General features: G+C 37.5%; 4 protein-coding genes and 2 pseudogenes across 30 annotated transcripts; 4 read left to right on the top strand and 2 right to left on the bottom strand.

Annotated features, from left to right (window-relative positions):
* The first annotated feature begins 3,043 nt into the window (after window positions 1-3,043).
* On the top strand, window positions 3,044-94,411 carry MIGA1 (mitoguardin 1). 3 transcript variants are annotated; one of them, XM_029229995.1, is made up of 16 exons: window positions 3,044-3,092; window positions 6,277-6,390; window positions 29,485-29,662; window positions 31,119-31,255; window positions 33,061-33,187; window positions 36,392-36,525; window positions 37,256-37,379; window positions 65,783-65,883; window positions 78,692-78,810; window positions 79,065-79,137; window positions 80,187-80,273; window positions 81,679-81,777; window positions 84,736-84,870; window positions 85,968-86,021; window positions 88,930-89,046; window positions 90,781-94,411. In XM_029229995.1, the coding sequence occupies exons 2-16, from the start codon at window positions 6,292-6,294 to the stop codon at window positions 90,997-90,999; spliced, it is 1,803 nt and encodes a 600-aa protein (XP_029085828.1). In that variant the 5' UTR covers window positions 3,044-3,092; window positions 6,277-6,291; the 3' UTR covers window positions 91,000-94,411. The 3 variants fall into 3 exon arrangements, with proteins under 3 accessions (XP_029085828.1, XP_029085829.1, XP_029085827.1); XM_029229996.1 differs by having other exon boundaries at window positions 3,079-3,092; window positions 6,277-6,306; window positions 90,781-91,383; XM_029229994.1 differs by lacking the exon at window positions 3,044-3,092 and adding an exon at window positions 3,144-3,339.
* LOC114899357 lies at window positions 11,832-12,744 on the top strand (annotated as a pseudogene).
* A 28,032-nt stretch (window positions 94,412-122,443) lies between the features above and the next one.
* Window positions 122,444-166,394, top strand: NEXN (nexilin F-actin binding protein). 3 transcript variants are annotated; one of them, XM_029228105.1, is made up of 12 exons: window positions 122,444-122,471; window positions 126,406-126,484; window positions 128,311-128,389; window positions 128,475-128,623; window positions 140,894-140,935; window positions 142,111-142,302; window positions 142,396-142,572; window positions 145,153-145,341; window positions 149,832-150,029; window positions 159,954-160,175; window positions 165,406-165,591; window positions 165,848-166,394. In XM_029228105.1, the coding sequence occupies exons 2-12, from the start codon at window positions 126,458-126,460 to the stop codon at window positions 166,214-166,216; spliced, it is 1,830 nt and encodes a 609-aa protein (XP_029083938.1). In that variant the 5' UTR covers window positions 122,444-122,471; window positions 126,406-126,457; the 3' UTR covers window positions 166,217-166,394. The 3 variants fall into 3 exon arrangements, with proteins under 3 accessions (XP_029083938.1, XP_029083939.1, XP_029083937.1); XM_029228104.1 differs by lacking the exon at window positions 122,444-122,471 and adding an exon at window positions 127,923-128,114 and having other exon boundaries at window positions 126,412-126,484; XM_029228106.1 differs by lacking the exon at window positions 140,894-140,935 and having other exon boundaries at window positions 122,450-122,471.
* Window positions 166,395-167,303: 909 nt separating this feature from the next.
* Window positions 167,304-201,420, bottom strand: FUBP1 (far upstream element binding protein 1). Of its 22 annotated transcripts, none has more exons than XM_029228084.1 (24): window positions 201,120-201,346; window positions 194,781-194,871; window positions 193,891-193,953; window positions 193,045-193,083; window positions 192,035-192,074; window positions 191,443-191,495; window positions 191,279-191,350; window positions 191,097-191,154; window positions 189,278-189,440; window positions 189,080-189,178; window positions 188,854-188,955; window positions 188,507-188,609; window positions 188,307-188,407; window positions 187,793-187,934; window positions 187,004-187,164; window positions 184,285-184,436; window positions 184,120-184,199; window positions 180,689-180,826; window positions 178,600-178,674; window positions 172,648-172,707; window positions 172,422-172,567; window positions 169,768-170,793; window positions 168,728-168,863; window positions 167,307-167,528 (listed from the first exon to the last, which is right to left on the bottom strand). In XM_029228084.1, the coding sequence occupies exons 1-22, from the start codon at window positions 201,237-201,239 to the stop codon at window positions 170,755-170,757; spliced, it is 2,097 nt and encodes a 698-aa protein (XP_029083917.1). In that variant the 5' UTR covers window positions 201,240-201,346; the 3' UTR covers window positions 167,307-167,528; window positions 168,728-168,863; window positions 169,768-170,754. The 22 variants fall into 22 exon arrangements, with proteins under 22 accessions (XP_029083931.1, XP_029083933.1, XP_029083917.1 ...); XM_029228083.1 differs by having other exon boundaries at window positions 169,768-169,814; XM_029228086.1 differs by lacking the exon at window positions 167,307-167,528 and having other exon boundaries at window positions 168,743-168,863; window positions 169,768-169,814; window positions 170,694-170,793.
* A 67-nt stretch (window positions 201,421-201,487) lies between these two features.
* DNAJB4 (DnaJ heat shock protein family (Hsp40) member B4) lies at window positions 201,488-241,526 on the top strand. Of its 2 annotated transcripts, none has more exons than XM_029229598.1 (5): window positions 201,488-201,565; window positions 205,475-205,684; window positions 231,774-232,014; window positions 239,279-239,847; window positions 241,229-241,526. In XM_029229598.1, exons 3-5 carry the CDS (start codon window positions 231,804-231,806, stop codon window positions 241,460-241,462), a joined length of 1,014 nt encoding a protein of 337 aa, XP_029085431.1. In that variant the 5' UTR covers window positions 201,488-201,565; window positions 205,475-205,684; window positions 231,774-231,803; the 3' UTR covers window positions 241,463-241,526. The 2 variants fall into 2 exon arrangements, with proteins under 2 accessions (XP_029085431.1, XP_029085430.1); XM_029229597.1 differs by having other exon boundaries at window positions 201,528-202,272.
* Window positions 219,038-219,134, bottom strand: LOC114900089 (annotated as a pseudogene).
* Window positions 241,527-288,358: the final 46,832 nt, after the last annotated feature.

Here is a 288,358-nt window from a genome sequence, read left to right as displayed (position 1 = left end):
GGGCACAGAGGTCAAATTGTCTGAATTTCTTAAAATTCTTTCACTTGGCTCAAGGTGGTGATAGGACGGAATAAGCAAGTACCCTTCTCTCTCCACTCTTGGGGAAGAAGAATGAAAAAGGCACAGCACTCCAGAAAATTGTCTCCTGAGTATTTCCATTCTCCAATCTTTTTTGATCAATTCTGCCACATCATTCCCTGGAGGTACATGAGGGCTAAGAGTTGCTAAATGGGCTGCCCTTTCTCCTAGCATGCCCTGTGTGGATGATTTAGCATTCTTTTTTAGAATGTTCAGGGCACTTGGCATCTATTTTGCTCAGCTTTGGAGCTTCTGCTGAAAGACATGGAAAAGTCCCACTTGATATGCCATATATCTTAGAAATATGTGCCAGGGAATGTTCTAAGTTCTTAACCATTTTTTGATGTCATTGGATTTTGATGTCAATGGATTCCATTGACATTCTGGTAAATCCTATGGACCCCTTTCTCAAAGTAATGTTTCTATGCATATAAAATAAAATATGTAGGATTACCAAGGAAACCAATTATATGGAAATAAGAGTTTTATCCTTGGATTCCACAGAAGTACAAGTAACCCAAGTTAAAAACTTATATAAGAATCTTAGGTGGGGAGGGATAAATGGGAGATTGGGATCGACATACACACCACCATATAAAATAGATAACTATGGGACTTCCCTGGTGGCACCGTTGTTAAGAATCTGCCTGCCAATGCATGGGACATGGGTTCGAGCCCTGGTCCAGGAAGATCCCACATGCCATGGAGCAACTAAGCCTGTGCGCCACAACTACTGAGCCTGCGTTCTAGAGCCCGCAAGCCACGAGCCACAACTACTGAGCCTGTGTGCCACAACTACTGAAGCCTGCGTGCCTAGAGCCCATGCTCCACAACAAGAGAAGCCACTGCAATAAGCCCACACACCGCAACAAAGGGTAGACCCCACTCGCCGCAACTAGAGAAAGCCCACGCACAGCAAGGAAGACCCAATGCAGCCATAAATAAACAAATAAATTTATTTAAAAAAAGAGGATATATGTATATGTATAACTGACTCACTTTGCTGTACAGCAGAAAGTAACACAACATTGTAAATCAACTATAATCCAATAAAAATTTTTTTAATCCTAAAAAAATACCTATGTAAGATTCTTAGTGCTTTACAAGTATTATTACATTTCTCTTCTCAACATCCCAATGAGGAAACTGAGGCATAATGAGGGTTAATACCTTGCCTAAGACCATGCACTTAGTAAGTGGCAGAGAAAGAATTCAAACCGTGGCAATCTGACTCCACAGTATTGTTCAATACTATGCAGACAGGATACCCAAATTCACTAATGGTTGATGTAGCAAGTACCTCAGTATTTGAACAATAGCAACAACTAATATTATTTCATGAATTCCACTTCCTGGTTTGGTGAGCACTACATGATGATTTTGGTTATCTGGGGGAGGATCAGACCTTTAGAATTAATCCAAGTGCCATTTTTTTTCCTGGGCCAGGATAGCAGAAGATATCAAAGATATCAATGTTCAAATATAAGATTGTGTCCATCTGTTGCTAACATCCACATGGACCACCCTGTCCTATGGTTTAAGCTACTATTTGTTCAGTTTTCTTTTGCTTCTAGCTAACAGCATCCTACCTGATATATTCAATAATGACTAAGATTGAATATTCTGGTAACCCAGGAGAAGGGAGGCTTGGAGCAAATTACACTGATTTAGCAAAATAAATAAAATCTGATAGTTCTTATTCTCCTGTTAAAGAGTAAAATCCATACCCAGTGTGTAATAATATCTTTCTCGTAATGGTTATTGTGGAATTAAAGGAGAGAGTGTTCATAGGAAAGTTGCTTTAAGTGGGAGTCATCATTATTACTGTTCTTCCCATTAGGCTGAACGTTTGGAAGTTGTGGGAAATTGGGAGGAGGCACAGACAGGAGATGGAGGAATAAACAAACATAGCCTTACAAATTCCAGGTTCTTCAAGTGTCAAGAGCACTGTTCACAAGTGCACAATACTTTCACACACAACTCAGTCTGTGTATTTTTAGCTATTGTTCATCCAGTAACGTCAGACACTGGCATTATCATTCTCCCTATTTTCCATTTCACTAAATGGGAATTTCGAACACTACCAGAAAAGACTGTTCATTCTTGATTCTTAGACAGGAATAGTAGCATGTGCTCTCATGTTTTAGCAATCCTTACAAAATTATTTTGGCTTTTCACCACAAATATGCTCAGAAATTGGAATTTTTAAATCTGCAGTTCTGATGGAATGTTTTGGCTCAGGACTGCACATAGAAACAGCATGTTGTTTTCTGTTGTTCTCCCTCCCACCCTATTAGTTTACTGTGTATTAGACAGAACCTTGGAGCTGTGAATACATTGCCTAACCCCTCAGAGCTGACCATATTCACATATTATTTGGTAGCCTAATTCAGTAGGAAATGTGGAGAAAAGCTAAAGAGGAATTGAAATCAATAATAACTTCATCATTACTACAGGATTGGAATACCTCAACATTAATTTGTTTGGGGGCTGAGCGTCTATAGTAGTTCTTAATCTGGGACCTGTGGATTGGTTTTGGGCATCTAACCTCATATATATATATATATATATATATATATATATACACACACACACACACACACACACACACTATTTTTTCTTTTAATAGTATGTGAGTGTATTTTTTTAACACTGTATTTAAATGACATATGGGGAAAAGGCCCCATAGTTTTCACCAGATTCATTGTATGGTCCTAGAGCCCTCAAATGGTTACGAACTAGGAGGCTAGCTCTTGACAGCACTGTAAGAGGATGCAATTCTTCCATTCTATATTTTACATGTATCTGGCAGGGCGAGAGCCTCTGCCCTAAATAAAAATGGCGGGAGCTGCTTCACACGTAGCCCCTCACGCAGAAAGGCTAGGAGGCCCCCGCGACTTTCTCTCCACCTTCCCACTCCTGACCCCGGAAGGACTCCGCCCCCGGGGTCGGCCTGCGGCTCGCTGCGGCGGGGAAGTAGGCGTGGGCAGACTACACTTATCCTGGAGCGCCAGGTACGGGGATGGAGCAGGCGGGCGGAGGGTCGGGTGGGGTCGCAGCGGACGCGGGGTAGAGGATGCTGGGCGAGCAAGAGCGCCAGCCTGCGACCTCTGGACTCCGAGTGCGGGTGGAAGAACAGAAAGCCGGAGGGAGGCCCGCCCGGGACCGCTGAATCAGGGTGGGCTGGCGACCGCTTGGAGCCGGAGCGAGGGTCGGTCGGGGCGGCTGAACCGAGAGGGAGCCCCTTTCCTGGTCATCTTGGTAAAGAAAAAGGAAGCTCTCAGAGGAGAGCGCGGTGGGGGTGAGGGAGGCCTGAGGGAGGGGCAGCTAGTGTGGTACAAGTTCCTGCAAGAATGTCAGTGGTTTGAGCAGGGAGTGGTTTTTGGATGTGGAAGATTACGCTTTCCTTGAAGATGCTTTCCGAGAATAATTTAGCATCGGGAGGTTTGTGGCGTTAGAGGCCTTCTGTAAATAAAGTTGTTCAACTTTTATTTTCTGGAGGGAGGACTCCAAAAGGTCTTGCTCGTGCACAGACCTTTATTTTTTATCATTATTGCAAGTAAGCATTTTTTGCTGTATTTCAAGGATCTTCTCAGATTTCGGTTGTATAGATTATCAAAATTTTGTGGATATTTCTGAGTTTCATTCTTGCTTGGATGATAAAGTCCAATTTTAGGGTGTTTAAGAAACAAATTCTATTTATGACACTTATTTTTAACTCTCTCGTGGTTAGAATGGAGAGAAGCGAGTAATATTACAGAGTATAATATTTTTAGTGATGTTTTAGACCCCCCCTCGAAATTTGAATAATCATGAAACTGCCTTCATGTTTTTTAAAATTAATATTTATGAAAGCAACTGAAATGACCAGTTTTTAAAAGCTATTCAGTTATTAATGATTAAGTTTGGAATCACTTCCTCAGTGATTTTAAATGAAAGGGAATGAGGTGGTTAGAATGCAAAAATGGAAATTTGTCAGAATTCTTTTAAGAAAATCCCTGCAGCAAATTGAAGTGATTGCTTTATTTTCTTTCTCCTCTGCTTAAAAATCTGGAACTCTGTTATGGGGAAAATCACTTTGGGTGAATTACTCTCAGTATCTTTTTTTTTTTTTTTTAATTTTTAATTCAATAGCACAGATAGCTTTAATGATCCAGAATCTATTTCGTTACCAAAAATGTTTCTCTAAAAGAAATTGTCAGGTTTTTTGGGGTTTTTTTTTTGAGGGGGGGATAAATGTGCTTCCCCTCCTTTTTTTTGTGTAACATTTCAAAAAAGAAGTACATGTAGGCACTTAAACAATCAAATATTACAGAAGCACTTATAATGAAAAACAGTGGTTCCCTGCCCAGCCTCCCAACATCCCTAGTCTCATTCCTCAGAAGTCTATTTTTCACTTGTTTAACTGTTTCATTTTTTTCACTGTTTCTTCATGATTTCCTTTGTATTTCTGAATAATATGTCTCTATCACAGTTTGTTGGTTAGAATAAATGTACTTCAATTAGAACTAATTACACTGAGCTGAAATATTCTAATTCTAATTAGAATATGAGTGAGGGGGAATTAAGTTTATACTCCTTGAGTGTCCCTAATAGGGAAAAGGTAAACGGTCAGTAGCAGTAACCCACCTTAAGAAGTATTACTGTGCTTGATGTGAAAGGAAAGTACTACTTAATCAGTAGTTTTTTGTTTTTGTTGTTTTTTTTTTTTTTTCGGTACGCGGGCCTCTCACTGCGGTGGCCTCTCCCGTTGCGGAGCACAGGCTCCGGACGCGCAGGCCCAGCGGCCATGGCTCACGGGCCCAGCCGCTCCGCGGCACATGGGATCTTCCCGGAGCGGGGCACGAACTTGCGTCCCCTGCATCGGCAGGCGAACTCTCAACCACTGCGCCACCAGGGAAGCTCTTAATCAGTAGTTTTGATAGTTGTCCGAAAAAAAAAAAACAAAAAAAAAACGGGGCTTATTAACGGAAGGGATTAGTCTACTAGAGTTTAGAAAAAGAGAGCAGAGATATATGCAGAAATAAAGGACTTAAAGTATAGCAAATAAGTTTTTACAGAGGGATTGTTGGAAGTTTCTGTTTTCTCTTTGGTAGTTTGTACAGCACTCTGCAAGGGAAAGAAGTATTGAATTCGGTAGGCCTAAACATTCTGGCTAGTGGGGAAGCCTACTCTTGTACACCAGAAACAGTTCTCAGGCTCTTTCCCAGCTTGTATGAAATATTCCTTAGGGTCCATTAATTTTGTGCTCACCACACAGCCTTTTATACTTAATTCAACTCCCTGCAATGTCTTATTTCAGAAAGGGTATGTTTCGATAGCATATAAAGGTATTCTTTCACTAGATAGTGTATTTCCTTATTATAAATGAGCAAATTTGTAAACTAATTTATATTAATACTCTGTGAATTTGTTTAGTGTGTATCCAGCTGGGTACACTGATAAAATTGAGTTTCTGGCTCTACAAAGCATAGACCCAGACCCTGAACCATCATGTTTCTGTCAGCGTTGTGCTACCTTTAAGGGCCTCTCTCAGTGATGACTGCCTTCTCTGTGGACAACTGATGTTTCTTTCTTTGGTTTCAGTAGAAATAGGCATTCAAACAATATTAAAATTTCATAGCATGTATGTCATTTCTTTCAAGAGCTTTAAAATGGGATAGTAGGATCAACTATATTCCAATATAAAATAAAAATTTTTCTAAAACAGGACAGTAGGAGAATAAATGCATGAGTTCTGAAGTTCAGTGAGCCCTGAGGTTCATTTTTAGCCCCTAGAGTCAAGATTCCAATCAGATTTCTTTCAGTACCTGCCCCCACCCAATGCTGTTATTGGAAGGAAATAAGTGGGAAGAAAAATATTTTAAATTACTATTTAACAGCTGAAACATTTATTTAACCAGAAAAGAGAGAATCTAGAACCTGCAGTTTTCTAAGGAAAATTTACTACTTGAACTCAAAATTGAAATCTAACTCATTTTCTTTTTGGTTACTTTGGTGATTAATAAACTTTTAGCTCAAGTAAATTTGGCTCAGAATGTTATTTTCTTCAGGTTAGTGTGCAAAAAAGACAGCTGTTTAATTAAGTGCAAAAAAGAAAGCTGTTTAAAAAGAGTTAAAATTTCAATTTGTATCTTTCATTTGTAAAATAACCAGAAATCTTTGTGGCTAATATATTTTTTGTTTCATTTATTGAAGATTAGAAGAGGAGTCATGTCAGAAGAAACAGTAAGTGAATCACAGTTTTCCCTGAGGACCGCAGCACTAAGAGTGTTTGACCTTCCTCTGTCTTGGTACTATTCTCTCTGCCAGGTAAAAAAAAAAAAAAAAAAAATGAAATACGAAGTTGAATAATAAGTCTGTTACTCAGAGCGTATTGTGTTTACAATATTTACATTTCATTTGGGGTTTTAAATGCTTCAAAGTGTTTATTAAAGAAGTTTAAAACTTACTTGGTTTTTATTTATTTCACTTTTTTTTGTTATCATATTCATAACTCTTAAAAGGAGATTGTATTACTTTAAAAAAATCTTCCTACCTTAAGTGAATTTACAGTCTATTACAGTTATTTTCAGAGAATTATGTTATTCAGATAGGCTTGTTCTCACTATTACAGTCCTTTAATTTTAACTTTATTTTATTGTGGTGAAATATATGTAACATAAAATTTACCATTTTAGGGCTTCCCTGGTGGCGCAGTGTTTTGAGAGTCCGCCTGCCGATGCAGGGGACACGGGTTTGTGCCCCGGTCCGGGAAGATCCCACGTGCCGCGGAGCGGCTGGGCCCATGAGCCATGGCTGCTGAGCCTGCACGTCCAGAGCCTGTGCTCCGCAACGGGAGAGGCCACAACAGTGAGAGGCCCGCGTACCGCAAAAAAAAAAAAAAATTTACCATTTTAACCATTTTTAAATGTGCAGTTCAGTAGCATTAGGTACATTGACACTATTGTGCAACCAATCTTGAGAACTCTTTTCATCTTGCAAAACTGGAACTCTAGAGCCACTAAACAGCAATTCTTTATTCCTGCTCCCACCTGCTACTGGCAACCACCATCCTCTATTCTGTCTCTATGGATTTGATTTGACTACTCTAGGTACCTCATAAGTGGAGTTACATAGTATTTGCCTTTTTGTGACTGGCTTACTTCACTTAGCAAAATGTTTTCAAGGTTCATCCATGTTGTAGCATGTGTCAGAATTCCCTCTTTTTCCCCAAGTTGGATAACATTTGATTTTATGAATATACCACATTTTGTTTATTCATTCATTCATTGCTGGAACTTGGGTTGCTTCTACCTTTTGGCTTTTGTGAATAATGCTGCTGTGAACATGACTGTACAAGTATCTATTCAGATTCCTGCTTTCAGTTATTTTGGGTATATACCCAGAAGTGAAATTTCTGCATCATATGGTAATTCTATTTTTAATTTTTTGAGGAATTGCCATACTGTTTATAATAGTGGTTGCACCATTTTTTATTTCTACCAGCACTGCACAAGGGTTCCAATTTCTTTACATCCTTGCCAACACTTGTTTTCTGTTTTTTTAATAGTAGCCACTCATGGTAGTGAGTTGGTATCTCATCGTGGTTTTGATTTGCATTTCCCTAATTAGTCATGTTGAGCATCTTTTCACGTGCTTACTATCCATTCGTGTATCTTATATAGAAACATAGAAGCTGCACAGCCTGCAGGATCCTAGTTCCCTGACCAGGGATTGAACTCAGGCCCCAGCAGTGAAAGCACTGAGTCCTAAGCACTGGACCGCCAGGGAATTCCCAATCCTTATATATATATATATGTGTGTATTTTTTTTTTTTATTGCCGTACGTGGGCCTCTCACTACTGTGGCCTCTCCCGCTGTGGAGCACAGGTTCCAGATGCGCAGGCTCAGCGGCCATGGCTCACGGGCCCAGCTGCTCCGCGGCATGTGGGATCTTCCCGGACCGGGGCACGAACCCGTGTCCCCTGCATCGGCAGGCAGACTCTCAACCACTGCGCCACGCAGGAAGCCCATTTTTTAATATTTTTTTAAAATAAAATTTATTTATTTATTTTTTTGGCTGCATTGGGTCTTTGTTGCTGCACACAGGCTTTCTCTGGTTGCTGCGAGCAGGGGCTACTCTTTGTTGTGGTGCGTGGGCTTCTCATTGCAGTGGCTTCTCTTGTTGCGGAGCACGGGCTCTAGGTGCACGGGATTTAGTAGTTGTGGCTCACAGGCTCCGGAGTGCAGGCTCAGTAGTTGTGGCACATGGGCTTAGTTGCTCCGTGGCATGTGGGATCTTCCCGGATCAGGGCTCGAACTCGTGTCCCCTGCATTGGTAGGTGGATTCTTAACCACTGTGCCACCAGGGAAGTCCCTCCTGTTATTTTTAATATATGCTTCTAATGCAGTTTACACTCCATTGTAGTAAATAAAAAGATACGTATGGAAAGTAGCATTTATTTCACTAAACTTAAACACTGAATTGCATCAAATCTAAGATGATCATTTTTCACATTTCAACATTTCTAAAACTTCCTTGCATCTTAAAAGGAATAGTACCTTAGATTATTAAAATATAGTATAATTTTATTTTATATTTCTCTCTTTTTCTTTTTTTCACCATGCCACACAGCATGTGGGATCTTAGTTTCCCAACCACTTCCCCCACCTTAGTTCCCCCATCTTAGATCCCTGCAGATTGGATCCACGCCCCGTTCTGTGGAAGTGTGGAGTCTTAACCACTGGACTGCTGGGGAAGTCCCCTAGTATAATTTTATATAGGCGAGGATGTTACACAGATAAGATGTATGAGAATAATACTAGTTAGTATTCACTATGTTTAAGACATTAGTTAGGTCATTTTTACATATGATGTCTCTAATCCTTAAAATAACCCTGGAATTTCTGTATCATCTCCATTTTACAAATCTGGCAGCTTTTTAACAGCTTAATTAACTTGTCTAAAATTGCATATATGATATGGGATTTGAACTTGCATTTCTTTGATCCCGAAATCCATTTTCTCTCTCTTTCTTTCTTTTCCTTTTTAGGATTACACGATTAAAAGAAAATTTGAAAAATACAGAAAAGAATTAAAGAGAAAATAAAAATTGCCAACAACCCCTCTATAAAAGTTTATTGGCTGTACTTTACTTAGGTCTTTTATTTCTGCATATATCTCTCTGCTTCCCAATCCCTCACTCCCCACCCCACCACTCTGTCCCCCTCATTTGAGATTATAAAGTTGTATATTTTGAGCATTTTCTCTGTCATTAAAAATGCTTTATAAGTATAGGTGTACTATAGTTTATTGAATATTTCTCTATTTTTGAGTTTTTGGGTTGTTTCAGCAGTTCATTATTTATATTTAAATCTTTGTCCAATTTTTAGATTTTTATTAAGGTAGATTCCTAGAGATGAAAATATTGAGTCTAAGTGTTTGGTATTTATTCTTTTATTTGTTTATGTTATCACACCATTTGGATGACATTTAAAAAGACCAGCAACAGGACATAGCAGCACCCACTGTGTGTAAAACACTGTGTTAGAGATTTTATATTGGTTACATTTACAAATTCTTTAATCCTTACAATGATTCTAAAGTAATATTATTCTTTAAAATTTATTATTTGAATAGCTAATACATTTACATGGTTCAAAAAACAAAACTACACACACACATATACACACGTACATACATGGAGATGTTTTCTCTCAATTCCTATCCACCTCTATAGGTAACCGTTTAGATTACTTGAATATCTTTCAAGGTTTCTTTATTCAGATATCAGCAAAAGCAATTATATTTTCCTTCCTTCCTTCCTTCCTTCCTCCCTTCCTCCCTTCCTCCCTTCCTCCCTTCCTCCCTTCCTCCCTTCCTCCCTTCCTCCCTTCCTCCCTCCCTCCCTCCCTCCCTCCCTTCTTTCCTTCTTTCCTTCGGCTGTGTTGGGTCTTAGTTGTGGCGTGTGGGCTTCTCTCTAGTTGTGGCGTGTGGGCTCCAGAGCATGCGGGCTCAGCAGTTGTGGCACGCAGGCTTAGTTGCCCCACGGCATGTGGGATCTTAGGTCCCCAACCAGGGATCAAACCCGGGTGCCCTGCATTGGAAGGTGGATTCTTAACCACTGGACCACCAGGGAAGTCCTATATTGTGTTTTTTAAAAAATATTTATTTATTTATGGCTGTGTTGGGTCTTCATTGCTGTGCGCAGACATTCTCCAGTTGCAGCAAGCAGGGGCTACTCTTCGTTGTGCATGGGCTTCTCTTGTTGCAGAGCACAGGCCCTAGGAGCGTGGGCTCAGTAGTTGTGGCTCATGGGCTCTAGAGTGCAGGCTCTGTAGTTGTGGCGCATGGGCTTAGTTGCTCCACAACATGTGGGATCTTCCCAGACCAGGGCTCGAACCCGTGTCCCCTGCATTGGCAGGCGGATTCTTAACCACTGCGCCACCAGGGAAGTCCCAATTATATATTCTTATTTTCTCTTTCTTATAGAAGGTATCATACTACTTATGTTCTTGCTTTTTTAATACTTAAAACATTTCCTGGAGATTTTTCCATATTAATGTATGTAGTTTTTTGTTTTTGTTTTTATTCCTACAGCTACATGATGTTTCTGTATATGGACATTTGGCTTGTTTCTGATCTTGTTCATTACAAACAATGCTATAATGAATAAGCTTGATATACTTCAATTCACATAGGTACAGGTATAGGATAAACTTTTAGACTTTGGATTTCTGGGTCAAAGAGTAAATGTATTTAAATTTTGATGGATGTTGTTAAATTTCCTTCCATAAGGATAGTATTGTTTTGCACTCCCCAAAGCTTTGGGATTTTTGCCAATTATTTTTGTGTGTTTTGTCCACACTGATTCTACTATACAACCTGCTTTTCAATCCTAAGAATAATTTTCTGAGGCCAGGACTATTGTCCACATTGTTCCATGGAATATTTTTTTTAAAAATAATATAAGGAATCATTGCAAGTAAACTTAAGGATACATCCTCTACTCTCAGTCATAGTACTGAGTATCCAAAACTCATTCCATGTTATGAAATGCACTAAGGTGGGTCAGCAACCTACAGGCTATGGGCCAAATCCTGGCCGCTGCCTGTTTTTACAAGTAAAGTTTTATTGGAACACAGCCATGCTCATTTGTTAATGTATTATCTGTAACTGATTTTGTGCTACAACAGCAGTGTTCAGTGGTTGCAATAGAGACCGTATGTTCCACAAGCCTAAAATAATTTGCCTGGCCTTTACCAAAAAAGTTTGTTGGCCCTGTACTAAGAGAGTAAGCTATAGTTTGAATAGAATCAAAGGACCAAGAAAAGACCAAGGAAAAGCTCAGAGTTCTTGTTCAGACAGTTCTGTAGCTTTAAATAGTTTTGTTGATTCTCCAAATTCAGAGTGTTATATGGAAAAGACTAAGAATTAACTAAGCACTTAAAAAATAAAAATCTCTCTAAATGTAGTGTGGTATCTTGAGTTGGCCTTAGAATAGAAAAAGAACATTAGTGGGAAAACTGGTAAAATCAGAATATATAGTTTAGTTAATACTGTACTAATGTTAATTTCTCAGTTTTGACAAGAGTACTATGGTTATGTAGGATGTTACTATCAGAGAAAAACTGAGTGATATGGGAACTTTCTCTATTATCTTTGCAACTTTTCTGTAAATTTAAAATTATTTCAGAGACCCGTGAGATGCGAGTAGGAGCAGTGTACAGGGTAGTTGTCTCTGAGGGGTGGCAAGGGAAAAGGATTAACCATGTCGTCTTTGATCAGAAAGGTGATCAAGCACTGCGAAAGCCCCAGCGGCCATTGGTCCCTACAGTCAGGCCGTGTTAGTCGACAGGACCATTTACATTTCAGGACAGCTAGGCATGGATCCTGCAAGTGGACATCTTGTGCCAGGAGGGGTGGCAGAAGAGGCTAAACCAGCTCTTCCAAACATGGGTGAAATTCTGAAAGCAGCAGGCTATGACTTCACGAATGTGGTAAAAACAACTGTTTTGCTGGCTGACATAAATGACTTCAATACTGTCAGTGACATCTACAAACAATATTTCCAGAGTAGTTTTCCTGCAAGAGCTGCTTACCAGGTTGCTGCTTTGCCCAAAGGAGGCCGTGTTGAGATTGAAGCAGTAGCTGTCCAAGGACCTTGTGACAACATCACTCTAAGTGGGCCCAGTGTTACTTAGTCTGGAATTTTAATAATGTTTTTAAATTAATGTCTTAATTTTTACAGTCTTTGTTGGAAAGTGTAAGGTTGACTGAAATATCTGAAGTTATTATGGAAATACCATATAATAAGGGGAATTGAACATGAGTTGAAGATTAATGATGAATCTAGTTACTGAAGTTATAAATTACACTTCTATAACACTCATATTACTGGATGTGGGAAAAGAGACACACATTACATAGTTACTCAGAAAAATAAAAGTAAAGGGAAATAACATGTAGGAAAAATGAGTTACTATTTCTGAGAAATAATACAGAGCACACCTAATTCAGTTAAACTATTAATTTAATGATGTGAAATATTTAGTTTTCATGTCAGATACATGATTCTGCTTTTACTTGAGTAAAATTATTTAAGTTTGAATGTTAGAGGCAAAGGAGAAGAAACTGGACCAAATTTTATATAGATAATGTTTTTCTAATGGAAATAAAATAGCATGCAGATTTTAAAAACTAAATAAAATAAAATAATATCAAAATAAGGTGTTTAAAAAATTTTTTTTAATTAAAATAATAAGAGCGCATATTTTTGGAATGTGTACTATGTGTCAGATATAACTTTACGTATGTTATCTCCTTTCACAACAACCCTGTGAGGAAGATGGTATTATTCTCATTTGTCCAAAGGTCACAGTTAGCATATGACATGTGTGTTCAAGTTACCAGAGAGATTCATTCAAACTATGTTTATTGAGTATCTACTCTGTTTCAGTTGATATAAAGTGGTGAACAAGATCTAGATATAATCCCTGGCGTTATTGAGTTTAGAACTTCAGTAACGCTCTTAAGAGTCCCCCTGCCAAAAAAAAAAAGGAGTGTTAAGTACTGTGTTAGAGGAATAGATCAACTTAGTTCTAGTTAGAACTTCATGCTGAATAAAGGGAAATAGGTTATTGGAGCAGGAGACTTGTGTGTGACTAAATAGCTATTCTGTCTCCAGAGAACATTAGATGACGGGGGAAACTTGACAAGAACATTAAACAATGGCATCGGGTTATGGAGTGGGGAGGATTGTGAAATCTGAGCACCAGGAACAGTGTCTTATTCCTTTCTTTGTATTCTCAGTGTTTGGCCCATAAGTTGGTACTCAGTTCATGTTGAATGAATAGCACACATGTCTGGTTCCCATTTTGTCTGGGGGTAAGGAACTGTATCACCTCGAAAAGCCCCTCAGAATTTGAGATTCAGAGATGCAGCATTTTCAGTGTTCCAGGCAATGATAATAGGAAGTAATTGACTTTCCTCTGGGGAAGAAAGAAGTAACAAAATGAGAAGTGATAGGCAGGAGTAATAGAGACTTTCAAACCTTGTGTCATCTAGATTACCTGTGATAAAAATCTTTTCCTGGGAAATTTACCTTATTTTTGTCATGGAAAGGTTTCTTTTTTCATGAGGTTAGGACTGTAAGTTGTAATGGGTCTTTTATGTAAAAATAATATTTAACATATACGCAGAACTTGGATCTTAATAAAAGTGAATTGATTTATATTGTATTTGAATTCATATTAACAAAAGCATGTTATATTTCTGACAGTGGTTTTAATTTTGTATTTATGTCTCCTAATAGTTCTCTAACTTCAGTGCCCTAAGATATAGCAGAACTGACAATTTAAGAACATGTGATCACTTAGTTATGGCTGGGCCTGTGTTAATGGATTATTTTCTTTCTTTCCTTTATTTTTTCTTTTTTTTGGCTGCACCACATGGCTTATGGCATCTCAGTTCCCTGAGGAGGGATTGAAACCAGGCCACAGCAGTGAAAGTGCCGCATCCTAACCACTAGTCCACCAGGGAACTCCCAATAGATTATTTTCTTTAGTTGAGGTCTTAATTTTGTTATCTTACGTTTGCTTATTCAGTAAATACTAATTTTTATATTTGATCTAAGAAACATTTTTTGGGGGTAATGAAGTTAAGGCAGTTCATAAAATATAATGAAAAGTAAGGTGTTCTTAATAATAGTGCTATTTTTTAGAATTTATTTTATTATTGGTTGTTTAGCATCCAAATTCCAGGAACTGTTTTGTTTTGTTTTTTTTCCCTGAATCTCATTTGGTTGCAGTGAACACTGGAGCTATGGTTCCAGAGGGAAAAACATAGAAATGGAGAGAAACAAATATTTGGCAATTCCTGTATGGATACATTACTGAAGAGAGTAATTCTTACAGTTTGCAAAAGGAAAAAATCTGAGGCAACATTGGAATGTTCCAATTTTCCATGATAGTTTTGGAAGAAATTAAATGGATTTGAAAGAAAAGTAGAGTAAGAATAGTTTTAAATTTTTGTTAGATTACAGTCGCTGAGGCCAAATAATAATGGCAAGTGGAAGTAAATAATTTCTGGTATACCAAAAAATGAGCAATTATTTTGGATTTATGTGTAGAACCAAGATGTTATTTTTTTATTTATTTAGTTTAAAAATTTTATTTATTATTTATTTTTGGCTGCATTGGGTCTTTGTTGCTGTGCGTGGGCTTTCTCTAGTTGTGGTGAGCGAGGGCTACTCCTTGTTGCGGCACACGAGCTTCTCATTGCAGTGGCTCCTCTTGTTGTGGAGCACAGGCTCTAGGTGCATGGGCTTCAGTAGTTGTGGCACGCGGGCTTCAGTAGTTGTGGCTTGTGGGTTTTAGAGCGCAGGCTCAGTAGTTGTGGTGAACGGGCTTAGTTGCTCCATGGCATGTGGGATCTTCCCGGACCAGGGCTTGAACCCGTGTCCCTTGCATTGGCAGGTGGGTTCTTAACCACTGCACCACCAGGGAAGTCCCGAAGATGTTATTTTTCAAAAACAGCTTTATTGAGGTAAAATTGACACACATTAAACTATACGTGTTTAAAGAATACAATTTAAGTTTTAACATATATGTGTATATGCCTGTGAAATCCTTGCCACAGTCAGGGTAATAAACATACCTATGATCTCTAAAAGTCTATCATTCCCTTTTGTAATCTCTGCCTTTGCATCTTCCTGTCCAACTCCCCTCCCCCACTTTTCCCCAGGCAAGCACTGATCTGCTTTTTGTCACTATAGATTAGTTTGCATTTTCTAGAATTTTGTATAAATGGAATCATACAGTATGTACTTCCTTTTGTCTGGCTTTTTTTGACTCAACCTAATTTTTTTTTTTTTTTTTTTTTTTGTGGTACGCGGGCCTCTCACTGCTGTGGCCTCTCCCGTTGCGCGGCACAGGCTCTGGACACACAGGCTCAGCGACCATGGCTCACGGGCCCAGCCGCTCCGCGGCATGTGGGATCTTCCCAGACTGGGGCACAAACCCGTGTCCCCTGCATCGGCAGGCAGACTCTCAACCACTGCACCACCAGGGAAGCCCAACCTAATTATTTTGAAATATATGCATGTTGCATGTATCAGTAGTCAGTTCTTTTTTTATTACTGAACAATATTCCATTGTATGGATATACCACAGTTTGTTCAGCTCTTCACCTGCGATGGACTTTTGGGTGTCCTGTTTTTTCTTTTTTTAAAAAAAACTTATACATAAAGCTGCTAAGAACATTTCTGTGCTAGTCTTTGTATGAACATATGGTTTCACTTCCTTGGGTGAATACTTAGGAGAGGAATGACTGACTCATAAGTAGGTATATGTTTAATTTTTTAAGAAAATGCCAGACTTCTTCCAAAGTGGTTATACCATTGGTATGGACAGTCTTTTTAATTTTTGCCATTCTAAAATAGGTGTGTAGTGGAATCTCACTGTGGTTTTAATTTGCATTTCCCTAATGACCAGTAGTGTTGAATGTGCTTTCATGTGCTTATTTGCTATCTGTTTATTTTCTTTGTTGATGTGTCTGTTCAAAGCTTTTGCCCATTTTTTAAAATTTATTTATTTATTTTTAACATCTTTATTGGAGTATAATTGCTTTACAATGGTGTGTTCATTTCTGCTTTATAACAAATTGAATCAGCTATACATATACATATGTCTCCATACTTTGCTCATTTTTAAATTGGGATTTTTGTTTTCTTATTATGTTTGGAGAATTTTTTATATACCCTAGATACAATTCCTTTGTTAGATAGATGATTGGCAGCAATTTTCTCCTAATTCGTGGATTGTCTTTTCATTCTCTTAACAGTGCCTTTTATTTATTTTTTTGTTTTGTTTTGTTTTTTTGTTTGTTTTTTTTTTTAACATCCTTACTGGAGTATAATTGCTTTACTATGGTGTGTTAGTTTCTGCTTTATAACAGAGTGAGTCAGTTATACATATACATATGTTCCCATATCTCTTCCCTCTTGCGTCTCCCTCCCTCCTACCCTTCCTATCCCACGTCTCTAGGTGGTCACAAAGGACCGAGCTGATCTCCCTGTGCCATGCGGCCGCTTCCCACTAGCTATCTATTTTATGTTTGTTAGTGTATATATGTCCATGCCAGTCTCACTTTGTCACAGCTTACCCTTCCCCCTCCCCATATCCTCAAGTCCATTCTCTAGTAGGTCTGTGCCTTTATTCCCGTCTTACCCCTAGGTTCTTCATGACCTTTTTTTTTTTTTCTTAGATTCCATATATATGTGTTAGCATACGGTATTTGTTTTTCTCTTTCTGACTTACTTCACTCTGTATGACATCCACCTAGACTCTAGGTCCATCCACCTCACTACAAATAACTCAGTTTCATTTCTTTTTATGGCTGAATAATATTCCATTGTATATATGTGCCACATCTTCTTTATCCATTCATCCAATGATGGACGTGTAGGTTGCTTCCATCTCCTGGCTATAGTAAATAGAGCTGCAATGAACATTTTGGTACATGACTCTTTTTGAATTATGGTTTTCTCAGGGTATATGCCCAGTAATGGGATTGCTGGGTCGTATGGTAGTTCTATTTGTAGTTTTTTAAGGAACCTCCATACTGTTTTCCATAGTGGCTGTATCAATTTACATTCCCACCAACAGTGCAAGAGGGTTCCCTTTTCTCCACACCCTCTCCAGCATTTATTGTTTCTAGATTTTTTGATGATGGCCATTTGGACCGGTGTGAAATGATATCTCATTGTAGTTTTGATTTGCATTTCTCTAATGATTACTGATGTTGAGCATTCTTTCATGTGTTTGTTGGCAATCTGTATATCTTCTTTGGAGAAATGTCTATTTAGGTCTTCTGCCCATTTTTGGATTGGGTTGTTTGTTTTTTTGTTATTGAGCTGCATGAGCTGCTTGTAAATTTTGGAGATTAATCTTTTGTCAGTTGCTTCATTTGCAAATATTCTCTCCCATTCTGAAAGTTGTCTTATCGTGTTATTTATGGTTTTCTTTGCTGTGCAAAAGCTTTTAAGTTTCATTAGGTCCCATTTATTTTTGTTTTTATTTCCATTTCTCTAGGAGGTGGGTCAAAAAGGATCTTGCTGTGATTTATGTCAGAGTGTTCTGCCTGTGTTTTCCTCTAAGAGTTTGATAGTTTCTGGCCTTACATTTAGGTCTTTAATCCATTTTGAGCTTATTTTTGTGTATGGTGTTAGGGAGTGGTCTAATCTCATACTTTTACATGTACCTGTCCAGTTTTCCCAGCACCACTTATTGAAGAGGCTGTCTTTTCTCCACTGTATATTCTTGCCTCCTTTATCAAAAATAAGGTGACCATATGTGCATGGGTTTATCTCTGGGCTTTCTATCCTATTCCATTGATCTATATTTCTGTTTTTGTGCCAGTACCATACTGTCTTTATTACTGTAGCTTTGTAGTATAGTCTGAAGTCAGGGAGCCTGATTCCTCCAGCTTCATTTTTCATTCTCAAGATTGCTTTGGCTATTTGGGGTATTTTGTGTTTCCATACAGTTTGTGAAATTTTTTGTTCTAGTTCTGTGAAAAATGCCAGTGGTAGTTTGATAGGGATTGCATTGAATCTGTAGATTGCTTTGGGTAATAGAGTCTTTTTCACAATGTTGATTCTTCCAATGCAAGAACATGGTATATCTCTCCATCTGTTTCTACCATCTTTAATTTCTTTCAGCAATGTCTTTTAGTTTTCTGCACACAGGTCTTTTTTCTCCCTAGGTAGGTTTATTCCTAGGTATTTTGTTCTTTTTCTTGCAATGGTAAATGGGAGTGTTTTCTTAATTTCATTTTCATATTTTTAATCATTAGTGTATGGAATGCCAGAGATTTCTGTGCATTAATTTTGTATCCTGCTACTTTATCAAATTCATTGATTAGCTCTAGTAGTTTTCTGGTAGCATCTTTGGGATTCCCTATGTATAGTATCATGTCATCTGCAAACAGTGACAGCTTTACTTCTTTTCTGATTTAGATTCCTTTTATTTCTTTTTCTTCTCTGATTGCTGTGGCTAAAACTTTAAAAACTATGTTGAATAAGAGTGGTGAGCGTGGGCAACCTTGGCTTGTTCCTGATCTTAGTGGAAATGGTTTCAGTTTTTCACCATTGAGGACGATGTTGGCTGTGGGGTTGTCATATATGACCTTTATTATGTTGAGGAAAGTTCCCCCTTGCCTACTTTCTGCAGGGTTTTTATCATAAATGGGTATTGAATTTTGTCGAAAGCTTTCTCTGCATCTATTGAGATGATCATATGGTTTTTCTCCTTCAATTTGTTGATGTGGTATATCACGTTGATTGATTTGTGTATACTGAAGAATCCTTGCATTCCTGGAATAAGCCCCACTTGATCATGGTGTATGATCCTTTTAATGTGCTGTTGGATTCTGTTTGCTAGTATTTTGTTGAGGATTTTTGCATCTGTGTTCATCAGTGATATTGACCTGTAGTTTTCTTTCTTTGTGGCATCTTTGTCTGGTTTTGGTATCAGGGTGATGGTGGCCTCATAGAATGAGTTTGGGAGTGTTCCTCCCTCTGCTATATTTTGGAAGAGTTTGAGAAGGATAGGTGTTAGCTCTTCTCTAAATGTTTGATAGAATTCACCTGTGAAGCCAAGCCTCGGTTAATTTTAGAAAATTGAAATTGTATCAAGTATCTTTTCTGACCACAACGCTATGAGACTAGATATCAGTTACAGGAAAAGGTCTGTAAAAAATACAAACACATGGAGGCTAAACAATACACTACCTAATAACGAAGTTATCACTGAAGAAATCAAAGAGGGAATCAAAAAATACCTAGAAACAAATGACAATGGAGACACGACGACCCAAAACCTATGGGATGCAGGAAAAGCAGTTCTACGAGGGAAGTTTATAGCAATACAATCCTACCTTAAGAAACAGGAAACATCTCAAATAAACAACCTAACCTTGCACCTCAAGCAATTAGAGAAAGAAGAATAAAAACACCCCAAAAATTAGCAGAAGGAAAGAAATCATAAAGATCAGATCAGAAGTAAATGAAAAAGAAATGAAGGAAATGATAGCAAAGATCAATAAAACTAAAAGCTGGTTCTTTGAGGAGATAAACAAAATTGATAAACCATTAGCCAGACTCATCAAGACAAAAAGGGAGAAGACTCAAATCAATAGAATTAGAAATGAAAAAGGAGAAGTAACCACTGACACTGCAGAAATACAAAAGATCATGAGAGATTAGTACAAGGAACTCTATGCCAATAAAATGGACAACCTGGAAGAAATGGACAAATTCTTAGAAATGCACAACCTCCCAAGACTGAACCAGGAAGAAATAGAAAATATGAACAGACCAATCACAAGCACTGAAATTGAGACTGTGATTAAAAATCTTCCAACAAATAACAGTGCCTTTTAAAGAGCAGAAGTTTTAAATTCTGAAGTCCAGTTTGTCAACTTTTTAAAAAACTGAGTCAGGTTTTTGGTGTCATCTCAAAGAAATATTTGTCTAATCAGAGATCACAAAGATTTTCTCCTATGCTTTTTCTGGAACCTTTATAGTTTTAGGTTTTGTGTTTAAGTCTGTGATCCATTAGTTATTTGTTGTGTATGGTGTGAAACAGATTGAAATTCCATTTTATTGCATATGGATACTCAGTTTTTTCTAGCACTAGTTTTTATTTTTTTAAATATCTTTATTTGAGTATAATTGCTTTACATTGTTGTGTTAGTTTCTGCTGTATAACAAAGTGAATCAGCTATACGTATACATACATCCCCACATCCCCTCCCTCTTGAGCCTCCCTCCCACCCTGGCACTAGTTGTTGAAAAGACTACTCTTTTTCCACTGGACTGCGTTTTTGTACCTTTGCCAAAAATCAGTCTTCTGTATATTTGTGGGTCTATTTCTGTACTCTCTCTTGTTGCATTGATCTGTTTGTCTCTTTGTGTCAACACGACAGTGTTTTGTTTATTGTAGCTTTATAGTAAGCCTCAAAATCAAGTAAGGTTAGTCTTCCAACTTTGTTTTTCTTTTTCAAAATTGTTTGGACTATTCTCGATCCTTTTCATTTCCATATGAATTTTATTTTTTTGGCTGCACTGTGCGTCTTGTAGGATCTTAGTTCCCTGACCAGGGATTGTGCCCGTGCCCTCAGCAGTGAAAGCACAGAGTCCTAACCATTGGACAACCAGGGAATTCCCTCTCTATGAAATTTAAAAATCAAGTATCAGTTTTTACCAAAAAAAAAAAAAAATCTTGCTAGGATTGTCACTGGGATTGTATTGAATCTATAGATCAATTTGGGGACAGTTGACATCTTTGAGTATTTCAACCTGTAAATGTGTTATGTCTTTCCATATATTTAGGTTTTCTTTCTTGAACCTCAGCAGTGTTTGCTAGTTTTCAGGATACATGCCTTTCACATCTTTTGTCGGATTTATCCTTAAGTATTTCATATTTTATGATGCTACTGTAAATGGTATTTTTAAAATTTCAATTTCCAGTTATTTATTTCTAGTATATGAAAATAGGCTTTTGTATATTGGTATTATATTTTATAGCTTAATTAAACTCAGTTATTAGTTCTGGTAGCTTTTTGTAAGTTTCATAGGGTTTTTCTACACAGATGATCATGTGGTTTTAAATGGTAATGAATAATTGTTTTTATTCTCCTGTTACATTATAGTTTAAAGTTTATGTTAATTCAATTTTTATTTTTACAAATAGTTTTATTATAGAAAATTTTAAGCATATACAAAATTGAATAGTTTAATGAACCCCCATATACCTGACACTCAGCCTCAACAGATAGCAATGCATGGGCAATCTTATTTTTCTTTTTTTAAATTTTTATTGGAGCATAGTTGATTTACAATGTTGCATTAGTTTCAGGTATACAGCCAAGTGAATCAGTTATACCTATACATATGTCCACTCTTCTTTAGATTCTTTTCTATACAAGTCATTACAGAGTATTGGGTAGAGTTTGCATGGGCTGTCTTGTTTCCTCTGTTTTCGTATCCGTTTCCTCCTCCATCCCTCACTGGATTCTTTTGAGGCAAATCGATACATCATATTATTTCATCTGGAACTGTTTCATTTTATATCTCACCTCTTAAAAGTAGAGCCACCACAATAACATTACATCCTTCCATACAATAGTAATTCCTTAATATTATTAGTATCCAGTCAGTGATTAATTTCTCCTGTTGTCCTATGAGTATTTTTTGTTTGTTTTTGTTTTGTGTGATGGAGTTGAGGTATCTGTCAACTCTTAGATCTCTTTTAATCTGTAGTTTCCCCCATACCGTTTGTTTGTTTTTTTTTGCTTTGCTTTTATTTTCTCTGTGGAAGAAACCATGTTCTTTATTGTGACAGGATAATCCTGATTATATTCTCTCCACTGTATTTTTCTATGAATTGAGTTAGATTGGAGTATCAATTAGATTCAGTTTGTTGCTAAAGCTAAGTTATAGAAGTACATAATATCTGGTTGAGTCTTTTTGTGATGTTGGCAGTCTTTGATAATTATTATTGGATCTGCTAATTCAAGAGGTTGTAAAATGGTGACATCATTCTATATTTCCTTCTTAATTTATTAGCTAAAATATATCAATGAAGAGAAACTTTCTGTCACTACTTGGGTACCTTGGTGCAGTTTGCATAGAAATGGCAGAATAATTGCTTCTTTCCTTTTTATTGACCAGACTGTAAAATAATGAGATGGTTCTTTAGTATTTGTCAGAGCTGATCAAGGAGGGTTTAAAAAAAGATCATTTTGATATCACAGATTTAATTATATATGATATATTAAACCATTACTTTATTTATCCTTATTTATGCTCAAATGAAATCATTTTGGCCAGTGAGAGCCTATTCAAGTTGGCCTGTTTGTGCTTTAGATACAACTCTGTTGACAGCCTCCTTGCTATCTGGTATGAGAAGATGTTACAGGCTCCTCTCATACTTTTCATGCCCCATATCTGGAATCAGCCACTTCTCCAAGAAACCCTTTAGTGTGAAATGATATTTAAAGACAACAAACTGTGCACCATGGGTCAATTCAGCTCTTTAAAGATTTTTATTTATTTATTATTTTTTGGCTGCACCGCATGGCCTGTGGGATCTTAGTTCCCCAACCAGGGATCGAACCCAGGCCCTCGGCAGTGAAATCACAGAGTCTTAACCACTGGACTGCCAGGGAATTCCCAGTTCAGTTTAATTGAATAGTTGTGCAAAGGAAAACAACCCAATCATAAAATTCTTCCAAAATTTCATTGGTTTGAATTAACTGGGATTAGCAGCTGTGTTGATACAGCTTTATTTTCTAAAAACATTAAGTACTTATAGATTCACAGGAGGTTGCAAAAATAGTACAGAGAGGTTCAATAATTTGTTCCTTTTTATTGTGGTATTCCGTAGTCTGTATATGGATGTACCAGTTTGTTAACATTCATTTATTGAGGGACATTTTGGCTGTTTCCAGTTTTGTTTATTATAAATAAAGCTGCTGTGAACATTTGTGTACAGGTTTGGTGTGGGCATAAGTTTTTATTTTTCTGGGATATATGCTCAGGAATGTGATTACTGGGTCATATGGTAAGTGGATGTTTAGTTTTTAAAGAAATTGCCAAATTATTTTCCAGAATGGTTGTCCCATTTTAAATTTCCAACAACTATATATGAGAAGTAGTCTTCATATCCTCACCAGCATTTGATATTGTCACTAAAATAATTTTTTTTAGCTGTTCTAATAGGTGTGTCATATGTCACAGTAGATTTAATTAACATTTCTCTATTGATTATGTTGAACATCGTTTTGTGTGTGTGTGTGTGTGTGTGTGTGTGTGTCTATGTCTATGCCATCCGTGTATCATCTTCTGTGAAATGAAATGTCTCTTCATGTCCTTCGCCTGTTTTCTAATTGGATTGTTTTCTTACTGTGGAATTTCAAGAGTTCTTTATGGATTCTGTAAACAAGTCCTTTGTCAGATAGGTGGTTTACAAATATCAATATTTTCTCCCAGTCTGTAGCATGTTTTTTCATCCTCTTAACAAGGTCTGTCAGAGCTTTATCTCTTTTATTTTAGAAAGAATTTTACTTATCAAAGTTGTAAAGATTGTACAGAGAATTTCCATATACTTTTCACCCAATTTTCCTTGATGTATACATCTATCATAACTCTAGTATAATTACTAAAACTAAGAAATTAACATTGGCATAATATTCTTAACTAAAAACTGTAGACTTTATTTATTGGGTTGGCCAAAAAGTTCCTTTGGTTTTTAAGTAAAAATAAAAGACACATTTTTCATTTTCACCACGAACTTTATTGAACAACATATTCACTGTTTTGTTCTACTACCTTCTGCCATTTTTCAGGCAACTTCATGATTCCATCTTCCCAAAACTTTTTTTTGTCTTTTTGAGCAAAGAACTGTTCCAGGTGCCTTTTACAGTCTTCCAGGGAAGTGAAATTTTTTCATTAGAGAATTTTGTAAAGACCGAAATAAATGGAAATCTGAAGGTGCAGTGTCTGGTGAATACAGTGGATGAATCAGAACTTCCCGCCAAGCTGTAACACCTTTTGCCTGGTCATGAAAGAAGCATGTGGTCTTACGTTATCCTGATGGAAGATTTTGTGTTTTCTGTTGACTAATTCTGGATGCTTTTCGTTGAGTGCTGCTTTCAGTTGGTCTAACTGGGAGCAGTACTTGTTGGAATTAATCGTTTGGTTTTCCGGAAGGAGCTCATAATAGAGAACCCCCTTCCCATCCCACCATATACACAGCATCACCTTCTTTGGATGAAGACCGGCCTTTGGTGTGGTTGGTGGTGTTTTACTTCTCTTGCCCCATGATCTCTTCCATTCCACGTTATTGTACAGTGTCCACTTTACATCACCCATCACAATTTGTTTTAAAAATGGAACGTTTTTGTTATGTTTAAGTAGAGATTTGCACGCGGAAATACAGTCAAGAAGGTTTTTTTCCGCTTAACTTATGTGGAACCCAAACATCAAAGTGATTAACATAACCAAGCTGGTGCAAATGATTTTCAGCATTTGATTTGGATATTTTGAGTATGTCGGCTATTTCCTGTGTGGTATAACGTTGATTGGCAGCTGTCACAATTCAGTCTAACAAAATTGTTTCACATGAAGTTAAAGGGATAGGTGCTACTAGAGCAATCTTATGGGGAAACCGAACGAACTTTTTGGCCAACCCAATTTTTTTCCTTTTATGTAATTACTTAAATTTCATTGCTTTTTCCCCATTGCTTTTAGTTGTTAAGTCTCCTTAGTCTTCTTCAACCTGTGACAGGTCCTTCAATCTTTCCTTGCCTTTTATGCCTGACACTTTTGAAGAGTACAAATTAGGCATTTTATAGACTGTCCCTCAATTGAATTTGTCTGATCTTTGCTCAGGATTGCATTGAGATTATTCATTTTTGACACAAAACCACAGTGCATTATATCGGGATACATGATGATGTGTATATGTCTTTTACAGGTGATGTTAACCTTGATCACTTGATTAAAGTTTTTATGCTGTTTTTTCTCTTTGTAAATAAATTTGGAGGTGGGTGCTTTGAGACTATACAAATATATTGTTTCTCCTTAAACTTTTGTCCCCAATTTTATTTATTTATTTTTAATAAATTTTATTTATTTATTTATTTATTTCTGGCTGCGTTGGGTCTTTGTTGGCTGTGTGCGGGCTTTCTCTAGTTGCGGCAAGCAGGGGCTACTCTTCACTGCGGTGCACAGACTTCTCATTGCGGTGGCTTCTCTTGTTTCAGAGCTCGGGTTCTAGGCCCGTGGGCTTCAGTAGTTGTGGCATGTGCACCTCAGTACTTGTTGCATGCAGGCTCAGTAGTGTGGCGCACGGGCTTAGTTGCTCCGTGTCATGTCCAGGGATCTTTCTGGACTGGGGATTGAACCCTTGTCCCCTGCATTGGCAGGCAGATTCTTAAATACTGCGCTACCAGGGAAGTCCCTGTCCTCTAATTTTAGCACTTAGTAGTGAATCTTGCCCATAAGCAGTTATTACCATAGCGTTTATTGGTGATTTTCTATTTCCTTCATTCCTTCTACACTCATTATTTAAAATTATCCTGTAAGGGAGAGTTGTCCCTTCTTCCCTTTTTATTAATTTATTCAATTATTGATTTATATCAATTTGGGTATTTATTTTGTTCTTTGGTTTGTAATCTAATACTATTATTTATTTTGTTGCTCAAATTGTTCCATATTTGGCTTTGGAAGCTCTTTCAGGTTGGCTCCTGTGTCTTTTTTTTTTTTTTGCGGTACGTGGGCCTCTCACTGTTGTGGCCTCTCCCATTGCGGACCACAGGCTCCAGACGTGCAGGCTTGGCGGCCATGGCTCACTGGCCCAGCCGCTCCACGGCATGTGGGATCTTCCCGGACCGGGGCACGAACCCGTGTCCCCTGCATCGGCAGGCGGACTCTCAACCACTGCGCCACCAGAGAAGCCCTCCTGTGTCTTTTGACATGCCTGACATGCCCTCTTCTTTTTTTTTTTTTCCCTCTCCAGGTTCATTTTGTATTTTCTCTGCCTCAGTCCTGGAATTACCCACTTTTCCGGGGAGCTTTGGCTCTCTTTAGTCTCCATATTTAGCTCTCTTTAGTCTCTGGCAATTAGAAACTAAGATCTGGATGCAAGGTGTGCGTTGCTACTGGGATGTTGCTATTTCTAGTCCCTCTTAGGAGACAGAACTAGGATGTGTGTGAATGAATACTGATCAGTGTATTTATACACAACTGTATTTCTGAATTTGTCTATCTGTATATATTAAAAAGAAAAAGCAAAACATGAGTTCATATTGATACTTCTTTTTTAATATATTGAGATTATATTATGGCTTTTCTTCCTTAGTTTGTTATTATGTTGAAGTATATTAATTAGTTTTTGAATGTTGAACCAGATTTGAATTCCTAGGATAGGCACCATTTTGTCATATATATTATTCTTTTTATATATTGCTGGATTTGATTTGTTAATATTTTATGAAGGATTTCTGCATCTATCAATGTTGGTCTGTAGGTTTGTTTTTGTTTTTGTAATGTCTTTGGTTTTGATGTTAATAGAATGCTGGGTTTGTAAAAAGATTGGGAAGTGTTCCCTCTGTGGGATTTGATATTTCTTCCTTGAATATTTGGTAGAGTTTGGCTTATAATTTGCTTTGTTAGAAGATTTTAACTACATATTCAGCTTCTTTAGTAGGTATGTAAATATTCATGCTATCTATTTCTTCTTGAGTAAATTTATTTTTCCAAATTTATTTATTTTTGGCTGTGTTGGGTCTTCGTTGCTGCGTGCAGGCTTTCTCTAGTTGTGGCGAGTGGGGGCTACTCTTCGTTGCGGTGCACGGGCTTCTCGTTACGGTGACTTCCCTTGTTGCGGAGCACAGGCTCTAGGCACATGGGCTTCAGTAGTTGTGGCACACGGGCTCAGTAGTTGTGGCTCGCGGGCTCTAGAGCACAGGCTCAGTAGTTGTGGCATGGGCTTAGTTGCTCCGCAGCATATGGGATCTTCCCGGAGCAGGGATTGAACCCTTGTCCCCTGCATTGGCAGGCAGATTCCTACCACTGTGCCACCAGGGAAGCGCCTTCCTGAGTAAATTTGATGGGTTCTCTCTTTTAAGGAATTAGTCCGTTTTATCTAAGTTGTTGAATTTATGGGCATAGAGATGTTCATAGTAATCTTTTTTTATCCTTTTCATATCTGTGAGGTCTGTAGTGGTGGCCCTTCTTTCATTTCTGATTTTGGTAATATGTATCTTTTCTTTCTCCCTTTCTTTTTGATCAGACTGACTAGAGGTTTATCAGTTTTATTTATTTAAAAAAAAACCTAGGGGCTTCCCTGTTGGCACAGTGTTTAAAAATCCGCCTGCCAGTGCAGGGGACACGGGTTCAAGCCCTGGTCTGGGAAGGTCCCACATGCCGCAGAGCAACTAAGCCCTTGCGCCACAACTACTGAGCCTGTGCTCTGGAGCCCGCAAGCCACAACTATTGAGCCCACGTGCCACAACTGCTGAAGCCCGTGTGCCTAGAGCCCATGCTCAACAACAAGAGAAGCCACTGCAATGAGAAGCTCGCGTACCGCAAGGCAGAGTAGCCCCTGCTCGCCGCAACTAGAGAAAGCCCGTGCACAGCAACGAAGACCCAACACAGCCAAGAATAAATAAAATAAATTAAACAAAACAAAACCAGGAATTCCCTGGCGGTCCCGTGGTTGGGACTCTGAACTTCCACTGTCCAGGGCCTGGGTTTGATCCCTGGTCAGGGAACTAAGATTCTGCAAGCTGCGCAGCGCAGCCAAAACAATAAAAAATTAAAAATTAAAAAACCCAAACAACTCTTGATTTTATTGAGTTGGTTTTCCATTTCATTGATTTCTGTGTCATCTTCATTACTTCCTAATTTTCTGCTTGCTTTAGATTGGATTTGGTTTTCTTTTTCTAAGGTCAAAGCTCAGATTATGGATTCAACACCTTTCTTTTTTTCTTAATATAAACATTTAATGGTATAAATTTCCCTCTAAAGTTAAAACTGCATCCCACAGTTTAAGGCTTTTGTTCCTTTTGGGGGACAAAAGAGAAGGGTACTGATGCAGTTCATGTCCCTCAACAAAAATTCCTGTTTCCCTTCCGCAGTTCACCATTAGGAAGACTTTCTTAGGACTCTTGCCATCTTTTCTGTGTGTGCTTGGTGGGATTCATGAAGATAAAAACGTCCAAAAAGTGTGAATTACCCTTATATTTGCACCACACCTGCCCCCCTGGGAAGGGTGATTCACCGTCTTTCACCAGTACACTCTCAGTCTCCACCAACTTACCAACCATGCTAGCTGAACTCTTCTTACTGATATCCTGATATGCCTTCTTCCTGCATGTCAGTGTTCATGTCTTATCTCTCCGGGTGAAAACCTGTGTCTTCTTAGTTTTGGGGCCAGTTGATTACCCTCCAACTTCTGCATTCTGATGGGTTCAAAAAAATTGAGAATTTGTCGTTTGACTTTTTTGTTTTTGGAAGGTTGGAAGTGACACTCTTTCTAGCTTTCTACATCCCCAAGCCTATAGCTTTATTTCAAAGTTCTTTTGCATTTTAGGTGATTAATAGTGTTTGTCCCTCAAGACAAAGTTAATTACCTCTTGCTCTTATGTTAGTACTTAGTACATACTTACATTACTGTATTTATCACACTATACTGTAATTATTTGTAATACATTATTTGTATATTTGTCTTTACTATTAGTACACTCTTTAGGGAAGCAAGATCTGTATCCTCTTTATACCTGGTGCTTCTTGATAAATGAAAGACATATGCTTATTGAATAGAATTATACTAAGATTTTCATTTTCATTTTCATAGCACAGTCCTGGTATATTGTAAGATGCTGAGTAAATATATGTTGATTAATTAATGAATAAAAGGGCTTATTTAAATGATATTTATAAATTGAGTTAATTTATGTTTGCCCACATTTCCAGATAGTTTTAAAAAATTGGTTCATTTTAAAAGTCTGATTTAATCATTCCTGCAATTAAAAATCTTGCTGTGATTCAGATAGAAGATTGAGTTGCATGAATTAATCATTAGTTGTTCAACAGATATTAATGGGATTGAATTATTTTGTGCTCCTGGTAACTTTTTGGGCATTATTATTTATCTGAGAACTGCAGAGCAGTGGATAATAAATTACTACATTTTTTGGATTTGTCTTTAAAATTCAAATTGTCATTGAAAGAGTAAAATAATATTATCTTGGTAGTATTTAGAACTAGATTAGCTTAAGAATAATTTTAGTCCTTATGTCGATTTTAAACAAACAAATAAGACTTTTTTTCAATCTAATTGCATCTTTTCCAGATCAGATTTTCGCCAGTAGCTAAAAAGTTATTTGTGGTAACTGCAGTGAGTGTTGTATCTGTAATTTTTCTGGCCCGTCACTTTAAAAGAAGACGTGGAAAGAAGAAAGGAAAAATATTACCATGGGAACCAGAGCATCTCATACTTGAATACACTAAAAGAGCAGCATCAGACAAAGGTATGTAGAAATAGCTGAATTAAGTCTGCAAAGGAAATTTTATGTGTAAATCATTACTGGAGTGCAGTGATTTCAGTGTTTTAATTTCCAGAATTTCCCTGCTTAATATTTAACTCACAGGTAATACAGATTAATTTTAGAAAGGTTAGAAAATACAGACAAGCAAACAGAAAAAATTAAAATCACTTGAAATTCTGCTACCCAGAAATAAATACTGCTAATACTTTGGTATATATCTATCCATTTATATTTGCACTTAAATGTCATATTGAGACATAAAATTTTATATTATATACAAGTAAATAATTTATGCATTTTAAGTAAAATTCATACCTTTTGTAACCTGCCTTTAAAATATTTAACATTATATAAGAATGTCTTTAAATGTCAATAAATATATCTCTGTGCTATCATTTTTAATATGTATTTAGTGTACAAATGTACTCTAATTATTTAACCAGTTCCCTGTTGTTCTCTTTAGGTTGTTTTTCTTGCTTTGCATATACTTGTCTGGTTTATTTCCTAAGTTTATAAAGTTCTGGAAGTAGAATTGCTGGCCTTTAAAGCATCTGTAGTTTTTGTTAGAGATCTGATACATATTATCAAATTGTATCAATAGAAATAATTTCTTCAGCGTGCTGGATTTATTTTTGAATTTTAAATTATTTTAAATTTATTATTTGATTTATCATACGATTTTGTGATTTGTTGGCCCAACAAATAATTAATGAATGACTATTTTGTGCCAAGTGTAGTGAACATTACAATAATGATGCCTCTCACTTACTGATGTTTTATTAGACCTCGGGTGCAGTGCTACATTCTATATATTCACTGTGTTAATTTAACCTGTATAACAATCCTATGAATTAGGACTATAATCCTATTTGTTGTTCCCATTTTATACCTAAAGAAAATTGAGATATGGAAAAGTTGAGTGACTTGCTCAAGTTCATATAACTAATAAGTGCAAGGATATGAATTGAGGAGTGTCTTAACTGCTGCATTAAGATAAACTAAGGCACAGTGTCTGCCCTAGATTAATGGGTAGATGGTTAGGGGAGGCAGACGTATAAAAAGACTGATTACAATATAATGTGATACGGATAAAGCTTAGAGGTAATTCAGGAAAGAAGTGCTTATATTTTGTTTAATTTATAATTTGAAGGTTCATAGTTGCCAGTATTTTTATGCTGATTACAGTAGACCATTCAAATACCACCTTGAGTAATTGATGAATGTTTTAATCTTCATTTCAGAAGCAGATTTTAGCAGTATTAAAAATATTATATAGAGATGTAGATTTTAATAATGGTATACATTTAATAATTTACACAGTTGAGGGAAATGTGTTTTAAAATGAGCCCTCTGAATGAATATATAAACTTTGAAATTTTACCTGAAATTTATCATTGGAGTTATTGATACTTTTAATATTAATATGTTTGTTTGGTAGGTTCAAGTTGTTCCAGTAGCAGACAGAATTTGACACTGTCTTTAAGTTCTGCCAAAGACAAAGGATCTCAGTCTTATAATTATGCTAATGGAGGACTCTTCAGTAAATATTCAGGTTCTGCACAGAGTTTGGCCTCTGTAAGTAAAGAAAAAATTTTTATTAGTTTTTTCTTTTAACTATTTATATATCTATTGTTATCTATTGGTTTAAATGTCATACAGTTATAGATAGCTCTTAGTATGGAAAGAAGCTTAAGAAATCTGGTTATCCTGTTTTCTTCAGGCAAGTAAAATTATCCTTTTGCTAAATATTCAGCCAGCTTGGTTCCAGGTTTTTTTGAGTTAAGTGATGTGGTCCCATGGAGTCCTCTGAGGATGATGTTGGTATGGAAGTGTTGCTTCAAAGCTAGATGCTCTGCAGAAAGCTAGAAGATGCAGCAAACATGGTACTAGGTCACAAAAATCACTTGATGAACCTGCCAAGTGTGGAGTTCTTCACCTCTTTCTTGACAGCATTAATATAGTATTGATTGACAGGTGAAAAATGAAGTTAATATTTGTTTAAATCTAATGTAGTTTTAAAAATTAGGTAGGATACGCACTTCCTACTAAGTAAAGAAGAGGCAAAAAGCAAACAGTGAAAATGTGCTCCTGATCCTCTCAATTCCCCTCCTTAGAGACGGACACTGACAATTTCTTATGTGTATACTTCCAGGGAGAATATGCCTCCTACCATCATGTATATGCATTAAAAAAAAATAGTTTAAAAAATAAAAAAATACTTTATAGAATACCATAATCTGTTCCATACCTTGCTTCTGTATTTTGTTGGAATATACAGCTGCCCCATTCTTAAATGCCTAAAAATGTACCAAATTTTTAAAGGCTATTCTGTGGTAGGAACATCTAGATCAAAGGCACACAGACTCTCAATTCGTTTGTGAAACTGAGCTGGATAATGAAGTATATGCCCATTCTATAATCTGGGGTACCTCTGTGTTGAATTTTCTCAACTGAAAGTTGAAGCTGTTCTTGACTAGAGAAAAGGAGTTTTATGGTAATAGTATAAGTAAGAAGTCTTTAGAATCACTTTACTATATGTGCCTTAGCTGACCTAGTCATTCCACTGCCAGGGCTGTGAACCCAGATTTCTGCCTCTTAATGAGTGCCTCAGTAAGGGTCATGACAACAGGAGTGGAAGAGGAGGGAACAGGGTCCACAAAACTTGGTAACTGGATATGAGGGGTGTGGGAAGAGAAGTTGTTTGAGGAATTATGGAGATAAAAGTACTGTGAGTGAACTTGGGAGGAGGAAGAGTTTTTGTTGTGGGAAGATGCAGAGCTCTTTTTTGATATAGTCATTTTGAGATGCCAACAGAAGAGCCAAGTGGAGTCACCAAATAGGCAGGTGGAAGTGTGGGCTTAGATTTCTTAAAAGAGGACAGAATTGAAGTTCAAGATTTGGGAGTCATTTGCATAGAGGTGACTGAAATGATTGGCTCAGCGGACCTTGCTAGAGAAGGGAAGATGACAGAGGCTTTTCGATTTTCATTATTACATAGTAGAGAATCAGCATTGTAATAAGTTCTAAAAGGAAAATAAGCTAGCTACCTCAAATCAAAGTAGGTGTGGATAAAATTTATAAGTAAATACTTAATGACAGTAAACTATAAAAATAACTGCTTGATTTTTGATGGAAATATCTGATTTATGTTCGAATATTGTTCTAGTTGTATATTTTTGAGCAAACAAGGGTTCAGAATACTTAGGGTCTTATGACTCTTAAGTTTGACTGAATATAATCAGATTTATTTCTTCAGGTAGAAATTCCATGGGTTGTTATACCAGGATTAGGATTTACATAAATAATTTATAAATATAAAAGATGGCAAAATACTATTACAAAAGAGATTTTGAAGTAACTTCTGTCCATTTTAATTTTAGGTCCAGAGTGTCAATTCTTGTCATAGCTGTGCTTGCGGCAATTCTAATTCCTGGGACAAAGCAGATGAAGATGATATTAAACTTGTTAATATTCCTGTGACCACTCCTGAGAACCTATACCTGATGGGTAGGAATAACATAATGAAGTTTTAAGATACTGTACTCACATTTAATGTGAAACAGAAGAATGATGAATTGTTCTAAGGGAAGCAACTATAATTCTAAAATGTTCTCATCTGTTGACTCTAGTCTATATAACATAACATGTTGTGTTAGCTTCCTGACGCTACTGTTAAAATTACCACAAACTTGGTGGTTTAAAACAATAGAAATATATTCTTTCAGAGTTCTGGAGGCCTGAAGTCTGAAATCATTATCACTGGGCTGAAATCAAGGTGGCATTTGGGCCGTGCTCCCTCTGGAGGCTTGGAAGAGAATTCATTCCGTGCCTCTTCCAGCTTCTGGTGGCTTCAGGCTTGTGGCCACATGACTCTAATCTCTGCCTTCCTCTTCACTGTGTGTATCAAATCTCCCTCTGCCTCTCTTTTGTAAGGATGGTTGTGATTGGATCTAGAGCCCACCAGATAATTTAGGATAATCTCCCCATGTTAAGATTCTTAATTTAATCACATCTGCAAAGACACTTTTTTCTTATATGGTAACGTTTACAAGTTCCAGAGACTAGGGCCTGATATCTTTGGGTGGTTATTATTCAATCTATTACACTTACCTAACCTAATCTGTTGACTTTTATCTAATGAATCTATCAAAATCCACTTTATGTAGTCTTTTATCTAGATATCATTTGTATTCTTCCTATATCTAGAAAGGATTTTAGATGGAAAGAGGCATGTGTTTACAGCTCAAACATGAGCATGTCTAGAACGTCTCACTGGAGCCCAGGAAGAGAACCAGAGACCTTAACACCAAATCAGATTCAAGTGCATTTTCAAATCCATTCCCCTGTTCTTCTGTACTCTATTTCAGGCTATATTCCTTTTAAGGGAAATGCATACTAACTAAAAAACAAAACCAAAAAAATCTTGATGTGGCCTTGGCCAGTGAGTAGTAAGGGGATGGTGAGTTGGCAGAAGGACTGTGTGCCTGCGTGCATTCCCACACTCTAGAATAGTTAAAGACTATATCATCTGTAAAGTAATTATACTCCAATAAAGATGTTAAAAAAGCAAAAAGACTATATCATCCGCCGTGATGTCACAGTAGGTAATACTGCACGGGGGGAGAGATATAGGAGTAGTTCTTCTGCCACCTTTTCCAGGTCTTCCTGAGAATTAAGCTCACTATGTTTCTAGATTAACTATGCCTAGTAAACCTACACTCAACACTTCTGTAGGAATATTGAGAGTTAGAATTGAAGAGAAATAGAGTAAAACTAGGGAAGCTGCAGGGAGTCTCAGTGTCATAGAATTAGGATCGGTAGGAGATACTGTTTCAATTCCCACCTATTGTTTCAGTTCCCTTCACAGTGTTGATGACATAAAAAATATATTGGTAACATGTTTGAATTCCTGTTACAAAACTGCTGATGTGTGACAGTTTGGGCCACGTTCTGCAGTCAAGTGAGACACAGTACTTCCTGAGAGGTAACTTTTATCTTTGGACAACTCTGCTGTTAGATAATTCTTCCTTATATTTAGCCAAAATAATCAGAAGGATAGAGAGTGGATGGAGTGAGAGGAGGATGAAGGAATTAGAATTGTATAGCTTGGAAAAAGGAAGTCTTTTAAGTGAGTAAATTTTTTAGAAGGAAGATCCAGACAATGATTCTTTGCTACAGAAAATTAAACAATTTAAGGCCTACATTTCATTTAAAGAACATCTTATTTGTTTAGAGCTGTAGGTTCTCCAGATAACTGAAGAAATGATTTTCGAGGACAGGTATTCTCTAGCTACCATATCTTAAAAACATCTTCAGAATGACTTGGTCAGATTCTTAAGCAGCTTTTAAAGATCTTTTACTTTTATATGTCTAGAAAAATTGAGGTTTTGAAATATTTTGGTTTTGTTTGAAGTGCATAATTATTATTATTATTATTTTTTTTTTTTTGCGGTACATGGGCCTCTCACTGTTGTGGCCTGAAGTGCATAATTATTTTGGTAAGCCTTTTTTTTTTTTAATTTGGAGAAAAAGAGGCACATATTCACCTATTTTCCTACAAAAGCTTTCTATAAGGAGGGATATGAAATTCCTACTCAGATTGTAACCCTTTATTGGTTTTTCTTGTATATTTTTAACTCTGGCCCAGCACTTTATCCATCCAAATCAGCACGTTGGTGTCAAGGTGGTCTAAGACACCTTTTGGTGGAAAAAGGATAGAAAAGACTTTATTCTGGACCTCTGTGCTGTTATCTTTCTTCTTAGCTTTACTCTCTCCTTCTGAGAACCTCTTGTAAACCTGATAGTTTCTTATCAACTAGTTTCTTCTATTTGCCCATCAGTTTTCTATTTCATTTAGGGGGATATTTTGAAAGATAGTTATGTGACTATAAAAATTAGCCATTATTGTTAGGACTTTTGATGAATTCATGATTTTTTTTAGAAAATTTCCAAGCACCGTATACCTTTGAGTTACATATTTTAAAAAGGGAAAACATATTAGTCATTTCTCTCTTATTGTTGGTTGACTACATCTGTAGACCTGGAATGTATTGGGATATTAAGATTCTGCAAAGAAATGATGTGAGCATAAATTTTATTCTTTAGTGCCAAAATTACAGTCACACTGTGCCATTGGTGCTAACTGTGTGAAAAACACTTTAGACTGAAAATGATTTTGGTATTGATTTCACTTATTTAAAATTGTTCTGTTCTTGGGACTTCCCTGGTGGCGCAGTGGTTAAGAATCTGCCTGCCAATACAGGGGTCGTGGGTTCAATCCCTGGTCTGGGAAGATCCCACATGCTGCGGAGCAACTAAGCCCATGTACCACAACTACTGAGCCTGCGCTCGAGAGCCCATAAGCCACAGCTACTGAAGCCAGCGTGCCTAAAGCCCGAGCTCTGCAGCAAGAGAAAGCACTGCAATGAGAAGCCTGTGCACTGCAACAAAGAGTCGTCCCCGCTTGATGCAACTAGAGAAAGCCTGCGTGCAGCAGCAAAGACCCAATGCAACCAAATAAACTTAAAAACTTTTAAAAATTAATAAAATTGCTCTGTTCTTGGGAGATCACAGGCAGTCCAGTGGTTAGGACTCAGCACTTTCACTGCGGGGGCCTGGGTTCAGTCCCTGGTTGGGGAACTAGGATCCTGCAAGCCATGTGGCACGGCCAGAAAAAAAATAAAATAAAATTGTTCTGTTCTCAATTTTTAGGTATGGAATTGTTTGAAGAGGCATTGCGTCGATGGGAACAAGCTCTAACCTTTCGAAATAGACAGGCTGAAGACGAAGCCTGTAGTTCCATTAAATTGGGTGCGGGAGATGCCATTGCAGAAGAAAGTATAGATGTAAGAATGATTTATTTGGGAGTGGTCTTCATAATATTGGAACAGTTGAACTATTTTTAATGTTGATTCAGTGTATTTGATTTCTGTGGCATTTAATAGAACTTTTTTTTTTCTTCCTTGGGATTGTGTGGGGATATTTCTTACTGGGCTTTTCCTGTTCGGTTAGTTGTTAAACCCCAAATTTGCAATTTATCATTGTTTCCTGATTTTTCAAGAAAATAAAGAATTAAGCAAATATGATTTTTAAAAGTCTGTTTTGTGCTTTGGGTTTAATTAAGTGCCATTATATACATAAAAATCACACAGAGTTAGAGCTAGACTCATCTAGGTTAGTGATTCTCAAATTTGAGCATGCATCAGAAGCCTCTGAAAGGCTTGCTGAAAAATAGATTTGGGGGTCCCACCTTTAGGGTTTCTAATTCATTTCTAATTTGCAATTCTAACAAGTTCCCAGGTAATACTGATGCTGCTGGTTCAGGGACCTTACTTTGAGAACCTTACTTTGAGATCTAGTCCAACTGCTTAATTTTACGGATTATGAAATGGAGATGATTTTATCTGAGGCATAGCTAGAACTCTGGCCTCCTGACTTCTATCACAGTATTCTCACCACCCAACAGTATTTTTTTATATCCCTCACTTTTCTGCCTTTCATTTAAAAGTGGAAAGTGTTTAGAATTTTAACATTAGAATCTAATATTTGCTGTGTGTACTTTTTCTCTCCTTATAGGATATTATTAGTACTGAATTTATCCATAAACTTGAAGCTCTGCTGCAAAGAGCATATCGTCTCCAAGAGGAGTTTGAAGCTACTCTAGGGGCATCTGATCCTAATTCCCTTGCTAATGATATGGGTAAGGTGGTTATTTTATATGGTTTTTATGAAATGTGTGATTTTATTCTTTTCTATTCTTGGAATTATTGGCTTAAGTATATTAATATGGTTACATACTTTTTAGAAAATAGCCAAGAGAAAAAGAGTACTATCATATTTATTGGTTTTTTCTTTCAGTTTAACTTTTCAAGTGAACTTATTGACATAAATTCAAGTACTTACTATAGATAGGATTGTAACGTTATTTTAAAATTACATTCTAAGTGAAAGAATCCCAGTTAAAGTGTTAGAGGGAGGAAAAAAATAATAATATAAAAATGGGACAGAGACACACTACTTCAGAAACAGGCATGTAGCTCATGACTTACATTTAAAGTATTTTAAGTCACTCTATTTCTTGACGCAGTTTCAGTTGCAGGCTACATTTTGATGTAAGTAGTCAACACATACGTCAATATATACCATTACCTTTGTTTCCTACTTTAAAGAAAAAAGAACTTTGAAAAGACTTCTTAAGTGAAGTCTTCCAAGGAAAGAATGATTAAATTTTGCTTCCGGGAGTTCCCTGGTGGCTTAGTGGTTAGGATCCTGGGCTTTCACTGTGATGGCCTGGGCTGGTTGGTGAACTGAGATCCTGGAAGCTGCCCAGCATGGCCAAAAAAGAGCTTCCTTGACTTCAGTACATCATCCAAAGAATGAAATAAAATAAAATTACATTATATATTTTTTTTGTTAAAAGTAATTTAAATTTTTTTATTTGAGGAGGATTTTTGTTTTCTAATAAAGAAAAATTGTTAAGGCTTGTTAAGTTTTTCCACATTTAGTTCTGAACATGAAGTACTGAAAGTGGCTGCATTTTGAGATGTTTACATATTTATATATTTTGAATTTAGGTAAAAGATTTCACTTGTATTAGAATTATGAATTTCTGTCTATATGTTACAGTGAGGGTTATGTGAAACCTCTGCATTAATTTCGGTCTTTGCTTTTTCATCCTGTTACTGTCACCAAAAATTATTCATTAGACTTGAATGAATAGTTTTTTAAAAGTTTCTCTGCTTTTGGCATAGGTATAATATTTTGACATGGAGATTCAGGCCAGAAGAAAAGTAGACAGTATTCATGTCAACAAATAGAATTTGTCAAAGGTTTCTATTTACATATTTTTTTACACAATTTCTTTTATAACTTATTAGAATGGCATTTATGATAGTAAGTAGGAAAAAGAACAGAGAGAAGCATTTATGTAAATGAATTTTTACTGGAGTATAATTGCTTTACAATGTTGTGTTAGTTTCTACTGTACAGCAAAAATGAATCGGCTATACATATATCCCCTCTGTTTTGGATTTCCTTTCCCTTTAGGTCACCTCAGTGCATTAAGTAGAGTGCCCTGTGCTATACAGTATGTTCTCATTACTTATCTATTTTATACATAGTATCAATAGTGTATATGTGTCAATCCCAATCTCCTAATTCCTCCCCGCCACCGAAGCATTTTTAAAAGAAGTCAAATGTAAAAATGGGAATGGAACAACTAGAAGAGATAGCAAAGTGGTTAAGTAGCAAGGAAAGCCACAGAGAAAAAGAAGTAGGAAAAAATTATAAATATAAGGAAGGAAGAGGAAGAGGGCCTGAGACTTTTATTCTTTTATTCTAGGAATGGAGGCTTTGCCCTCACTGTTGTAATCTTCTGCTTGCAGTTTCTGTCTAGCCTCATGATAAGGATCATGTAGATGTGTAGTTCTTGTACTTGTTAGTCTTCTAATATGCATCTCAAATTTCGTTCTGTTTGGCATGCCCAAAGTTTCTTTTTTCTACTGTCCATAGAAGTTGGTGGAATCCATCTCTGATTTCTTCAGTTTATTAGGTAATAAAGGTTTTTTGGGTATTGCCCAGAGGGTCTGCTTTGGGTTTACATTGCATCTGGACAAGGAGACCCCTGGGAAAATGGCTTAATTTCTGGGGCCTTCAAGTTGTTTCTGAGGAAATTGTTGTTAATTTGGAACTCTAAATGGGTAGAATTTCTAGAGTGGGACTCATAATCAATCTATCCATTTGGTTAGCTTAGGTTTGTAATAAATTCCTGACCCCACCCATGTCTTAACCTGAGCTGTCAGTGGCTACTAGGCTGGCTGGCTTTTCCCTGCAGCCTAGCAGTACCTTGGCCTGTTATTGCCCTGGAGATTCCAGTTGACATGAAGGTGTTATATTTTGTTCCTTCTTGGGAATTATTTGGATGTTCTTCTATATCGCAAGTTTCCATTTTGGAACTTCTGGATTCAAAGAGCTGAATCTATGGCCAGGACTCTAGAAGGGAAGTAGTTCTGTTATATCTGTGATTTGATATTAATCAAAATTGCTTAGAAGTCAGTTAACTCTCCTCATTCTCTAAATCCAAATTCATTTTACACATTTAATGTATATTAATGAGAGGCAACTTACAATTAGTAGTCATAAATAAAGAGAGGTTAACAAATGCCTTCAGAGGCTCAGGGGTGAATTTAAACCACCCCTTATTGATCTGACTTCAGTGAATACTTTATTGTTTTGAAATTTGCTTTGTCTTATTTGATAAAATCAAATTTTTTTTCTCCTAAGGATTTGATAGGTTTTCAAGGTTGGAAGATTTTTTAGAAGTCATCTAATTTATCGCCTTTCCCCCTGGACTTAATATTTGACAGCTACCATTGTTTGCATGTCACCATGTTCCAGGGCCTTTGCTAAGTAAGGCCCATAGTTTCTTCTCTGAGTCAGGCACAATTCTAAGTAAAAATTATGTCACTTAATCCTTACAACTTTTATGAGGTAAGTATAGTTATCCTCATTTTTCAGACAGGGAGAGAGGTACAGAGGTATTAAATCACTTCCCCAGAGTTACATAGCTATTAAGTGACAGAACTTAGATTTGGGCCCAGGCGGCTGGCTTTGGAGTCCATAAACCACCATGCTGTATTGCCTCACCACTTAGAAGACAGACATGTTCTTTGAATGGGAGGATTGGCTGTGAACTCTTTGTGGCAAAGTTCCCTGTAAGAAATGTCTTGGAGCAGGTAGTCTGGAATCCCCACAGCTGCTGAAGTAAGGAACCTTATTTCTGGTGGTGGTATCATTTATTTAGTGTGGATCTTCCTTTCCTTTAAATTTTTTCTTCCTCCACATCTATCTGGGGATCTGCAATGAACTCATGCATCTTTCCTCCTCTCTCAGGCCCTCTATGCAGTCTAGACAGACTTCGCGCATTTTATTTTTTAAAAATATTTATTTATTTGGCTGCGTCGGGTCTTAGTTGCAGCATGTGGGATCTTCGTTGCAGCATGTGGGATCTTTTGTTGCGGCACGTGGCCTTCAGAGCGCGGGATCGGTATCTGCAGCACATGGGCTCTCTAGTTGTGGCGTGCGGGCTCTAGAGTGCACAGGCTTAGTTGCCCCATGGCATGTGTGATCTTAGTTCCCCAACCAGGGATCAAACCTGCGTCCCCTGCATTGGAAGGCAGATTCTTAACCACTGGACCACCAGGGAAGTCTCTCACGTGTTTTATAGAAGGGATTTATCAAGGTTTAATCCAGGAACTGAAGACGTGAACTGCTGTATTTACCTGAGGGAATAGGGGGAGAGGGCCCAACTGTGCCAGCTGAATTTAGTGTAGCACTTTAATGAGTTATTCTAGTGGATTACCTTTTGGCCTATATCTGCATAATAGCTAAAAATACAAACTCAAGATTCAGACTAACTGGGTTCAAATTCTGTCTTCACCATTTATTAGCTGTATGATTATGTAACTTGTCTAAGCCTCAGCTTCCTCATCTGAAAAATGGGCATGTAGTACCTATTTAACAAAGTAATTATGAGAATTAAATTATATTAACAAATAAAAAGTCTAGGGAACAGGGTAACAATATTTATGAGGCTGGAGTTTGGAACTCTCTGAGGAAGACAATCATTTTTACCTCTAGGATATTAGGCTGTGGTTTGATAGGACCTACCTGATCCTACCTTGGCCAATTTCAAGGTATTCTTTAAAATTTCTGGTCTGGGGCTTCCCTGGTGGCGCGGTGGTTGGGAGTCTGCCTGCCGATGCAGGGGACGCAGGTTCGTGTCCCGGTCCGAGAAGATCCCACGTGCTGCGGAGCGGCTGGGCCCGTGAGCCATGGCCGCTGAGCCTGCGCGTCCGGAGCCTGTGCTCCGCAACGGGAGAGGCCACAACAGTGAGAGGCCCGCGTACCACAAAAAAAAAAAAAAAAAAAAAAAAAAGATAAAATTTCTGGTCTGGTGATACCTTTTCCATGTGTTCCAGTGAGGCAGTTATTTTCTTCCTGCCATTTTTTTTTTTGGGGGGCCACTCCACGTGGCTTGATTGAACCCATGCCCTCGGCAGTGAAAGTGCGGAGTCCTAACCACTGGACTGCCAGGGAATTCCCTCCTCCTGTCATTTTTAATGGGCCTTTAGGAAGGAGAAGTAGATGCTTTTTTTTTTTTTTAATTTAATTAATTAATTTATTTATTTTGCCTGTGCTGGGTCTTCATTGCGGCACACAGGCTTCTCTAATTGCAGTGCGAGGATTTCTCTAGTTGCAGCGTGCGGGCTCAATAGTTGTGGTGCACGGGCTTAGTTGCGGTATGTGGGATCTTAGTTCCCCAACCAGGGGTTGAACCCGGGCCCCCTGCATTGAGTTAAGAACGTGGAGTCTTAACCACTGGACCACCAGGGAAGTCTGGAGAAGTAGATGCTTGTGCTCTGTCATCTTGAACTAGAAATTCTGGACATTATAATTACAGAGCCTAAGGACTACATTAACTTGTAACATTGCTAATGTAGAGCTAATGGTTAACTAAAACTTTTAAGTTCTTTGTTGTTACTGTTAGATGTTATTATTAAGCCACATCTTCCTTCATTTGTTCCTGTGCAGTTGTGTTTTTGGACCCAAGGTTTAGATGTTATGTTTATTATTCCTACTAAATTGTCATTTCTCAGTCATCATTCTGAATTAAGATAGTTTTAGATTTTGATTTGACATCCCTTTTAGCTTTCTATCACTTTCTAGTTTGTTCAGTTTGGTCTATTTGTTCATCAATGCTTTCATTGAAACCATTAGCAAAAAATGCTTAAAGGAAAACTTATTTCCCTCTACTTACAATTTCTGACAACAAATGAGTGGATTTTCCACACCAAGCAATTCTCTGGTTCTCTTTGGATACCAACTGGGTATCCTGCAATTTAATTCAATTTGGGCACTAATTACCCAGAGTTAGCACAGATTCCACAGGTAAAGGGCTCATCTCACAAGGCTGCCCCCCCTCATATGCCAGTCGCAAATCCAGGCCTCCCACGCTTCTGACCAACTGTCTGTAAATCAGAGGTTCCCACCACTCCCTCCTTGGGCTTCATAATTTACTAGAACGGCTCACAGAATTCCGGGAAACACTTTTCTTACTATTACTGGTTTATTATGAAAGATATAGCTTAGCAACAGTCAAATGGAAGAGGTGTATAGGGCATGGTATGGGGAATGGGTGTAGAACTTTCATACCCCGTCCAGACACAACATTCTCCCTGCACCGGGATGTGTTCACCAACCTGGAGCTCTCTAAACCCTACAGTTTGGTGTTCTTATGGAGATTCCATTATGTAGGCATGATTGATTAAATCTTTGGCTGTTGGTGATTAACTTAATCTCCAGCCTCTCTCCCTTCAGGGGTCAGGGTTGGAGTTGAAAGTTCCAACTTTCTAATCAGAGGGTTTGTTCCCTTGGCAACCACCCCCCATCCTCCAAGAGTCACCTCATCAACATAAACTCAGGTATAGTTGAAAGGGGCTTATTATGAATAGCAGAAGATACTCCTCTCACCCCCATCGCTCAGGAAATTTCAAGAGTTTTAGAAGCTCTGTGCCAGGAACCATGATAAATATATATTACTTATTTTATCACAATACCATATTTTAAAGTGGACAGGGCCAGAGTCAAAGATCTGAGGCATGACTTTCAAGTAGCCTTAGCAACTTGTGCAATAAGCTATAAATTCAACTGTTTCTACTTTCATATTTTTTTCATCTTGATCATAAAGAGATCATGGGATACTTTATTATGTATCATGCCAAAATATGTGTGTATTTATGTACTTAACTAGTTAATTTAAGAAAATATTATATGAAATTTTTTTGAAAAAGATTTAATATCAATTCACATTATTTGGAAATATTGTCATTGCTGAGCTGTTTTGTAGATAGGTATTTGCCATCAAATATTCATGGCTGGTTTTACACTCACTTGCAAATAAATAAATCATTTTAGTTTTGAAAGGCACATGTGTCAGGTTTTATTGACTATAAGAGCCTCAGCAAAACTTATTTCTCTAATTTTGGAATTCAAAATATAAACGGGGGCTCTACTTAATTTTACATTCATTTGTACTGTTTATAGTAAGTAGTAAGTAGTTTGCCAAGTTAACATTGTGGACTATAGGAGGACAGTTTAAATCCTCCTCAGCATGATTCTTTTAGTATGTTTAAAATCGTCTTAAAGTTTTTCTTTTTTGATAACAGTGTATTTGTTGAAAGTAAATTATATTGATCCTCTTTAGCAGATCCAAAAATACTTTTGACTTGTCAGTATTGTGAGTTATTTGGTTAGTTTAGGTAGGTGAAGTTAATAACAGAGTTTTAAAAATGTATGATTCTAACACTGGATTGCGGTGATAGTTGCACAACTCTATACATTTACTAAAATTCATTGAATTGTACACTTAAAATGGGGAAGTTTTATGGTTCGTAAATTATACTTCAATAAAGCTGTTAAAAATACAGTGTGATTCTGTTAAGCTAATTTTAAGTAATTTTTTGTGATTTGAAAAAGTGCAAAATAGCACTTCATACTAAAAATTTTAAATAATGCAAGTGTCAAAAAAATTTTTTTTTAATTCATTAAGAATCTCTTAGTTTCAAAGCTCATGGACATGGTGAATTACAAATTTTGTTTACCCAAGGTGGTGCCACTTCAGCTGGTAACCAGAAATACTGAGTATCCTATGTCAATATCCAGTGAACTATACTATTGGTTACATGCATGGGAACTTATGCAAATGGTTTTGGTGATAATTGTGCTGTTAATTTTACTTTTATTGTTAACTTTAGAATGTTTTTTATATTCTATAATATAATCATCCAAGTGGTCATTAAATTAAATGTGATAAAGAAGCTCAAATAACTGCTGACACTCATGCTGTTAATTTAGTACAGAGCATCCTGGAAATATTGGAACTAATGCTAAGAAAATAAAAGAGCGGAATTGAAGCAGGAGCCCTTTTATTTAAAAAATGAAAAAAACCTCTGGCAACATGGCTCTAAAATCACAACTCTAATTCACCCCTAAGCCAAGTTATCATCTGTGTTGAAATAGGAAATATTTTTGATATCTGGGAAGGAAGTGATAGTGATACAAAAAACTTTACTACCAATACTTAGTGTTTTTAAAACATTCTTAAAAACAGACCGTATTATAGTCATTTATTGTGCTTTGAAACTATGCTTGAGAAAAGGAATATAGTACAATAGTTGTATGTCAGCATTTCTTTACATTTATTCCTATAGCAAAGTAGCTTTGAATTAGGCAGGGTTTGAATTACGTTTTAAGGCATGAATTCCTTGTATAAAATGTAACCACCCTGTATTCTCTAATTCACCTTTGTCATGTTCTGTACTGATATTTCCTTAATCATTTTGAATTAATGAATCATTATTGGGTATAGTTCTGTATTTGCTCTTACACACCAAAAAGTTTACTTCTGGCTTAAACAAAAGTTATTTGCTCTGTTCTTCTGATTATTAAATAAAATAAAGATTTTAGTTCTCTAATTTAAAAAAAACAATCATTTCCCTTCACTTACAAGAGACCACTTATTGTTAAATGCAAGGTGTTGAAGTCACTAGAGGGCAGCACATTTTATCTGCATGTGGGACGCCTGCGACTCATAACTGCCCTTCTGTGCTGTTCGTAGCACTGGGAGTTAAATTTAGGTCACCACTCTTTTTCTGGCGTGTTTCGTATACACCTGCTACTGTAACTCAGAGTGAGACAGAGTCAGGAGGGTATGCACAGAGACTTGAAATAATATTACTGTACAGTTCCATTTGTGTGCAATTTCTTCTAGCTAACAGCAGGTAGAAGTGTTACATTTATTTGTAGTTTCTGTTTTTCAGATAGTTGTTAAATTATAATTGTTAAATGATAATTTTGTTATTGTACTGATAATTTTTGAAGATTCAACCAAAAGACTGCACTATGTTTTCAGTTGTAAACAGTATAGCTTAGTGGTTAAGAACATGGGCTTTGGAGTTAAACAAACATGGGTTCAAATACTGGCTCTACCACTTTTACTAGCTATGAAACCTAAGGAAGCCTTGACCTTTCTTAGACTCATATTCTTCATCTGTAAGCCAGAGGACTATATTAGGATCAGCTTCATAGAATTGTGAAGATGAAATGAGATAACATGTATATCGTATTTTAGCATAGGTACATGGTAAACACTTGTTATCCATTCCTATATATTCTGGCATTTTTATGAGGCCTGTTCTAAGATTGTTTAAAAAATACATGGTTGGGCTTCCCTGGTGGCGCAGTGGTTGAGAGTCCGCCTGCCGATGCAGGGGACATGGGTTCGTGCCCCGGTCCGGGAAGATCCCACATCCCGTGGAGCGGCTGGGCCCGTGAGCCATGGCCGCTGAGCCTGCGCGTCCAGAGCCTGTGCTCTGCAACAGGAGAGGCCACAACAGTGAGAGGCCCGTGTATCGAAACAAAAACAAAAACAAAAAACATGGTTTATCACCACAGAATCCACCTAACCGATCTTGCACTCATATCACTCTGTCCACTCAAGTGGCAGACACTCTCCTGAATTGTGTACTTATCATTTTCTTTGAAGTTCTTTTAGTTTGACTCCTATGAAATTTCCAGTATTTGATCATATTTGCCCTATGAAACAGGCAATAAGATTAAATGCCATTGACTTATCATCCCTGTATGTATTCCTGTCCAATTTATACATTTGACTCTTTCTTTTTTAAAATTTATTTATTTATTTTTGGCTCTAGGTGTGCAGGCTTCAGTAGCTGTGGCACACGGCCTCAGTAGTTGTGGCTCACGGGCTCTAGATTGCAGGCTCAGTAGTTGTGGCTCACGGGTTTGTTGCTCCGTGGCATGTGGGATCTTCCCGGACCAGGGCTCGAACCCGTGTCCCCCGCATTGGCAGGTGGACTCCCAACCACTGCGCCACCAGGGAAGCCCACATTTGACTCTTTCTTAACCTGTTAGAAGATTAATCTTAAAATATGAATTTTGTGTCCTGGTTGTTCTTTTAATTATTGCACTTTCAGTTCAATCATGTTGTTGGTTGTGGCAGAAATGAACTCATTTCCAGTACTCTGGACTTTTATGTTACATGTGGTATCTTTTCAAAGTGTGTGTTCTTTCTGATACTGATGGAAATTTTATTTCTTTGTAATTAGTTCTCTGAATAAATGTTTTTGAATAGGCTCTTATTTTAAAAAAACACATGGTTACAGGTAGATGCTATCACATGTTCATAACTTGTTTTACAGTGATATTGTTCAGTTATGCTCCAGACAGCATTTATTTGTCTCTGGAAATTTATTTTTCTCATATTTTAGTAGTAACATAAGTTTGCATTTCCTGAAACAAGGTATTTAAGCCATGTTCAAAGTTATTTGGGAAAGTAAAAAAAGATGCTCTTTATAAATCTACTTTTTCTCTGCATTAGAAAAGAAAACTGCCATCTGAAGGACAAATACTTTGTGGAAGTATTTATTTCAGATATAGCTAAGATTTTTGACTTTACTTGATCCTTGGTCTTGCCATATGCATAGGAGGAAAACAAAAAATGATAGTGGATGTACTTTTTGCCAGCACATCCAGTAATTCTGCCTCCATAATATAGCTGTCGTTTGTTCCCATTTCTCTGCACCCTCATTGTATTTTGCTGGGATTTAATAATCTCCTAATAAGGTTCCTACCTCCAGTCTCTCTCCCCACTGGTAAATCTGTACCTTGTTTCTGGAGTTATCTTCGTGATGCAGAGCTCTCATCTTGTCACTCCCAGGTTCTCAGACCACTTTTCTGACCTATTTGTTTTACTGTTTCACATATATTCTAGCCAGACTAGGTCTCTTCCAAAACTGAAATTCTTCTCTAAGATTTTAGTTTTATAATCAACTCCAGGTTTTTAGTAAATTTTCAGTGTTTTTCTTTTGCCATTTCTTTGCTGATGCTCTTCCTTTGTGTAATTCAACATGCTTTGAATCATTTGTTTCTGCCTTTTGTGGAAGCAGTCAGGAGCTGATTTTTTAAATGTATATTATTACTCTTTTTTTTTTAACAAAAAAAAAACATTTGGATAACTAGTTGCCTCAATACCATTCACTGAATGATGTATCCTGTTCTTACTGATTTGAAATGCCCCCTGTCATATGTCAAGTTGTCTTATATGTGTGTCTTTTCTGGACTCTCTGTTTTGCTCTGTTTGTCTGTTTCTGCATTGGTTTCTAGTGTCTTAATTACTGTAGCTTTATAAAATTTTATAATGAGTCTTGACACCTGACGGGGTGAGTCCATTCACTGTGTTCTTTTTTTTTAAGTTCTTTAATTTTAATTAATTAATTTATTTTTGGCTGCATTGGGTCTGTTGCAGTATGTGGGCTTCTCATTGAGGTGGCTTCTCTTGTTGCGGAGCATGGGCTTTAGGTGCACGAGCTTCAGTAGTTGCAGCACACGGGCTCAGTAGTTGTGGCTCGTGGGCTCTAGAGTGCAGGCCCTATAGTTGTGGTGCATGGGCTTAGTTGCTCTGCCGCAGGTGGGATCTTCCGGGACCAGGGGTTGAACCTGTATCTTCTGCATTGGCAGGTGGATTCTTAACCACTGCACCACCGGGGAAGTCCCCACTGTGATTCCTTTGGCTATTTTTAGCCCTTTGCTCTTCCATGTGAAGTTTAGGACAGCTTGTCAAGTTTCATGAAAGCCCCTCTTGGGATTTTGATTATTGCTTTGCATTTTTAGGTCAGCTTGTGGGAGAATTTATATCTTCATAATATTAATGTTTCCATCTACAAACATCATATGGCTCTTCATTTACTTAAGTTTTTTATGTCTTTCATAGTTTTTTATAGTTTTCTCCATAGAGGTCTTATATATCTTCATTCCTAAGTCCCGTATAGTTTTGTTGTCATTGTACATGGTATCTTTTCTAAATTTATTTTCTAATTTTTTATTGCTGGTATCTAAAATGTTGATATTTGCATTTGAATATTATCAACAATGCTTATTAACTCTTAGTTCTGCCACCAGTAATTTGTCATAGGTTCTTTTTTTAATAATATTGATTGATTGATTGACTGATTTGGTTGCGCCAGGTCTTAGTTGCGGCACGTGGGATCTTCGTTGCCGCACATGGGATCTTTAGTTGTGGCCTGCGGACTTCTTAATTGCAGCATGCAGACTCTTAGTTGTGGCATGTGGACTTATTAGTCGCAGCATGTGGACTTCTTCGTTGCAGCATGCGGACTCTCAGTTGCGGCATGCATACGGGATCTAGTCCCCAACTAGGGATTGAACCTGGGGTCCCTGCATTGGGAGCTTGGAGTCTTACCCACTGGACCACCAGAGAAGTCCCTGTCATAGGTTCTTTTTGGAATTTTTATCTAGACCACGTATCTATGAATGATAACCTGTTTATTTTTCTTTCTTTCTTTCCAACCCTTATGCTTTTTTCTGACCTTTATGCGTTCTTTTCTTTCCTTCTCTTTTTTCCCCCATCTTACTGCTCTGGATAGATTCTTAGAGTCTTTGCCTCTGAAGAGAGCTGTGTAGAAAGGAAGACCATGAGTTAGCTGGCCCACTACACAGAATCAAAGACTGTGCCCCTATTGCTGTAGGCTCCCAGTTAGGTACAAGAGTGTTGATGTAGGGACTTGTGAATACTGCTAAGGCGAATTAAAGCTTAAAAGTCACCTTGCAAATATTTATTTAACTGTTTATTGTATGCCTTATGTGTGATGACGTGCAGATGAAATAAGGACTACAGTGCCTGTTTTCAGGTTACTTGTAGTCTGATTGGCCAATGAAGACTTTTAGGAAGCAGTTAGAATACCATATAGATTAGTATAAACCTCAATACTGAGCTATTTTGTAAAACTCAGACCTTAAGCTCCCTCTACAAAGCAGAAGATCCTTCTTTTAACTTTTTGTTCCCACCTCCATTCTTTCCCATACTTCCCAACTGAAGTGCCCTCAGTCTGTTTAAGAGCCTAAGATAAGGGTTTGGGACATGTGGTTATCTTTGGTTATCTGCTGCTGTTTTTGCTGAATATCTATGAAATTCATTTGGAGATTCATGAATATCAGGTAAGGAGATGATATTTACAATAGTGTCTTCTACATGATTATATTATTTTTTCCTTAATAAGTAAATAATTTTGTAAATGTTGAAAAGTGGCTGTAGGGAATTCCCTGGTGGTCCAGTGATTAGGACTCCGTGCTTCCACTGCTGGGGCCTGGGTTTGATACCTGATCGGGAAGCAAGGTACATGGTGCAGCCAGAAAAAGAAAAAGAAAAGAAAAGTGGCTGTAAATGGGTAGTATATTCACAAATGTTTGTTTTAGTATTTTGATTGCACCTATACTATATATAGTTTTTTTGTTTGTTTCTTTTTTTTTGTGGTGCGCGGGCCTCTCACTGTTGTGGCCTCTCCCGTAGCGGAGCACAGGCTCTGGACACACAGGCTCAACGGCCATGGCTCACGGGCCCAGCTGCTCCGCGGCATGTGGGATCCTCCCGGACCGGGGCATGAACCTGTGTCCCCTGCATCGGCAGGCAGACTCAACCACTGCACCACCAGGGAAGCCCCTATATATAGTTTTTGTACATATCAAATATTACACAATAAAAGTATATATATTTTTCATATTAAACAGAAATTTATGTTATTTGAATTATTTTGGAAAAAATTAGACTTTATTTGGTCACAACAACTAACACCAAGGAATGGTGTTATATTTTAGGAGACTTTTCTTATCATCATATCATGCAGAGTATACATCATTACGTATTTTGGTAGTTTATTTCTGTAACAGTGCATTCAGGAATTAAGATTATTTTTTACTCACTTTGGTTAGGTTATTAGGGCAGGACCAGATTGCTGAATTTAATACCAGTGTAAAAGTAAACTTGATTAATGCCAAATGAAGCTTGCTTACAATTTCTTTGGCATATTATTTAGCTGATATGGTTTACAACAGATAAAGTTTAATCTATACTTTAGATTTCTTTTAAAATTAATTGGGCTTTGTAGTTTGTATGCTTGTATTTTCTCTCTTTTTAAAAATTGAAGTATAGTTGATTTACAATGTTGTGTTAATTACTTCTGTACAGCAAAGTGACTCAGTTATACATATATATATATATATATATTCTTTTCCATTATGGTTTATCATAGGATATTGAATATAGTTCCCTGTGCTATACAGTAGGACCTGTTTATCCATTCTATATATACCAGTTTGCATCTGCTAATCCCAAACTCCCAATCCATCCCTCTCTCACCCCCTGCCCCCTTGGCAACCACCAGTCTTTTCTCTGTGTCTGTGATTCTGTTTCTGTTTCATAGATAGGTTCATTTGTGTCATATTTTAGATTCCACATATAAGTGATATCATATGATATTTGTCTTTCTCTTTCTGACTTGCTTCACTTAGTGTGATAACCTCTAGTTGCACCATGTTGTTGTATGCTTACATATTCTGTAAAGAATAGTATGTGTTTGCAGTAACCATGTTAGCAGGCAACTCTGAAGCCATAAGTTTTATAAATGTTGTTTTTTTGGCTGAAGCAAAGGACTTTGAAATTCTTTTATAATGATGTGTAGGGACAAATTTAGCCCTTAAAAACAAACCAGGAATTTTTGTAGCTTAACAGCATCGTTTTGCATATTTCAGATATGTGTTTAGGCCTCTTTATAATCTATTTTTTGAACAGAATGAACACAGAATCTTAGGTCTGGAATATTTATTTAGCAAACATTTGCTTTCCTGGTATATGTCAAACACGGTATAAGCCACTGGAGAGACAAGAATGAAGAAGATTTCACTCTTGCTTTTAGGCAACCCAGAATCTAGTTTTGGAGATAGGCATTAAAAAATTTTATAGCACAGTGAAGTAAGTGCTGTAATAATGTGTTTAGAAGGTGCTGTGGAGGTGTCACACAAAGAAAAGAGTGACCCTTGAAGAAAGACAGTCCACCAGGAACGTGAGAAAAGAGCATTCCCAGTGGAGGGAATAACATGGATCAAGGTGTAGAGTGGAGCCTGTTCAGGGAACTATAAGTTGATTGATATGTTTGGGAACACAGTATATGTAGGAGAGTGGTGGGAAATGAATCTAAAAAGGTGGGCAGGAGATAAATCTTGAAGGTCTTTGTTTTATACCTTTAGGCAACAGGGAGCCACTGAGAATTATAAGAAGTCTTAATCAAATTTACTTGTTTGCAGGAGATTGTGGAAACATTGACTGACAGTTTAAATATTTTGTCCATCTTTCTGTCTGCTCACTTATGCATAGGATTTCAGGGGAAATTAGAGATTTTTCCAGCCTAGTACTGACTGCACAAATTCTCTGGCAGAGAACAGGAAAAGCTGTAAAGTGGGACCTCCCGACCGCTAGAGAGACATTTTTCTTCTCTTTTGTTAAGCAGCCAGATAGAACATTTAGCGATATTGAAAGAGCTCAGCAGCGAGAGGAAATAACCTCAACCTATCATCTTATGTCAAATGTCAGACAGCCCAGAGTTGACACTCTACGACCTTGTCCTTTCCTTTCCTGCAGAATCACTGTGGTCAGAGGATAAACTCCCTGAGGGTTTATTTTTAGGGAGTGACGTGAATTACAGGCCTAACTTGTATACTCAGACCTCTAAATATGCAGACTGCAAATTGCAGAACATATGAGAAATTTGCCCTGTAATTTTCTCTCACGCATTAAGGCTCATAATCTTAATTTCAAAGTGTTAAACAAAACTACAAAATGAAGTGTAAGTGGTGTTATATATGCAAGTCAAAATCGGTTCAGAGATGAAAGCAGTATAATGAAAATTGTTGGGGTGCCACGCACAAGGGAAATTCCTGCTTCTTGCCTTTGCCTTTTTTGTATTCAAGTTATATCTTATCCACTTGGATTTCTAAGTACAGGACCTGCACTAGCCCATCCAAGGCCTTTGTTTGATTTAGATAAAGCCCCATGTAACCTCTTGGGAAGGGCACGTTTGTGATAAGAAAAAGGTTCAACTTCTTCCATGAAGATGTAGGCCTAAGATGTGGGCTGGAGTTCTGCCCCTACTTGTCCCGTCAGCCAGAGACCTTTGTGTAATGTACAGAGTGACTGGTGGTTCTAATGTCCCCATTAAAGTCTCCATAACTGCAGACCTACCCTTAATTACTTTTTGCCCTTTGGGTAATCCAGTTACTTCTTTCTTCTCCTAAAAAAGGTATAAAGTGCTGTTACTCCTTTCTCTTTCCTTCTATTACTTGTTTTGCATTGGCAGCTGTATTTCCCAGTTAGGAATCACAGTTGTTATGTTGGCCAATCATGGCATATAAGAAGTTTTGATACGCAGGGAAAGCCCCCGACAACTGTTGTGGAACTATTGTTTTGAGTAGGGACATAGTATCAGGCTGTTTTGTGCATGTACTGTTTCACACAGGCAAAATTGTGTAAGTTATACCACATCAAGAATTGGTCAGATAGCCTTTTTTTTGCTCCAGTGGATTTCATTGCTGCTCTTTTCAATATTAAGGTACATAGAGGGAAAAATCAAGAAAATATCATCTGTTAGCTCACTCAATTCTTTCACTTTCTGAAATTATGGGTTTCTTGATTCCAGTTTTATTTTAATTGACATGTAACACTGTGTAAGTTTACGGTGTATAGCATAATGATTTGACTTACATACGTCATGAAATGATTACCACAATGAGTTTAGTGAACATCCATCGTCTCATATAGATACACAATTAAAGAAATAGGGAAAGGAGATTGGTTCAAGATGGCAAGTAGAAGGATGTGCAGGGTCAAGATGGCAAGTAGAAGGACGTGCACTCACTCCCTCTTGCAGGAGCACTGGAATCACAGCTAACTGCTGAACAGTCATCAACAGGAGCACACTGGAACTCAGCAAAAAAGACACCCCACATCCACAGACAAAGGAGAAACCCCAGTGAGATGGAAGGAGGGGCACAATCACAATAAAATCAAATCCCATAACTGCTGGTTGGGTGACTCACAAACTGGAGAACACTTATACCACAGAAGTCCACCCACTGGAATGAAGGTTCTGAGCCCCATGTCAGGCTTCTGAACCTGGGGATCCAGCAACAGGAGGAGGGGTTCCCAGAGAATCAGACTTTGAAGGCTAGCGGGATTAGATTGCAGGGCTTCGACAGGTCTGGGGGAAACAGAGACTCCGCTCTTGGAGGGCACACACAAAGTAGTGTGCGATCAGGACCCAGGGAAAGGAGGAGTGACCCCATAGGAGACTGACCCAGACCTACCTGCTAGTGTTGGAGGGTCTCCTGCAGAGACAGGGTGGTGGTGGCTCAATGTGGGGACAAGGACACTGACAGCAGAAGTTCTGGGAAGTACTTCCTGGTGTGAGCCCTCCCAGACTGTGCCATAAGCCCCACCAAAGGGTCTGTAGGCTCCAGTGCTGGGTCGCCTCAGGCTAAACAACCAACAGGGAAGGAACTCAGCCCCACCCATCAGCAGACAAGCAGATTAAAGTTTACTGAGCTCTGTCCATGAGAGCAACATCCAGCTCTACCCACCACCAGTCCCTCCCATCAGGAAGCTTGCACAAGCCTCTTAGCCTCATCAACCAGAGGACAGACAGCAAAAGCAAGAAGAACTACAATTCTGCAGCCTGTGGAATTAAAACCCCATTCACAGAAAGACAGACAAAATGAAAAGGCAGAAGACTATGTACCAGATGAAGGAACAATATAAAACCCCAGAAAAACAACTAAATGAAGTGGAGATAGGCAACCTTCCAGAAAAAGAATTCATAATAATGATAGTGAAGATGATCCAGGACCTCAGAAAAAGAATGGAGGCAAAGATTGAGAAGATGCAGTAAATGTTTAACAAAGACCTAGAAGAATTAAAGAACAAACAGAGATCAACAATACAATAACTGAAATGAAAAATACACTAGAAGGAATCAATAGCAGAATAACTGAGGCAGAAGAATGGATAAATGACTTGGAAGACAGAATGGTGGCATTCACTGCTGTGGAACAGAATAAAGAAAAAAGAATGAAAAGAAGCACAGCCTAAGAGACCTCTGGGACGACATTCAACACACCAACATTCGCGTTATAGGGGTCCCAGAAGGAGAAAAGAGAGAGAAAGGACCTGAGAAAATATTTGAAGAGATTATAGTTGAAAACTTCCCTAACATGGGAAAGGAAATAGCCACCCAAGTCCAGGAAGCACAGAGAGTCCCAGGCAGGATAAACTCAAGGAAAAACACACGGGACACATAGTAATCAAATTGACAAAAATTAAAGACAAGGAAGTTCCCTGGTGGCGCAGTGGTTAAGAATCTGTCTGTCAATGCAGGGGACATGGATTCAAGCCCTGGTCTAGGAAGATCCCACATGCCGCGGAGCAACTAAGCCTGTGCACCACAACTACTGAAGCCTGCACACCTACAGCCTGTGCTCTGCAACAAGAGAAGCCACCGCAGTGAGAAGCCTGCGCACTGCAAGGAAGAGTAGCCCCCACTCGCCGCAACTAGAGAAAGCCGCCATGCAGCAATGAAGACCCAATGCAGCCAAAAATAAATAAATAAATTTATTTTTAAAAAAGAAATTAAAGGCAAAGTATTAAAAGCAACAAGGGAAAAATGCCAAATAACATACAAGGGAACTCCCATAAGGTTAACAGCTGATATCAGGTGAAACGCTACAAGCCAGAAGGGAGTGCCATGATATATTTAAAGTGATGAAAGGGAAGAACCTACAACCAGGATTACACAGCAAAGATCTCATTGAGTTTTGATGGAGAAATCAAAAGCTTTACAGACAAGCAAAAGCTAAAATAATTCAGCACCACCAAACCAGCTCTACCATAAATGCTAAAGGAACTTCTCTTAAGTGGGAAACACAAGAGCAAAAAAGGACCTACAAAAACAAACCAATAACAATTAAGAAAATGGTAATAGGAACATACATATCAATAATTACCTTAAACGTGAATGGATTAAATGCTCCAACCAAAAGACACAAGCTCACTGAATGGATACAAAAACAAGACCCATATATATGCTGCCTACAAGAGACCCACTTCAGACCTAGAGGCACATGCAGACTGAAAGTGAGGGGATGGAAAAAGTTGTTCCATGCAAATGGAAATCAAAAGAAAGCTGGAGTAGCAATTCTCATATCAGACAAAATAAACTTTAAAATAAAGACTTTTACAAGAGACAGTGAAGGACACTACATAATGATCAAGGGATCAATCCAAGAAGAAGATATAACAATTGTAAATATTTATGCACCCAACATAAGAGCACCTCAATACATAAGGCTAATGCTAACAGCCATAAAAGGGGAAATCGACAGTAACACACTAACAGTAGTGGACTTCAACACCCCACTTTCACCAATGGACAGATCATCCAAAATGAAAATAAATAAGAAAACACAAGCTGTAAATGATACATTAAACAAGATGGACTTAATTGATATTTATAGGACATTCCATCCAAAAACAACAGAATACACTTTCTTCTCAAGTGCACATGGAACATTCTCCAGGATAGATGACATCTTGGGTCACAAATCAAGCCTCGGTAAAGTTAAGAAAATTGAAATCATATCAAGCATCTTTTCCAACCACAATGCTATGAGATTAGAAATAATTACAGGAAAATAAACATAAAAAAAACAAACACATGGAGGCTAAACAATACATTACTAGATAACCAAGAGATCACTGAAGAAATCAAAGAGGAAATCAAAAGACACCTAGAGACAAATGACAACAAAAACACGACCATCCAAAACCTATGGGATGCAGCAAAAGCAATTTTAACAGGGAAGTTTATAGCAATACAGTCCTACCTCAAGAAACAAGAAAAATAAACAATCTAAACTTACACCTAAAGGATCTAAAGAAAGAAGAACAAACAAAACCTAAAGTTAGTAGAAGGAAAGAAATGATAAAAATTAGAGCAGAAATAAATGAAATAGAAACAAAGAAAACAGTAGGAAAGATCAGTATAACTAAAGGCTGGTTCTCTGAGAAGGTGAACAAAATTGATAATCCTTTAGCCATCCTCATGAAGAAAAAGAGGGAGAGGGCTCAAATCAATAAAATTAGAAATGAAAAAGGAGAAGTTAAAACGGACACCACAGAAATACAAAGCATCATAAGAGACTACTAAAAGCAACTCTATGCCAATAAAATGGACAACCTGGAAGAAATGGACAAATTTTTAGAAAGGTATAACCTTCCAAGACTGAACTAGGAAGAAATAGAAAATATGAACAGACCAGTCACAAGTAATGAGATTGAAACTGTGATTAAAAATCTTCTAACAAACAAAAGTCCAGAACCACATGGCTTCACAGGTGAGCTCTATCATAGAGATGAGCTAACACCCATCCTTCTCAAACTCTTCCAAAAAACTGCAGAGGAAGAAACACTCCCAAACTCATTCTACAAGGCCACCATCACCCTGATACCAAAACCAGACAAAAATACTACAAAAAAAGAAAATTACAGACCAATGCCACTGATGAATATAGATGCAAAAATCCTCGACAAAATAGTAGCAAACGGAATGCAACAACACATTAAAAGGATCATATACCATGATCAAGTGGGATTTATCCCAGGGATGCAAGGATTCTTCAATATACACAAATCAATCAGTGTGATACACCATACTAACAAATTAAAGAATAAAAACCATATGATCATCTCAACAGATGCAGAAAAAGCTTTTGACAAAATTCAACACCCATTTATGATAAAAACTCTCCAGAAAGTGGGCATAAAGGGAACCTACCTCAACATAATAAAGGCCATATATTACAAACCCACAACAAACATCACTCTCAATGGTGAAAAAGTGGAAGCATTTCCTCTAAGATCAGGAACAAGAGTAGAATGTCCACTCTCTCCACTGTTATTCAACATAGTTTTGGAAGTCCTAGCCATGGCAATCAGAGAAGAAAAAGAAATAAAAGGAATACAAATTGGAAAAGAAGAAGTAAAACTATCACTGTTTGGAGATGACATGATACTATATATGGATAATCCTAAAGATGCCGTGAGAAAACTACTACAGCTAATCAATGAATTTGGTAAAGTTGCAGGATACAAAATTAATGCACAGAAATCTCTTGCATTCCTATACAGTAACAACAAAAGATCAGAAAGAGAAATTAAGGAAACAATCCCATTCACCGTTGCAAAGAAAAGAATAAAATACCTAGGAATAAACCTACCTAAGGAGGTAAAAGACCTGTACCCAGAAAAGTATAAGACACTGATGAAAGAAATCAAAGGTGACACAAACAGATGGAGAGATATATCATCTTCTTGGATTGGAAGAATCAATATTGTGAAAATGACTATTCTACCCAAAGCAATCTACAGATTCAATGCAATCCCTATCAAATTACCAGTGGCATTTTTTACAGAACTAGAACAAAGAAATCTTAAAATTTGTATGGAGACACAAAAGACCCTGAATAGCCAAAGCAATCTTGAGGGAAAAAAATGGAGCTGGAGGAATCAGACTCCCTGACTTAAGACTGTACTACAAAACTACAGTAATTAAGACAATATGGTACTGGCAGAAAAACAGAAATATAGATCAGTGAAACAGGATAGAAAGCCCAGAGATAAACCCACGCACCTATGGTCAACTAATCTATGACAAAGGAGGCAAGGGTATACAATGGAGAAAAGACAACCTCTTCAATAAGTGGTGCTGGGAAAACTGGACAGTTACATGTAGAAGAATGAAACTAGAACACTTCCTAACACCATACACAAAAATAAACTCAAAATGGATTAAAGACCCAAATGTAAGAGCAGACACTATAAAACTCTTAGAGGAAAACATAGGAAGAACACTCTTTGACATAAATCACAGCAAGATCTTTTATGACCCACCTCCTCGAGTAATGGAAATAAAAACAAAAATAAACAAATGAGACCTAATGAAACTTAAAAGCTTTTGCACAGCAAAGGAAACCATAAACAAGACAAGAAGACAACCCTCAGAATGGGAGAAAATATTTGCAAACGAATCAACAAAGGATTAATCTTCAAAATATATAAACAGCTCATGCAGCTCAATATTAAAAAAACAAGCCAATCAGAAAATGGGCAGAAGACCTAAATAGACATTTCTTCAAAGAAGACATACAGATGGCCAAGAGGCATGTGAAAAGCTCCTGAACATCACTAATTATTATGCAAATCAAAACTACAATGAGGTATCACCTCACACCTGTTAGAATGGGCATCATCAGAAAATCTACAAACAAATGCTGGAGAGGGTGTGGAGAAAAGGGAACCCTCTTGCAGTGTTGGTGGGAATGTAAATTGGTACTCTGGAGAGCAGTATGGAGTTTCATTAAAAAACTAAAATTAGAACTACTGTGTGCCCCAGCAATCCCACTACTGGGCATATACCAAGAGAAAACCATAATTCAAAAAGACACATGCACCCCAATGTTCAATGCAGCACTGTTTACAATAGCCAGATCATGGGAACAACCTAAATTCCCATCGACAGACAAATGGATAAAGAAGATGTGGTACATATATATAATGGAATATTACTCAGCCATAAAAAGGAACAAAATTGGGTTGTTTGTAGAGACGCAGATGGACCTACAGCCTGTCATACAGAGTGTAGTAAGTCAGAAAGAGAAAAACAAATATCATATATTAACATATATATGTGGAATCTAAAAAATGGTAGAGATGAACCAGTTTGCAAGGCAGAAATAGAGATACAGATGTAGAGAACAAACATATGGACACCAAGGGGGGGAGTGGGGATGGGGGTGGTGGTGGTGGGATGACTTGGGAGATTGGGATTGACATATATACACTAATATGTATAAAATAGATAACTAATAAGAACCTGATGTAAAAAAAATACATAAAAAAATAAAATGGTGAAATAGGCAATACAAAAAGAAGAAATAGGGGAAAAAATTTTATTGTGATGTGAACTGTTAGGATTTACTCTCTCTTTTTTAGATTTATTTATTATTTATTTATTTTTTGGCTGCGTCACGTCTCAGTTGCAGCACGCAGTATCTTCGTTGAGGCATGCAGGATCTTTTGTTGCAGTGCACGGGCTTCTCTCTTGTCGTGGTGTGTGGGTTTTTCTGTGTCTAGTTGTGGTGTGCGGGGTCCAGAGCACGTGTGGTCTGTAGTTGTGGCATGTGGAGTTGAGAATGCCTTAGCTCTGTGGTGTGCAGCACGCAGGCTCTCTAGGTGAGGCACGCAAGCTCAGTAGTTGTGGCATGGGCTTAGTTGTCCCGCAGTATGGGGATCGAACCCGAGTGCCCTGCATTTTAAGGCGGATTCTTTACCGCTGGACCACCAGGGAAGTCCCAGGATTCACTCTCCTAACAACTTTCATATATAACATCAAATAGTGTAAATTATATTTATTATGTTTTACATTACATACCTGGAAATTTGTACCTTTGACTACCTTCATCCAGTTCCCCCTCCCCTATGTTGTTTTTGGTTTTTGTATTCCAGTTTGTTTTTTTCTCTCAAACTTTTCTGTAGTATTAAAATAAATGAGAGTAAAAAATTATCCACAGTGTGGAAGGAGCACATAGTCATACAGGATAAACAAAGAACAGCAGTAATTTTCTAGATTTCTTAATTATTTTAACAGGTTATAGCAGATTCTGGAAAATAACTTGTCAGCAGCAGGACCTTTTCCATTTTTATTAAAACCATAAAAAAGATAAGGTTCCACGTCATATTTAAACTGCTAAAAATCATCTGGAGAATAGCTGCTGACATAGAAGTCAGATGACATTGAGACATTTGGCAGGCTTCCTCTTCTTGTTGGTGTTATAAAATCCACAGTGGACAGCCTGGATTTGAAAAGAAGAGTGGCATCTTTGGAATCTCCACTAGAACCTGCTGAAGTTAAAATAGACCTGATGCCTTCTAAGTGACAGAAAATAGAATATGCCTGGGCATGGCAAAAGTGAGACATGCATAAAACCCACTTGGTTTGGCTTAAAGAAATAGATCCAGGCTTGAGGTTCCAAGTTTCAGAGCTGAAGTGTCCTCTCGTTTTTTCTTTTTCTTTGTATAACTTTCAAGCAAATTCTGCTTTGGAAAAAACTTAAGTAATATGTGAATTATGAGATTGTTAAAGAAGGAGGAAGACTTGAATCCAGTCAGATTTTCAGCCTAAAATATATGACTATTTAGTTAAAAGTAAGCAGTATACTTTCAGTGTTCTTCCAAAGAACATAGTTTATGTCTGTGCATGAATGTTTTAAAAGTTCTGGATGATTGAGACATGTAAAAAAATGTTCTTAAAAATGTTAAATTTACTATTTAAGAAGGTTAGAAAAAAAAAAAAAGCTGCCCCACTGAGAGCCAATGAGGCAACACATGGAGCATTTTTTTTATATTTAATCGTCCAATTATGTGGAAAGCTTTCTTTTAGGCACTTCAAAGGTTAATGATGAGTCCTTAAGGGGCTTAAGCTGCATATTTCATGTTTGTAGTATCATAAGTTTAATTAATTTAGGGTTGGATATTAGAAACATAAGAATTTTAACAGTGCTCTTAAAACAAGTTAACGTCATAGAACAAGCAAAATAACCCAGGGGAAATACATGAGAGGTTTTAAAATAGGGATTTTTCATGTGTTGAGAATGGTCAGTCTATAATAACAAGTCTTATTTAGTTTATGTGAACAAATAATTAAGTTTGCAATGTGTTCGATGCTGTACTGAGAACTGTAGGAACCATCAGAAAAAAGAAAAAGGAAAGAGAAAAAAAGAGAAAGTTCATCCACTCAAGTTGTTTCAGTCCAGCTGGACAGACAGGTTGCATATTCAGGCAGTAATTAAATAAAGATTCAGAGAGTTTATTAAATGGTATGTCCTTATCTTTTGCATAATAATATGAATAGCTAACATTTATCCAGTGCTTACTTTACATATACAGTCATCCCTCCTCCCCATGGATACCAAAATCCGTGGATGCTCAAGTCCCTTATATAAAATGTTGTAGTATTTGCATATAACCTATGCACATCCTCCCATATACTTTAAATCACGTATAATACCTAGTACAATGTAAATATTATGTAAATAGTTGCAAATACAATGTAAGTGCTATGTAATAGTTCTTGGCACACAGCACATTCAAGCTTTGCTTTTTGGAATATTCTGGATTTTTTTCCCCCCCATCTGTGGTTGGTTGGCTCCTCTGATGTGGAACCTGTAGTTCTGGAGGGCCGACTATATTAACTTGTTTAATCCTCACACAGCCCTGTGTGGTAGATTTTATTCCGATTTTACAGTTGAGAACACTGAGGAATGGAGAAGATAAGAAACTTACCCAAGGTTACACAGCTAAAATGTAGCAGAGTCAGACTTTGAATCTAAGCTGTCTGGCTCCAGAACCCATGGTTTTAACATCTTTTCTGTACTGCGTTACATAAAAGCAACAAATTAGGTAGTTTTTGGAGGAGAATGCATGCAGGGGTTAGATAGTACTTGAGCTGCATATTATAAAACAGTATGTGTTCCTGGGTAGCATGGGGCAAGGGAACAGAAGGAGAGAAATTTATATGTCGGAGAAGATTCAAGAGAAACCGAAAACTTGAGTAAAGAATATATTTGGCAGGGCTTCCCTGGTGGCACAGTAGTTAAGGATCCGCCTGCCAATGCAGGGGACACAGGTTCAAGCCCTGGTCCGGGAAGATCCCACATGCCTCGGAGCAACTAAGCCCATTTGCCACAACTACTGAGCCTGCGCTCTAGAGTCCGCAAGGCACAACTACTGAGCCCGCGTGCCACAGCTACTAAAGCCCGTGTTCCTGGAGCCTGTGCTCCGCAACAGGAGAAGCCACCACAATGAGAAGTTCACACACCACAGCGAAGAGTAGCCCCCCGCTCACTGCAACTAGGGAGAACCCGCGCACAGCAACGAAGACCCAATGCAGCTAAAACTTAAAAAAAAAAAAAAATTTAAATTTAAGTATTGTAAATTTTAAAACTGCACAAAAGCAGTTAAATATTGCCCAATATTCTTTCTTTATACTTTTTATTGGCTTATCTAAAAAACAGATGTATTATTTCTCTTCAAAATTATTAAGCTGTCATTCCAGGAATCATAACAATTACTGAAATGAGAGATATGGTCTGTGGTTTATGAAGTTGGGTTTAAAGAGTAAGACTTTCCAGTTCCTCGGAGCCACTTTTCTTTGTTAGATTTAAAAAAAATAAAATACAACCATGGTAGCTGATCTGGATGACATTGAATGGCTGGTTACTGTTGAGTGAAGTAAAAGAGACTTTTAACAGCTCCTGGGTAATGTCTGAAAGGTAAAGTGACATAAGATAAAATGTCTGTGTTCTACTCCGAAAATAGCAAAAGGCATATGGAACCAAGATTTAACTTAGTTGGCTTGTAACTTAATCCCACTTTAAACGTGCTTTGGCATAATGAAGGTTGTAGTGTGATTTTTTTTTTTTGCAGAATTAATACCAACGATGGAAAATAATTAAGAAGATAAAGGTTTGAAAGTTATGAATGCTGATTTAATTTTGTAAATAATTGATTCCTCAGAGTTTGTGTATGTATTTTCATAGGTCATATATGCACTGAAAAGAGAATACTGGGAATTTTTCTGGATACCTGAGTGCCCCAAAATACCAGTTTTATAGCTGTTTATAAGTGTAAAACGATTATGTTGTTTTGTTCTCAAGTTTGATGAAAAAATTTTTAATTCCTAAAAGAACTTTTATTTTTGAAAATAGAATAATTTAACCTCAGATTTTGTTCAGTTAATAGTCATTTAGTAGTAGGATTTTGAACTGACAAGTTAGATATTTTAAAAGGATTGATGTAAGCTTCATTTGAAAACAATTATAACTTAAATTTGGAAGATAAATGGTTAAAATGTCAACTATGGTCCCACCAAATATAAAGTAGAAAAAAATATGCTATGAGTATGGTTATTTTTGATACTTAATAGGAATAAACCTTGTCCCAATTCGCTCTTCTGGTTGGCTTAGAGATTGGAATACAAATGGCAAAACTTTTGAGTTTCAACTAAATTGATGGTTTGGATTTTTTAAAACTTTACACTTCCTGTAGATCATCACAAAAGGTCTGTTTTCTGGTACTTGGCGGTTGTAAACAGAATTTGGAACATTTATGGTAAAGGTAATGAACTTTATTTTGGGAAAAAATGATGGAATAGAAACTTGGATTAATGAAAGCCAAAGAGATTTCCGATTTATTTTCAAACAAGATTAAGTATCTGACAAATTTAGCAGATTGAAAATAAAAATAAAAATCTGTATATATTTTGTTCTTTGCTTTTTTCATACTTGTGATAGAATTTGAAGAGTATCAGTTGCTTGCTACAATGTAGTCACATCTATAAGTGAGTACTGAATTTGTTTGGAAATGTAATTTTTTTAAACTTTTTATTTTATATTGGAGTATAGTTGGTTAACAATATTGTGACAGTTAAAAAACTATAAACAGAAAAGTGATTCGGTTATATATGTATATATATATGTATCTGTTCTTTTTCAAATTCTTTTCCCATTTAGGTTGTGACATAATATTGAGCAGAGTTCCCTGTGCCAATCAGTAGGTCCTTGTTGGTTATCCATTTTAACTACAGCAGTGTGTACATGTCAATCCCAAACTCCCTAACTATCCCTTCCCCCCACCCTTCCTCCCTGGTAACCATAAGTTCCTTCTCTAAGTCTGTGAGTCTGTTTCTGTTTTGTAAATAAGTTCATTTGTATCATTTCATTTTAGATTCCACATATAAGCCATATCATTAAGATATCTCTTTCCCTGAGTTACTTCACTTAGTATGACAGTCTCTAGGTCCATCCATGTTGCTGCAAATGGCATTATTTCGTTCTTTTTTATGGCTGAATAAGATTCCGTTGTATATATGTACCACATCTTCTTTATCCATTCCTCTGTTGATGGATATTTAGGTTGCTTCCATGTCTTGGCTATTGTTAACAGTGTTACAATGAACATTGGGGTGCATGTATCCTTTCGGACCATGTTTTTCTCCATATATATGCCCAGGAATGGATTGCAAGATCATATGGTAGCTCTATTTTTAGTTTTTTAAGGAACCTCCATACTGTTCTCCATAGTAGCTATACCAATGAAAATGTAATGTTAACAGTTAGATGATAGTATGTGAAGATACTGACATCGACGTTCAGAATGCTTTGTATTGGTAATAGGTAGCCTGTCTTGGTATGGTCATATTAGCCATTTACAAATGCCTTTAAAATTTTTCAACACTTTAAATCATTGGGGAGGAATTCCCTGGCAGTCCAGTGGTTAGGACTCTGTGCCCTCACTGCCAGGGGCCCAGTTGCAGTCCCTGGTTGAGGAACTAAGAACCACAAGCCGCCACAGTGTGGCCAAAAAATAAATAAATAAAAATAAAATCATTGGGGCAGTTATATTTGATCCTCAAGTAAGCAGAATAAACATGAGGGACCTAAACCAGATCATTTTGGGCCTTTCAGTGTTTTAAAGTAGACCTTAGAGACTGAAGGTATCTTCCTGAATTATTTTAATTGGTCAGTTTATCACAAGTGACTGGCCAGACAACATTTTATGCGAATAATTCATTTAATTTGAATGAACCTACCAGTTATCCCGATTTGGGCAAGGCCACTTGCAACTTAAATTGCTCTGTTTCAGGCTATCTGTGGTATATGCTGATAGCTGGTAGATAATCCAACTCCAGTTATTATATACCAGTTTAAGTTATTATTTACTCAAAAGCTTTTAAAATCTGAAATAGTTTAATATTTTTTAAAAATAAACATGTCTCCTTTATAGTACTTTCTCCTCTTCTTGGCAGTGTTCAGAATCAGTTTGAAGCACTTTGAGAGTCTTGTCAGATTATATCCCATTGATTTGTATTGTTTTCCTTTTAGATTCCAGAATTCTAAATAAAGACTGATGTTCAAATGAAAAAAGAAAAAGAAAAACCAACCATAGAATATGAAATATGGCAATGACAAGGAATGTCAATTTCTGAACTTTTCACCTTTTCTTTTAAGATAAAGATACAGATATCACCATGAAGGGGAATATGGATGACTTTGGCCTGAGAGACACCTTGAGTGTCACGTCAACCGATTCTTTTGCTTCAGCAGCAGAGGTAGGACATGTATGTTCCTAATGAGGATTTCTTATTCTTTTTAGGTGGAGAATACAGTTTTGCCATTGTGCTGTAATTCAGTTCAGTAGCCATTTATTGAGTATCAACTCTGTAGATAGATACAGAGATACAAAGATGATAAGATACCAGGATACAAAGATGAATATACCATGAATATAAGTTCCCACAGGAGCTTAGAGTCTCTTTAGAGAGGTGGACATGTAAACACAAACTTTAGATAAGCACTTTCATACACTGTGGATTATGGGTGAGGCATATAAGTGTCTCAATGGAAAGCAATTAACCTTATATCAAGTGTCTTAAACATACTCAGATTCTTTAGCTGAGAGATCATGCCTCTAGATATTTTTTCCAAGGAAATGATCGGATTCAAAGATTTATATATAAAAATATTCACTGTAGCATTTTTAATAATAATGAAAAACTGAAAACAGTCTAATACCAAATTATGGAACATCCATAATTTGAAGTATTATATTGCCATAAACGTGTTTCAATAATTTTTAATGACATGGGAACATATGTTAAGCGAAAAGAGTAGTATGTAGGTTTTATATAGAGAGTATGCTTGTAATTTTGTAATAAAGAAAAACATGTATGTGCTATATTATGTAAGTATTTAGGCTGAGGAAAAGAAGACTAGATATAAATACACTAATGTGTAAGGAGTGGTGATCACTGAATTACAGATTTATGGGTAATTTGTTTTCCACTGAGATTTAAATTTTTTATCCAAAGAGAAGATTGCAAAGTGGTCATTTTTCTACTTGAAACAGCTTAAAAAAAATCACATATGGCCAATTTTGTCTTAGAATTCTTTCATTTTTATGGTAGATTTTGGATACTAATGCTGTCCTTTTTCATATCGATAGTATCACACATCTGTAATTGATGTGTGAATTCAAGCTCTAGTGTGGAAAGCTTTAGGTGTTCCAACACCCTGTACCCTAAACCTTGATTCTGCCTTTTTTAAAGCTGTACTGACCATAGTCTTTCATTGTCTCAAGATTTTTCTGTATATGTATATTTTAGCTATTGCTCACAGTATCATCTCCTGAATTGTTCATCTTTTTCCTTATATTTTTATATTTGTAAGTTTGCAACACACAGAACATATCTACTTGTTTTCTTTTTTTTTTTTTACTTGTTTTATGAAGAAGCTATTTCCTCTTCTTTTTACTATTCTATATAGACAGGATTATCTTTCTGTTTTTTCTAGCTTTATTGAGATATAGTTGACATATAACTTTGTGTAAGTTTAAGCTGTACAAAGTGATGATTTGATACACATATATTGTGGAATAATGAACACAGTAAGGTTAGTTAACACCTCCAGCACCTCACATGATTACCTTTTTTTCTTTGTGGTGGGAACGTTTAAGATCTACTCTCTTAGCAACTTTCAAGCATATAATGTAGTATTGTTAACTGGGGTCACTATGCTGTACATTAGATCCTCAGAACTTACTCATCTTCTGACTGGACATTTGTACCCTTCGACCAGCATCTCCCCATTTTTCCCACCCCCAGTTCCTGGCACTCACCATTCTAAATCTCTGTTTTTATGGGTTTGGCTTTTTTAGATCCCACATGTACGTGATACCATACAGTACAGTTGACCCTGGAACTGCATAGGTTTGAACTGTGTAGGTGCATTTATACGTGGATTTTTTTCAATAAATACATACTACATTATCTGCAGTTGGTTGAATCCGAGGATGTGAAACTGCGAATACTAAGGGCCAACAATAGGACTTGAGCATCTGAGGATTTTGGTGTCCGAGGCAGGCCCTGGAACCAGTCCTTTGAGGAAACCATGGGATGACTATTTTCAACCACATGGGGGGTCAGCGCCCCTAACCAGCACATTGTTGAAGGGTGAACTGTATTTGTCTTTCTCTGTCTGACTTCACGTAACATAATGCCTTCAAGGCCCTGCCCCATACATATTGTTAATGGCAGGACTTCTTTCTTTCTCATGGATGAATAATATTCCATTGAATATATATAAATATATGTATACCACATCTTCTCTATCCATTCATCCATTGATGGATATTTGACTTGTTTCCATTTCTTGGCTATTGTGAATAGTGCTGCAATGAACATGGGAATGCAGATATCTCAAGATAGTGATTTCATTTTTTTTTAATATATACCCGAAAAACAGTAGGATTGCTGAATTATATACATATATATTTTTAAATTTTTTTAATTTTATTTTGTTTAATTTTATTTTTGGCTGCGTTGGGTCTTCATTGCTGCATGCGGGCTTTTCTGTGGTTGCAGCAAGTGGGGGCTACTCTTTGTTGTGGTGCTTGGGCTTCTCATTGCAGTGGCTTCTCTTTTTGCGGAGCACAGGCTCTAGGCGCACGGGCTTTAGTAGTTGTGGCATGCAGGCTCAGTAGTTGTGGCTCGTGGGCTCTAGAGCGCAGGCTCAGTAGTTGTGGCGCACAGGCTTAGTTGCTCTGCGGCATGTGGGATCTTCCCGGACCAGGGCTCAAACCCAATGTCACCTGCATTGGCAGGTAGATTCTTAACCACTACGCCACCAGGGAAGCCCTGAATTATAGAAAAGAAGTAGGATTGCTGAATTATATTTTTAATTTTTTCAGGAACATCCATATTGTTTTCCATAGTAGCTGTACCAGTTTACATTTCTACCAACCATGCACCAGGGTTTCCTTTTCTCCACATCCTCGCCAGCATTTGTTATCTCTTGTCTTTTTGCTGATAGCTATTCTGTTTGAGGTGATGTTTCATTATAGTTTTGACTTGCATTTCCCTAATGATTAGTGATGTTTAACACCTTTTAATGTACCTGTTGGCCATTTGTGTCTTCTTTGGAAAAATGTCTATTCAGGCCCTCTGAATATTAACCCCTTATCAGATAGATGGTTTGCAAATATTTTTTCCCATTCCGTAGGTTGCCTTTTCATTTTGTCGATTGTTTCTTTTTCTGTACAGAAGCTTTTTAGTTTAATTCAGTCCCACTTGTTTATTTTTACCTTGTTGCTTGTGCTTTGGGTGTCATATCAAAAAAATTGTTGTCAAGACAAATGTCAAGGAGCTTTTTCTCCCTATGTTTTTTTTTTAGGAGTTTTATGGTTTCAGGTCTTATGTTTATGTCTTTAATTCATTTTGAGTTAATTTTTGTGAGTGGTGTAAAATAGGGTTCCAATGTCTTTCTGCATGTGTTATCCAGTTTTCCCACTACCATTTATTGAAGAGTCCTTTCCCCACTGAATATTCTTGGCCCTTTTGTCAAATATTGGTTGACTTTATATGCAGGGGTTATTTCTGGGCTCTTGGTTCTGTTCCATTGGTCTGTGTCTGTTTTTGTACTAGTATGATACTGTGTGATTACTTCAGCTTTGTATTATTGTATGAAATCAGGAAGTAGAATACCTCCAGTTTTGTTCTTTCTTAGGATTGCTCTGGCTAGTTGGGGTCTTTTGTGTTTCCACACAAATTTTAGGATTTTTTTTTCTGTTTCTGTGGAAAATTCCATTGGAATTTTGATAGGGATTGCAATGAATCTCTAATGGCTCTAGGTAGTATGGACATTTTAACAATATTAATTCTTCTGATCCATGAACATGAGTGTCTTTTCATTTATTTGTGTCTTCTTCAGTTTCTTCATCAAAATATTATAGTTTTCACTCTACAGATTTTTCATTTCCTCGGTTAAATTTATTCCTAAGTGTTTTACTCTTTTTCATGCTATTGTAAATGGGACTTTTCTTAATTTCTCTTTTTGATAGTTTGTTTTAGGGCATAGAAATGGAACTGATTTTTGTATATTGATTTTTGTATCCTGCAACTTTACTGAATTTGTTTATTAGTTCTAATAGTTTTTTGGTGGAGTCTTTAGGATTTTTCTGTGTATAAGGTCATATCATGTACAAACAGAGGCAGTTTTACTTCTTTCTGATTTGAATGTCTTTTCTTTGTGTCTCTTGCCTAATTGCTCTGGCTAGAACTTAACAGTGCTATGTTAAATAGGATTGGTGAGAGTGGGCACCCTTGTCTTGTTCCTGATCTTAGAGAAAGAGTTTTCGACCTTTCAATGTTGAATATGATGTTAGCTGTGGGCTTGTCATATGTGGCCTTTATTATGTTGAGGTGCATTCCTTCTATGCCAATTTGTTGAGAATTTTTATCATAAAAGGATGTTTTATTTTGTCAAATGCTTTTTATCTTTCTTGCTGTAGACACTTATGTCCTAAATGGTTTGTAAAGAGAATTGCAAGTCACTTTGCATTTTTTCCACTGTGAAGAACAATATACCTTTAGAGCAAATTGCTCTAAAGTTTCTTTATAATATGCAACCTTAAAAAATACTTTGCCGGGCTTCCCTGATGGCGCAGTGGTTGAGAGTCTGCCTGCCGATGCAGGGGACACAGGTTCGTGCCCCGGTCTGGAAAGATCCCACATGCCGCAGAGCGGCTGGGCCCGTGAGCCATGGCTGCTGAGCCTGTGCGTCCAGAGCCTGTGCTCCACAATGGGAGAGGCCACAACAGTGAGAGGCCAGCGTACCACAAAAAAAAAAAAAAAAAAAAAAAATTTGCCAAGTATTCATTGTACTCACTTTAAATTTGTGGTTTAAGTTACAAAGCTTTGATAAACTAAAAAAAATCTTATGGAAAACAAAATGCACGAATACCACAAGAAGGGCTCACTATTTGAGAAACCTCCTAGGAATGCTTCTAGGGTATAAATGTATGATCTCAGAATGTGAATGTTCCAAGATACATTGCGTACTAAGAAATGTTTGTTAAATTATTTTTAATAGCATTTACTATATGCCAAGCACTTAAGAAAAACTGCTTAATGAAGAAAGTTATTAAGAAAATAAGACCAGAACTTCTTATGAAGTTACACAGTTTGTGATCATTTGAAAGCTTTATTCAGAATTATCAGAAAGAGTTTTCACCTATTTAGATTAAAACAAGTCCTGGCATAGGCTTTTCTCTAAGGTTGGTCAGTCATTTGTGAAAGTGATTAAAAAAATTTTCCTGTATAAGCTTTGCCAAACATTGGTTTGGAACCAGAGCCTTTTTTCCCTGAAAAGTCTTTTTTTAAAATAATAGCTTTATTGAGATATAATTCACATACTATAAAATTCACTGTTTTAAAGTATACAATTCAGTATTTTTTAGTATATTCAGAGGTGTGCAAACTTTCTAATTCTAGAACATTTTTATCACCCCCAAAAGAAACTCCTCCCTATTGGTCATCGCTCCCTTTTCTCTCCCTTTTCTCTGCCTAATCGCCCTTGGCACTTACTCCTATACCTTCTGTTTCTATGAATTTGCCTATCCTGGGCATTTCATACAAATAGAATCACGCAGTATATGATCTTTTGTGTTTGATGTTCTTTCACTTAGCTTAATTTTCAAGTTCTGAAAAGTCTTTTTAATGTTAGGGTACCACTGCATTGAGTACTGTCCTAACTCTCCCATCTGTTAAAGAGATTGTCATTTGATAGGTAGAAACTAATATTGCAGAGAGAGTGTTTTTAGCTGTAACTTTAGTTTTTCTTAGAATTACCACTCTGCACTGTGTGCATGTTTAATATATAAATTTTAGGGTGCTCTTTAAAGAGAAGAAAAAATTTTATTTCTTATAATTCAGATACCTATACTCATAGTCTAAAAGGAAGCTTGGAAAGCTTTTGCTGTACCTCTCTGACTTGATAGCACTTGTTTATAGCAATCCAGAATTATCTTACTTCCTCTGGGGTCAATTTGTCTCTTTTATTTTGGGCTTTCATTCTTGTGCCAATGGTTTTCCTTTTAAATGTGAAAGCTTAGCTGGTGACTGGACTGATTTCCTTAGGTAGATTGTGGAGGTTTAGAGCATTGTTTTCTGTTTGTTTCTTCCTTGAATAGGTGAACAGGAAGGAGAACTGGCCTCAGTTGACTTCTTTGAGGTTGCTGATTGGCAGGCTTTTCTTTAGGATGAATGGTCTGTAAAGAGCCTAATAGGGCACACCTGGATGCAGAATGAAGAGGGCCTTACTCTGGGGGACCCATCACTCACCCTAGCAGACTTACTTTCCCCAGGTAGTTCAAGTAATTTTTGTTTGTTTGTTATTTGGCTGCACCACGCAGCTTGTGAGATCTTAGTTCCCTGACCAGGTATTGAAGCCAGGCCCTTGGCAATGAAAGCATGGAGTCCTAACCGCTGGATTGCCAGGGAATTTCCGTTCAAGTAATTTTTTTTTTATTAAGTTTATATTATTTATTTATTTTTGGCTGCGTTGGGTCTTCGTTGCTACGCGAGGGCTTTCTCTAGTTGCAGCGAGCGGGGGCTACTCTTCGTTGCGGTGCACAGGCTTCTCACTGCGGTGGCTTCTCTTGTTGCGGAGCACGGGCTCCAGGCATGTGGACTTCAGTAGTTGTGGCACTTGGGCTCAGTAGTTGTAGCTCGCGGGCACTAGAGCACAGACTCAGAAGTTGTGGTGCACGGGCTTAGTTGCTCCGCGGCATGTGGGATCTTCCCAGACCAGAGCTCGAACCCATGTCCCCTGCGTTGGCAGGCAGGTGCTTAACCACTGCGCCACCAGGGAGGCCCCCATTCAAGTAATTTTTAAAGAGAAATGTTCTCTGGTTGCAAATTCTTTTTTTCTGGGGCAGAGAGTATAATAAGATATAGGACAACTACAGTTGTTTGGACAGACTTTCATTTAAACTACTATTTTCAATCCCTCTTCTTCAGTCCTGCCCTCATACCTGCTCACTGTGAGCCTGGTTCTCTTTGAGGCTCTGCTTAGCAAATGTCTCCTCTTTGACTGTATCCCCTCTTGAACTTATTCTGGACTGTGGCTTCCTCATCTCTTTCATCTGTCCACACACTTCCATTTGCTTTCCAGTGTTTGGAAATCTGTGTGTCTTCCTTTTGCTCTTAGTATTATTTCCACTGTTATATTAGTTATCTGTTGCTATGTAATAAATTACCCACAACTTATTGTCCTAAAACCAATAGAATTCAGGTGTGGGCTGGGGGCTGGTGCCAAGGCTGTAGGTCCTGTCCTGGGTCTCAGAAGTGTGTGCTAAAGAGTGGGACCACATGCCCCAGTTTGGGAGTTAATTGCCAGAGTCCTCAATTTCCTAGGGATTAAATCAAGTAGAGGGCATGTGTCTTTGTGTTAATCTAGATTAGAGCCTTCTAAGTCCTGGGGGTTCCACACTTGGAGTTTAATAGAGGCACAAGCATTTTAGGAGTCACCTTCTTAAAATCCAAGTCTTATGGGGTGGTTTTCTGGAGCTCTTGGGCCTTAGGGTTAGTCCTGTGAGAACTAAATCCTAGGGCTAATCCAAGGAGCCCGTCGTTTTGGTATTTAATTGTGAAGCCGCATATATTAGATAAGGAGTGACTCCTGGACTAAGCGTCCCTACCAAAGGCAGCAGGTACTATCTTTCAAAATAAAAAGAGGGTCCTGCTTGGAGAAACTGTCGAGGAGAAGCTCCCACAATACAAGACCATTGGCCTGGGCTTCAAAGCACCTGGAAGGCCATTGAGGGCACCTACATTGCCAAGAAATGTCCCTTTACTGGTAATGTCTCCATCTGAGGGCAGATCCTATCTGGTGTGGTGATCAAGATGAAGATGCAGAGGACTATTGTTGTCCGCTGAGACTACCTCCACTGCATCCAAAAATACATAAGAATATGTCCATGGACCTGTCCCCCTGCTTCGGGGCATCCAGATTGGTGACATTGTCACAGTGGGGGAGGCTGGCCCCTGATCAAGACTGCGAGTTCAAAATGCTCAAGGTCAACCGAGGTTGTCAGCACGAAGAAGTGATTCCAGAAATTCTGAGACTGGACGCCTGCCCACTCCCCCAGTTATTCCCCATACAATAATAAGAACAATAGCAAATATTTGTTATCTCATTGTTCTGAGGGTCAAGAATTTGGAAATGGTGCTAGCTTGAGGTCTTTTGTGAAGTTGTAGTCAAGTATGTTGGCTGGGGCTACAGTCATCTGAAGGTTAACTGGAGCTGGAGAATCTGCCCCAAGATCACTTACATGAATGGCATATTGGTGCTCCCTGTTGGTAGAAAACCTAAGTTTTTACGGTTTTATGGACTTTTCAATAAGACTGCCGGAGCCTGTTCACAAGGTGGTACCTGGCTTCCCCAAGAGAGAGTGAGACAGAAGCAGTGACTGTTATAATCTAGCCTCAGAAATCACACTCCATTATTTCTATATGTTATTGGTTACACAGGTCAGCCCTCTTCAACATGGGACGAGGTATGAAGTACCAGGAAGAGAGAATCATCATGAGGGCTGTTTTAGAAGGTGGTTATTGTGGGTTTATTTCCTTTTTTATTTCTTTTCTATTAGTGACATAGGAGATACAATCAGCCCGCTTTCTTTAACTGTAAGTCCTATTTGTAATTTTACGTGATTATTTTGAAAGGAAAATGTAAATGTAAAAAATAGTCTGTATTAAAATTGAACTTAGCCTATTTTATGCCCCAGCTTATAATAGTTTTGGAACTTTGGACATTTCTTTCATGGTTGTTCAGAGGCTTTTAAAAATATTAAGGCTTTAAAAAATACTACTTCACATTCAGCAAAGTCATTGCTTGTCAAAGAAGATAAGACATCTCATGGAGGGCAAGGGGGAAGTAATTTGGGGTGTTAAATAATTTAGAAATAAAGCACATTTCAAGTTTCAGCCAGCAAAGAAAAAGAACCCTTTTTCATGGTAAATTGCATGTTATGCAGAGATTAAACTGTGTTTCTGACTGCTTCTGAAGTAACAGCTCTAGTAAAATGTTAATCTTTTTCTGAAACCTTCTAAAAAGTTTTTGGGAATTTTGTCAAAAAAATTCTTCCTGTAAGATACATGCTAAAATGAGAATTTAAGCCATCATCTTAGTGATTTGCTTTTTGCTTTAAAAAATTTAACTTTTTTTTATTTTTACTTTTTTGGCTGCGTTGGGTCTTGCTGCTGTGCGCGGGCTTTCTTTAGTTGTGGGGAGCGGGGCTACTCTTCGTTGTGGTGTGCAGGCTTCTCATTGCGGTGGCTTCTCTTGTTGTGGAGCACGAGCTCTAGGCGCACGGGCTTCAGTAGTTGCAGCACGTGGGCTCAGTGGTTGTGGCTTGCGGGCTCCAGAGCGCAGGCTCAGTAGTTGTGGCGCATGGACTTAGTTGCTCCGCAGCATGTGGGATCTTCCTGGAACAGGGATCGAACCCGTGCCTCCTGCATTGGCAGGCGGATTCTTACCCGCTGCATCACCAGGGAAGTCCTTAAGACATTATTTAAGTTAATGTTTCTGAGTTGTCATTGTCTCTTATGAAGAATTGATGATAATGTTAGCCAGTGTCAAATCTTAAATATGATGTATTTTCACAGCTGCAGGCTTATTTTAAGAGACTTAAATGATCACCTCAGCCAAACCAACAAATAAACAAGATAGACTAAAAAATCAAGACTTGATCCTGGAATCCCTCATTGTTGGATTTGTTCACTTCTTATTAGTATAAATTATTTTATGTAGAGAGTTTAATTGGAGCCCCAGTTTCCTCCTTAGAATTTTTCTCTGCTGGTAGGTGTACATAGATCCTGTTTGTTTTGACAGTGGTACAAAACTTTAAATTATTTAATATCTAAAGAATTTCCACTCTAATTTTTTAAACTGTTAGCTTTTTTTTTTAACCTCAAATACACTTTGCCTTTAGCGTAATATATCTTCCTTAAAACATGCAGGAAATATTACTTAAAGCAGACAGTATATATAATGGCAGGTATTGTCATTTTGTTTACTTTTTGTTTTTTTTGCCTCTGGACCAATAGACGTATATATACTGTCCTAAATAATGCTGATGTGTAAACTTATTCTCCTTTGGATTTTTGGATAAGGCTGATAGGAGAGTACGTATAGTTTGATATTTAAAAGTCCATATAAGCTCTGGAATGAACGCCTGGTTTTAAGTTCTTTAGTAGTGGGCCTTGGGGCAAGTTCCTGCTAATCTAAATCTCTGTTTCTTTACCTATAAAAGGTGGATAGTAATAGTACCTACTTTATGAGTGGTTGTAAAGAAATGAGATAATCAAGTTAAAGCATTTAGCCCAGCATGGGTGCATATGAAGTGCCAGAACTACAGCATGGAGAAACACTTCTGGAATAGTAGAGTAAAAACTTCCAAAGATCTCCTCCACAAAAGCAATGAAAGCACTGGCAAAAATTGTCAAAAATCAAAATATTCAGAACTCTGAAAATTAAACATTTGTAAAAATTCAAGGAGGATTTATTCAAGGAAAATAGGTGAACCTCCATGAGAACAGTAAACTTGTACATTTTTAACTTGTTCTATTTCTAGCCCTCTCTCCACAGTAGTCTTGAAAACCAACAGCTTCATAACTGTCTATGGTAACTGTGAAAATCAGGGGCTCAGCAGCCACTGGAAGAAACTTAATGGCTTTGGAGCTTCCCAAAAGTCCCATCACTAGAGAATCGTCACTATTTGGCTTGTATGGCAGCTCCTTGCAAAGCTCCATTCTCAGGACTTGTCTTTATTTGACCTGACCTTGAGCTTGCTCTGTGCAAAATTTCTATCCCTAGAGCCTTTGTTGAAAAATATCAGTGGTAATTGTTTAACACTGGAGCTGCCTCATTGCCCAATTTTTAAAAGGAAAAATTGGGCAATGAGATGTTTATAGGGAGCTTTGAAAAGCTCCAGTGTATTTCTGAGAATCTAGAAGGCCATAAGCATGTGCAGGGCTATGCATGTGTCCAGGAGAGACCTTAGAAGTCCCTAACCTCTCACCTCTGGCCAACCTTGATGCTCTGCACAAAAGAAAAAGTTAAGGCAGACAAAAGAAAACAAACAATTAATTGGCATTTATCAAAAGTAGAAACTTTTGTGCTTTAAAGGACACCAAGAGGGGCTTCCCTGGTGGCGCAGTGGTTGAGAGTCCGCCTGCCGATGCAGGGGACACGGGTTCGTGCCCCGGTCCGGGAAGATCCCACATGCCGCGGAGTGTTTGGGCCCGTGAGCCATGGCCGCTGAGCCTGCGCGTCCGGAGCCTGTTGCTCCACAACGGGAGAGGCCACAACAGTGAGAGGCCCGCGTACAGAAAAAAAAAAAAAAAAAAAAAGGACACCAAGAAAGTGAAAAGACAGTAGAATGGGAGAAAATATTTGAAAATCATGTATCTGATAAAGGTCTTATATCCAGAATATATAAAGAACCATTACAACCCAACAATAAATAGACAAATAACCCAATTTAAAAATGGGCCAAGGATTTGAACAGACATTTTTCCAAAGAAGATATACAAGGGCCAATAAGGAGATAAAAGATGTTCCACATCATTAGTCATTAGAGAAATTTAAACCACTTCACGCCCACTAGGGTGGCTATAATAAAAAAAGATGGCCAATAACAATTGTTGGCAGAGGTGTGAAAAGATTTAAATCATCATACATTGCTAGTGGGAATGGAAAATGGTGCAGCCACTTTGCAAAACAGTTTCCTCAAAAAGTTAAACGTAGAGTTACCATCTGACACTTCCATTTTTAGGTATATACTCAAGGGAATTGAAAATATAAAAGACTTGTACATAAATGTTCAAAGCAGTCTTTCTTATTCATGATTATCAAAAAGTGGGAACAACCCACAAGTCTATCAATTGAGGAAAGGATAAACAAAATGTGGTATATCCTTACAATTCAGCCATAAAAAAGAATAAAGTACTGATATATGCTGCGTTATAGATGAACCTTGGAAACATTATGCTATGTGAAAAAAGCCAAACACAAAATGCTGCGTATTACTTGATTCAATTTATGTGAAGTTTCCAGAGTGGGAAATTCCATAGACACTGAAAGATTATTGGTTTCCTGGACCTAGAGAGAAAGGGACATAGGGAGTGACTGCTGATGGGCAGAGGGTTTCTTGTTGGCATAGTAAAAATATTCTGAAATTGGAAAGTGGTGCTGATTGTACAACCCAGTGAATATACTAAAAAGCCACTGAATTGTACACTTAAATGGGTGAATTTTATGGTATGTGAATTATCTCTCAGTAAAGCTGTTATTAAAAGCAAACAAAAAACCTCTACAGCGTCCCATTTAAATGGATCACCTGGTATTGAAAAATAAAATCACTCCAGAGTTTTCCTGTTAGCTGGCAACTCTATAGTGTTTGCAGTGTTTTTTCTTTTTTGTCATCATTTTCTTTTTTTCGCATCTTTATTGGAGTATAATTGCTTTACAATGTTGTGTTAGTTTCTGCTGTACAACAAATTTGTTGTTTTTTAATGAACTATCAGAAGGCTGGAATTTCATTTGTAGAGTTTTTATGCTAGCCATAGGTACATGACTATTCTTCAGTTATACAAAGGTTAGTCGAAGCTACGTATAAAAAAAAAATTCCCTAGAATTAGCCAAATTGAGACTATTACAGTGTTTTTGTAGACAACTTTACTTCATTTACAATCATGAGTTATAATACTTTTAAGCATTCTTTGGATGATAAAATTCTCTTCTTTTTTTTTCAATGCTTCATCATCAGTTTTTCTTGTTGGTAAACTGTAGCTGTATTCAAAATTAACTATAAGCTTGTTATAAAGTTTTACTCTTTTTTTACAACTGAATTTTGAAATAAAATGAATTCAGATCTTACTAGCTATAAAATCTTACTGAATTATTTTCACATTTTAATAAAATTGAGTATATTTTAATATTAGCAAGATCCTATTTTCTATTTTTTATAGTTTTTCTTCTCGTATCAGTGTAGTCTGTTTTAACCCACTGTATTCTTAGCTTGCAGAACACAAAGAAGTACAGCATATCTACAGTCTGGAGTCTCTTTGCCACTGCCCTTTTTACGAAGAGGCCATGCATTTAGTTGAAGAAGGAAAAATTTACTCAAGAGTGCTTAGGTATCATGCTTATGTTTATAAAAAATATTAAGATGCTATTGCTATGTTTGTCCAATATTTGTTAAAAATATTTATTAGAATAGGGGAAAATATGTTTTTAGGCTCAAAAAAAATTATTTTTACGTTTTGTCAGTACTGAAAAGACATGTGTTTTTTTATTAAGGTCCCGAGGTTAAGCCTTGTTTGAGTCCACATTTGTAGTAGGCTTGATCTTAAATGCACTTTAACAGTTGTCTCCCCTGTTTATTACTTAGAACTGAAATGTTGGAGTGCCTAGGAGACAGTGATTTTCTTGCCAAACTTCACTGTATTCGACAGGCTTTTCAGGTATTTTTTTTAACAGTAAGTGACTTCACCCAGCCACTCATCCCCACCCTCATGCCATAGAGTCCAGCTGCATATAAACAGGACAGCCCTGTGCTCTTTATTATCCTTATTCCTATTGGCAAATAAAAAGCCTGCTAAGTTTATTTTTCCTGCCTGCTGTTTCCCTTCATTTGTCTTCATTTGTCATCCTCTGCTATAACTTCCTGGGTCTACCACATTTTGTCAAAATAGAATATTTTGATGCTAAAGATGTATGTGTATAAATTGCTGCTTAAAATATAGATCCTTTTTCTTACTGTCAATTAGCATGTGTTCTAGAATATTTTTATTTGAATCAGATGTGAAATCATCGATTTCCTAAAATGAAATAAGGTCATTTAACAACAAAACTATCTTTATTTTTCTGTGTTTTGGAGTTGTATAATATTTTTTTTGGATTTTCTAATATGAAATTGAACAGAATTTAAATTCATATTTATCTCCCTTTAATCTTTTTTATTATATGTTCAAGAGCTATTTTTTAAGTATTTTTCTTTTTTAAAACAATTTTATTTGTTTTATTTATTTATTTATTTTTGGCTGCGTTGGGTCTTCGTTGCCGCGCACGGGCTTTCTCTAGTTGCGGCGAGTAAGGGCTACTCTTCTTTGCGGTGCGCAGGCTTCCCACTGCAGTGGCTTCTCTTGTTGCAGAGTATGGGCTGCTTCTGTAGTTGTGGCTCGCGGGCTCTGGAGCGCAGGCTCAGTAAGCTGTGGCGCTTGGGCCTAGTTGCTCTGCGGCATGTGGGATCTTCCCGGACCAGGGCTCAAACGCGTGTCCACTGCATTGGCAGGCAGATTCTTAACCACTGCACCACCACGGAAGCCCTCAAGAGCTATTTATATTTTAGTAACTTAGGACCTTTTCTGTGGTCTGCCTGCTGAAATAGAGTCACATGCCATGTATTGACTGTATTTGGGTTATTTATGCATAGGTATGCTATAAAGTCAAATGTCCATTCAAATTAATTATAGGTCTCTTTTTTCTTTGTTTGGGGATGGATATTTTTCAGGTAATTCTTTCAGAAACAGCCAACAGGATATTCCTTGCTGAAAGTGGGAGGAAAATTTTATCAGCGTTAATTGTAAAAGCACGAAAGGTAAACTTGTTTCGTTGGCAGGTTTTTTTATTGTTGTTATTTCAGTTGAGCTGAAGATTAAGATGCATTAAATTTTTAATAGAAGAAAATGTTTTTGTAGATAGTTACAAAGGTTCACATATTGAAAATAAATAACCCAGGGACTTCTGTGGCAGTCCAGTGGTGAAGAATCCACACTTGCACTGCAGGGGGCATGGGTTTGATCCCTGGTTGGGGAACTAAGATCCCTCATGCCGCGTGGCATGGCCAAAAAAATAAATAGCCCAAAGAGCATTGATTTCTACTTGGGTTCATTTATTTTCTTTGTATAAAGTTCACACTGTTTTGATCAAGTTGATAAATTATTCTCAATTCGCCATGAAACTTGTGAATGTCATGGTAAGAATTATCGTTAGATCTGCTACTACAGCCACCACTATTGTTATTTCTAATACCTCTTCTCTTACGTCCCTCAATCCTGTTCAGTAAGAAGGTTCCAGGAAGTAGTATAGATCTCAGAAATCTGGAAATACAAATTGAGCTGCCTCTTACTCATCTTCATGGGACTGACAGAGGCATAGAAGCAATGGCAAGAACTTTATGAAGACTGAGGAACCACTTTCCTTTATGCAGGTTGTGTCCAGATGATGAGGGAAAAAACAAAAACCAGACTTTCTCTGAGCCCTTTGAACACCTGGTTTTCAGACCCAGTCCCTTTGAACCTCAGTTCCCTCATTTGTAGAATAGAATTTTATTTATGGTACCCTATTTCAGAGAGTTCTTATGATGATTAAATAAAGGATAAATGGGAAAGCAAATTTTTTAAAAATACAACATAAATTTAGGGTGATATTAACTACTTGCAATTCCCAATGTAAATCTTTTTTTTTAACAAGAAACAGAATGTTTAATGATTATATGAAAAAGTTCCATAGCATTGTAGTCAAAGAAATTAAAATTAAAACAACACAGTAGCTTGTTCTGCCTATCAAATTGCTACCACTAGAAAGACAATATCCCAGTGTAAATCTTATGTTGCTTTCTTGGCCTTCCCAAGGCAGATAAACCCACTGATTTGAACTAGAGTTCCTCCAAAAGGAATAGAACTGCATCGAAAGCATCGCGTAGTATCTGCTGTAACCGAGTTTTCATCTTAAGGACTGACCTAAATAAGCACACATATTTGAGTAGTAAGCAGTTTGCGTATGACATTTTACTTACATTCTTAGTCTTGGCTTCTGCAAAATGTTGGACTAACAAAATATTAAATCAAATGAATATGGCATCCCTTGCAGGTGCGTTTTAATTCAGTTACCTAATAGAATGAAGATCTAACAAATTTACTTGAAGAGTAACTTATTTACTTTGTAGGCTTGAGCCTTGTTATCAAGTCGGGCTTAGGATTAAAGTGTGTTTTCTTCTACAGAATCCGAAGAAGTTTGAAGATGTTTTTGATGAAATGATCTATTTTTTAGAGCAGACTGATCACTGGGATAGTACTGAAATGGAACTTGCTGCTAGAGGAGTAAGTTCAAATTTTTTATAATAGTTGTCCCCCTTAGTTATTTACTCAGAATATTTACATAATTTGAGGCCACTGTTTCCTTGTCCTTGTTAAATGACAGTAAAACCAATTGTGTGACGGTGGCTATGACAGAGTCAGAAACAAGAGCAACCACAGTCTTTATACATTGAGGCAGCAGGTGAAAATACTATTTTTTTAGGAAGCCCTTCATTCCTTCTCTCCCTCTCTTCCATCCAGAAGTCAATGAGCAGGCCCAGCAGGGTGGTAATGGTAGCCTGTGCAAGGATGGTTTCAGGTAGGACAGTGGCAGCTCAGTGGGGCCAGGGAATTGGCTGCATACACAGGATCAAACAAACAATTAAATATATTAAGAATGATCAGAGCCAGATAGCTCACTGTCAGAGAAGGGAGGTATAAAGAAGCTAGGATTGGAATTGGAGCTGTCAGTGTGAATTCATAGTTTACAATATAGATAGATAGATAGGGAAATAAATAGAAAGGTTTGCATATACATAAACACTCATAAGCTTCCTAGCTCTATTCACTGAGAGGGTCTGGGAGTAGAAACACCTCAAAAGAAATTATTTCTAGCACACAGATTTTAACTTCTAAGTACCACTCTCCACTAAAAGGAACTAGGACTTCTTGGAAAAATGGCTGATTTCTGCACTGGGTTAGAGAAAGCACATGATGAGCCTGGAATATTTTGTTGTTATGGAAGCTAAAAGAATGAGTTTGCAAGGGACTGAAAGGCTTTCTAGGCAGAGAAGACAGTAGGTGCAGAAACACGGAGGCACGATCTTTCCTTCTCTGGTGTTCCCTCACTCAGTGAAGGAATTGGCATCCGTTCAGTTGCGCAGGCCCGAAACCTGGGACTCATCCTTTACACGTCACTGGTCCTCGCCTACTTTATCATATTCATCTCTAAGTTTTGTCAATTTAACTCCTATATATCTTTCAGTTTCTGCAACTTTTCTCTGTTGCTGCCGGCCCCGTGGTAGTCTGAGTAACTGTTGTTTTTCCCTGGGCTACCCCAGCGTTTTGCATTCCCGAATTTCTTGCCTGCTCCTCCCCTCCTTGCGTTCACTCTTCCTCCTCTTTGTTCTGCTCTCCACATCTCTGCCAAAACGGTCTTGAACAATACAAATCTGAATATTACTCAGCCATAAAAACAAAATGAAATCTCATTTGTGACAACATGGATGGACCTAGAGGGTATTATGCTGAGTGAAATAAGTCAGGCAGAGAAAGACAAATACTGTATGATTTCACTCACATGTGGAATCTAAAAAACAAAACAAATGAACAAACTTAACTAAACAGAAATAGAGTCATAGATACAGACAGGTAATTGCCAGATGGGAGGGGGATGGAGGGAGGAGAAGAAATAGGTGAGGGAGATTTAAGAGGTACAAACTTTCAGGTATAAAATAAGTGAGTCACAGGTATGAAATGTACTGTGTGGGGAATATAGTCAATAACTATGTAATATCTAGACTAGACTTATCATGTTGATGATTTTGGAATGTATGGAAACATTGAATCACTGTGTTGTATACCAGGAACTAACATAGTATAGGTCAATTATACTTCAAAAACAAACAAACAAACATAATCATAGAAAAGGAGATCAGATTTGTGGCTACCAGAGGCAGGGGGTCAGGGGAAGGGGAGTTGGATGAAGGTGGTCAAAAAGTACAAACTTCCACTTATAAGATAAATAAGTACTACAGATGTACAACACATTAGAGATAATGAACACTGCTGTATAAATATGAAAGTCATTAAGAGAGTAAATCCTGAGTTCTCATCACAAGGAAAACAGTTTTTTTTTCTAATTCTTTCGTGTTGTATCTATATGAGATGATGGTGTTCACTAAACTTACTGTGGTAATCATTTCATGATGTAGGTGAGTCAAATCATTATACTGTACACCTTAAACTTTTACAGTGCTGTACGTCAATTATGTCTCACTGAACCTGGAAAAAAAATGAAATAGATTCATGAGTTACCGAAGATTAAAAAAGAAGATCTGATCATCCATCTCCCCTCCACCACTACCCCCCAAAATACTGTGAGGATAAAATCCAAAGTCATTAACCTGGGCCATAAACTCTGCAGGAGCTGGCCCTTCCTCCTGTATCTAGGCACTCGCCCCCGTGCTGTAGAGAGCTGCGGCACACTTTCAGTGATACTCTTTGGCTCCACATCACTGTGTTCTTTCTTACCTTCAAGTCTTTGACAAGGTATTTCATGTACTTGGCTTGCCTCACTCCTTGAAAAAAGCCCTCACTGACATCCAGTCTAGATTAGAAGCTCCATCATAAGCTTTCATAGTACCGTGTACTTTTTCCTTTACTGTGCTTATCACAGTTCTAATTGTGTATTTGTGGAATTATTTATTGCTGTCTTTTCCCCACTAACCTCTAAGCATATAGTTTGCTTACTGTAGAAGTCTCAGCACCTGGTACAGCATGTAGTACAATACAATTTGCATGAATGAATGAAAGAGCGAGAGGTTCATGATGTGGTGGGGAAGACAGGCAGATATACCAGTAACTAAATGACGGAACAGAATGAGCATTGTGGATACCATAATATTCGGTGGGCCAAAAAGTTCGTTCGGGTTTTTCCTTAACATCTTATGGAAAAACCCAAACAAACTTTCTGGCCAACCCAATAAAAGCATGAACAAAGAACTCCTAGAATAGAGTGGAGGGAGAGATTAATTTCACCTGATAGGATCTAGGAGGGAACAGCTGTCATGTGAATTATAATTTCTGGTGGTGAGTTGTTCTCATAGTTGTCTGTCTTCTTCCTCTGTTTTTGTCAGAGATATAATCTGATTCAACTAAAAATGTACTGCTGTTGTAATGTATCAGTATGAAGCCCTGGCTCAGACTTCATTTCAGCTCTATGTAGTAATAATTTCTGTTTTAACTTATAATTTAATGCAGGTGAAAAATCTAAATTTTTATGATGTTGTTTTGGATTTTATATTAATGGATTCCTTTGAAGATTTAGAAAACCCACCCACATCCATACAGAACGTAGTAAATAATCGCTGGCTAAACTCCTCCTTCAAAGAAACCGTAAGTGGTGGTTTACCTTTCTCAACCATTTAAATTTGATGAAAATTAGTCAGAATTGGGAAGATGGGGACTTCCCTGGTGGATCAACAGTTAAGACAATGCACTCCCAATGCAGGGGGCCCAGGTTCGATCCCTGGTCAGGGAACTAGATCCTGCATGCTGCAACTAAGGGTTCGCACGCCGCAACTAAAAGATCCCACGTGCTGCAACTAAGACCCAGTGCAGCCAAATAAATAAATATATATTTTTTTAAAAATAGGAAGATGAATAAGATATATATATATGTGTCTGCCTGTAGAACGACTGTTATGCAAACTGAGCTCATCCTTTGATATTGGGATCAGATGTGTATGATATATAACATCTGAAGATGAAATTTTCCTTTTGGCTCTTCTGTCAGTCCCTGCCTTGACCTGGAGGACCCAGTATTTCTTCAGATCTCAAAAAACACTTGGGTTTCAAACTAGTTCAGGCCTAACAAAAAATTATCTGTAACTGAAATGGCTCTATGACTAAACAAATATAGCAGTTTCAGTGAAAAGACGATATATATATTTTTGGAGGAAAAAAAATATATATAGTATAATACTTTTCCTTCAAAGTATGTTTTAACCATAAAAGATACATGTCTCCATTTCTGTAACTGATTTGGGACAGTGACGTTGATCGAAGTGGGGTCATGCCAGAGTAGGGTCAGATTCCTTCAGAATCCACTTGGGTGTTTTTGTCCCTGTCATTATGGTTATGTTTCTTAGTTCTTTATTTGAATAAGAATGTTGGTTCAGCTCACAGCTATTTCCAGCACTACTATTCTTGAAGAAAAAAATATTACTTGAACTATAATTACCAAGTTCCTTGTCACCGGAGTCCACCCTTTTTCTTTTAGTGGCTTTGTATTTAATTTTAAAATTTATAAACATCTTTTCATTGATATTTACAAACAGTAGAAGGAGCATGGACTGTTTCTTTTTAGTTAATGTTTTAAACATTTTAGATCTTTAAACTTTGAATTTCTAATTAAAGTCACTCTTTTCTAAATGGAAAGTTTATATAGTTATAAATTTAAATCTTGCTTTTTCTCCTCTGTATATGTTTAGGCTGTGGCTTCAAGTTGTTGGTCAGTGTTGAAACAGAAAAGGCAACAGATGAAGGTAAAATTCATTATGTCTTGGAGTTCTCTGTAAAGTAATTTGAAGCTCCTGTCAAAGAAACTTGTGAGTCAGTGTTCAGCGGGGGATGGCAGCTCATAAGCACTGTCCCTCAAGCTAGATGAGTGATCTTTTGGCACTGGGTTGGCTTCTCTGTTTTTAAAGTTGCAAACAGCGCTAATAGACTTTTTTTTGTTGTTTTTTCACTTAATGATATTTTAAGATTAAAAAAATTGTTTAGGGCTTCCCTGGTGGCGCAGTGGTTGAGAGTCCGCCTGCCGATGCAGGGGACACGGGTTCGTGCCCCGGTCTGGGAAGATCCCACATGCCGCGGAGCGGCTGGTCCCGTGAGCCATGGCTGCTGAGCCTGCGCATCCGGAGCCTGTGCTCCGCAACGGGAGAGACCACAACAGTGAGAGGCCCGCGTACCGCAAAAAAAAAAAAAAAGAAAAAAAATTGTTTAGCATAGTGGATTCCACTTCATGTAATCCAGTTGAGAAATGACGATTGATTAGCTGGTTTATTCAACTGAGAGCACCTACCAAAAAACATCTCAAAGTCATATCCTGCTCGCACGCTCCGCACCCTCCAGGCTATCTCACCCACTACACACTGCTCTCACATACACTCCTGTGGTAAAGGAGGATGGACTCTGGGGTGAGGCTGCCTGAATTCAGATGCCACCTACCAGCTATGACCTCAGGCAAGTCTTGACCTCTCTATGCCTTAGTTTTCTCATCTCTAAAGAAGAGCATAGTTTCCACCTCATGGGGTTTTTTGAGGATTAATGTAGTGTCTTAGAACAGTGCTGGACACAGTGCGTTATGCACCTGTAGGTTATTATTATTTTATTATCATTTGCCCACTGACCTACAGTATTTTGTCATGTCCATATTTCTAAGTCTGAGCCTTATACCTTTGAGATAGTATTGCCAAGTGCAGTGTTTCTGGAGCATAGTTCTCACAGCATCTGCAGGAGGTGCTTGTTAAAAATAATTCTGGAAACCATATATTTGCATAATTCTTGTTTCAAAGATGTTGTACACGGTTGTATTGTACAACATGGGGAATATAGCCAATATTTTGTAATAACTGTAAATGGAATGTAACCTTTAAAAATTGTATAAAAAATGATTCTAAAGACCCTGTGTTTTTAGCAAGCTCCCCAAATGATTAGAAACTCTAACGTCTGAGAACCACTGGTTTAGGTCTGGGGAACAGACTTGTAGACTTAGGTTTGATTTTCGCACTAGCTATTATGATCATAGGCAAGTTACTGTCAGCTGACCTTCAGTTTTCCTGTTTGCAAAATGAAGTTAATACCTGCCTCATAGAGCTGCTGTAAAGACGAAATGAGATAAAACATAAAATTAAGAGTAAATATAAAAGAGTTTAATAAGTAGTAGTTTCCATAATAATAATGATAGTAATATTATTATCATTATACCTAACCTTATTTCTTACTTCTTAGTGTAAATCTCATGCCTTGGACTAATATTCTTCCTGTATCCACAGATAGCTATATATCTTACGTCTTGGGGAACTATTTCCTATCCTGGAATGTCATACTCTATCCTGTCTACTTAAATAAATTTTACCTACTGTTTCAGTTCACGTTATTCCTTGGTGAAGCATGACTCTTCTACTTCAGCCTATGCTAACTTCATACCTGTCTGAATTCCTATTATAGTTAATATATATAGTTAATATAAGTATGGGATTTAGAATTTTAATATATGCAGAACCTCTTAGACTACAGTCCATGTATCCGTGATAACTTTTTGGCCTTTACTAACTAGCTGTATGTGAGTTAGGGTAGGTTTTTTTTTTTTTTTTTTTTTTGCGGTACGCGGGCCTCTCACTGTTGTGGCCTCTCCCGTTACGGAGCACAGGCTCCGGACGCGCAGGCTCAGCGGCCATGGCTGACGGGCCCAGCTGCTCCACGGCATGTGGGATCCTCCCAGACCGGGGCACAAACCTATGTCCCCTGCATCGGCAGGCGGACTCTCAACCACTGCGCCACCAGGGAAGCCCAGGATAGGTTTTGTAACCCCTCTGAAGTCTCACTTTTTACATGTTAAAATATATTAACATGACCTAATTTTTCAGGAACGTTTTATTAAATTAAGTAGAACCTAGCATATTATCTGGTATATAGTGGGTACTCATTAAATAGTAACTGCTGTTATAATATATTTTTAATTTGAGGTTTAAAAGATGTCTTGGAGCCTGTAAAATAGAAGATAACTCCTCCAAGAGACAGGATCTTAAGGCATACTTATCCCCAGTAGATGCTATGACAAAATCTCACAGGATGTTATTTAACAAAGGAAATTTAGAAAGTTATTAATAAACTTAGAGAGTTTCCTAAATCACAACTGTATGTATTACTATTTCACAAGAAGGTGCATTGCCTAATTAAATGCTTCAATAATATCTGGTTCCTTAACTAAAAGTTAGAATTCTAGTAAGCATATTTTTGTGCTTAATCAATTAAAAATTCATTTTAGTCTTTTTCAGATAATCTAATTAAGTGATTGAGTAGAATTTCTTAAATTCTACTGAACTAGCTAAAACCATGTTGGTCTCATTCATCCTAAAAATTATAGTGCTAAGGAACATTGTAGCATTCTTGTTATTGCTTGGTTACAGCACTGTGATTGCTTTTTTATGAGGTAAAAATGCCTTTAAGAAATAATGTTTTCAGCAAAGTGAGACTGTTGGCTAGGATATGAAATCTACTTAAAGCATTCTGTGACTCTAACAGTTACTTGTTAAGTGTATTAACTGTCTTATTAGGCTAGCTTATCATTGACCCTTGGTCTGTCCTCAAAAAGAGCTGGTCATATGATGGATAGCAAGCAAATGCAAGAAGGTAAAAATAACTTGATTCTCCTTTACTTCGTAACAGATCCCAGATGGATTTTTTGCCCATTTTTATGCCATTTGTGAGCACATCAGCCCTGTCCTAGCCTGGGGTTTTTTGGGTCCTAGAAATTCTCTCTATGACTTATGTTGCTTCTTTAAGGTATGTTCAGTCATTGAATCATTTCTTTTTTCTAAACTGAAAAACGGATAAAGTTTTATTCTGTTTGGTTTTGGTTTTGTAGAAGAATATTATTTAAATATAAGATTATAAAAGTCACCCATGCCAGTGAAACAGTATTGTATAGATTTGGTGTTTTATCCTGGAGAAGATTCAGCAAGTCCATTCACCTTATCAGTTCCTTCTGTAATGTGTACATGTTCTCATGTGTGTTACAATGTTAAACAAATTGCTATAGACGGTTCTGCATGCCTGGACACTTCTGAAATTTGTAAAACAAATAATATCTGTCTTTATTGCACATGTGGCAATTTAGAAATAAGTTCTAGTTAAAGGTAACATGAATGATAAAATCCCAGCTGTGAGAAATAAGGTGGGAGTTTAAAATTGTATTCCAAAGTCAGCAGTTTAAATTTACCAAAACACAAGTTGCAGCTTGTTGCAGAAATTTCTGCCTGGCACAGTGCCAAGAAAAGTCTCACTATTTAATAGTCCTGAATTTAGGCTGAGTTTCAAGGAGCAAATAAAAGTAAACATAATCAAGTATGAATTTGAAAGTTTTTGATGTTTGAAACTTTGGATGTTACTCTACACCCTTCACTTAAAAAATTAAATTATTTTGTTTATGTGCCGTTAATGTAACATTTATGTAAATGGTTTAGGACATTTTTTTTTTTTCCTGTCATTGAAAACTCAATTTTTGATTAATTTACTTGACCCCTCAAGTGTAAGGTATGTGTTTAGAGGGAAAAGTTTGGACTGGGAATTAAGTATGCCATTAATGAGCACTCTGGTTGTGGGCAAATCATGCTTTGTCCTCCTCCTCTTCATAAAATGAGGGGACCATACAGGTTGATTGCCAGCGACCCTTCCAGATATAAAATCCAATGAAATCTATGAACTGTGCCTTCTTAGTACTTCTTAGCAGTTGATTTCCGTAGGATAGAAGTTAAATATTCCTGTTTTTTTGTTCTTTGGAATTACCTTGTTTTCCATCTTGGCATAAGAACCCGAGACTGACTTAGTAGTAAACAAGTTGCTTAAAATGGGTTTCAGCATAAGTATTAAGTTACTGAAGTGAAATCTTCTTCACGATCTTCCACTGATTTGAGACCTGAAATTATTTTTCACATGTCAAGTCATTTTTGGTACATTTGAAATTTATAAGTTATAATTATTGGAAATAGTTTACTTTCCTGTCTTAAAGTAGTACCAGTGCCCATAGGTAACAATGAAAACTTCAATTATTGGGAAAGGACTAATAGTAGCCCCTTAGGTTTATACAGTGCTTTAGTATTTACCAGCATTTCCCAGAGATTTTTTTTTTAACATCTTTATTGGAGTATAATTGCTTTACAATGGTATGTTAGTTTCTGCTGTATAACAAAGTGCATCAGCTATACATAAACATATGTCCCCGTATCTCTTCCCTCTTGCATCTCCCTCCCACCCTCCCGAGATTTTTTTTTTTTAATCATTACATCAGCCCTGAGTAGTAAAAATGACAGGTAGTAATTATCCCTTATTTTACAGAAAAAGAAAATGAGACTCCCCAAAAAGGTTTAATCACTTGTTCAAGGTTCCTTTTCTATTGAGATTTGAAATTAGTAGTGGAACTGACCCCTAATTCATTGTTTGTTACAATATTAGTAACTATTTAGTTTTAATATAACTTTGGTCTAATAAGTGCCAATTTGTTTTGTGTTCATTTTCCAGAATCAAGTTCTTTTCTTTCTCAAAGACATTTTTGATTTTGAGAAGGTGCGCTACTCCAGTATAGAGACTTTGGCTGAAGACCTCATGCAGTTGCTTATTCGCCGCACTGAACTTTTAATGGCCTATCTTGGAGCCGATGCAATGAGGCATACAAGTAGCTGTATAAGTAGTCATAGTCATGTTATGCCCAGTGGCCTATTAGAAGCCAAAGTACAATAAGTACCATAAAAATCAGACAATTTCAGTGTGCTATGAAATATTTTAAGGTAACTATTGATTTTGTAACATATATTATACAGAATTGGTGGATATGGACTCAGGGAGGGAAAAAAAACCTAGTAAAGAATGAGTGATTGTACTGTACTTACACAGAAGTTCTGTCATTGAATCCCCATGTAGTGTATCCAAAGTGCTTTTTTTTTTAATCTTTAGGTAATAATCTTTGTGAAATGTATATTTTACAGACATACTGCTTGAATTGAAACCAGTACTTGGGAGTTAATTGACTTGTCTTGAAGCTGTCTGAAATGTCCAGTTTCATTCTCAAAAGCTTTGTTTTTATGCTTTGCACCTGGAATATATATACTTTAGCCAAGACTTTTATGGCCCACACATGCAAGAATATATTACTCCTAGTGTCAACAAAGTTAACTTTGCCTGAAAATGTATTTTTAATTGTAAAGTTATTTGTTGTTTAATCAAATTTAGGCAGTAGTGGTGTTTAATACGTACTGCTTATGTTATTGCTTGTGCATTTGCTTAAGTATTTGAATCAAAGAAATTGTAATGGCCGAGTATCGTTACAGAACATTTAAACGAATTGCCACCGAGAAGTTTACAAGTTTATATTAGATTTACTGAAGTTTCCAAAATACATTACAGTTGGTCCTATGTTACAATAGAGAGACTGAAGAAATTTCTTTTGTCTTGGTATAGATTAGAACATTTCCCTTGAATGAATATTGATTAAAAATATAACACTTATTAACTATGACAGGCAATTAAAATTTTTCCATGTAGTTTTGAGACCATCTCCCAACATCCTAGGGTATTAATCTTGATACAGTAAAATCATTTCTTCTTTCTCCTTATGCAAAACTGGCTTTTAGTTGTTTCTACAGAGAACTTAGCACACTGAGAATTTGTCATATTATAACCATATTTTTAAGTTATTCATTGATACTTTGAATCTTAGGGAGGTCTTGAAGGTTTTTCCCCCGAATATAGAACAAAATATTTTTTAATGGTATGGAAGTATGTTTCCTGTCCTTTATGATAGATGTATGAACAAGTGGGTTGTTCATATGAATAAGGTTCTTCAGAGTATATTAGATACTTTCAGAGTTGTATTAATTTTGTGTGTAAATCATATGCCACTTATTTAGAGTGGCTGTCTGAGTAAAACAATAGATTGGATTTGTTGATTTTGCTCCTAAAGTGGGCTTTATTCATTTTAGGAGTGAGTTATCCAGAAGGATCTAAAATATATTTTTTTAAATGCATTTTTAAAGTGCCTAGTTTCTGATGAATGAATAGAAAATGAAAAGTGGGGAAAGAAGCATAATCTTTTAAGGTTTTAAGTTTATATATGTGCCAAATTTATGTAATATTAGTTACAAAATAGGACATTCAGAACCTTTATGCTGTTTGCATGTACTGTGTTCCATAATGTGTAGGTTACAACATTAAACAATATGAAATACTGCTCTAATATTTTTTGAGTATATAGTTCCTTGACTTTTCTTACACATATTACATATATTCTTAATTTAACACTTGGCTGTTCATAATTCTTATTGTTGATGGAGGAATATCTTTAGAGGTATCAAAGCTAAAAATTGCATTATGTAATATTTTACTTTTTAATTTGTATCCTGTATTTTGGTTTCTTGTTGAGGTACCACCGGCCTTGAATGATTCACACACGTACACACGTGTGCACACACCTATTCCCATCATTGTATAAGCAAGATAGTTATTGCTTATGTTAATTTTCCTGTTTGGGGGGCTGAATGTTTTAAGCTGTGGTTTTATAAACAAAGCTATAAGTAAACTTAATTACTTTTTTATTTGAGGAGGATATTGTTTGAAATCTGTTTTGAAGAATTGCACTATTTAATAATGCTGCTAGTACATGAATCAACTCTGGGGAATTTATTTCATCAGGTAAGATGAATGGCTTTCCAGAAGGTGTTTTTTCTTTTACACTTCACCTTAAAAAAAAAAAGAAATTGCCCATATTTAAGAGCATATCAACCTCAAATTCAGTGCTTGAGGTTGGTTAGTTTCTGGTCATTTCAGAAGCTACTACCTTAGTAAGAGGCTTTCTATGTGGCCTTTGACTTAAGAGACAAGAATGACCAAATAGACTTTCAAGGTAATAGGTATAGAAAAAACCCTCTCTATTATAAGGGAAGAAACTTGACCTTTCTAAAGAAACAGCTCTTAAAAATATTTCTGACCACTGAAGAGTACTTGAGGCATATGTTCCAATTTCAGTTTGCCTTGAAATTGGGTTAAAAGCAGTTTTAAAAAATAAAAAGTAAGTAAATTAGTCCAGAGCCTTTTAGGATAAAACCCTATTTAACACTTCTTCATGGTAGTATTATCAGAATATTGCCTTTGCCACCGTGAGTTCTACCATCTACTTCCCTATGTGAATTATAAGAGGACCTTGAATTAATCATGAGAAAATGGATTTTTTTTCCTCCTGTTTTCTGGAAGAAAAAAGATAAGTGTTCAGGTGATTTATATTTGATGATTTTTTTTTCTATTTTGGTTTCCCTACATCTTTGTTCAACTAAAAGGCTAGTTATTTATTCTTGCAGGATTGTGATATGTTTATTAAATGTCAAAATGAGATTCTTTTTAAAAAGAAGGCAAGTTTTTCATAGTGTTATAGTCAGCTCCAAAGAACTTTTTCCTTCTCATAAAAAATTTTTTTATTTGTATATATTTATTGTGATTCTATTAATTTGTTGAATTAACTGACTTCATAAAAAATATTTACAAACTTTTTCTTGCCTTAAGATGTAATATTTTCCACTTAAATGATTATCTAGGGAGTGATTATTTGCATTACAAAAGAATTCTTTAGTTTATCATTCCCTTAAACCTGTGAGATAGGAATGCCAAAGTAACATTTAACATACTTCTCTGTGACCTTTCCTAATTAGAAAGTTTAAATTATGTTCATAACATAATTTGCCTTTATTTTAACATGAACACATATTAGGAAATTATTTGGAATATATATTTCAAAGTGGTTGTAAGAATTAGGCTGAATTTAAAAATATATATTTTTTTGCTTGGATTAATCAAATTTAGAAATACCTCTGTATGTGAGACTTAAGAATTTGTATAGTGTGTGATTAATGGAAATAAGGGCATCCTTTCTTTGTTCCTAATGATTATATTATGTTATTGTTTTGCTTAGTTTGAGAACAACCGTGTATTAGCTTTACTTGGCTGATATCAGTAAATGTGTCTATTTCCTATATGTAAGGACTGCACTTATTAATTTATGTAAAAGTGAAACACTACAGTAGCAGAAAAAAATAGCACTGGCTCTTTAGCCAAAATAAGCACTGTAACATGGCTGTATTTCTACTTCTGCCAAATAAAAAAGTGATGGTACATCTTGCTGATGTATTGAATATTTTATACAATGCGCATATATATTTGCAAGGTCACACTTGTCTCAGCAAACCCTGCCTACCTTATGGGAGCTTTCAGTCTCCATAAGACCACATATACAGGCATGGAGAACACAGAACGCTGCAGAAATACTGAAATCAAGTATAAAAGTATGTTTTCTTTATGTACTAACTGGGAGAGAAAACAGTTTTGTGATCAATAAAGGCAAAGTACTTGTGGTTTTTTATTAATAATTTAAAGTGTTTTGGTTAAAATTGCCATCAAACACAATATAAATTTATCTTATTGATGTACGTGCATCCTTCCCTATTCAGACATGCCCCTTGCCCACCACTTCTTGGTTCAGATACATTTAGTCAAGGAGAGGGATGCTGCCTGGGCACCACTGAAGATACCGGATGGTGAGAAGGGTTTACCTCGTTATAAAAACAGTATTCTCGATTTGGGACTTTTTAATGAAGAGGTTTATTTTAGAATAAACCTGTACAGTATAGATAAATGTGTATAGTTACACTTTTAGACTGTTAAACTAAACATAAGTATATTACTTAATAAACGAACCATACAAATATGGGTGAAATTTTTTCCTAGCAAGGATATAGGGTTGGAGATGGAATGGGAAACCTGATCCATGTCTCAGTCTCATCTTCTGTTTTCTTTGTCATCTGCCATCCTCCTGTTGTCTCATGCCGTCCTCGTTGACCCTGCTACATGAACTTAATATTTTGCCCTTTAAACATGTCGCTCCGAATTTTTATGTTTGTCTAAAATACTCCTCTACAAGAGTCTCAGTGTCCTATTGTTACACTCTTTGTAGGGCTTCGCTGGAAATCGTTATAAACTCACTTGGTTTATCCAGCTGTCTTTCCTACTGTTCTTGCTTTTGACTTCTATTTTTTATGTAGTGTTTCTTCCTACACTCTGTATTCTGTAATACTTTAACCTGCCACTTCTCCTTTAATCTCTTTCTCTCCTCATGCTACTGACATCTTTGATCAGGCTGCTCAGCTCTTTTGTCTGATGAGGTTCTGTTTTTGTTTTTTTTCTACCTTTGAACAGTGAAAAACCCCTAAGTAACCTTTATCGTTTGGGCAGGAAAGGACTGAATTCCAGTACAGGAAAAAAAAAAAAAAAAAAGGAAACCTTCCTTCTATGATGCTTTTTATTCTGTACTTAAAAGCCTCAGCAAGGCAACTGGCATATCAGATACCACCTCAACGTTTTGCTTTTAACTGTCTCTTATGTGTGTCACAAAAGGCTTTCACAAAGTATACTTATATATAGGAGATTACAGAACTTTTGTAATTTGCTATCTGAAATAATACCATAATACTTAAATATAGAGAAGAACTTCGACATTTGAAAGCACCTGAAATATGTGACTTCTAGAATTTTGCTAATTCTTTTATTTAATAACACTGTGAGAGAATAGGCCCAGGGACTTTAAAAAGGACTGAGTGCTTAATGTGGTAGCAGATGGATAATTTTTTTAAAAGTAGGTTAAAGTGGGTGCATTTGTTATCTATCGCTGCGTAAAAAAATATCCCCAAATTTAGCAGCTTTAAACAACGAACATTATCTCCCATAGTTTCTGAGGGTTGGGAATTTAGGAACGGCTGGTTCTAGTGGTCCAGGGTTTTAGGGTCTGTCCTGAGACTGCAGTCATCTGAAGGTTTGACTAGGGCTGGAAGATTTGCTTCCAAGATTTGCTCACTCGCATGGCTGTTGTCAGGGGGCTTTAGGTCCTTGCCACGTGGGCCTCTTAACAGAGCTGCCTGAGTATCTTTAAAATACAGCAGCTGGCTTTCCCCAGAGTGAGTAATCCAAGAGATGTCAAGGCAAAAGACACAGTATCTTTTATAACCTAGACTTGAACAGGACATACCATCACTTGTGCCATATTCTATTAGTCACACACCCTGACACACTGTGGGAGGAGATTACACAAGGGTGGAAAGACTAGGAGGTGGGATCATTTGGGGTTATCTTGGTGACTGGATATCACACCAGGGAATCATAATAAATTGTATATAGATAATGTAGACATTTTAATTTTAAATGAATGTGTGCACATTCTTGGACCAATCTTTTGAGGGAGGGTGAAGGCCTTTACTGGGAGTATGGATCTACTGGGTATTCTGAGATGTCTTTGTTGTAGAAACTATACCTCAAAATCATCATCTGGGTTTTCCAGTTTCCCTTATTTAAAGGAGAAAAAGTTACATGAAAAGCAATGAGTCCCAAATCCCCCTAGGTTTTCATAATTTTCTACCCAACCTTACATTTGTCTTCCCCACACCTAGCTTGATGGTAATGTTTATAAGCTATTTGCTTTTATTACATCTTCAAAGCATTCGACTTAGCTTTTATAAAAACTATTAACTGTTTATTTTTGCTTTGGTATTTCTTCCTTTTTGTAATGTTTGTGTAATTTCAGTAACATGCAACTGATGTAATCAAGAGTGAGAACAAGTCTAATCGATTCATGATAAATATACAAGGAATGTTTACACAGATAGACAAATCTTGGATTTCTAATAGTCTTCTCAAACTTAGCATGTCCAAAACGGATCTCCTGACCACACCAGCCTAAACCTCCTCCCCATCTTTCTCATCCCAGTAAATGAAAACATTTTTCCAGTTCCTCAGGCCCCAAACTTCTTTTCCTCACATCTCACACTGAACCTGTTACCAAAATCCTACCAGTTCCACTTTTTTTTTTTTAACATCTTTATTGGAGTATAATTGCTTTACAATGGTGTGTTAGTTTCTGCTTTATAACAAAGTGAATCAGTTATACATATACATATGTTCCCATATCTCTTCTCTCTTCGTCTCCCTCCCTCCCACCCTGCCTATCCCACCCCTCTAGGTGGTCACAAAGCACCAAGCTGATCTCCCTGTGCTATGCGGCTGCTTCCCACTAGCTATCTATTTTACGTTTGGTAGTGTATGTATGTCCATGCCACTCTCTCACTTTGTCACAGCTTACCCTTCCCCCTCCCCATATCCTCAAGTCCATTCTCTAGTAGGTCTGTGTCTTTATTCCTGTCTTACCCCTAGGTTCTTCATGACTTTTTTTTTTTTCTTAGATTCCGTGTATATGTGTTAGCATACGGTATTTGTTTTGCTCTTTCTTACTTCACTCTGTATGACAGACTCTAGGTCCATCCACCTCACTACAAATAACTCAATTTCGTTTCTTTTTATGGCTGAGTAATACTCCATTGTATATATGTGCCACATCTTCTTTATCCATTCATCTGTTGGTGGACACTTAGGTTGCTTCCATGTCCTGGCTGTTGTAAATAGAGCTGCAATGAACATTTTGGTACATGACTCTTTTAGAATTATGGTGTTCTCAGGGTATATGCCCAGTAATGGGATTGCTGGGTCATATGGTAGTTCTATCTGTAGTTTTTTAAGGAACCTCCATACTGTTCTCCATAGTGGCTGTATCAATTTACATTCCCACCAGCAGTGCAAGAGGGTTCCCTTTTCTTCACACCCTCTCCAGCATTTATTGTTTGTAGATTTTTTGATGACAGCCATTCGGACCGGTGTGAGATGATATCTCATTGTAGTTTTAATTTGCATTTCTCTAATGATTAATGATGTTGAGCATTCTTTCATGTGTTTGTTGGCAATCTGTATATCATCTTTGGAGAAATGTCTATTTAGGTCTTCTGCCCATTTTTGGATTGGGTTGTTTGTTTTTTTGTTATTGAGCTGCGTGAGCTGCTTGTAAATTTTGGAGATTAATCCTTTGTCAGTTGCTTCATTTGCAAATATTTTCTCCCATTCTGAGGGTTGTCTTTTGGCCTTGTTTATGGTTTCCTTTGCTGTGCAAAAGCTTTGAAGTTTCAGTAGGTCCCATTTGTTTATTTTTGTTTTTATTTCCATTTATCTAGGAGGTGGGTCAAAAAGGATCTTGCTATGATTTTGCTGTGATTTATGTCATAGAGTGTTCTGCCTATGTTTTCCTCTAAGAGTTTGATAGTGTCTGGCCTTACATTGAGGTCTTTAATCCATTTTGAGTTTATTTTTGTGTATGGTGTTAGGGAGTGTTCTAATTTCATACTTTTACATGTACCTGTCCAGTTTTCCCAGCACCACTTATTGAAGAGGCTGTCTTTTCTCCACTGTATATTCTTGCCTCCTTTATCAAAGATAAGGTGACCATATGTGTGTGGGTTTATCTCTGGGCTTTCTATCCTGTTCCATTGATCTATATTTCTGTTTTTGTGCCAGTACCATACTGTCTTGATTACTGTAGCTTTGTAGTATAGTCTGAAGTCAGGGAGCCTGATTCCTCCAGCTCCATTTTTCGTTCTCAAGATTGCTTTGGCTATTTGGGGTCTTTTGTGTTTCCATACAAATTGTGAAATTTTTTGTTCTAGTTCTGTGAAAAATGCCAGTGGTAGTTTGATAGGGATTGCATTGAATCTGTAGATTGCTTTGGGTAGTAGAGTCATTTTCACTATGTTGATTCTTCCAATCCAAGAACATGGTATATCTCTCCATCTATTTGTATCATCTTTATAATTTCTTTCATCAGTGTCATACAATTTTCTGCATACTGGTCTTTTGTCTCCTTAGATAGGTTTATTCCCAGATATTTTATTCTTTTTGTTGCAATGGTAAATGGGAGTGTTTTTTTAATTTCACTTTCAGATTTTTCATGACTAGTGTATAAGAATGCCATGAGAGATTACTACAAGCAGCTCTATGGCAATAAAATGGACAACCTGGAAGAAATGGACAAATTCTTAGAAATGCACAACTTGCCGAGACTGAACCAGGAAGAAATAGAAAATATGAACAGACCAATCACAAGCACTGAAATTGAAACTGTGATTAAAACTCTTCCAGCAAACAAAACCAGATGGCTTCACAGGCAAATTCTATCAAACATTTAGAGAAGAGCTAACACCCATCCTTCTCAAACTCTTCCAAAATATAGCAGAGGGAGGAACACTCCCAAACTCATTCTACGAGGCCACCATCACCCTGATACCAAAACCAGACAAAGATGTCACAAAGAAAGAAAACTACAGGCCAATGTCACTGATGAACATAGATGCAAAACTCCTCAACAAAATGCTAGCAAACAGAATCCAACAGCACATTAAAAGGATCATACACCATGATCAAATGGGGTTTATTCCAGGAATGCAAGGATTCTTCAATATACGCAAATCAATCAATGTGATACACCATATTAACAAATTGAAGGAGAAAAACCATATGATCATCTCAGTAGATGCAGAGAAAGCTTTTGACAAAATTCAATACCCATTTATGATAAAAACCCTGCAGAGGGCTTCCCTGGTGGTTGAGGGTCCGCCTGCCGATGCAGGGGACACGGGTTCATGCCCCGGTCCGGGAGGATCCTGCATGCTGCGGAGCAGCTGGGCCCGTGAGCCATGGCCGCTGAGCCTGCCGTGCGGAACCTGTGCTCCACAGTGGGAGAGGTTATGGCAGTGAGAGGCCCGTGTACCAAAAAATAAATAAATAAATAAAACCTGCAGAAAGTAGGCATAGAGGGAACTTTCCTCAACATAATAAAGGCCATATATGACAAACCCACAGCCAACATCGTCCTCAATGGTGAAAAACTGAAACCATTTCCACTAAGATCAGGAACAAGACAAGGTTGCCCACTCTCACCACTCTTATTCAACATAGTTTTGGAAGTTTTAGCCACAGCAATCAGAGAAGAAAAAGAAATAAAAGGAATCCAAATCGGAAAAGAAGAAGTAAAGCTTTCACTGTTTGCAGATGACATGATGCTATACATAGAGATCCTAAAGATGCTACCAGAAAACTACTAGAGCTAATCAATGAATTTGGTAAAGTAGCAGGGTACAAAATTAATGCACAGAAATCTCTGGCATTCTTCTACACCAGTTCCACTTTTTAAAAAGTACCAAGAAAAAAAATACGCCAAGCATTTCTCACTACCTACAGAACTATCATCTTCGTCCAAACTCCCATTACCTTTCATCCTGATTATTTTGGAAGCCTCCTATTGGTCTCCTTGCTTCATTTAGTGTGTTTGCAGCACATTGGCCAGAGTGAACATGTTAAAAATATGTCAGATTATGTCACTGCTTTGTTCACAATCCACCAGTGGCCACCCATCTTACTCGAGTAAAAGCCAAAGTCCTTACAATGTAAAAAAGGTTTCTCACAGTCTGTCTCCTGCCCCACTCCACTCAGTATTATTTCACCCTTTGCCTACTCAGCTTCACCCACAGAAGCCTTCTTGCTCTTCCTAGAACATGTCAGATAGGATCCTTCCTGGGGCTTTTGCACCTCCTTCTGGACCATTTTTCTCCCACTCCGTTCCCATCATTCCCTACTTTTCTGCTCTGGTTTATCTCTAATGCATATCACTTTGTTGTTTATTTGCTTACCGGCTGCCCTCTTCCACTAAAATGTATGTCCCAGGATGGCAGGGCTTTTTATTTGTTTTGTGGCTGCTGTATCCTAAGTATCTAGAACTGAATATTTGTTGAATGAATGAATGATGAATTGAGGGGAGAAGAGGTAGGCCTTGCATGCTGTGGGTAGCTAGCAGAGTTTATAGGAAGAATGAAGAGCTTTATTGTATCTGGTGAATCTGAGTGGATCAGTTAAGACAGTTTCTACTCCTTTAAGTCATAAATATAAATGTGTTAATTATAAATTGGTAAGTGTAAGAAAGAAAAGGGTGGAGTGAGAATTTATAATGGGGGGACTGATAAAGATTGGGGTAAAAGGAAGGCTTCTCTGAGAGAGCAACATATAAGCAGACAGCAAAAGCATATGTTGAAGTTAGGTAGGTGAAGAGTCCAGGGAAAGAGAATTTCATGCAGAGGGAACAGCTTATGCAAAGGCCCTGCAGCCAGAATGACCACGGAAAATTCCATGAACTGAACAAGGTTAGGGTGATGGTATTGACGGGTGCAAGGGAACAAGCTAGATCATCCAGGCCACGCTAACCTGTGTTAGAGTAAGTTTAAATAGCTGTCTTAATTACCAATCTAGAACTTTTCTCTAATTGAAGAATGAATGGTTTATACCTCTTAAAAGAATTTCCATCCCGAGTAAATAGCGTACGGGGATGGGATGGAGAAGGAAAGTTTTAGTTAAGACGAGAAGGCCTTTTCAGAATCCCTGAAAATATAACCTGAGCACCACTGTGCCCAGGGCTGGAAATTGGAGGTAGTTGTCCCTGGCTTATCTGTGTGGATAGTTTCCCTGGCTTATCTGTGTGGATGCTAGTTCAATTTTGTTAATTCATTCACTCATTCATTAAATTTATATTCATTTTATGCATGCAGTGCAGAACTGAAGGTCTCCCCACCAGGAAAATGTCACCGCTGGATTAGTATTTCAGGTTTTAATGTAGGTTGTCTGATGGATTTAATTGGCAGTCTGGTGGTCCAGATTGAAAAGTTCTGTGGTGCTAATATTCGCAAGATGCATTAATGTAGGTTTAGAAAGACCAGAGATGATTTGCCTTCAATTAAGGAAAATTGGAAGATTATATAAATATTATTTATTTTTATGCCTCCTCCTCCCCGCCCCCTCCCCCCTCTTTCTTCCACTTTTCTCTATCAGCCATTCTCTTTGGAGTTGAAGACCAGAACCAAGAAAAGGAGAGCAACAGACAAATGAAGTGGTCCCCGGTCTGCTGCCCTGTGCTCTCAACAGTAAAAGGAAGGTTGGCCAAGGGTCGACGCTCTGGATGAAGAAGATAAGGCAGTGCTTCGGCTTCTTAGACACCAGGACCGGTAGGGCAGCTGAGAAGCGGGCCCAGCGCAAAGCGGCTGCCGGTCGCGGCGAGGCAGCCGCCGCCTGTTTCTGAACCCCATTCCGGTAGCACCCGTTTCCCACAAGGGAGGCAGCCTGCCTTCCCCGGACCCCGCCGCGAGGTGGAGGGGGACCCGCGGGGAGGGAGTCAGCGCAGGGACCCAGAGCCGGGCGACCCGCAGGTCCCGGCGGAAAGTTGGCAGCCACCGCCCCCCTCGCCCGCCTTCCTCCTGGACTCTCCACCCCTCTCCGGGCCACACGGCGGAGGCGGGGGGTTGGGGGAACTGGCCTCGTGTTTTGGAACAGCTGCAGCCGGCGTTGGGCCCGCCTGGAATGCGGGAACAGGCTGCACACCAGGACTTTTATGGAAACTTGCTGCTGGAGCCGGCGGCGGCCAGAGGGCTCGTAGCGGCTGGAGCGGCGGCGGCCGGAGCGCCAGGACCCCTGACCACACCCCGGCGCCCAGAGCCTGCCAGCGCGCACCCCGGACCTTCGCGTGTCGCCGGCTCGAGGCGGGTGAGAGGAGTCGGGGGGACGTGGGGAGGGGGCGGCCGAGACGGAGCCGTTGGCTCCCCCGGGGCGGCGGGGACGCGCGCCCCGGCTCCTGGCCCGGCTCCATCCAGCTGTGGCGACGCGCTGGTCCGCCGGCGCGAGCGAAACGGCCCTCGGAGCCGCTTCCGCGGGCTTGGCGGAGGGCGGACCGGGGTCGGCCTGGCTGTCCTTCGGTGGTCACCGGCCTCGGGCTCCTGGCCACGATTTCCTTGCCCGGCTCCGCAGCTTCAGCTCGGCTTGCGCACTGTCTGTGCAGTTTCAGGAGCTTTCTCGGTCCTGCAGGTAGTGAGCCCTACGGCGGTGGAGCGGGTACCGGTCCCCTTGCTCTGTCCCAGGGGTCCCGGCAGGTAAAGTGCCGTGTCGTCCCCCACCACGTGCCCCCGGCGCGGTCTCCGTCTCCGCCGGCAGTGCCTGTTGTTTTTAAGAGCAGTCATTCCTGATCGGTCCCTGTGGAGGCTGGGGACTGAAATGTGATTTAACAGCCCATCATCCGCCCCCTCCCTCCAGACTAATTTTTAGTGATTCTAACCTATGTCGGATGTTGGGAGTTGTGCAACTAGAGCTGGAAGTTGGAGTGAATGATGTAGTCACCTCTCGAGACCTCCCTTCTCTGTATGCTTTTTGAAAACGCCGAGCCGTTCCAACTGTTTGTAAACTCTGCGAAGCTCTACAAATGCTAAAAAAATTATTATTAATGGCGTTTATAAAGAAAATAACCTAGTTGAGAGGTTAGTTGATTATCGCAATGGCTTCAAGATCTTCATTTCATATTTATTTAATTTAAGGTCCATAATGCGAACGAAGAGGTTGGAAGGGGGGGTGGGGTGAAGAGAGAGTGGGAGAGAGAGACAGAGAGGGAGGATAGAATGAGAACAAGATAAAAATAGCATAAGGATATGCCCTAACAAAATGTCTGTCCTTGGGCTGGAGGCAGGTAAAGAAAAGAAGTTAAGCCATAATAAGAAAGAAATTAGTTCCATGAGCAAAGCAACAGGAGCATCATTCACCAGCTTAATTTTGTTAATGAATTCATGTATGGGCCCATTGGCCTTCGAGTCACAACATAACTATGTGTTGGGTAGCATGATTATATAAACTTAGGTATTTATACCATCTTAGTCACCCGTCATTGAGTGAACCACATTATTCTTTGCCAATCCTTTTACAGGTTAAATTGTTGCCATAAGAAAACTCAGAATACACATAAGTCTCTGAAATTCTTTTGAGTTTTGAAGCCCGGTAGGGTGGAAAAGTGCATTATCAACCAAATTGAGGGACAGGGTTTTTTTTGAGGAGGTATATTTAGTATAAATGAACTTTGATTACTTAATGTAGTTAAGTCAGATTCTTTCTCACAGCTATTAGCCCCCTATTTTTGAAGATATTTTATATTCTGGATGGGAATACTTGAAAGAAAAATGTGGGCAATTCTGTATTTTGTCTGCCACGACTCCCTTAAAGAGCCCTAAGCAAAAACCACAACAAAATTCTTTTAAATCCAATTTACGTTGATACAGTATTGATGTAATTTCCATTTTCATGAAAGAGTCCCACTTTTAAATCCATTTTAAGCTGAAATGTAGTGAATAGCAATTTTTCCTACTCATTGAAAATGGAATCTGTGCTATTTTTGAAAATTTGATATGTAAGACTGATCATTGTCAAAATGTATGTCATCTTGAGATGACTATATTTAGCATCAGCGAAGGAATGCATTATCTAGGGTTTTGAACAGTATTTTTCCCCTGAAATTACATTTGAGGTATTTGGGTTAGGGTTTCATTTGTGAACAGAATGAAAACTGGATATGTATATTTGGAAGAGATTAATTGGGAATTTAGATTGCTTAGAACCCAAGTGGCCTGAAATGAGATACTACTTCATTTAGGAAAAAAAAAAGAAAACCTACTGTTACCTTTGAAACACCCTAAAGGCAAATAAAAGTATTGTTTAAATAAAAATACATGCCTAAAGGAAAGAAAACAATGTAGTAAATGTAGAAAAGTATGTAACAGATTGGCAGATGTCTGAAAGATTTTATAGAAGAGAGGACTTAGTACATTGTATGTTTGTAGGCCACACACACAAAACATCTTAGTAGTCAACTTTATAATTAAGGAGAATGACCTACAGCATTCTTAACAATTTCACATATCTCTGTTCTTATTTAATCTGTCTGTGGTCTACATCACCTGTATAGTTTCTTTCATGTTCTCTTTCTTCTGGTTTTATAATTGCAAGGTTACATATGTATATACACTTAGAGTTGTTATATTTTCTTTTCTTTTTAAATGCTCAGTGCATAGTTTGGCTTGACTTAATGGTAGTATACTTTCTACACTCTAGGATGGGTGGATTTTTACCCAGAAATCCAACTTATTTATTTAACTTTCAATCAGATTTGTTTTTTATTATAAAGTTAATATAACCATATTATATTTATGGTTAAAAATTGTGGGGAACTGGAAAGGGGGCTCTCATCATCTGACACATAAATGGTTAGTATTTTGATATAGTTCCCTCTTTTCCCCATGCATAGGATGTTTTTTCTCTCATTGCCATATCTCAATGAAAGTGCATATGTGAAAGCCTCTGATACAGCATCTGCCATCTAGTAAGTGTTCAAGAGTTGGTTCTTTTTCTCCCTTCCCCTCTTTTTTTTTTTCTTTCTTCATCTCCTCCTTTTTGTTCTCAGATTAGAAGACAGATAGTTTGGGGTCCCTAGGCCAGGTTTTGAGGTTGGTGAAATTTGACTTCCACCTTCCTTTCTGTGCCTCTTTCCTGCCCTTTTCTCCCCTTTGATTCTGCCTCCCTCTTTCTGGCCAAAATAGGCCTCCCCTTTGTCTCTTTGCATTTTCTCAATGATGCTTGTTCATTTAGATCAAGGGCCACAGATTGGGAGCCAAAAAGCCACTTTCAGCCATAGACATGCTTAAAAATAGTACATTTTATATTAAAATATGGATTTTCAGCCTCTCTTGAAAAATTGGAAGATCTTGGCAAAACTGGGTCCACATTTCTGCATAGCAAGAATATGCTGGAACTAAGTAGTGGCTCCCTCCTCAGATAGGGTACACACTCTTCTTTTGACATAGTCTCCACCATCCCTTACTGTTTGACAATTAGTCATCACTCATTTATATTACCTGTCAATTATACTACATAACATGAACTTACATTACCTGACTATAGACACTTGAATATGCAGGCCCCTGATCTAAGTATCAATATTAGGGCAAGTCTGAAGCCATGATATGATGGGCAGTCTGCTGGACTTGGCATTAGGAACCTGGACGTTAAATGTTGAAGATATATTTTGGTTAGCAATCCTTCTCTTAAATAATCTGATCATGGGAATGGGAAGGAGAGGTTAACTTTCATTGACACTAATTGCTAGTGTCCATTGAGCTGAAAGGAACCATGTATTGAGAACTAAAAATATTTTAACTGGTGGGACTTTAGAAAGCATAGGGGAGATATCTCTGGGAAAGAAATCTTTCCTAGGAACTCTTAAATAATCCTACTCCTTCCCCATCTTAAGTGTTTAGGAGAGTTTTTGCGACCCTTAGACACTGGTCATCAAGTGGCGTTAACTACTATTCTTCCACCTCACTGTCCCACCCACTTGTTTGGGGCCAGCGGCCTGGTTCTTCCCATTCCCAGCTGTGTCCTTCATTGAAAGGCCATCTTCCACTTGAAGAGGGGATGAGGAGGCCCAGTCTCCTCCAGAAATTGCTTGGGAAGCCAACATCCTGAAAGCCCAATTTCTGTTTTTCATGATATCTAGGTTAATAAGTAAACTCACTCCATTTTATTTTACTTTCTATAATTTTATTTATTTGTTTGTTCATTCATTCGTGCATCCTCATTATCAGCCCTCCTTTTAGAGATATCATTCATAAGTTTCATTTGGGCTGATTTTGGATCAGACAGTTTTCCTCCTCTTTGTTATTTGTTCACTAGCTCAAATATGAATCGAGTTTGTACTGTGTCCTAGTTGTTATATGAGACGCAAAAGATAAAGAACCAACTAGAGCACAGTTCTTACCTTTCAGGGACTCATAGTATGGTGAATGCTCTTTTGAAAACGTTACACACAGTCATATGAGTGCAAAGTATTATATATTAATACAGAAGCATGTCAAGACAGGTTGAAAATAAGATTCTTGGTTATAAATGAGGAATTATATATTGGTAGGAGAAAACAACTCACTATTTTAAATAGGTAAAATGGGATCTAGTTTCATATTTTTGAGCTGTGATGAGGTTCATGATGTTTTGTAATATAATTTTTAGAGTATAAGGTTACAACCTTCATTAAATGTAATAAGGTTACATAATATTTAAGTTTATATTTCTTGTACAAGTACAAAATGATAAAAATTTAGGGGCTTCCCTGCTGGTGCAGTGGTTAAGAATCCGCCTGCCAATGCAGGGGACACGCGTTCAAGCCCTGGTCCGGGAAGATCCCACATGCCGCGGAGCAACTAAGCCTATGTGCCACAACTACTGAGCCTGCACTCTAGAGCACACGAGCCACAACTACTGAGCCCAAGCGCCGCATCTACTGAAGCCCACCCACGTGCTCTAGAGCCCATGCTCCACAACAAGAGAAGCCACTGCAATGAGAGGCCTGCGCACTGCAACCAAGAGTAGCCCCCACTTGCCGCAACTAGAGAAAGCGCATACGTGCAGCAATGAAGACCCAGCACAGGCAAAAATAATAAATAAATTAAAATAAGTTAAAAAAAATATTTAGGCTCACATTTTATGAAGCTCAAAATAATTTTGTTTGTTCCAAAGACTGTAAAGGGTAGGTTTTAACATTTACTTCTAGTGTATAGGTAAGCGTTCTGTCTAAAACCTTCTTAAAAGCTGAGACAAAGAATTTACTTGAGTTTAATGAAATGCAGATTTAAAGCTGTCACTTTCTTGACAATTCTGTTCTCCTTGAGAAAAGAGATAATACATTAACACAATGAAATAGTTATTGTAAATGATAGCCAGCTACGATTTAAAATTCTTTTCTTGATTCCTGCATTATTTGCTATCTTGAAATACTTTAATTGCATATCAAAAAAAGTCAAGTAAAGTAATTAAATTTAGGAAATTTTGAGGTCAAACATAGGTCCGATGAAATTCTAGAACAGGAACATTAGCATGCGTATTTTAAGACCGTCTGTTACACTTACTATTATATTCCTCTGTGAGACTTACATATTGTTTCACAGCTTGAGCTTTATACCTTAATATTCAACCTGGAAACTATAACAGCTCAAAAGTATGCACTATTTTTGAAACATATTTTATCAGGCCATTAAGTCATTTTCAAAGACTTTCTGAAGGTTATCTCATTTATTGCTATGCCAGCTGATACCAATATTAGTATATTGTGTATGTATACATATATACAATTCATATATATATATTTCGTGTACTTTTAGGTAAAAATGGAGAATGATGGAGTGAAAGAGTAGTTGACTAGAAGTCAAGAAACTTGGAGTCTAGTTCCTTCTTCTGCTGCTGAATAGTTTGCAGCCTTGGATTGGTCACTGAATCTTTTTGAGCGTCCCATTTTTTCATATGGTAAATGAACGGGTTGGACTAAGTGATTTTTAAGGTCTTTAGCGAATGAGCTCTAAAAGTCCATAGTTCTTAGTACATGTATAACCGGACCCCAAATGTAATTCTGACGGGTAGTAAAACCTGTTCAAAACTGAAATCAATTTTTTATCCCTTAAGCATGCTTTTAATGGTAACCCTGTCCACCCGTTCACTCAAACTAAGAAACTTGAACTAATTCTTTTTTTTTTTTTTTAAGATTTAATATTTATTTATTTGTTTTGCTGCATCGGGTCCCAGCTGTGGCACGCGGATCTTCCTTGCGGCTCACGGGCTTCTCTCTAGTTGTGGTGTGTGGGTTTTCTCTCTCTGGTTGCAGTGTGGGCTCCAGAGCACGTGGGCTCTGTAGTTTGCGGCACTCAGGCTCTAGTTGAGGCACACGAGCTCAGGAGTTGCGGCGTGCAGGCTTAGTTGCTCCGCAGCATGTGGGATCTCGATTCCCTGACCAGGGATCGGATCCGTGTCCCCTGCGCTGTAAGGCGGACTCCTTAACACCAGACCACAAGGGAAGTCCCTGAACTAATTCTTGACAGTATTCCTCTCCTCACCTCTACCCTCCAAATCTGATTGGTTAAAATTCTTGCAGTAATGCCCCCAGTACAACCCCCTTCCCTGGAGGAAGGGACTTTGTCTTTTTGTTCACTTTCATCTCTCCACAGCCTAGGATAGTCCCTGGCATGTAGTAGGAGCTTAATAAAGACTTGTTAAATAAATGAATGAATGGGTCACCATGTCATGTCAATTATACTTCTAAAATGTCTTTTCCAACGTTTCATTCCTAATGCTGCTATCTTAATTCAGGCCCTTATCTTCTGTTGCCAAGATCATTCTACTTGTCCTCCCTGTAGTCTTTCCCCATTTTATTCCAGTTTTCTACACTGCGTCTTTCTTTTTTCTTTCTAGAATACGTATCTTATTAAGTCACATTTCTACTTTAAAAAAATCCTTTGCTGGCTCCCCATTGACTATAGGATCAAGTCTAAACTGTTTCTAAATATGGCATTTAGGAATCTTCCTATTCTGTGCCCAGTCTGTCTCTCCAGTTTTACCATAGACTCTCTGGACAATTTATAGCTCCCCCAATTTGTACTGGGCTATCAGGCCTTGGTGTTTTTGTTCGTGTTGCTTCTTTTGCCTGGATGCCCTTACTTTTCTACATTGCGAAATCCTACTTATCCTTCAGGGTCTAAATCAAATGTCACCATCTCTCTCTGTGTCATCTGCCCTCACCCCAGCCCCCTCCTTAACCCACCATAGTCTTTCCATGACTTTTCCATATTTCTGTAGCCCAGTATATCCTGCTGTTATAGCACTTATTACTTTGTTTTATAATTAGTTGTGGTCCCATCTCTTTTTCCTAACAAAGCTAATTGATTTCAAAGGCTGTCACCTACATTTTGTATACCATCACCAGGCATAATGTCTGGTACACAGTAGATTCTCCTCACAAAAATACTGTGTTTGTAAATACAGACCTAATCTGTCAAGTTTGAAAAAAAATGCATTCTTGATAAATCATGGACAGGCTATAGTAATATTGCAGTATTCCCTCTGAAACCTATGATGGGTACTTGTCTTCATTTAAGAAGACATTGAATGCTTAATATGCTGGAATGGCATTATTAAATCCCTTCATCATACTTTAATTATGACCAAGCTTTTGTTGATGAACCACATGTTCAGCCTTATCCTTTGGTCAGTGTTTTATCTTATTCTTGATAACAATTCAACTGGCTTGCTTGACATCGTAGACACTTAGAAAAGTACAGTGAGGCCTAATTGTTGTGTTGCTGCTGCCCCTTTAAGGTGGCTAAAGACATTACATCTGCCTGCCCAAACAGAAGAAAAGTTACTTAATACTAGATTACGAAAAGTGTGTGAGATTCCAGATATAAATCCTTTGGCATTTATGTTACCTAGTATATGGTACATAATAGGGATTCAGTTGTTATTTTCCACCCTTCTCCTTAATTAGTATAGAGACACCAGGTCTTTCCTCTAATGTACTGTAACTTTAAAAAAATTCTTACTTTTTTTTTTAACATCTTTATTGGAGTATAATTGCTTTACAATGGTGTGTTAGTTTCTGCTGTATAACAAAGTGAATCAGCTGTACGTATACATATATCCCCACATCCCCTCCCTCTTGCGTCTCCCTCCCTCCAACCCTCCCTATCCCACCCCTCTAGGTGGTCACAGAGCAACAAGCTGATCTCCCTGTGCTATGTGGCTGCTTCCCACTAGCTATCTGTTTTACATTTGGTAGTGTATATATGTCCATGCCACTCTCTCACTTTGTCCCAGCTTACCCTTCCCCCTCCCCGTGTCCTCAAGTCCATTCTCTACATCTGCGTCTTTATTCCTGTCCTGCCCCTAGAAAAAAATTCTTACATTTTATTGATATATGTAACTTCATTTCATTAATGACTTCACCAAATGAGAACTTGCCAATTTTCTTTGAGTGGTTACTTTAAAGTCTTCCCAAGAGAGAATAAAAGGCGAGAGTTACGGGGTTTGATCCTGGGCATAATTCTGAGGGCTAGGAGGAGGTCCTGCACAGTGCCTAGAATGTGGTGGGTGCCATTGCAGTAGGGCTTAAAGCGTCTGTAAAGTGCTGTGCGCTGTGCTGAAATAGGCATTGGGCAGCCTGTAAGAAACAGACTTTGCATTGTTGAAGACAATGGAAAAAGCTGATAATTGTTGAAGCTTTGTAGTGGGTGTATGGGGGTCTATTATATGAGTTGCTCTAATTTTATATATGTGTGAAATAATAAAAAATTAAAGATGATAGATTAGACTGATACATCTAAGATGTTTAATATAAAATATTTAAATTTATGCCAGATACATCTAGCAACTAGAAAATCTAATATATCTAGAAAATCTAAACACATTTTGAGATGTCAGAGACTGAAGGAAAAAAAATCCATGCTTAGGTTGAAGTGCAGAAAATCACCATTTCTATTTATTGTTAGTTTGGAAAACTACTTCATTGGGAAAGAAGTGGCTTAAGAATTGTCTTGGAGATGGAAACAAGCATTGAATGTATTTGTCGAGGTGGGAGGTTGAAGGAATGGAAGAAGACAAGGTAAATCAGAGAGGCTAAGGGAACCTGCAAAAGGGCCTAACAAGCCCAGGTAAGAATTTCGGTTCTGGTGCATGAGGCACTGGGCAGTTTATATCCTCAGAGCTGAGTGATAGACCAGAGTTAAGGAGCACAGAGCAGTAGAGAAGGCAGTAGCCGAGTTGATGAAGGTAGAAAGAATGGTAAGCTGTTACCTTATTAGAAATCAAAAGAATCATGGCTAGAAGTTACTCTCGAGCTTTTAAAACCTCATTATAGGGACTTCCCTGGCAGTCCAGTGGTTAAGACTCCACACTTCCACTGCAGGGTTGCAGCTTCAATCCCTGGTGCTGGGGAGCTAAGATCCCCCATGCCACATGGTGAGGCAAAAAAAAAAGAAAAAAAAAAAGAAAGAAAAAGAAAACCTCATTTTACTAATATGTAATGTGTACTTAAAATCATTATTCTGATTTGCAAATGAAGCAACTGACAAAGGATTAATCTCCAAAATATACATGCAGCTCAATATCAAAAAAACAAACAACCCCATCCAAAAATGGGCAGAAGACCTAAGAGACATTTCTCCAAAGAAGATATACAGATTGCCAACAAACACGTGAAAAGATGCTCAGCATCACTAATCATTAGAGAAATGCAAATCAAAACTACAATGAGGTATCACCTCACACCAGTCAGAATGGCCATCATCAAAAAATCTAGAAACAATAAATGCTGGAGAGGGTGTGGAGAAAAGGGAATCCTCCTGCACTGCTGGTGGGAATGTAAATTGATACATCCACTATGGAGAACAGTATGGAGGTTCCTTAAAAAACTAAAAAAAGAATTACCATATGACCCAGCAATTCTACTACTGGGCATATACCCTGAGAAAACCATAATTCAAAAAGATACAAGTACCACAGTGTTCATTGCAGCACTATTTACAATAGCCAGGACGTGGAAGCAACCTAAATGTCCATCGACAGATGAATGGATAAAGAAGATGTGGCACATATATACAATGGAATATTAGCCATAAAAAGGAAGGAAATTGAGTTATTTGTAGTGAGTTGGATGGACCTAGAGTCTGTCATACAGAGTGAAGTAAGTCAGAAAAGCAAATACCATATGCTAACACATATACATGGTATCTAGAAAAATGGTACTGATGGACCTAGTGGCAGGGCAGGAATAAAGACACAGACATAGAGAACGGACTTGAGGACACAGTGGGGAAAGGGGAGGCTGGGATGAAGTGAGAGAGTAGCACTGACATATATACACTACCAAATGTAAAATAGGTAGCTAGCGGGAAGCAGCCACATAGCACAGGGAGATCAGCTGGTGCTTTGTGATGACCTAGAGGGGTGGGGTAGGGAGGGTGGGAGGGAAGTCCAAGAGGGAGGGGATATATGTATATGTATAGCTGATTCACTCTTGTACAGCAGAAGCTAACACAACATTGTAAAGTAATTATGCTCCAATAAAGAAGTATAAAAAAATCATTATTTTGATAATATGTACCAGTTAAGAACTTCGAAGAGACTGCATTAAAAAAGCTTTCCTATAGCAACTGAGGTAACTTTATGTACTCACCACATTGGATTCTGGTACCTATTGTAAAGTTTTAATAATTCAGAAATGTTTATCAGCATTCTGAAGGAGAGAAAACTATTAAAGTGAATACTTTGAATTTTATAGCTTCTCATTTTGTAAGTTTATTAATCAAAATAATGATCCATATGAATAGTAAATATATATGAGTATTTCTAGTAAGGATTATTATGTGAAATTGAAGGAGGGCCTGGGACCTCTGTGCTAAATAAAGCAGCAAATTCCACATGAGTTTATAGACTAGTAGGTGAAATGTTGACTAATAATATATGTAAAAAGCATGAAAGTGGGAGGAGTTGATAAAATGATCAAAGATTAAATGGGTATTTGGAATTTGAGAATCTGTTTCCAAAACATTAATTTGAAAATCTTTTGTTAAGTGTTCGATAGCATATTTTAAAATGTAGTATTGACAGTTTATTAAGGGAATAAAAGTTGAGTCAGAGGAATGGAATCTTTTAGAGTTCCTGGTTTTGATGATTACTACATGGATATTGAAAACCTTTCCATGATGGCTTTTGGGATTTATTTTAAATTATAATTTATTATTTAACAAGCATGGAGCTAGGCACTAGAAAGGAACCAATCCTCTGTATTGTGGGAAAGGAGCATAAAGTCTACCAGATGTACAGATGAAAGTCTGGGTGGAATTAAGAGTATTGCAGAATGTAGACTGAGAATGGAAGTCATTGACCTTAGGCATCTAATGGGAAGTTTGGGGTATGGGTGTGTGCTGGTTTTCAATTCTGTATCAAGTACGGTTGATGTTAGAACCATACTGGTGTCTACAGATAGCAAGGCAGACTGAACCATTAAAAATCCTGTTCCAAGGCTTTTGTTCAGAGTTTTGGCCAAGAGACTGTTAATAACGTGAGAATAGGGAGAGCACCTGTCTATTCAGTGCTGCATTTCTCAATGTCTGGCAGAATGCCTGGCACATAATAGATGCTTAATAAATATTTTTGTAATGAACGGTGTGTTCTATTTATATTATAGTCCGGCATAATGATAATCATAGAGTCATACATTATATCCCAACAATCCTTAACTGTTTATAAAGTGCTTCCTCTTGAAGTTGGCAGGATTTACTTATTCAGTAAACAATTATTATATATGTCTTCGATGTACCAGGCACATGCTAAATACTATGGATACAGTGGTGTATAAAATACAGTCTCTACTCTCAGAAAGCTTACTTTCTGGTAGAGGAGGTGGTCAAGAAAGTCCTTTATTACCATACATTGTGGTAAATGCCACAGTTAGGGTAAGCATGGGGGTGCTACAGAAACACACACAGGAAAAGCACCTAACCCAGTCTCGTGGAGGCAAGGAAGGCTTCCTGGAGAAAAGTGACAGTTTATCTAAGAACTAAAGGATGAGTAGGAGTTAGCTAAGAGAATAAGAGAATGAGTAGAACATCAAGCTGGGGGAACTAGCTGTGTGAGGGCTCAGGTGTGCCAGTATTTCAGTATGGGTGATGGAGGGAGGTATGGAGAGAGATGAGACCAGAGAGGTAATTTAAACGACGAAAGTGTATTAACTCACTGAAGAAAAAGTGTAGAGTCAGAAGAAAAGGGCAAAGACTGAAACGACGGGGCAGACAACACTGACGAAGTGTAGAGAGGCAAAGAAGCCCTCAGAGGAGCAGAGAAGGAATGGTCAGAGACATGAACAGGGAGAGAAATGGTGTCATGAGCCAAGTGAAGGCTCATGAGACGGATTTCAAGAATGAAGGAGTGGGACTTCCCTGGTGGTCCAGTGGTAAAGAATCCGCCTTCCAATGCAGGGGGACGTGGGTTCGATCCCTGACCCCTGGTCGGGGAACTAAGATCCCACATGCCACGGGGCAACTAAGCCCGCATGCCACAACTACTGAGCTTGCACACCTCAGTGAGAGAGCCCACGTGCCACAAACTACAGAGCCCATGTGCTCCGGAGCCCACGCACCACAACTAGAGAGAGAAAAACCTGTTCACCACAACAAACAGCCTGCATCGCAACGAAAGATCCCGCACGCTGCAACGAAGACCCCGCATACCGCAACTAAGACCTGACGCAGCCAAAAGAAGATAAATAAATATTTAAAAAATAGAATGGGGCTTCCCTGGTGGTGCAATGGTTAAGAATCCGCCTGCCAATGCAGGGGACATGGGTTTGAGCCCTGGTCCGGGAAGATCCCACATGCCGCGGAGCAACTCATGTGCGCCACAACTACTGAACCTGCGGTGTACAGCCCGCGAGCCACAACTGCTGAGCCCACCAGCCACAACTACTGAAGCCTGCTCACCTAGAACCCGTGCTTCGCAACAAGAGAAGCCACCGCAGTGAGAAGCCCGCGCACCACAACGAAGAGTAGCCCCCGCTCGCCACAACTAGGGAAAGCCTGTGCGCAGCAATGAAGACCCAACACAGACATAAATAAATAAATAAATAAATAAATAAATAAATAAATAAATTTGGTTTAAAAAAAAGAATGAAGGAGTGACTGAGAGTGTCAGATGTAGCAAAGAGGTTCAGAAGGCAGGAAATGTCCATTTTATTTGACAATATGAGAAAAGTATTATTATGCCTAATTTACATGTAAAACTGAAGTTCACAGAAGTTAACTGGCTTGCCCAGGACCATACATCTAATAAATGACCTCATCCAAGTTTTCTGGCTCTAACTCCAGTACTTCTTCCATAGTCATTGTCTTTTGTTTTTGTTTTTGTTTTGGCCATGCTGCACGGCTTACGGGATCTTAGTTCCCTGACCAGGGATCGAACCCGGGCTCAGGTCAGTGAAAGCGCCGAGTTCTAACCACTGGACAGCCAGGGAATTCCTACCATCATTGTCTTATTGTGTTAGAAACGTCAACAATTAACTGAGAAAGTATCAAGATATATTTATAATTCTAAATTCTACAAAGGTCCTTAAGCAGCAAAAGTTCTAGGAGAATATTTTGGAAGATTTCAAATTATATTTGTATGAACCTTTTATCAAATTTAAAAATACACAGGTTTGTACATTTTTGTATGAGAGAAGTCATGAAAAGTTATGACAAGATCAAACCTGTATATGTCATTTGTTCTGAAATTTTAATTTCATAATACACATTCCACCACCTGTAATTATGATCATTTATTGAAACATATTGAGCAGCTTAGTCCACGGCATGGTCCCTAGTTGGCTGATAGAAGAGAAGGAGGTAGTTTGGGCAGGGTTGAAGGTGACGGTGCCCTTCTGGCAGGAAGGGCATGAGTATTTAGGACATTGTGGAGTTAGGATGGAGAGAGGGTACTAGGAGGCAGAAAGGAGAGGATTTAAGGAAACGGAAACATTTTCAGCTGCAGTTTAGAGTGCGTTATGGCTCCATTCCTTGACTAAAGTTCACCGTCTATGACTCCCTTTCACAGGAATTTCTTCTATGGGTTTATGGTTTAGTGTTGAGATTCACTAAAATGTGTGACATTCAACTAGTTTTTAAACGTTTCACAGAGTCTTTGTCATGACTTTGTTGATGTCAATTAATACTTTAAAAAGCCTTCATAAAACCAAAATTCTCACAGTCACTAAACAAATAAAAGTGAATTTGGTTACCCTAGGAGTACATTGTTAAATAATGTTCTGTTACATTAGCGATTCAGAAGCCTTTTGTACTCTCGGCAATTTAGCAGAATGATGAGATATATCATTGTGTTTCTTAATCAAGAGAATAACATACATGTGAATATTGTTACTGGATTCTTCACTGTCATTAGTGACAGCAATAGGAGTGCTGCTTGCATGTTGCTGACTTAGGCACTTTAAAAATCAGAGACCAAACAGTCCCTAACTTTATCATACATGAATGAGTTTACTAAATGAATTCTAAACCACAACCAGCTGAGAGAGCAGCATTTCATTCAATACCTGGGAATCCTTTAATAACCTCACTGTGTGTTTTGCTTAACTCCAAGTAATTCTAAGAGAATAACTGCTAGCATGTATCACTTTAAAAGGAAATAAACTACTTAAATAAAAACTCTGTGCTGCTCACATAAGGCAAAATACCTGCTTCTCACTTACCCAGCACCATGGTCTGCTGCCAGTTGCCAGCTAAATATTACGAATTCACTAAATGTAGAGAATACTGTTAGTAATGTCTTTTTAGCTTCCAACATGTTTCTACTGCTCGGAATTGTGGTTCTCAGATAACTGGATTAAGGGCTATGTAGATTACATAAGAAGGTAAAAGCTTATAAGCTGGCTGGAATTCCCATACAAAACAATTGTGCTGCTTTCTTGGCATCAGCATAATACAGTGGGGAAGAATGCAGACTCAGTAGTCACACTGCCTGTTTCTGTCCTATGTCCACCACTCATTAGTTGTGTGGTCTTTGACAAGTTACTTGACTTTTCAGAGACTCAGTTTTTTGTATCAATTTCCATAAGACTTCAAATCCTATTACATAAACTCCGAGACATTGTTCTCATATTAATATTTTAAGAAATTTTAAATTACTGAGCTTGGAAAGGTTTTTGAGAGAGGGTTTTATGATAGTATTTACTTTAAAGGGTTATTGTGGGAAATAAATGAAATAATGCTTATTAACCAGTTGGCACATTACCTAGCACATAGTAAAGGCTCAATAAATACTAGCTAGGATTATTATCATCATAAATTATTCATATTGTGATCAAAGGAATTATTAGTGAGATAGTGGGTTTAGATAAGGCAATACATCAATGACTGTGGCACAGAGTTCTTTCCTGTGAAGTTAATAAACCAAATGTAGTCAAATTTATACCTTTAACCTGGTTTAGCACAGAAGGACAACTGAGTTAGCAATGGAAACACGCTGTTGTTCTACCAGGCAGAGTCATGCTTTTTAAAAATTATCTATAAATCCTACAAATATTTATCTGTTGATTTTGAATTTTCTTCTTCAACATAAAACTATGCAAGAGATATGGGTCCTATGGGTTTTCAATCTACACCTTAAAAGACAGTCCTATGATGCAAAAAGCTAATAAACTTATTTTGCTACAATTTTTTTATCCTCAAAATGCAGAACAGAGAGAACTCTTGGCAAAGAATAACTTGCTTGTACTTTAACCAAAAACGTTAAAGTTAGTACTATTCAAATTTCCACAGACTTTCAAAAAGAGAGCTCAGAATACTGAAATGACATTTTAAAAATTTTTTCAAAAATATTTATTTATTTGGCTGTGCCAGGTCTTAGTTGCGGCACATGGGATATTCGTTGCCACGTGCAGGATCTTCTTGCGGTATGCGGGATCTTTTTTAGTTGTGGGTTGCGGGATCTTTGGCTGCGGCATGCAAACTCTTAGTTGCGGGCATGTGGGATCTAGTTCCCTGACCAGGGATCAAACCCAGGCCCCCTGCATTGGGAGTGCAGAGTCTTAGCCTCTGGACCACCAGGGAAGTCCCTGAAATAACATTTAAAAAACCATTTTAAGTGGTTTTGCTCATACTAAATTTTAAAAAATCAATCTCATTTTATTCTGAATCTATAAATAAGTCAAGATATAATTTGAAGATTTTTAAAAAATTAGATGACGAGGGCTAGCTGATCCATGTATTCTCCAGGATTACTCTTGACAGGCTAATTCTTCACTGTCACCAAGCCACACAATTTTCTTTTATTTCACCAGGAAAAAAAGGCTTCCTGAAATTCCCTCTGGCCAATTAATTCAGCTAAAATTATCAGTCCCTATAATCCCATGTGAGATGATCAAATTTTCATCATACCCTGTGGTATTACTCTTTTAAATTGCACAAATAATATGTTAATGTGCTCACTAGCAGGGGAAATGTTGGTTTTTACTGAAAAGGGTAAATTGTGGTGAGGGAGACTGAGTAATGAAATAATCAAACTTATTGATACCCACTAATGGTAGGTATTATTCTTGAGATATCTAATCCTAACTAGGAAGCAGCAGAGTTGGAATTTAGATTTAGGTCTGATTATCAAATTGTAGTAATCAAAGTGTGAGGTGATGAAGGCTTGTATTAGTATGGGGGCAGTGAAAATAGTCAAGTAATATATAACAGCAAATTTGAAAATAACATTCACAAATCATGACAATCTATTAAAATTTAGGAGATACAGAAGAAGAATGAAAGCTTGAGAAGCTATGAGAATGAAGACTAGGTTTTATTAGTTATACAAGAAGAAATATCTTATAGGTAACTCTAGATATGATACAGTGGCTCAGGTAAGACAACAGAACTAGAGCTGCTTGTTATTTTTATCTCAGGCACATAGATTACTCAAACCTTGGTTAATGATACTCTCATTCATGCATGACCTCCTTTTATTAGGTAATTATTGTTAATAACGTAATAAGCACCCACAGACCCACTAAACAACCAAAGTTAGGATTTGTTAATAATTACATGGAATCTTGTCCAACCCACTTCTATCATATTGTCTCCTCCTACAAAGAAAACTTTGGCCCTAGATGGCTTCACTGGGAAGTTCTTGCAAACATTTAAGGAAAAAATAATACCAAGCCTGCATGAACTCTTACAGAAAACTAAAGAAGAGGAAATACTTCCCAACTCATTCTATGAGAACAGTATTACTCTGTTAACAAAAACAGACATTACAAGAAAATAAAACTGCAGACTAATATGCCTTATAAACATGGATGCACAAGTGCTTAACAAAATTTTATCAAATTGAATTATCAGTATGTTGAAAGAATAATGCATCATGACTAAATGAAATTTATCCTAGGAATATAAAGTCTATTTAAGGGACTTCCCTGGTGGTGCAGTGGTTAAGACTCTGCACTCCCAATGCAAGGGACCCAGGTTCGATCCCTGGTTGGGGAACTAGATCCCACATGCCTGCTGCAACTAAGAGTTCACGTGCCACAGTTAAGGAGCTGGCGAGCCACAACTGAGGAGCCTGCAAGCTGCAACTAAGTAGCCCACCGGCCGCAAGTAAGGAACCTGAGAGCCTCAACTAAGGAGCACGCCTGCTGCAACTAAGATAAATTAATTAATATATAATTAATTAAATTAATATATATAATTGGGTGCAACCAAATTAATAAATAAAATAACAACAATAATAAATAAACACATTAAAAAATGAAGTCTATTTAACATTTGAAAATTAATGTAATTCACCATAATGAAAATTAAAATCATATGATTACTTCACAGACATAGAAAAGGCATTAAATTAAATACAACATCCGTTCCTGAAATTACTCCACCACAATAGGAATAGAAAAGAACTTCATCTGAAATAGGGCATCTAAGAAAAATCTATAGTTAAAAATCAGGGCTTCCCTGGTGGCGCAGGGGTTGAGAGTCTGCCTGCCGATGCAGGGGACGTGGGTTTGTGCCCCAGTCCGGGAAGATCCCACATGCCGCGGAGCAGCTGGGCCCGTGAGCCATGACAGCTGAGCCTGCGCGTCCGGAGCCTGTGCTCTGCAACGGGAGAGGCCACAACAGTGAGAGGCCCGTGTACCGCAAAAAAAAAAAAAAAAAATCATACTTAATGGTAAAAGACAGAACATTTTCCCCCTAAGATCAGGAACAAGGCAAAAATGTCTGTCCTCACTACTTCTTCTTTTTCTTCTTCTTCTTTTAAAATATTGGACTATAGTTGATTTACAATTTTGTGTTAGTTTCAGGTGTACAGCAAAGTGATTCAGTTGTACATATACATACCTCTAATCTTTTTCAAATTCTTTTCCCATTTAGGTTATTACAGAATATTGAGTAGAGTTCCCTGTGCTATACAGTAGGTCCTTGTTGGTTCCTTTCACTGCTTCTATTTCACATTGTACTGGAGAGTCTAGCTAGTACAATCAGGCCAGAAAAAGAAATAAAAGACATCCAGATTGGAAAGTAAAAGTTAGAACTGTGTTCACAGATGATATAATCGTCTATGTGGAAAATCTGATGGAATCTACAATAAAGTAATAAATTACATCAGCAGGGTAACAGGATATAGAATCAGAATACAAAAATAAGTTCTGGACTTCCCTGGTGGCACAGTTGTTAAGAATCCGCCTGCCAATACAGGGGACACAGGTTTGATCCCTGGTCTGGGAAGATCCCACATACCGCGGAGCAACTAAGCCCGTGCACCACAACTACTGAAGCCCACGCACCTAGAGCCCATGCTCCGCAACAAGAGAAGCCACTGCAGTGAGAAGCCTGCGCACCACAACAAAGAGCAGCCTCTGCTCGCCGCGAATAGAGAAATTCTTCCGTGCGCAGCAATGAAAACCCAACACAGCACACCCGCCCCCCCAAAAAGTTGTATTTCTATATACTAGCAACAGACAATCATCAATTGAAATGTAAAAAACAGCATTTACAATAGCATCAATAAACATGAAATTATTTAGAGATAAATCTCACAGAAGATGTGGAAGACCTGCACAGTGAAAACTATAAAACATGTCTGAGAAAAAATTGTAGAAGATGTAACTAACTGAATCAAGAGATATACTGTATTCATAGATCAAAAGACTCAACATTATTAAGATGTGAATTCTCCTCAAATCCATCTACAGTTTTCAACACAATCCCAATGAATATCACAGCAGGCGTTTTTACAGAAACTGACAATCTGATTCTAAAATTTGTATGTGAATACAAAGGACTTAGAATAGCCAAAACAAGTTTGAAAAAGAAGGGTCAGAGTTACACTACCCTTTTCTTTTTCTTTTATTTTTATTTTTTTATTTTTTTTGGCCGTGCCGCACGGCTTGCAGTATCTTAGTTCCCTGACCAGGGATCGAACCCAAACCCCAGCAGTGGAAGCATGGAGCCCTAACCACTGGACCACCAGGGAATTCTCTACACCACCTTTTTCATATCTCATTATATAGTACACTAATCTGGGACTTCCCTGGTGGTCCAGTGGTTAGGACTCCACGCTCCCAATGCAGGGGCCACAAGTTCGATCCCTGGTCGGGAACTAAGATCCTACATGCCCCATGGCATGACCAAGAAAAAAAAAAAAAGATTGTGGCATGGTGACTATAGTTAAAAACAAACAAACAAATGTAATATTGGCATCAAGAGAGACAGATAAATTGATGGAACAGAATGGAGGGTCCAAAAATAGACCAACATATGTATATGGTCAATTGATTTTTTTCTTTTTCTTTTTTTTTTTTTTTTTGCTGTACGCGGGCCTCTCACTGTTGTGGCCTCTCCCGTTGCGGAGCACAGGCTCCGGACACGCAGGCTCAGCGGCCATGGCTCACGGGCCTAGTCGCTCCGCGGCACGTGGGATCTTCGCGGACCGGGGCACGCACCCGTGTCCCCTTCATCGGCAGGCAGACTCTCAACAACTGCGCCACCAGGGAAGCCCTGGTCAATTGATTTTTGACAAAGGTACAAAAGCATTTCAGTGGAGAAAGGGTAAGTTTTTTCTTTTTTTTTATTTTATAAATTTATTTATTTTTGGCTGCGTTGGGTCTTTTTTGCTGCGCGAGGGCTTTCTCTAGTTGTGGCGAGCGGGCGCTGCTCTTCGTTGCGGTGCGCATGCTGATCAGTGCAGTGGCTTCTCTTCTTGCGGAGCGCCGGCTCTAGGCATGTGGGCTTCAGTGGTTGCAGCTCACGGGCTCAGTAGCTGTGGCTCACGGGCTCTAGAATGCGGGCTTAGTAGTTGTGGCGCACGGGCTTAGTTGCTCCGTGGCATGTGGGATCTTCCTGGTCCAGGGCTCGAACCCATGTCCCCTGCATTGACAGGCGGATTCTTAAGCACTAAGCCACCAGCGAAGCCCGGATAAGTTTTTTCAATAAATGGCCCTGGAAAAATTGTTTTCCCACATACAAAAAAAAAAAAAAGAGAGAACTTGCACCATATACAAAAATTAACTGAAAATGGATCAAAGACCTAAATGCAAAACCTAAAACGATAAAACTTGTAGAAGAAAATGTAGGATAAATTATCTTTGGGTTCTTTGTGCCAGTACAACCCCAAAAGCACATTCCATAAAAGAAAAAAATTGATAAAATGGACTTTATAAAAATGAAGAACTTCTCTTCAAAAGACACTGTTAGGGCTTCCCTGGTGGCACAGTGGTTGGGAGTCCGCCTGCCGATGCAGGGGACACGGGTTCATGCCCCCGGGAGGATCCCACATGCCGTGGAGCGGCTGGGCTCGTGAGCCACAGCCGCTGGGCCTGCGCGTCCGGAGCCTGTGCGCCGCAGCGGGAGAGGCCACAGCAGTGAGAGGCCTGCATACCGCAAAAAAAAAAAAAAATTGGCTTGTGTTTTGACAAGCCAAAGAGTGGGAGAAAAATCTTCCTATTCATACATCTGATATATGTCTTGTACCTAGAATATACAAAGTACTCTCAAAACTTAGTAATGGGAAAATAAACAACCAAGTAATGGGCAAAAGATTTAAACAGATACCTTCACCAAAGAATATTTATAGATAGAAAAGAAACATATGAAAAGATGTTCAATATCATTAGGTATTAGGGAAATGTTAAAACCATAATATGATGTCACTACACACATTTAGAATGTCTAAAATTAAGAAGACGATACCAAGTGTTGATCAAGATGTAGAGAAAGTATAGCTCTTGTACACTATTGGTGGGAAGATAAAATGGTACAACCGCTTGGAAAACAGCTTGGCAGTTTCTTAAAAAGTTAAACATACATTTACCATAAGGCCTAGCCATTATACTTTATTTATTTACCCAGGAGAAATAAAAAAGCATATGTCCACACAAAGACTTGTATGTGAATATTCATACCAGCTTTATTTTTTTTTAAGAAGGAGACTATTTTTTAATTAATTTTTAAAATTTATTTATTTTTGGCTGCACTGGGTCTTCGTTGCTGTGCGTGGGCTTTCTTTAGTTGCCGTGAGTGGGGGCTATTCTTCACTGCGGTGTGCGGGCTTCTCTTGTTGCGGCTCACAGGCTCTAGAGCGCAGGCTCAGTAGTTGCGGCACACGGGCTTAGTTGCTCCATGGCATGTGGGATCTTCCCAGACCAGGGCTTGAACCCATGTCCCCTGAATTGGCAGGCAGATTCTCAACCACTGCGCCACCAGGGAAGCCCAATACCAGCTATATTTGTAATAGTAAGTGGAAACAACCTAAATGTCCATCCACAGATGAATGATTAACAGTGGTTAACTCTGGTATATTCATACAATGGAATAAAATTCAGTAATAAAAAGAAATGAACTATTGATATATGCAACAACATGGATGAATCTCAAAATAATTATGCATGGTGAAAGAAGCCAAACAATAGAGTATATACTTGGATGATTCCATTTATAGAAAATTTAAACTAATCTGCAGTGACAGAAAGCATATCTGCCTAGGGATGGAGGTGGGAAAGGCTAGAAGAAAAGGGAGGTTAAAGGGGGTCTGAGAAAACTTTTGGGTGTAATGTGTATATTCATATCTTTTTTTTTTGGCCATGCTGCATGGCTTGAGGGATCTTAGTTCCCCAACCAGGGATTGAAGCCAGGCTACAGCAGTGAAAGCACCAAGTTCTAACCACTGGACCACCAGGGAATCCCTACATATATATATATATATTTTTTTTTAATATTTATTTATTTACTTAATTTTTATGGCTGCATCTAGTCTCAGTTGTGGCGCATGGGATTTTCTTGCGGTGAGTGGGCTTCTCTCTAGTTGTGGCGTGCGGGTTTTCTCTTCTCTAGCTGTGGCGCTTGGGCTCCAGAGCACGTGGGCTCTGTAGTTTGCAGCACGTGGGCTCTAGTTGAGGCACGCGAGCTCAGTAACTGTGGCACGCAGGATTAGTTGCCCCACGGCATATGAGATCTTAGTTCCCAACCAGGGATTGAACCCGCATCCCCTGCATTGGCAGGCAGATTCTTTACCACTGGACCACCAGGGAAGTCCCCCTATATATATATATATATATATATATATATATATATATATATATATATTTATATCATGATTGTGGTGATGGTGTCATGGGTATATACATATGTCAGAACTTATCAAATTGTGCACTTTCAAAAAGTATAACTTATTGTATGTCTGTTATACCTTAAAATTTTTTTAATTAAAAGTTTAAAGCCAATAGATAAAATTCTAAAAATTATTCAATTAATACAGAAGTAGGCAGAAAAAGAATAATAGAGGAGCAAAAAAGAGGGGCAAACAATAAACAAGTAGTAAAATGGTAGGCTTGAGTCCATTCATATACATAGTTACCTTAAATGTTAATGGGCTAAACACTGCAATTAAAAGATATTATCAGAATTTAATTTTTAAAAATGCAAGATCCAATTATATGCTGTGTCCAAGAGATGTGCTTTACATATAAAGGGATAAATAGGTTGAAAGTAAATGGCTAGAAAATTATACACCATGAAAACTAAAGAAAGTTGGTGTGGCTATTTTAATAACAGACAAATTCAAGACAATGAGATAAGGAGGGAAATTTCATACTGATGAAAGAGCCAATTCAAGAAGAAGATATTATAGTCATAACATATGCATTTTTAAAAGTTTGAAATTGCATAAAACAAAAATGACAGAATTAAAGGAATAGACAGGGACTTCCCTGGTGGTCCAGTGGTAAAGAATCCGCCTTACAATGCAGGGGACATGGGTTCGATCCCTGGTCAGGGAACTAAGATCCCACATGCCGCGGGGCAACTAAGTCTGTGCGCCACAACTGCTAAGCTCGCGTGCCTCAACTAGAGCCCACGTGCTGCAAACTACAGAGCCCACGTGCTCTGCAACCCACGCGCCACAACTACAGAGCCCATGTGCCCTGGAGCCTGCGTGCCACAACTAGAGAAGAGAAAACCCACACACCACAATGAAGAGCCCGCGCTGCCACAGAAAGATCCCTCATGCCTCAACGAAGATCCCACATGCCTCAACTAAGACCGGACACAGCCAAAACTAAATAAAATAATAAAGGAGTAGAAAATTCCATATAGTTTAAGACTGATAGAACTAGGCCAAAAAAAATTTTTTTTAGTAAAGACATAGAAGACCTAAATAGCACAATCAACCACCTTGGCCCCATTGATAATTATAGAATAATACATCCAATAACTGCAGAATACAAATTTTTTGCAAGGGTACTTGATACGTTCACTAAGTTATTCTGGGCTGTAAACTTACAAGAATCTTTTAACACCTTGCACCTTGTACCTTCTATACCCTGAATCTTGGGAAAAGCTGAGGGTTATTATAATTTATTACTTGCTTGGATGATGTCATTATTCTTTGAGGGGCAATTAACATGCTATTTCTCTTAAAAAAAATACACAGCATATTAAAAAATTAAGGCATTAAAATTCTTATTCAATACTAATATATTTTTTTCAGGTGCAAAAAATTACAAAGCTTCATAATCACCCCAAGACCGCATAGAGCAAACATGAATGATATTTCTCAAAAGGCTGAGGTAAGTCTTAAAAGTTAAAAAATGGGGGAATCATAGGGTTGACTGTAGAATTGCTGAAAAGGGCAACTGGTGGAAAGGTCATTCACAGAAGTTCATAGTGACATAGTGTCAAGATGTAAAACATAAGAAGAGGTAAAATTTACAGGCTGGTCTTGGGCCCAGTATTTTCGTTTGGATTCTTATCTAGGAAGCATGATTATTAAGTTTTATGAGTGATAGTGAAGTGGATGTGATGTCTAGCATCTTGAGTAGATTTTAATATCTTGATAAATTTTAGAAGTTATTTTTTCAGTATTAAAAAAACAGAATTGATGTATATACTTTAAGGAGAAAGAGATAATTCACTCTCAGGTGAGGATCCTTCTTAGCTACTTCTTCTAGCATCTGCAATTAAACTTATCTTAGGCCTTTTTCTGGTTCTTGGCTGTTGTTACTGAGAATTGTAATAAGAAGAAATCAGTTGCTGACACCCCAAAATTATAAACTTTAAAAAACCTTAAAATGGCCAATGGTACCATAAGCAGAAAATAAAATAGGGGCTGGGTATGGCACAGATTAATTATGCAATTTGCCATTATCACTAGAAGAAAGGGTTTGGTGTTCTGAGGCAATGAAGTTTTATTTTCTGAAACTTCTTTTAGAGATCAGTTTAATTTTCAAAAAGATGAAAATAATTTGCTTTCCTGGTTTCAGATGGAGGAAAATCATTTCTCTAGTCTTTTAACAGATTCCTCCTTCTTTGGAAAGCTCTTTTGTTATTTAGGAATTTTCCTCTTAGGGCACCTCCTACTTGGAATGATGCAGCATTTTTACATATTTTCAACTTGGGTTTAAAGAAGTTCTAGATGGGCAGTATAGCAGTAGTAACAACAAAAATCACTGCTTGTGCACAAAGACCTTGGCTCACCTCAGCCACAAATGAGAAGTAAAGGCCTTCAGTTTTGCTGATATTAGATATGGAAACAAGCAAAAATTAGGCTTATGTGAATTAGTCTTAAACTTTTTGCTTTGTTTTCAACTTCATCTAACTTATTAAAATTAGTCTTGGTATCTTTTAAGCAAGAGATGTAAAATCTGAATCTTTAATGTAATGAAATAGGACAATAAAATACAGGTTGTTTTAAATTGGAATCCAGTCTTCAGTTTTTATATTTTGCTAGCCTTCAGCTTCAGTGGAACACACCTACAAAATGGGACTTCTTTGCTTTATATTAATAACATTTTTACTCTCATATTTTCTGTAATTTCATTTTTCATACTTAGACTTTAGAAAGTATCTAATCAGATTCCGATTATACAAATAAAGGTTTCAAACTCATTTCTATCTATAGTCTGTTTCAATAAGTATTTCTTATATTGCTTATTCTGATCTACCTTTACCTAATTTCTTCCTTTCTTATTTTTTTAACTTTCTTCTCTTTATTTTCTTCTAATGAAGCTTCTGCTTTCTTCATCTAAACCTGTACCAAAAACCTATGTGCCAAAACTTGGCAAGGGTGATGTAAAGGATAAGTTTGAAGCCATGCAGAGAGCCAGGGAAGAAAGAAATCAAAGGAGATCTAGAACCGAAAAGCAAAGAAGAAAAGAACAATATATTAGAGAGAGAGAATGGAACAGGAGAAAGCAGGAGGTTATTTTATTTTATTTTATTCTCATGCAAATATTCATTTTCATCTTTTACATTTTATTTGTTATTCACATTAACCACATTTCATATTAACTATAATTAATATTTTCTGTGTTTATAAGCTAATTGCAAACTCTGCATATAATATGATCTAGTCTAAAGTTTGGATGTGTTCATATTAATTTATTTAACCATCTAGATTAAAGAAATGCTTGCTTCTGATGATGAGGAAGAGGTATCTTCTAAAGTAGAAAAGGCTTACGTCCCAAAGCTAACAGGTAAGACACTTGAGGGGCAAATTGTAAATAAAATTGCAAAAAAGGAAGCATAGCAAAATATCAAACATGTTTCATATATTCTTAGGAACTGTTAAAGGTAAATTTGCTGAAATGGAGAAACAAAGACAAGAGGAACAAAGGAAGAGAACAGAAGAGGAACGAAAACGCAGAATTGAGCAGGATATGTTAGAAAAGAGGAAGATACAACGTGAATTAGCAAAAAGGGCTGAGCAGGTATACACTAGATATTAATTTGGTATTTGCTTCAGAAACTAATTGTACAGAGTAAAACTAATCAGTATGCTGCCTAATCAAAATATTTTAATATAACATAAACCTATGAAATAGTAGCTAACATGGAAATAAGATCTTAAGCACAAATATTTAATAGCAAATGCCTAGAAGGATAAGGGCAGAATGTGCCTATTTCAAGGTTGAATACTGAGATGAGTTTTGTTATATACCATCTTATCATTCTCTCTGCATTCCTTACACTGTCCACATTCCTTATTTTTCTTGACACATTAGAGAATTTTACAAAGATATAAGGCAAGTTCACACATAAACTATCCACAAGCATATAACAAAATGCTGGTCTTTTAATAGCAATCAAAAAATACTTGCTGGTTATTATCAAACACAGGCTTAATTAGGATATCTTCCTACTCAATTATTTGAAACAAATTCAAGTCACATTTTATTCAATAATGGTATTATTAGCTAGCTTAGCTTTGTTTTTTAAGTTGGGGACGGTAGTAGAAGGGAGAAATGTGTGACAGTCATTTCCTTCATATAGCCATTACTGTTGCCCATAGCCACAGAGGACAAATTAGAGGGAGAAAAACATTATTACTATGATTTTATATAGTCTCTTAATGAACTTAGAATTCCCATATATTTTCTTCTCAGAGCATGAGACCTAAGAAGCTGGTAAGTATTTTAAAATACTCAAGAATCTGATCTAATTTCCAGAAAAAGCTAATCTCTCCAAATGATTCATGTGTGTAATGACATAGAAATTTGAAATTCTAATAGTCATAATTACATTTTATTAAGTAAAGAACTGGTCAATTCACAAAAATTTCTTTAATATATTGATATCTGTTTTATATTATAAACGATCTGTTGTCACAGAGACATAGAAAAAAGACACAGAAGACAGTTATATTGCTTATGTACTTTAACCTTGTCTACACTGTAGGATCAAAAGAGATGATCAATGTATTGAGCTTAACAAGACAATAATGGTATATCTCCTAGCGTTTTAAATAAGATTATATGAGTTAATAAATGCAAAGCACTTAGTACAGTGCCTGGTACAAAGCAAGTGGGCTATAAATAAATGTCTCACCTAAATAATGGTACATATAGATAAAATGTCATGAAATCATTTTAGTTTCTCCTCCTTCTGTCATCAGTATTTTAACAACTATCCTAACATCGTCTTCACAGTATATTGTCTTTCATAACCGTTTTTTTTTTCCTTCTTTATTTGTTTATTTAACATCTTTATTGGGGTATAATTGCTTTACAATGGTGTGTTAGTTTCTGCTTTATAACAAAGTGAATCAGTTATACATATACATATGTTCCCATATGTCTTCCCTCTTGCGTCTCCCTCCCTCCCACTCTCCCTATCCCACCCCTCCAGGCTGTCACAAAGCACCGAGCTAATATCCCTGTGCCATGCGGCTGCTTCCCACTAGCTATCTACCTTACTACGTTTGTTAGTGTGTATATGTCCATGACTCTCTCTCGCCCTGTCAAAGCTCACCCTTCCCCCTCCCCATATCCTCAAGTCCGTTCTCCAGTAGGTCTGTGTCTTTATTCCTGTCTTACCCCTAGGTTCTTCATGACTTTTTTTTCTCTTAAATTCCATATATATGTGTTAGCATACGGTATTTGTCTTTTTCTTTCTGACTTACTTCACTCTGTATGACAGACTCTAGGTCTATCCATCTCATTACAAATAGCTCAATTTCGTTTCTTTTTAAGGCTGAGTAATATTCCATTGTATATATGTGCCACATCTTCTTTATCCATTCATCCGATGATGGGCACTTAGGTTGTTTCCATCTCCGGGCTATTGTAAATAGAGCTGCAACGAACATTTTGGTACATGACTCTTTTTGAATTTTGGTTTTCTCAGGGTATATGCCCAGTAGTGGGATTGCTGGGTCATATGGTAATTCTATTTGTAGTTTTTTAAGGAACCTCCATACTGTTCTCCATAGTGGCTGAACCAATTCACATTCCCACCAGCAGTGCAAGAGTGTTCCCTTTTCTCCACACCCTCTCCAGCATTTATTGTTTCTAGATTTTTTGATGATGGCCATTCTGACTGGTGTGAGATGATATCTCATTGTAGTTTTGATTTGCATTTCTCTAATGATTAATGATGTTGAGCATTCTTTCATGTGTTTGTTGGCGTTCTGTATATCTTCTTTGGAGAAATGTCTATTTAGGTCTTCTGCCCATTTTTGGATTGGGTTGTTTGTTTTTTTGTTATTGAGCTGCATGAGCTGCTTGTAAATTTTGGAGATTAATCCTTTGTCAGTTGCTTCATTTGCAAATATTTTCTCCCATTCTGAGTGTTGTCTTTTGGTCTTGTTTATGGTTCCCTTTGCTGTGCAAAAGCATTGAAGTTTCATTAGGTCCCATTTGTTTATTTTTGTTTTTATTTCCATTACTCTAGGAGGTGGGTCAGAAAGGATCTTGCTGTGATTTATGTCATAGAGTGTTCTGCCTATGTTTTCCTCTAAGAGTTTGATAGTTTCTGGCCTTACATTTAGGTCTTTAATCCATTTTGAGCTTATTTTTGTGTATGGTGTTAGGGAGTGATCTAATCTCATACTTTTACATGTACCTGTCCAGTTTTCCCAGCACCATTTATTGAAGAGGCTGTCCTTTCTCCACTGTACTTTCCTGCCACCTTTATCAAAGATAAGGTGTCCATATGTCCGTGGGTTTATCTCTGGGCTTTCTATCCTGTTCCATTGATCTATCTTTCTGTTTTTGTGCCAGTACCATACTGTCTTGATTACTGTAGCTTTGTAGTATAGTCTGAAGTCAGGGAGCCTGATTCCTCCAGCTCCTTTTTTCGTTCTCAAGATTGCTTTGGATATTCGGGGTCTTTTGTGTTTCCATACAAATTGCGAAATTTTTTGTTCTAGTTCTGTGAAAAATGCCAGTGGTAGTTTGATAGGGATTGCATTGAATCTGTAGATTGCTTTGGGTAGTAGAGTCATTTTCACAATGTTGATTCTTCCCATCCAAGAACATGGTATATCGCTCCATCTATTTGTATCATCTTTAATTTCTTTCATCAGTGTCTTATAATTTTCTGCATACAGGTCTTTTGTCTCCTTAGGGAGGTTTATTCCTAGATATTTTTTTCTTTTTGTTGCAATGGTAAATGGGAGTGTTTTCTTGATTTCACTTTCAGATTTTTCATCATTAGTATATAGGAATGCCAGAGATTTCTGTGCATTAATTTTGTATCCTGCTACTTTACCAAATTCATTGATTAGCTCTAGTAGTTTTCTGGTAGCATGTTTAGGATTCTCTGTGTATAGTATCATGTCATCTGCAAACAGTGACAGCTTTACTTCTTCTTTTCTGATTTGGATTCCTTTTATTTCCTTTTCTTCTCTGATTGCTGTGGTTAAAACTTCCAAAACTATGTTGAATAAGAGTGGTGAGAGTGGGCAACCTTGTCTTGTTCCTGATCTTAGTGGAAATGCTTTCAGTTTTTCACCATTGAGGATGATGTTTGCTGTGGGCTTGTCATATATGGCCTTTATTATGTTGAGGAAAGTTCCCTCTATGCCTACTTTCTGCAGGGTTTTTATCATAAATGGGTGTTGAATTTTGTCGAAAGCTTTCTCTGCATCTATTGAGATGATCATATGGTTTTTCTCCTTCAATTTGTTAATATGGTTTATCACATTGATAGATTTGCGTATATTGAATAATCCTTGCATTCCGGGAATAAACCCCACTTGATCATGGTGTATGATCCTTTTAATGTGCTGTTGGATTCTGTTTGCTAGTATTTTGTTGAGGATTTTTGCATCTATGTTCATCAGTGATATTGGCCTGTAGCTTTCTTTCTTTGTGACATCCTTGTCTGGTTTTGGTATCAAGGTGATGGTGGCCTCGTAGAAGGAATTTGGGAGTGTTCCTCCCTCTGCTATATTTTGGAAGAGTTTGAGAAGGATAGGTGTTAGCTCTTCTCTAAACGTTTGATAGAATTCACCTGTGAAGCCATCTGGTCCTGGGCTTTTGTTTGTTGGAAGATTTTTAATCACAGTTTCAATTTCAGTGCTTGTGATTGGTCTGTTCATATTTTCTATTTCTTCTTGTTTCAGTCTTGGCAGGTTGTGCATTTCTAAGAATTTGTCCATTTCTTCCAGATTGTCCATTTTATTGGCATAGAGTTGCTTGTAGTATTCTCTCATGATTTTTTTTATTTCTGCAGTGTCAGTTGTTACTTCTCTTTTTTCATTTCTAATTCTATTGATTTGAGTCTTCTCCCTTTTTTTCTTGATGAGTCTGGCTAGTGGTTTATCTATTTTGTTTATCTTCTCAAAGAACCAGCTTTTAGTTTTATTGATCTTGCTATCGTTTCCTTCATTTCCTTTTCATTTATTTCTGATCTGATTTTTATGATTTCTTTCCTTCTGCTAGCTTTGGGGTTTTTTTGTTCTTCTTTCTCTAATTGCTTGAGGTGCAAGGTTAGGTTGTTTATTCGAGATGTTTCCTGCTTCTTAAGGTGGGCTTGTATTGCTATAAACTTCCCCCTTAGAACTGCTTTTGCTGCATCCCATAGGTTTTGGGTCGTTGTGTCTCCATTGTCATTTGTTTCTAGGTATTTTTTTATTTCCTCTTTGATTTCTTCAGTGATCACTTCATTATTAAGTAGTGTATTGTTTAGCCTCCATGTGTTTGTATTTTTTACAGATCTTTTCCTGTAATTGATATCTAGTCTCATGGCGTTGTGGTCAGAAAAGATACTTGATACAATTTCAGTTTTCTTAAATTTACCAAGGCTTGATTTGTGACCCAAGATATGATCTATCCTCGAGAATGTTCCATGAGCACTTGAGAAAAATGTGTATTCTGTTGTTTTTGGATGGAGTGTCCTATAAATATCAATTAAGTCCATCTTGTTTAATGTATCATTTAAAGCTTGTGTTTCCTTATTTATTTTCATTTTGGATGATCGGTCCATGGGTGAAAGTTGGGTGTTAAAGTCCCCTACTATGAATGTGTTACTGTCGATTTCCCCTATTATGGCTGTTAGTATTTGCCTTATGTATTGAGGTGCTCCTATGTTGGGTGCATAAATATTTACAATTGTTATATCTTCTTCTTGGATCCATCCCTTGATCATTATGTAGTGTCCTTCTTTGTCTCTTTTAATAGTCCTTATTTTAAAGTCTATTTTGTCTGATATGAGAATTGCTACTCCAGCTTTCTTTTGGTTTCCATTTGCATGGAATATCTTTTTCCATCCCCTTACTTTCAGTCTGTATGTGTCTCTAGGTCTGAAGTGGGTCTCTTGTAGACCGCATATATAAGGGTCTTGTTTTTGTATCCATTCAGCCAATCTGTGTCTTTTGGTGGGAGCATTTAGTCCATTTACATTTAAGGTAATTATCGATATGTATGTTCCTATTCCCATTTTCTAAATTGTTTTGGGTTCGTTATTATAGGTCTTTTCCTTCTCTTGTGTTTCTTGTCTAGAGAAGTTCCTTTAGCATTTGTTTAAAGCTGGTATGGTGGTGCTGAACTCCCTCAGCTTTTGCTTGTCTGTAAAGGTTTTAATTTCTCCATCAAATCTGAATGAGATCCTTGCTGGGTAGAGTAGTCTTGGTTGCAGGTTTTTCTCCTTCATCACTTTCAGTATGTCCTGCCACTCCCTTCTGGCTTGTAGGGTTTCTGCTGAGAGATCAGCTGTTAACCTGATGGGGATTCCCTTGTGTGTTATTTGTTGTTTTTCCCTTGCTGCTTTTAATATGCTTTCTTTGTATTTAATTTTTGACAGTTTGATTAATATGTGTCTTGGCGTATTTCTCCTTGTATTTATCCTGTATGGGACTCTCTGTGCTTCCTGGACTTGATTAAATATTTCCTTTCCCATATTAGGGAAGTTTTCAACTATAATCTCTTCAAATATTTTCTCAGTCCCTTTCTTTTTCTCTTCTTCTTCTCGAACCCCTATAATTCGAATGTTGGTGCGTTTAATGTTGTCCCAGAGGTCTCTGAGACTGTCCTCAGTTCTTTTCATTCTTTTTTCTTTATTCTGCTCTTCAGTAGTTATTTCCACTATTTTATCTTCCAGGTCACTTATCCGTTCTTATGCCTCAGTTATTCTGCTATTGATCCCATCTAGAGTACTTTTAATTTCATTTATTGCGTTGTTCATCGTTGCTTGTTTCATCTTTATTTCTTCTAGGTCCTTGTTAACTGATTCTTGCATTTTGTCCATTCTATTTCCAAGATTTCAGATCATCCTTACTATCATTATTCTGAATTCTTTTTCAGGTAGACTGCCTATTTCCTCTTCATTTGTTAGGTCTGGTGCATTTTTATCTTGCTCCTTCATCTGCTGTGTGTTTTTCTGTCTTCTCATTTTGCTTATCTTACTGTGTTTGGGGTCTCCTTTTTGCCGGCTGCAGGTTCGTAGTTCCCGTTGTTTTTGATGTCTGTCTCCAGTGGCTAAGGTTGTTTCAGTGGGTTGTGTAGGCTTCCTGGTGGAGGGGACTAGTGCCTGTGTTGTGGTGAATGAGGCTGGATCTTGTCTCTCTAGTGGGCAGGTTCACGTCTGGTGGTGTGTTTTGGGGTGTCTGTGGCCTTATTATGATTTTAGGCAGCCTCTCTGCTAATGGGTGGGGTTGTGTTCCTGTTTTGCTAGTTGTTTGGCATAGGTTGTCCAGCACTGTGGCTTGCTTGTCGTTGAGTGAAGCTGGGTGCTGGTGTTAAGATGGAGGTCTCTGGGAGATTTCCGCCGTTTAATATTATGTGGAGCTGGGAGGTCTCTTGTTGACCAGTGTCCTGAAGTTGGCTCTCCTACCTCAGAGGCAGAGCCCTGACTCCTGGCTGGAGCACCAAGAGCCTTTCATCCACACGGCTCAGAATAAAAGGGAGAAAATGTGGAGAGAATTAGTAGAAGTATGAGGAAAGAAAGAAGGAAAGGAGGAAAGGAAGGAAGGAAGAAAGAAGCAAAGAAGGAAAGAAAGGAGGGAGGGAGGAAGGAAGGAAGGAGGGAGGGAAAGAAGGAAAAAAGACAGAAAGAAAGAAGATATAGTAAAAATAAAGTATAATATAGTTATTGAATTAAAAAATATTTAGAAAAAAAAAAGTGACGGATAGAACCTTAGGACAAATGTTGGAAGCAAAGCGATACAGAGAAAATCTTACACAGAAGCATACACATACACCCTCACAAAAAGAGGTAAAGGGGGAAAAATCATAAATCTTGCTCTCAGAGACCACCTCCTCAATTTGGGGTGATTCGTTGTCTAAAGGAGGGAAGGAAGGAAGGAAAGAAAGAACGAAGGTAAAGTATAATAAAGTTATTACAATTAAAATTAATTATTGAGAAAAAAAATTTTTTCAAAAAAAACCATGGACGGATAGAGCCCTAGGACAAATGGTGGAAGCAAGACTATACAGACAAGATCTCACACAGAAGCATACACGTACACATTCACAAAAAGAGGAAAAGGGAAAAAAATCATAGATCTCGCTCCTAAATTCCACCTCTTCAATTTGGGATCATTCCTTGTCTATTCAGGTATTCCACAGATGCAGGGTATATCAAGTTGATTGTGGAGCTTTAATCCGCTGCTTCTGAGGCTGCTGGGAGAGATTTCCCTTTCTCTTCTTCGTTCTCACAGCTCACAGGAGCTCAGCTTTGGATTTGGCCCTGCCTCTGCGTGTAGGTCGCTGGAGGGCGTCTGTTTCTTGCTCAGACAGGACGGGGTTAAAGGAGCCGCTGATTCGAGGGCACCGGCTCACTCAGGCCGGGGGTGGGGGGGGGGAAGGAGGGGCACTGCGTGCGGGGCGGGCCTGCGGCGTCAGAGGCGGCGTGACGTTGCGGCAGAGGCCGGCGTGACGTTGCACCAGCCTGAGGCCCGCCGTGCGTTCTCCCGGGGAAGTTGTCCCTGGATCCCGGGAACCTGGCAGTGGCGGGCTGCACAGGCTCCACGGAAGAGGGGTGTGGAGAGTGACCTGTGCTCGCACACAGGCCCCTTGGTGGCGGCAGCAGCAGCCTTAGCTTCTCCCGCCCGTCTCTGGGGTCCGCGCTTTTAGCCGCGGCTCGCGCCCGTCTCTGGGGTTCGCGCTTTTAGCCGCGTCTCGCGCCCGTCTCTGGAGTTCCTTTAAGCAGCGCTCTTAAACCCCTCTCCTCGCGCACCAGGAAACAAAGAGGGAAGAAAAAGTCTCTTGCCTCTTCGGCAGGTGCAGACTTTTTCCGGACTCCCTCCCGGCTAGCCGTGGTGCACTAACCCCTTCAGGGTATGTTCAAGCCGCCAACCCCAGTCCTCTCCCTGCGCTCCGTCCAAAACCGAAACCCGAGCCTCAGCTCGCAGCCCCGCCCGCCCCGGCGGGTGAGCAGACAAGCCTCTCGGGCTGGTGAGTGCCGGTCGGCACTGATCCTCTGTGCGGGAATCTCCCCGCTTTGCCCTCCGCACCTGTCGCTGTGCACTCCTCCACAGTCCCGAAGCTCCCCCCTCCGCCTCCCGCAGTCTCCGCCCGCGAAGGGGCTTCCTAGTGTGTGGAAACTTTTCCTCCTTCACAGCTCCCTCCCACTGGTGCAGGTGCCGTCCTTATTCTTTTGTGTCTGCTTTTTCTTTTTTTCTTTTGCCCTACCCAGGTATGTGGGGAGTTTCTTGCCTTTTGGGAGGTCTGAGGTCTTCTGCCAGCCTTCAGTAGGTGTTCTGTAGGAGTTGTTCCACGTGTAGATGTATTTCTGGTGTATCCGTGGGGAGGAAGGCGATCTCCGCGTCTTACTCTTCCGCCATCTTCAAGGTCCCCCCTTTCATAACCGTTTTTATTGTGAGATTGTACTTGGCTCTTTTTCGCCTACTCTTTAAGTGCCTTAAATCTATTTGCTATGCTTCTTTCAGTTTCTACTACTTTTCTTTAAAAAACATGACAGGGAATTCCCTGGCGGTCCAGTGGTTAGGACTTGGTGCTTTCACTGCCGGGGCCAGGGTTGGAGCCTTGGTCAGAGAAGTAAGATCCTGCAAGCCACGCAGTGCAGCCAAAAAAAAAACCAAACAAACAAAAAAATTTTTTTAAAGTGACAAAGAAGGCAAAGCATATGCTGTATTTGCATGTCAAAGAAATTTATTTACCCTGACTTTGCAAATAACCACTTTTATGGCACAAACAGGCCATTTTTATGGTGACAAATAATGTCATATGCCAGATGAATTACAGAAAAGAATTGGAATTTCCTATATTTTATTACTTTGCATCTCTTTGTCTGAAGAAAGGTTGGTGTACTTTACCTCTGCCACCTCCAGTCATCAAAGATTAGTATTCATTTTGAAATGAAGTTTCGGACTTCCCTGGTGGTGCAGTGGTTAAGGATCTGCCTGCCAGTGCAGGGGACACAGGTTTGAGTCCTGGTTCAGGAAGATCCCACATGCCACAGAGCAACTAAGCCCATGCCCACAACTACTGAGCCTGTGCTCTAGAGCCCACAAGCCACAACTACTGAAACCCGCGTGCCCTCACACCACAATGAAGAGTAGCCCCCGCTCGCCACAACTAGAGAAAGCCTGCACACAGCAATGAAGACCCAATGCAGCCAAAAATTAATTAATTTAAAAAAAAAAAAATGACATTTCACAAGGGAATACAGTTATAAGGAGGGAGTTCCCTTATTATAATAAGGGGATACAATATATAATAAATGAATATTTTAGGTTATATATAAAATATATCACTATATGTAATTATATTTATAATACAAATCGTAAAATAAGGTAATAAAATATATAATTAAAATATATGGTGTTTGGCAGGAAATGGTGATTATGCACATGGGGTTAGTCTATCTCTTTTAAGTCTGTGCCCTTTTCCAAAACGCACTGATTACACTACCACCCCGAGAACTGAATACGGCAGCGGTTTCAAAAAGAAGAAATATGTGTGTTGAGGTGAATTTGAATATGATGAAGACATAGGATACTCAGAGAGAGATGGAAGAAAACTAATCACGAAAAAGAACCACTTTCTTTAGTAACCCTGGATACTACATGGCAGGGTGCGAGAGAATCTTGGTTAATAAAATTTTTAGCCTATTAAATTATTTGAGAATATGTCGGTAGAGCAATATAAACTATTAATAGTAATTTCATCTTGCAAATATGGGAAGTCTAATTTTAAAACCTAATTAAATACATTTTCCACTCAAATCTAATAAAATTTAATCTATCTTTGAATATAAGAAGTAAGGCACGACATAGTCAAGAAGAGTCTTAATGTTTGTTTGAAAAATCCTCTTGTATAAGTCCATATTCAAGAACACTATAGAAAGGATTCCTGAGTCAGACAGGTAGCTGAGTAACATTTAAGATAATTACCAGTTCTGAGATTCTAGGATATTATGATAAATTAAAAATAGGCATACTTCGTATACTGGATGTTGGAATCAAAGACCAATAAAATTTGGGGGAGAATCTTAATCTGGTATAATCTGGTTATCTTTGAGGATATTTTGATGGACAAGGTTAATGTCTAACAACTTGGAAAAAGAGAGGTTATTGGTGGGAGATTGAGATGTTGAAAAGAAAGGGGAGAAAGGAAGTTGATTTGGGAAGGAGCAAAAGGAGTTTTCTTTCCATAAATCAAAAGAAATAATTGGGAAGCAGATCTTCAATGGTAGTTTCTGAAAGCTAGCACTATAATTGAACTGAATATCTTAGTTCTCTATGAATATACTGAGACCATGGCCACTTAGGCAAATTCATCTTTTTGTTTGTTTGTTGAAACCCAACGGAAAAAAAATTCTATCTTTTGTTGTTTTGATAATGGTTTAAAATGAGCAAAGAATAAAGCAAAAGTAACAAAAAAACACCCAACTAAACAAAGAAAAACTATTCTAAATATAGTTTATTATCTACTGTAAGCTAATAAAAATCTGAGAAGGTTGTAGCAGCAAGAAAAAGAAATTTGGGGTTAAAAAATTTAGAATTTTTCTTCCCTATGCTCTCAATGTCTCACTTCTCACCATATCTCCTAGAACTTTTTATTGAGATTAACATGATTTGTAGAGGAATTGTTAACACTCTTTTGAAGGGAAATAATTTTGTAATTATTTTATTACAGATTCATTAAAATTTTTCATAGTATCATTTATCATTCAATAAAACCTTCATCATTTACACAACAAATCAGTGTAATAAATAATTCTGTAACAAAGCAAATTATTCTGAACAAAGCTATTTAAAATAAACTATTAAGATACAAAATAGACTTATTTTTAATAAATGATTTGTTCAGAATAATTTCTTTTTCAAGAAATTTGGTATCTTAATAATATGTATTATTTCTTCTTGACAGAGAATATAGAAAAGTGGGATGATGAGAGAACAGGGAGTTAGCCAGCCCAGTTCCTAGTATGAGACAAGGTACAGCAGAATTCCCTTAGACTGAGTGAGGAACAAACTACTTCCAGCTCTTTCACTGGTGTTAAAAATCAAATTAAAACAATAAACAATCTGAATTTTTACTTTCTAACTTTTTCCATTTTCCTGTTGCTTATGTCTCCTTTTCCTGAGATCTCAAACATTGTGTTATTTAAATCACCTTTCTGTCATTTCTCACTCTGTTATGTATTGTACATTAGCCTGCCCCTCAAGCCAATCTTAATGGCCAAATTGAGCTCCCTCTTTTTGAATGAGGGCCTTTCCTACCTAGATCTGTCAAAATATAGAGTAAACAATTATGATTTCCAGAATTATTTTCCTTTCTACACTAGCCATGTGAAAGCCTACACCTTTTACTGTGCTTTATTATTGTGTCAGTTATATTTTTGCCATCTATTTATATTATAAAATATAGTCATGATGATTATTTGATTGCTAATGATAGGTTTTCCTTTCGCTGTGGCAGAGAGAGAATGGGGAAATGTTTCTGTAGCTCCATTTAAATTGCTTAATTAATAACTGCTGGTTGTAAGCTCACAGCCAGATTATAAGAGTTTGGTCCATTATTCAAATTCCAGAATTACAAAGGTAGGCTTTATTTTAATTTTTTCTTAATATGTTGTTCCCTAGATAGTGATATCAAAATGCAAAAATTAATATAAAGTTTAATCTCTATTTAAAAGGACATAATTGGCTAATTTGGAGCAACATAAAAATACTTCAGAATGCTAAATTTTGAAATTTACCATAAATCACAACTAATACTTTTCAGTTGTATGTTTAAAACAAAAAGCAGAAATCGGATGTAATGTAATGATATAAAATTCTTATTCAATAGATTGAGGACATAAACAATACGGGAACTGAGTCAGCATCAGAGGTAAATGGACATTTCCTTTAATGAAACATTCACCTAAAATCTGATTCACAAATAATCTTTCAATTAAAAAACTTAAGAGTTTTTAAATTATAAATATAGCAATAACAACAAGGACAAAAATATTTTGCAAAGCAAGATCATACTTTTGCACTTTCAAACGCTATAGCTTAGTGTTTTTAAAGAAAAGTATGTTTTTGCTTTCATGGTTAGAGACATAAGTCTCAATTTGAGATACTCTGCCAAGGCTGTATATTTCTTGAACTGTTACTAATAGTTGAGATTGTTGAAAGCTAACATTTGAAAAAGGCAGTTTTCTTTTTATATCTGTCTTCTTTCCTCAGAGTTCCTGATAGTTTGTTTTGCTTATCACATACTAGCAGAGAGTACAGAATCTATTACCATGAAGGAATGTTCAAACCACAAAAATTTTAGTTATCTCTTTTTATCTAACAGAGAAAGTTAAAGATCAATCAATTTGATGGTGTGCCTAAAACTACAGCCACATAAATTGGAAGCAGTTTTATTTTAGGGGGCATGTGTTACATATTACAATTCTTTGTTTTTGAAAAAAGTTCAAAGGCAGTAACAGATGATGTAATAGAACTAATTAAAATGGATTTTAAAAACAAGTTTAAGAATATTTGAATAGGACCAAAGGCCAAAGAGTTTTGTCCATAATATAAATGTTTTCTAAATCACTTGGAAATACTGGGGGTTTTCTCCTTGCTAAAATGTTAGTTTTATTAAGTATTTAAAAACTTGCATGGAGAGAAAAATCAAACACAGAAACCTTTCTTGTGTGTTTAAACTGAAGCCATCCACCATCAAATTGATTTAGAGTATGCTCACATGCACATTACCTTTTGTGGGATGAGTGCACGGATAGTGAAATTCAGATAATTTCACGCAATTTTATCCAAACAGCTGTATTAACACCATCTTCTAGGAAAAAAGATGCTTCTTGAACCCTGTCAGCAGTGGATTTCAATAAGATTGACTCATCATGTACAATGAATTCAGAGAAAGAGCTATTTAATAGAAATCTGTTAAAAATATTAATTTTTGTTCTTCATAACATTGATGGCAATGTAATGAAATTCACCAATGATGGAAGTCCCATGAAACCTAAATTTTGATTAGGAAGAAATATGCTAATTATCTATTTTATAAATTAGGAAGGAGATGATTCACTGCTTGTAACAGTGGTACCTGTCAAATCACACAAAACATCTGGAAAAATGAAAAAGAATTTTGAAGATCTAGAAAAAGAACAAGAAGAAAAGGAAAGGGTCAAGTATGAAGAAGATATAAGATATGAAGAACAACGTCGGTCTCTCAAGGAAGCAAAGTGTCTTTCATTGGTCATGGTAATTTTTTTTAATAAAGAACAAATAAAAGCAGTTAAGTTGGTTAGCAGCATATCCCTTTATGATTAACAGGTTTTCATTATGTTTTCTTAGGACGATGAACTGGAAAGTGAGGCAAAGAAAGAGTCACTTTCTCCTGGAAAATTGAAACTGACTTTTGAAGAATTGGAAAGACAAAGACAAGAAAACCGAAGGAAGCAAGCTGAGGAGGAAGCAAGAAAACGTTTAGAAGAAGAGAGGCGTGCTTTTGAAGAAGCAAGGCGGCAAATGGTAAAACAAACTGATATATATGTAACATTTATATATGATATTATAATACATAATTATATTATGATACATAACATTTATATATTATATTATACAAATTATATATTATAATATGTTATACAAACGTTATATATAAAACATTTAATATTAAGGGAGGTAGCTGGCTTTAGATAAGGTTCATTGCTATAAATTTAAGGAGATTTTCTATATACAAGGGTCTGATTTTGAAACTGTATACATATTCCATATATAACATGCATTTATATTATTTTCTAGCTTTCATTTTGGGATATTTTACCTAATATGCCTTAAATTTTTATTTTTATAAATTGTTGTAAACATACAAAATAATTATTCAACAAATCTAATTTCTCTTCATCTGTTAGCTCAGCCTGCAATGTGTTTAATAGCATGGTGCAGCGCACTTTCAAGTCTAATCATAAGTGTACACTTAGTGTCAGTATATATATATATATATACTGAATATATATACAGATATATATATATGGGTAATGTATATAATCTAAGTGCTTAAGAGCATGGATTTTGGAGCCAGACTGCCTGGATTCAGATATCTAACCTTTATTGTGTACCCATGGACAAGTTATTGAACCTCTCTACATCTTAGTTTCCTCATTTGTAAAATGGTGAAAATAATTGTGCCTACTTCTTAAATCATTAAATGAGTTAATATAGAAAGCAGTTAGAGTAGTGTTTGGCATATAATAAGTGTTTCATTTATTTATTTATTATGTATTTTTATCTTTTTATTATTATTATTTTTGACCTCGCAGCACAGCTTTCGGGATCTTAGTTCCCTGACCAGGGATTGAACCCATGCCTCCTGCAATGGAAGCGTGGAGTCCCAACCACTAAACCGCCAGGGAATTCCCAATATGTGCTTTAAAAATGTTAACTGCTATTATTATAGTAACAGATTTAACAACAAAAAATAAAATTGAAATAAGAAAACACTGATTCCAAATCTTATTGCAAGAATTTAAGAATGGAACATATGTAATTTTTTAAACTTTCAGACTTTCTTGATCAGTTTTCATTAATGATGTTCTGAGGTCTATATCTCCAAAATTTTAATTTTCTAGATGTTTGTTTGAAAATGTTGTTATTGGGTTGGCCAAATTTCGTCTGGGTTTTTCTGTAAAATGTAATGGAAAAACCCAAACAAACTTTTTGGCCAACCCAATATTTTGGGTAGTTACAGTTGGATAATACCTACACATTTTAGATATCACTGGTGGTCAATCTAGTGAAAAGACATAGAAATATCATTAATTAATCAAATCATAAATTTCAGTGAGTATTTAATTAATTTAATTAGCATTACATTAGAATTTTAATTATAAAATCATAAAATTTGAATTGTATGTAAAATAGTTCCAGATAATGTTTTATCCATTTAATAACCGTAGTTCATAGTAAAAAAAATCCATGAAAATTACAGAATGAGAACTTTATTATGTAAGAGACTCAGTGTGTGTATACTTGAACCTCAATTTAAGTACACACACATACACACTTTTATTTTTTTTGGAAGATAAATTGTAGAATTTTTAATCAATGAAATACTATACAGCAATAGAAAATAATTAACTACAGGTAGCCCCATCGACACAGATAAATCTCACAAAAAACTACAAGATTCAGCAAAACTGTAAGTCAATAGGACCACGTACAGTATAATTTCTTATATGTAAAATTCAAAAGCTGCAACACTGAACAAATTTTTACATATTCAAACAAAGCAAAAGAATAACAAACACAAAATTAAGCATATTAGTTTCCTCTGAAAAGCCAGCAAAAGGTGGATGGGCTCTTGAAGGATACACAAAGACCTTCAAGAGTACTGGAAACATTCCATATCTTAAACTGAGTAGGACCCACATCTGTGTGTTGGTGTTACTTTTATTTATTTATTTATTTATTTTAACATCTTTATTGGAGTATAATTGCTTTACAATGGTGTGTTAGTTTCTGCTTTATAACAAAGTGAATCAGTTATACATATATGTTCCCATATCTCTTCCCTCTTGCGTCTCCCTCCCTCCCACCCTCCCTATCCCACCCCTCCAGGTGGTCACAAAGCACCGAGCTGATCTTCCTGTGCTATGCGGCTGCTTCCCACTAGCTATCTATTTTACGTTTGGTAGTGTATATATGTCCATGCTACTCTCTCACTTCGTCCCAGCTTACCCTTCCCCCTCGCTGTGTCCTCAAGTCCTTTCTCTAGTAAGTCCACACACGTGTTTTATGTTTGTTCTGGGAGAGTTAATGTTTAGTAAAACTTTTAAATGATTCCTTAAGAATTTTAAACAATCTTATCCATTTAAAAATTTGACTTGCTTGAGAAGTTTTATTTAACTTGAGTACATCTTTATTTGGAATTTTTCCAAATTTGATTTTTTAAATCATATGAGACGTTATAAAGGAAGGGGATTTTGGTCAAGAATACTAGAACAAAGAAACATTTCTGTGTAAGGTGGCTGAGTCTGTGCCTTTTGATTTATAATTCATTCCTGTCTTTGATTAATCCCAGTTTTTAGTAGTGAGTTGTTTCTTCGTTAGGTAAATGAAGAGGAGGAAAACCAAGACACAGAAAACATTTTTAAAGGGTACCGCCCTGGTAAACTCAAACTCAGTTTTGAAGAAATAGAAAGACAAAGGAGAGAAGATGAAAAAAGGAAAGCAGAAGAAGAAGCCAGAAGAAGAATAGAGGAAGAAAAGAAGGCATTTGCTGAAGCAAGGAGAAGCATGGTAAGATAGAATGTGACTGGAGGAGGCCATTGGGATTCAGTATGAGAAATCATTCAACTTTGGGGAATACCCTATTATTTCTGAACTTATATGCCAAAAGTAGGGATGGCATATAAGTTATTAAAGTCTTCTATGGCATAACACTGTCAGTTAAAGGTGTTTGCTTCATTATAGTGTTGAGAAGTTTCTGATTAAATTGCTATGCCTAGCATAGAGGAGTGTATGTTATCTTCCTTCTCTGGGAAGGCATGTTTTCCAGAACTAAGTATCTAAGCGAGGAGGGAGCGGGGTTCCTACCCCCACCTTTCCTTCCCTCCTCTCCATTCTCTTCTCCTTCCCTCCCTCACTCCTTCCTTCTTTTCCTCCTTTCTTTCCAGTATCCATCCCATCTGGGATGTATTAAATGATCAAAGCCATTTAATCACAATTAGTTAACTCTCCAAAATGCTTACCATCACTCTGGATATTGCTACTAAACTTAACTCTGTTACAAAGTTATACTTCTTATACCATTTTTAAAATATTTATTTATTTATTTTGGCTGCGTTGGGTCTTCATTGCTGTGCACGAGCTTTCTCTAGTTGCGGAGATCAGAGGCTACTCTACACGGGCTTCTCACTGTGGTGGCTTTTCTTGTTGTGGAGCACGGGCTCTAGGCGCATGGGCTTCAGTAGTTCTCGCTCGCGGGCTCTAGAGCATAGGCTCAGTAGTTGTGGAGCATGGGCTTAGTTGCTCTGGGGCATGTGGGATCTTCCCGGACCAGGGGTCAAACCCGTGTCCCCTGCATTGGCAGGCGGATTCTTAACCACAGAATCCAGGGAAGCCCCTATACCATTTCAATGTTTGTTAAATGTACAGTTACCTGACAAACTTTTTTTTAAGTAAGTTGACATGTGAACGCTGCATCCCCTTCCTGAAACATTTTAATTGGCTTCGATGATATCATGACCTGGTTTTCTTCCTGTGTCTGGGTGAGCTTCAGACAGATATATCCAAGTGTTTATTTGGCTTCATCACCCACCCAGATGCTCAAATCAGAAACCCGGGGGCCTTAAGCACTTCCACCTCTCGTTCATGCCTCACATCCAGTCATTCACTGTCTCATTTCCTATATCACTCTAAAAATTGATCAGTTTTCCCCCATTTCCCACTACCACTACTATAATGCAGGTCACTGTTATCCCTTGCCTGAGGCCAACTCCTAATTAATTTGCTTTCTTGCCTATAATCCATTCTTTCCTATAAAGCCAGAAGTGGTCTTTCTTAAAAAAAAAAAAAAAAAAGTACATTTGATTATGTTACTATTTTGCTTAAAAATTTTCCACGTCCCTTAAAACAAAAATCCAAACACTAAAATTTTTAAATAAATTTCTTTATAATCTTGCCCTAGTATTTTCTCCAGTTTCATTTCTTGATTCTTCCTTTTTTTTAAATAAATATATTTATTTATTTTTGGCTGCATTGGGTCTTTGTTGCTGCATGCAGGCTTTTTCTAGTTGCGGCGAGTGGGGGCTACTCTTTGTTGCGGTGAGCGGGCTTCTCATTGCGGTGGCTTCTCTTGTTGCAGAGCACGGGCTCTAGGCACACGGGCTTCAGTAGTTGTGGCTCGCAGGCTCTAGAGCGCAGGCTCAGTAGTTGTGGCGCACAGGCTTAGTTGCTCCATGGCATGTGGGATCTTCCTGGACCAGGGCTCGAACCCATGTCCCCTGCATTGGCAGGCAGATTCTTAACCACTGCGCCACCAAGGAAGTCCCTCTTGAGTCTTCCTTAATCTGCCATGTTTGTTCCAGACATACTAAATTTCTTTCCATTTCTTCAAAACGCTATGCTCTCATCTCTGGAACTTCATAAATGCTATATGAAACGTGTCTCTCTCTCTTTTCCCTGTGCTGAGCTATCTCCTATTCATATATTCCATTTCCTCTGGAAGCCTTTCCTGCTAATACAAGTTCCAGAAAGGTGTTCCTTTCATGTATTCTTAGAGCATTTAGTGCTCCCCTAGCATAGCACTAGCGCTGTATTGTTGTGGCTTATGGCCATCTTCCTCACTCAGTGAGGCTAAGACCACATCAAGCACATGACACGGGACTTCACTGAAGCCCGCGCACTCTAGGGCCCGCGTGTGGCAACTACTGAGCCCATGTGCTGCAACTAAGGAAGCCCACATGCCTAGAGCCCATGCTCTGCAACAAGAGGAGCCACTGCAATGAGTAGCCCGCTCACCGCAACGAAGAGTAGCCCCTGCTCACCACAACTAGAGGATGCCCACGCACAGCAACGAAGACCCAATGCAGCCAAAAAAAAAGAAAAAGATGGTGCTTGGACTTAGGGAAAAAAAAGCACATGGCACAGTGCATTCTAGTGTAACAAACTTCTTGTAAATGCTTGTGGAATACGTGATTTATTTTATTATTATTTTTTATTGAAGTAGAGTTGATTTACAATGCTGTGCCAATCTCTGCTCTACAGCATAGTGACTCAGTTATACACATTTATACATTCTTCTTTTTAATATTCCTTTCCATTATGGCTTATCACAGGATATTGAATATAGTTCCCTGTGCTATACAGTAGGACCTTGTTGTTTATCCATCCTATATGTAATAGTTCACATCTGCTAATTCCACACTCCCAGTCCTTCCCTCCCCCACCCACCTCCCCCTTGGCAACCACAAGTCTGTTCTCTATGTCTGTGAGTCTGTTTCTGTTTTGTAGATAGGTTCATTTGAGCCATATTTTAGATTCCACAAATATGGTATTTGTCTTTCTCTTTCTGACTTCACTTAGTATGATAATCTGTAGTTACATCCATGTTGCTGCAAATGGCATTATTTTGTTCTTTTTTATGGCTAAGTTGGAATAAGTGATATTAATACTATCTTATTAGGTAATCCTTGATTCACAAATGGTTTCTACACAGAAACCCTACAAACATTCTGAGAGCACTTAATTTCTGGAGAATCAGCTGGTTCAGAAGTGGTAGATAAGAAGTAGCTGTGAAGATCAGGAAATCTAGTCCTGGGAGCAGATTTTTAGGCCAAATCTGCCGTTTTATCATGACTCACTAGTGGAAAAAGTGCAGGGAAGGAAAATGGCATTAAACCAAGACTCTGGTTTCCTAAAGACATTTCTATATTAGGAAAGGAAAGAGAAACTTTTTCCTTCATTTATGTTGTTTTCTTACCTAGGGCCAAGTATTGTCATTTCATATTATTGCTCAGTTAACTCATATATTAATAAAAAATTTTTTGGCAATCTGTGGATTTTGAGACCATATAAACATTATTTCTGAGTTGAACTGGTTCTGTGGTAAAGCCTGTCATATATAAAACTTGGAACAAATAATAATTACTCTTTACCTCTCTTACTCCTGTGTCTAGTTCAGCCACAGGGACACAATTCAAGTGAGAGGTTTATGTATATACTTTCAGGGGTTAGAACTAGGTCATTGCTTTTCATGGCAAAATGTATTCCAAGTCAATGATTTAAAGGCAGAGTTTCTATCTGCAATTTAGAGATTGCCTATATACAGGGGATGATATTGTAATAATAAAACTGCTATTTAGGAGCTTACCATAGTGTCAGACACACTGCGAAGTGTTTCCAAACTTTATGTAATTCTCATGACAACTCTATGAAAGTTGTCACAGATAAGGAAACTCAGATTTAGAGAGGCTATGTAACTTGCCCAAGGTCATAACTAAATGGCAGTTAGACATGTAATTCATGAAATTACAAAGAGGTAGTCTAAATAGTTATTTATAATTTTATTAGAAAGACTTTTAAAGTTTGGAATTTCACCTTTTCCACATAGTATTTGTGTTGACTTTAGACAAGTTACTTTTTAGTGCCTCAGTTTCCTCATCTATAAAATGGGGATATTAATAACACCTACTTCACAGGGTTACAGAAAAATAAGTCAATACACGTAAAGTGCTTAGAATTGTACCTGGCAGCTATAAGTATTAACTATTATTATTTATTTTTAATTAGCCTGACAGTAAATAAATCAGCACAGTAAAATCACAGCATTAACTGATTTTTGCCTGATTATGAAGGGGTCATGATATCTAATTCATTCAGGTAAAAACCATGATTTAACTGAAATGCTCTATTTTAATTACCAGAATGGAGGTTCATTTTAATCCAATTAAAACATTTTCCCAATATTAGAACATCTTTTTAATTTTTTTAATTAAAAAAAGTTTTGTTGTTAGAACATCTTAATGTCTAATTCAAATTACTCATAGTATAAAGTCAAAGTATTTATTTGTGTTCACTGGAATGGAGACTTTATGGTCACCATTTTCTCTGTTACTACAAAATACTTTAGTCTTACAGTTTCTAATAATTCCTTCTTGTTTATTGTTTTATACTTTTAAAGAGAATTTTTGGTTTTTAGTTCAATGTGAAACCTTTCTATTCAAGAAATATTCCCTTTGTAGTATGTATAACTCTGGCAAGAGTGATAAAAGAATTATTTTAAATAGGTAGTAGATGATGACTCCCCAGAGATGTATAAAACAATCTCTCAAGAATCTCCTACACCTGGAAAACTAGAAATTAATTTTGAAGAATTATTAAAACAAAAAATGGAAGAAGAAAGACGACGAACAGAGGAGGAACGGAAGCATAAGCTAGAGATGGAAAAACAGGAATTTGAACAACTGAGACAAGAAATGGGAGAGGTAAGACTTTAAGAAGTGTCCATTTTTATTCCACAAATATTTAGTAATCTCAGTATTTCACATGCATTACCTTACAATAACTATCTAAGTATTGTTTTTACATAAAGGACACTCCTATGAGGCACGTGGTACAAGTTTCAGCATAGTTGAGTGTACCTTTCCAGCCTGCTATAACTCTACTCCTTCTTGCTAGTTTGAAAAATATATGAGATTCCAAGTGACTGAGATATTACTGTAGTATGTAAGGAAATATTTCTTCCTATATACCTCACAATTGTGTGAGATTACACCATGATTGAGAACTGTCGCTCTAGAGTATTTAATATACCCAGTTATACTTATTTTCCTTGAAACAGAATTAAGCTGGTAATCAAAATAAGAAAAAACTATAAGAGTACCATGGATGCTAATAGGAACATCAGTTTGGCAAGTCTTTGAATAATTTTACAGGCATACTGCATTTCATTGTGCTTCACTTTATTGCACTTTGCAGGTACTGCACTTTTTACAAATTGAAGGTCTGTGGCAACCCTGCATGGAGCAAGTCTGTTGCCACCATTTTTCCAACTGCATTTGCTCACTTTGTGTCTCTGTGTCACATTTTGGTAATTCTCTCAATATTTCAAACTTTTTCATTATTATTATATTTGTTATGGTGATCTGTGATCAGTGATCTTCATTCTTACTATTGTAGTTGTTTGGGGGCACCACAAACTGCTCCCATATAAGATGGTAAACTTCATCGATAAGTGTGTATGTTCTGACTGCTTCACTGACTGGCTGTTTGCCCATCTCTTTCCCTCTCTTCGGGCCTACCTGTTCCCTTACACAATAGTATTGAAATTAGGCCAATTAATGGTCTCTGAGTGTTTAAGTGAAGGTAAGAGTCGCACATCTCTCACTTTACACTTGGCCAAGAAGCGATTTGTCTCACTTTAAATTAAGCTAGCAAGATTAAGCTTAGTGAGGAAGGAACGTCGAAAGCTGAGATAGGCCAAAATCTAGGCCTCTTGGGCCAAACCAGAAGCCAAGATGTGAATGCAAAGGAAAAGTTCTTGAAGGAAATTAAAAGTGCTACTCCACTGAACACACAAATGATAAGAAAGTGGAACAGCCTTACTGTCGATGTGGAAAAAGTTTTAGTGGTCTGGATAGAAGGTCACATAAGCCACAACATTCCCTTAAGCCAAAGCCTACTCCAGAGCAAGGCCCTAACTCTCTTCAATTCTATGAAGACTGAGAGATGAGGAAGCTGCAGAAGAAAAGTCTGAAGCTACCAGAGGTTGCTTCTTGAAGTTTAAGGAAAGAAGCCACCTCCATAACAAAAAAGTGCAAGATGAAACAGCAAGTGCTGTTGTAGAGGCTGCAGAAGTTATGCAGAAGATCTAAGATAATCAAAACGAAGGTGGCTACACTAAACAATAGATTTTCAATGTAGACAAACAGGCTTGTATTGGAAGAAGATGCCATCTAGGACTTTTTTAGCTAGAGAGGAGAAGTCAATGTCTGGCTTCAAAGCTTCAAAAGACAGGCTGACTCTCTCGTTATAGGCTAAAACATAGCTGGTGACTTTAAGTTGAAGCCAATGCTTATTTACCATTCTGAAAATCCTAGGGTCCTTGAGAATTCTGCTAAATCTACTCTGCCAGTGCTCTATAAATGGAACAGAGAACCTAGATATAGCAATCTATTCACAACCTGGTTACTGAATATTTAAAGCCCACTGTTAAGACCTACTGCCCAGAAAAAATGATTCCTTTAAAATATTACTGCTCATTAATAGTGCACCTGAAAGAAACTTCTCTAGGCAGGAAACACAAGAAAAGGAAAAGATATACAATAACAAACCCAAAACAATTAAGAAAACGGTAATAGGAACATACATATCGATAATTACCTTAAATGTAAATGGATTAAATGCTCCAACCAAAAGACTCAGACTGGCTGAATGGATACAAAAACAAGACCCATATATATGCTGTCAACAAGAGACCCACTTCAGACCTAAGGACACATACAGACTGAAAGTTAGGGGATGGAAAAAGATATTCCATGCAAATCAAAAGGAAGCTGGAGTAGCAATTCTCATATCAGAAAAAATAAACTTTAAAATAAAGACTATTACAAGAGATAGTAAAGGACATTACATAATGATCAAGGGATCAATCCAAGAAGAAGATGTAACAATTGTAAATATTTATGCACCCAACATAGGAGCACCTCACTACATAAGGCAAAGGCTAACAGCCATAAAAGGGAAAATCTACAGTAACACAATCATAGTAGGGGACTTTAACACCCCACTTTCACCAATGGACAGATCATCCAAAATGAAAATAAAAAAGGAAACACAAGCTTTAAATGATACATTAAACAAGATGGACTTAATTGATATTTATTGGACATTCCATCCAAAAACAACAGAATACACTTTCTTCTCAAGTGCTCATGGAACATTCTCCAGGATAGGTCATATCTTGGGTCACAAATCAAGCCTTAAGAAAATTTAAGAAAACTGAAATCGTATAAAGTATCTTTTCTGACCACATGCTATGAGACTAGATATCAATTAGAGGAAAAACTCTGTAAAAAATACAAACACATGGAGGCTAAACAATACACTACTTAATAACCAAGAGATCACTGAAAAAATCAAAGACGATATCAAAGAATACCTAGAAACAAATGACAATGAAAGCCAACAACCCAAAACCTATGGGATGCAACAAAAGCAGTTCTAAGAGGGAAGTTTATAGCAATACAATCCTACCTTAAGAAACAAGAAACATAAATAAACAACCTAACCTTACACCTAATGCAATTAGAGAAAGAAGAAAAAAAACCCCAAAGTTAGCAGAAGGAAAGAAATCATGAAGATCAGAAGATCAGAAATAAATGAAGGAAACATGAAGAACAGAAATAAATGAAGGAAACAATAGCAAAGATCAATAAAACTAAAAGCTGGTTCTTTGAGAAGATAAACAAAATTAATAAACCATTAGCCAGATTCATCAAGAAAAAAAGGGAGAAGACTCAAATCAATAGAATTAGAAATGAAAAATGAGGGCTTCCGTGGTGGTGCAGTGGTTGAGAGTCCACCTGCCAATGCAGGGGATGCGGGTTCGTGCCCCGGTCCGGGAGGATCCCGCGTGCGGTGGAGCAGCTGGGCCCATGAGCCATGGCCACTGAGCCTGCGCATCCGGAAGCTGTGCTCCGCAGCGGGAAGGGCCACAGTGGTGAGAGGCCTGCGTATGGGGAAAAAAAAGAAAAAAAGAGATGTAACAAATGACACTGCAGAAATACAAAGGATCATGAGAGATTACTACAAGCAACTATATGCTAATAAAATGGACAACTGGGAATAAATGGACAAATTCTTAGAAAAGCACAACCTTCCGAGACTGAACCAGGAAGAAATAGAAAATATGAACAGACCAATCACAAGCACTGAAATTGAGACTGTGATTAAAAGTCTTCAAACAAACAAAAGCCCAGGACCAAATGGCTTCACAGGCGAATTCTATCAAACATTTAGAGAAGAGCCAACACCTATCCTTCTCAAACTCTTCCAAAATATAGCAGAGGGAGGAACACTCCCAAACTCATTCTACAAGGCCACTATCACCCTGATACCAAAACCAGACAAAGATGTCACAAAGAAAGAAAACTACAAGCCAATATCACTGATGAACATAGATGCAAAACTCCTCAACAAAATACTAGCAAACAGAATCCAACAGCACATTAAAAGGATCATACACCATTGATCAAGTGGGGTTTATCCTAGGAATGCAAGGATTCTTCAATATACGCAAACCAATCAATGTGATACACCATACTAACAAACTGAAGAATGAAAACCATATGATCATCTCAATAGATGTAGAAAAAGCTTTTGACAAAATTAAGTACCTGTTTATGATAAAAACCCTCCAGAAAGTAGGCATAGAGGGAACTTATCTCAACATAATAAAGGCCACATATGACAAACTCACAGCCAACATGGTTCTCAATGGTGAAAAACTGAAACCATTTCCACTAAGATCAGGAACAAGACAAGGTTGCCCACTCTCACCACTGTTATTCAACATAGTTTTGGAAGTTTTACCCACAGCAATCAGAGAAGAAAAATAAATAAAAGAAATCCAAATCGGAAAAGAAAAGTAAACCTGTCACTGTTTGCAGATGACATGATGCTAAACATAGAGAATCCTAGAGATGCTACCAGAAAACTACTAGAGCTAATCAATGAATTTGGTAAAGTAGCAGGATACAAAATTAATACACAGAAATCTCTGGCATTCCTATACACTAATGATGAAAAATCTCACAGAGAAATTAAGGAAACACTCCCATTTACCACTGCAAAAAGAATAAAATACCTAGGAATAAACCCACCCAAGGAGACAAAAGACCTGTATGCAGAAAACTATAAGACACTGATGAAAGAAATTAAAGATGATACAAACAGATGGAGAGATATACCATGTTTTTGGACTGGAAGAATCAACATTGTGAAAATGACTATACTACCCAAAGCAATCTACAGATTCAATGCAGTCCCTATCAAACTACCACTGGCATTTTTCACAAAACTAGAACAAAAAATTTCACAATTTGTATGGTAACACAAAAGACCCTGAATAGACAAAGTAATCTTGAGAAAGAAAAACGGAGCTGGAGGAATCAGGCTCCCTGACATCAGACTATACTACAAAGCTACTGTAATCGAGACAGTATGGTACTGGCACAAAAACAGAAATATAGATCAATGGAACAGGATAGAAAGCCCAGAGATAAACCCACGCACCTCTGGTCACCTTATCTTTGACAAAGGCAGCAAGAATATACAATGGAGAAAAGACAGCCTCTTCAATAAGTGGTTCTGGGAAAACTGGACAGCTACATGTAAAAGAATGAAATTAGAACACTCCCTAACACCATACACAAAAATAAACTCAAAATGGAATAAAGACCTAAATGTAAGGCCAGATACTATCAAACTCTTAGAGGAAAACATAGGCCGAACACTCTATGACATAAATCACAGCAAGATCCTTTTTGACCCACCTCCTAGATAAATGGAAATAAAAACAAACAAATGGGACCTAATGAAACTTAAAAGCTTTTGCACAGCAAAGGAAACTATAAACAAGACGAAAAGACAACCCTCAGAATGGGGGAAAATATTTGCAAACGAAGCAACTGACAAAGGATTAATCTCCAAAATTTACAAGCAGCTCATCCAGCTCAATATCAAAAAAGCAATCAATCCAATCCAAAAATGGGCAGAAGACGTAAATAGACATTTCTCCAAAGAAGATATATAGATTGCCAACAAACACATGAAAGAATGCTCAACATCAGTAATCATTAGAGAAATGCAAATCAAAACTACAATGAGGTATCATCTCACACTGGTTAGAATGGCCATCATCAAAAAATCTACAAACAATAAATGCTGGAGAGGGTGTGGAGAAAAGGGAACCCTCTTGCACTGTTGGTGGGAATGTAAATTGATACAGCCACTATGGAAACAGTATGGAGGTTCCTTAAAAAACTACAAATAGAACTAACATACGACCCAGCAATCCCACTACTGGGCATATACCCCAATAAAACCATAATTCAAAAAGAGTCATGTACCATAATGTTCATTGCAGCTCTATTTACAATAGCCAGGACATGGAAGCAACCTAAGCGTCCATCAACTGATGAATGGATAAAGATGTGGCACATATATACAATGGAATATTACTTAGCCATAAAAAGAAACAAAATTGAGTTATTTGTAGTGAGGTGGATGGACCTACAGTCTGTCATACAGAGTGAAGTAAGTCAGAAAGAGAAAAACAAATACCATCTGTTAACACATATGTATGGAATCTAAAAGAAAAAAAAAGGTTATGAAGAATTTACGGGCAGGACAGGAATAAAGACGCTGACGTAGAGAATGGACTTGAGGACACGCGGAGGGGGAAGGGTAAGCTGGGACGAAGTGAGAGAGTGGCATGGACTTATGTATACTGCCTAATGTAAAGTAGATAGCTAGTGGGAAGGAACAGCATAGCACAGGGAGATCAGCTCCGTGCTTTGTGACCACCTAGAGGGGTCGGATAGGGATGGTGGGAGGGAGACGCAGGAGGGAGGAGATATGGGGATGTATGTATATCTAATTCACTTTGTTATAAAGCAGAAACTAACACACCATTGTAAAGCAGTTATATTCCAATAAAGATGTTAAAAAAAAATAGTGCACCTGATCACCCAAGAGCTCTGTGATGGAGATTTGTGACGATATTAATGTTGTTTTCATGCCTGCTAGCACAGAATCCATTCTGCAGCCCATGGATCAAGAAGTAATTTCTACTTTCAAGTCTTATTATTGAAGACATACGTTTTGTAAGGCTATAGCTGCCATAGATCGTGATTCCTCTGATGGATATGGACAAAATCAATTAAAAACCTTCTGGAAAGGATTCAACATTCCAGGTACCATTAAGAATATTTGTGATTCACGGGAAGAGGTCAAAATATCAAATTCACAGGAGTTTAGCAAAAGTTGATTTCAACCCTCATGGATGACTTTGAGGAGTTCAAGGCTTCAGTGGAGGAAGTAAGTGCAGATGTGGAAATAGCAAGAGAAGTAGAATTAGAAGTGGAGTCTGAAGATGTGAATGAATTGCTGCAATCTCATGATAAAACTAATGAATGAGGAGTTGCTTCTTATGGATGAAAAAAGAAAGTGATTTTAACACTTCACAGCAAGGCCCTAACTCTCTTCAGTTCTATGAAGGCTGGGAGATGAGGAAGCTACTCCTGGTGAAGGTGCTGTGAAGATTGTTAAAATGACAGCAAAGGATTTAGAATATTACATAAACTTAGTTGATAAAGCACCAGCAAAGTTTTAGAAGACTGACTCCAATTTTGAAAGAAATTCTACAGCGGGTACAATGCTATCAAAGAGCATTGCAAGCTACAGAGACGTCGTTCACAAAAGAAAGAGTCAATTGATGCAGCAAACTTCATTGTTGTCTTATTTTAAGAAACTGCCACAGCCGCCCCAGCCTCAGCAATTAACACCCTGATCAGTCAGCAGCCATCAACACTGAGGAAAGACTGTCCAACAGCAAAAAGATTACAACTCACTGAAGGCTCAGGTGATGGTTAGCAGTTTTTAGCAATATTTTAAAGTTAAGGTATGTACATTATTTTTTTAGACATAATGTTATTGCACACTTAATAGACTATAGTGTAAACATAACTTTTATATGCACTGGGAAGCCAAAAAATTCATGACTCGCTTTATTAAGATATTCGCTTTATTACAGTGGTCTGGAATTGAATTCCCAATATCTCCAAGTTATGCCTGTATTTTATTAAATTATTCTAAGATAGAATTTTGATACTATTAAATACCTTAGTATGGTTTCACCAGCATTGAAATGAATTGTAAAAATACATATATAGGGACTTCCCTGGTGGTGTTAGTGGTTAAGAATCAGCCTGCCAATGCAGGGGACACGTGTTCGAGCCCTGGTCCGGGAAGATCCCACATGCTGCGGAGCAACTAAGCCTGTGCGCCACAACTACTGAGCCTGCGCTTCAGAGCCCGCGAGCCACAACTACTGAAGCCTGTGTGCCGCAACTACTGAAGCCCGCACGCCTAGATCCTGTGCTCCACAACAAGAGAAGCCACCACAATGAGAAGCCCGCGCACCGCAACGAAGAGCAGCCCCCACTCGCCGCAACTAGAGAAAGCCCTCACACAGCAACAAAGACCCAACACAGCCAAAATAAATAAATAAATAATTTTAAGAATATATATATACACATACATACCTATAGACTGTACAGGCCCAGCTTCATGAACATGCAACTTGTGCCCTCACAGGACCCCATGCTCAGAAGGGACACAGGATTTAGTGCTCTGAGGTTGCCTTTGAAATTTTAAATAAGTTTATCTTTGAACTTGTGTGTGTTGTAATTGAAAGTTGGTTGAACAGTGGAGCCTGCGCTGGAGTCTCGGAGCCTTGGCTCACCCACTCCGTGTGACGTCTCCGTGCTTCCTCATGGTGGGCTCTCAGCAGCCCTTTTCCTACCTCCTGATGTCCTGGGACCCTGTCTAACCTTCGCCTTCCTAACCCTGAACACTGCTTCCCTCCATCTGGATGGCCAACCAGTTGCATAGGCAGAAGTGGGGAGGGTGAGGGAGGAGGCCAGCATTCCACCGTCACCCTTGACCTCCGGCTGGGCAGGGGGCCCTAGCAGCTACACGAACAACAGTGTCGGGGATGAGTGCACAACCCCATTACTTGGGGTGAGGCGAGCAGTGGCTTTCCCAGCCTAAGTAGGATCGGCAGTGATATGGCATGGTTGGTAGGTGACTTGGTGGGGGCCCCTTGCCAACTCCTGATCTAGGAACCGAGTGGGTTCCTTCACAGAGGTCGCAATCTCTTAGAAGTTGCCTCTTTGTCATGGGTTGGAGCAATGGGACTGTGGGGATATTTACTTCCTTGCCCAGGTCAACCAAGAGACAATAAATGCTGCATAAATACATAGTTAATCAGAAAATATAATGAATATGCTGTAGGAAAATACTGCAAGGTGTACCCTCAGAATTTTTAAAAAATGTAATAGCATTTATTTTATAAAGGAAGCTGAAAATGAATTGTCTGTCTAGAAAAACAAAGTAAATTAGAATATATTTTAGTAATACTATTGGGAAGTAATCTAATTCATATATGGCAGGGTGTAATTGTCTGACATTCTGGTGCTACTAAGTGACTCACTCCACTATGTCTGGGAGTTTTCAAACAAGTAGAATGCCAATTCCAAGATTACATAGATCATAACTGATTAGTTCAACCATTAATTTTGATCAGAGTGATGTGGGAACCATTGTGATATGATGTGATGTCATAACTTTGTTAATTTCTGGTATTTTACGAGTTGCCCATTTTCACCCACATAGACCAAAAAGTGGAGGTAGTATAAAGGAATAAACTTTCTTTTTTCCCTTTGTTGAACCAAGAAATTAAGCCTCATGTCAACATCATCCACTGTGACTCTTCCCGCACCCCACCCTGCCCAGTCCCACCTTTTTTTTTTCTCTCTGCCTAGAACTCTAGGTCTTCCGCAGGAGAAGTGTACCAGGAATAACTGCAATATTCTACCAGTCCATTAGGGTTTAGTGTACAAAGTATACAAAGAAAAGGGAAAGACAAGGTAAAAGACAAGGGAAAGGAACCTGAATAAGGTATTCAAGATAAAATGGTATAAAGAATTCAAACCCAATTTTTGTTGACTCATCTTTCTTGGCAGAATATAAAATTGAGAATACAAGTGATATGTAGCAAAATGTAGGGATTTTACCAGACTATATCTGTAGAAATGCTTAATTCAGTTGAATTATTAAAAGTAATATTTAACTTTGACTATCATCAAATCAAAGGCAGGAGGAATTTTAGAGATACTGTGGCTCTATATAGAGATGAAAAAATCATGTCCAGTGGACTAAGTGACCAGGCAAAAGGCCACACAGTATCAGAGTCAGAACTATTGACTCCTAGCCCAGTATTTTTTGAATTTTCTTTACCTTCCCCTAAACAAAGGTCTTCCTACAATTCCTAGTAAAAGCTAATCGTGTACATATTTTACTTTTAGCAGGTTATAATGGAATGTTAATGAGGTTTTGAGCCATAGTCCCTAATTAAATAGCATTTTAAATGAAATAAGATGTTATCTACAGTCTTAAATTTGTAGCACTACTTTTAATTAGTAAATTTAGGCACTGTGTTTAGGGAGGAAGTTATTTAACATTTAGTTTGGGCTTCAAATAAGAAATAGTGAACTTTCTGGATGGTTTATTGTACAAACTAATTTTCTGGTATTTAATATATAAAAATCTTAATTTTTTTGAAGGAAGAAGAAGAAAATGAAACCTTTGAACTGAGCAGGGAATATGAAGAATTAATCAAATTGAAAAGGAGTGGCTCTATTCAAGCTAAAAATCTAAAAAGCAAGTTTGAAAAAATTGGACAATTGTCTGAAAAACAAATACAGAAAAAGATAGAAGAAGAACGAGCAAGAAGAAGAGCAATTGATCTTGAAATTAAAGAGCGAGAAGCAGAAAACTTTCATGAGGTATACTGTTTTATATTTAACAGTTATAGTTCAGTAATGATGATGAACTTAACAGAAATAACATTGACTTTGAAATAAGTGTTGGAATTTACAGTTAACCATCAGTGTATATAATAATCTTGGAACTAAATAGCAAAAGCACATTAAGATCTTAAGAGACTTTGAAAAGATTTCCCTACTCCAGCATTTTTCCAAAATGACTTTTATAAGAATTAAAGCCTACAGTGAACATCAAATGGTTCACTTTAGCAAAAATAGCTCAGAGATATTTATTGGCACAAGTTTTACTTTGATTCAGTAGAACCAGTGTATATTAAACTCCAGAGATGATTCATACCTACTTTCTTAAAGATGAGGCCAACAAAGCCTATATGATATGTTCAAAGTCATGCCAATCATTCAGTGGCAGAGCCTAAATCAGAATTCAGGTGACATGAATTTGAAGTACCTCCATATGTAAAATAAGGAGGCACTCACTAGATGACCTATAATGGCCATTCCAGCTTAAGGACTAGTTCCATGATTATGAATATTGGTTTAAATAAGATCTGGAAAACTTAATTCTGTCAAAATTGCCATGTTATATTTAACATATATTCTTCTAAAAATTGATTTTCATCATACATTTAGCTATAAAACAGGTATGGGAATTTGGGAGGGCCTTCAGAGGAGATTGGTGAATAAAAAGAATGATGAAACTGGGCAAATTCCAGGACTATCAGCAATTCATTATTACTGAGACAAGTAGAGTGCAAGCACAGCAAAAGTTGATGAAGACGCAAGCACAGGCAAGATGACCCATCTTAGATGCCATATTAAGGAACTTTGTTTTATTGGGGTGCAATGAAGGGATTTTTAAAACATGGAATGATATTATCAAATAGGCATCTTTATCGCAAGATCATGCTGAAGCTAAAGATGGCTTTAGACTTATGCATTAAAAAATTATTTGAAAGCCTACTACGTTCCGGAGACTGTTCTGGACACTGGGACTACATTGATGAATAAACCTGCAGTCCTTGCTCATATGGTGTTTAGAATCTAACAGGTGTGGGGCAGGAGACAGGGAATGGAAAACAATGATTGGGTAGTAAATAAAAGCTACGGAGATTAACAAAGCAGGGTAAAAGACTGTAGATTATGTGGTACAATTTTGTACAGGGTGGTCAGAGAAAACATGAGGATTTGAACTAGAACTGGAATGGAGAGGACTGGTAAGTATGTAGGATACAAAACTGGCAAGACTTAGCTTGGAAATGGTGGTGGAGAGGAATCAAAGTGACTGGGTATACTAGGTAATAGGGGAACATAGGAGTTTGGTAGGAAGAGAGGTCACAAGCTAGACAAATGGAGATGCTGTAGAACATCCAGATATCAATTAAATTGATATGCATCTGAACTTAGTGCAACATACACAAAAACATAAGGACTTAGGGACTGGGTTATAAACCATTTTGTCACAGCTAAAAACTAATGCCATTGCTCTTTTTAATATCTTCTATGTTGGGCCCTATGTTAAGTTTTGGGTACATAAAAGTGAATATAATATGCCTTCAAGAAATCCAGCCTAATGAGATGAAAACAATTAAAATTGCCATTAAGTGCTAAGATAGTTATGTATTTAGTGTTATGGGATCAAGTAGTATGGAATCAGTATTCCTAGGAGATGTTTAACAGGGCTGAGAAAATGACATTTTAGCTGAATGTGAAGGCTGAATAGAAGTTTCAGTTAAAAAGGGAAAGCATTCCAGATTGGAAGGACAATGTGAGTCAACAGGAAGGTTGTAAAACTTTATCTGGCAGAGTGGAAAATAGGTGCAAAGGAAAGGTTCATATAATAGGTGATAGGATAAAATGTTGTAAAACTAGGTTGTAGCTAGCTGAAGGGCCTTTTTAACCTTATGGGCACTATAATCCGGGAACAATGTTAATAATCAGGGTTTTTTTGGCTGCATTGGGTCTTTGTTGCTGCGCGCGGGCTTTCTCTAGTTGCAGCAAGTGGGAGCTACTCTTCGTTGCAGTGCGTAGGCTTCTTATTGCGGTGGCTTCTCTTGTTGCAGAGCACGGTCTTCGTGGCACGCGTGCTCAGTCGTTGTGGCTCCCGGGCTCTAGAGCGCAGGCTCAGTAGTAGCGCACGGGCTTAGTTGCTCCGCGGCATGTGCGATCTTCCCGGACCAGGGCTCAAACCCGTGTCCCCTGCATTGGCAGGCTGATTCTTAACCACTGCGCCACCAGGGAAGCCCAAATAATCAGTTTTAAGACAGAGTAATAAAAGGCTTATGTTTACAGAATCCTGGGATCATGGAGGATAAACTGGAAGATGGTCATGAAGTTGGGGGCAAGGGAGAAAAATTGACCCAACTTTAACAAAACTGAGTTACAGGCAGGTGGTTGCTGAGAAGCCTAACATTGCTTCAAGATTACCAGGGAAACTAGATGATGCTACGGAGAATTCAGGAGGTCAGGGAGGGGTGAATAAACTGTTTTGGACCTGTGAAGTTTGAGCTATATTTGGAAAGATAATGGCAGTCTGAAACACAGGTACTGGGCTCAGGGAAGAGGCAGGAGCTACAGATTGTTTCAAAGTATAGATGTAGATAAAACCATCTTGAGAGTTAATAGTTGGAAGGTGAATGATAAAACCCTGGAGAACACCAACATTAAATGGACGGATGGGCCATAAGATCAGTTGATCCTTTAGAGACAAATCACAGAAGGTAAAGAATTTAAATAAGCATGCATGTGCTTCCATTTTTTTAAAAAAGGTACTGAAACCTCAGAGCAGTGATACCTAGTCCTATAAAATTTGTAGGTAAAATAAATGAGGTAGGTGGCTTCTGGTTTTAATTACTGACTCTTGTATAAAAGGATATGAGATTAGGACCTGGCTGACCTTCTGTAATCCATGAGGATGTCCTAAATTGAGTTTCCTGTGTAGAACCTGACATTCCTCCTATCATATCCCTCTAGATTAAGGGTCACCGAGATCCTGTGTTAGCATAGTTTTGGCAGAGTATAATCAACTTCCAGAGTAGGATCTTCCCCTCCCATCTGATATTTGTTTTCCTCCTTTAGAAAATACCTTCTCTTTATGTTCCAGACACCTTTCAAGGCCTAACTCATTCATGTAACCTTACCTAATCTAAGAATTCCGTCCCAGCTCCTGTAGCCCTTAACCTGTACTAACATTTGGTAGGTAAACCACTTAATTTCCTTAGTGTGTTTGACATTCTATCTAGATTTTACAAGGTGCACTCCAAAACCATTCCTTGCGTTTTTATCCCAAATTCATTGCCTATTTCGGTTGCCTGTAATATCCACATGCTGGGAGTATCGATGCCCTGCTAAGAATGCACCTAGACTCTAGAACAAAGATCATTCCATTTATAACGTGACTCTCCTAGTAGATTCATTTCCTGGAAACACTTTTAACCTGGCTTTTCAGGGATTCAACAAAAGGCAACTGTACTCAATAACTGAAAGACTGTTCATGAACTTTCTCCCAGTTAACTTATGAAGAATCTTTTTTTTTTGCGGTACGCGGGTCTCTCACTGTTGTGGCCTCTCCCGTTGCGGAGCACAGGCTCCAGACGCGCAGGCTCAGCGGCCATGGCTCACGGGCCCAGCCGCTCCGCGTTATGTGGGATCCTCCCGGATCGGGGTACGAACCCGTGGTCCCCTGCATTGGCAGGCGGACTCCCAACCACTGTGCCACCAGGGAAGCCCTACACAAAATTTTATCCAAAAATCCAGAAGGCAAGTTATTAACCAGGAGGGATTCAGTCAGAATAGCAGTTATTGTGCCTGCTGAAATATCCTATCTTGAGGATTTATTTTGTAAGCAAAGAATAACATGAACTGTTTAAGTCTGAAAAAGGAGGTCCATTTTTCTTTCCATGTAAGTCTCAGAAAATCCTGCTGAGATGAAAACTGCAGTTTAATACTTTGCTTGTTAAGCAAGCAAACCATTGTTTAACATGTACTTTTTACCCTATCTTTTAAATATAATAATAAACAATCATATCAACACTGTTCACTAACAATAATGGTAGTCAGGCTTTATGTTTATCCACAGAAGGTTAAATAATGGCGTTAACAATAGAATTTACCCATTAGGTCTCTGGTTGTGTCTGATGTTCTAGCACTTTCCAGTATCAAACAAAAATTTGATTCAGGAGAACCAGAAAAACTATCCAACTTACTTTTAACTCCTCCTTCTACATTCATTGGAGCTGCAATGCAACACCTCAAACTAATGTAAAACATTGATGAACCAAGATTTTTCTTACACAGGCAGTTATTTTACAGCTTGTTTCAAAATTTCCTTTATTGGTTGCACGTGGTACCTGGAAGCAATTTCCTCATAGTACAGTGAAATATAAGTGGTGGCATTTCCAGATAGACCCACAAGAGTCTAAGAGTCGACTACAACTAAAGTACTTTTGAAACCATGGATTAACTGTACCCATAAGACCCCACTCTACTAAAACTGCTATCAAAAGGCCAGTGAGTGATCTCATCATCACCAAATTGGTTTTACAGACTCACACTATTTGACAGTTTAAATTCTGCTCTTAAATTACCCCCTTATTTTCATGGCTTCCAGCTCTCACCCCTAAACAGACTGACTCAGAACCATACTTCACCTCAATGATTTCCCCAAGTTCCACCACTGCCTCTTTCAATAGTTGTCTTCCTGTTTATTCTATCTGAAAACATTCTTTGCCATTGCCCATCAATAAATTATTTGTTGAATGGAATTCATCTCAGTTATTAACAAAGAAGAGTGAGGAAAGAAATCATGAAGTGGGAAATAACAGAAATTACATTTCTGTATTATGTAGTAGGGTGAAGAGTGATATGGAGACTCTAACGAGAAGGAAGTATTTTAATAATTGTTAACAATGTATCATATCCTCACCCTTTTCTGTTACTCATTATCAACAAGCACTGAGATTTGGTTGGGCAAATAAATACACCAGGACTCCAGAGATAATGTATGATCTTTACACTGGGAGAAAAGGATTCCAATAGTTAAGAAAACAGTTCACAAATGAAACTTTCATCTTTCCCAAATTGGGGGATAGTGAAAATCTCCATGTCTGCAGTGTGGCAAATAGGCATAACCAAACATGTTAATTATTTTGTGCCTAGACGTCTTCAGAACTATTAACATCTCAGTTCTTGTTGGTTTTTAGACAATTCTTATTCTTGGCCCATTTTTGTAAAGGAAGAAGATGTTGATATCAAGCCTGCAAAAAAAAGTGAGGCTCCATTTACTCATAAAGTGAATATGAAAGCTAGATTTGAACGAATGGCTAAGGCAAGAGAAGAAGAAGAACAAAGAAGAATTGAAGAGCAAAAGTTATTACGCATGCAGTTTGAACAAAAGGAAATTGATGCAGCACTACAAAAGGTACCAGGCTTATATTTCCTTTATTTTCCAAAGATGACCTTTTAAAGACAATGAAGTTTTATGAGGTATTAAAAAAAATTTTAATAGTTTTCAAGTAATTGAAATGTTTTATAAAATACTTTGTAGTAAGCATACTTACACGTTCTTTACTTTGGGGGGGAAAATATATTTACCTCCAAATTCTATTACTAAACCACTGTCCTGAAAATAGTACTATAGTATAAATGCCAACTTGAATGCACTTATTTTATTATAGAAAAGAGAAGAGGAGGAAGAAGAAGATTGTAGCAACATGAATGGCTCCACCATTGAAGATGAAGCGCAAACCAGATCAGGAGCTCCGTGGTTTAAGAAGCCTCTAAAAAACACATCGGTTGTAGACAGTGAGCCAGTTAGATTTACTGTTAAAGTAACAGGAGAACCCAAACCAGAAATTACATGGTGGTTTGAAGGAGAAATATTGCAGGATGGAGAAGACTATCAATATATTGAAAGAGGAGAAACTTACTGTCTTTATTTACCAGAAACTTTCCCAGAAGATGAAGGAGAGTATATGTGTAAAGCAGTGAACAATAAAGGCTCTGCAGCTAGTACCTGCATTCTTACCATTGAAAGTAAGAATTAATCACTCTTTGAATCTAGAACTTTTATTCTATTTTAAAATGTTTTCCTTTAAAAAAAAAAAATCACTTTTCTTCTCTCTTTTTTAGCTGACGACTACTAGGTCCCCTTCCCTCTCCCTGGAACACACACCCTCTCTCTCCGACTTTCTTACTGCATCCATCCTTTCTGTGGCGGGGCCAGAAAAGGAAACTGGAAGTGCCACTATGCTGACTCCTCATTCCTTTCCCCAACAGTCTTCACAACACAAGCTTGTCTGAAAAGTACCTCCTTCCTTTTCAAATGAGCACCAGATTCACATTACGCAGTATACGTTGGTGTGTAATTTAATAAGGCCAAGTGGGAAATTTACTCAATTATTTCTATCAGAACCCATACAAAGGCTGCGTATTTCCTATGTTTACAGCAATGATGTTTAAAAAAATCATAAATCGGACATATTTTGCATGAAAGAATAACACTTATGAGCTATTCACACCTAAAATTAGTCTGAAATAGCTGAGTTAAGGAATTTGGAACCTATCAATTTGAGTGGGCTTTTTTCCTCAGTAGGTTGTTGTAGTTTCAGAGTCTTTCTGAAGCAGAGATATGAGGGGGTAGGGGTGTCATTTCTCCCTCTGGGTGGAGAAAACAAAAAAACTAAAGACTTTTAAGAAACAACTGCCAGAGCAAATCTGATGGAAACCACTGCCTAATACAGAGTTCCGAGTGTTGAGAATATCAAACGTACTTTTCAAATGTGTGTGATATATATTCAAGCTTATAAAAGCAAATTTGTGTTGTGACCTTGCCTGAACAAGTTATATTTTAATGAGAAAACTTTGTATTAACAGTTCATGCAGGAGAAAACAATTTCAACATAATCAAAGATTTCAAGATCTAGAATTAGATTTAGGGAAAAATGGCACAATCTTCAATTTTGAGTTTTTAAAGTGAGTTTGTAAATAATTAGCAACCATGTACTAATCAAGCTGTTTTATATTTTAATTGTCTGGAAGACAATTTTATTTTACAATGTAAACCCATAATAAAGTCACTTCTGTACTTAAAAAAAAGTCTTTCAGTATTTTAGAAAAGAGACGAACATTCCCTTATAATATTCACCAATGTACATTTATTTTTTTATTGAGGAAACCATAATCAATACAAAATTACAGCAATCATGTACCCTTTTACATACAATGGTATTAAAGCAAACTCTAAACCACAGTTTGTAAAGTATTCAATTTACCTCAAGTCCAAGCTGCATCTCCCTAAGACACTGTTCCCATCACAGTAGCCATTTTAAGCCAATCTTCTTTTTACACGGGTAGTTTCTGTAGAGAACACTTTTCTCAGGACGAAAATGCATTGAGCATGCATAAGAAAAAATATATATATATGTGCAAATACATTTAAGAGTTTCTATAGGGGTATCACTGAAGAAAATAAAATCCTGGGACTTATCTGCTTTCTTAAAAGCACCAATTTAAAAAAATCCCTCAAAAGTTTACTGTGGCAAGGAAACTCAAGTGACTAAACAAAAAATAAGGTTATTTTCAGAGTCAAAATTATCTTTAACTAGGTATTGTTAAAATACATTTTAAAGTGAGGCAGAATTTTCAGAAAATAAAGACATCTTCATTAATTAGTAATTTCTACAACCTTATTCTAGACAACATAACTTTGCAGGCAGAAGTGGTTCTCCTGGCAGAGTATTCAAACAAATGTTATCACTTTGAATACATTTCTATTTCCCTCTTAAGGTACTCTGTTCACTCCTATCCAAACCCACTCCTGTAATTAACTACTAAGGTATCTGTCTAAGGATGTATTTTACAATGCTCATAAACAACTAGTATTAAACCACTAGTTTTAGTATTAAAACCATTTTCATTAATTAAAAATGAAAGTATACTTCCCATTTCTAAAAGAAACATCAAACCATAAGAATTCTAAGTACTACCACACTAAGAAATCTTAAAAACAAAAACACATTGTCAAGTTTAAGTGCTAAATAAATCAATTTCAAGCTAAACATTCTTTCTACCACTCCTAACATCCATTGCATTCAAATCAACTGGCTCACCTTTTCTGCTTTCCATTTATTTCAAGGTTAAGATTAGCGCCATTTAAAAAACGCTTGCAGTATCAGTGAAGGCTTATGATAATGAATAAAAAAAATTCTCATGAGATAGAAACAATGCCCCAATATCTATTAGCATTCATATGTATTTTGTTTTATAAAAATGCAAACTACAACTAACCAAAACTTGACAGGCTCTTAAGGTTCAAAGAGCTCCTTAATATCAATCTTAACATACCTATCATTGACTATTAAAACACACATACACACACATAAATGTGGTGCAATAACTACATAACTTTCAAAATTTAACAGTTCATGGAACATTTAAGATCAAGTGAATAGCACTTTAAAATGAAAAGTGATCAAAGCAGGTACATTACACCCTATACCATATATTATGTATGGGAAAACATTTCATTTTTCTCAATTATGATTTGCCAATTTTACCTTCTACATTGAGCCCTTCTATGGTCCATGCTCATCGGCTCACCAATGGCATACACTCAAAGGATTCCTCTTATGGGTAACTATCTCAGGACCTGATTTTATGAGCTATGATTTGGTGCTTGCAGCATCTTCAGCACTGTGTGTGAAAATGAAGGCAGTATTTTTGAATATTTTTCTTTGTTGCAAAGATAAGCAGGAGTTTTAAAAGGATCAGCACATTTTAGAAATCGAATAAACAAAACTGATATGATGCTGCTTTAATACATTCATCTTAACTCAAAATATGTACCAGTTAAAATCATCTATAAGAACACACAAACATTTTAAACTGGCAAAAAATAAAATGCAGCGTCAGTTATTAAAGTATTATAAACCAGAAAAATATTGGTTGCTATACAGATTATGAAAGGTTATTTGCTATACAGTTAACATTTCACTGATGCACATGCCTTTACCAAAACATACTGCCAGTATTTCTTATAATTTTTTTCCTTTTTCAGTGTATATATAAAAGTTATGAAAACTGAATTGTCTAAAAAAAAAAAGTCATAATGAAATTCTTGACCCATAATGTCCTTACTGAGTTACTACGGTTCAAGAATAAGAAAAAAAATAAAGACTCCATAGCTTTGGAGGGCAAAGAAAATGTCTTGTCAATCATAAACAGATTGTGAAGGCTGTTGAAGTGTCTGACCAAATGATTTCCTAAATCCTGAAACCTATGTAACTGTCCTTTTTAAAATTTTAACAATTCTTCTATATTTGGGAAAAGTTCGGATGTAGTTTAATTACAGCAGCAATCTACTCATCATTTTTTCCCGTTTTAATTTAAAAAATTAAAATAAAAAACATTACCCAGAAATGTAAACAGTTGTTTGAACAACTTAAAGACTTTCCACTGAAATGGTAGCATAAATAACAAAATACACTTTGGGGAAGCAGTAGCAGATTGCTTTTGAATACACAACCACAAAAACCTCACAGGGACAACATTAATGTACTGAAATATTTATTTATATATGTCCTTAGGTTGTGCTTACCTGTTGCTTTTTGCAGCAGAACCTAAGGTGGAAGGTCTGGGAAGGCACTGTGAAGTATAAATAATTGCACTGTTTGCAATTAATAAAGATTTTAAACCTTAAATGAATCAAAATCAACAGCCTCCAATTTGTGAGTTATGATATTGAATCCAACTGATCTCTTCAGTTTAATTATTTAATGTACCACTTTCCTAAAAGTTCATCTATAAAACAGTATCATGCAAAATACTGAAACTGTTCACATCAATACCCTACTCTTAAAGATAACAGATAACTCCTTAACTATTAAACTTGAAGCTAGAACTACATATCCATATCTAAATAAGGGTAAGGGAAGTCACTCTAGGTTCTATAAAACAGTCAAACAACATTTCAAAACATCTACAATGAACTGTACTGCTATTTTCTACCCTATAAGTAATCTCAACATTTATGTCCTTGCACATCTTTCTTTATAGTATATTCAGAACAGCAAATGGTGCTCCCCCACCAATGAAAGAACTAGTATATATATATAGGAAATGGTGTTAAAACCACTACATTGCTTAATATTTGCAAACTGAAAACCACTCTGTCTGATACATTTCAAGTCTTTCATATTAATATATAAGATATGCATGTTTTACACTGAAAAACAATATATTTTAGGAGCACCAATGAGTAATACTATTCAACTTTGTTAATGATCAGTTTTCTTTAGCTATAGCTAAAGCATATCAAAAATACTTACCCATTAAGCTCACTTTAAAAAAAAATACAGACCTATGAATTATTCTATGTTAAATTAAGAAGCAGTTATGGTTTTCCAAGATATAGGCACTGTATTCCAACATAATATTCACACAAAGTATGGCATTTGCATTATGTGGAACATTGACAAAAAGATACTGTTGCAGTTCATCAATTTGTCATTCTGATGTACTTACAGTGCAATGCTCCTTGAAGGAACACAATCAAGGATGATACACAGCACAGTCCTCCTCACCCCTACAGAGCTAGTTCTATACTGGCTGGATCAAACCTGCACTTCAACAGACAATGGCAAGACAGACTGTATTTGCATGTAGTCTAATATATTAATATGCAAAGAGCCAACAAATATGCAAAGAGTAAAACAATGGATTTCAACAAAATATCAGAACTTCAGCATGAGTGTTATAGAGTAATAAAATGATTTTAAGTACATAAAAAAATTAAGTTGATTCAATGATTGGACTTGTGCATTTACAAAACAAAGCTTATCTATACTGCAAAAAGAAAAAAAAGAAAAAAAAAGCTTGAACATTTTCATACCCCAATAATGTTTCAATGGCAGATGCACTGTAGCTATACTTTTTGCACACTACTACTTTTTCTACCCTAAATTTAGAAAGAAACACTCTAATATTGTATACAGTTGCAAGAGCTGCTTTACATGAAAAAACTGTTCTTATTATAGACTACTCATATTCACTATCCGAAAACTGAAACAGTCTTGGAAATCAAGTAATTATCAAATTAAAAACAGAAAGGTTAACTGTTATAGCAGCAGTACAGGTCTGAAACAGTGGTCATGTATAAAAGGAAATTTCACTGTTAATGCAATGGAAGTATGCCAAAAGATCACTGTACACACATGCAGTTTTTAATCAAACAGAAGGGGAAAAAAATGAAGATATCAGGATTACTTGTGCTGAAACAGCCAAATACAATAAATGGAAAAGATCCTCCAATCTACTACTATACTGCAAGGGGGAAAAAAACATGCCAGTGTTTAAAAACTCAAATTAATATTTCATGGGGAAAGCTTATATATTTGTGTATATGTATCTTAATTTATCATTGCTAAGAAATTATGAATCCTTTAAATACCCACATATCCAACTTACCGACACAGGAGGTTTCATATCATTTATTGTAAAGCACAAAACAGGCATTTTAAAAGTGAAAGTATACATTGAAAAAAGTACATTTATATCACAAAGCATTGACCACATAATAGTTGCAAATACATTTGCTGGAATGTGTACATCTACACTAAATACTAAAAACAAACCAATTTTCATTTCTACACAGAAATATTAACCTCCTATCAGTAGTGATAGATATTTTGTACATTTTCAAAAAAAAAAAAGAAAAAAAAGAAAGAAAGAAAGAAAGAAAAAACACTATTTTAAACCAAAAACAAAATTAAGATCTTCATCAAGCCGTCTGCATCCATATATTTAACAAAGGTTTTTTTCCCCCACACAATGAAGCAAATACTGTATTGTCCACTTCTTATTATTGGCCCTGTGCAGAAGAGATACATAAGAAATACACAAAAAGTTAAAGAAAATCCTTTAAATGGAGCTAACTCAGGAGTGAATCCTTTAAGAAAGAAAAACTGGTTAATATAAATGGTGGTGGCTTCTTGCATGATTTGCAAATCCCTGGGGGAAAAAAATTTATTTTTAAAATCAAAGGCATTATAGAGATATCTAGCACTCAGATGCCAGAAAGCATTGTAAAAAACAAACAAACAAACAAAAAAACCCAAACAATATACCACAGTACTTCATTTAGTTATACTTTGCCTGATAAAAATTTAAAAGGCAAACATAATCCCAGACAACAGTAAACATGCAGAAAACAGGACTGGAGTTGAAATCAACACATTAGCAAATTTATTATACCTGAGGTGCTGGAGGATGCTGTGGCATTCCCTGGGGACTTGTCTGGGCGTAGTAGGCTGCTTGTTGTCTATAGTACTCAGCCCAGGCTGCACTATAATCTGGCTGACCACCTGGTGGAGCACCAGTAGGGGCAGGAACTGCTTGACCTTTGAGAAAACAAAACAACTTTGTTGCTGTAACCACAACTAAAAGCCCCAAAGAATCTCAGTTCTAATAAAAACAATACCTTGCTTCTTGTAATATTCCTCCCAAGCCTTTGAATAATCTTGTGTCTGCCCTTGTTGACCTAAAAAAAACCCCCTAAATTTTAATACAAAATTATATCCACTGTAAGTACAGGTTATAAAAACAAAAGCACAGAGGGTCAGAATTGCTCCTGTTTTATTTTAAATATTCCTTAGTGTCAGAAAACTACTCTGTAATTAAAAAAAAAAATCTAAATGCTCTTTTATTTTCTTTTTGCCTTATACTAATCGTAACTTTTAGTTCTAGAGCATCACTATTAATAAAAAACAAAGCCATCCACATAGTTTTAACTAAGATAGGTAAACATTTAGGCCTAATCTCGATTCAATTACAGAATTAATGCTCTAAATTCAGTCTGGAACAGCAGTCCACGGTTCCCCAGTGGTGATGCTGGGAGGAATGGATGGCCCGCTATTTTTTTCTTTTGTTTTCTTATCCATTTGGATTTGTTACACTACAAATTTTAAATAAAATGTAAATCTTCAATGGAGAAAAAGAAAAAACATTTTTTGAGGAAAAAAACCCACTTAAAAGCTATTATTTAAAGACTTCATTATTTTAAGATCTGGCCAACATTTTTGTTTCCTGATAAGTAACCTATAAACTACATGTATAAACACTAATCTTCAAGATATCTATTAATATGACATTTAAAGTTTTAATATGCTGTGTCCAAATTACAACACAATTTTATTAAAAATAACTTGATGAAGGACATAAAGAATAATCACTACTGAAGAGGTTCTAAGAAGCAAAATCAATGAAACACAAAGCTCAACAGCTTGCGCAAGCACGTTCTTCTAGGTGACCTTCTGGAATTAAGAGACTAAAGAGACATACTCAAATGCGATGCATGAACCTTGAATGGTCTCTGGATTTAAAAAACAAAATAAAAACAAGTTCCCCCCCAACACACAAATAGCTACAAAAGACACTTTTTCTGACAACCAGGGAAACTTAAATATGTTGATATTATTGAAAATTTATTTAGAGCAACAGTTGGCAACTTACTTTGAAATGGCTCAGGCACCAAAAAAAGTATACATACAAAGTACACGTTGCAAACTTTTTGAAAATGGTCAATCTGGATAGGAAATATAAACATGGGTGTTCGCTGTACTATTTTTCCAATTTTCTGAAGGTATAAAAAAATTTGAAACCAAAAGTTGGAGACAAAAAGAACCTGAGTTTCCCTATTTAACTCCTTTATTTGAAAAAAAATTTATTTAGTTTGTACTTTATCTGACTTTATAAAATTATTACAGCTAGACAAAAAATACTGGCAGAAAGCTGTTTTTGTTTGTTAGATGTTGCCAACAAGGCAACTTTATAGTTTTAGAAAGTGGTCTATTCACCATCACAAAATTGGCCAAAGAATAAAAGCAACTGAGTAAATAAAAATTTAAGATTTATGACTAACTTAAAAAATGCAAGAAACTGCCCCCTACTTATATGGGCAACAGCACAGAGAAATCCCATATACTGTAAACAAAATTCTCACACTTTTGTTTTCCATACTCTTTTCAAAGAGGAAGTGAGTCTAACATTTTGATCTTATGAGGAGACACAATTCAAGTAAATCTAAAACCAGTTTCAGTATTTAGACAACTGCCAAATATCTTGGTACCAATAGTAATAAAACCATATACAACATTTTCTTACAAACTGCACACTTGAAAACTTGCTGACTTGAGGCCAAACTTATTTAAGACAGCAACAATTTCCACTTCAGGTTTACAAATGGAACTAAACCTCATTGTTAAGAGATACTCATATTTTAGAGGCAAAAAAATAACAATATCAGGGAGACATATCAAGAAAATTTATCAAACTCAAATGTTCCCTGAAAAACACCCCCCATCCCAAACTCAAATATCCCTGTGGAAAGCTAAAAGTAAACATGTTAGACTCTAAGAAAAATAAACATTTGGTTAAGTAAGTCATCAACATTTGACATTCCAATCTTGAAAGCATCCACAGAAAAACTCATTCCACTCCTATGTGAAGGGCAAATGTCATTCTTTTTGCCCAGGTGAAAGCAGGCAAAGAACGGTTCCTATCTAATCTATTTATGTTTTGGCTCTTCCCCTAGCCTCTTGCCCTTTGGAAAGCCATGTCCTTAACTTGTTCCCTTTATTCTTCTCCTCAGTTTCAAAAACTGTTTTGATATGAGATAATTTAGTAGAACAATACTTAACATTTACATGTAACTTTACAATGTATAAAGTCTTAATTTCATTTCATTCAAGAGATAAAACTTGTCCTAGAGTTCATATGTAACATTCTATTACAGCCCAAGCGACAGTCTTGCTTGATTTCACTCTCAGTTATTTCTCCATACACCTGCATCTTTCCCACAACCACTCACGCCTGGCTCTTTTAGGCTAGGTACCATACGCTAAGGGTTCAGAGTCCACCATATCAGTGCTTAACATTAAAAGGGACTCCGCCTCAAGTCAAACTTATCCCAAAATGCCTTCATTTACTTTCCTCCAAATAGAAACTGCCTGTCTCTATTCTGAAACCCTATTTCTCTTTAGGGTGTTTACTTTTTTACAAAAGTTCCCTTCATGCTAGCTTCAAAAGCACCCACATCTAGACTGCTGTCATTCCATACAGGACAGCGATATGAATTCCTTAAAGTTTCCGTCTTTAACCCTCCAGAATCTCATCTTTAAGAATTTCTCTCTTAAGTTCTCTTCACGCTAATCTAGGGAATTTACAATTGTTTCAGAAAACAAAACTAATTAAAAAAACTCATCTGTTTCAACAGACTTTAGTTTTTTGCGGTAAGCGGGCCTCTCACTGTTGTGGCCTCTCTTGTTGTGGAGCACAGGCTCCAGACGCGCAGGCTCAGCGGCCATGGCTCACAGGCCCAGTCACTCCGCAGCATGTGGGATTTTCCCGGACCGGGGCACGAACCCGTGTCCCCTGCATCGGCAGGCAGACTCTCAACCACTGCGTCACCAGGGAAGCCCTCAACAGACTTTTATTAACAAGCAAGCTGACAAATCTACAGTATTAGTGGGGATTTTCTGTTCTTAACAGAAAAAGCTGAAATGGCTTCAAAAGCTGAGACAGTCTCCCTCGTTTGGTGACGAGGGCACTGGATTAGAAATCAGGACATCCTTACTGGACTGAATGTCAGTATTATGACATAGTATGAGTGTGTTTCGTGTTTGATAATTGTAATCATTGTTGCTTTTGTTGTGGTCATCCATTTACAATGCTTGGTGTCAGTTTATTTATCTCTTGTAAAAATAAATTACAGTGCATGTGTGTGGGGAAAAAAAACAACAAACCTCATGGGAACAGCAAACCCCAAAACTGCAATAGATACACAAAAAAGAAAAAAAAAAAGAAATCAGGACATCCAGAGTCCTAGGGAATCCTACCTATGCCACTTGGAAGAGTAAAACTCCATCTTTCCAAATAAGGGAGTTTGACTTAGAGATAAAGATCTTTCTCTCTCCCTGATATTTTATTACCCCTTTCTTTCCCTTCCATTTAAAAACATCAAAAGATTGAACTGATTAGTTTGATGCTTTAAGGTTTCTTATTTGTAGTTATCCTAAAAAGATCTTAAGGACAAGCAATGCACCTAGAAGAAATCAAAGTAGTTAAGCAATCAATCCTTTACAAAACAAAAAACAAAAAAAGACTTATACAGGAAAAATATGTGGACCTTGTAGCTATCATTAAAGACCTGACAACCTAACATTATTTAAGATTTACATGTAAGGGGGAATCACTCAACCAGTTCACTTAGCTCATAAAATTAATAGCTTATCATTGTGCTGCTACAGAAAAACATTCAAGTGAAAAGAAGGTGGGGGTTAGGAGGACCTTCAAACATGGTGTTATGGCAAAGAACACTGAAATTTACGTTGAGAATCACAAGTAGACTGTACCTTATGACAAAACTATCACCTATAGAAACTTTTTGTATCAGTGAAGAATGAGCAAGTTTATCTTATTAGCTTCTGTTTGTGACAACTGGCAATGGTGTAAGTGTGTTAATTTTGAATGACTGAGAATAAGCATCTGAAAAAAACCTGGTCTGTCCGGAAGTATAACATCAGGTTTGAAATGGTTCCTGAAAAATGCAAATTCAGGAGACAGGCTTGGGACTTAGACTCTCTTAAGAGTTCAAAGTCTGGTTCCACCACTTTGTAGTTGTGTGACCTGTTTTTTCCAATGTGCACATCTAAGTGTCAGTGAACAGAAAGAACCCCATCCACGGTTTTGCTTTCTGCAGTGAAGTGACCTGTGGTCAACCGTAGCCTGAAAATATTAAATGAACAATTCGTAAGTTTTAGATTGCGCACCATCCTGAGGAGCATGATGAAATCTCATACTGTCCCTTTGTCTAGCATATCCCGCCAGTTAGTCACTCAGCAGCCATCTTGTTTAAAAGATTGACTGTCCTGGTACTGCAGTGCTTATGTGTCCAAGTAACCCTTATTTTACTTAATAATGGCCCTGAAGTCCAAGAATAGTGATGCTGGCAATTTGGATATGACAAAGAGAAGCCTTTTCCTTTAAATGAAAAGGTTAAAATTTCTCCATTTAATAAGGAAAGAAAAAAATCGTATGCTGACTGAGGTCGCTAAGATCTATGTAAGAACAAATCTGTGAAATTGTGGAAGAGGAAAAAGAAATTCATCCAAGTTTTGCTGTCCCACCTCAATATACAGGTTACAGCAACAGTACGTGATTAGCTGCTTAGTTAAAGGCATTAAATTTGTACAAGGTATTTTGAGAGAGAGATCACATTCATGTAACTTTCATTCAATACACTGTTATAACTGTTCTATTAATGTTGTTACTCTCTTACTGTACCTAACTCATAAACTTTATCATAGTTATGAACATATAGGTAAAAAGCACAGTACAAATAAGGTTCAGTACTATCCGCACTTTCAGGCATCCATGGTGGGGAGGGGACTTGGAACATATCCCCCATGTAAAAGTGGGGGACCACTGTACAGTTTTCATTCACAGCAGTTTGCAATAATATATTTGCCAAGTACTTGACTGACAACTGTACCTTCCATTAGAATATAATAACCAGAAGGGCAGGGCTCCTAAGTGTTATGCCCACAGTCACATTCTCAGTATCTATTCCCATGCTTGACATATAGTATATGCTCTACATTTATTGAATGAAAACAGTCCTTCTAGGTGACTGTTTTTCCTTTTTCATAATGCAAATGCTATTTAAGTAATTAACTTCCTCTGTCACTGTAGGTTACTACTTTTTTTTTTTGCGGTACGCGGGCCTCTCACTGTTGTGGCCTCTCCCGTTGCGGAGCACAGGCTCTGGACGCGCAGGCTCAGCGGCCATGGCTCACGTGCCCAGCAGCTCCGCGGCATGTGGGATCTTCCCGGACCGGGGCACAAACCCGTGTCCCCTGCATTGGCAGGCGGACTCTCAACCACTGCGCCACCAGGGAAGCCCTGTAGGTTACTTCTTATCTGTTATTTTGCAGCACAAATAATATCACATGCAACCAATTTTTGCTTGGTGCTCTATAATTTAACCGGTGTCATTTAGGTTACTGACATGTAACTTATCTTTGACAAAAGTATAGGTAATATTCAATGTCCTATGTGCCAGTGGGGAAACCTTTAGCTTCAATTAGTAAATGGCTGACAAATGCACTTAGAAATAAAAAGATTTCTTAACCACAAATTTAACAATTATTATTTGTAATGACCATGATACGTCTGAATTTCAGTGATTTTGGAATGCATTCTTGTTCAATAGTTCTATACCTCAAGATTTTAAAAGTTATTGGATGAAAGAAGTCCAAGGTAATAAAAACATGGAACAAACATGCTTTTTATCAAAATCTTCAACCTTTTAGTGTGATATTTACTAAACGTTTCAGTTTAATAAAATGTATTAAAAAAGAAATGTAGAACATACCCATTTTCTTGTAGTACTCTTCCCAAGCCTTGGTATAATCAACCTGTCCAGCTGGAGCTGGATTCTGTTGATCTCCTTATTTAAGAAAAACATAAAAAATTATGATTAAGGTTTTTAAAAAGCAATTTTAGCCCTTTCCTTCTGTTTTTTTGTGTAGAGGAGTTGGGAGTAGCCTGTCACGGAAAATGAGGGTAGGAGAGAAGTGCTGTGTGATAGTGGCATCCTTGCTGGTGCCAAAGACACAGGACTCTGGGAGTACAGAGATAGTGTACAGAGAAGATGGTCTATTTATTTAGAAGAGTAGTTACATTGAGCATGTAAGTAAATTCACTGGTCAAATAAAACACACTGACGATACCAGGTCTTTCACCATTTATAAGCATGGAAAGTGGGAAAAGCTAGAAAGAACTCTGAAACCCTGGAATGGAATTGCAGGTGATATGAGTACAGTTTTTAAAATACATACACATATGGATATTTATGTATTTTTTATATGTATGTAGATATGCATGTACATAAATTCATTTCCTAGCTCTGTACACTGAAAGGAGCTAGTAGCAGTAACACCTCAGCAGCAATGAACACAACTGTTAAGTTTCTAAATATCATCATCTACTAAAAGAAATCAGGGATCATTGGAAAAATGGCTGATTCAAGGGCTGGAGCTCAAAAAGCACAATATAAGCATCTTATTGTGCAAGAAAGTAGGGAAGTGCTTAAAGAATGACAGGCATGTCAAAAAGATACAGGAGCCATCTTAAAGCTACTCCTGACTGACCAAATCTAGGACAATCTGGTTAAGTTAAAAACATAACTTACTGAATAAAGCAGGAATCCATACTGACATAGAGAAATAAACAGAAAGAAAAAGGGAACCTCTTCTATAGTAAAATACCACCTAGTAAGTGCAGAATGAATGATGGAAGGAGAAATTATCATCATATTTGTAATTCAATCAGGCAGCTATTATCAATGAAGGCTAAGGCCTTCAATGAGGAACAGAATCCTAAGAAAGTTTAGCTTAGAAATCTTAGGAAGTTTTCTAAGGAAGTTTAGCTGTGGTACATGTTTTGATCAGAAAGGTAGTTTTTTCTCTTTGCTCTAGTAGTTTTATAATTTGTACTAGTTCTTTGTTTTTGCTATCATTTGTTTTTTAAAAAATGTTAAGATTATAAATCACATCTCATCAAACTGAACTGTAAAACTTCTACTGTATCTTTATTTTAAGGAAAAATGAGAATAAAATTATCCTGTTTGTCCTGCCCCCTCCAAAAAAAGAACAGAATAGTGGTATAATCTCAGTATAACTCTATAGACAGTATTAATTTCAAAGAGAAAAATGGTGATTTTATGGTATAGAATCTTGGCAGACATCAACATGACTGAGTGACCATGGTCATCACCTCTGGGGATAAAACCGGTCCACATTATACGACCCCTACTGTAATGCACTAAGAGAACAGCATTCATTTCTGACGTATTCTTGCCATAATGTAAAGCAAGAACCCTGATTGTGACCTCATCTTCATAAGAAAAGGTTGAAGGGACCTAGGTTGATCCATAAACATCTCACAAAAGGTCTGTACTCTTTTGAACGAAAAAGATAACAATTATTCTTGATTGATGAGAAGTTGTTGGAACAATTGGTGAAATCTCAGTAACGGCTGTGCCTTGGGGATAGTAAGATGTATCAACGTTGATTAAAGAGTGCCGTGTGATGGTTAATTTTGGAGAAATACAGAAAGAAGTATTTAAGGGTAATGGGGCATTATGTCTATAGCCTGGTCTTAATGGTTCTGAAAAAGACTAATGATAATGGATATGGACACATGTGATAGGGTAATGGATCAAATGGGGGAAGATAAACATCAACAGCTAGATTATCTGGATGTTCTTGGTAATGTATCTTACAACTTTTATGAAAATTTGCAGTTATTTCAAAGTAACTTGTTTTTAAAAAGCAAAGGCTGCTTACTGAAGCTGTTAACTAAATAATATTATAAATTTGGGGGTAATACACCGATATACTTTATATATAATTCCAAACACAGGCTTTCACTTCCACATAGAAAATAAATTCTTTAATTACCATAGTTACCTTGTCCATTGGTTTGGGTTGTAGTTGGTGCACCGGCAGGAGCTGCAGGCGGTGGCTGTGCTTGTTGTTGATAATAGTGAGCATAATAAGCAGCCCAAGCTGCTGAATTTGGATCTGTTCCTGTTTTAGCTAGAATAAACACAAGTTCTATATTTGTATCTAAAGTCCATAATCAATCACACACACACCTCTCTAGCAAATATATAGACCCCCAAATTAACTGGACATTAAAAAACAGTAAGTGGACACTTTCAAATTCTTCTATTATTTTTACTGTCATCATTAGCTTTTATTATAGAAAACTTAGGCTCAGAGATTAAGTAACTTTCCTAGTTCCTAGAAAACTAGTGACTGGCAGAGTTGGAATACAAATAAAGATCTTTTGGTTCCAAATCCAATGCTTTGTCTCAAACCATCCTGTGCTCTTCTTTTTCTAAACCAGTTTTGCCTCAAGCACAACAGTTTTATGTGGCAGATGACTAAAGGAAAGGAATTCTAGGGACTAACCTGTACAAGAAAGAATTATTTTACAACTACGAACTCTGTCCTATCTTGTTTTCAATGAAGAGACAACTTAAAAACCTTGGAAAAAGAAAAAGATTCGCCATATTTCATCTCATCATATTTCAGTGATTATCCTAAAAGATAAACTCGATGTCACTGCCCTATTTGAAATTCATTTACTTCCTGGAGTCTTTAGGGACTATTAAAGCTTTTAAGTAAAGAATATCATTCAACATATTTAACAAGGTATTTGGACACCCTCGCTTATGCTTTCCCTTCCAGCCTCCTCTCCCTGCTGTCAATATTTTTCCAACACTCAAGTTCTGGCCACAGTAAATTGGTTGTACTTTTCAAAAGTCATCATGCTCATATTTGGGCGTTTCACCATGTTCTGCTTCCTCTGCACTTGACTGTCCCTCACTCATCCTTCATAAAAATCAACTAATGCATTAAAAGTTTGAGACTTCTCAGTCTGAAACAGAAATCCTCTTACGGATTCTGTCTTTTATACTGGGTGTATCATATGATACTATAGGTATATCTTTATTAGTTTATATTCTGAAGAAAGATGTAATTTCCTTAACCAGATTCTATATCTATATGTAATCTATTTAGCCTTCATCCCAAATGGGCAGCAATTCTCAGCTGCCTAATAAAACAAAGGTTAGTGATGTTTGAGAAAAAAAGGGTAAGGATTTCCAGAGTGATCCAATGTCTAAGGTGATACAATTATAAGGCATTATGCCACTCTCCATAAGTTTCTAAATTAATACATGTGTCCCAATACACAGTATCATTACCTTATAGTAATTAATACAAATATGACACAGCACGTCTAGATAGAGAAACTGAGATAAAACAGACTTTTAGGAATTGATACTTACACTCTTAAAATGTGTAGACCATATATGAAAACCAGTCCCATAATTACATATATACGTACTGAGCACTTACTAAATTCATTCATTATTATATTCATTCATTTACTTATCATTTTATAGATAAGAAAACAGCTATAGAGAGGTTCAAAACTTGCTTACTATCCCATAATTAGTAAGTTATGACTAGGACTTATTCAAGTCTGTTTCACTCTAAGTATGTGACTACTACATAAATCTTTAACAACCCAGTAATTTTTTTATAGAAACAGATTTTAATTCAGAGAATACAGACTTTACTGTCAATATAGGGCCACATTTAAATACCAGGATGTTTAATACAAAGTAATGAAAATTTCATTTTGGTTTTTACATATAAGCAATATCTAACACTAGCTCTTATCTTTTAGCAAAATGGGTTATTTCTTTCCCAAAGGCATTGCTGAAAGCCACATTCATTAACCAATTCTTTCACTGATGACTTCACCACTACCCCAAGTGGGAAAATGAGACTGTGAAACAGAGACCACTTCTTATTCCCATCATTTCTCTCAATCATACTACCTACCCAAACAGAGCATCCAAATAGGTACAGTCCTGCATCCTGCACATCCAAGTTACCCAATATAAATCTGCCCCTTAATTTTCTCAGTCTCTTCAGTGGTGGGATTCTTCTGCTTAATAACACCATACCAATTAGCTTACAAGAGGGAAAGAAAAATCCTTCCATTCTTTAAACACTATTATACAATAAATCATATTTGACCCTTCTTAAGTCCTTCTAGCACAGTACTGCTAACATTTTAAGTATGCATTTCTACAGAATGTAAATTCGTTGCTGCATACTCAGACCTTAGCGCACACAGTTTAGTTTCTTGAACCTGTGGGAGTTGTGGTTATTTGGTAACTGTCATGTTGTATCATCATGTTCCAAAGAGCATATACCTCCTATGAAATTAAGGTATGTTATAACACAGGGCCACCCTTAACTCCAGAAATGTTTAATAAAATTCACTAAAACAATTTCATTTATATTATTTTAGTTTTTTAAAAAATAAGTATAGGGCTTCCCTGGTGGCGCAGTGGTTGAGAGTCTGCCTGCTGATGCAGGGGACGCGGGTTTGTGCCCCAGTCCGGGAAGATCCCGCGTGCCGCAGAGCGGCTAGGCCCGTGAGCCATGGCCGCTGAGCCTGCGTGGCCGGAGCCTGTGCTCCACAACGGGAGAGGCCACAACAGTGAGAGGCCCGCGTACCACACAAAAAAAAAAAAACTAAACTAAAAAGTAAGTATACTAGTGTGAAAAGGAATCCTTAATTCAGTACCTTCCTTGAAACTACTCCAGTGAAAGAGGCCTAAGAGGTATGTAGTAGGTGAGAAAAAAAAAGGGATCATAAATAAAAGTTACTGGTTTCAATTAATGCTCTTTGACTGTGATGGAAAGAAAACCACACGGTGGGAAAAGATTCAAGGATAGAATAAAATGTAACAGATAAAAATCACATCTGAACAGAGAAAATATTTAACTAAATTAATCTGAGAGTTCCAACATGCAGATATTTAATACAGGCCTGCTTTTTACTAATGTGAAGTTATATCAGAAATACTAAAATAGGCAACTTACGTATCTTGAGAATTTGGAAGTTTAATGCCCAAGGATTAAACACTCCAACTGACTCTCACACAATTTTATAAATAAATATACACTATTCTTTCATGGATAATGTCACAATTAACATACATTTGATGGCACTAGCATCTAAAACCTAAGACACTGTACTTCTTCCTATACTCTTGGCTTTTAGCATTCTGCTATATCACTTCTAAAGTAGAGAAAGCCAAATGCAGGTAGAAAAAGACCTACGAAAATAGACCATACCCACAACAGTCTTATACACTGTAGTAGAACCAGAACCTAACACTTCTGCTGAAGGAGTGAAACAAGTGCAGAAAATGCACACAATCAACACTAGAAAATGTATAACTATAACAGGAGTGGCAAACAAAAACACAGATTACACCCAAATGATAAGCATCTTTTACCTGGATCTGGAGGAGCCTGTTGCTGCCAATGTGGATACGCATTTCCCCACCCCTGGGGAGCATAAGGGGCTGGAGGACCACTGAAAACACAGAAATCAATTTTAAAATAGTTTCCCAAAATCTAGAATCTTTGAGGAAAAGCCTAGAACCAAACTCAAAACTTACTGAGGAGCAGGGCCAGGTGGTCCCGGATTATAAGGTGCAGGGTTATATGGTCCCATCGGAGTTCCAGGCCCAGGGGGCCCAGGAGGCCCATGGGGGCCTGGGACACCATGGGGCCCATGGGGTACAGGTGGCCCTAAAGGATTTACTGGGCCCTGCAAAAAAGCAAAAGACAAACAAAAATCAGAAAGACAGTAATGGTTAAACATTTCAAAGGCCAAATAACCTTCCATTTCTACCCTTTTACCTAACCACAAGCAATCTAAAATTTATGATTTTCTTCATTTCCTCACTCATGTTGCAAAACTTCTGAAAGGCATGTAAAATTAATTAAAATCAACAGCATTAGCAAAGAACTGAAACGTTAACTTTACCTTCTATTCTTTTCAGGCTATTCCCTTTTCCATTATTTCCCTTTCCTTGTACAATTTTTACTTTTACTAGCCCTTTATCATCTTAATCATGGAAGCTTATCAAATATCAAGTTCTTACCTCTAGCTCTTCTCTCTCTGCATCTACTCTACATCTATTCACTTAACATTGTAATCAGAGAACCATGCTGACAATACAGTCCTCAAATTGCTTAGGTCTCATATCATGAACTGGCTATTGAATACTTCCCCAATAATGTAACAAGTTCTCACTCAACAAACCAGTCCTTCTCACAGCCTTCCTGTCACTGAGCCCCATTTCAATCAATAATTTAATTCATTTCCTCCCTTACCCTTTTCATCATAATTTTCTGAATACCATGAAGATTCCCTTTTTAATTGATTTAACAAATCAGGATATTTCGTATCCATTTCATGCCACATCATAATTAATAATGCTTAGTTGATTCTTCTTTGATAATCCAACTTGTAAGGACCACTAGATTTAACTGTTCTAAAATAAAATATTCCTTTCATGCAGTTAATACTCACCATGTGACAATTTGGACAAAAATGCTTAATCTATATATGGTTGTCAATTTTCTCACTACAATAAAGCCAAACTTCAAGACTTTCATAACAACCTGTCTCTTTAAGTCTCTAACTGCTGTCATTATCCCTCACTTCAATTATACATAACCTTTCCTTTCCAAATAGTAAAAAAAAAGGATTACTGAAAAAAGGTAGCAACATTTTTACAGGGCTTTGTGCTAGGCACTCTTTTAAGGGATAAACACACATACTTCAAACATTTAATCCCTATAACCCTAAAAGGTAGGTATGATTATCCTCACTCTCAGATGAAAAAGAGGCAAAGAAGAGTGTAATTATCTTCCCCCAAGGTCACACAGTCAGTAAATGATTCAGAGTATTTTGAACCCAAATAGCCTGCCTCAAGAGTCCAAGTTCTTCTTAAGAGCTTCTCTTGAACAATATCTAGTCTGTCCATCAATCCAGAAGCAATGCTGATGATAGCAAAATCCAAAACCGAGATGCACTATTCATTTTTCTACCATCAATTCCTGCCATTACTGAGTCCAACAATTATTTTCTTCATTTTTTTGAACAATTATACTTATTCTCCATACCACAGAACTTATGTTTGTGTATATTTTTATAAGGTATTCTTTTTTTTTTAATAAATCTGTCTATCTATCCTACCTACCTACCTACCTACCTATCTATCTTGGTTGTGTTGGGTCTTCGTTGCTACACGAGGGCTTTCTCTAGCTGCTGTGAGCGGGAGCTACTCTTCGCTGCAGTGTGCAGGCTCCTCATTGCGGTGGTTTCTCGTTGCGGAGCATGGGCTCTAGGCGTACGGGCTTCAGTAGTTGTGGCACGTGGGCTCAGTAGTTACGGCTCACGGGCTCTAGAGAGCAGACTCAGTAGTTGTGGCACACGGGCTTAGTTGCTCCGCGGCATGTGGGATCCTCCCGGACCAGGGATCAAACCCAGGTCTCCTGCATTGGCAGGTGGATTCTTAACCACTGCGCCACCAGGGAAGTCCCCATAAGGTATTCTGAAGTGTCTTTTGTACATCTATTTTTGTTTTCCCAAGCAGAGAGAAACACCCCATTCACAGCATGGCAAACATCAAGAAGAACTTTCCTAAGATACTCTAATTATTATTAATAATTTAAGATGCTCGTTCACGTTAATTCTTCACAGTAAGATAAACACAGTAAAGCACTATTTCCTCACTATTTCCAAATTTGATCATGCACCAGAATCACCTGGAACATCCTTCTAAAATTAGATGCTGGGTCCTACTGCAGACATTCTGAATCAGAACTGTGTACGTTATATGTGTCAAGGTGTAAAGCACCCAAGCGCTCGACATTTTAAAACTCCCCAGACGACTGTCAGCCAGTCTAAGAATTAGGATTTATAGATTTCTACTTTACTGAGGGGGCAGGCATCTGATTCACCTTTGCTTCACCAAAGTTGGGTAAGCAAGCCCTTAATAAATAGTGACTTCCTGTTAACTGTCTCCTTCAGGTATATTCCACAATCTTCCACCAACCCTAATACCGTAACTCAAGTAATGCTATCCTCTTATTTACCCACCCTCAAGTACAAGGTTCTGAACACCTGTAACTGTGTATTAACTGGGTTATTTTCATCACTGGAAAATCTCTTCTATATTGTATGCTTCTATTATGTGACCAGACCTATAATTTTAGAGTAGAAATTAACATTTTTCTGTCCAGCACTTATAGGAACACATGAATTAATGTCTTATTTAACTAACAGGATCTGTGCTATCAATTGGAAGTTTAAAGCATACTCACACCAATCTTTTCTTCTATGAGTTGCCGAGCATAGTCTATTTGCTGTGGAGTGCCACGAATTGTAAATAACTTCATATTAGGATCTGCATTAGGTGGAGGATTTCTCTGAAGTTCTATTCTTGCACCAGACTGTTGGCTTATGCTTTTTATGGTTTCACCTCCTAAAATCAAAGCACAGTAATTTCTCTAAAGATTCAAAGGATACAGAGGAGCTATTCAAAACAAACTGGTCACAATTAAGAAGGAAGGTATGAACAGTATCCCATTTGCCAATATTCTACTAGGAGTTTCCATTTATTCTACACTTTAAATCAAATTATATGAAGCATTTCACACATTTAAGTTTTAAGACATAACTTAGTATGTCTGCACCCAACCTTAAAATGAATTATAACATCAAAATATTTGCTTCAAAGAAATTCCTTTTCTAAGCAACGTAAATATAAACTAACACAATGATTTAAAAATTCAAAAATTTAAAAACATGTCAGGAAACAGCAAAATAAACAAAAACACTAACCACTTTCTAGGTCAGAAGAAAAATTTCTTACACTAATAATTATACTGTTGGTTCCCTTCTCTAAAAGCCAATGTGATTCAAATCCCACTCTTGACTTAAGTACATATAAAGCCCTTCATTTAGGCTTTAGGTATTACTATCAGCGTAAGAACTTTTCTACTAAAACACAGCCAAAAAAAAATTATTGCTACTCATTTACAACAGCAACAGAAATAGCATCCAGAACCGTTAAATTATTAACCACACATTAATAGTTTTAAATACATTGCCTTTTCCTATTATTAATCCAGTTTTTCCAGTTGGTACAATGAAATTAAATTCCTGTAGTCCACCAGGTGGTCCCATGTTCCAGTTGCCTTGACCTCTGCCTCTTCCTCGACCACCAGGCCCAGGTCCACCAGGATTACCAGCCTAAAAGAGGGGAAAGACAAAGTCAGAAATATGCTCTTCTTTCCACAGTAAAATTATTACACATCTATTTCCCTTGACTTTCATTTTCCTAAATGAGAAGTTTAGAGAAGTTGGGACACACCTTGGCCCAAATAATCAAGAAATGACCACCACCATTTATTCCTTTTATGCCGTGGTGAATAAAGCAGTGCACTTATGTAGCTGCCGTCCTGCTCCAAAATGTTCACCTTAAAGCAATTTAAACTTTCTAGCTATTAATAAAGTATCACCAAACAGATTCTGATAAAAATAATATGGAGGGGGACTTTCACATTTAATGAAGGTATTTTTAAAATGAAAACAAAACAATGAAAATTTAACATTCTATCAAACCTGAACACTTCGGAGAAGGTCTGTAATAATTTCTGCAGCATGTTGACATCGGTCTGGAGGTCCTGTTATTTGTGCTATTCTATCTGGTGTCGTTCCGTCATCTTTAAACAAAGGAAACAAATTGGATTAATTTAGCATTAAATTAATTAATGTCAAAAGTAACTGCCACCAACGCTTAGAAAATAAATATATGTACTCACCTGGCTTAAACTGAATTCGAACACCAGCATCATTTTGTATTTTTTTAATCATCTCTCCATTTCTTCCTATTACGATGCCAACAGCAAATCTTGGAATGGGGACCTTAAGCAGAGAAGACCAAGCATTAGGAAGGCCATTTCCTGAAAAATTAATCTGCCCCAAACCATAGAAGTACTATATTTATATCAAAGAGGTTGGCAAGATACAAAGTACACATTCTGTATTTTAAGGTAGAAAGTGGGGGGGAAGACAGTACAATGTTAGAGAAGGCTATGTAAAACAAAACAGGAAAAACCTTATTTATGGACTAGCATTCAACCACTTCTAAATTGGTATTTTTACTTACATCTATTCCTTCATTTCCTCCTATTCTTGACCCATACTCATTTCGAACTTCTCTGAAACCACCTTGATCACGAATTAATTCTAACACCATTTCCTTGGCTTGCTGAAGTAGAAAAAATTACCCAATTTAGGAATCGTGTCTCAAAACACTGTAATTATTCATGCATGTGTTCCCCCTCTGCCATCCACCCCAAATCCCTCTTTGTAAAATATAAACTTGAGTTTACTTGAACTTTGTATGGGTCCCCTGTAATCCTAAGAGGTTTGTCAGCACCAGTGTTCTGAGGTCCATCTTGGATCATAACCATTTTAACTCCAGCCCGTTCCTGTTAATCACAGAAATCAGATGTATTAACAAGAGGGGAGAGGAAGGAAACGGGCTTCAAAACAGACAAAAAATAATCATTTTACAAACATAGTAATACCTGAAGTTGTTTAATAGTTTCTCCCCCCTTTCCAATGACTAATCCTGCTTTGCTAGCTGGAATCATGATTTCTTGAACCGCATTTCCTGGCCCATCACCATGATGGAAGCCAGGGGCTGGTCTTCCTTTTTCAACAATCTGGTCCAGTAACCGTTTTGCTGATCTGTTAACAAATTAATAGCCAATACAAAATAATATAATCAGGTACTCCTCCCATCCCAATTCAGGATAAGGTGGCCTAAAACTAAATTTTAACAATTAAAAGAAAATGCCATGAGTGTCAAAGACTGAAACCACACAATAAATTTTCTAGGTATCAATATATAATCAATATTTTTGAGAATAGTCCAAAATTTCCAAGACACATCCTACTTCTAAAGTTATCTCAGAATAAAGCTCATTCTTCCAAAAATTAAACGATGTGTTTACTTTTTAAAACCTTTACTTTGGTTACTCACATGTTAAAATTTATTTGTTCATTCAACAAATACTTAAGAAATGTCAACTATATGCCAGGTAATGGGGTTACCTATATTCTAGGTAATGGGGTTACAGCAATGAAATAAAAAGACAAGGTCCTTGCTGGCATGGCTTAACTTCATTAAATAAGTAAAAATAGCAGGTTAAAGAAACAACATGTCATTTGTGAAGTGCTATAAAGAAAACCAAAAGATAAGGAGGACAGGTTGTGTGTATGTATGTGAAGGGATGCTATTTTATGCAAAATAGATGAATGAACAATTCCCTGGCGGTCCAGTGGTTAAGACTCTGCGCTTCCACTGAAGCAGGCTCAAGTTCGATCCCTGGTCGGGGAACTAAGATCCCAGAAGCCGCATAGCAGGGCGAAGAAAAAAAAAAAAAGAAAAATGAATGACCTTACTAATAAGGAGACATTTGAACCAAGACCTGAAGGAAGTAGAGGAGTGACTATGAAAATATCTGGGGAAAAATGTTCCAGGGAGAAGAAACAGAAAGTGCAAAGGACTCTAAAGAGAAGCACACTTGGTGTGCTGAAAAAATAGAAAAGAGGCTAAATGGGGCTAGAAGAGAGTGAGTTGGGAGAAGAATGGTAAAATATGAAGTGAGAAAGGTGGCAGGTAAGCCAAGACATAATAAAGACACTGACTTCTACTCTAAATGGGAGGATTTAGAGGATCTTTGAGCAAAGTAGTGATATGAATTGATTCATATTTTAAAAGGATCGGTATGGCTATACTATAATTAGACAAGGCTAAAAAGAATGGAGACACATTGTGGTAATATAGGCAAATGGTGTCATAGATAAGGTGACAGTACAGAAGGTGGCAAGAAGAGGCTAAATTCCAAATAACTGGGAAGGAAAAAATGCTTATGGATAAATGAGACTTCAGAGAAAGATAAAGTATTAAAACAGAGTTTTCATACACTGAAATGAGATGAACTAGATTGAGTAAAAGAAAAAGCATGGGCTGGAAAACAATGATTCTGTTTTTAACAATTTGAAGTTTAACATTTAAAGATGTCTAGTAGACATTCAAGTGGACAGTATACTAAGGAAGCAGCTGGATATGAATCTGGAATTTAGGGAAAGAAATCAAGGCTGAAGATTCAAGCAGAGCTACCACCTTTTAAGGAGTTTTTTTGTAAAAGAGAGCAGAGAATTAGAAATGTGGGGTTTAGGGATGGTTTTCTGTTTAGAGGGATTTTCAAGCATGTTTATATGCTGTTAGAAATTTTCTAAAAAAGGGGAAAAGGAATAGCGCAGGAGAAAGTCAGTTCAATTGCAGGGACAATATCCTTCAGTAGGAAGGAAGGGCTGGAACATGATTTTCGTACTTACTGGACAGACTCAGGGGTTCCAGTTAACATACAAGACCTTTCTGGAAGGCCACCACTGTCTACAATTAAAAACAAACAAAAATCTTAGGCCAAGAAAATGTTAACAGCATCATTTTCACTAGCAACTTTAAAAATGCTAGTTTTCTTGTCACTTTGAAAATAATAGCAAGAGAATAACATTACCAGGAGCTATCTGTATTTTGCATCCAGATTCCTGTTGTATGCGTGAGATCTGTTCACCTCCTCTGCCAATTACTAGTAAGAAAAAAGAAAATTATTTGCTGAAAGATTTTAAAGTATGTTTTGATTATGTTTTTTCATAGCTTTAAAAAAATTAGATTACTTACTAAATCCAACCATCCCATCTGGAACTTTGTATTCTTCTGTCATTACAGACCTGCTAAGAAATAACAGAAACCAACATTTTCCTTCAAAGAAAGATAGATAATTTGTTTACAAATAAAAGGTAAACATAAAAATGGAAATCTAATGGCTCCTAATAGCTTAAACTAGATTTCTAGGCACATACTTAAAATACTCAAAGTCAAAATATGGGGCCTGAGTAGTTAAACCCAGTATCTTAATTAAGGTCATACACATCAAGTGAGGAAGGTATGGTGGATGCAACAGTCTGAAGGCACGAACAAAAAGGAGTTGGGGTGCAGTTCAGGAGATATCATTTTAACAGTTATTTTAATTCAGCTTAGTTCTTCTAAAGTGTGGCTAATTCCACCCATCCTTTCAAATTACAAACGAATCTCACTCAAGAAAACAGATCATTTGCTATCACCTATTTGAGTCAAGGGAAATGAGCTATATATACCAAAAAAAAAAAAAAAAGCAGACACATATTCACTATATACTAACTTGGCTGTGTTTCATATACAGTTCAACTAAAACTTGCAAAGTGCTCTTTGAAAAGCTTTTATTTGACTATACCTTTGCTGCTGATGCATCGGTGGTAACTGTGTTCCAAAAGCTACCAAAAAATTAAATAAAGTGAGAATTTAATTTAATTGACAAATATTTAACAATATAATCATTTTAAGCAATTCTAAAATCTTTCCCTGACACACAGACAACACCCTGAAGAGCACAAAATTTTATGCAGAATACTTAACACTGAGAGTGGGCAAGAAACTCAGTGAAATGGCAGACATTATTGGCAATAGCATAGAAGAAAAACTGTCCTTTTTCAAGCAGCGTAAGCAAAGATTAAGAAATGGAGCTATAACCCCTATGTTCATAGGAGCACTATTCACAATAGCCAAGACATGGAAATAACCTAAATGTCCACTGACAGATGAATGGATAAAGAAGATGTGGTACGTATATACAATGGAATACTACTCAGCCATAAAAAAGAATGAAGTAATGCCATTTGCAACAACATGGATGCAACTAGATATCCATACTAAGTCAGAAAGAGAAAGACAAATATATGATATCACTTATATGCGGAATCTAAAATTTGACACAAATGATTCTACCTACGAAACAGAAACAGACTAGTGGACAGAGAACAGACTTAAGGTGGTGGGGGGTGGTGTTGGGCTGGGGGAGGGATGGAGTGGGAAGTTGGGGTTAGCAGATATAAGCTAATATGTACAGAATGGATAAACAATGAGTTCTTACTACATAGCACAAAGAACTACATTCAATAGCCAATTATAAACCACAATGAAATATATAACAACTGTACTTCAAAAACAGCTATAAAATAAATTGAACATGTAAAATGACTTAGCAACTAAATCTTAAATTATATTGATACATGGCCATAACTGAACTGGGAGATAGGAGGTATATTTTTACAAATAAATTCATACAAAAAGATAATTTATGGCCTCCAACTAACTTCAAAGATACCCAACAAAACATAGGAACAAAGCCCTAATATTAAAATCCAGTTACTTTAACTTTTAACCCAATTTAAAATAAATACTTACAGTCATTTTGAGGAGCAACTTTCTTAGCATCTGGCTGATCTGTAAAATTAAGAGTCTTTTAATTTTTTGCCAGTAAGTACAAACATAAGACTTAGCTCCCCCATGCCCAATCAAGAATACCAATATAAACATTTACTGAAATAGCTGAGGGTATGGTTTATCATTTGAACCAAAACTGCCAAAACTCAACCCAAACACTTAGTGATCGAAAGAAAACGGCATTTCTTTCATTCTCTTCATGTTTAAAAGATGCACAGACATTAAAAAAAGTTCTTTTTTACGGAATCAAATCACTGACCTTAATGTATGTTAAGCACTTTAGAATGATACAAGACAAAGTATTTAGTCCGTTACTTAGCAAAACATCACATGCTAAAGTCTAATGATGCTTCCCACTGTAGGAACTGAAGATTGGAAGGAAAAAAACCTATCAAAATGTGAAAATTTGACATATCAAAAGTTGAGTGTATCTGACAGTGAACACAAAGCTATGAAAAATAAGTAAAAAATCACATTGCAAGGCAATCTCAATCTAAACTGTTCTACTGTTCCTAACCAAACATTTCACAGCATAAACTTCAAAAGAAACTCAAACAACTACATGACTTCATCTTTATCTACATCCTTTACACACATGAATACAATGCGTACCTTAGAATAGACAACCTACAGCTCAAAGTAGTACTACGTTCTCCTCCCCCCTTCAAACTTAAATGATTAAACATCAGAATGTTGTGCAACAAAAATTCAGACACATAATCCAAGAAATATTTGTGTCCATTTAAGAATCCACTGGTTTATTTCACGTTTACATACTGAACACAGGTAATAAATAAAAATTCCTGCCTTTAAAAGGAGAGGGCATTCCCTCCCAGTGTGTTGTACTGCTCGGACTTGTCCAAGAGCCATCTACACATAAAATAAAAAGAATACATTACATACAACATCTGAAGCATCATTAGCTCATTTTTTTTTGTATATTAAAACCTCACTATAAATGTGAAAGACACTTAAATAAAAGGAAACCAAGCACTCCTGGTCAAAAGCTACAAATACATTCTATACGCTCATTCAGAATCCTCCTTTAAAAAAAAAAAGGGCAAAAAGAAAATGTATCAAAATTCATACATCAAATCTAAAACAAAAAAATATGTGCAGACTTCTAAGTTCAGAAGGTTCAACAATTATGTTTTTAAAAAATACAAGGCACTGTTTATCTACTGTTTTAAGCCACATTTTGAGTTAAACCTGAAACACAAAACAAGGTACTAAAACAAACAAAAAATGGTATAACCTGCAACACACTAAAGTAGCAAACTATAACAACTTCAACCTTTAAAGTGAAATCTGAAATAACAAAGTAATGAGAATACAGCATCTCAGATTAATTCATGTATGATGAGAAAAACCCATGAAATGTTTCCTAAACATTTTGTATTTTTGTTTTCTTCAGTATATTAACAAGTCGTCTGTGCAAACTATCAATCTGGCACAATCCTAAAAGAGGGAAAATGATGTTCTCTAGTAAGACAAAACTGGCTGGTTAACTCAAATTTTACCTACCTTGTCTAGGTCTCTTTTCCCCCCTCTCCTTTTGAGTCCAACATAACCCTTACAATTTTAGGAACCTTATGATAAAAGCAATGTTTCAAAAAAAGAACATCTGAAAAATACTGAAAATCACTTCAACTAAACTCTGTGTAAAACAATTTAAAATATTTATGGCTATAACTTACCTCCATCTTCCAAAGGTCTTTTCTGTCCCCCATAACCATAGTCATTTGAATTCAGTGATGTACCAGCATCACCTCCAATTTTTGCTGCAATCTTAAAAAACAAAAAACACACCGTCATTAAGGATAGCATCATAACTACATTATTTCCTAATATATGCTAAATATCTATCACATAAGAAAATTAATTTGATAGACAAATTAAAATTACAGTTCAATTTATTAATATCATTAATAACTTCAGAGTTAACAAATAATCATCATCTGGAATTGCTTCTGATATATCTCTATAAAAACAAAGAAGTAATCAATTAAGAATCTTTAGAAGACTGACCAAATAACTTTGAGGAAAATATGGATCCTAATCCTATCTTCTCCATGTCTCTCTCCCATGACTCTCTGTGTTGGTACAGGGAGAACGTGAACAGGCTAAGGCTGTGCTGTCTAATAAGGTAAAATGTTAGCCACATTTGGTTACTGAGTATTTCATATGTCTAGTCCAAATTGAGGTACTTCAAGTGTAAAATGCACACCAGATAGCGAAACCTTGGAACAAATATAAAGAATGTAAAGCGTCTCAAAAATTTTTATATTGAACACGTTAAAAAGGTAGTATTTTAGATATGTTGGGTTAAACAAAACATGTAACTTGCATTATACTTCTATTGGACAATCTTTTTCTAAGGGAACGAGGAGGTGTGGAGGAAGCCTGGGAAGTTGTACATCTAAGGAAGTCTCTGTTACAGAACCACAACTCATTTCATTGTTAGAGACTTTTAACTTTTAGAGTGGGGCAAACATCGTATAAGAAACACCATCCTCGGGCTTCCCTGGTGGCACAGTGGTTGAGAGTCCGCCTGCCGATGCAGGGGACACGGGTTCGTGCCCCGGTCCGGGAAGATCCCACATGCCGCGGAGCGGCTAGGCCCGTGAGCCATGGCCGCTGGGCCTGCGCATCCAGAGCCTGTGCTCCGCAACAGGAGAGGCCACAACAGTAAGAGGCCCGCGTACCGCAAAAAAAAAAAAGAAACACCAGCCTCAAGTCATAAGTGGGGCACAACCAGGGGTTATTTACTGCATTTTTCTATGAAAAGGGAAATGGAACTAAAATTGCTGAGTGCCAGCAAAAGGCCAAACTCTGTATTATAATAAATGTTTTATACTCATTTTGTCACTGAATCATCACAACAATTCTATGAGGTACAGTATTTAGTGAGATAGATATCCATTTTACAATTGAAAACAATCTCAAGAGGTAACTTAACCAATGTTACATAGTAAGTCAATGGTGGAGAAGTCCCAATTTCTACACACCTCCTTGGCAGTTACTACAAGTGGTAATCACCAAAGATGGGTGATGGGCTCATTAGAGTTCACCACATTATTCTTTCAATTCTGAGTATGCTTGAAATTATCCATGATAAAAATTAAACAGAAAATGAAACTTTTGGTGACTGGAATTCTTCTAAAAAGGTGTTGAAGTGGAACTAAACCAAGTGCCTCAAGCTTCATTATAATTAGAAAACTGGAAAGGATAAGCGTATTCAACGACTTGAATCCAACATGTATCACGTAAGTCCTAAACATATATCAGTTCCCATATACCAAATGTATTTCCTAGGATTCCTAGGTTTCCCTTTTTCTCATCTGTAAATGCAAACACCCACCACAAAGCATATTAGGATTAAATATAAAAATGCTCAACAAAAAAGGTATACAATTATGTATTTCCTGACTTCATAGCTTTGGTCACTCTAACCTATATTAATCATCTCTCACTTTCTCAAAAGCTTATTCGAATCTTTGATCTAATTAAAATCTTATTTCTTTCCTGAAAGTTTTCCTCATCACATCTGAGAACTGCTTTTCCACCATTCAGTTTTAAAGCAATCAGCATTTGAATTGTTCCTCAGGAAATTTAACATACTGCTAGGCATTGATGTTATGAGGAAAATATTTCTGGTCCAAGGAAAGAGTTAATACTAATGAAAGAAAATGGTTTAGGCTGGTAGTACCTTCTGCAGTTAGCTTTTATAAACACTGAGTTTGCAAAGCAGCACTCCTTGAACTCCAAGGAACTTCTGCACAGAAAAAGGATATTTATTTATACCTCCCTATCCACTGAATAGTTCTAAAAATATCCAACTGAAAATAAAATTGATCTTTAGTTCACTCAGAAGAACCAGTTAACACCATCTCAAAAATTCAGAACCAATACAAAAACATTAGAGAAGAACTATTAGAAAAAATACTAACACAGATTTAATCAATTCTCCAAGATCAATAGAAAACATACACTTCCTAGGTCACTGCACAGAATTTAAGAGAAACAGTAATTCCTAAAATCCAATCTCTAACTATATAAAATTCTTATGAGACTAGTAGAATTAAGTGTAGGTAACTTCTTTGATTTTCAATTTACAGTAAAAATTCAAGCTTTCCATTTGGACCCTGCCTACTTCTCAAATGAGTAAATATTTTTTGTGCTTTCAATGTTTTAGCATTTTCCACCTTTCTTCATCAATTATTCCTAGAATCCAAGAATTCTGGAGTTGAAAGGAAATTTGAGATTATTCAGTCACACCACCTGATTTTAGAGATTAAAACGACAAGAACAAAACCACAAACAACAACACACAAAAAGCTGATTTTCGGAAGTAATTACCTAAATGCCCAAAATGACTATCTCCTAATTTTCAGTCTACATGCTTCCTTAGGCTTTGGGGTCCAACCGTGATTTGGGGTCAGTGGTAATTCTGGTTTTACTGCTTTGTGTCCTTGCCAAATTTTCTTAAGCATTTTGTGCCTCATTCATCTTCTGTGTACAAAAGAGATAAATAGTTTCTACACTTACCCTGTAGAATAGTTGTGAGAATTAAATGAATTAATATAAATATGCTTAGCACAGAGCCTAATATGTAGCATATAAATTGCCAGTTACTATGAACAAATCAGCACACTTTAATTCAACTATAAAGCAGGTTCACAAGACTTCAAATATTCAATTTAAAAAATTTAACAGGTTTTTATTTGTACTGGCCAAAGATATACACTTTGAAAGAACATAATTATTTTCAGAACAAAATTTCATTACTGCTTTAATTCATTAAAGATATCTGTTGATTCAATTCAATAATGAGTACCTACTATGGGCAAGGTCCTAATGGATTCAATTCCTATGCACCAGAAATGTGAACAGGCTAGAAATATTACTAGCCCACCACTTTATTAGCATTGTCCCCTCTTTACAGCCCAGAAATCTGTGCTTATTATCATAATCAAGCTTTGCTATCCCATCTCAAAATGTTTTAAAAAAAAAAACAACCAAACAACCCCCCCACCCCACACACACTCAAATACTAGTTTTCACTGGAGATTAATGCTAAGTAAAAAGTCAACAGTCCTATTTTATAAATTCTTCATTGCATTCAAACATAATACAGTCTGAATTACTTTCACAATTATCAAGAAAGAGATTTCAAGAATTGAGTACTTAACGACTAATTTAATAGTTGTTTAGAGGGGAAGTGATGAGGATTGATATTCTTGCATAACCTGTGATCTACCACTATACTTAGTCTCAGTCTCTGATTCACTTCTATCTTCATATAACCTTAAGGGGAAAAAAGTAGATAGCTGTATCTCAATTTTCCAGTGTTTCAAAGACAGAACTTGTTATCAGTGTGATCACTAAAGATCTAATCAAAGAATTTCAACATCACCCTGTGCAGTTACAGTTTGAAATACCCAAATACAAATTTCTAAAGTAGACAGGTTGGAAACCTAAACTAGAGAAGCAGTCTGGTGCCCCTGTGCTAGATTTAGCTCACAGAATATTATAAAAATCTGGAAATTTCACATTAAGAAAATAAGCTATTAGAATTCTCTGGAAAAAAGACTGAGCAACTCGGCCTCAATTGCCTCACGGCAACAATCAGCTAGAGTAAATGCTACTAGCATTTACTAGATAGGGACCAGGGATCCCTATCATTTGTTCTGCTTTCCTGCATAACAAAGAACTATCCAGCTGAAATGCCAATAGCTTCCCAAGCAGTATGCAGCTCTTTGAAGGTAAGAAGCTGTTCTTATACCTCTTCCTTCCAAAGAACACAGCACAATACTCTAGACAAAGAAAAGAAACTTAAGGTTAGATGGAGATTTTGGAAATATAATTCAGTATCCATTTAATATAGATAAGGAAAAAAGTATTTCAGGGATTAACCTAATTTGCCCCTTCAGCCCAAGCACTTTTCCCTATACTCCACTTACATAATCAGACAAGCAGCTCTACAACCAATATACAGAGGCACTCTCAAATGTAACCAGAAGGGGCAATTCAACTCAAATGCTAAATGTGAGAATCTCAGATTTAAGATCAATTCTGTAGAAACAATCAAATTACAGCAAAGACACTTTTAAATTTTATTACAGAAAGGGCACTGGGGCAGCTATTGGCATATAAACAGAGGACAAGAAATTCATAGTTTGAGGACAATTTCTATATTTAAAAAGGCAGTCTAAATAAGAAAATTGTCTTCAGAAGTTGTATCCACCTGTACCTTTTCTCACCTCATTTTCCACCCTCCTTCCCCCACACAACCCTATCCTCCAGTGACTTCACTCTTAGGTTCTTGTCATCCCCAAAACCCCCATACCTTTGCACATGCTGCTTCTTTCTCCACTGGTCAAACTCTCACTCATTCTTTAATGCCTTGCTTAAAATATCAGTCCTTTACTTTGGCAGTTAGGTACCCCAATCCCTGGTGTTATGTACAGTACCTGATTCATAGAACTCTAAAATGTTTATAGAACAAATGGATGAATTAACAGTGCCCATATTTTGTCTACTGTTTGAAAGCGTTAATCAGATACTTCTATTCTTTTGTCTTTGGTTCCTTGACCATCATAGCTTCCTAGAAGGCAGAAACCTAATTAACACATTTAAAAAGTCTCCAGTATTTATGTACAGTGTGTGTCACAAATTAATTCAATATGCTGGTTGAATAAAATAATTCAGCTGAGTCTTCCAATCCAATCTAATAAAACCCTTCTAACAGAGTTCCTGACATTATATAAATGTTTCAGTCACTATTCTAAACATGTTCAGAAATAGTAAATAAGAATTAGGTGAATAAATCGCAGAATTAGGGTTAATGATGACCTTCTGTTGACTCCTTGGAAAATTTCTGATTAAAAACAAGTACAGGTACATTTTTATTTATAATGTGTTCACATTATAAAAATATGAGCGCTTTGCTACATCACTACAGATTTTATGGATTTTGACTCAAAGGATCCTTTAATCCAACCGGGGGGTGAAAAATAAGTTAACGAAGTGAACTAATGTAATCAAAACATACCACAAAATTGGATTCTGATTACCATGAGCTTAACACTGTACTCTAAAAATCTCTAGCATCTAACACGCATCGTGTCATAACGAGAATATAAGATTCTTACTTTTACTTAGACACAAGTCCATACCAACATCACACGTTTTAAAATTACATTAAGGGACTATCTAATAAAGATAAAGTTCAAATAAAATCCTGGAATATAACTTTTTTTTTTTTTTTTTTTTTACAGCTTTTGTTTGGGAAAGTGGTGCCTTCAGGGCAAATGTACGCACCTACGTAATACAAAGAGGTCTGGTCAGTTTACGACTCTGAACTGAGAGGCAGATTCAAATTGAAACTTAGGGTATAATGGCCCTGAAGCCATCTTGAGAAGTAAGAGGGAAGGAACAGTAGAACACACGTAAATCCCGCCCTGAAGAGGGATTCCAACGCGGAATACGAGTGCTCGCCTCTAATTTTTCTTCCTTGAAGGTGTGAAAGTGTATGGTACCGAAAGATTAATTGCGGGAGAGCTCGAACGGGTTGGAAGCTCTAAAGACTGCTTTAATGACAGATCCCTTCCCTTACCATGGCTCCTGCGGACAGACCCTAGTCCTTTCCCAAACTCATTACTAGAAGCTTCCATACTATTGTGTAAAACTACGCGCGCTTTACCCCATGGAAGAGGATGTTCACTCCGAGGAAAAGGAAATGCTAACACCCTGGAGAAAAAAGCGCGAGTACCGCAGAAACGGGAGAAAAAAATCTAAAGCCATCTTCGCGTAGCACGCGTTGGGGTTCAAAGTGGCTTAGACACCAAGAACACAAAACCGAGTTCCAGCCTCTATTCGATATTACCAACGTGGGGAAACGTGAGTCTCGTCACATTTCAGAGGGCGGAAGGGCACTTCTTTCCTCTTCCTCATGCACGAAGAAGTAGCGGCCTACTCAGCCAACGGCCAATTACCGTGAGCTGTCGGGGTCTCGCCGCGCGGTCCAGACTTACCTGTCGGGCTCTCTGCAGCGCATCTTTGAAAGCATCGTTAACTCCTCCACCACCACCGCCGCCGCCTCCACCACCAGCTGAGCCAGACGAGGGTGGAGGCACTGTTGAATAATCTGCCATGTCTACTCTACAGTGGCCGCTACCGCTTCTTCGCAGGGACCTCTCAACCAACTGCTAAGAAAGAAAGAAAATGGCGGCCACCGAGGCTGTATCACATTCTTGTGCGACCATCGTGCCGTAGAGGGGCGGAGACTTAAAGAAGAAAATCTCGCGATGTTTTGAAGCAACGCGCTGGTGTGGGGGTGAGGCTGGAAAAAGCCAGGCAGCGAGATATCGCGAGAATTGTCTTTAGATTTCGCGAGAATGGGGTTTCTATTGGCGCCTCGTCTATGCGCGTTTTTGGGTTGAGGTGGTGCGGTTATCCCTCTGGGTTAGTGGAGAGACTGGTGAGCTGGCCGCCGTCTGCTTGAATTTTTGAAAGGCTGGAGGAAAGGAGTAGTTTCTTATCGGTCGCCGCCTCAAGGAGGTAGAATGGGTGGACTTTCCGTCCAGGGTCATTCTGTGTACTAATGGGGAAGTGGGGGATGTTGATAGGCGTAACGGCGGCGCAGCAGTGTCTAGAGCGTGCCGCCGGGAGGGCATGTGGGAGACGCGCGCTTTGGCCGCCGCGCGGTGATGCTCCCGAAAACGTCCGCCCGGCATAGCGGGAACGCGGCATGATTTTAAGGGTAGTGAAGTGTCCCTGCATTTTACTTCTAGATTGTCAGTTTTGAGTTTTGTCACAAGTGGGGATGAATTTAGGCCGGAGGCCTTCGTTCTCGAGCTGATTTCTAAGTTATTGTGTAAATTCTTTGGATGAGGCTGTGACGATATGACTGCCCTTTTCTTTACCTTTTAAAAATGTAATTGTTCCTAAAATTCAGTTTTAGCCAGACTCAGTAACCTAGTATCGTATGTATCCATGGCCAGTTTTATTGAGGTCCTTATAGATAAGAAACGGCGTCCATTTCTTGACCAAAATTGGCTTTGTGGCTTCTTCGAAATAGTTTCCCTCAGCCGCAACCTGTGAGAACTCTGATGTTTTGTATTGTCATCCCGGGACTAGATGATGATATTGATTATTTTGTTTTTTGTTATCTACTTCAGTTATCAGGTAATTTCTTTCTGGAGCATATCGCGGCACGTAGTTTACTGCATTAGTGATAGTAGTTTCAGGCCCATTAGAATGCTTTAGGAGTCGATCACAGTGATTTTACTTTTCCCCCAAATTCTTTCCCTTTAGATAACAAAGAATGAGGTAAAATGAACTTTACCAACTTTGGTATTTTGTGTTTAGTGAGTTAGGTCTCAAAGAGTACTTTGCCCATTGCTAGTCTTAGAGTAATAAAGAGAAACGTGTGCTGCAGTCTTACTTATACCTGAAATTAATGTATCCACTTGCTCAAGGCCCAAAGTAAGTCTGATAGCAATTACATGCACACAGGTACAAGTGGGCCATCATTTTCCCATAATTAGCTTTTCCTACCATTTTATCCATTTACAGCTCTGATTATGTCCTTCAGTGTGCATAGCCATCTATTTCGATTTGGGGGGGAATTTGTATTTGGAAAAGCAGTGAATGTGTTAGACTACAGATTTAAGCATAACTGGTAAAAAGAAAAACTGTATAAGCAGTGTTGGGTGGTATTGCTAAATAGGATTTCTTCAGCTGTGCTTTGAGCAAGTCTGTCCAATAAATGGCATTTATTAATCATTAACTGATTTTTTCATGTTATTAATTAGACATATACCAGTTAGTCCTGATCAACATAGTGTTAGTCACAGAGTGATATAATTTACCTCCAAAGAAATAAACTTTGTTTCATGTATACCACAATTTTAGTTATCTCTAAACATTGAAAATAAGTAAAGACCTCCATTTCTAGTTTTTTTTGGTAGAGTCTCCTGGAAGTACGGGTATTCTAGGATGGGAACCATTTGGAATCAGTCAAGATCAGGATTTCTCAACCTTAGCACTATTGACACTTTATGGCCAAGTAATTTTTTATTTTATAGCACTACTGTGCATTGTAGTATGTTTAGCAGCATCCTTGGCCTCTACCCATAGATGCCAGTAGAACCTGTACCAATATGAGAACCCCCATACCAATTATGACAACCAAAAATGTCTCCAGAGATTGCAGATGTCCCCTGGGAGGCAAAATCACTCCACAGTGAGAACCACTGGTCAGCCTTGATTGCTGCCCCTGATTTTTCCATCAAGAAGACCTATTTACCTTACTTCAGAGGTATATTCCACATTCCACTACTCTTCATCTCCACTACTCCTGAGTTACCGTCACCTCAGTCTTGGGCTGTTACAGTAGCATTCTAGTTGTTTTTTCTGCTTCCACCCTTAACATCTTTACAATTTACTTCTAAAAATTATGAAATTTTGTACAGCGAAGTATATAATGTATGTATGTAATGTCTCAAATGTAACAAGCACCCATGTATCTGCTTTCCAGGAATGTTCTCCAAAAAGTAGACCATTACCAGTACTCTTGAAGCTCAAGGGTGCCTCTACTTGAATGTATTACAATTGTTTCTTCATATAGCAGCTTAAAAGCTTTCTTTAAAACATAGATCATCTCACCTAGTCTTCTCTCCTGTTGCACTTTTTTTTTTTTTTTTTAATTTTTTTTTTTTCCTGTTGCACTTTAAATCCCATCTCCTGGAATGGCCTAAGGGCGCCATGTAATCAGGCTACTATCTAAACACTCCTGCTCCTTATTCTATTTGAGCCACCTTGCTGTCCAAGAACATTCCTGCCTCTAGGGCTTTATGCTTGCATCTTCCTCTGCCTGATTCAGATGTTCTTATAGACCTTCACATGGATGATTTGCCCTCATCATTTGGGTCTCAGTTCAGATGTCATCTCCCTAGACCATCTCTGACCTCTGTTGTGCCATTCTGCAATCACTCTCCAATTACCATGTTCTCTTTATAGAATTTATCGGAAATTATGTCGTATGTGTTTACTTGTTTATTGTCTGTCTTCCATTAGATTGTAAACTGCTGGAGAGCAAGGACCTTGTCTGTCTCTACCACTGACTAGTCCCTAACACATAGTCTTAGCTTTCTAGATATTTGTTGAATGAATGAATGTCGAAAAAAATCCATCTCTACATTTTAGTTGATTTTGTGACCTTGGTCAAGTGAACTTAGACTCTGTGTCTCAGATTTCTCATCTACATAATGATCATAACCTGCATTGGTATCCTCAAATGAGGTATCTCTGTGAGCTCTTCAGAAACTGGAAAGTGCTATCAAATGGAAATTGGCTTTATTAAACATAGAATTTGGCTTCTGGTATTTCATAATTAGGAAAGGATAATCCGTGGTACTCCACTTCTATAAATTTTTTGGATTAAACATCTATGTTCAAATCTTAGTTTTGGTAAAACCCAGGATCTTGTAACAGCAACTGAATTGTAGGAAAACTATAACCAGTGACTTGATTTGGTTATATGTGAATTAGTTCTGAGTCCACTCAGTCTTCTCAAAGCCATTTGTAGTTTGCTGGTTACTCTAGATAATTTCATTATAACTGATGAAATCAGACTTTTCTTGACTAAATGCATTTCCCTTTGCAATGTAAATCCTCTTAAAAGTGGATGTATCATAGCTAATCTAAAACTGGTTTTTTGTGCTTTGAGAGATTGGCTAAATTTAAAGCTGAATTCTATTTTATAGCACTGTCTTATCATAGAAATTAGTATTCCATATTTCATTCTCAGGATGAAGCAAAAGTCAATGTTTTTAAGCTTATAAAAGTCTAGCTGGGGCATTCAGTTTTATCAAATAACAGAGTAAAAAGATTAGTAAAGATAGTACAAGTTGGAATGTACTGGCAACATTCTTCATTTTACCTTCTGATTTATTGGTTACCAAATGACTGATTCTTTCTCAGCATAACTTTCCACTGTTGGATTAGTTAAATCTGTGTGAAATAGTAACAGATTCTTATTTTATAGCTATTGGAGAAAAAGTCCATTATAGCTTTTTGGATAGGCATTTTAGAGTGGCAGAATTGTACAGACTTCCTCCCTCATCTTTATATCTATCACCCACCTCCTAACAACTCTTAGCCAAAAGGAGCTGATAACTTTATGCTGTATTCTGTGTGTCATTTGAACCAGGCCTGTATTTTCTCAGTGCACAGTCACAACAGATTCAGGTTAAATGTGAGGAGGAAAGTGGCCAGTTAGTTCAAAGTAAAGTAAGTGGTCCAGGATGTTGTTTTAGGGTATTTGATCATTAATGTTGGTCATTGGTCTTAATGACTTTTGTATCCTTTCTGATTGAGTTTGTAGGATTCTGTTTCAGACTGTGTGAATGGAAGCAAGAACTATCAGTACTTGCATTACAAAGGACAAAGTTGTTAACACAAATGTAACTTGGGAACTTTGTGGAGAACAACAGTTTGACTAGTGTCTGAAACTGGAGGCAGCCCCATGTAGTGAAAAGAACTCTGGACTTGGTCCCAGAGGATCTAGATTCAAGTCTGACCCATGTGCCCTTTGGTAAGTCACATAACTTCCTTTTACCAGCATACCAGAGACGGCAGTTTAATCTGTTTTTGAAAAGTAAACGATAATAAAAATGTCTTATGTTTTTACACCATGATTTCTGTCTTTTCTCTTTCAGAAGTCACCATAGTATCATCTCATCCTCAGTTATTAGAAATTTCTTCTCTGATTTGGATGTCAGATTTAATAGTATGTCCTGATTGAAAGGCTGTTAGAGCATTGACAAATCCTCTAGGATATTGCTCGTGACCATTGATTTGCCATAAATCCAGCCTTTTGCCATCCTTGTCATTCCCACCTACTCATAACTGTAGAGCCCTTGGGCCTTTGCACATATCTTTCACTTTGTCAGGAACACTCCTCACCTCTTCCATTTCACTGTTGCCTGTTGAAAATTTTCCATTTTTCCAGAAAACCTGTCCAGAACTATCAAATTTAGGGATTCCTATTTGTATTCATGTACCATATCATGGTAATAATACCATAATATCATTTATTGTTTAGAATTCCCACTAGATTATAAGGTTCATGACAGTAAGGGCTATGTCTTTTTCTGTGTCTTTACTGCATAGCACACTCTAAAGTGCTATATACTGGGCACTGTAAGTGCTTTACATGTATTTTATTCATTTATCCTCACATTGGCTTTATGAGATAGGCGCTATTAAAATCTCCATTTTGCTGGGGTACAGATGAGCTAACGAATTTGCCCAGGCTCACATGTTAGTAAATGTTAGAGCTGAGATTTGAGCCTAGGCAGCCTGACTTGAAAGAATGGAAGAATCTATTAAAAATCTATGAAATGTATCTCTTTGTAATTTCTAGGGTATGAGTCACAATTTGGTATTTCTTACTTGGATGTTTAAAATATTTGCATTAGTTTTTATCAAGACTTAGGATAAAATTCTTCATGGGAAGACAACTCTTAATGTAAGGTAATAAAAGTAGATTACTTACAAAATTTAAAAAACCCGTGTGTTGTGTAACATTATAGAAGCTTGTTTCTCTGTATTGCTAATTGCACTGGGTGAATTAGTAATATGCCTTACTAAAGTATATAGTGCTTTATGGTGTGTGTGTATATATACATATATACCTGTATATTTGATGATGATTAGTGTTATTTTTCAAATACATCGTTCAGGGGGTTTATGTGTTTGTAGTACACATCACTAACTAGATTGTAAGTCTTCTCAAGACAAGGATAGGATTGATTAATTTTAATTTTTCCCCTGTATTACCACACAGCCCCTGTGATAATGTTTGCAAAATTCATATATTTACTGTTCTTAGTCTCCCTTTATTTTGTGGTCAAAAGCATCTCTATTTGTTCCTCCCCTACTTAGATCATTTATTTATACATTGGTTCCTTTCACTTCTTCTGTTACATTTATCTTTTTCATTAAATTTTTAGCCAAGTAAAGAGTCTGATAAAAAATCATCTTTTTTCACGAAACTTAACCTGACTAACCAATTCCAGTGATCTTGCCCTTAATTTAATGGTTGTCTGCATTTGTTACAAGGAGATTTTTTTTAAATGTGAAAGCTGAGCCACAACTACCACTCCCAGAAACTCTGATTTAACTGGTCTATATCTGTATCTGTAAAAACTTCCTACGTTGATTTTATTTGTTTATTTAATTTAGCTGTGCCGGATCTTAGTTGCGGCATGTGGGATCTTCATTGCAGCATGCATGCGGGATCTAGTTCCCTGACCAGGGATTGATACCTGGGCCCCCTGCATTGGGAGCGCAGAGTCTTAACCGCTGGACCTCCAGGGAAGTCCTCCTATGTTGATTTTTTTAAGTGCAGCCCACACTTGAAAACCACTGAAATAAAAAGTCTATATGCTCCATCAGATTTTTGCTTATTTTTAATGCCTTGCAGTTTGTTCTCTAGTTGTTATGGGCATATAGTCTTGAGAACTCAAGCTCTAGAAACATTTTCTGTTTTTGAACCTATCAACTTTTTGTTGATATAGGCTAATGGCAATGTTAATTGAACAGGGCCACCAGCATCATCTGGGGGTGCTTTTAAAAATGTGGATACCTGGGCCCCACCTGGATGTAGTGAATCATTTTTATGGGAAATTACATTTTTTTAAATGTGTCTTAGGGGAATATTCTGGTGGTCCAGTGGTTAAGACTAGGTGCTCTCACTGCCAGGGGCCTGGGTTCCATCCCTGGTTGGGGAACTAAGATCCCGCAAGCCATGGGGCATGGCCAAAAAAAAAAGCATCTTAGATTCTTATGCTCATCAAAGTTTGAAAACTGACACTTTATGCAAAAAGTATTTAATAAGTATTTACATAATTAAGCTGAATTAAAATTTGTCTCCCCAGCTAGACTGTAGCAAATGTTCTGAATACAAAGATCTTGTCCTTTCCCGTTTCTCCTCTGTGTAAGAGAGGGCTGTGGTCAAGGACTGGCTTTTACTCTTCGGCTTGCCCAGTATGGCTTAGTGCTTTTCTTTTGGTAGAAAGCCTGATAAATATTGAATTGAGTTTTATATGTAATCATACTTATTTTGCTGCAAAGCTAGAGCTAAAAACAAATTGTTGAATATGTGGTTACGAATGTTGGGGACCTTCGAGGCTAGGTGGCACAGAAGAGTAGCTTCACTCGAACTTTTCCTAAGAACTTGGAAAGACTTTGAGGACGTCTGGTCCATTTCTTTCATTTTATGGAGGAAACTGTGACCCAGATTGCTTGAGTGCTATGTACAAAGTGACAAGATTAATTGCAAGACTAGAGCCAAGACTAGATTCCTAGTCCAGTGCTCTTTGTTTCATGAAATAAGTTCTCTTTGAAGCAGCAGTGATTAGGTTAAGTTTCAGATGGAGGTTTTCTGCTTCTTAGGTACAAGGGGAAGAAAACTCTGTGCACAACCAGAAACAGCTGATTTTTTAAATCAGGACATCTGCCTTTACTCACATTTATTTTTTGAGATAGATTACTAGAAGATGGAGGATCTTTGCCGATGAAATCCTTAACTGAAGATGGGTGGGTGTGAGATATAGAACTCACTTGGCATACAATTTTGTTGTTGTTTTTAGTGGAACTTTGCTTCTCTGTCCTGACATTTCCATGTCTATTTATAGCAGTGATCTCTTTGGAATTTGCCTTCTGATTGTTTGTTCTTTTATGTTGCTTCATATTAACAGATATTCTCACTTCATTTTTAAAAGAGTGTATTTGAAAGGACTTGAGAAGGAAAAGAAGGAATAAAAAATTTTAAAGTATCTGAAATTACTATTTTCCTGTGACTTAACCATAATATTCTTCATAACAGATTATCTAATTATAGTACCTAATAATACAAATACTAAATTTTCAAGATAGCATGGTAGTTTATTTTCTAAATTTAAAAGCATATCGGGACTTCCCTGGTGGCACAGTGGTTAAGAATCCACCTGCCAATGCAGGGGACACGGGTTCGATCCCAGATCCGGAAGATCCCACATGCTGTGGAGCAACTAAGCCCGTGAGCCACAACTACTGAGCCTGCGTTATAGAGCCCGAGAGCCACAACTACTGAGCCCACGCACCTAGAGCCCATGCTCCGCAACAAGAGAAGCCACTGCAATGAGAAGCCCGCACACCACAATGAAGAGTAGCCCCCCACTTGTCTCAACTAGAGAAAGCCCACATGTAGCAACTAAGACCCAATGCTGCCAAAAAAAAAAAAAATTTAGAAAAAAACTGTATAAAAGCATATGAAGTCTACAATAAATTCCTTTTATCCAGGAGAGGTATTACTTTTAGATTCTTAACAACCTGCTTTTTTAACTGTACTTTGATATAAGTGAAGATCAAGAGATTTTATTTTAGTTAGAGTCTTTAAATGGTACACTCTTTAAGTGCAGGAGCTGCCTTATTTACTTTTTTTTTAACTTTTGAATTTTTTTTTCGGTACGCGGGCCTCTCACTGCTGTGGCCTCTCCCGCTGCAGAGCACAGGACGCGCAGGCCCAGCGGCCACGGCTCACGGGCCCAGCCGCTCTGCAGCACATGGGCTCCTCCCGGACCGGGGCACGAACCCGTGTCCCCTGCATTGGCAGGCGGACCCTCAACCACCGTACCACCAGGGAAGCCCTAAACTTTTGAATTTTATTTGTTTATACAGCAGGCTCTTATCAGTTATCCATTTTATACATATTAGTGTATATATGTCAATCCCAATCTCCCAATTCATCCCACCACCACCATCCCCTCCGCCACTCTCCCCCCTTGGTGTCTATACGTTTGTTCTCTACATCTGTGTCTCTATTTCTGCCCTGCAGACTAGTCAAGAACTGCCTTACTTACTTTTGAGATGAATATACTACCTGGCATCTAGTGGATGCTTATTAATCTATTCATTTATTCAGTTCAGTGAAAATGCTGGGCATTGTTCTAGGTGTTAGATATACAGTAGTGAACAAAATAGACAAATACCCTTATCCTCATGGACCTTATTCTAGTGAGTGAATGTTGAATGAAACCATGAATCACTTTGGAAAGACTCTATATTTTCAGATAGTAATTTGCATCACTCTAAAAAGGGTTAGCAAATTCCCTGGTGGTCCAGTGATTAGGACTCGGCGCTTTCACTGCCAAGGGCCTGGGTTTGATCCCTGGTCAGGGAACCAGGATCCCACAAGCTGCCTGGTGTGGCCAAAAAAAAAATTCTTTGAAGAATTGAAAAGCTTAATCAGACCACTCGTTCATTTAAACATTTATTTCCTTGTGTGAGTATGTAAAATTATTTGAAATAATTACATAACTGCCAGTCATTGTCATCCTAATTGTCATTCAGTTCTTGTGTTCTGTTTGTAACCCTGAGTAAAATGTTCTATTTGTAACTCTATGAGTAAAGGCCTCAGTTGCTAGCCCAGCTACAACCAGGGAACTTCATCAAACATCAGATACCACTGAGTGCCTCTGATTATGCTGGCCCAAAACTCCGTACACACCAAAGTTCTAGTTGTTTACTTGTTTGTTGTCAGTTTTTCACACCGTAGTGTGAGCTCCACAGGGTGTATTTTAGTCACCACTGTATCTTAAGTGCATAAAATAATGTGTCACATAGTAGATGCTAGTAAATATTAATCAATCCTTGACCACTGAAAATGCAATTTCCTCCCTACTCATAGCTACAGCCTACATCTAATCTTCATCCAGACTACTCAAACAATAAAAATCTTCAATTCCAATATTCTCTCAAGAAGACCTCTTATTATTATTTTAATAGCCTGTTTACTAATGTATTCCTTCTGTTCTTCTAGTCTTTTGACACTTTTCTTTTTTTTCAATCTCTGTTACTTCCTGGCCTTATTTGCCAGTCACTTCAAGAATTCTCAACTCCCATTCCCCTTTGTCTTTCAGTTATGTCCACTCTTTAAATCTACTCTAAACCACTTAAAATAGACTTTGGAGTTAGTTAAGCTTCAGTTCACCATTTGCTACCTATGTGCCAAGTTATTTAACCTGGCCATGTTTAATCTTTTTTAAGTCTCATTTTGTTCTTTGTGCTCTAAGCATTTTTATGAAAATTAAATGAGATTATGGTAACCAGATACAATTGCCTATAAGTAATGAAAACCCGTATTAAATAATAGTAAAAAGTCCAGGTGCAGAGTCACTCTAGGGCTGGTTGATTTAGCAGCTCAACAATACATGAGGTATCCATATTTTTTTCATCTTTGCCCTCTGCCATCCTCATCATGTGGCTTAGTGCCCCTAATGATTGCATAATGGTTGCCACAGTTCCCAGTGTTATGCAGGCATGATTGTAAAGTGGAAAAAGAAAGTTTCTTCCCTTTAAAAACAAGGAAACACTACTACCTCCTTCCTCTGGTTGCTCATTGGATTAAGCTTGTGCTGCTCAGAGCTGAATCACTGGCTTACTCCAGCAAGTATCATACTTGGTTTTGAATAATTAAGATTCAACTCCTGAGGCTGAGAGGCCTTACCTTATTAGTAATAGTTATCATTACTACTATATTTGTAAATCTTAGGACTCTCTCCTTGGACCCTTTTTTTTTCTATCTACATTCAATCTAGTATACTCTCCTTTAGTCTTGTGGTTTTAAAGTTCACCTCTACTGATATTTTGTCTTCCCTCTGTACTGCCTCTATTAATACCAAACTCATCCAAATGCCTATTAGACATTACCATTTATAAGCTTAACTGGCATCTTAAACTTAATATGTCCAATATTGAACTCTCCAATTTCCTCCTGTAGCTCTTCTGTCTTCCTATTTTAGTAAATAGCAATTCTGTTCTTTTAGCTTGCTGAAGCTGAAAAACCTTGAGGTCATTACTGATTTCTCTCACATTCCACATCTGATTCATCAGAAAATCCTATTGACTCTACCTTTAAAATAAAGTAGGACCTTCACTGCTACATCATGGTCCAAATCACCTGAACTATTATTGCAATACATTCTTAGTCTTCCATCCTTGCCCACCATGCTTCTCTACTCCAGATACCAAAATAATCCCATCATTTTTCTGCATAAAACTCTCCAGTGGCTTCTCACCTTCCCTCAATTCAAGTCAAAGTCTTTAGTGGCCTGCAAGGCTATACACGATCTAGACATCTGTTATTTCTCTGACCATTTCCCAATCCCTTCCCCACCCCTACCCCATCATTCTTAAATAACCAAACCTCAAAGATGCCTGGCATTCTCTCACCTCTAAGCTTTTGAATGACCCCCACATATGTATATAGCTTTTCCCTTTTCCTCTTTCAGGTCGTGGTACAAATGTTTATTTTCTCTGTGAAGCCATTTCTAGCCACCCCATCTAAAATTTTAATTCTCTTATTTCCCTTTCCTACTTTATTTTCCTTAGTACCTACTACCATCCAACATTCCATATAGTATTTTTTAATATTTTTAATTATTAAAAAATCTTTAAAATTATATCTTCTTCATTATAATGTAAAGTATATGAGGCAGGAATTTTTGTTCATCTTTTATCCCCAGTACCTAGGAAGGTGCCTTGGCATATGGAAAATCCTTAATAAAATGTTTATGAAGAAATGAATAAAATGAATATTGATTCATCTTATCATGGTTTCTGGTTTTGGCTGGGTCCTCAGTGAGATTTAGTAATCCTTTACTTGTTTCTGATTAGTTGCCTTCCTAGTTCACTTAACTGCTATGTCAAACCATTACCATTCTGTGTCAGATGCCCTACTTTTATTCTCAACTCCTTAGTTGCAGATGTCCTTTTTAAAAAATTTTAAGAGGATTGATAGCATCTATAAACTTTTTAGTCTTCCTAGTCCTCTTGCCTTCAAATTTATAATTTTTTCCTTATTTATTTTCTCTTAATCTCAGAGGCCTACTTCTAATTTTGTTCAAATTTCATCTATTTCCAATCTTGGCACCAAACCCTCCTCCCTCCTATTTCCTCTGACCTTAATTAAGCAATTATTTCATTTCTTATGTACTTTTATATATATATCTCATTTTCCTCTCTATATTTTTTCCTCTCGACCATCTTTTTTTTTTTGGCTGCATTGGGTCTTTGTTGCTGCACATGGGCTTTCTCTAATTGCAGCGAGCGGGGGGATACTCTTCATTGTGGTGTGTGGGCTTCTCATTGTGGTGGCTTCTCTTGTTACAGAGCACGGGCTTTAGCGGTTGCGGTGCGTGGGCTCAGTAGCTGTGGCATGCAGGCTCCAGGGCCTGTGGGCTTCTGTAGTTGTGGCACGTGGGCTCAGCAGTTGTGGCTCGCAGGCTCTAGAGCGCAGGCTGAGTAGTTGTGGCTCACGGGCTTAGTTGCTCTGTGGCATGTGGGATCTTCCCAGACCAGGGATCGAACCCATGTCCCCTGCATCGGCAAGCGGATTTTTAACCACTGCGCCACTAGGGATGTCCCTCACTTGAGCATCTTTAAAACCTTCTTTATCCCTACTTTATTACAACTCTCTCTTCTTCCCTCAGATGACTTTCTTTAAAAGCTTAAATTTACTATTCTATTTTCATATCTCTCTTATTGTGCAATTCACTGGATTCTGGCTTTTGCTTTCATTGCCCACAGTTCCATCCATCTACATCATAGGATTGTTGTGAAAGATTAAATGAGGTTATATGTATTAAGTTTTAGAATAATGCTTGCACATAGTTAGTGTTTGAGTGCTTACTATGATTAGCTATAACTACTGAAACAAAAATCATTCTCACTCTAGTGGGTACTTTTCTATCACCCTTCTTGACTTTCCTATATCCTTCATGAAACACTGTCCTCCTTTTGGTTTCGGGACACCAGTGATAACAAGATGTTTTCAGCTCCAAGTAACAGAATTTCTTTAACAATAAGACCAATGATAGATGGTTCTAATATTGATTAAGGGATGCAACAACACTATCAAGGACCCAGCCTCTTGCTTTCTTTGTACTCTAGCATTCTCACTGTGTCACAGATGTTTACCTTCAGGATTGTAAGATAGCAAGCACCGTAGTTTAATCATCCCAAAGCAGAAAGGCAGTCAGTGCTGGGGTTTCTCTGGGGTAGGTATCTCTTTATGGGGAAGACAGTCTCCCCCAGAGTTCCCCAAAGCATTTCCCTTACATCTCATTGGCCACCCCTACCCCAGTCACTGGCAAAAGGAAATGTGATTACTATGATTGACTTAAACTAACCATGAGTCATTCCCCAGGGGCTGGCAGAGGCACTGACCTTCCTTGAGTTCATTACTCTATTCTGGAAGAAACTAGATATCTGTTATCCAGAAAGAAGATAGGAATGGCTTTGTGGTTCATAATCAATAGTGTCTGCCATACCATTCTCACCTGGTTGATCTCTGATTGTTCCTTCTTAGTGTTTTTCATTTTTTCCTCTTGATTGATGTGTCCCCTAAATGCTGGTATCCCAAAGTTCTGTCTTTGATTCTTTCAAAAATTATTCTTCTACCCTTTAAAATAACACCTGTGTTATGATCTTTTCTAAATCTTTATCTCCAGCTAAGACTTCTTTCCTAAGCCCCAGTTTAGAATATCCAGCTGTCTCCTGGACATCTTCATCCACATTCAATTCAATTGAATATTGTTGTGCTAGGTTTTTAGGAGTCAAAAAGTGAATAAACCTTGCCCTGTATGATCTTACGTTATAGTTGGAACAAGTTATTCCAACACAGGTAGTAATTAGGAATGCAGTTTTATCAAGCAATAAAATTTTCCAAGTATAGAAGTAGCATAGGGACTTCCCTGGTGGCACAGTGGTTAAGACTCTGCGCTCCCAGTGCAAGGGGCCTGGGTTTGATCCCTGGTCAAGGAACTAGATCCCACATGCATGCCACAGTTAAGAGTTCGCATGCCACAGCTAAGACCCGGCACAACCAAATAAATTTTTTTTTAAAAAAATAGTAGCATAGGTGAAGAGTTTATAGGAAACTAAATGGAACTCATCTTTTCTTCAAATGTACTCTTCCTATATTCTATACTTTAATTAGTAGCACAACTCTGCATACCTTTGGCCTAATGGTTAGGATTCCGGGCTTTCACTGATGTGGCCTGGGTTCACTCCCTGGTCAGGGAAAATCTCGCAAGCCGTATGGCCAAAAAAAAAAAAACAACGAAGGGGCTTCCCTGGTGGCGCAGTGGTTGAGAGTCTGCCTGCCGATGCAGGGAACGCGGGTTCGTGCCCCGGTCCGGGAAGATCTCACGTGCTACGGGGCGGCTGGGCCAGTGGGCCATGGCTGCTGAGCCTGCGCGTCCGGAGCCTGTGCTCCGCAACGGGAGAGGCCACAGCGGTGAGAGGCCCGCGTACCGCAAAAAAACAAACAAACAAACAAACAAAAAAAAAAAACGAAGAAGAAACCAGGGCAATCTAAAATCCTTCCAAATCCCCCACATAAAGTTGGTTGGCAAATTGTATGTATCCTACCTCTATTAAATTTGCCCATTTGTCTTTTTATATCATAGTCATCATACTTTAGGTCCTTGTAATTTCTCATTTCATTGAATTATTCGCTCAGTAAAAGTTAATTGAACAGCAATGTATAACAAGGCTTTATACTAGGAAAATGTTCTAAAAAAAAGAAAAAACCAAAAAAAAAACAAAAAAACTGGGTTGTAGGGAGGCTACAACCCAGTGAGTAGGGCATAAGCAAACAGATGGTTATGTAGTTGTGATAAGTGGTAGAGATACTGAGAAAAATGTGGGAACTTGTGTTCAGTGGAACCTAACCCAAGTTGGGATCAGATTTGCCCAGTTAGAGACTGATTCTCCAGGTAGTACTAAGCTGAGTATGGAGTGGGGAAGAGGGAAATACACACATACATACACACCTCACTCAATTTATACATACCAAAGAAATATTACTTTAAAGACATTATTTTGGGTGACTGTGTAGTTTTCATTTTGCTGTTGCTTAAAAATAATTTTTTAAATGATCATAATTAATTTAGATTATCAGTAGTAGTACATACAGTTGATCCTTCATATTCACCAGTTCTTTACTTTCAAATTTGCCCACTCACTAAAATTTATTTGTAACCCTGAAATCCAGGGTGCTTTATTGGCCATTTGCACGTGCATGTGCATGAGCTGAGCAGCAAAAAAAATTTGTCTTATGTTCCCAACTGATATCCAACAAGGCAGTGCTTAGCCTTTTTATTTCAGCTCTCATTAACAAGTCTTTGTAGTCTATTTAGTGCATTTTTGCATTTTTTGCATTTTCGTGCCTTTTTTTTTGGTGATTTTACTGTTTAAAGAGATGTTTGAATGTGGTGCTGAAGTGCTGTCTGATGTTCCTAAGCACAAGAAGTCTGTGATGTGCCTTATGGAGGGAATACATGTGTTAGATAAGCTTCATTCAGGTAGGAGTTACACTGCTATTTGACCATGAGTTCAGCGTTATAATAAATAAAGTGTCTTCATTACAGAAATAAATGGGAAACAAGGTTATGTGTTCATGAGTTGACTTAACCCAGAATTTCCCTTAGGGGCAATGATTCAGTATTTGCTAAAATTCAGCATTCACGCAACTTTATAGAATATAAATATGTTAAATAATGAGACAGGATAAATTTGACTTTGGGAACCAGCCAAAGTCATTTATGGCCAGGAGTGATGAGTTAGATGGTCAAACTGAACAATATAGAGGTATGATTAGAGGTATGATTAGTTCTGCTAGATTCAAATGAGAAATTGGGGATAGGCAAATATAATTTAAAAACTGCATGACTCAGCTCAATGGCATTAATATTAATCACTATATTGATATGGAGACTTTTATTCTATAAACATATATGGGGTGCCAATGTTCCAGCTACAATCTGAGCACTGTGTTTTTCTATCTTTGCAATGGGAATAAAAAAAGCAAGACTGATTTTAATTGGAATGACCATCTAGATTCCTACAAGGTACTAAGATCCGTTCTTTATATTCTTTACATTTGCAGTATGCGGTTTTCTAAAATTGTAGTTAAAATAAAAATTGAAACCATTTTACCCCCCATTTACAAAATTTATCCTTTTGATTTAAGAGAAAAGCAAATTGTCTTTTTGCAAGCTAATAAAAGCTCTGAGTTGTGTCTAAATCAGTAGTTTCCAAACTTGAGTGTCCATTAGTGTCACACTAAGGGGTGGGGGTGGGGTTTAGGTCTCATCAAAAATGGAGATGCTGAGACAGCGTGCCCCTCTTTTGATAAGCATCTCACTTCACTACCCTAAGTTTTCTAATATATTCCCCTTAGCGAACATGCCCAGGTTGAGAATTTTAGTTTACAAGTTTTATTTTACCATCAGCCAGGCTGATGTTTTATAAGCTTAAGTGTTTCACAGTGAAAACTGTTTTTTTTTTTTTAATTTGCTAGATATAACAAAATTTTATTGTGTTCACTGCTGCTTTAGCCTGCCCTCTCCCTCCAGTTAAAGGATAATTTGTATAAAGCACGGGTTGGCAAACATTTTCTCTTAAGGGCCAAACAGTAAATTTTTAGGTTTTGTGGGCCACACAGTCTCTTCTACAACTACTCAACTCTGCCACTGTATGGGGAAAGCAGCAATAGACAATAGGTACTATTTTATGTTTATATTGTATTGGAAGGGATCATGACTTAGACTGTTTTGATCTCAGTAAGTGTTGCCTTTACTTGCTGATTTAGCATAATAATAAAAGGCTATATTTTAAAATATTAACAAACATTAAAACCCATCCACTTAAAATTAAATTATTCTTGAAATCCTACTTTTTCTTTTACCTATAAATGTCCTCCTTTAAGCAATTACAGTACTTTGGGCTCATTGTATTTGCAGTTAGGCAGTCGATGGCCTAATTTTATAGCAGTTGGTGGATACTATACAACAGGTTGGCTTATCTTATACATGTCCTAATTCTTAATATTTGGTAGGTAGCAATAAAGTCTTTGAATCATATTTTAGTCTCCACAGTAGCAGAGGTTTAATTATTTATGCCTTCACAGGTGCAACGTATTATAAAGATATTTCATACTTAAGGTTAGGTACTGATTTAAATTTAAAATAAATCATTTTAGGGACTTCCCTGGTGGTCCAGTGGTTAAGACTTCCAGGGGGCATGGTTCAGTCCCTGGTTGGGGAAGTTCCGCATGCCGTGCAGCACGGCCAAAAAAATAAATCATATTATTGAGTTGTAAACAGTTGGAGAGCTAAACAAACTTGCGAGATAATCAGTTTATTGCAATCTTGCCTAAGAGCCTAACAGTTTGGCGAAACAGCAGCTTATCCTCTCCTTTCCTGCTTTACCTCTGGGCTACAATCATTTTTTTTTCCCTCTACTACTTGTCTTACCCTGAGGAGCTGTTGGTTTCACTTTGGCCACAGAGTGCTCTCCTCTCTGGCCAGCCAGTTAAGTTTTCCAGGTGATTCTGATGCCTTCCCTAGCTACTTGTGAGAGGAGAAACTTTAGAAAAGAATAAAGTGAAAATCGCATAAATTCCTCATTTCCCAGTGTTGCTTTTACTTTCAACACTGTGAAAGCATATACTGAGTGAGCATGTGTAAATAGAACCATCCCCACTACTTTACCCTAAAAGTAAAGTATTACTTTGAAAAAGTCCTCACAAAAAGTCCTTTTTTTGCAGATGAAAGATGGGATGTTTTGTTTTTCAACTTTACTGAGATATAATTGACAATACTGTAAGATATTTAAAGTGTACATTGTGAAAATTTGATATATGTGTACACTGTGAAAGGACTTCTCCCCTCTAATTGAAACATCCATCACCTCACATATTTATCTTTTTTTTTTTAGCCGCGCCCCGCAACTTGTGGGATCCTACTTCCCCAACCAGGGATTGAACCTGGGCCCTCAGCAGTGAGAACTTGGAGTCCTAACCACTGGACTGCCAGGGAATTCCCTCTATCTTTTTAAAAATATATAATGCTTCACGAATTTGCGTGTTATCCTTGGGCAGGGGCCATACTAATCTCTGTATTATGCCAATTATATGTACAGCTGAAGTCAGCACTGGAATACTATTTTATGAGTAAAAATGAACTTTTTAAATATTTTATTATTTTTTTAATTTTTTTGCGGTACGTGGGCCTCTCACTGCTGTGGCCTCTCCCATTGCGGAGCACAGGCTCCGGACGCGCAGGCTCAGCGGCCATGGCTCACGGGCCCAGCCACTCCGTGGCATGTGGGATCCTCCCGGACCGGGGCACGAACCCACGTTCCCTGCATCGGCAGGTGGACTCTCAACCACTGCGCCACCAGGGAAGCCCAAATTTTATTTTATTTTTGGCCATGCAGCATGGCTTGTGGGATCTTAGTTACCTAAGCATGGAGTCCGAACTACTGGACAACCAGGGAATTCCCAGAAATGAACTTTTCTTTAATATTCATCTGTTAAGATTTGGTTTTCCCTAAATATGCATGTCAGAGATGTGTATGTATGATATACTTAAGTTTATAGGTTAAGGTTTCTGAAAAGTTGGATCATAGCACTGGGAATCGGAAGGAACCTCTAGATCTACACTGTCTAATACAGTAGTCACTAGCCACATGAAGGTAAGTGCCTGAAATGTGGCTGTCTGAACTGAGATGTTGTGTAAGTGTAAAATTCACACTGGATTCTGAAGACTTAGTACAAAAAAAAGAATTGTAAAATATATCTTATTGATAATTTTTTATTGACTACATGTTGCAGTATATGATATCTTAGATTTATTGAGTTAAATATATACATTATTAAAATTTCACATTTCTTTTATTAAAATGTGGATTATAAAAATGTTTCAGTAACACATGTGGCTTGCATTTGCAGCTCACTTTATTTGTAGCTTGCTGCTGGACAGCACTACTCTAAGTTATGTGATCTTTCAACATAATCAAATACCAATTTACAACACCTATTTAAAGTGACCTAGAAACTCTATAGTTTCTTTTGGCTTTCTGATTCAATATTGAAAAATATTGTACAGAACACTTTAATTCTTTTTTTTTTAATTAAAAAAAATTTTGCGGGGGGGCCACACTACGTGGCATGCAGGATCCCAGTTCCCCCACCAGGGATTGAACCCACACCCCCTGCAGTAGAAGTGCGGAGTCCCAACCACTGGACCACCAGGGAAGTCCCAGAACACTTTAATTCTAAAATGTTAGGAAAGTATGAGATTAGCTCACTGTATATTCATTAGTCCTGTGGTAAGCTTTTCAGTAACTTCTTATAAAAGAGGGTTAGAAAGAAGGGCAAGTTATTATTGGGCTATTTTATTAGGAAACTTTTTAATATCACCACAGAATAAAATCAGTTCTACACTCCCCAAAAAGGAAATGCTTTTTTAAAAAGCAGAAAATATTTCTTATGCCTGGGTATCTCCAGATAACTCTAGTATTTTTTATAAAATGATTAAAGCAGTTTTATTTTATTTATTTTAAAGGCATGTACTTTAAAAATTTGTTTTAATATTATTTTAAATCTTTTTTTTGGTAAATACTGTTAAATTGGTCAAATTGAATGTGTAAATTCTATTATAGTGCTTTGTGCCAGGAAAAGTATTGTAAAATCAAGCAATGAAGGACTTCCCTGGTGGCGCAGTGGTTAAGAATCCACCTACCAATGCAGGGGACACAGGTTCAAGCCCTGGTCTGGGAAGCTCCTACATGCCTTGGAGCAACTAAGCCCGTGCGCCACAACTACTGAGCCCACACCCCACAACTACTGAGCCTGTGTGCCAAGAGCCCATGCTCCACAACAAGAGAAGCCACCGGAATGAGAAATGAGAAGCCCATGCACTGCAATGAAGAGCAGTCCCCACAATGCAGGGGACATGGGTTCGATCCCTGGTCCGGGAAGATCCCAAATGCCGTGGAGCAACTAAGCCTGTGTGCCACAACTACTGAGCCTGCGTGCCACAACTACTGAAGCCTAGAGCTCGTGCTCCGCAACAAGAGAAGCCACCTCAGTGAAAAGCCTGTGCACCGCAACAAAGAGTAGCCCCCGCTCACCACAACTAGAGAAAGCCCGTGTGCAGCAACGAAGACCCAATGCAGCCATAAATTAATAAATTTGAGGTACACATATAGTACACCAAAAATTTTAAATAAATAAGTAAAAATAAAATACATAGAGTTAGAAGACTGGCACAAGAAAAAAAAAAAGCAGTGACAGAATCAAAACTTGAAAACTTGGGAATTACTAATATAACTATAGTGATTAAAGTACTGGGAAATTTAGGCGGTATAGACAGTATTCCAAGGCGAATTATGATTGATAAAGCTCTTCTTCCTATCAATTTTTTAGGTTAGTTCGACATCTTTTACTGGTGCTCTTGGAAGCTTACAAATATTAATGAAATTTTTTACCTTAATAAGAGAATTAATTTCACTAGCTTACTAAGACAACTAAAAAAGTAATTTCACTAGCTTCAAAGTAAATTGGCACTTAAGAAATGAAGCAAGCTTTTGAATAAAGTTTATTTCAAAGACCTAACAAGTTAGCACTTTTTGAAGAACGTGAACGAGCAGTCATTAAGTAGAAAAGTGACATTCAAAACTTTCAGCAATCTGACCGTAACTTTTATCTGTCAGCTTCCTAAATCATACGATTTAATCTGACCACTCTTTTTGCTGTATCAAATGATTTTATGCTTTTTGCTTCTGGGCTTTGAGTTCTTGGTCCAAATCACAAACCCTCCCCCTTCCTCTCTTTCTTTCTAAATTGTATCAATCTTTCAAGATCCTCACTTTTTTTTTTTTCTGAAACCTTTCCCATCCCCACCACTCTGCCCAAAATGAGCATATAATTAACATTTGTATAGTATTTTACTTTTCGTAAAGCCCTTTCCATATTGTCTCATTCTATATGTCAGTCTAATGAGGTGGATGATGTTATTCATTTTGGAGAATAAGGGAATAATACCTGATTTTTCCAGAACTTTGTATAAACGCTGAGTAGCAAAACTAAGAATACTGGAACCAAATCCTCTCATTCCAAGTTTGATGCTCTTTCCTCTCTGCCTCAATGGTCCCTTTACTCCTATAATAGTTACATAACACGTATTTGGCCTTTAATTGTTTACTGTCTTTGTATCAAATTAATTTGATTGTCAGCTATAGATTTGAAGGGATATGTACACATTTGTACATGGGGAATGGGAATAAATGGAAAAGATGATGAGAGCTGAATACATCTCTTGATAATAGAATCAAAGAGGTCATTAAGAACTCCTTACCGGCCCATTTGCTTTTCTGAAAGCATTATATTTTTTAAAGTATGATACCCAGACTTTCTTCTTTTCCTCTAGCCAAAATAACTACCTACCCTAGTGCCAAATTTTTAGTATAATTTTTAAAAGGGAGCTAAAAAGAGAGGGCTTCCCTGACCACCCTGGCTAAAGTAGTCACTTTCCATCTCTGTCTTAGCAACATTTAAAATTTTTCTTTAAGGTACTTCAAATTATCTGAAATTTTATTATTTATTTTTTAACCTGTTTATTGGTTGTCTTATCCCACCAGAATATGAGTTGAATGAGAGCAAGGATGTTGTCTGTCTAGTTTATAGCACATAGTATGCACTCAGTAAACATTTGCTGAATGATTGAGATACTTTATTAATGGAGAATGTTCCCTATGGTCATAGCCATCTTTTAAAACAAGTTTTGTAGCACCCATCAGATACTATAAGATGGGCGCTCACATGCTATTATTGACTGCCTAATTCCAAATTCAAGCCCAAATTACTGTAGTTACCCAAAGAAGGACATTTATTGTTAAGAAAAAAGACAGGGTTTCCAGAACAGTTTAATTTTAAGTAGATGGCATTTAATGACTTAAAGACACTTGCCTTAAGTTTGCTTTTTCTGTTTTGTAATGTGGATGGAATAAGAAATGAATCTTTTCAAAAATTTTTAATTTTTTCCCCTAAAGTTAAAGTTGCATTTGTAACCATGACAAATTTTTTAGGTTTTATAACTTATGCTCAAAATTTGAAGCCTTTCCACAGGAATGAGAATATAGAATCTAAGTTCCAAACTAGCAGTCAAGCAATTTGCTATAAGAAATCTATGATAATGATTCCTCAGTGCTGGAAGGAGTTTTAGGAAAGTATAAAATGTAGAGGTAAAATATATTCTATTATTAGATGGCCATAGTTTGATTATATGTAATCATTTAGGTATTATCTAAAACGCAGGCCAAATATTAGGACACCAGCCTGGTAGTACTCCTTATGTTAATATTGGAACAATGTCTATTTAAGTATTGTTTAAAATATCTTAACTCGGGCTTCCCTGGTGGTGCAATGGTTAAGAATCTGCCTGCCAGTGCAGGGGACACAGGTTCAAGCCCTGGTCCGGGAAGATCCCACATGCCACGGAGCAACTAAGCCCATGTGCCGCAGCTACTGAGCCTGAGCTCTAGAGCCCATGAGCCATAACTACTGAACTCACGTGCCACAACTACTGAAGTACGTGCGCCTAGAGCCCGTGCTCCACAACAAGAGAAGCCACCACAAGGAGAAGCCCGCACACCACAACGAAGAGCAGCCCCCGCTTACCGCAACTAGAGAGAGCCTGCACGCAGCAAGAAAGACTCAACACAGCCAAAAATAAATAAGTAAATTTAAAAAAAAAATTAAACAAAAAATATCTTAACTCATTATTAAATTGCTAGCCATTGAAAAGCTCTTTGAAATCTTATCACTACTTTCAATATCAGATGTGTGTGCATATATATAGATTACATATGAGAAAGCATACGGAAGTGTTTGATAAACTGTAAACTAATATATAACTGTTATTATTACAGAGAAGACATAGCACAGTTTTGTTGTTGTTGTTGTTGTTTGCGGTACGCGGGCCTCTCACTGTTGTGGCCTCTCCCGTTGCGGAGCGCAGGCTCAGCGGCCATGGCTCACGGGCCCAGCCGCTCCGCGGCATGTGGGATCCTCCCGGACCGGGGCACGTACCTGTGTCCCCTGCATCGGCAGGCAGACTCTCAACCACTGCGCCACCAGGGAAGCCCCACAGTTATTTTTTTAATACTAAGAGACTAAAATTCAGTGATGAAGGTCTGAAAAGGGAACATGGCAAGGGGCATGATCTTAGAGGATGCCTGAGTCCTTTGGGGGTGATTCTGGTAGTTACTCTAATGCTTTATACCAAGTAAAATTTCTTCAGTAAAGAGAGATGATTGGTCAATAGACCTTCAAGTGGTAGCAGAATAGTTTGTATAGCTTAAAATAATGAAAACAACTTATATGTATATGTCATTATATAAATTTTAGTGCTTTCATGCATATTATTTGATTCTCACAATAACATTTGTGAGATAGGAATTCAAAGAAATTAAATGATTTGCCTAAATTACCTACTAAATGGCAGAGCTGAGATTAGGAACCAAGCATTGAAATTCTTAGGTCTTTATTTATTATTTAACTTATACTTTAGACATTTGTAGCCCCTTTATGCTAGTCCACTAGTAGGAATTGAAGATTCAGTGATAAATAATAGTTTTCCCTAGGCATCTTTCAAGTAATATAGTATGATTGAGGTATATGTGGCAGCAACAGAAATCAAGGCTGGAGGGATTTTCTGACTCTCAAATCAAAGATATATATTTTAAAAATATAAACACAACTTTTTATCCATTTATTTTTAAATTGACAAATAGGCTTTATTTTTTCGATCAGTTTTATGATCACAGCACAATTGAGTGGAAGGTACAAAGATTTCCCATAAACCTCCTGCTTCTAAACATGCATAGCCCCCCCCCATTATCAACATCTCCCACTAGATGGAACGATGAACTTATATTGATACATTATTATCACCCAGAGTCCGTAATTTACATTAGGTTTCACTCTTGGAGTTGTATATTCTATGGGTTTGGACAAATATATAATGACATTTGCCTACCATTCAGTATTATATTGAGTAGTTTCACTACCTTAAAATCCTCTGTACTCCACCTATTGATCCTTCCCTTTCCACTAACCCCTGGCAACCAGTGATCTTTTTATTGTCTCCATAGTTTTGCCTTTCCAAAATGTTACATAGTATGTAGTCTTTTCACACTGGCTTCTTTCACAAATAGTATGCATTTATTTAAGTTTCCTCCATGTTTTTATATGGCTTGATAGCTCATTTCTTTTTATTTTCTTGTTTTTAAATTTATTATTTTTTTCTGCCTGCCAATGCAGGGGACACGGGTTCGAGCCCTGGTCTGGGAAGATCCCACATGCCGCGGAGCAACTGGGCCCGTGAGCCACAATTACTGAGCCTGCGCGTGCGATGAAGAGTGGCCCCCACTTGCCACAACTAGAGAAAGCCTTTGCACAGAAACGAAGACCCAACACAGCCATAAATTAATTAATTAATTTTTTAAAAAAATTATTATTTTTTAAACTCATTTCTGTTTAGTGCTGAATAGTGTTCCATTGCCTGAATGGGATTTTACCACAGTTTATCTATTCACCTACTGAAGGACATCTTGGTTGCTTCCAAGTTTTGGCAATTATGAATAAAGCTGCTATAAACATTCATGTGCAGGTTTTTGTGTGGATATTGGTTTTCAACTCCTTTGTGTAAATACCAAGAAGCACGATTACCAGACCACATGATGGATGTATTTTTTGTAAGAAATCACCAAACTTTCTTCCAAAGTGGAAGACATTCCTGTCATCAATGAAAGAGAGTTCCTGTTGCTCTACGCCAGCATTTGGTATTGCCAGTGTTCTGGATTTTGGCCATTCTAGTAGGTGTGTTATGGTATCTTATTGTTTTAATATGCATTTCCCTGATGACATACACTGTGGAGCATCTTTTCATATGCTTATTTGCCGTCTGTATATCTTCTTTGGTGAGGTGTCTGTTAAGGTCTAAAAAATGTTAACCCATTTTTTAACTGAGTTGTTTGTTTTCTTATTGTTGAGTTTTGGAGTTCTTTATGTATTTTGGATAACAGTCCTTTACCAGATATGTCTTTTGAAATATTTTCTTCCAGTCTGTGGCTTGCCTTTTCATTCTTTTGACAGTGCCTTTGTCAACAGAAAATTGTAATTTTAATGAAATCCAGCGTATGAATTCTTTCTTTCATGAATTGTTCCTTTGGTATCATATTTTAAAAACATTGCCAAACCCAAGGTCATCTAGATTTTTTCCTATGTTCTAGGAGTTTTATCATTTGCATTTTACGTTTACGTCTGTGATCCATTTTGAGTTAATTTTTTGTGAAGGGTATAAAGTCTGTATCTAGATTCATTTCTTTGCAAGTGGATGTCCAGTTGTTCAAACACTATTTTTTCTCTATTATATTGCCTTCATTCTTTTGTCAGAGATCAGTTAACTATACTTATATGAGTCTATTTCTGGGCTCCCTATTCTGTTTTATTGACCTTTTTGCCTTTCCTGATCTATTGTTCTTTCACCAATACCACACTGTCTTGGTACGGTATTTGAAATACACTGCATTTGAATACAATGGATGCTACCTATATGATGTCTTAATGATTCTAAATTTAACGAGAGTCAAGATGAGTAAGTAGAAAATAACTGGAATATTTGGAAAAAGACAATTCTTCTTAGTTGGATAGCTTTTCTGTGAGTGGATGTGTATGCTTGTAAATAAGGGCATTTTGTTATACATATGGTATAGTAATCATTTTTCCAGGAAAAAATTCTTCTAGTTCATATGATGAAATCATTGTTATCATTACAGTAGCTAACACTTGCATGGACTGCACTATCCACATTTAAGTGCATCACACATTTATCTCATTTAATCCTCATAACAGCCCTGCAAAGTAGGTGTTAATGTTAATCCCATTGGACAGATAAGGAAACTGAGGCACAGAACGGTTAAGTCCAAGGCCACACAACTAGTAAGTGGTGTTGCCAGGATTCTAATACAGGCAGTCTGTCTCCAAAGTCTGTGCTTTTACCTACTACACTGTCAATATTCCCTGATAAACCTTAGCAGATTTTATAACCACTATTCAAATATCTCAAGCACTGTTAACAAGGTATAAAAGAGCCTCAGTTTGCTTATTCTTGGATAAGAAGTATCAGGGAATGGAAGTCATAAGTTACTAATATTAATACTAAATGAGAAATTTCAGTTCTGAATGTACCGAGTTAACTAAATATTGACAGAAAAAGTTTTCAGCAGGAACATCGGTAAACTATTAGAAATCATTTGTATTCAAGTATTGCAGTGATGATCTAAATTTTAATAGTAATTTCTTCTGAGACTCTAGAAGGCTTACTGTCTTTCTCTGTACTAATTTTCTTGTAAATTGAGAAATGATTTGTGAATTGAAGAAATAAAACTTACTTTTTTATTGTCTGTGAATAAAGCCAAAGTAGAAGGTGAAGATGGTATCAGTTGAATGACTAGTTATATACTTTCAGGGTTTGTTGGGGTTTTTTTTTGCGGTACGCGGGCGTCTCACTGTTGTGGCCTCTCCCGTTGCGGAGCACCGGCTCCGGACGTGCAGGCTCAGCGGCCATGGCTCACGGGCCCAGCCGCTCCGCGGCATGTGGGATCCTCCCAGACCGGGGCACGAACCCGTGTCCTCTGCATCGGCAGGCAGACTCTCAACCACTGCGCCACCAAGGAAGCCCCAGGGGGTTTTTTTGTAGTTAAAATACTATTATCTTTAGCTCTCATTCTCTAAACATGTTTAATATTTAAACCGTGGTGATAAAATCAGAAAGGACACATACTTCTGTAAAAATAATTTCTCTGTACTTATTAAAGCATAATATCCCAAATAAGGACGTTTTATTAAAGTTATTAAAAATAAAATGTAATGTCATTAGAATATTTACTTAATTCTGGCCCTCGACTCCCTAAAAGAGAGTGATACACTTCCCTCAAATATATTATTAAGCACAAAAGTTTTGTTGCTATTAACTTTTATAAACAAAATAATAAACATACTTAAGTTTTATGATTTTATTGAAAAAATTAAAATCATTTCTTTAAAATACATTGTAACTTTTGTAACTTGTCCCTCAGAGATGAACCACCTCTACCCCAGCATGAGAACTTGACCTTGTAAACTGTAAGCATTAAAAAGAAGAATCTCACTCTTTGTAATTTTCTTTTAATAAAGGGAAGAGAATTGTGTTTTCATGGAATAATCTCATCTATGTTTGAGTAATAAAAATTAAAAAATACAAACACTAATTTCATATCCTTGTTAAAAATATAGCAGCCTTAAAGAAATTAAAGAAAAAAACAGGGTGTTCCTAACTCGTTAGTTTTTGTTCTCTTCAAATTTTCTGCCACACATACACATACCTATAAAATTAAATAAGCACTGATTTATGTGATTTTTAAACTGTTTCAAATAGACTTATTATGTAATTTTTTTGGTTTTGTTTTTATTTTTACTTTTAAAAGCACACTTATTAGATGAGCTTTGCTTACATCTCTGCTCCATTTTCCCTACAGGCTGCCATTACTCTTTGCTTTACACACTATTTTTGTCATGATAATTATTTACAGGGGTGACAATTGCTCTTGCGCCCCCCATCCCCCCAAAAAAAACAACCCACATTCATCTCATCTCAAACAAACTTGGATGAAGAAGATTGAATGTAAAGTGATTGTGTAATGGATTTTCAACTTTTAAGTGTATGTAAGAGTAAAATGTCTCTCAAGTACTATGGAGTGTAATAATGACCACATTGATCCATTACCCTATTGCGTGTAATTGCAATGGGTATATTTGTATATATAATTTTTTCTTTGAATTATTTCCTAAGAAATTTCCAGGTATGATATTTACAGTGCTTCTAAAATCATTTAAATAACCATTCCTAAATGTTTGAAAGAGTTATTTACACTGCTCATTTTACCAAAACTAGCTAGATTATTTTACCAAAACCTAGCTAGATTATTTTACTATTTAAAGTCTTAAAATTATAATTTCTTCCTTATTAACTTGGAATTTCCAAGTTGAGGGGAATTCTTGCATTTCAACACTACTACTATAATCCCTTTGTGTGCTTATGATATTTGAAAAAATATGAAAATCCTTTATCACCATTCTCTATGTGTGAAGAGCCAGATTTCTTTCCATTTGTTAACATGTAATGCATTTTTCAGAAATGTGAAAGATCTAGCCTTTGGGTTCTGAAATCAGTTAATATGTCAAGTCCTGATAATATTTCTAGCTCTCTGAAAATGATTGAATCAGATAAGAATCTGTTTTTTTTTAGTTCCCAGCATTACCCACCAGAACAATTCAGAATTTTCATATTACTATACCAGTGTTCTTTGGTAATAAATATTTAAAGGAACTCTCTTGGAAATTAATTCTAGAATAGATGATTTTTATTATATTTTTACTCTACTCTCAATGCTGATCATTGCACTGGATTCCAACTTGCAATATGCTTTTTTAAAAAGCAGTCTTAAGGTGACTTTGGATATTAGCATTTTTCCTTAAGTTTTCTGGATTTGAAAGTTTATCTTTTGACATTGACTATTCCTTGGTGGGACTTAAAATATTTGCTGAATAGCTGGCAAACCTCTGTAACCTGTAAGTAGGCTAGATAAATACGATACCTTTCTATACCAAGGTGTTTCTAGAGTTTTGAGAAATAGTAAATCCTAGCTGTCAAAATGGACAAAGAGGAACATTATGAAAGAATTGCTGAATCATTAATGTAAGGCTGATTGGTGTATAGAGTAGGTGTTCCCATATTTTTAAAGGTTAACGTGATCATCACCCTTTCTTTATACTCTAAACATACAGGTACATTTACTTTTTCTCATAACTGTTCTGTTTTCTTTTAATTTTACAGACTTAAGATATTCAATACAGTGCTCTGTACAATTCTTTTGACATTTTTTTATGTCACACTAACATTTAGCAGGGATTACCTAAAGTGGTATGATAGGAAGGTTTTGTTTTGTTATTTATTTATTTATTTATTTATTTATTTTTGGCTGTGCTGGGTCTTCGTTGCTGCGCTCAGGCTTTCTCTAGTTGTGGCAAGTGGGGGCTACTCCTCATTGCGATGCACGGGCTTCTCAATGTGGTGGCTTCTCTTGTTGCAGAACACGGGCTCTAGGCACGCAGGCTTCAGTAGTTGTGGCATACGGGCTCAGTAGCTGTGGCTCGCGGGCTATAGAGCGCAGGCTCAGTAGTTGTGGCACACGGGCTTAGCTGCTCTGCTGCATGTGGGGTTTTCCTGGACCAGGGCTCAAACCCGTGTCCCCTGCATTGGTAGGCAGGTTCTTAACCACTGCGCCACCAGGGAAGCCCAGGAAGGTTTTTATTTTATTCTTTTTTCTTTCTGTGTTTTCCAAAATCTTCAGTTAGCATTTATATTTATAATTAGGGAAACTGTGAGGAGTTTTTTGTTTGTTTTTTTTGTTTTTTTGCGGTATGCGGGCCTCTCACTGTTGTGGCCTCTCCCGTTGCGGAGCACAGACTCCGGACGCGCAGGCTCAGCGGCCATGGCTCACGGGTCCAGCCGCTCCGCGGCATGTGGGATCTTCCCGGACCGGGGCACGAACCCGTGTCCCCTGCATCGGCAGGCGGACTCTCAACCACTGCGCCACCAGGGAAGCCCGGGAAAGTGTGTTTGTAAAAGAAAAAATATCTCTCATATTATGCCTCATAAATAGCATATCCAGATTTTAAGCTGATCCAGTTAAAGTCTTAAAAGAAACATGAGTTTTTACTGTCTGTAACCTGATACTTTCTCCTATCATTCCTGAAGCAGGACAAAAATTCTTTAAATAGTGACCCTAGGAGTGGGGAGGGCAGATCTCATTCTGTTTTAGTTGAAGTAACTAAAATCAGATATGAAGCTTTCAGAAGTTATTAGTTTGCCTGAACTATTAACTCTTGTATACTACAAAAAAAAAAGTTAAAATCATCAGCTAAAGTCATATTTAAGTCCTTTACTGACTTTAAAACCTTGCTTTTGATATTTATGACATGTAGACTTTTACAGTGCCAAATTCCTGGCATTTCTGATTGATAGACCCTAGGAATTTTGAAAATGACACAAATTATTTGACAATTTTAATTTAAACAAACCATATTTTAGTATTGTATATCTTACATTTGAATAACTTGAAGTTGAAATTAATATACCTAAAATAAGTATTTTTATTTGTATAATAACTTTAACTTATTTTAATGGTAAGATACTTAATGGCTATAATGATTTTTTTGTTGCTTTTTTACCTAGAATGGAGTAAATAAATGTGTAGTTAGGACATTCTGTGCTGAAATATTGGTTTCTTAATCCACTTGGCCTCTTAAAAAGGACATAAAAATGGTAGAGCCAGAAGGAAAATGAATAGTTAATCGTGGAGGAGGAGAAAACCTAGCTCAATACTTTGACTAGAGGCAGCTGGGGAAGTGACGTCCTGTAGCATTTGCTGTTCTAGAAAGTACAGAGACACGTAGTGAAAATGGGAGGATCTAGAAGGAGGCTGTCTCCTGTGTAGTGTATATTTATCTGTAAGTGAGCTGTTGGGGAAGGCATTAAATACAGAGACACTGTCTGCTTGCTGCCTTAAGACAGCAAAGCAGAATTGCTGATTTGCTTTAACTTTTAAAATACCCAGCTTGGTTTATTTTTCTTAGAATCATTGTATTGCTAAGACTGGGGACGCTGTTTTCTTTCACAAAGGGAATCTAAGTTCATTTCAAGGCATTCGAAATGGGGAAAGACTATTATTGCATTTTGGGAATTGAAAAAGGAGCTTCAGATGAAGATATTAAAAAGGCTTACCGAAAACAAGCCCTCAGATTTCATCCGGACAAGAACAAATCTCCTCAGGCAGAGGAAAAATTTAAAGAGGTCGCAGAAGCTTATGAAGTATTGAGTGATCCTAAAAAGAGAGAAATATATGATCAGTTTGGGGAGGAAGGTAAGTATTCAGTGTACCTCTTTCTGTTTCTCCAGCTCTGTCTCTCTTTTTTCTCTCTCAGCCTTCTGGTTATTAAATTAAATTCTCTGACATTTCAAAAGTAGAAAGACAAATAATGGATGAAAACAAGATTTCATCTCTGATCATATGAATGAATGTTATATAGCTATGAATGAAATGTATTTGTTTGCCTTTTTATGAATTTTGACATTTTGTAATATGTATATTCTACCATTAGATTTATAATGTTAACATTATGTTTGAAAAGAAACCTTAAATTCCCATACTCATTAAGAAATTGTGTCAAAAGTCTTATGCAACCTGTTTTGTTTTCTAAAGAATTTTCTGTCAGAACCAATAAAGATTCTTTAGTCATTTAAAATCTTAAGATTGGCAGTTCAAATTCTGGGTAGTTTATATTTTATTCACAAAAACAAAAGAAGTGTTTTGCCTTTCTTATGGCAAAGCTAGTTTAAATTAAACAGGACAGAATCGTCTCTCTGAGAAGCCGAAGGCCCAGGCATTTAGCTGTAGTTGTTTTTGGCATTCTGCCTGGAGAGGAAAGAATTTTCCTGATGTCATAAAATACCAGAACAAGTTTTTAGCTTAATTGTAAACAGTAATTGTGTGCCAAGAAAATGAGATCTCAGAAATATAATTTTTTGACCTAAAATGGCCACCTAGTTAGAACAATTATTGATTTACTTTAAGGTAACATTATTTCTTTTAAAATTTTACTATCTAGGTATAGAGGAAGGCATGATAACTTCCCTTTCCTCTCCCTGCCACACTTTTGTTTCTTGGATTGTGAGATCAGAAACTAGTTGAATACAGTAAATGGGAATAATTGAAGATTATCCTTTTATCATTCTGGATTTTAAAGTGTTTATCCATCATCTCCATATAAATGTAGCTATAAAGTAAGACTATTTTAAATCGCTAATTTAACAACAACACTTTAATTTCTACAGGTTCTGGGATTTTCAACGTTTTATATCAGGACTAAGTTGTTTTATTACTAATTTTTCTCCCCAGATGTTTTTTTTAAATCATTGTAGTTATGAAAACTTTTCTCGGGTTTTTTGCTTCCTTTATTGCATTTAATGTTAAATTTTCCTAATTAGAAATATATCCTAAAGTATAGTGAAGTAGCGACTGCTTATTTTGAGTTAAAACATTAAATTTAGATAAGCAGGGTGATTGTGTAGAGGGTTTTTTGTTGTTGTTCTTTGTTTTTGATCTGAGTTGCCCCAAATTGCAGTTTCTGCTGCCAGTTTTGGTGTGATGAGGACCTGCAGTATCAGGTTCTTACAAAGTAAATACTGAAAAAAGCAAATAGTGGGCAGTTCAATCCTGTTGGTTCCTTATGGCCATACTGCTCAAAATACTATGATTTGGTTCTTCTCAAAACCTAAGCAGGATTCTGAGATACTACTAACCATATACTACTCTTTCTGAAGAAGTTATTTTGTAATTTTGTAAAGAAATCTACAAACATGGAGTAACACAATAAATTCCCATGAAAAAGCAAATATCCACTGATTTAATCCCCATCTCACAAATAGCTCAAATCTGTCTATAACTAAACCATAAGATTCAGTGTTTACTAAGGATATTTGCAGAATTTTCAAGTCACCAAATGATACATTTTTCTTGGCTTAATATTACCTCTTAATAGTGTTTTTCTTGGGTGATATTTCTCCAGTTTGATTTTTACTGAGCATCACCAGTGAGTGAATTTTAAAAAGACTAAAACAGGATCATCTGTGTACCCCAAATCTTTTTTTGTTCTTGACTCAGGTAATTGATATAAGCAATAGAGGTAATAGGGAAGAATAAGTTTTTTAAAGCATTGAAATATATTATTCAGAAATATAATTCTCTAGTTATGTTACTTTAAAATACAGTTAAATGAAAGTTATTCGATTATGTTTTAGAAATTATCTTCCTTTACAGAAAAGCATTATATTTACTTATCCTTTATTTAAAATACCTCGTTACGTATACTGTTAAAATGTGGGAAAATACTTTTTGTCTTTGCCTGTCATTGATCTGTTTGTGCCGGCAGGCCTGGTTCCATAGCCCTATGTGTTTCTCTAGGAGTAACATAACAATAATTTTAGGACTGTGGGGCCATTACTAATTTACCTGATATACTTTTTTCCCCCAATTATTGCATTCTTTTGCAAGGCCTGAGACTGTGGAAATAAGGAACCGTGAACTGAGAATTGTATGAGTTGAACATGCTAATTTATATATTTAGGACCTACCAGAACCAGTGATCCCAGTATATTTGTGTTTTGAAAATCTCTAATGCCCACAATTTTTTTTTTATATCTACTTGGTTGTAGTTTTTGTTTGTTTGTTTGTTTTTTTAATTCATTTATTTGGTTGCGTTGGGTCTTTGTTGGTGCTCGCGGGCTTTCTCTAGTTGCGGAGAGCAGGGGCTCCTCTTCGTTGCGGTGCTCAGGCTTCTCACTGTGGTCGCTTCTCTTGTTGCGGAGCACCAGCTCTAGGCGTGCGGGCTTCAGTAGTTGCGGCACACGGGCTCAGTGGTTGTGGCTCTTGGGCTCCAGGGCGCAGGCTCAGTATTTGTGACGCACGGGCTTAGTTGCTCCGCAGCATGTGGGATATTCCCGGACCAGGCATTGAACCCGTGTCCCCTGCATTGGCATGCGGACTCCTAACCAGTGAGCCACCAGGGAAGCCCCTCTAATATCCACAATTTTAAATTCTGAGTTTTTTAAAGGTTGAATAAAAATAGAGATGTTTTGAAAGTATCATATGACCCAGCATTTCCACTCCTAGGAATCTGTAAAAGAGAAATGAAAATATAGGTCCATAGAAAGACATGTACGTGAGTGTTCACAGCAGCACCATTTGTGATGGCCCCAAATGAAAAAATCCGAAAGTATCATCTTTTAGTGAATGGATAAAGTGTGTTGTATATGTATATACACACACACACACACAAATACTACTTAGCAATTAAAAGGACTGATTTAATAAAACATGGAATAACCTCATGAACTATGCTAAAAAAGTCAGATGTAAATGACTACATATTCTGTTACTCCATTTATATGAAATGCATGGATAAGGCAGATGTATAGAGAAAGATAGCAGATCAGTGGTTGCCTAGGGCTAGAGGTGGGAGCAGGGATTAACTACGAATAGAAATGAAAGAACTCTTTGGGTTGATGGAAATGTTTTATAACTGGATTGTAGTGATGGTTGCACAATTCTACAACTTCACTAAAACTACTGTATATTTACAATGGGTTAATTTTATTGTATGTAATAAATAAAACTATTTTTCCATATAGAGACGTTTCTCCATAGTTGAATTATTTGAAACAAAAAACATAGAACTACAGAAATTGAAAATTGGATTTTGATCCAGTCTCTCCCGTAAAGTTTTAGGTTTAGTTCTGAATTGTTCCGTGATGTCAACAGAAGTTTATATTAAAAGACTTAAAAAAAAAAAAAGATTTTCAATAACACATTTTCATAGTAGTCTAGTTTTCTAACATTTCTTTTTCCTTATGCCTTCTTTTTTTATTGTTTATGTTTTACTCAATAACTTAAATATTGAAAGGTAGTATTTATATGATCAAATTTGTGTTTAGTATATTAATCTTTATACTAGCTTGCAACTTCTGTTCTTCATATAGTTAATCAACTGAATTTATTTACTATATATTCTTTTAAATGAGTAAATTGTATTTTTATGAATCAAAGCTGTCTAAAAATTTCATTATGCTAGTTAACTCTGTAAGTATTTTTTATAAATCTGGGTTCTCACATATTAGATCTCCTTAAAGAAAGTTTTTAAAGTCCTATAATTTTTTTTCTTTGAAATCCTAATTCTTCTCCAATGCTGCTGCTTTTGATAAACTTTTAATCAACTAACTAACGGATATCATTGTTATGGATAGTCTCCCAGACACATAATTGTTTCTGGATTGCAAATTGGTTGATTGGTTGTTTTTTAAATAATAGCTGTCGGTACAGCATACGTAAATGTTGACTCTGGGGTGCATTTCTTGCTCACACAAGTGATGATTATGTCTAGAAAAAATTTTGGATAGCAGAGGGAATCTAGCTGAATATTAAAATTTTCCATGAGCAGTCAGAATGTATGTAGTAAAGAGTTGACTCTGTAGTTGATGACAGGCTTGTTACAATTCAAGTGCCAGGCAATGCAAGTGATACTTGCATAATAATTCATGTTGTATTGGTGTGAATTTTGGTAGGATTTTTCTCAGTCATAGAGGATACGTAGTTGACTGTTTAGTGTCAAAGCTGCATTGTTGGCTGTTAGCTTTGATAAACGTCACTTCAGACAGTGTGTGAATCTTCTCAGGGACTCTGTAATCCTGATTGAGTTACCATTTTTGGCAGAGGAAGGAAGGGCTTTTAGAGAAAAGCCAAACCCATGATGTAATAACTGAAAATGTTGTTCTTTCTTTTCATGAATCCATTATAGGTCCAAAACATTTAGATTTTGTCTTGTAGAGGGTTAGATTGGGCAGGCTAATTCACTCAATTTACTTTATTAACTCTGTTAAATTATTATACTCTATTTGTGGGATGAAAGATGAAGTGATTGAAATAATTTAGCATTGGTTTAATCACATTGGTAATGACCTTGAGTTATATGATATATATATATATCATTTTTTTAAAATCTGCCATTAGCTTTTTTTAACATTTGGAGTTATAACTATACCACTAAAATTTATAAAAAGAAGTTTTGGATGAGCTGTGTGTTAAAAGTTCTTGTCCTGCTTGTACTTGTCATTCTGGTTCTACAAGGCATATCCGTGAGTGCTATTTGGATATATCATCCAATACATATATTGACAATTTTCAAATTGTTAGATTTCTTTTTGTGTCTCCAGATTTCTATTCACGGATGAAGGTAAAAATTTAAACATCATCTGACACTGTTGGATGAAGTAGAGTATATGTATACCTTTTAGTGGAAGTTGCCAAATAGAATAAGACACGTAAAGCTCTGTGAAATCATGCTGAGTGACTTCAGTAGAATTTTTTATTATTAAATTTCTCATATATGTGTATGTGTGATTATACTTTATGTTGTTTTTGCTTCTGCCTTTTCTCAAATATCTTGACACTCAAAATACACTTTAAAGTTTAATTTTGGAGGCTTTAAGAATTAGTTCATTCCCTTTATTCAATAAACATGAGCGGGGCTTCCCTGGTGGCACAGTGGTTGAGAGTCTGCCTGCCAATGTGGGGGGCATGGGTTCGAGCTCTGGTCTGCGAGGATCCCACATGCCACGCAGCAACTGGGCCCGTGAGCCACAACTACTGAGCCTGCGCATCTGGAGCCTGTGCTCCACAACAAGAGAGGCCGCGATAGTGAGAGGCCCGCGCACCCGATGAAGAGTGGCCCCCATTCGCCGCAACTAGAGAAAGCCCTCACACAGAAACGAAGACCCAACACAGCCAAAAATAAATAAATAAATTTAAATAAATGAATAAACATGAGCACCTCTCATTTTCAGACCTGTATGCATGAGCAATGCAAAAATGAATAAAATGTATTTCTTGCCCTCAAATTGGTCACTGCTTGAATATATTGGAATCTCTTAGTTTAATTCGCTTGACTTTTTCTTTACAGTTTCATAATTTTTATATTCTTTTCCTGCTTGTTTCCTTGGTCAGGAATGCCCATAAGGCTTATTCAGAAACTTTGCTGATACTGTAATGATATAAATCCTTGTCAGTATTGATCCCTTAAAAGATCACTATACTGTTGTTCTGTGGGTTTCAGTAGAATCTTCCTTCAGTCTGTAGTAGAAAATGCTACTTCAAATATGTAATCTCTTGTGAGCTACTTATTACTTAGTTGAGCTTAAAAAAGAGGATCAAAGGGTCACTATCTTGGGGTCTGAAGGTTGACCATAATAGACAGAAATAGCCAGCCCAAAGGCCCTACATGTCAAAAGAGTTCACAGCTCATGATTTCAGTCTTTTCACATGCTGTTGAAATTAATGCTATCACGTGGTATGCCTAGATAAAGAATTTCGTTATCTAGGATAGGATAACAATTTTAGTGTCTAAAATTTTTTTTCATAGGGTTTTCTGTTATTAGAATTTTTTCCCTTTCTGCCACAAATGAGTTCTATTTAATTCTTAAACAGTGAAAGGTGATCTGAAATACAGATAGTTAGTATAAATACGGTATTTTATATTATTGATTTGTGCTCACTGATTATAATGGTACTCAAAGATTTAGGTTACATATTTTGCATTGATTCCTGAAGACCTTTCAATTGACATCTTTTATTTTTTAATATTATTATTTTTCTATTTTATTGAAGTATAGTTGATTTACAATGTTGTGTTAATTTCTGCTATACAGCAAAGTAATTCAGTTATATATATATATATTCTTTTTTATATTCTTTTCCATTATGGCTTATCACAGGATATTGAATACAGTTCCCTGTGCTATACAGTAGGACCTTGTTGTTTATCCATCCTATATATACTAGTTTGCATCTGCTAATCCCGAATTCCCAATTCTTCCCTCCCCCACCCCTTGAACGACATCTTTTAAAAATTTAAATTTATATACTTTAGGTTATCAATCCAGTAGCTTATGAGATAAGAGGTTCCCGATTTTTATTTATTTTCTTTTTACCTGTGGAACAAAGACTCAGGAATAATTTATCATTAAAGATGAGGTTTGGGGCTTCCCTGGTGGCGCAGCGGTTAAGAATCCGCCTGCCAGTGCAGGGCACACGGGTTCGAGCCCTGGTTTGGGAGGGTCCCACGTGCCGCGGAGCAACTAAGCCCGTGCGCCACAACTACTGAGTCTGCGCTCTGAAGTCCATGCTCCGCAACAAGAGAAGCCAGCGCAATGAAAAATAGCCCCTGCTCGCCACAACTAGAGAGGGCCCACCTGCAGCAACAAAGACCCAACGCAGCCAAAAATAAATAAAAATAAAATAAATTAATTTTTAAAAAATGAAGTTTTTAAAAAAAACAAACAAACCAGTTTAAAAAAAAAAAGATGGGGTTTGGAAGAAGAATTTGAAAGATAAAAATTTAACTTAGGGTGGAATGATTGGAAGTTATGTAGCTGTTCTGCATTCAGTTATAATGGCATTTCTGGCCAATATTAATAGCAACCTAAGTTAGCCAAAGTTTATTAGTAATACAGTTGTTGAAAGTTTAACTTTCAAGAGTTGTAAGCATTTTTCTAATCATGCTTATCTCTTCATTTAGGGTTGAAAGGAGGGGCAGGAGGTACTGATGGACAAGGAGGTACCTTCCGGTACACCTTTCATGGCGATCCTCATGCCACATTTGCAGCATTTTTCGGAGGTTCCAACCCCTTTGAAATTTTCTTTGGAAGACGGATGGGTGGTGGTAGAGATTCTGATGAAATGGAAGTAGATGGAGATCCTTTTAGCGCCTTTGGATTCAGCATGAATGGATATCCAAGAGACAGGAATTCTGTGGGGCCATCCCGCCTCAAACAAGATCCTCCAGTTATTCATGAACTTAGAGTATCACTTGAAGAAATATATAGTGGTTGTACCAAACGGATGAAGATTTCTCGAAAAAGGTTAAACCCTGATGGAAGGAGTTATCGAACAGAGGACAAAATTCTTACCATCGAGATAAAAAAAGGGTGGAAAGAAGGTACCAAAATTACTTTTCCAAGGGAAGGAGATGAAACACCAACTAGTATTCCAGCAGACATTGTTTTTGTCATTAAAGATAAAGATCACCCAAAATTCAAAAGGGATGGATCAAATATAATTTATACTGCTAGAATTAGTTTACGAGAGGTAAGTTGGTAGGACATAGGATTCTGAAACCAAACAGAATTATGTATGTGATCTTAGGGCATTTATCTAAATAATAGCTAACATTAATTTTATGTTTACTACACATTATTTTTAAAATTATCATAAGAACCTTCTGAGGTAGTACCACTATTATACCTCATTTATGGATAAGATTATACTTTCTAAGTTTAGTTATTTATACTAACAATTTAAATCACAATTTTAAGTGAATTATATACTATGAGGCCTAGTCTGGATTAACTCTACTCTGTTTTTTACAAGTATGGTTTATGAGATCTGCACTAATCTCATCACCTTAGTCCATGTATAGAATTTTTCCAAAATTGTTAACTTGGGTTAATAATTATATAACAAAAAAAGTATTAAAAGACAAAATAATTTATGAGGGTACTGCTTTAATACATTAGTTCGTATTTGTTCTATTTTTAGGCACTATTTCTCAAATTGGATTGTAATCCTGCAAATAAGGCCATATCAGTTCCCTGCTTAAAATTCTTAAATGACTCCACATAGCATCTACCATAATGTCTAAACTCTTTATCTTAAAATAAAAGGTTGTTTTTAATCTGATTTCTAACCCTCAATGTATATGCATTTCCCTAAGTTTGATGTATTATTATCTTGTATACCTCTGTGTCATTGTCTGAGCTGTACTCTATGGAACACTGCTGTTCCTCACTCTACCTCAACACCTGCTACTGGTCCAATGCTTACCCCAAACTTACCCCCTGAAGCTAAGGGGGTAGGTTGGGTGCCCTTTCTCTCACAAAAGACTTCTGCACATACTTCTGTGCCAACATTATACTGTAGTATAATTACTAGTTTGCTTCTGAATTCTTTGTGCGTTCCTTGAGGTGGGGTCTGTGTGCATGGTCCCTATGTGCTCAGCCTCTAACAGGAATATATGGCATATAGTAGGTACTCAGTAAATATTTATTGACTAAAACATTAAGTATATTTCTTGTCCTAACATTTTCCCTCCAGAGAAGTTTGTAGTTGCTCCTATCTTATTCTTTCTAGTCCTGAATTTCTCCCTCTTCTCTTCTCCCATTCCACCCCTGCATCTTGAATGTTGTAATAGCAGCCTCAAACAATCCATTTCATTCCAGGTCAATGTGAAAAACATTCTTTCCTCCGTTTTTCCTTTTCTTTTCCTTCCCCTTCTCCTTTCCTTCTTTTGTAAAATGTCTGATTATATGTGTCCTGAAGGGACTTTCTAATGTGGAAAAAGTCTTATAATTATTGATATTCTTTTGGAGGTTAAAAATTTGCCTTAGAGGTATCGTCCTTTACAGCTGGTAATATTTTTGATTAGACTTTTACGTTTTGAAATTTGTTAATTTTATTTGGTCCATTTTAGGCATTGTGTGGCTGCTCATTTAATGTGCCAACAATGGATGGAAGAACCATACCTATGACAATAAATGATATTGTGAAACCTGGAATGAGGCGAAGAATTATCGGATATGGGCTACCGTTTCCAAAAAATCCTGAGCAACGTGGTGACCTTCTAATAGAATTTGAGGTGTCCTTCCCAGATACTATATCCTCATCATCCAAAGAAGTACTTAGGAAACATCTTCCTGCCTCATAGAATGAAAAACTTTGTTACCCATATTTTGATAAGGCACTGAAAATATAAAAGGACTGGCCATTTACTGATGTAGATGTGAATTCTGTATAAAGACATGTAAATTATTTCGAGGGTTCATTAAACTGCATGAATAGACGGGTCAAATAAAAAGGCAAAAGGGATTTTTACAGTTAGAGAAGAAGAGAAAACCATTCACTGTATTTTATTTCATTTCTCCCAAATCAGAAAATTTTAGTATTTTGCTTACATGTAAAACTTTTTTCTGTGGAGTTAGTAGATATATTTCTAATAAAGTACTAGGATATCCAAGTACTTTATTTCTTATATCTTTACATTATCAGTATGATAGGTTCTCACTTATGATGGAAATTTAAATTCTTAACAAAACTATACATGTGATAGGTATTTCTAGAAAATAAAAACCCAAGTCACTTGGAAATCTAGTTAACTAGATTAAAGTCACCATATGAAATGCTGCTATAGGGCTGGTACCCATAAAAGAATATCCTAATACATATGTTTCACCATTTTGATTTTTAAAGTATGTTGTAGCATTTCTTAATAACATAGTTGTAATGTTCTTAAGGGAGACCTTTTCTTCATAAAAAGGATATTAATGTCAATTTATCTCCTGTGGAAATCCCAATTGGCCTGAATTACTGATATTTTAGAAATAGGTTGTTTTTAAAATGCCATATATAATTTTATGCAAGTTGACTATATATCTTGGACTTAATAAATTATAGGTACATTTTATTGTCCACTAGTTAAAAATAATTTGTTTGATAATAAATGTGTTTTTAGAGGAAATATTGCTACTTGGAATTAATTTTCCAATTACACAGCCTTCTATAACTTGCTCATAATATGCTATATGTACCATATGCAATTTCCCTAAAAAGAATAAACTACCACTATGGTGTTAAACCAAAATATGGGGAAAATAAACACTAACTGCTGCTTATGAATGATGTTGCTACTACTTGTTATGCATATAAATATTTTACTTTTTCATATGTATAGATTGCATTCTTAGGTGTTTTAATTTTTAAAATATATTTACGTTTAAAAACTTATTCTGGGGCTTCCCTGGTGGCGCAGTGGTTGAGAGTCCGCCTGCTGATGCAGGGGACACGGGTTCGTGCCCCGGTCCGGGAGAATCCCACATGCCGCAGAGCGGCTGGGCCAGTGAGCCACGGCCGCTGAGCCTGCGCTCCGCAGCGAGAGAGGCCACAACAGTGAGAGGCTCGCGTACCGCAAAAAAAAAAAAAAAAAAAATTATTCTGTTTTCTGTTTTATAGCTATAGTGAGAATGATATGTTGAACCAATGTTTTTGGTTCAAAAGTGATTTTCAGGATGCTTGGTATATAAGGTATATTGAGCCCTATCACCTTTCAGCAGAATATTGTCTCTTTTAGAAATTCAACACATAGGTTTTAATCACCACATACTTTAACACTTTATTGATATATAATTCACCTGCTAAAAAGTTTACCCTTTTAAAGTGTACAATCCAGTGGTTTTAGTATATTCACAGTTGTGCAACCACTTTCTAATTCCAGAACATTTTTATCACCCCAGAAAGAAACTGAATAACCATTAGCACCCACTTCACATTCCTCCAGCCCCTAGCAAACACTAATCTACTTTCTGTCCCTATGGATTTATCTATTCTGGACATTTCCTATAAATGGCATCAAACAATGTTTGGCTCTTTTTTTTTTTTTGCTTCTTTCACTTAGCATAATGTTTTCAGGGTACATCCATGTTGCATCATGTATCAGTACTTTGTTCCTTTATGGCAGAATAATATTCCATTGTATGATATACCACCTTCTGTTTATCCATTCATTAGTTGATGGGCATTTAGGTTATTTCCACTTTTTGGCTATTATGAATAATGCCACTATGAACATTTTTGTACAAGTTTTTGTGTACATAATTTTTCAATTCTCTTGGGTATATATATACCTAAGAGTAAAATTGTTGGGAATAACCATATACTTTAGTTGCAAGTGGAAAATGCTTGAAAATACCAGAGAATTCAGCTAATCATGCATATTATTCCATCTAATTCGTAAATGATTCCTTTATAACTTTTCACTGAGTGACATTTAAAACTCCTTAGGGAAGTATGAACATCATGGAAATTTTCTCACAGGTCTAAAGAGATAAGAGTTGAAAAGCATCAGTCAGAGTGGTGGGTGTGGTTTCTATTTTAAACCCACTGTGATTTATTGTAATTTTCTTGATTAAGCATTTTCTCCCAAGTTAAATAAATGATTTGTAGATTAGATAGATGGATAATCTTTGGATTAAAAAGTATTTTTTTAAAGTACAGAATTATTCTTCTAGTAGTAAAATTAATTTGCATTGCTATAGAAAAACTATATCAATGTTTTTCATGTCTTTCAGTATATCAATATCGAATAATGCCTTAGTTTGTAGTAAGTGCCCAATTTTTATTTATTGAATTTGACTCAATGTAAGAGTTTTACAGTTTTCTTATTTACTTAAATTATGAAGGTACTTTTGATTTTAAAATGTTCTCTTTAAATTCAGCCAGGTTCTTGGATACCTGGATAGTTTTGAAGTACTGTGGATCTCAGTAAGCTAATTGATAAACATGTTTACCTACCTTTCCTACAACTAAAATTTGATTGGTACATCATCTCTGTAGCTGTTAGAATTTTGGTTTATGTGAATGTAGTTCTTAAGCCATTCTTATAAAGAGGAAACTGGAGATTTGGGAGAGTAAAGTGAATGACAAAGGAAAATGAGAAGTTTTGGATGCAACCTTAAGCATGAGAAAACCAGAGGCAAAGAGCTCCACTCCTGTTTCTGTTAGAGGGGTGGCACTGAGATGAAGACAAAAAATCTGGACCAGAAGTACTACTGTGACACTAAATTATAACAGGAGATCTCTATCAGAGAAGAGCTTGGGAAATATTTAGTTATGTTTAATAGGTTAAAGGTTGCACAATATTTTTAATCATTAGTATATATTTTGCATCTCTGGGACTGGGAATGAAAGGGTTCAAGAGATGGGATTAACTGAGAATTCTAAAACCTGAAAAATATGAAACATTGGGAACGAGGCTAGGCTTTTTTTCTTAATTGCCTTTCTTCATATACTTGTTATGTCTAACAAAGGAAAAATAAATTTGCAAGCATCTTACCGAAGCTGTGAGAATGAGCGATCCTGAAAAGTTTCTAGGAAGCAGGGACTGGCAAGCCATATTTATTCCTAGCTAAAGACTATCACTCTTTTGACTTCGTGCAGCCTTCATTTTAGTGAGCATAAACGCTGACTTCCGGGCGCAGCCCACCCGAGGGCTGTGCGGCCCCCAGCCCCGACAGGGGGTCCCCGCTCTCCCCAGCTCTGCGCGGCCCCCCTCCCCAGCCTCCTGTAGGACTGGGTGCCAGCTCCGGGCCCACGCACCTGCCGCGCCTCCCGCCCCGTCCCTCCGGTTGAGTTCCCCACCCCACGCCCAGGAACACACGCGCCGACCACCTCCCTCCACCGCAGCCTCCGGCGACCCCATCGCCCGGACCTCTCCACTCGCATCCCCGGGTTCTTCGTGCCCTTCGGTGCGTGGGATCCCCACTTCCTCACCCACCCCATTCCGCGCACTCACGGGCTCTCCCGGGGCAGCGCCCAGGCCCGTGCTCCCCAGCGCCTCAGCCTGGCTCAGGCCGGCCGGGTCGACCCACCGGCCGGAAGGGAGGGCGGGGCTCTGGGCCTTCTCAGAGGGCCTGGCCGCTGCGGCTGGGCTACCAACCCTGGCGTTCCCAGGTCAGAGTCCCGGAAAAGCGTTAATCTAAAAACCGCTTGACTAAGATGACAATTGGGTTGGAAACGCGTATGCTCCAGGCAGGGGTTTCTGAGAGTCTATTCTTCCGTGGGCTAGCTTCAGTTGGGCGGGGGCTTTGATTATTTTTGTCCGTTTCTACAGAAACTTTCTTTGAGTTGGATTGCTTCTGAACAAGCTTCTAACTTCCATCAAGTTGTTCCCGTTCTGTGGTGTTTATGGCGGGACGGGGTGGGGGAGTGGGGTTTGAAACCATCCAGAGATTTCCTGTTTGGCCAGCAGGTGCCCAGGTGTGACCCACACAGCCCGGATCAGTCTCTGCCCCTGCATCCGTATTGGGAGGGGGTGTGTGTGTGTGTGTGTGTGTGTGTGTGTGTGTGTGTGTGTGTGTGTGTGTGTGTGTGTGTGTGTGTGTGTGTGTGTTGGGGAGAGAGAGAGAGAGAGGGAGGGAGGGAGGGAGGGACTTGGATTTTCTGACTTTTCTGTAACAACCTTGCTTTGCCTTTGGCGAGGGTGGGGCAGAGCTGGGGGAGGAAGCATAAACTAGAAAAGAAAGGAACCCCGGTATTTTCAAGTTTGGATTTTAAAGTCTCAAATCCAAAAAAGAAAAAGAAAAATCTGACTTCTTAGGGTTCTCCTTAAAACATTTTTTTTTTCCTATAACAACTGAAATTCCTCAGCTAATTGTGTTCCTACCGAATGCTTTCAGAAACATACCTCTCTCAACTGGGGAAATTATATTTTACTCTGACTTTTATAAATTACACTCCCTTACTTATTAAAACAACCTGGAAAATTGGCACAGCCCACTTCAGAGTAGTAATTATACAATAGGACTAGTTAAACATTTTATGCCTCTTTTTCCAAAATATATATATATTTTTTTGCGGTACGCGGGCCTCTCACTGTTGTGGCCTCTCCCGTTGCGGAGCACAGGCTCCGGACGCCCAGCCTCAGCGACCATGGCTCACGGGCCCAGCCACTCCGCAGCATGTGGGATTTTCCCGGACCGGGGCACGAACCCGCGTCACCTGCATCGGCAGGCGGACTCTCAACCACTGCGCCACCAGGGAAGACCCTTTTTCCAAAATATTTGACTCATCAATCTTGAAGGAAATTTTTCAGAAGTTAAAACTGGAACACTTAACTGATAATGGGGCCTTAGTATTATTTAAAAATTAGTTGCTGGCTTATATACGTTTATTCTCATTAAGTTTGTAGAAGGTATACATGATGACAAAGTGGGATTTTTTCTAGGAGTGCAAGACTGGTTTAGTATTTGTAATTTCTCCAATACAGCATTGTTCTCACTCATCTCCTTTGTGTTGTCGTTGGCAAATATACTACATTTCTATATATTATGGTCGTTACGTTACATGTATGTTGTTTTATACAATTGCTTTCTAAATCAGTTAAGAGAAAGAAAGGAGAGGAAATAGGATTTGCATTGTGTTTTATAATTACATAATTACCTCTACCAGGGCTGTTTGTTCATGTGGATTTGAGTTACTGTCTGCGGCCACTTGCTTTCAGCCTGAAGATCTTCTGTTAGTATGTCTTGTAATGTGGGTCTGCTATCAACAAATTCTCTCAGTTTTTGTTTATCTGAGAATGTCTTTATTTTGCCTTCATTTTTTGAAAGATAGCTTTGCTGGATATAGGATTCTTGGTTGACAGATTTTTTTCTTGGAGCACTTTTAACATCTTATCCCACTGTCTCTGGTCTCCCTTATTTCCAGTTATAAGTAAGCTGATTTTATTGGGGTTCTTTTGTAAGTGATGAGTAGTTTATCTCTTGCTGCATTCAAGAGTTTCTCCTTGTCATTGGCCATCAGCATTTTTGCTATGATGTCTATGGATCTCCATGCTTATCCTGTGTGGAGTTTGTTGACCTTAGTGGATATATAGACTAATGTTTTTCAATAAATTTGGGAAGTTTCCAGCCTGCATTCCTCCCTTCCTTCCTTTCATTCTTTCTTTTTTTAAGATTTTTTTTTTTGATGTGGACCATTTTTAAAGTCTTTATTGAATTTGTTACAATATTGCTTCTGTTTTATGTTTTGGTTTTTTGGCCACGAGGCATGTAGGATCTTAGCTCCCCAAGCAGGGATCAAACCCGCACTCCCTGCATTGGAAGGCAAAGTCTTAACCACTGGACCAAAGTCTTAACCACTGGACCACCAGGGAAGTCCCCAGCCATTATTTCTTTAAATATTTTTTCTTCTCCTTTCTTTCTCTCCTCTCCTTTTGGTACTCCAGTTTTGCATATATTGATGCATTTAATGGTGTTCCACATTTCTCCAAGGCTCTGTTCATTTTCCTTCATTCTTTTTTCTCTCTATTCATTCCTCATTCTCTCTATTCCATTGAATTGCATAAACTTCGTCAGTCTGTCTTCAAGTTTGCTAATTTTCTTCTCCTGCCAGTTGACATCTACTGTTGAGCCCCTCTAGTGAGTTGATTATTTCAGTTATTGTTGTTTCAGCTCTAGAATTTCCACTTGGTTCTTTTTCATAATTTCTCTGTATTGACATTCTGTATTTGATGAGACATGGTCATCATATCTTCTGTAATTAATCATGGATTCCTTTTGTTCTTTGAACATATTTATATTGTCTACTTTGAAGTTTTAAAATCTGACATCTGGCTGCTTCACATGCATTTCTTGTGCCTTCTTACTTTCAAGTGTAGGGGTCATATTTTGTTTCTTTGTATGTCTTATTATTTATTTTTTTTTATATTAAGCATTTTCAATAATATATTAGAGCAACTCTAGGTACTGATCTCCACCTTCTTTTAGGACTTGTTATTTACATTTTTAGCGACTGGCTGAAAAATTTAGTAAAGTCTATTTTCCCCCTGTGATAGGAAGCCTCTGGTGTTGCTCTTCAGAGGTTGCAGCCTTCAGTATGCTCAGTCACCTGGGATGACAGTGATTTTAATAAGCCTTTCTTTGTCTCTTTCCCTGACCACACCCTGCTGTTAAGCTACACTAACTGCTGAGTGATACTCTATTGTTTTCAACAACAGCCCTTGGGCCATAAATTGCTCCACAAACTGATCAAATTAGATTCCTTTGAAAGGATAGTTCTGCAATTTTGTTTGAGATTTGTTCTGACCCCAGGAGGGCTCCTCCCACTTTTCTCTTTCCTCTCTCAGGCAAACTAGTGCTGGCAGGTAGGAACAATGTTGCCGATTTTTCTGAGTGACACCCCTGCTTTAGGAGCTTAGTGCTGCTGGGTGGGGGGCAATTTGAGAGTGACACCAGGTTTCCTCAGTTTGTCTCTTGAAGCATGGAAACTCTGCCCCATGAACAAGTATAAGGGCCCTGAGGGCTCCAGTGTCCTCAGCTGTGCTGCTCCCAAGGTAGATCCTCCATCCTAATGTAGGAGTAGAAGAAGGGATCCCCCAACTCTCGCTCACACTCACCCAGAACTTAGCCTCAGCCACAGGTAATGGGACAGGATGAGAAATACTGATGTCCTGCCTTCCCAGGAAGATAACCCTCTGACTGGGTTATAATTCCTCCCACTGGAGGAACAGGATACTCCTGGCTGTGCCCATCTGGAGTGGAGTTTCCATCTCACTGAGTTGGAAGGGGGAGGGATAGTGTGGGTCTTTGTTCAAATACCACAGGTTCTCACTATTCTTACAAAATTTTAGTAGCTTTTCTTTCTTTCTTTGTTTCTTTTTCTTTCTTTCTTTTTTTAAAATTATTTATTTATTTATTTGGCTGAGCCAGGTCTTAGCTGCAGCACGCAGGATCTTTAGTTGCAGCATGCAGGATCTGGTTCCCTGGCCAGGGATCAAACCTGAGCCCTTGGCAGTGAAAGTGCAGAGTTCTAACCACTGGAGTGCAGGGGAATTCCCTCTAGAGATTTTATTTATTTTTTAAATATTGTATTTATTTATTTATTTATTTTTGCTGCGCCGGGACTTAGTTGCGACATTTGGACTCTTAATTGCATGCATGCAGGATCTAGTTCCCCAACCAGGGATTGAACCCAGGTCCCCTGTATTGTGAGCTTGGAGTCTTACCCACTGGACCACCAGGGAAGTCCCTCCCTCTAGAGATTTGAAATAGTTGTTTTAAAAAGTAATTTTCACCAGTTTCACTGGGGAGTAGGACTGTGGAGTGGCACATTACTGTCTCATACTGGAGCCTCATAAGGTTTAAATCCTAACAGATTAAAAAAACCTTCTTGAAAGGGTGATAGGTAAGTTTCTTGTAATATGTTTTTTATTATTAATTAATTAATTAATTTTTGGCTGTGTTGGGTGCTGCGCACGGGCTTTCTCTAGTTGCAGCAAGCAGAGGCTTTTTCTCGGTGTGCAGGCTTCTCATTGCGGTGGCTTCCCTCATTGTGGAGCACAGGCTCTAGGCACATGGGTTAGTAGTTGTGGCTCACAGGCTCTAGAGCGCAGGCTCAGTAGTTGTGGCACACGGGCTTAGTTGCTCTGCGGCATGTGGAATCTTCCTGGACCAGGGCTCGAACCTGTGTCCGCTGTATTGGCAGGCAGATTCTTGACCACTGCGCCACCAGGGAAGGCCTGTAATATGCATTAGTTGTTCATATTAGTGCAATTATTAAAATGCCTAATCTAGTAATGATGTGTTTTAACAAATGTCTTTGGAGAAGGAAAATGGATATGCCTTTATTTTTTTATGAGTAATTTTTTTGCTTACTTCTGAAAGCTGAAATAAAGTACATAATAATATAATACTAGAGGGTGGTCTGTTTAAAATATGATCCACTAATGAAGGAAAGCAAAATATTGGTGGGAAGAATACTATTAGGCACCAGGTTTTATCAATAACTAACGTTTGTAACCTTGGGCAGGTAATTTTTTTTTTTTTTTTTTTTGCGGTACGCAGGCCTCTCACTGTTGTGGCCTCTCCCGTTCCGGAGCACAGGCTCCGGACGCGCAGGCTCAGCGGCCAAGGCTCACGGGCCTAGTCGCTCCGCGGCATGTGGGATCTTCCCGGACCGGGGCACGAACCCGTGTCCCCTGCATCGGCAGGCGGACTCTCAACCACTGTGCCACCAGGGAAGCCCTTGGGCAGGTAATTTAACCTCTCTGCTTTAGGTGTTCTTCATTGATAAAATAAAAAGTTTAGTAAGATGATCTCTAAGTCCTAGGACACTTGAAAATATTGTATTTCTAACAAGGAGAATTATGGAGTGATGACTTCCAAATTTTATTTTGTTTTCAAATTATTTATTTATTTTGCAACAGGTCAAATTTTTAAAATTAGGGTACAATGCTATCTATAGAAAAAAGACTGGAGAAAAGAAACCAAAATGTTTAACAGTGATGATCTTGAGACCATGGGATTAAGGATAACTGTTGCTTTCATTTTAATTTTTAAATTAAAAAATTTTTTTTCTTCAAGGAACACATACTACATTTATAGACATAAAGTTGTTTTATAATGACCCCTGTTTAAAGTCACATTGTATTAAACAAGAGAGGGGACAAATGTCTTCAGAGGTTGATTTGCTTGTCCAAAGTCTCACAGCCAGTATTCATTCAACACATTTTGACTGGTACCTACTTAGATGCCAGGTGCTGTTCTGGGCCTGGGAAAGGCAGCAGTGGACACAGACAGCTGGACTACACTTCCCAGCCTCCCTTGCAATTAGGTGTGGCCATGTGAGTAAGTCTCCTCCAGGGAATGTGAGCAGTGTGCTACCTTCTAGGGCACATAGAACCTGGCTTGTTTTTCCTACCAAGTCTAGAATTCTAACATTGCTAGGACCCCAAAACACCATGTGTGCCCTTTCCAGTTTTAACCTCTTCCTTCCCTCCGTTACAGGTAACCAGTGACCTGATTTTACAATAATCTTTTTCTGGCTTTTTGTATACTTTCCTCTTCATTCTAACAATATAGTTGGTTTGTCAGTTTTTCAGCATTACATGGTGGGATTCATACTTTCTTTTGTGTTTTGCCTATTGCTTAATATGTCTGTGAGATTTATCCATATTGTTTCCTGGAACTGGAGTTCGTTTTTATTGCATGTTACTATTCCATTGTATGAGCACACACCACCTACCAAAGATGGATATTTGGGTTCTCTTCGGGTCTGTCTTATCATGAATAATGCTGCTGAGAAAATTGTTGTCCATTGCCCTTGGCACACATGTGCACAGATTTCTCTAGGGTAAAGACTCAGATGTCTTAGGACGTGTCCAAGCTCACACGATAATTTCTGTTCTCCAAAGTAGTTAAAATTGTATTGTCAGATCTCTTATATACGGAATATAAAACCAGCATCTCATTGTGCTCTTGTTTTGCATTTCCTTGATTACCAGCAAGTGAGCAGCTTTTCACATGCTTATTGCTCATTTGTATTCTCTCTTTAGTGAAATCACTATCCCTGTCTTTTACATTTTCTATTGGGTTATTTCTTATTGTAGTTCTTTATATTCTGGATATTAATTACTTGTTGGCTAAATGTGTTGCAAATATATCCTTCAAGTTTGTGGCTTGTCCTCTGTTTTCTTCATGGCATTTTTTGGTGAATAGAAACTCTTAATTTTTAATGTAATCTGGTTTCTCAATCTTTTCTTTTATAATTTGGAATTTTTGTGTCTTCAGAAATCTTTATCTACCCTGAAGTCCAAAAGATATTCTTTTATATTTTCTAAGAGTCTTCAAGGTTTTAAAAAATCTCATTTTAAAAATTTTAATCCATTTAGATATACTTTTCCTGTATGGTGTGAGGCAGGCCTCCAGTTTCATTATTTCCATCTGGATAACCAATTGTCTCAGTATCAGTTATTCAAGAGATCATCCTTGCCTCAGTTGATCAGGAATGCCACCTTGGGTATTTCATCTTCTGGAAAACCAGGAGTCTAGGAGTGAACATGGTGGTGGTTCCATCAGATTTCAGCTCTGGGTTCAGGCAACAGGGAACTTGAAGAGCTGGACGGAGGGAGGGAAGGAGGGGTGGGACAGAGGGAGCAGCAGGAAAGAGGGTGTAGGGTGGGGGCAACCAGTGAGCATTCATGTCTGGAGCCCCAGCCCAGCCTGAGCTGGAGCCTATGATTACCTTTTATAAAAAAAAAATTTGACCTCATGGGTTCTAACAAAAGATTTAATTTTCACACATTGTTTTTATTTTAAAAATGTCAAGGTATCAAAATAAAATTTATAATTTTATTTAAAAAACCTTCCTTTAGTCCTTAAACAAGTATTTACTGAGCATACTGAGTGTATATCACTGTTGTAGGTGTTGGGATACAGTCCTACCACTAAAAACCTTATGTTCTAATCACAGAACATTTTTAAAAAGTTAAAGAATAATGTATTTTTGTGGATGGTGATAAGCATTAAGAAAAAACGTGATAATGGGTGGGGAAAGAAGAGTGCTACTTTTTAGGTAGAGCACTCAAAGAACGTCTCTTTGTGAAGAGTGACATTTGCACTTAGATCTCAATGATGCAAAGGGGGCAGCTGTCCATGACCTGGTAGGAGAGCATTTAAGGAAAAAGAATAGCAATTACAAAAGTCCTGAGATGGGAACCTTTATTGAAAATAAGAAAAATACATTTAATTAAGATTTACTTCCTAATTTTCAAATAGTGTTAATATTATGTTTCCTATTTCACACCAAAAATGCAGAAGATAATGTCAAAGAAAGAAAATGGAACTAGAAGATGTCAAATGTTGACCTCTGATCCTGGTTTTCGGAGCTATAGAGCCTCAGTCAAATTTCTTTTCAGGCTTGTTTTACCTATTTGTAAATGGAGAATACTTATTGCTTCCTAATAGAATATGATACTGTATAAAGAATACTACGTATGGATAGGATGATATTAAAAGAAAAGTTTACTTAGACATTTTAAGTTATGTTAAACTAAAAATTTATCTTTGGCTGAAGTTTCTCAAAGACATATGGTTCTATAGCCCTCAGGCTGCTGATTTATATATAGTAGAAAACATTCCTGCATATTCTTGTAAATTGAAATTCTTAGCTCTTAAAAATAAAAAAAAAGTAAAGATTTACAATCAAAAGTTTTAAAGAGGAGAGATCTTCAAGTTGGCAGAGGAGTAAGACATGGAGATCACTTCCTCCCCATAAATACATCAGAAATACATCTACATGTGGAACTACTCCTACAGAACACCTACTGAAGGCTGGCAGAAGACCTCAGACCTTCCAAAAGGCAAGAAACTCCCCACCTACCTGGGTAGGGCAAAAGAAAAAAGAAAAACCAGAGACAAAAGAATAAGGATGGGACCTACACCAGTGGGAGGGAGCTGTGAAGGAGGAAATGTTTCCACACACTAGGAAGCCCCTTCACTGGCGGAGACGGGGTCGGGGGCGTGGCGGTGGGGAAGCTTCAGAGCCACGGAGGAGAGCGCAGCAACAGGGTTGCAGAGGGCAAAGCAGAGAGCCCGCACAGAGGATTGGTGCTGACCAGCACTCACGAGCCTGAGAGGCTTGTCTGCTCACCCTCTGGGACGGGTGGGGGCTGGGAACTGAGGATCCGGCTTTGGAGGTCAGATCCCAGGGAGAGGACTGGGGTTGGCTGCATGAACACAGACGGGAGGGTGCTAGTGCACCACGGCTAGCCGGGAGGGAGTCCGGGAAAAAGTCTGGAGCTGCCTAAGAGGCAAGACACCAGTGTTTCCGGGTGCGTGAGGAGAGGGGATTTAGAACACTGCCTAAACGAGCTCCAGAGACTGGCGCGAGCTGTGGCTATAAGTGCAGACCCCAGAGACGGGCATGAAACACTAAGGCTGCTACTGCAACCACCAAGTAGCCTGTGTGCAAGCACAGGCCACTCTCCACACCTCCCCTCCCAGGAGGCTGTGCGGCCCGCCACTGCCAGGGTCCTGTGATCCAGGGACAACTTCCCCGGGAGAACACATGGCGCCTCAGGCTGTTGCAGCATCATGCTGGCCTCTGCCGCTACAGGCTACCCCACATTCCATACCCCTCCCTCCGCCCAGCCTGAGTGAGCCAGAGCCCCCTAATCAGCTGATCCTTTAACCCCGCCCTGTCTGGGCGGGAACAGACGCCCTCAGTGGACCTACATGCAGAGGCGGGGCCAAATCCAAAGCTGAACCCCAGGAGCTGTGCGAACAAAGAAGAGAAAGGGAAATCTCTCCGAGCAGCCTCAGGAGCAGTGGATTAAATCTTCACAATCAACTTGATGTACTCTGCATCTCTGGAATACGTGAATAAACAACGAATCATCCCAAAATTGAGGCAGTGGACTTTGGGAGCAACTGTAGACATGGCATTTGCTTTCTGCATCTAATTTGTTTCTGCTTTTATGTTTATCTTAGTTTAGTATTTCTAGTTTATTATCATTGGTAGATTTGTTTATTGATTGGGTTGCTCTCTTCCTTTTTTTTAATATATAGGTATATTTTTTGTTTTTCTGCTTTTGTGAGTGTCTATGTGTATGCTTCTTTTTGTGATTTTGTCTCCTTAGCTTTGCTTTTACCATTAGTCCTAGGTTTCTGGCTGTCCGTTTTTGTTTTTGTATAGTTTTTAGTGCTTGTTATCATTGGTGGATTTGTTTTTTGGTTTGGTTGCTCTCTTCTTTCCTTCTTTTTAATAATTTTTTTTTTTTTTTTTTGCGGTACGTGGGCCTCCCACTGTTGTGGCCTCTCCCATTGTGGAGCACAGGCTCCGGATGTGGCTCACAGGCCTAGCCACTAGGCGGCATAAGGGATCTTCTCGGACCGGGGCACGAACCCGTGTCCCCTGCATTGGCAGATGGACTCTCAACCACTGTGCAACCAGGGAAGCCCTATTTTTTATTTTAATAACATTATTTTATTTTATTTTTTCATTCTATCTGCCTTTTTTTCTCCCTTTTCTTCTGAGCCGTGTGGCTGATAGAGTCTTGGTGCTCAGGCTGGGTGTCAGGCCTGTGCCTCTGAGGTGGGAGAACCAAGTTCAAAACATTGGTTCACCAGAGACCTCCTGGCTCCATGTAATATCAAACGGCAAAAGCTCTGCCAGAGATCTCCATCTCAATGCTAAGACCCAGCTCCATCAACGACCAGCAAGCTACAGTGCTGGACATCCTATGCCAAACAACTATCAAGACAGGAGCACAAACCTACCCATTAGCAGAGAGGCTGCCTAAAATCATAAGGTCACAGACACCCCAAAACACACCACCAGACATGGACCTGCCCACCAGAAAGACAAGATCCAGCCTCATCCACCAGAACACAGGCACCAGTCCCCTCCACCAGGAAGCCTACACAACACATTGAACTAACTTTAGCCACTGGGGACAGACACCAAAAACAATAGGAGCTACAAACCTGCAGCCTGTGAAAAGGAGACCCCAATAACAGTAAGTTAAGAAAAATAAGGAGACAGAGAAACACAGCAGATGAAGGAGCAAGGTAAAACCCGACCAGAACAAACAAATGAAGAGGAAATAGGCAGTCTACCTGAAAAAGAATACAGAGGAATGATAGTAAAGATGACCCCAAATCTTGGAAATAGAATGGAGAAAATACAAGAAACGTTTAACAAGCACCTAGAAGAACTAAAGCTCAAACAAACAATGATGAACAACACAATAAATGAAATTAAAAATTCTCCAGAAGGAATCAAGAGCAGAATAACTGAGGCAGAAGAACAGATAAGTGACCTGGAAGATAAAATAGTGGAAATAACTACTGCAGAGCAGAATAAAGAAAAAAAGATTGAAAAGAATTGAGGACAGTCTCAGAGACCTCTGGGACAACATTAAACGCACCATCATCCGAATTATAGGGGTCCCAGAAGAAGAAGAGAAAAAGAAAGGGACTGAGAAAATATTTATAGAGATTATAGTTGAAAACTTCCCTAATATGGGAAAGGAAATAATCAATCAAATCCAGGAAGCATAGAGAGTCCCATACAAGATAAATCCAAGGAGAAACATGCCAAGACACATATTAATCAAAGTACCAAAAATTAAATATAAAGAAAAAATATTAAAAGCAGCAAGGGAAAAACAACAAATAATATACAAGGTAATCCCCATCAGGTTAACAGCTGATCTTTCAGCAGAAACTCTGCAAGCTAGAAGGGAGAGGCAGGACATATTTCAAGTGATGAAAGGAAAAAACCTACATCCAAGATTACTCTACCCAGCAAGGATCTCATTCAGATTCGACAGAGAAATTAAAACCTTTACAGAGAAGCAAAAGCTAAGAGAATTCAGCACCACCACCATACCAGCTTTACAACAAATGCTAAAGGAACTTCTCTAGGCAAGAAACACAAGAGAAGGAAAAGACCTACAATAACAAACAATTAAGCAAATGGTAATAGGAACATATATATTGATAACTACCTTAAATGCAAATGGATTAAATGCTCCAACCAAAAGACATAGACTGGCTGAATGGATACAAAAACAAGACCCATATATATGCTGTCTACAAGAGACCCATTTCAAACCTAGGGACACATACAGACTGAAAGTGAGGGGATGGAAAAAGATATTCCATGCAAATGGAAATCAAAAGAAAGCTGGAGTAGCAATTCTCATATCAGACAAAATAGGCTTTAAAATAAAGACTATTACAAGAGACAAAGAAAGACACTACATAATGATCAAGGGACCAATCCAAGAAGAAGATATAACAATTGTAAATATTTATTCACGCAACATAGGAGCACCTCAATACATAAGGCAAAGGCTAACAGCCATAAAACGGGAAATCGACAGTAACACAATCATAGTAGGGGACTTTAACACCCCACTTTCACCAAAGGACAGATTATCCAAAATGAAAATAAATAAGGAAACACAAGCTTTAAATGATACATTAAACAAGATGGACTTAATTGATAATTATAGGACATTCCATCCAAAAACAACAGAAAACACTTCCTTCTCAAGTGCTCATGGAACATTCTCCAGGATAGGTCATATCTTGGGTCACAAATCAAGCCTTGATAAATTTAAGAAATTGAAATCATATCAAGTATCTATTCCAACCACAACACTATGAGACTAGGTATCAGTTACAGGAAAAAATCTGTAAAAAATACAGACACATGGAGGCTAAACAATACACTACTTAATAACCAAGAGATCACTGTAGAAATCAAAGAGGCAATAAAAAAATACCTAGAAACAAATGAAAACATAATGACCCAAAACCTATGGGATGCAGCAAAAGCAGTTCTAAGAGAGAAGTTTATAGCAATACAATCCTACCCTATGAAACAAGAAACATCTCAAATAAATAACCCAACCTTACGCCTAAAGCAATTAGAGAAAGAAGAAAAAACCCCAAAAGTAAGCAGAAGGAAAGGTATCATGAAGATCAGATCAGAAATAAATGAGAAACAAATGAAGAAAATGATGCAAAGATCAAGAAAACTAAAAGCTGGTTCTTTGAGGAGATAAACAAAATTGATAAACCATTAGCCAGACTCATCAAGATAAAAAGGGAGAAGACTCAAATCAATAGAATTAGAAATGTAAAAAGAGAAATAACAACTGACACTGCAGAAATACAAAGGATCATGAGAGATTACTACAAGCAACTATATGCCAATAAAATGGACAACCTGGAAGAAATGGACAAATTCTTAGAAAAGCACAACCTTCCGAGACTGAACCAGGAAGAAATAGAAAATATAAACAGACCAATCAAAAGCACTGAAATTGAAACTGTGATTAGAACTCTTCCAACAAACAAAAGCCCAGGACCAGATGGCTTCACAGGCAAATTCTACCAAACATTTAGAGAAGAGATAACACCTATCTTTCTCAAACTCTTCCAAAATATAGCAGAGGGAGGAACACTCCCAAACTCATTCTATGAGGCCGCTATTACACTGCTACCAAAACCAGGCAAATATGTCACAAAGAAAGAAAACTACAAGCCAATATCACTGATGAGCATAGATGCAAAACTCAACAAAATACTAGCAAACAGAATCCAACAGCACATTAAAAGGATCATACACCATGCATGATCAAGTGAGGTTTATCCCAGGAATGCAAGGATTCTTCAATATACGCAAATCAATCAATGTGATACACTATACTAACAAACTGAAGAATAAAAACCATCTCAATAGATGCAGGAAAAGCTTTCAACAAAATTCAACACCCATTTAGGATAAAAACGATCCAGAAAGTAGGCATAGAGAGAACTTACCTTAACATAATAAAGGCCATGTATGACACACCCACAGCCAACATCATTCTCAGTGGTGAAAAGCTGAAACCATTTCCTCTAAGATCAGAAACAAGACAAGGTTATCCACTCTCACCACTATTATTCAACATAGTTTTGGAAGTGGTAGCCACAGCAATCAGAGAAGAAAAAGAAATAAAGGGAATCCAAATCAGAAAAGAAGAAATAAAACTGTCACTGTTTGCAGATGGCATGATACTCTACATAGAGAATCCTAAACATGCTACCAGAAAACTACTGGAGCTGATCAATGAATTTGGCAAAGTAGCAGGATACAAAGTTAACCACAGAAATCTTTTGCATTCCTATACACTAATGATGAAAAATCTGAAAGAGAAATTAAGGAAACACTCCCATTTACCACTGGAACAGAAAGAATAAAATACCTAAGAATAAACCTACCTAAGGAGACAAAAGACCTGTATGCAGAAAACTATATGACACTGATGAAAGAAATTAAAGATGATACAAACAGATGGAGAGATATACCATGTTCCTGGACTGGAAGAATCAACACTGTGAAAATGAATATACTACCCAAAGCAATCTACAGATTCAGTGCAATACCTATCAAACTACCAATGGCATTTGTCACAGAAGTAGAACAAAAAATTTCACAGTTTGTATGGACGCACAAAAGAACCTGAATAGACAAAGCAATCTTGAGAATGAAAAACGGAGCTGGAGGAATCAGGCTCCCTGACTTCAGACTATACTACAAAGCTACAGTAATCAAGACAGTATGGTACTGGCACAAAAACAGAAATATGAATCAATGGAACAGGATAGAAAGCCCAGAGATAAACCCACGCATGTATGGTCACCTTATTTTTGATAAAGGATGCAAGAATATACAATGGAGAAAAGACAGCCTCTTCAATAAGTGGTACTGGGAAAACTGGACAGCTACATGTAAAGAATGAAATTAGAACACTCCCTAACACCATAAACAAAAATAAACTCAAAATGGATTAAAGATCTATGTTTAAGGCCAGACGCTATAAAACTCTTAGAGGAAAACATAGGCAGAACACTCTATGACATAAATAACAGCAAGATCCTTTTTGACCCACCTCCTAGAGAAATGGAAATAAAAACAAAAATAAACAAATGGGACCTAATGAAACTTAAAAGCTTTTGCACAGCAAAGGAAAACATAAAGGTGAAAGACAACGTTCATAATGGGAGAAAATATTTGCAAATGAAGCAACTGACAAAGGATTAATTTCCAAAATATACAAGCAGCTCATGCAGTTCAATATCAAAAAAACAAACAACCCAATCCAAAAATGGGCAGAAGACCTAAATAGACATTTCTCCGAAGAAGATATACGGATAGTCAACAAACACATGAAAGGATGATCAACATCACTAATCATTAGAGAAATGCAAATCAAAACCACAATGAGGTATCACCTCACACCAGTCAGAATGACCATCATCAAAAAATCTACAAACAATAAATGCTGGAGAGGGTGTGGAGAAAAGGAAACCCTCCTGCACTGTTGGTGGGAATGTAAATTGTTACAGCCACTATGGAGAACACTATGGAAGTTCCTTAAAAAACTTAAAATAGAACTAACATATGACCCAGCAATCCCACTACGTGGCATAAAACCTGAGAAAACCAAAATTCAAAAAGAGTCATGTACCACAATGTTCCTTGCAGCTCTATTTGCAATAGCCAGGACATGGAAGTGACCTAAGTGTCCATCGACAGATGAATGGATAAAGAAGATGTGGCACATATATACAATGGGATATTACTCAGCCATAAAAAGAAACGAAATTGAGTTATTTGTAGTGAGGTGGATGGACCTAGAGTTTGTCATACAGAGTGAAGGATGTCAGAAAGATAGAAACAAAAGCCGTATGCTAACACATATATATGGAATCTAAAACAGAAAAAAAAAAAGTCTGAAGAACCTAGGGGCAGGACAGGAATAAAGATGCAGATGTAGAGAATGGACTTGAGGACACAGGGAGGGGGAAGTGTAAGTTGGGACAAAGTGAGAGAGTGGCATGGACATATATACACTACCAAATGTAGAATAGATAGCTAGTGGGAAGCAGCCACATAGCACAGGGAGATCAGCTCGGTGTTTTGCGACCACCTAGAGGGGTGAGATAGTGAGGGTGGGTGGGAGACTCAAGAGGGAGAAGATATGGGGATATATGTATATGTATATCTGATCCACTTTGTTTTAAAGGAGAAACTAACACACCATTGTAAAGCAATTATACTCCAATAAAGATGTCCAAAAAAAAAACGTTTTAAAGAACCTGAGTATATTATTGTAAAAACAATTTATTTCATATTCTTTGTTTCAACCTTTCTATACCAAATTGGCCTTTTATTATATTATTTCCCCCATTAAATCTTTTCAAATATTTTTGTTCTGCTGAACAGATTGTATTTATTAATAATTTTTAATGTATGAAACATAATACAGCTGCTGGTCACCTACTGATAAACAGGAGGTAAACAAATAGAAGCAAAAAGTTGATTTTTAAAAATTATCCTCAGTTACCTGTTTGAGGATATGTGAGTCCCATTACGTGATCTGGGATATCAAAAGTAACTTGATTTATTCCTATTACTTCCACTGTAATTTCCTTGGACCCTAGAGACCTGAGATTAGGAGTCATCAGCCTTTGTCTTTGATTGTAATTTTGGCGACTGCTGTTAGATGACAATGACGTTAGATGAGGTCTATCCTCCCACAGATGAAACTGCCTTGAGTGATTGTACCATAAATTTAATTCACTAGTATGTATTTTTTTAGAAATCATTGTCCAAAAGCTCATTTGTATGGTTAACAGCTTTGGAAGGTCCTGCAATTTCTTAAAAAAAAAAAAAAAAAAGAACAAATAGTGTTAGGTTATAAAAAAAATAATGTATGGTCTTCACAATTATAACAAATCATACTAAATGATGCCTGCAATTTAAATTAGGTAATGTTACTATTTAATAGCACTTTGAAATTTAAACTATTTAATAGAAATAATATGGTTTTGAAATATTGGTATGGGAACAATGTTAGAAAATCAGTTTTTCTACCTTTCTTGATTATTCTTCACATAACCCCCAATTTTTCCCTCAAAGGTGTTACTAGAGATAATTAAAGTCAGAGAAGCTTAGAAATTTTACAATATCTGTATATATATATATGAAGCTTGTTAAAGTTCATTGTCAAATATCAACCCACTTCATAGTACAATAAAAAGTTAATAAACAACAAAAATTTCATAATTTTGAGTACAACTGCACTGTAATTTAATAGAAATAAAAATTCTTAAATATTAGTCTATTTTCTAAAGCTATGTAGTGCGTAGCAGTGTTTTGTTTTGTTATGTTTTTTACTCTTTGCCAGTAAGAATACATTTTGCAATTGCTTACATTTGTGCATGAATATTTTAGTTTGAACCCTAAGAAATTACAGATATTCAACTTTTTTTTTAAAGAAATACTCTTTAAAAAAAATAAATTTACTTATATTTATTTATTTATTTTTGGCTGCATTGGGTCTTTGTTGCTGTGTGCGGGCTTTCTCTAGTTGCAGCCAGCAGGGGCTACTCTTCGTTGGGGAGCATGGGCTCTAGGCCCACAGGCTTCAGTAGTTGTGGCTCACAGGCTCTAGAGCGCAGGCTCATCAGTTGTGGTGCACGGGCTTAATTGCTTCATGGCGTGTGGGATCTTCCTGGACCAGGCCTCAAACCTGTGTCCCTTGCATTGGCAGGCAGATTCTTAACCACTGTACCACCAGGGAAACCCTCAACTTTTTTGACGTATAAAAATAGCAATAAGAAATTACCTGATTTTTTTCCCTATGAAAATAATCTCATATATGTATATTTATATGAAACGAAAGTTTCATAAAATATCAAAGACCCAGAGATTTTCTATTTTACTCTAATTACTTTTTTTCTGATGATATCCCACTACATTTCTTTTATGATTTACATTTGTGGAATAGCTCTACAATTTGAAAAACACTCCTAGATATTCTTTTTCTTCTTTTTTTTGGCCACACAGTGGGGCATGTAGGATCTTCCCCAACCAGGGATCGACCTGTGTCCCCAGCAGTGGGAGCTAGGGGTCTTAACCACTGGACCACCAGGGAAGTCCCAAGGTATTCTTGTAATGACATAAAAGTAGTAATTGACAAAAATTAAAACTTAACTGTTGTTTAAATTCACTTTTAAGCTATTGATTGGAAGATTTTAACTCATTATTTAATTGTTGGAACAGCAATAGATATAGCTTTTTCTTGGTCATGAGACAACTTCTAATAAAAGACCATATTTCCAGTTAATTTATAGACGGTGTTCATTCCTCTCCCTCCCCCAGAACTTAAGGTAATTATAGATAAGAAAGTAAATTTGTATTAAATATACCCACATAAAGGCTCATAACTGTGACAATAACATTAAGATTTCCTTCAAATTCTGTTTATACATTATTTTAGCAAACCAATTAGTGACATTTTTAAAAATTAAATTTATGCACCAAAAACTTTATGAAGATCCTACATAAAGAGATGGTGTTTTAGTAAGAAACAGAAATGTCTTAAATTTCTCATTAGATTTATTGTATTTGGAATATTTAGAATGGACTTGAGTGAGCTTAATTCTGATGTGTTGTTTTATCCCAACTGAGGGAAGATGATTTTTTTAAAAAATTTTATTTATTTATTATTTTTATTTATTTATTTATTTTTGGCTACATTGGGTCTTCATTGCTGCATGCGGACTTTCTCTAGTTATGGCGAGTGGGGACTATTCTTCATTGCAGTGCCTGGGCTTCTCATTGCAGTGGCTTCTCTTGTTGCAGAGCACAGGCTCTAGGCGCACGGGCTTCAGTAGTTGTGGCTTCCAGGCTCTAGAGCACAAGCTCAGTATTTGTGGCACATGGGCTTAGTTGCTCTGCAGAATGTGGGATCTTCCCGGACAGGGATCGAACCCATGTCCCCTGCACTGGCAGCTGGATTATTAACGACTGTGCCACCAGGGAAATCCCAGGAAGATAATTTTTAAAATAGCAAATTTTTACTTAAATTTTTACAATTTACTTTAAATTTTAAAGTAAATATTTAAAATTTACTTTAAAAATTTCATTCTGTTTGTTAGCATCACAATAATTTATCTCAGGATTACATGAGAAAACAAAATAGCATTAAAAGTGTCTGATTAAATTCTATTTTCACATTATTTTAAAATTTTTTGGTTGTCATTAGTGACCACAAAAATAGTGTAGGAAAAAGTATGTTTCCCAAGTTGTTATATTCAGTGGTTTTCATTTGTAAGCATTAAGTGTAATCTTGATGTTTTAAGAGACTATACACAAAACTTATGTGTAGCCTGTTGGAATTCATAGACCTTCACGTAAGTGTCCTCTTTTTTTTTTTTTTTGTTAGTTTCTGCATTATAACAAAGTGAATCAGTTATACATATACAAATGTTCCCATATCTCTTCCCTCTTGCATTTCCCTCCCTCCCACCCTCCCTATCCCACCCCTCCAGGCGGTCACAAAGCACCGAGCTGATCTCCCTGTGCTATGCGGCTGCTTCCCACTAGCTATCTAACTTACGTTTGGTAGTGTATATATATGTCCATGCCTCTCTCTCACTTTGTCACATCTTACCCATCCCCCTCCCCATATCCTCAAGTCCATTCTCTAGTAAGTCTGTGTCTTCATTCCTGTCTTACCCCTAGGTTCTTCATGACATTTTTTTTCTTAAATTCCATATATATATGTTAGCATATGGTATTTGTCTTTCTCTTTCTGACTTACTTCACTCTGTATGACAGACTCTAGGTCTATCCACCTCATTACAAATAGCTCATTTTCGTTTCTTTATATGGCTGAGTAATATTCCATTGTATATATGTGCCACATCTTCTTTATCCATTCATCTGATGATGGACACTTACGTTGTTTCCATCTCCGGGTTATTGTAAATAGAGCTGTAATGAACATTTTGGTACATGACTCTTTGAATTATGGTTTTCTCAGGGTATATGTCAAGTAGTGGGATTGCTGGATCATATGGTAGTTCTATTTGTAGTTTTTTAAGGAACCTCCATACTGTTCTCCACAGTGGCTGTATCAATTTACATTCCCACCAGCAGTGCAAGAGGGTTCCCTTTTCTCCACACCCTCTCCAGCATTTATTGTTTGTAGATTTTTTGATGATGGCCATTCTGACAGGTGTGAGATGATATCTCACTGTAGTTTTGATTTGAATTTCTCTAATGATTAATGATGTTGAGCATTCTTTCAAGTGTTTGTTGGCGTTCTGTATATCTTCTTTGGAGAAATGTCTATTTAGGTCTTCTGCCCATTTTTGGATTGGGTTGTTTGTTTTTTTGTTATTGAGCTGCAAGAGCTGCTTATAAAGTTTGGAGATTAATCCTTTGTCAGTTGCTTCATTTGCAAACATTTTCTCCCATTCTGAGTGTTGTCTTTTGGTCTTGTTTATGGTTTCCTTTGCTGTACAAAAGCTTTTAAGTTTTATTAGGTCCTATTTGTTTATTTTTGTTTTTATTTCCATTTCTCTAGGAGGTGGGTCAAAAAGGATCTTGCTGTGATTTATGTCGTAGAGTGTTCTGCCTATGTTTTCCTCTGAGAGTTTGATAGTTTCTGGCCTTACATTTAGGTCTTTAATCCATTTTGAGCTTATTTTTGTGTATGGTGTTAGGGAGTGATCTACCTGTCCAGTTTTCCCAGCACCACTTATTGAAGAGGCTGTCCTTTCTCCACTGCACATTACTGCCTCCTTTATCAAAGATAAGGTGACCATATGTGCATGGGTTTATCTCTGAGCTTTCTATCCTGTTCCATTGATCTATCTTTCTGTTTTTGTGCCAGTACCTTACTGTCTTGATTACTGTAGCTTTGTAGTATAGTCTGAAGTCAGGGAGCCTGATTCCTCCAGCTCCGTTTTTCATTCTCAAGATTGCTTTGTCTATTCAGGTTCTTTTGTGCGTCCATACAAACTGTGAAATTTTTTGTTCTACTTCTGTGACAAATGCCAGTGGTAGCTTGATAGGGATTGCATTGAATCTGTAGATTGCTTTGGGTAGTAGAGTCATTTTCACAATGTTGATTCTTCCCATCCAAGTACATGGTATATCTCTCCATCTATTTGTATCATCTTTAATTTCTTTCATCAGTGTCTTATAATTTTCTGCATCAGGTCTTTTGTCTCCTTAGGTAGGTTTATTCCTAGATATTTTATTCTTTTTGTTGCAATGGTAAATGGGAGTGTTTTCTTGATTTCACTTTCAGATTTTTCATCATTAGTGTATAGGAATGCCAGAGATTTCTGTGCATTAATTTTGTATCCTGCTACTTTACCAAATTCATTGATTAGCTCTAGTAGTTTTCTGGTAGCATCTTTAGGATTCTCTATGTATAGTATCATGTCATCTGCAAACAGTGACAACTTTACTTCTTATTTTCCGATTTGGATTCCTTTTATTTCCTTTTCTTCTCTGATTGCTGTGGCTAAAACTTCCAAAACTATGTTGAATAAGAGTGGTGAGAGTGGGCAACCTTGTCTTGTTTCCTGATCTTAGTGGAAATGCTTTCAGGTTTTTACCATTGGAGATGATGTTGGCTGTGGGTTTGTCATATATGGCCTTTATTATGTTGAGGAAAATTCTCTCTATGCCTACTTTCTGCAGGGTTTTTATAATAAATGGGTGTTGAATTTTGTCACAAGCTTTCTCTGCATCTATTGAGATGATCATATAGTTTTTCTCCTTCAGTTGGTTAATATGGTGTATCACGTTGATTGATTTGCGTATATTGAAGAATCCTTGCATTCCTGGAATAAACCCCACTTGATCATGGTGTATGATTCATTTAATGTGCTGTTGGATTCTGTTTGCTAGTATTTTGTTGAGGATTTTTGCATCCATGTTCATCAGTGATATTGGCCTGTAGTTTTCTTTCTTTGTGACATCCTTGTCTGGTTTTGGTATCAGGGTGATGGTGGCCTCGTAGAATGAGTTTGGGAGTGTTCCTCCCTCTGCTATATTTTGGAAGAGTTTGAGAAGGATAGGTGTTAGCTCTTCTCTAAATGTTTGGTAGAATTTGCCTGTGAAGCCATCTGGTCCTGGGCTTTTGTTTGTTGGAAGAGTTTTAATCACAGTTTCAATTTCAGTGCTTTTGGTTGGTCTGTTCATATATTCTATTTCTTCGTGATTCAGTCTTGGCAGGTTGTGCATTTCTAAGAATTTGTCCATTTCTTCCAGGCTGTCCATTTTACAGGCATATAGTTGCTTGCAGTAAACTCTCATGATCCTTTGTATTTCTGCAGTGTCAGTTGTTACTTCTCCTTTTTCATTTCCAATTCTATTGATTTGAGTCTTTTCCGTTTTTTTTTTTTGATGAGTCTGGCTAATGGTTTATCAATTTTGTTTATCTTCTCAAAGAACCAGCTTTTAGTTTTATTGATCTTTTCTATCATTTCCTTCATTTCTTTTACATTTGTTTTTGATCTGATTTTTATGATTTCTTTCCTTCTGCTAACTTTGGCGTTTTTTTTTTCTTCTTTCTCTAATTGCTTTAGGTGCAAGTTTAGGTTGTTCATTTGAGATGTTTCTTGTTACTTAAGGTAGGATTGTATTGCTATAAACTTCCCTCTTAGAACTGCTTTTGCTGCATCCCATAGATTTTGGTTTGTTGTGTCTCCATTGTTATTTGTTTCTAGGTATTTTTTATTTCCTCTTTGATTTCTTCAGTGATCACTTCGTTATTAAGTAGTGTATTGTTTAGCCTCCATGTGTTTGTATTTTTTACAGATCTTTTCCTGTAATTGATATCTAGTCTCATAGCATTGTGGTCGGAGAAGATACTTGATACAATTTCAATTTTCTTAAATTTACCAAGGCTTGATTTGTGACCCAAGATATGATCTATCCTGGAGAATGTTCCATGAGCACTTGAGAAAAATGTGTATTTTGTTGTTTTTCGATGTAATGTCCTATAAATATCAATTAAGTCCATCTTGTTTAATGTATTATTTAAAGCTTGTGTTTCCTTATTTATTTTCATTTTGGATGATCTGTCCATTGGTGAAAGTGGGGTGTTAAAGTTCCCTACTATGAATGTGTTACTGCCAATTTCCCCTTTTATGGCTGTTAGTATTTGCCTTATGTATTGAGGTGCTCCTATGTTGGGTGCATAAATATTTACAATTGTTATATCTTCTTCTTGGATCGATCCCTTGATCATTATGCAGTGTCCTTCTTTGACTCTTGTAATAGTCTTTGTTTTAAAGTCTATTTTGTCTGATATGAGAATTGCTACTCCAGCTTTCTTTGCATTTCCATTTGCATGAAGTATCTTTTTCCATCCCCTTACTTTCAGTCTGTATGTGTCTCTAGGTCTGAAGTGGGTCTCTTGTAGACAGCAAATATATGGGTCTTGTTTTTGTATCCATTCAGCCAATCTGTGTCTTTTAATTTTATTTATTTATTTTGCGGTATGTGGGCTTCTCACCGTTGTGGCCTCTCCCGTTGCGGAGCACAGGCTCTGGAAGTGCAGGCTCAGCGGCCATGGCTCACGGGCCCAGCCGCTCCACGGCATTTGGGATCTTCTTGGACCAGGGTATGAACCCACGTCCCCTGCATCAGCAGGTGGATTCTCAACCACTGAGCCACCAGGGAAGCCCCAATCTGTGTCTTTTGGTGGGAGCATTTAGTCCATTTACATTTAAGGTAATTATCGATATGTATGTTCCTATTCCCATTTTCTTAATTGTTTTGGGTTCATTATTGTAGGTCTTTTCCTTCTCTTGTGTTTCTTGCCTACAGAAGTTCCTTTAGCCGTTGTTGTAAAGGTTTTATGGTGGTGCTGAACTCTCTCAGCTTTTGCTTGTCTGTAAAGGTTTTAATTTCTCCATCAAATCTGAATGAGATCCTTGCTGGGTAGAGTAATCTTGGTAGTAGGTTTTTCTCCTTCATCACTTTAAATATGTCCTGCCAGTCCCTTCTGGCTTGCAGAGTTTCTGCTGAAAGATCAGCTGTTAACCTTATGGGGATTACCTTGTGTGTTATTTCTTGGTTTTCCCTTGCTGTTTTTAATATGTTTTCTTTGTATTTAATTTTTGACAATTTGATTAATATGTGGCTTGGCGTATTTCTCCTTGGATTTATCCTGTATGGGACTCTCTGTGCTTCCTGGACTTGATTAATTATTTCCTTTCCCATATTAGGGAAGTTTTCAACTATAATCACTTCAAATATTTTCTCAGTCCCTTTTTTTGTCTCTTTTCTTCTGGAACCCCTATAATTCAAATGTTGGTGTGTTTAATGTTGTCCAAGAGGTCTCTGAGACTGTCCTCAGTTCTTTTCATTCTTTTTTCTTTATTCTGCTCTGCAGTAGTTATTTCCACTATTTTGTCTTCCAGGTAACCTACCCATTCTTCTGCCTCAGTTATTCTGCTATTGATCCCATCTAGAGTATTTTTAATTTCATTTATTGTGTTTTTCATCATTGTTGGTTTCATCTTTAGTTCTTCTAGGCTCTTGTTAAATGTTTCTTGCATTTTGTCTATTCTATTTCCAGGATTTTGGATCATCTTTACTATCATTATTCTGAATTCTTTTTCAGGTAGACTGCCTATTTCCTCTTCATTTTTTAGGTCTGGTGGGTTTTTGTCTTGCTCCTTCATCTGCTGTGCGTTTTGCTGTCCTCTTTTTTGCTTACCTTACTGTGTTTGGGGTCTCCTTTTTGCAGGCTGCAGGTTCGTAGTTCCCATTGTTTTTGGTGTCTGTCCCCAGTGGCTAAGGTTGGTTCAGTGGGTTGTGTAGGCTTCCTGGTGGAGGGGACTAGTGCTTGTGTTCTGGTGGATGAGGCTGGATCTTGTCTTTCTGGTGGGCAGGTCCACGTCTGGTGGTGTGTTTTGGGGTGTGTGTGGACTTATGATTTTAGGCAGCCCCTCTGCTAATGGGTGGGGTTGTGTTCCTGTCTTGCTAGTTGTTTGGCATAGGATGTCCAGCACTGTATCTTGCTGATCGTTGAGTGAAGCTGGGTGCTAGTGTTGAGATGGAGATCTCTGGGAGATTTTTGCTGTTTGATATTACGTGGAGCTGGGAGGTCTCTTGTGGACCAGTGTCCTGAAGTTGGCTTTCCCACCTCAGAGACACAGCACTGACTCCTGGCTGCAGCACCAAGAGCCTTTCGTCCACATGACTCAGAATAAAAGGGAGAAAAAGTATAAAGAAAGAATTAGTAGAAGTAGAAAGAAAGAAAGAAAGGAGGGAGGGAGGGAGGAAGGAAGGAACGAGGGAAGGAAGGAAGGAAAAAAAGAAAGAAGATAAGGTAAAATAAAGTATGATAAAATATAATAAAGTTATTAAAATAAAAAAATAATTATTAAGAGAAAAAAAAAACAAAATAAAAAAAAAAAAACGGACGGATAGCACCCTAGGACAAATGGTGGAAGCAAAGGTATACAGACAAAATCTCACAGAGAAGCATACACATACACACTCACAAAAAGAGGAAAAGGGGAAAAAATCATAAATCTTGCTCTTAAAGTCCACCTCCTTAATATGGGATGATTCATTGTCTATTCAGGTATTCCACAGATGCAGGGTACATCAAGTTGATTGTGGAGCTTTAATCCGCTGCTTCTGAGGCGGCTGGGAGAGATTTCCCTTTCTCTTCTTTGTTCTCACAGCTCCCAGGGGCTCAGCTTTGGATTTGGCCCTGCCTCTGCATGTAGGTCGCCGGATGGTGCCTGTTCTTCGCTCAGACAGGACAGGGTTAAAGGAGCCGCCGATTCAGGGGCTGTGGCTCACTCAGGCCGGGGGGAGGGAGGAGCACGGAGTGCGGGGCGGGCCTGCAGCGGCAGAGGCCAGCGTGACGTTGCACCAACCCGAGGCTCACCGTGTGTTCTCCCAGGGGAGTTGTCCCTGGATCCCGGGACCCTGGCAGTGGCGGGCTGCACAGGCTCCCCGTAAGGGGGGTGTGGATAGTTACCTGTGCTCGCACACAGGCTTCTTGGTGGCGGCAGCAGCAGCCTTAGCATCTCATGCCCGTCTCTGGGGTCCGCGCTTTTAGCCGCGGCTCGCACCCGTCTCTGGAGCTCCTTTAAGCAGCGCTCTTAATCCCTTCTCCTCGGGCACCAGGAAACAAAGAGGGCAGAAAAACTCTCTTGCCTCTTCGGCAGGTCCAGACTTTTCCCCGGGCTCCGTCCCGGCTAGCTGTGTTCCCACACACAAACCCCCTGCAGGCTGTGTTCGCGCTGCCAACCCCAGTCCTCTCCCAGCACTCCGACTGAAGCCCGTGCCTCGGCTCCCAGCCCCGCCCACCCCGGCGGGTGAGCAGACAAGCCTCTCGGGCTGGCGAGTGCCGGTTGGCCCTGATCCTCTGTGCGGGAATCTCTCCGCTTTGCCCTCCGCACCCCTGTTGCTGTGCTCTCCTCCGCAGCCCCGAAGCTTTCCCCCTCTGCCACCCGCAGTCTCCACCCGCGAAGGGGCTTCCTAGTGTGTGGAAACCTTTCCTTCTTCACAGCTCCCTCCCACTGGTGCAGGTCTCGTCCCTATCCTTTTGTCTCTGTTTATTGTTTTTTCTTTTGCCCTACCCAGGTACGTGGGGGGGTTTCTTGCCTTTTGTGAGGTCTGAGATCTTCTGCCAGCGTTCAGTAGGTGTTCTGTAGGAGTTGTTCCACGTGTAGATGTATTTCTGGGGTGTCTGTGGGGAGGAAGGTGATCTCTGTGTGTTACTCTTCAGCCATCTTCCTGGAAGCCTCCACACTTATGTTTGTAAGTGTCCTCTTCATTACCACTATTTCAGTATAAGATATGCTTCTGGGATAACAATAAATGGGCCACATACATATATCTCTAAGGCAGCAGGCAAAAAATTGTCTATAATAACTGTTCTTACAAAAAATTGGAAATTAGGGGCTTCCCTGGTGGCGCAGTGGTTGAGAGTCCGCCTGCTGATGCAGGGGACACGGGTTCGTGGCCCGGTCTGGGAGGATCCCACGTGCCACGGAGCAGCTAGGCCCGTAAGCTATGGCCGCTGAGCCTGCGCGTCCGGAGACTGTGCTCCGCAATGGGAGAGGCCGCAACAGTGGGAGGCCCACGTACCACAAAAAAAAAAAAAGGAAACTATTAGAAAATTTATTTGCATTAGGTGCTTTGTGTATATGCATAATTTACAAATTTAGGGACTTCCGTCGTTGTCCAGTGGGTAAGACTCCACGCTCCTAATGCAGGCGGCCTGGGTTCGATCCCTGATCAGGGAACTAGATCCCGTATCCATGCTACAAGCTCGAGACCACATGCCTCAACTAAGAAGTCTGCAGGCTGCAACTAAGAGACTGAGTGCCGCAACCAGGAGCCTGAGTGTCGCAACTAAGACCAGGTGCAGCCAAAATAAATAAATAATAAATAAATAAATATATAATATATAATAAATAAATAATATATAATAAAACAAACAAACAAACAAAAAGACAAAAAAAAACACATGAAAATACATTTTCAGAAAAACTAAACCTTCTTCTTTTTCCTAGGAAAAAAAATCAAAGTACTAGTTGACTAAATTTATTTGGACGATATTAGCTCTATTAGGTAAATCATAATGCCTAGTGTATGAGTTAGGATTCTCCAGAGAAACAGAACCAATAGGATATATATCTGTATTAGTGTATATATATATATATATATATATATATATATATATATATATATATATATATATGAGGAGATTTATTGTAGGAACTGGCTCATGCAGTTATGGAGACTGAGAAGTCCCACAGTCTGCCATAGGCAAGCTTGAGAACTAGGAAAGCCAGTGGTATAATTCAGTCCAAGTCCAAAAGCCTGAGAATCAGGGGCCCCTGGAGTAGTCCAGAGTATGAAGGCCCTCGAATGAGGAGCTCCAACGTCCCAGGGTAGGAAAAGATGGATGTGTCAGCCCAAGAAGAGAGAGTGTGATTTGCCCTTTCTTCCCCTTTTAGTTCCCTTGTTGCCCTCAATGATTGGTTAAGATTGGATATGGATAATGCTTGCCCACATTGGTGAGGGCAGATCTCTTTACTCAGTCTACTGAATCAAATGCTAATATCTTCCAGAAATTCCCTTACAGACACACCCAGGAATAATGTTTTATCAGCTATCTTGGCATCCCTTAGCCCAGTCAAGTGGACACAAAGTTAACCATCACACATAATGAACATTTAAGTTATACGTTATTATTGTAAAAAAGTATAGCCCATGGGGGATTGGTTCCAGGATCCCCATGGATACCAAAATCTGGGGATGCTCAAGTCCCTTATATAAAATGGTGTAGTGTTTGCATATAACCTAAGCATATCCTCCGCTATGCTTTAAATCATCTCTAGATTATTTTTAATACCTAATACAATGTAAATGCTATGCAAATAGTTGTAAATACAATGTAAATGCTATGTAAATAGTTGCCAGAGCTTAGCAAATTCAAGTTGTGATCTTTGGAACTTTCTGGAATTTTTTTTTTAATATTTTCCATTCGTGGGTGTGGAACCTGTGGGTGCAGAAGGCTTACTGTATGCTTCTTTTTCTTAGTTCCCTCTCAGAACACAAAAGGAAATCATAGTTGTTTCATCTATTACATGCATTACTTCATTAAAGAAATAAACACCTATAATCATGTTTGGCTCAATAATAAATATTAGTTATTATTAATCATAGCATATTTTCAACTGGAAATGAACTTAGAATTCTAGTTTCAGGCCTTAGTGCCAGGGTTTATTCATTCAATAGTAATTAAACATTTAAGAGCAAACTATATGCCAGGTATAGCATTCATGAGAATTTGAGAGTTTCTAGTTCCTGGCTAAGATAGGATAACAGCAGGACCTGCAAGCTCCCTCTCTGATAATCAATCCTAGAGAAACTATAGAACTAGGTGAAAATAAGAGGAACCCTATAGAGTTTGAACTGTCTTGAACTAGGTTGTCAGGATTGACCGGTGGCAGGCTGGTGAGGCAGCAGTGAAAAGACTAGTTGGAGGAAAGCTTAAGTCTGCACTTATCTTTCTCCTGCATTACCTTGTAATAGATATTACTTGCAGCTTCACTTTTTTTTTTAATACATTTATTTATTTATTTATTTTTGGGCTGCGTTGGGTCTTTGTTGCTGTGAGTGGGCTTTCTCTAGTTGCGGCTAGCTGGGGCTACTCTTCATTGCGGTGTGTGGGCTTCGCATTGCAGTGGCTTCTCTTGTTGCGAGCACAGGCTCTAGGCGTGCGGGCTGCAGTAGTTGTGGCACTGGGGCTCAGTAGTTGTGGCTCATGGGTTTAGTTGCTCCGCAGCACGTGGGATCTTCCCAGACCTGGCTCAAACCCGTGTCCCTGCATTGGCAGGTGGATTCTTTTTTTTTTTTTTTAATAAATTTATTTATTATATTTCATGTTTTGTCCATGTTGAGTCTTCGTTGCTGCACACGGGCTTTCTCTAGTTGCGGCGAGCGGGGGCTACTCTTCATTGTGGTGCGCGGGCTTCTCATTGCGGTGGCTCCTCTTGTTGCGGAGCACGGGCTCTAGGTTCTCAGGCTTCAGTAGTTACAGCATGCTGGCTCAGTAGTTGTGGTTCACGGGCTCTAGAACGCAGGCTCAGTAGTTGTGGCACACAGGCTTAGTTGCTCCGCGGCATGTGGGATCTTCCTGGACCAGGGCTCGAACCTGTGTCCCCTGCATTGACAGGCAGATTCTCAACCACCGCGCCACCAGGGAAGCCCCAGCAGGCGGATTCTTAACTACTGCGCCACCATGGAAGTCCCAGCTTCACTTCTGAAAATGGATGCAACAGTCCAGGTTGCAGATGCTGATAACTGTAGAGTATTACCAGGGCGATGCAAAGCCTCGTTGTTGAGGTGGTGATGAAAATGAATGTAGACTGACTGGTAGGCCTTGGATATTTATTCCTCCTCCACCTTTCCTTTAAAATCCTTGTACTATTGAATTACTTCTCCCAGTGTGCTTCTCACTAAGGACTTACAGGTAATACTCTGATAAAGAAGTTGCTTAATGGATAAGCAGCAAACCAGAATGATCAATAGTGCTTAGGCAGTGCCTGGAGTTCTGTGCCCTTGGGCTCCTCACATGACTTTAAACTCACCCATTCCCTTTGTTAATTTACATATCAGCTAGAGTACCTGGGGGAATGTGGCCAAAGTAAATAGATACCAGGGCATTTTTCTTTCCATGCAAAGTGGACCATCAAGTGAACAGCCCAAAGTTCTGCATATTGGGGGGATTTCCCTTCACCATGTGTTTCAGGCCCACCCCAAGTGGATGTCCTGCAATATCTTTCCATTTCTGGCTGGTGCCAGCAATACTGTGCAGATCCAGGCCTGTGTTTTTTTCCCCCTTTCTAAGTGGTCTTTACTTGTCCCCAGTGTTGCCATATCATTTCTATTTAATGGAATGCATTATTCTATTATTTCCATTAATAATGGAGTGCATGTTTCAACTGTATGATTTGGTTGACCAAGTAACATTCACTTCATGAGGAGCAGCTCAGCTTGTGTAATCACTTTGTGTCCCTCCATCAGGTGATGAGTCTCTACCAGCACCCGTCAGCAAGTCAGGAGCTGCTTATCAAAGGGAGAATGGTTGTTGGCATTAGAAAGTATGCCCTTACTGCAAAATCCTAGGGCTTTGCATTCTAATTCTCTTATTGGGACTTATCAGAGGTTCCATATAATATCTATATCTGCTACAATACTTCAGATGCCCTTCAGCAGAATTTTGAAAAGTGAGCAGGGGGCTATCAGGCTGCCATGTTGGGAAAATGCTTTCCAGGAGTACAGTGAGCAAAAGGAAGTATAATAGTATTTAAGGAATGGCCAGATAAAATAATGGCAAGGCTAAAATGTAGGGTGTGATTTGGGAGAGAGGCCGGGGAATACATGAGGAACTGGTGCTGGATGTATCCTAACCTAAGGTACTTTTATTTTATCCTACAAGCCAGTTATTCCCAAACTTAGGGTACATCAGAGTCACCTGGAGAGCTTGTTAAAACATGGACCATAGGTTTGGAGTGGGACCTGAGAACCTGCACTTACAAAAAGTTTGTGAGTGATTCTTATGGTGCTGGTCTGGAGACCACACTTTGAGAACTACTTCTGTAAGCAATTTTAAACAGGGAAGCAACACAATTAGATTTAAGTTTTCTAAGATCACTCACAGAAGTATGGCAAATGTAGGAAAGATACAGCACAAGACAAATGAGACCAATTGCAAGATGATCAAAATGATTGTGTTAAGAAATTTTGAGGTCTTGAGTTAAAGTTAACAATAGAAATAGGAAGGAAAGAGAAAATAATTTCACAGATATTTATTAAATGACAGATACTGTGCCTAAATATTTTGCCTGGAATTTTTATGGCAGTCTGTATTTTTTCAAAGCATTTGAGATCCTGGCAGAGAAGAAAGTGCTATAATGGCAGAAGATGAGATAAACTTTCTTTGGGGGAATTTATTTTATTTATGTATTTATGTCTTCATTTATTTAATTGAAGTATAGTTGATGTACAATGTTGTGTTAGTTTCAAGTGTACAGCAAAGTGATTGTTTTATATATATATATATATATATATATATTAAGCTTCTCTTCCCTTGTAGGTTACTACAAAATATTGAGTATTGTTCCCTGTGCTAGAATATATTTTATTTAATTTCCAGAAAGAAAATATTTATTTGTTATAGATTTAGAACCAGATTTCAGTAAAATTGAATCATCATTTAACAACCATGAGGATGATATGATTTAAATTTTTCTATGTTCTATTTAAATAGGAATAATCCATCTTCAGCTTGTAAATTATACAGAATGATAAAAAGTTAAAGTAGTCCCATAGTTTTATATTGAATCATAGAATTATATTACTTTTTTATTTTGGCCATGCCTCACTGCTAATGGGATTTCAATTCCCCAACCAGTGGCCCAGTTTTGGACCCCATCAGTGAAAGCGCCAAATCCTAACCACTAGACCACCAGGGAACTCACCAGAATTACATTACTTTTGTATTTAAAGGAGTCTTAGATGATTCAGTTCAACTCTCAGTTTTGTTTTTTGAAATGCAAGTGAGGAAACTGATGCCCAGAGTTGATGAATGACGTGCACGTGAGCCAAGTGGCAGTAGAGCTTGGACCAGGTGTCCTTATTGCTGGTCTGGTGTTCTGCATTAATCACATCATTGGTTATCATAAATTGCTTACAAAATAAAATTCAAACTTCTTCCTAGTATTCAAGATCATTTATCATCTAGTATTGACCTGCTTTTTCAGTTTTATATATTTATTCCAAACTTAGGCACATATATAACATAAGCCATTCACATCTAATATTTGGCCTGTGCAGAAAGAAATCCCCTCAAGTTTTCTCCTCATGTCGTTCTTATACCATTCTAATCCCATCTTCTGTCAAAATCGAGATCTACCTAAAATGTGAGATATTCCTGATCTCTTTGATCAGAATCAATCTTTCCCTCATTCTGCTTATTTCCTTGTAGAGCTCATTAAAATCTGCCTTGTATAATTCACAATTATGTAACTCGTCCTCACTAGACTGGGTCTTCCTGAAAATAGACTTTTCTTTCCCAACATTTAGGTCAGGCCTTATACAAAACAATTTCTCAATACATGTTGGACTGAATTTATGCTGAATAATTTAAATAGATATCTTGTGGAATTTATTTGTTAATATTTTTATTTAAGAAAAATGTCTAAGGAGGGAGATAATGCAACATGTCTTTGAAACACAATAAATTGAAATAATTTAGAAATAGACTATTCTGAATTAAAGAAATATTAAATACAATGAATCATGAAGACAGATCGTTTAATTTTCCAGTTTATTTTATAACTCGCAATACTCATTTGCCAAATAAATGTACTTCAGGATTTGATTTAATGAGCAGATAAACATGTAATAATAAGCATAATTAAACTGTTGAAATTTCCTATTATATTTTAAAATGATTGGATTGAAAGTGTTTTTTCTTAAGATTTCTCTTATAATTTATATTCACTATTTAAACCAACTTTTATTCATCCAAAATTTTTGGAATAAACTAGTCTGATTCATTATTTTGAATAATTAAATATATACCATGTTCAGATAGCCTATTATCGAACTTTGAGTACAATGAAATACTCCGTATGAAAGCTTATCAAACATAGAACACATACTTGATTCAGCATGTCATTAATTTTCGTTTTGATTATCTATTATGCAATAAGGAACAACTAATATTCCTTAATCACTTACTATGTGCTAGGTGTTATGCCACCTGATCTACGTGTTATTTCATATAACCTTCACAGTATCCATAAGAAGTAAATATCTTCAGGGAATTCCCTGGCAGTCCAGTGGTTAAGACTCCTTGCTTCCAATGCAGAGAGAGCGGGTGTGGCGGAACTAAGATCCTGTATGCTGCGAGGCCAAAAAAAAAAAAAAAGTATATATCTTCAAGTATGAAAAATTAGCCAAGCGATTAAAAGATTTGTTCCAGATCATAGTCAATTACTATTATATAATGTCTTGATGACTTGAATCAGGTCACTTAATCCAATACTCATGTACTTAATCGGTATCCTGAACAGTTTCCCTGATTTATAACAGTTGTGGGAAGTATGGAAAATAATACCATCGCTGTGTAACATTCCCTTATGGCTGATTTTTTCCTTTTTTAAAACATATAAACTCATAATTTCTATTTGTTTACTTGACTCTTGAAAGTGGAAAGCAGGATGCCCACTTAAAAATTCCATTTGGGGGCTTCCCTGGTGGCGCAGTGGTTGAGAGTCCACCTGCCGATGCAGGGGACACGGGCTCATGCCCCGGTCCGGGAAGATCCCACGTGCCGCGGAGCGGCTGGGACCGTGAGCCATGGCCGCTGAGCCTGCGCATCCGGAGCCTGTGCTCCGCAACGGGAGAGGCCACAACAGTGAGAGGCCCGCGTATTACAAAAAAAAAAAAAAATTCCATTTGGATTTTGAATTTATATGTATGTCATGTAAAACAACATTCTCTGCATTCTGCTTGGCAGATAAAAACTTCAGCCCTGTCTCTGCTAAAATTACAGCAAAACCTGAAATATGTTACGTTAAATGACGGAGGTTATATTATACTGATTAGTTTTCAGATCAAATTCTTAGTTTTAAAACTTTCTGGGTAGGTTCAGTATTCTAATTTTAATTATCAAATGTGGCAAAATATTTCTGGATAACAGTTACTGTATAATTTTTCCAATAAAACCGAGGAACAAAATGAAAAATATTTGGCCCTGTTTCAGAACCTATTATTTGCATGTATTTGAAATTAAAAATGGAACAGTTGGAGACAATTATCTCATCACCACTAATGACTATCAGGTGCTGACAATCTGTCACCCTTTTCTCCCAGCAAATGGAAGCAACCCCAGATTTCATATTTTTGATATGTAATATAATTGCTCCACTATTTCTACTCTTATGTGAGATATTTTTCCTTAGAGAAATTACATTTTTTAGCCTTTGCTGTATCCTGACCTCCAAATCACTATAATGGTTATCTTCAAAGGTTACTTAGTTATCAATTTCATTGAGAATATTTGTTTTACTCTAAATACTGTTTTGGATTCTATATAAAGGAAATTATTTGCCCAACTCTGAAGAGTCATCAAGGGCTTATATGCCAACTAATTACTATTTTCAGTTCTGAATACAGTTCTCGAATGATTAAAATATGTGACTTTTGAATGAGACTACTTTCTAAATCCCATGCAGCTTTTTCATATTTGTATTATTATAGAAGGACTTATGTTAAATTAGTTTACTGTTCACATCTATTATTGTTTCTTTACTGTTTTATTTACCATAACCTTAGAGATGCAGAGTAAGTTGGATTCCAAGCCGGAGGGTTTCCTCCAAGTATCAATGAATGAGACAATGCATGTAACATAGTGAACACTATGCCAGACACACAGTAGGTGCTCAGCGAACAGCTACATATTATTATCTTATTCTTCCTACTATATCACTTCACCTCCTTTTCCTCTTCCCATTTTCCAGTTCTTAATTTCCAATTATTCCTAAAAGGATTTATCTGAATTTCAGCTAAATAAGGGTTATTTCCTTGCCTACTTGTCATCTTCAGTTGTTCATTGTTTCCATGCAACTATAAAACATGCTATCTTTAGTTCCAGGGAAAACTGCCTATGGTTTAACAAATCCTGTGTTTATTTTCTCCCAAGTATTTGCTTACTGGATACATACATAACTGGTGTGGGGGAGGGAAAGTGTGTTGAGTGGGGTGGGCGGTGTGTGTTTCTTCAGAACTACTAATGTTACATGTAATTAGAGGCTATATTTGCTGGGAAAAACAAGTTAGTAAATTTGTCTTATGATTCATTTGATTACTACATGTTTTCTTACAAACAAGGTAATATTATTGCTTTTGGCAGGCATATAAAGTTATATTAATTTAATCCTAGAATTTTTTTTTTATGACTCAACTCATACTTGATTTTATAGTTGATACTTTTAGGCTGTAGCAACACAAAATGCTACTGAGTGGAAGTACTGTAGATTGATAACTGGGTTGAACTCTACGCCTAGATGTAAAGCAAAGACAATATATATATTTTAAAAATTATTTATTTATTTATATATGGCTGCCTTGGGTCTTCATTGCTGTGTGCGGGCTTTCTCTAGTTGTGGCGAGCGGGGGCTACTCTTCATTGTGGTGTGAGGGGCTTCTCATTGTGGTGGCTTCTCTTGTTGTGGAGCACAGGCTCTAGGCACGCGGGCTTCAGTAGTTGTGGGTCGCAGGCTCTAGAGCGCAGGTTCAGTAGTTGTGGCACACGGGCTTAGTTGCTCCATGGCATGTGGGATCTTCCTGGACCAGGGCTCGAACCCATGTCCCCTGCATTGGCAGGTGGATTCTGAACCACTGCACCACCAGGGAAGCCCCAGACAATATTTTTGATTAATTGTAGTTAATTCATTTGTCTTAGGTAGGAACAAAGATCGGTTTATTTTATCCAATGATATTTACTGATATATATTACATATATAACACTACTTGAGAATCTGGAGAGGGTACCAAAGAGGAATATGAAACATGTTCTCTAACTTCAAGGAACTGTAGACAATTTACCATATGTGAAAAAAGTCAGCATATATGCAAATTCAGAACTCTGTTGCAGAGAAATATTTCTGGTACAATAGATGGGATTAGGTGGGCTGGTATGCCAGCCTCTCTAGACCCAAACTTCATGTTTTCCAATTTTTCCTGGAGGCATCTGCAGCCTGGACAATGTCAACAGACAGTCTCTTCCCTCTGACATCTGGTTTGGTTCAAGGTTGCATTTGGGCAGGTGACCTGGGGAGGAGAATGAAGTCAGGGTAGGCACATGGGTGAGATGCGGGGCAAGAGTACACATGGAGGCCCAATTACCATATCTTAACTACTGAAAACTAATTGCTTAGAAACAAACTGTCAAATAATATATGTTCTAGCCTCCTATTTTGACCAATATATTTTAATAATGATCTGAAAGGCCAGGTTCAAAATTTGAGGTCTACAGATCATCAGAGTTACACAGAGGAATGTAGGTTCATGGGGAGAAACAGGTCTCTGCCTGAAGCCTACCTCATTCTTTTCCTACCCAGCTCTGCTCTGTGCTCCCCGCCACTTCCCTCACCTCTTACTGTGGCAAAGAGCTGCTCCTGGGCCACCCCCCAGGCATACGGTTGTGCACATCAGGTGCTGACCTGCCTTGACCCTGGGAAAGCCTATGCAGTTTTTGGGACCAGACTTGGGGCCACTTGAGCAGGGAAACCCAGAATCCTGTGTATACAGAGCATGGTCTAGAAGGGAGGGCATGAGTTCAGGGTGACCATGCCCCTTGACCCTGTGGACTCCATATCTTATAGGATTTTGTGCAGCTGAAGGAGGGCTGGAGTAGGTGCTCCCTTTGCTCAGGTCTAAGGGTAATATTAGGTTAGGCTATTCATTTCCCTAGCTTCTTTCCTTCTAGATTGCCTTTGGCTACCTGTTTCCTTCAAGCAAATGTCACAGCTCCTCATAAGGTGATTCTCTCTACAGAATTTCCTAATTCCTCATTTCTTTGGACTTGGGAATAGAAAGGGCCCTGGGGTATTATGCTATATGTTATGAGTATACCCTGACTGCTACCTGTCCATTCCTTTTATTAAACCATCACCATATATTCTTAATTTGAGTGTACCATCTATTTCCTTCTGTTACTATGGCTGATACAGCTGGTCCCTCAAGTGAGATTTTCTTTTCTTCCAGTTTTATTGAGATATAATTGACATATAGCACCCTTAAGTGAGATTTTACAGTAAAGGTGAACTTGATGTAGACCTTAAGGGAAACTTCCACTCTCTAGGCAAAGAAAAATAAAGGGAATTGAAAGGCTATAGAGGGCTTCCCTGGTGGCACAGTGGTTAAGAATCTGCCTGCCAATGCAGGGGACACGGGTCCAATCCCTGGTCCGGGAAGATCCCACATGCTGTGGAGTAGCTAAGCCTGTGTGCTACTGAAGCTGCGTGCCTAGTGCCCGTGTTCCGCAACAAGAAAAGCCACCGCAATAAGAAGCCTGCGCACCGCAACAAAGAGTAGCCCCCGCTTGCCACAACTAGAGAAAGCCCACGTGCAGCAACGAAGACTCAATGTAGCCAAAACTAAATGATAATAAAAAACATAAATATAAAAAAAAGAAAGAAGGGCTATAGAATTCAAACTTCCCACCTTATGCCAATAGTTTTACCTGTTTATTTGATATTTTATTTGATACAGCTTAAAGGGATTCTTATCTTTGAAGTTTTTCTTAACTTCAAACCCTATTGTGTTCCCTTGTACTAACCCCTCATACATCACATGTAGATATTGATAATGTATCTGCCGTATACCCTACGATGACTCACTTCTCTTCTTACTTTTCTTTAATCAAATTTCAGTAAGCTTTTTACTCAGGCAATATATTGTGATATTATTTCACTTGATGGGAATGCATTATTTATAGTACTTACTAGGTTTTCTCTAATCTTTTCTCATTAGCTCAAGACAAGGTAATGCTATTTGGTGCTATAACAACCATAAGTACAAAGGTAAATTCAAGCCTTGAGATCCTGTAGCAATATTCCATTTTGAGGGAGTATGAACCAGACTATGAATCATAATATGTTTATATTAATTTCTTAAGTTATAGAAATATAAACACAAAAAATGTTAAGTTATCCTAAGGAATTAATAGACTCTCTTTGTCTCCCCCTGTAATTCTGCTAACCTTAATTAGGAAAACATGGATTTTCAGCACCGAATTGATATGAGAGGTGAAGGAAAATAAAAAAGCTTGGTATGATGACTCAACTATGTCTGGTCTGGGCCACTGAGTACACGATCCTGTTTACTGAAATCAGGAGAAAAAAAAAGATATTTTTCAGGAGAAAGGATGAACTTGTACAATCTCAATTTTAGTTTCCTACAGTACATTCCCTTTCTGGTAGATGGAGCTGTAGATACAAATTTGGAGATCAACAACATCTGCTGAAACCAGAAGAATAGATGTGGTCATTCAGGGAGAGCATGTAGGGTTAGAAGACAAGATGGCCAAGGAAAAATGCTTTCCTTGCAGAACAAAGTTCCTGCAGAGTAACAGTTAGCAACGGTGGGGAGAGGTAAGGAAGTGCCAGCTAATGAAGGTTGATCGCCATTCGGCTCTACAAGGATTGAGTTATTAGTGGCTGCAGCTGCTGAACTTTAGCATCCTGAAAGGAGGCCAGGGGAGAGATCAGGAGTGAGGTACTCTGTGCTCTGGGAAAACTGGCAGAATACGCTTTCAGATAGTTAGATATTTTCAGGAGAATTTTCTATGAACCTGGATTCTTGCATCTTCCCATAGTTGGAAAAGTACCAAAACCATTAATGAAGATAACTGTTCCTCATGACTAGCAGCAACCTTCTACTGAGATGTGTGCTTAGTTGCATGTACCCCCTTTGCCAAAATCACATAGATACTGACCTTCCCCCTTACCTTTTCTGAGCAGTTACTCAGAGCTTTCCAAGAGGCTGTCTCCTGGGCTGTAGTCCTCAGTAAGTCCCCCAGTAAAACTGAAGTTCAGAGCTCTCATTTTGTGTGTTTTTATTTCTGTTGACAGTTTTGGTGACCACTAAGGGACTCAGAGCAGGCTTCTCTCCTTTGCCTGAACTTTATGTGGATCTGGATCCTTGGTACCAGAAGGGCCCCTTGTGCTTGTCTGCCTCCTTGGTGAGCCCAGACGAATTTGAGTAAGCCTCTTCTGGTTCTTGGCTCTCCCAATTGTTGGTTGATGAGCCTAAGTTTTGTTTAGTGGTATATAACTGGTACCTGGCTCTCCAGTTGAAAGATACAGGGATTTGCTCAGTTGAAAGACACTGAGTGGTCTGGACTGGGTGATTAGGAGGGAGGCTGGCCTAACACCATGACTAAAAGAGGGGCATTAGAAAGCCAGCCTCCAGCCAAAGCAATCTTGAGGGAAAAAAACGGAGCTGGAGGAATCAGACTCCCTGACTTCAGACTATACTACAAAGCTACAGTAATCAAGACAATATGGTACTGGCACAAAAAACAGAAATATAGATCAATGGAACAGGATAGAAAGCCCAGAGATAAACCCATGCACCTATGGTCAACTAATCTATGACAAAGGAGGCAAGGATATGGAGAAAAGACAGTCTCTTCAATAAGTGGTGCTGGGAAAACTGGACAGCTGTATGTAAAAGAATGAAATTAGAACACTCTCTAACACCATAATAAACTCAAAATGGATTACAGACCTAAATGTAAGATCAGACACTATAAAACTCTTAGAGGAAAAAACATAGGAAGAACACTCTTTGACATAAATCACAGCAAGATCTTTTTTGACCCACCTCCTAGAGAAATGGAAATAAAAACAAAAATAAACAAATGGGACCTAATGAAACTTAAAACTTTTGCACAGCAAAGAAAACAATAAACAAAACAAAAAGGCAGCCCTCAGAATGGGGGAAAATATTTGCTAACGAATCAACGGACAAAGGATTAATCTCCAAAATATATAAACAGCTCATGGAGCTCAATATTAAAAAAACAAACAACCCAATCAAAAAATGGACAGAAGACCTAAATAGACATTTCTCCAAAGAAGATGTACAGATGGCCAAGAGGCACATGAAAAGCTGCTCAACATCACTAATTATTAGAGAAATGCAAATCAAAACTACAATCAGGTATCACCTCACACTCGTTGGAATGGACATCATCAGAAAATCTACAAACAACAAATGCTAGAGAGGGTGTGGAGAAAAGGGAACCCTCTTGCACTGTTGGTGGGAATGTAATTGGTACAGCCACTATGGAGAACAGTATGGAGGCTCCTTAAAAAAACTAAAAATAAAATTACCATAAGACCCAGCAATCCCACTACTGGGCATATACCCTGAGAAAACCATAATTCAAGAAGACACATGCACTCCAATATTCATTGCAGCACTATTTACTATAGCCAGGTCATGGAATCAACCTAAATGCCCATCGACAGGTGAATGGATAAAGAAGATGTGGTACATATATACAATGGAATATTACTCAGCCTTAAAAAGGAACAAAATTGGGTCATTTGCAGAGACGTGGATGGACCTAGAGACTGTCATACAGAGTGAAGTAAGTCAGAAAGAGAAAAACAAATATCATATATTAAGGCATATATGTGGAATCTAGAAAAATGGTACAGATGAACAGGTTTGCAAGGCAGAAATAGAGACCCAGATGTAGAGAACAAACCTATGGACACCAAGAGGGGAAAGCAGGGGCAGGGGTGGTGGTGGTGGGATGAACTGGGAAATTGGGATTGACATATATATACTAATATGTATAAAATAGATAACTAAGAAGAACCTGCTGTATAAAAAATAATAATAAAATTAAATTAAAAAAAATAAAGAAAGAAAGCCAGCCTCCAACTAACACCCGAGCCAGGTTATGTACATACAAAACTTATACTTACAAGCACCAACTTAATTGGGAATTAAAGGAAATCTTGCTTCCAAAATGGCCAAGATGGGGCTCTTTCATTTCATATGCAGTTAAGTTCAAGAAAGCCAACTTGATAAAATATCCTTTCAGAATTCTGATCCTAAGGGAAAGTCCTTCTAGGAGAAGCTTGCATTTCTCTCTCTGTGTCTTGAGATGTAAATGTTCTACTAGGGCTCTTAGAAATTCATGTCTTATCTAGACCATCTTCAATTCCTGAGACTGAGAATAAAGTGTGGGGGGGGAGGCCTTTTTAAGCTCAAACGAGTAAACTTAACTTATTCCAATTGTTACTTATGAACTAGTGAGTTTTATATTGTAACACAGGATTCATGACTAAGTTTTAAAATCCAACTGTGAGATCTCTCTGTGTCTATACGGATATATGTATGGCTGTGTGTATGTTAGAGATGTGATATGTCTCTACCTCCAGATGGTATTACCAAAATTAATTTGCAAATGAGTTCTATTTAATTGACTTAAAGGAAATTAAGTTGCTTATTTAAATTCTCAGAAATATAAAAGAAGCTAACCGAAATGAATTTCAGGTTCAGGTGAACTGGGAAATATTCAGTATTAAATTAATATTTGGTATTAAATTTAGTTTAATCAATACAGACATGTCTTTAGAGTCATCAACATTAAGTATAATAGTATGATTGTACCTAGGTTTACTAGAAGTCAAATAAGATCTTACTATATCTGGTGCAAAGTTTGTCAGCTTTACCAAAGTTTGTCAGCTTTTTTATTTACCAAGAAAAATAACTTGTTATGATGAAGTTTTTAATAAGTAAATTAAATGTAAATGAGATAAGAACCTTAAGGTAAACTCTTTAGGAATAATTATGTTTTAGGAATGTCTACCTAAAAATAGTCTCTCCAGATTTTGCTAACTTGAAACTTTACAGTTTTGCTAAATTAAGTTAAATGATGGAAGTTTATTGACTATCTAGGTCATTTCCAAATAAAATAAGATACTGAAACATTAATTACTGAACACTGGCTTTCTTTTACAGAGAAACTAAAGATATTTACGGACGATTAATAAATATGTTTGGTGCCACACTGAGACATTTTCTATAAGAAAGCATGTTTTTAGACATTATAAATAGTGTTTATAAGTTTGCCAATCTATAGAATGGTAATGTAAAATTTCCTAAGTGCTTACTTCTTTGTTTTCACTAGAAATTAAGATTTTTAAGAGTTGAGAATTCTAATTAAAATATGTACTTAAAGCTAATAGAAATAATAAGGGAAACATTTCACTATGCAAGGAAAGTAAGAGTTGTGTTTTCAGTAAAAGAAGATATGAGGAATGGAAATGCATTTTGTTAAGGGAAAATAAAGTAATTTTGTCTTAAACCTGGTTATTTCTGAATAAGAAAGAAAATAAGGGACAAATTAATATGGATATAGCGAGTTGTGGAAGGTTCCTGGGGAAGAAATTAAAAAAGAATCCTTAGAAAGGAATCCTATGTATGGTCAGGACTGACTTAGATTAGAATGAATTTAATTGAGTAGATACATTTTAAGATTAAAGGTAAAGTGGTGCAAAACTTGAATTTGGTTTTCTCTCTCTGTGAAGAAAACAAAGTTCTCTTAGAAAGTCGATCTGCTTTCGGTAACAGATTGTAAAGTTTCTTTCCTTTTTAATTAATTAATTAATTTTTGGCTGCATTGGACCTTTGTTGCTGAGCATGGGCTTTCTCTAGTTGCAGCGAGTGGAGGCTACTCTTTGTTGCGGTGCACGGTCTTCTCATTGTGGTGGCTTCTCTTGTCGTGGAGCACAAGCTCTAGGTGCACGGGCTTCAGTAGTTGCAGCACATGGGCTCAGTAGGTGCAGCGCATGGGCTCAGTAGTTGTGGCGCACGGGCTTAGTTGCTCTGCAGCATGTGGGATCTTCCTGGACCAGGGCTCGAACCTGTGTCCCCTGCTTTGGCAGGCAGATTCTTAACCACTGTGCCACCAGGGAAGTCCCTCTTTACCTTTTAAGTGATATATCATAACTTTCTGAATTTGCCTTTGAAATCTTTCTTTCTTTCTTTAATTTCAATTTATTAATTAATTAATTTTTTTGGCTGCGCTGCATGGCATGCGGGATCTTAGGGATTGAACCCATGCCCCCTGCAGTGGAAGTGCAGAGGCTTACTGGACTGCCAGGGAAGGTCTGCCCTTTTTAAAAAATAATTTTATTTAATTAATTAATTAATTTATCTTTTGGCCTCGCCATGCAACATGTGGTATCTTAGTTCCCCGACCAGGGATTGAACCCGTGCCCCCTGCATTGACACTGCAGTGTCTTAACCACTGGACCGCCATGGAACTCCAAAAAGAGGTATTAAATTAATTAGGTTTATTTGGTATGTTAAATTACATGGGAAGCATCGTTAAATGAGTGATAAACCTTCCTGTGTTATATTGGGGTAAATATTATTAATACAGGTATTCTAGAAATTATATGGAATTCCTAAAAATCTGGTATGTCCTGGCAAAATGTTATCAGTCATAATTCTACTTATTTTAAAATGTTGTATGTCACAGCAGTAACCAAGCTTCTTTGTCAATTGCATTGAAATAAGATCTTTAACTATGCCTTTTAAAATCTTTTGTCATTTATAGACAGTTATTGTTGTATTGATGTTTTTGCAAAAAAATAAAGCTTCATCTTCAAGATTCATAGAAAGGACTGTTTGACAAGTACAGGTTTCTGATAAATTTCAGATCATACAGCTGAACTGGGTAAGGAATTAAAGAATTTTAATGGAAACCCTGATGGCTTCATAAAACTGTTAACAAGAGATCAAGGATTAGTTACAT

The sequence above is a fragment of the Monodon monoceros genome, unplaced genomic scaffold (assembly GCF_005190385.1).
Source record: "Monodon monoceros isolate NGI ecotype Baffin Bay Population unplaced genomic scaffold, NGI_Narwhal_1 Super_Scaffold_18, whole genome shotgun sequence".
NCBI lineage: Eukaryota > Metazoa > Chordata > Mammalia > Artiodactyla > Monodontidae > Monodon > Monodon monoceros.
This window is presented reverse-complemented; position numbering and strand designations above follow the sequence as displayed.

Excerpts from the sequence above, each read along its gene's own strand:
- NEXN (XM_029228104.1), top strand. The coding sequence starts at position 126,458 with ATGAATGATATTTCTCAAAAGGCTGAG. Across the intron at positions 142,573-145,152 it reads AAGAAGCAAGGCGGCAAATG|GTAAATGAAGAGGAGGAAAA; the intron begins GTAAAACAAACT and ends TTTCTTCGTTAG. Across the intron at positions 160,176-165,405 it reads AAGCAGAAAACTTTCATGAG|GAAGAAGATGTTGATATCAA; the intron begins GTATACTGTTTT and ends ATTTTTGTAAAG.
- FUBP1 (XM_029228079.1), bottom strand. The coding sequence starts at position 201,239 with ATGGCAGATTATTCAACAGTGCCTCCACCCTCGTCTGGCTCAGCTGGT. Across the intron at positions 192,075-193,044 it reads AGTTGCTCCTCAAAATGACT|CTTTTGGAACACAGTTACCA; the intron begins GTAAGTATTTAT and ends ATTTTTTGGTAG. Across the intron at positions 188,956-189,079 it reads GGGACCCATACAAAGTTCAA|CAAGCCAAGGAAATGGTGTT; the intron begins GTAAACTCAAGT and ends TTTCTACTTCAG.
- MIGA1 (XM_029229995.1), top strand. The coding sequence starts at position 6,292 with ATGTCAGAAGAAACAGTAAGTGAATCACAGTTTTCCCTGAGGACCGCA. Across the intron at positions 33,188-36,391 it reads TGAGAACCTATACCTGATGG|GTATGGAATTGTTTGAAGAG; the intron begins GTAGGAATAACA and ends CTCAATTTTTAG. Across the intron at positions 89,047-90,780 it reads ACTTATGTTGCTTCTTTAAG|AATCAAGTTCTTTTCTTTCT; the intron begins GTATGTTCAGTC and ends TTCATTTTCCAG.
- DNAJB4 (XM_029229598.1), top strand. The coding sequence starts at position 231,804 with ATGGGGAAAGACTATTATTGCATTTTGGGAATTGAAAAAGGAGCTTCA. Across the intron at positions 232,015-239,278 it reads TGATCAGTTTGGGGAGGAAG|GGTTGAAAGGAGGGGCAGGA; the intron begins GTAAGTATTCAG and ends CTCTTCATTTAG. Across the intron at positions 239,848-241,228 it reads CTAGAATTAGTTTACGAGAG|GCATTGTGTGGCTGCTCATT; the intron begins GTAAGTTGGTAG and ends GGTCCATTTTAG.